The sequence below is a fragment of the Gavia stellata genome, chromosome Z, assembly GCF_030936135.1.
Source record: "Gavia stellata isolate bGavSte3 chromosome Z, bGavSte3.hap2, whole genome shotgun sequence".
NCBI lineage: Eukaryota > Metazoa > Chordata > Aves > Gaviiformes > Gaviidae > Gavia > Gavia stellata.
In genome coordinates this window covers 24,423,344-24,636,389 of record NC_082637.1, presented here as the reverse complement: position 1 = coordinate 24,636,389, position 213,046 = coordinate 24,423,344, and the positions used below count along the sequence as shown (strand labels likewise).

At 38.3% G+C, this 213,046-nt stretch overlaps 7 protein-coding genes across 12 annotated transcripts; 3 read left to right on the top strand and 4 right to left on the bottom strand.

The window, feature by feature from the left end:
• Positions 1 to 40,055: 40,055 nt before the first annotated feature.
• Positions 40,056 to 78,314, bottom strand: NLN (neurolysin). 2 transcript variants are annotated; one of them, XM_059833508.1, is made up of 13 exons: positions 78,237 to 78,314; positions 64,905 to 65,161; positions 62,266 to 62,414; positions 58,175 to 58,282; positions 56,678 to 56,780; positions 55,774 to 55,934; positions 54,230 to 54,365; positions 51,680 to 52,046; positions 50,104 to 50,305; positions 45,981 to 46,167; positions 44,661 to 44,789; positions 43,968 to 44,104; positions 40,056 to 40,559 (listed from the first exon to the last, which is right to left on the bottom strand). In XM_059833508.1, exons 1-13 carry the CDS (start codon positions 78,260 to 78,262, stop codon positions 40,425 to 40,427), a joined length of 2,097 nt encoding a protein of 698 aa, XP_059689491.1. In that variant the 5' UTR covers positions 78,263 to 78,314; the 3' UTR covers positions 40,056 to 40,424. The 2 variants fall into 2 exon arrangements, with proteins under 2 accessions (XP_059689491.1, XP_059689490.1); XM_059833507.1 differs by lacking the exon at positions 78,237 to 78,314 and adding an exon at positions 74,913 to 74,971.
• A 1,578-nt stretch (positions 78,315 to 79,892) lies between these two features.
• SGTB (small glutamine rich tetratricopeptide repeat co-chaperone beta) lies at positions 79,893 to 125,185 on the top strand. 2 transcript variants are annotated; one of them, XM_059834348.1, is made up of 10 exons: positions 79,893 to 79,992; positions 83,407 to 83,510; positions 84,625 to 84,694; positions 89,688 to 89,787; positions 92,149 to 92,253; positions 95,151 to 95,289; positions 95,377 to 95,439; positions 97,541 to 97,578; positions 97,820 to 97,903; positions 99,435 to 102,827. In XM_059834348.1, the coding sequence occupies exons 1-10, from the start codon at positions 79,893 to 79,895 to the stop codon at positions 99,544 to 99,546; spliced, it is 915 nt and encodes a 304-aa protein (XP_059690331.1). In that variant the 3' UTR covers positions 99,547 to 102,827. The 2 variants fall into 2 exon arrangements, with proteins under 2 accessions (XP_059690331.1, XP_059690332.1); XM_059834349.1 differs by lacking the exon at positions 99,435 to 102,827 and adding an exon at positions 124,550 to 125,185 and having other exon boundaries at positions 79,927 to 79,992.
• TRAPPC13 (trafficking protein particle complex subunit 13) lies at positions 104,159 to 128,761 on the bottom strand. Of its 4 annotated transcripts, none has more exons than XM_059834343.1 (13): positions 128,681 to 128,761; positions 121,990 to 122,058; positions 121,024 to 121,123; positions 120,352 to 120,436; positions 119,507 to 119,634; positions 119,298 to 119,370; positions 116,202 to 116,246; positions 112,780 to 112,797; positions 110,482 to 110,615; positions 109,131 to 109,329; positions 106,279 to 106,379; positions 104,451 to 104,601; positions 104,159 to 104,353 (listed from the first exon to the last, which is right to left on the bottom strand). In XM_059834343.1, exons 1-13 carry the CDS (start codon positions 128,724 to 128,726, stop codon positions 104,249 to 104,251), a joined length of 1,254 nt encoding a protein of 417 aa, XP_059690326.1. In that variant the 5' UTR covers positions 128,727 to 128,761; the 3' UTR covers positions 104,159 to 104,248. The 4 variants fall into 4 exon arrangements, with proteins under 4 accessions (XP_059690326.1, XP_059690327.1, XP_059690328.1 ...); XM_059834344.1 differs by having other exon boundaries at positions 104,451 to 104,598; XM_059834345.1 differs by lacking the exon at positions 112,780 to 112,797.
• On the bottom strand, positions 125,495 to 128,710 carry SHLD3 (shieldin complex subunit 3). Its single transcript, XM_059834350.1, has 2 exons — positions 128,681 to 128,710; positions 125,495 to 126,468 (listed from the first exon to the last, which is right to left on the bottom strand). The coding sequence occupies exon 2, from the start codon at positions 126,331 to 126,333 to the stop codon at positions 125,584 to 125,586; it is 750 nt and encodes a 249-aa protein (XP_059690333.1). The 5' UTR covers positions 126,334 to 126,468; positions 128,681 to 128,710; the 3' UTR covers positions 125,495 to 125,583.
• Positions 128,762 to 129,262: 501 nt separating the features above from the next.
• On the top strand, positions 129,263 to 156,207 carry TRIM23 (tripartite motif containing 23). The gene is made up of 12 exons (XM_059834358.1): positions 129,263 to 129,364; positions 130,290 to 130,452; positions 141,396 to 141,517; positions 142,403 to 142,681; positions 143,315 to 143,497; positions 144,041 to 144,256; positions 145,323 to 145,457; positions 150,786 to 150,915; positions 151,033 to 151,143; positions 152,583 to 152,707; positions 153,071 to 153,273; positions 154,490 to 156,207. Exons 1-11 carry the CDS (start codon positions 129,263 to 129,265, stop codon positions 153,248 to 153,250), a joined length of 1,746 nt encoding a protein of 581 aa, XP_059690341.1. The 3' UTR covers positions 153,251 to 153,273; positions 154,490 to 156,207.
• A 2,883-nt stretch (positions 156,208 to 159,090) lies between these two features.
• Positions 159,091 to 171,288, bottom strand: PPWD1 (peptidylprolyl isomerase domain and WD repeat containing 1). Its single transcript, XM_059833275.1, has 11 exons — positions 171,123 to 171,288; positions 169,915 to 170,017; positions 169,171 to 169,271; positions 167,760 to 167,880; positions 166,239 to 166,686; positions 165,466 to 165,656; positions 164,775 to 164,964; positions 163,217 to 163,398; positions 162,234 to 162,315; positions 160,376 to 160,558; positions 159,091 to 159,329 (listed from the first exon to the last, which is right to left on the bottom strand). The coding sequence occupies exons 1-11, from the start codon at positions 171,286 to 171,288 to the stop codon at positions 159,186 to 159,188; spliced, it is 1,911 nt and encodes a 636-aa protein (XP_059689258.1). The 3' UTR covers positions 159,091 to 159,185.
• A 123-nt stretch (positions 171,289 to 171,411) lies between these two features.
• CENPK (centromere protein K) lies at positions 171,412 to 195,453 on the top strand. Its single transcript, XM_059833276.1, has 10 exons — positions 171,412 to 171,441; positions 173,821 to 173,922; positions 175,938 to 175,994; positions 179,965 to 180,037; positions 185,655 to 185,701; positions 187,157 to 187,239; positions 187,355 to 187,453; positions 187,729 to 187,873; positions 192,157 to 192,210; positions 195,127 to 195,453. Exons 1-10 carry the CDS (start codon positions 171,439 to 171,441, stop codon positions 195,283 to 195,285), a joined length of 822 nt encoding a protein of 273 aa, XP_059689259.1. The 5' UTR covers positions 171,412 to 171,438; the 3' UTR covers positions 195,286 to 195,453.
• The last annotated feature ends 17,593 nt before the right edge of the window (positions 195,454 to 213,046 follow it).

Here is a 213,046-nt window from a genome sequence, read left to right as displayed (position 1 = left end):
GGGGTCTGCCCCGCGGGCGGCCCTGAGCCGCGCCGGCCCCGCCCGGCGCCGCGACAGCCCGGCAGAAACGACGCCCGGCGGCGAGACCGCAGCGCCCCCCACCACCCCGCCGGCCCCGGCAGCGCAGCGCGGCCCGGCCCGGCCCGCCACCGCCCCTCGCCCGCCGGCCTGCCTCCCCGGCGCGCTGGGCGCCGCCGCTCCGCCCCCAGCTCCTCACCCGCGGCCGCGCTGCCCGAGCGCGGCCGCCGCCCCCCTCACCCCCCGCCCCCGCCGCCGCGCCGCCGCCAAGGGCAGGAGGGGAGCGGGATGGCCGCCCGCCTCACCTGCCCGCCCGCCGCCGCCGCCCTCTCTCCCCGCCTCCTTTCGCACACTTCCCCCTTCTCCCGCCGCTTCTGCCTCCCGCCCCCCTCCCCGGCCTCGGCAGCGGGTGCCCGGGGAGGCGGCGGAGCTGTGGGGAAGCAGAATGCCCCGGGGGGAAACACGGGGCGGGGGGGGGGGGGGGGGGGGGAACGGGGGGAGGCGGTCGCGCCCCTGCGGCTGCCGGCGCCGCGCAACACCGCCCAGGCCGGGGTAGGCACTGCAGCGGCGGCGAAGGGGCGGAGCGGGAGCCGGGCAGGCGCTGGGGTCGGGGCCGGGCGGAGGCGGCCGCCGCGGGAGCGGGCAGGCGCGGCGCTCCCGCCCCCACTGGAGTGACGGGGGGAGGGGACGGGCGGGTAACGCGGCCGCAGGCTCCCACTGGCTTCCCCCGCCCCGCACCGGTGTGGGGCTGAGCGCGGGAGGCCGCGGCGCAGCCAATCCCGAGCCAGAGCCGTCGTGAGGGACGGGCCGCCGCGGCCAATGGAGCTCGGCGGGGGGCGGGAGCGGGCGGTGGAGGAATGGGGCGCGGTGGGGGCCCGGGGCGCGGGCGCGGGGTCAGGGGCCGGGGAGGAACGGCGGGGCCGGGGCTGAGGGCCTGGGGCGGGCAGGGAGGGCGGAGGCGGAGGGGCGGGTGGGCGCGGGAGCGGCGCGCTGCCAGTCGCTGAACGAACGGGCCCTGCCGCCTCCGCCCGACGGGCGGCCCGCACCGGAGAGTGGGATGGGGCCTGTCCGCGGGCCGGGCCGCGGCGGGGCCCTCAGGGGGCCCTTCCTGGCCCGGTGACCACAGGGGATTGAGAGACACCTCCGCGAGGGCGAGGGTGTCGTTGCTTTTCCTCCGCGGTTTTGGTGTAGTTTGTCTTCTGCAGGGGCATGTCAATTGCCCAGACAAATTCATGCCCAGACGAATGATGAAAATGTCTTCAGGCATAGGCAGCTCAGCTTCCTGGTTTAGTAATTGCGCATGTAGCCAAATCGCTGAAACAGTTGACCACGTATCAGGCAATTTGCCATCCTATGTTCATGGCCGTCCCACGTTCATGGCCGTCCCAGCAGCCGCCACTGCATTGCGCCTTGCACTCCCTAACTTTCAGTTACCAGGATCTGGGGGAACAAACACATCTGGGGGAAAAACTAACAACCTCCACCCAAACATGGTGTTTGGAAATGTATTAAACTTCTATGCAAACCACAACAAACAATGCTGCGTGTATAGTCACACTGTTTCACGTAAACCCCTGAATACAGTTGTATTTCTTCGTTAAGTGTTTCACCACCCTCAGTACAATATGATGGTACTGAAAATGCTGTTAACTGTAACATAGTCACGTACAAACATGTTTGAAAAGCAGCCAGTGGGTTTACTGTAGGTCACACGACTTTGGTATTAGTGTTTGTTGGATGGCAACAGTACGCTGATGGAAATGTTTTTCTGTTTAATTTCCTTGATTGTTTGAAATGGGTATTTGATAACCTATTGTGTACGCAATATGCCATTTTAACAGTCCTGGAGCCTGGAGTTCTGCTCAGCCACAAAACAGCGCACAAAGCTGACAGCAGGGTGGATTTGTACATGCTGCTCACCTTATGCTCCTTAATTGTGTTCTGCAGAGACCACGTCTAAGGACAGAGGTAGTTTTGTCTTCACGCCCATTTAATCCCTGGCTTCTCTACTTCTTCTAGACTGCCACCAACTAGGCTGGGATAGTGTTTTATTATGATAATCTGTTTACTGAGAAGTGGTAAAAAAAATGGTAAAAAACGCCCTTTAACTGATGTCCTCCATCATGAACTCTTCAAGGCACCTCTTTTATGTGTGAATTTCCATAACTTTTTTAATGTGAAGATGTTCATTGGCAATGTTTACTGAAAATTGCCCAATGCATTTATTAATGCAGCAGGGTAATAGACGGGTGTGGAAAATTTATAGCAACTGTTGTTCCCATGCTGAATGTACCGCAGTTGTAATGTCAGTTTCAATGTAAGATGCTATTTCACTTACGGTTTTAGCCATCAAAAATAAAAGCCTAGCCAACGTCTGCTGCAACTATAGCTAGCTAGATGACGGCTCCTGAAGACATTTTACGTAGACAAGATACAACTATCTATATAAATTAAGAAAATACCAGGACTTATCCCAGGGATTTAAAAGTGCTATAAATATCAAGACAGTGTTTAGATTACAGCTTCAACAGAGTCCCCAGCGACATTCATTCCCAGAGCTGGTATCCCAGTTACCAAATAATCACAGATTAAGTGCACAAAGTACAAAATATAGAGTTACATAATGAGTCTTTCAACTGAGACTGTGCAACTGATCCTACTGAAAGTTTAAACAAATTCTTTACACACGATTTCACGGTAGACACCCAGCCCAAACTCTTCTCATTCAAATTTCTATTTTTATATTTGAACAGGAGCACTAGTAAATACTGCAACAACATGCAGCTAAACTGAAAGAACAGTTGGTGAGACAGCCACCTCTATGTTTCTCCCTTTCAAGAGTTCAATGGTCTGAATAATGTATGCATAGTTTTTCAGAGTAACAGGGTTTAATTGCTGCTTTTCCCTATTCTTACTACTGTTGTTCATTATGTTCGTCTGCTTCCACTTTTCCAAGAGCTAGATTGCAAGGCCTCTGGGGTAAGCACTTCTGCTTATTAAATGCTCAGGTAGTGACTTGAACAGTGGATTTTAACTTGATTTGAACTAGGACTCCTAGACACCATTGCAATGTAAAGATTAAATAATAACTACTGGAAGTAATAACTGCCTGAAAGACATAAAGAGACAATAAGTAATCTTTTCTTTAACAAGTATATATTGAAGTTTATTTGAGATACTCCATAATTTAAATTTGCACGTGGTCCATTCAAAATGTCCTACTGGAACATTTTATGAATTGATCTGACTCACAACTGGATTACACCACATTTATGCTGGTGAAATCAACACAAAACTGGTATAATTCAGTGGCAATTAAGTCTTAGAAGTATGTTGTTATGACTTCCTAAATGCATAATGCCTATCTACTATAGTTAAAGAGAAGCTAAGTAAACAACCTCTGTTCAGTCTAACTTTGATACAATCCCAAATTTACACTGGTTAAATACTGCATTACACCATACAAAGAAGTTTTCTCTGTATTTGGTTGCATTATTTTTCAAATAGTAAAATCAAACAGAGCGATGAACATAAAGGTATTGTGTGACTAAGTTTTGGAGTATTATGCAAGTACCAATAGAAAATCTTTGTAACACCACAAACTATTTTGTATATGCTGTGTTCTAGAAATGGTTAGGAATGTTTTAGAGTTATTTTTAAACATTTTATTGTGACTTTTTGTTTGTATTTCTCTTCCTTGGTTACCATGGGTGGGCTCCTGAATTCTGACTGAGGAACACTTGGAACAGTGTTTCACATGGAGGAGCAAAAGACAAAAAGGTGGTATTAAGGCACCTTTACTCTTGCTTGATTTGGACTGCTTTGCTTCTGGACAGTCTCCTTAACACTGACTTTAAGTTATGCTGCAGCTTCTTAGCCTAGGAGTCTGTTTTGACAGCTGATGCCCCCACATAAATCTTGCACTGGTCAAAATAAATGGAAAGGAATGAAAATGCAGCCATGCCGTGTGAGGACATGCACATCTGCGGATCATAACCATTAATTCTTTGCTCGCAAGGTCCTGCAGAGCTCCTTCTGGCCATGCTGCAGGCAAAGAGTTAAACACAAAGTTGGCAGAAAGAGCCAACTACAAAGTTGCATAAAATAAGCCATGCGCTCAGTATTTTGCTTATGCACTGATGAGGGTTTTGGACTGCCTTTGGTAAGGTTCTCGGATCCAAAAGGGGTAACAATGAACGCTGCTCAGGATATTTGTGTCCAAAAAGTAATCCTAAAAGAATACTGTAACAACTTCTAATCAGATCTGGAATAGCTTTTCTGTAGGAAGTCCGTTATGCTAGCTCTATAATAGCTCTCTAGTACCTCTGCAGTAGCTCTATACTGGTTGTTACTGCTCTTCCAAGGTCAGTAATTAGTGCTGCATCCTGTAGGAAAACTATCACTCCTCTATTTCTCCACTGGTAGGAAAGAAGAATTTCTGTGGCAAGTTTGTTTAAAATTAATTATGGTGGGTTTTTTAAGCTGATGAAAACCCACGAGAATGTGTTCTGGATTAACAAGTTGGCAAATAGGTGATGTGTAAATAGATGCTGTAAATGTTATCACAAATATAATTCCAGAATTATTCTACATAGGCACATTTATAATGGTACTTCTCATGCTAACCATTAAATAAATCCAGATTTCTGTAAGTGTACAATGAATTGCATTTATTTTACATTTTATGGCTTCCATATCTCTATTCTGACAGGTTTTCTTAGAAGGGGCTAACACTCACAATACAAATCCCTTAGTAGTTCTTAGCAACACTGTTGCATATGTACATACTAAAAAATTTCCTTACTTTTTCCCTGTCTTCTTATGTTCTGTGAATAATGTCAGTCATGTAAAAATAAAGACTAACAATATTTTAATTCCTGGTTTCAGTGTTGGCTCAATGATATTTAAAGATAAATTTCTTACGGACTACCATGTTTGGAACCACTGGTTAAATCCTTTTGAAGCAAGGAGATCCAGACAGTCCAGTGAGATGAAGTCCCCTGTCTCTAGGCCTGTTACACTTACAGATTGTACCTTAAGTAAAGAGTTTTTAATCTGTAGAAAAGCTACCATGGAACATTTTTAGGAGAGTTCAAAACCCAATAATTCCGATTGTCCTCCATCTGCAAAATAGAGTTCACAATAAAAGATTACTTTAGTTTCGGGAAAATAATGGCATTTTACAGAATCTGTTAAAACAGCTGCAGATTTCTTTTCGTCATGTAAGAAATTAAATTTTAAGTGCAATTAAGAATCAGTTTCTATTCCGTTTCTCTTCTTTATGAAGTCTTCAGTTCTCTTTCTTTAGTTATTTTTTCCCTTTCTTCTCCCCACCCAACATATATAAATTACATAGTTCTGAGTGCTAAGAAATCTTCTCTTTTTTTAAGTATTTTATCCCTTCTCCTTTGAACAAACAAAATACAAAATATTGCACTTGTATGACTAGCATAACTGAAAACCATTATAGACATTTTATTTTCCCTTTGGCAAGAATGGTTTCAGAGTGGCTTTTTAAAATCTAAAGTAGACATTTTGTCAGTTATATCTGTCCTAAGTTCTAAGGCATGGTAGTTGCAAACAATAAAACCTAAGTAATATTTTTAATGTTTTAATTCATAGGTTTCATATACCAGTTTCCTGCATCAAAAGGGTATTTTAATACAAGCGTTACATGGCAGGTATGAATATTATGCTACATCAGTAAGGAAATAGTGACTTTCCAGGCAACAACAGAGAAAAAGTTGTGTATTAATTTATTTCCATGCCTGCAAACAAGCAAAAGCTCTCAACAGAGAAAGTGGCTTTACCACGTGCTTTGAGAAGTGCACTTTAGTCTAGAGCTATAATTACTCTTTTATTATTTCTGTAAATAAAATCTTAAAATATTTTACTTTGTTAAACTAAGGTTGCAAAAACGCATAGATTCTGATTAACCGTCCTATTAGCAACATAGCAGAGTTTACAAGTGAGCATCATGACCGCATTAACCCAACACATTTTCATGAATATATTTCAAAGTGTTGTGATTAGACAGTGTACATTCAGATTAAACAGACACACAACATTGGGGAGAAAGCCCCTTTTTGAATTTACACAGAAAAGATTTCATCAAGAAAAAAATACCCTTGTTCTTTACTGTTACTTTACTTAAATCTAAATGCAGGTGGCAAAGGTGGCAAAAAAACCTATCAATTAATGCAAAAACGTTCAGTGTAAAATACAGTTCCTGTTATGAGGCCTTTAGGGCACTGCTTTCCAACCTTCAGATAGTGGTCTGTCTTCAGCTGAAGTTAAAATTTATTGTGTTATTTCCCGGTTCCTCCCATTCCATTTGCTGTAAAACTAGGAGAGAAGTGTTTCAACTAAAAGTTTATCTTCTGTGAATTTTGAGAGTACAGTTATGATGCCGTGGCTACTACACTGCGTGATACAAATGCGACAAGGTTTGTAGAAGAGGTGATATCTTTAACTAGATCAACTGACAGAACTGGAGAAAACAAACAATCTTTTTGACTTGACTGACATCCATTAATCAGACCTGACAAGCAGTAAAATCCAAACTAAATACTGGTGAGACGTGATTGGTTTTAGTACAATAAAATTAACCAATTAAACCACTGGAGAGAAGACAGTTGCTAACATGAATGTGCAGGGATGAATCAGCAAGAAGACTGTAAGATTTAAGAGCAATGTCGCTACTGAGTCTGGAATTTGTTTATCCACCATTAAGAATTTAGTTCCCAGGATTTTTTTTTTAACATGACTTGTAGGTCCCTTGTGAGCACCTGGACTGTGCAAGAGATGGAATATTTTCTTTATATTCTCCTATCCTTTGCTGTATTTTGTCCTTGATCAGTTATCTGTGTGAATAATGGTTGATTAGTTTCATGCACGTAATTCTCATGAGGGTATGTGATGTGTTTAGTGTAATATATCACATTTTTAAAAGTGTATGAAGAAGACTCATAGAAATTAATAGTTCTTTTGGGCACTGACATCAGTTATGTTAAATACATCGGTGTTCATCAATTTTGCATTTGCTGTGCCAGCAAGGTTTGGTTCTAATGAGTGTTTGTTAGTATAGGGGAAATCTGCTTTGGATTGCGAGTTTAATACTGGAATTGTTGTTTGAAAAGAGAGGTGGAAAAGGGCTCCAGGAAGAACTCTTCAAGGATGTGTTTTAGTAGATGCTGTAATTATTTAACAACTTTCCGCATGTATACCAGCATTGAGTAGTACGTAATAGACAGGAAGATACTGTCAGTAAGGGTTTCCTTCTTGCATTATTAGATTCATAGAAGCTATTTGGGTGGTTAATTCATATACAGAGCCTGCTCCATACAGGGCAGTTCTGGAGACTTTATTCTAGTGTGTTTTGCATGGTGGCTGATTTTCTGAAGTGTTTGTTGATTTGTGGTTTCCTCTACAGTGTAATTTGTATTGTCACTTTTTGTCAGCCATGTTATCTAGACAGGTAATGTTCATATTCTAGTACAGGAAGGACAGTAAATACTGAATTAGCAGTGGAAATCAGTGGAGAAGTTCAGGTGATAAAGATGTGTATCTTTTAGATACAGAGCAGGTTTGGTGGCACAATTCTCTCAAACACCTTCCCATAAGCACTTCATGAACAGGTTGCCGTTACTGATATGAGGGACACATTTTAAAATATTTTCAAACTTTGATTGCCCCACCTAACTGATTTGCACAATTCTTTATGAGTAGCAGCCATCTTCTGAAAACCACCGATTTAGGTGTGTCAGCACTGTATTAAGTGAGAGAAACAATTGTACTGTTTTTCAGTTTTTTCTTTACCTTTGACAGAAACCATCTTGAATTAAGCCACTGTACAACCAAGAGGCCTTTGGGAGAGAAATCGTCGAAGATCTGAATATTCATAAGCTGCTTTTTAAGACATTTACATGCTAAATGGCATTGTCCTTGTCAGGCTGTTCAGCATTTTAGATCTGCACAGATGTTTTCTTATGCCAACTCTGAAGAAACAGGAAATTGCCAGGGTATGGTTGTGTTCTTTTCCATCACATACCTATTTTTACCATATCAGCTATTTTGCCTGCCATTCAGCTGTGTATTTATGTTTCAATACAACCATTAATAAATAGATTTCTGGAGATATATCTATATATGTCTACACACACATCAATCTACTAAAGCCTAAATCTGAAATATATATGAAACATATATGTATAGAAATCCTATATATGACATATATATTTATGCACAAATAGTTAAGTGATAAGTATTCACCCTTATAGTGTAAAACACCTGTGGCATAAGTTTAATTACTTTTTAATTTTAAGGCAAATCAATGTCAATAAAATATATGGACAGGAAAGCTATGTGAATGACACGTAATTTCAGAAAAAATGAGCCATGTCCGAAAACGTTAGGTAATTTAACAGGCATGCTGCTGCCACAGAGATTTAAAATATAAGGATCTGCTTTTTCAGATGCAGAGATATTTTTCCTAGGAGTAAACTTATTGCCTTCACTGAGATTGCTAATGGAAATGGAGTTGTACACCTGACTCTAGATCTGTGACCTAAGGACTTATTTACACTGAATCAGAAAAGTACACTAAGTCTACGTACATTGAAACACCTTAATTTCATGTGATATAGTTTTAGTATGTACTAGCTATTGAGATAACATAAAGCCTATATACCCATTTGAAGCTTATGAAATGTAATGTTTTACTGAGCTACTGCCTTCCTGCCCTTCCCAAGCTGAGAATATCCTGGAGGGGTTAGGAAGGTAAGAAAGCCCCTATTTGCCCCTGAATTCTGCTTCCTCATTACAATATTGGAGACTCACAACACAGCACTGCAAGCTTTTCTCATCTCCTTGCTCCGCAGAAATCAGATACGGAGCGTGAGAGAGCACTTATAGACCCTCGTGACAAACACTCCCCTCATACAGTGAGGAGCTCGGACCTTGTTGAAATGAGGACCACATCTATCTCTGGCTGCCACAGACAGCTCACCACACTTGTCCTGCTCCTCTAATGCCATGCCAAATAAAATATCATAATCCATTGCAGGAGAACCAAAAAGTAGATAACCAGCAATTCTCCTTTCACCTGTGTATGTTAGGAAAAGCTTGACTGAATTTTGTTATGGAAAGATGTATCGAAGTAATTTTGCAGTAGACAGTGTTGGCGCTAGTGTATACAGTGAGGACTCTGAGGCTGACACACACTGTTGTGGAGAAGGCTCACATAAAAGCCAGGACTACTTTGCCTGAGTGCCTGTCAGAGAGCCTGAGTGTTGGCTGGATACATCCAAGGGTACCAGGACAGGTGTTCAGTTTGCCCATCTTATGGACTACTAGGGCTGGCAATCCTGGGAAGGGAACATCAGCCAGTAAATCTCCTTGTTTTGCCTGGTTAATATGCCAGTAATGTGAATAGTTGCACAAGAAGTAGCAGTCTTGTAGTTCTCAGGTGAGGGAGTATGACTTGCAGTGTTGCTATGCACATTTTAAATTTCTCTGCTCCTAACAACCAGCTGCACCTCTGCAGATCTCTTCCTTCCCTAACTGCTCGTTTCAGTTGCCTTCGTTTGTACGTTCCAGGCAGTGGCCATGCCAGAAGTTTCAAGAGCTAGTTAAAAATAATGATGTCTCAGCAAATATAATAGTTTACTCACTCTCAGATGTTCAGTGGAAAACACTGGTTCTTTCCCATGCTGTCCTCCCCCACCACACACTTTTTCTCTTTCCTCACCTCCCCCTCAACTGCTTGAGCTTAGAAGGGAGAAGTCCTGAAAATCTCAGTATTGCAGCAAACAAGTCAAAGTGCTCTGCCTCACCCTTCACCAATAAAGAAAGAGGCACAAGGCACTGGTGGCTACTGAAATTTTGAATAACCAAGCTTTACTGGAAACTTGAAGCATTTCTTAGGGGAATAAAAATTGAATTTAAGATGCCAAAATTATTATTTTACAGCTGTCTTGTCCCTCACTCCGACATTGAAAGTGATGCCTTCCCAGTCGTATGTGACTATGCTTCCAGAGGAGATTAGACTGCTACTGTTCCACCATGTATAGGAAACATCCTATGAATTCTTTCTTCCTCTAATGATTGCATGAAGAGGCAAATCACCTGAACCACAGTGCTGCAATTCTGTCTCCTGTTTATGAGACTGCAATAAAAAGGGGAGTGTTTAGCCACTACTGAATACTTCCTCTCTTCCTGGAGCTGAACGAAGTAGTTCAGCTGACCTTCAGAGAAGGACTGGCCTTTGAGGGGTGAAAAATAGAGTGATAAACAGAGGTGTGTTGGTCCCAGGTGAAGAAGAGTGCTGCCTTGGCAAAAGGAAAGTAAGTCCAGGCAGACCACAGTGGAGTTGGAGAGTTGGAGAAGAGGCCAGTGCTACCACATCTGAATATCATGCAGGTGCCCCAGCTGTTGATTTACTATTTTATGTATGAAGTAGATAAAAGTACCGGCAAAATCTGTGTATACAGGCTTCTGGAAATGAAGAAGAAAAAGCAGATGTTAGTTGTCCTGTAAGGAAAGATCAGCACTCTGAAAACTGTGGGAGTGATTCTTCAGGAAAGAAATGCAAGTAAAGATTCGATTAAGAAGGCTGTAGTGTAGGGAGGAGTTGCTGACACTGAGAAACAGGAGGAATAATACTTAGGAAGTAATACCAGTTGGTGACTACAGAGGAAAAGGATGTGAGCAGTTAGTATGTACTCTCAAATTAATGTACCATTTTGAGGAGATGAAGGAGACAAATGAAAATAAATGTTAACAAATAGAGCAGAAGGATATCCAGTGGTCTTCCCAAAGCCTTGGGAGAACAGAGAAGCAGTTGAAATGAAAGGAGGTGAACTGATTTTCAAAATTAGCGTAGTCACATATGGCTGGGAAAATACAGGCACTCTGCAAAATCATTCAGCAGCATAAGCAGGGAAATGCAATCAGGGTGAACGCCATGCTAGGCAGAAAGCTGCCATGTCCATTTTCTTACCGCAATGGCAACAGTCATACCACCCTTTCATCAAACAGTCTATCTCTCTTTTCAAGGTAATTTGCTTGTTTCTCTTATGAGTTTATTGAAGAGCAGAAGTGATGGTCTGATGGAAAATGAGGTAAAGACAAACAAAGGATTGGGAGAAGGGAGAAATCACTTAGTCTGTGTGTGAAAAAGACTACAAAGGAGAGGGAGATCAGTAAATGAAGGGGTAAGAGAGGAGGGAAAGGTAAGGAGAGGACAGAAGAGATGGAGAGGTAATAAAATACCCGCTCTCAGCCCAGCACATCAATCCATAAAGAAAACCCCAGACCTATCCAAATATCATACTCCACTTAATGAAATAAATGCATATATAACATCAAGTCTCTGAAACTTCTGCCAAAAGATTTGAATGGGATTTCAGTACTTTCCCATTTTCAGCCTTACACTGCTCTGCCAGAGCCTTGTGGTTGTTTACAGCCACTTGAGGATTAAAGACCGAATATGTATTAGAGACTTTTGAATAAAAGGCTAGAACCTAGATCAAATAAACGTATTTTGGCATTTAATTCCATTTGTTTTAGGGGAAGTAAGGTTCCTAAATACTTCCTCTGGTATGGACTGGATTTCTTGCTCACAAAAAGGGCAGTTACAGTGGAGGTCCTAGGACTCAGCTACTTTATCCCACTTGATAATTCTTATCACAGATGCAGGAAAAATCAACTGTCAGTGCCACAGTGCAGCAAACACAAACCATCTAAATTAATGATATTGTGCTTGTAGTTAGTAAGATAGAATATGCTTTGTTAACGCAGTGCTCAGTTTAAAGAATAAAACTGGGATATATTTCAGTTGTTCTCTAATGCTTGAAATTAATTAGTCAGGTGTTAAATATAATTTCTATTTGCTGGAATTATAAAGCCGAGGCATCCAAATGAATCATATTGCACACAACCAATTTTATATATACAAAACTAGCTGGAGTAAAAAGATAGCATTTCTAATTACATTGTTGTGCAAGGTCAATCTTCTGTTTATCTACAGTACAGTTATTTTACAAAAGTGAAAGGAAAAGCTCTACTTGTGTCAAGTGAGTATAGGAAACAGTTACTGCCCCGCAGCAGCTTGACAGCATCGGGAAAGGGAGGCAAAGGCAGAAGTTTAAAAGCTACCAGCTCTGCTAAACACGCTAGAACAAAGGTCAAAGACAGTCTACATTTCTTTATCTTAAAAATGTTCTTATAAAAAGCTCTAAAAATGGCAGCCAGATCTCATTAAGAAACAACTGCCCCTCCAACGCAGATAGCTTCATATGGGAAAGGTGATAGATTGTCCTACTCTCTGACTGACATAAAATCATCAGAAGACTATCATATTTTCCAAAATCCCAGTTAAAAATGCTTTCAGTTACAAAATAAATTCACTGTTATCAATATTACATAAGTCTTCATCCAGAAAACACAAAACCAATATGCCTTAAACTATCAGTAACTTAGCTTTTTATATCAAACGTAATTTAAATAATTTTACCTTATGTTTTCCAGCATTTAAGATTTTGTTTCGAAAAAGGTATGCTGGATTTTCTCATTTAAACCATGTTCCTGAGATTCTGAGCAGCACCTGTTAGTGCTGGGAATTTCCTTCTGACTTAGGCCTCAAATAAAATTAAGAATTAGAGTAATAAGAATCTATGCAATAAATAATAAGAATCTCTAAGCCCTATTACTAGTTGGAGAAAGATAAGACTGATTTAGATCTCTTACTAAAAACGGATGTTTAGATTGTAAAGAACTGATTTTCTTTAGGCTAGGATGGAGAAGGAATGTGCTTTGTTAGTGTAATAAAGCTAAGCATAATACAGTGAAGGTATAATTACATTTGTTTAGAGTTCTTTTGTGTGATGCATTTTGGCTGTAAAATACAGGCTAATCATTCAGAAGTTAGGGGTGCTAAATAATATGCTAAAAGAAGCAGAGGCAATTAATGAATTCCATTTCATTTGTTGGTTTTGTTACACAAGATCCAGTACTATTTTATCCAGTATAATGTTTTTCTGGATGCATGTACCATTTAAACAATGTTTTATCTGAAAAAATTCAAAGGTAATTCTTTCACACTGGGTAAAGTACAGGTTTACAGCATATATGCTAATGCAGCTTAGGTAATATGGTAAGAACAGGAATTCCTTTTTTGATAAGCAGAAGAAAGCAAGCAGAACAAGTAAGGTGGTTTTTTTTTCTAATTACAAGTAATCTGATTTCATAGGTTATTTAGAAAGAACTGTTTAGGACACAGGAAGGCAGGTTTTAAGATTACAATGAACAGATACAGTTCTGTTCCAAATCTGAAGCCTGTACAGTAGTCATTCCATGTATCACTTGTGAAAAACGCTTTAAGGAATAGCTATATTACGCTGTGGCATTATCACAGATTAAAAAGAATCTTTTTCTCAATCATTCAGCTCCATTAAAATATTGAAAGCTCACTTACAAATAAATTCTAATATTTATTGGCTTGAAAAATATATATTGAGGGTTTACTACTTCTCTTAGCCTTCAGTTCAGGAAGGACTGGAGCACTAAGGTAGGCAGGTCACCATTACTTTTATTACTCCTCTGTCTTTGTGCACTAAGAATTGTTTTTTCTAAACCATTTTTCTGCTTTACTGAGTGGGATTATATCATCACCATTACCTCCACCAATGATGCTGCACTTAGACTCCAAGAAAAAATAGCAGACTTTTGCAGAAGCCTAGGAAATTAAGCAAAAGACAGTGATAAACACCCAGGATTACTGACCATGTTCTAACCATATTATACATGTCACTAGTATATTTTGTTGCTTTTGAGGAGAAAAAGACCTCGTGGAAGGAGTGTTCTAAAAATGAGCATTCAATAAGCAAATAGCCAATCAGATAAGCAGAATAGTCTGAATATATAATCAAAATGGGCTGAACTGAAGCAGCTGTAAGATTTTCTTGAGTTCATGGAACTCTTAGGCATGTTGATGTTTTGTTTTTCTAAAATAGTCAGGAGGATGTGAATTTTCCAAAGTCAAACTGGTAAATATATATTTTTAGCGCTCTGCCTATTTGTAATACTCCTACCCCATTGCTTGTTAACCTCAGTTACTAAACATTCTTGTTGTAGGAATTCATTGTGAATCTTGACTGTATATCCATGTGCTAGATAATTTCAGAAACATGCTTTAAATTATTTTAATTTGATAGCTAAGAGTAATATCTTATGAAATTCCCACTGAAATTTGGTCCCGGTGTATGTGTTCAGCTCTAAAAATCTTCCATTTTTAATCACACATATCTTTAAAATAACTAAGGCTTTTTCTAAGGCCAAGTGTTCATGTGTCATTTTCCAGGCAGAGAGAATTTAACAAGTGAACTGAAAGCAAAAAAAGACTGACATTAAGGCATGTTTAGACCAAAACACAATACAGAATTGTCAGACAAATGTGTAGGGTAATTTAAGATTCAGTGTTAATACCATGTATAACAATGCTTTGGAAAAGAAGAAAAGAATTTTCATGCCAACGGTTTATCCAGTCATGCAGAATCAAAGTCTCCCCATGCAAATAGCTCTATAATGAGGCGAGACTTTTAAAGTATATATGCTATATCACAGAATTTGGTGCAAAGACTTGGCTACAGTAGCAGGATCTGCATACTCTTTTCTCTGTAGACTCACAGTTTTCAAAACTAAAACATCCTGTGGAGAAAAAAAAGGAAACTTTTCCAGCCCTCCAGTGCCAGCAGGCTTCATGCACAGCGCGTTGTAATGGCGAGAGGAGCCTCTCGACTCCAGACCTAGAGGAAGACCGCCGCCACGGCGATTTATACCCTAGGTTAATTAGGTTCCTCAGACAGAACAGGCAGCGGGGTCCCAGCTGCTGAAAGCCCGAGTGACTTAGTGCCGCTGCACAGTCAGAGCCTCAGACGTCATGGGGTAAGGAAAGCAACAGGCATTTTCCTCCCGCTCCTGACCCAGGCTGTGAGGTTTGCACTTTGGCCCTGAGGCGTGGGCCGCAGCATAGTGCACAAGTGACATTTATTCTTGTTGTTAGCCAACAGGCAGTGACAGAGGCGTGAAACAGCCCAAGGGGAGGGCTGGCATTTGACAGCTACTTTGCTGGAGTCTGATCCTGCGACATGTGCAGCAATGTGCTGAGGGCAGTAGGATGATTTGCAAATTTATAAAATCCCTTCCGGGAGTAAAGACATTCCTAAGGCAGTCTAGATATTGTATATTTCTGATTTCAACCTACAGTGAATTTCACACAGGCAAATAGTAAACATCAGGAAAAATTAATGGAATAATACAATATGAATGTGAATTTAAACACCTAAAAATGTATTTCAATTGGAAAGTGGGAGTTCCTTACTCTGGGAATATGGTAAGACAGGGAAATGGCCATTAACTATCAGTACGGCTCTGCTTGCCCTCACCCTCTTCATCTACTTGAGTTTTGCTGTAAATGCAAGTCATGCTAATAAGCTAAATGATCCAGCAACACAGTACCACAGAACTGGGCTAGGACAGATTGTTATTATGACTATTATTTAATTTTACTGGATAGCACGGATGTTCTTTCTGAATGTGACAGATACTGATGGGAGCGCAGATCCAGTCCTGCAAATACGTTAAAGGTAGCTTTTCCACTGCTCATATTCTTACCACACAAGTTTCAAGCAAACACATCTACAAGTAGGTAATCTCTTCTCCCCTCCCTTCTCAAGGCCGTGCTATGCAGTCCTGGCAGCTCCTGGGCACAGCCACCTTTGTACTCAGAAATCGGTGTCTAGGGCTGATATGAAGAACTCTGAGACCAGGTCAGGCCAACAGAGCCTTTTAAGGAGACACTGGAGGGACACATGGACAAGGCTCCTTCCGTGGCATGTACTGAATTTAAATCTGTCACGACCAAACCCTTCACAGCCTCCACCGCATGCTGAGTGCACCTCCAGCCGTATGACAGGGGACAGCTGCTTTTGGCCTCACAAAGGGTATGCAAGTAGTGACATGGCAGGATATGTCCCCCGGCAACATGCATACCAGGCAACCAGGAGGGTATGCTGTTGTATGATGTTAGCAGACGCCCATCCACCATGTTCTGGGGTGAGGAAAGGAGCAGTCTGGGCACTTTCTTGCCCTGACAGCTCTGTCATCGCACTGAAGTGCTGCCATGGTTTGAGTGAAGTGTGTGGGAAGGAGCCAGATGGCGGCCAGACACTATGGGCACCCCCACACCACTCAGACATGCACGTGCTGTGACTTTGTTACACCTGCAAGAACCTGGTCTCAGAGTGGCCACTCTGTTGCTCCATCCTCAACAGACCCTAAAAAATACAGAGTCTGCAGGTGGCAATATTGTAAGGAAGAAAGAAATGGGTCTGTTGGAAAAGGTGGTGAAGGGAAAGAAATAGGGGAGGACCACCTCCCTGCTGCAAGAGAAGCTAGGAAAAGTGTGTGTCTGGATTTTTGTGAGAGATCAGCTGAAGTCTCCTTTGGGTTATGGACTTCTTTGCCAAAGATATATTTTAAACATAAGGTTTGTCTGTGTCTTTTCTTTCCCTGAGACAATTAATTATTTCAGCCCGGCTTCATCTAGTATTGCTTGCGTGTGAAGTAATCCTTCATATAGACAGGTCGTAAATGTCAGGAAAGAGTTTATAATAGAAATTCGGAGACCAGCCTAAGTGCCCAGTGCCGGGAACTGCTCTGCGGTGCTGCATGCACCGAGCCCTTCATAAGAAACTTGGCCCATTGAAACTCTTGTTTATGGAAAACCCACCTGTTCTGGCTCTCAGTGGCATCTAGGACATCAGCAGAGCTGTTGATCAGGACAAACTACTGCTTCTAATGCCATTAAGCAGAAGACTTCAGCATGGCAAGACTGTGTATTTAAGTACCGGGACATCTGCTCTCTCATGGCACAAGTTATTTTAATTATGAAAGTATTCATAATGTCATGGGAGCTATTAAAAATAAAAGACACACCAGTAGTATAACTTTCAAACAGCCTCACAACTGACATGTGACTGTAGCTGTACGATCAAGGTGGCACTTTTACACTTTACCATCAGACTTGTTCTTAAGTATACGTGCAGTATAAAATCTAAATGTTTTATAGTTCCAGGCAATTTAATGTAACTTGTTTTTTGGGTGGCCTGCTGTTATCAAAATCTCTCTCAATCTTGTTTTCAGAGTGAAAGGATAATCTTGTTAGTTCGCTGATCTGGGATTTAGAAGCTCTGAACTCTGCATCCCAGTCTGCCACGGACCACGCATAGCAGAAGCGCCGTAATCCCTCCAGCTTTGAATGGTACACAACCCAGGAGAGGGAACGTCCCTTATTTAGTATTTGCAGCACTCCGTGTGCCATTGTAATATAAATAATAGGTGCTGTAGTGTGAGAGGAACCTGTCAAAGTCGCTGAACCCTTCTTGGTTGTATGCCAATATCTGCTGAACTGCTGCAGGAAATATGACTGACAGAAGCAGCTTGGCTACCCAGCATGGGGCTAGGCTGCAGCGGCACGTGAAGTCCAGCCACCGCTTCTGTCAGCAGGGCTGTCTGGTGGCCGCTGCGATGTGACCAGCAGAGTGTGACCAGCCACAGCGGGACAGAAATAGCCGTACCTTCAGCTTCTGGGATCTGATGAATGAGTCCTGCAGAACTGCTGGCCTTGCTGCCCCCCGCCTCGCTGCTGAAGGCCCCAGGCAAACCACAAACTGCTTACACCTAGCAGGGAAACAAAAGGAGATAAATCAAACCAAAAGGCAGTTCAGCTTGATAAACCGGATAAGTTTCTACACTTGCAGACTCGTGACATCTAAACACGATAATCATAGCTTACTAGCAGAACAGCAAAAAAATTATCACGTGTTTTCTTTAGCCATTCAAAACTCCCAGGGCTGGCACAGCCCTTGTGTGGACTTCGGCATGCCACCTGCCTTACAAAAGCCTGCAATGCTGCGCTTCGTTGCTCAGGGGTGGCGGAGGGCACAATATGGTTGTGTTTTGCTGTTTTCTTCCCTGTAAGCCAGCCCCAGGCTTATGAGAAACAAATATTTTGCCAATTTAGTCTGCCAATAAGAACAGGTGGTTGCACAGCTTCCTCTAAAAGCTGCAAAAAGCCACACAGCCAAGGAAGCATGGAGGGAATAAATAAAATTATGTGGGGACAAACTCAAGGGCAGAAGCAGCCCAGGTGAATGGTTTTGTCGTCAGAACAATACAGCTCCAGGGCCTCATTACTGAAGATATAAATGAAGGCAAATCCAAACATGGGAAACGCATTTCAGTGGGATACAAGCTGCAGCGTGGGCAGAGCGGGATCTCTCTCATCTGTGATCAGTAGTAATAGCATTTATCAGTTTGTTTCTGCAAAGTGGACTTACACGAGCGCCAATATATGGAAACGGTTCTCCAAAGTGCCGATTTGAGGCATTTGCGTCATGTGCTAGGAATAGGTCCTACCTTCTCCCACACCCTGTCCTGTAAGCTTTTCCTCTCTACTAAAACACATCTGTATTTGCTTTTCACATCATTCTGTCACATGATTCTCTCTCCTCTCGCTCCTGCTTTACCACTTTTTTCCTTCAGTCTCCTCTACTTCTGCTTCATAAGAGTTCTGCTTTCAAATACAGAGAGTTAGGATTCAGTCAGTCAAATTATTAAATATTTTGCACAGAAATTTTAAGTGTCAGACGAACCAGATCAAACATCCATTTCTCCGAACTGGCAGTCTGCAGGCTTGCTATGTTAGCTTCCCCATCTCCAGATGCCAGCTGTTTGCCCGCTCTGCAGAATGCAGCTGAAGATAAGCAGAGTATATTATTGTATATTCAGAACAGCTTTTCTCTCAGTTTTTCAGTTTCAGATCATTGTTGTTTCTGTGTCACCCAGTTAGGGTAAACATCCTTAAGTCTGCTATTCCTTCATGTAGACATTTGTAAGTATGCTATCCCCAATTTACCCTAGGTGCCGGGTCCAAAAGTTCTGCTAAATTTCTCTGTGAGGGAAATTTGGATGACAGCCATCTCTCTGCCAGAATGTAAAACAACATCATATGCTTTCATTTAGCCTGCAGAGAACTCTCTTGAGTTTTTGGGAGATGGGACACCAGGCTTTGTAGCTGGTCTGCTCAGATACAGAGAAGCCTTTTTGTCTTTGCAGCTGTGGAGCTTTATAAAGAATCGGTTCTCCCATGTTTGTCTTCCCAGAAGATTCCTTCAAAGCATTATGACAGAGCCAAGCAAGTGAGATACCTCCTCTGCTTTAGTCCGTCTCCTACAGGGCTGGAACATTTGTCAGACAGACATGTCGCACGTGACAAAGCAATCTGTAGCTAATGTGCAACTGCATAGAAAATGCAGGAGAAACATGATGGCCCTGTAACCCTGGGTGTAAGGACATTAGTAAAATAAGAAGAAGCAGAGTGAGGACACGAGGATGGCACAAGATGTCTTAGCCTCGTGCTGTTGTCTCTGTGTAAACACACTACTGAACTTTGATACTCAGTAACGTGGTCTGTTTCAGTAAGTGGAAGGATCCAAGGAAAGCAGATGGGCTCTACAGCAGAAACATTCTGAGAAGAGAGTACGTCTTTCCCAATACAGGGACTAGTTGTGGTTAGTAACCATGTCACTTGTCAGTAAAATAGCAGCACTGTATGAATGTTATTATCAACAGTTCTTTCTCCTTCCCCTGCCCCCAAGTTTGCTAGCCATCAAAACCACTTTTTATTTTCGTTTCTAGAAAAGGTAGACCCATCACTTGGAGATTTATCCCTTGCTAGTACATTAAGGGTTTTGCTGGGTAGAGGACAGTATAGCTTATAAAGTTGTGATGCATCTCTTAGCATGGAAAAGCCATATGAACTTAAATCTTGAAATGCTTGAAGTTAGGGAAGATAAAACATGCCCAAATATTAACTGACACTTATCTTAGGTATGTAGTATTAGAAGACTGATCCTGTGTCATAAAAGCGATGTCAAGAATAAAAGGAAATAAATAAAACGAATGCAAATATTTAAGGTCCTACATTCTGACATAAGTGATTAAAGTAAGTGCCCCGATCTTCAAAATTGATGATTATCCAGTTCCTCCTCAAATTTGAAGGCACCATCTATGATTTATCTAGTGTTATTATTTATTTCTTTTAAATAAACAGGATAGGTGTAATCTCACTGTAGACAGCAGACTTGCTCAAGAGTGAAATTTAGTATCAATTGCAGAATTAAATAAAGTTTATTTAGATTAAATTAAAAAAAAGTATTTGCTAACAAAGAATTTTCTTTTAAAATGTATCAATGCTAATCACAGAAAAAAATAATATTTCTAGATGTTAATATTTCCAGAAGCCTGGGAAAGGAATCAATAATACAGGATCCTTATGATTCTTATTGCATTATGGTGTCATTTTTTTAAAACACCCTATGGATGCACCTATCTGTAAAGCCAATCATTTTGCTCTCCCTGTTGAAGTGCTCTTGTTGGAGCTTGTTTGGAGCACTGAAGCTCACCCAGGCAGAAAGTAGGATACCTTCTGATTTTCTCTCACTCACAACTCCACTCAGATCACTTTGGAACTTTCACTTCAGAGGATGGAAATGTCACGCTTGGCTTTGCTGAGCGCCTGAATAACCAACCACAACAGTCTAGAATCTTTGCTGCTTCATAAAGAAAATGTGAATGATTCACATTTACAACATGTGGGGACATACCACAGTTACATGCTAAAAGCCTAAATATTTAAGAAGTTGCTGCAGCTGATGGCAGCCTAAGTAAGTTTAATGCTCACTGCAAGTCAGTGGCACAAACCACTCCAAATACAGTCCGTTTACAAATTCAGACACGCTTGAAGTGCTGGTGGGACTTTTTTTTGAAATTTGCCTAGCAGACAAGGCCCAAGAGTCAGGAAGTGGCAAAGCTGTTGTTCTCAGCCCAGGAGGCTGCAGAAAAAAAAAATAGTTGCTGAGTCAGACAGAATCTCCCCTGAGGACTCTGGCTGCAGCCCAGACTTTAGAAGACCTGCCAGCTCACCTCAGGGTAAAATCAAAGCTTTAAAAGAGCCTATACAGCTCACAAAGAGGGAATGTCATTTTTAGGGCAGCTTTTTGATATTTTAAGTTAGCTCTGTGGCAAAGAAATCTCTGGAGTCTTGGAAAATCTGTACGTGCAGTTTGTACAGTATCTTTCCAGCTTCAGTCACGGCTGACCTCGCCAAGAGCTCTGAGCTGCTTGGCTGAATGCTGCTGTACCTGCTCCTGTTACCATGGAAATGGACACTGGCAAAAGAAGGATAAGAGCTTTAAAGTAATTACAGATATAATTAGCACTTTCACCTTTTTGGAGATCGGCTCCCCCAAAGCCCCCAAATAGTGAAACCATCCAACTCAAACTCATCAATGCAGGAATTAGTGTCTAAAGAGGCATCAGTTAACATGATCAATGTGGGAATGACATGCGAAAGGAAGGCATTGTTGGAGCTGGGAAACAGTGGGTTCCTGTGGCCTTCTTTGCTTATTACTAATAAGAAACTCTCCTCCTTTGCTATGACTCACTGTTCCAGTTTCACCCTTAATTAATTCAGAGTCAAGAGAAAGGGCACTAACATGAAGAGCAGCTCCCAGCGATGGCTCAACAAAGTCTGCAGAAGAGGGGGAGGGGAAAGAAGTCATTATAGTAACAAATCTCGAGATAATGGAGAGGAAGAAACCACAGACATGCTGTACAGCAGCCATACAGGGAAATCTAAGTACCAGTGTTTTTCTTATTACACTGCAACTGTCTGAACAAAATGCATCAGACAATGAAATGCTCGTCAGAACAGCACTACCCAGCCAGTACCACGAATCATTCATCCAGGCAACAAGTACATCAGTTAGTACACTGTGATCTGCATCAGTTTCTACAAAATTGCAAAAGTCATCAAACATCTCCCAGCTTTCCCAGCAACATCTCCTTTACTTACAGAGGAGTCAGAAGGGAATTTTGGTTTCTGATATTTAATTTCACACTTCTTTGCTACAACACAATAGCCTGCTTGTATTCAGGTTGAATACAGAACTCACCTTCAGTAACCACTGAAGTGACTGCTTGCATAATTATTACCGCTTCTAACACATTAACATTTGGCTGGATACGGCCTGAAAGGTTTTGGCTATAGTCATTTAGCAGAAAGAGATGCGTTTTCAGAAGAAACTGATGAATGCTCTAAAGAAAGTTAGGGCAAGATAGTAGGTAAAACTTCATAGTAGATTTCTTGGTTTACTAGTGGATTTTGACAATCTCTAAACACATACTGTAATTTAAAAAAATTGATACTAATTACCTCTGTTCATCTCATACTATTCTTTCAGGGCCTCATGAGACTGCAGGCTGCCTATGGGCAGGGCTGGGCAATAGAGCCAAGGTCCAGGTAGAGCCATCTGAAATGAAGCTGTGTCCCTGGGGACATCTTTTGTGCAAGTCCTACTCGCTAACGCATCCATTCCCCCCCCAACCTCTTCCCTTTGGAGGGTCTTGTTGCTTAAGCGTTGTGACACAGCCTAGTCACTGCACAGCAGAGCAAATAAAAGCTTCTTTGTACCTCCCACCCCCATCAAAAGGTAGCAAGATTCAACAGCACTAGGTGATCTTCCACTTTGTTAGCTAAATACTGGAGTTTTTTGCTTTAAGCTATGTATTGTTGTACAGCTGTTTCTCATGCATCTGGATTTTCAGGACCCTTTAAGATGACAAGTAATTTTCTCTTACTTACTCAGTGCAGCAATTTTTCTTAAAGACATTGAAATCCAAAGCCGCTGTTACTCTTCATCAAAATACTGTTGAGATGAAAGATTGTATCATCCAGGTGCATTTGTCACAGTCTGTCTCCCTGCCTACCGCTGTTAAGTGTTTTCAAATGAGGGTGAGGGTTAGGCTAAGTTCTTCCATTAAGGGCAAAACATCGCTGTGGGTGGAACACTTCTCTGCTTTCACCATGACGACATAGACCTAACTGGCTTGTCAGCTTCCTTCCAATAGAGAGCCTTTGAGACATTTGCGCACGTGAGACACACACTTTTTATGTCTTGGTTCAGAGAAGACTGAGGGTTTTTTCCTCAAAGAAAGGTAGGTGGGGGCAAGAGTGGTGAAGATCATCCAGGTGGAGAGTGCTGGAGGGAACTGTCATGCCAGGTGACTCTGGCAGGAGGTAGTGTGGCTGCTTGGCACTGTGTTTTGCTCCGACACGCAGTTTGGACAATTTCTAAAATGACGCTATCTGCTCCAGCCACTCCAAGAAGCTTCCAAGATTCCTGGGCTCCCTAGCTGCTACCCTGCACCCTCCTGAATAGCTCAGAAAACCAGACAGCCAAAGCCCTCAGTAACAGCTTTACTTTCTTCAGAGTCTACTGTCAAATTTCTTCACTAACTAGCTTAAAAAAGTTAAACACATACAGAAAACCCACTGATGCTTGCATTAACCAAGTACCTGTCTTTAGCAATAAGAGGGTCACAGATGACACAATCACGGTGTGTTTCATAGGCCAGCAAAGCTACACCAGACTGAGTTCCAAGGCAAGCACTCAAAGAGTTAGGAAGTGCTATAATTAAGGTACATAAGGTTAGGAGGTGCATAATTACGTTCAACCATAATTACACCCACTAGTGGCTGTGCTTCATGATAGAGTCTTCAATTACATGACCACCTCCTTTCTTCTTTTCCCTATGGGATCTTTGCATGTGTCAGGACCATCTCCATGGCACAGCGCTGCAGGATTGCCCAAATTGCGATTAACTGTGCCGTTTAGGACACTGGAAAGTGCAGTGGCATTTGCATTGCACTCTGTCCAGGACAATCAGTCTTCATGTGAAGTTAGGCTCATGATAGAGATGTCTGAGGTGTAAGTCTGAGCACACAACTTAAAATGTTCTCATGCAGATTTGCAAAAGTTTACAAATTTGCATGTCTGATTTGCATATTATTAAAGCCTGTATTTATAAATCTCTGCTGATATGCAGCATCTTTATGAGCGGCTTAACTGTGGGATAAGAAGCTACTTACCAGGTCTGAACTGAACTTTTTGACACAAAGGGCCTTAACCAGCCTCTATTTCTGTGGTAAAATTCTTATTGACTAAAATGGGAGCAGGATCACGCCTCTGGTACCTGCTATCTTGCCCCACTCCCGACAAAGCATTGTTCAGTTCAGCCAAACTAACAGGAAAAACTCTGCAAGAATAATTTCTCAATTCATAGCACAAATAGCTGCACACAGCATGACAGACTTAAAGGCTATTACTGTTGCTTACAATGAAAAAGTGAGCTGGATTTTCTGATATACCTGACAAATCTTTGTGTACATGCTGAAAAGCAGAATGGAGCACTCATCTTTTACAGGCACTTACATGTCAGCATCATGAAGAAATATTTACATTGGAGCACCTAATAGCAATCTTTCGTAATTGCTGCTTATTAACATCTCCATACTTTTGAAGCATGGTAGAATCATAGTTTCAGTGATACTTTTGAAATAACTAATGCAATGGCAATACAGAAATTTAACTATTCATAATCTTAGACTGTCTGCCTGAAATGAGTGTAAATGATCTATATAGTAATTACATTGGTGGTACTAAAACACAGTTCCAAATGACAGGCTAACCTAAATCTGATTTTTGAAAAGATAACATTAAACTATGTATCTCCCTACAATGTAAAACTAGACAACTAAATCATGGAGCTTGGTCTATAATACAGGTGTACGTGAACATTCAAGAAGATTACATGCAGTGGTTGAAGCATAGGAAGACCTTATTTTGGTTTAATTAGCAGTATAACTATCTGACCTCTGAAATAGGAAGAATTGAAAAAGAAATTTTAAATATGCATCTGTTAGACAAATATGCAGAAGAGGTACAAACTTACTGAGGGAGTCCGAACAAGAAGAGACCACAGATTTGAGAAATAATTTTTTTAATTTGCTGTGACCAACTTGAGAAACCATTCTATGAAATAACTCAGTGAGAGTACTTGCCTTCCCTGCAGCAGACCACTTGGCATAGCATTCTTGTTCAGCACCACAAATTCCATCAATAAAATCTCAGCAAGATTTTTGGCAGCAGGAACAGAACTACTTCTACCTTCCTTTAATCGCACTGGACAACCCAGAGTTGTTAGATTCAGAGTCCCTGGAACAACTGGAGAAGGTTATCAGATGCATTACATTACACCAAGATAAATAAGAATAAAGATCTTACTATATATCTGGAAACAAAACACGCGTTTCAACAAAGCTGTATTCCTTCCTCCATCCTCCCACAGCAATAAGTATTTTTAACCTCAATCTCTTATTTAGATCCTGTTTATAAACACCCAGTTTTCCTACTAATATCTCATTTACTCTAGTTCATACTCCTGGTGATATCTCTTCACATTTCTGCTTTTAAAAGTTAAGACATAATCATATCAGATTTCACTATCAAGGAAGGATTAATTCTGAAGTTGAAGATTACACTCATCTTCCTGTGTACTCCTATAATTACTATGCACTCAAGTGTCATCCCGCTTTTAGTTTCAACACATATTCCAATGAAGTACATATCATTGTCTTTTGGCAAGTTGCTTTCCTGCCCTTGGCTCCTTTCTTAGTGTGTGACATCTACATTTTCACCTGTCGGCCTGACATCCTTTTATCCACATCTCCCAAGTGTTAGACATGGAATGGAAGCCACATGGATATCTAGTCCATTTTACTTGCAGCAGCAACCTTGTCAATAGTTGTACTCATCAGTAACTGCCAATTCTGGCTTTCATCTCTTGTGTTGTGGGTTCACTGCTGGAAGAAAGTTCTAACTTCTTCATTCAATCTTTCAGCACCCCATTGTTTGCAATAACTGCCTTGATAGTTTCCTTAGCTGAGACAGAGTATCTCTATGTCTTTCAGGCTTTTGCTTTACAGCTCTTTCCAGAGTGTGAGATTTCAGGTAGTTATTTCAGTTAAATAATATGATGGCTAAATAAGTCTATCCCTTACACAAAGCATAGTATTTTATCTTTTTAAAGTTAACCAGAAAGTTACCTTAGCAGACATTTAAGTATTTGATGATCCTCACAGTTCATTTATTGTGTTAATGTGAGCAGACTAGACAGCTCACTTAACACAGCTCCACTGACTTTTAGCAGATCTGTATCAGTGAATCCCTGCTGAAGATTCATTTCCATACAACAGCCACCTGAAAACACATCTTATGCATATTAGAGTAAAACTCAACTCTAAACCTGACCGTTCTATAAAAACTCTGCTTTTTATGGAAAGGAATATTTCTGTAAGCATCTCAATTAAAAAAATCATTAATTTTCTCCACTAATATTTCAGAGAAAAGTCTTAGAGAATTCTTCAACAAGTCCTACCACTGCCCAAAATCTAAATTATACAAAAACATCTGATGAAATAAATGTTAGGGAAAAAAAAATCAAGTCCTTGAAATCTAGAGCTCCAATTAAAAATATATGTCAATATTAAAAATATTAAAACATTTTAACCAGTACCAACTCTGACAAACTCTTTCTCCAGCTACTTTTATAAATTATCATCTTACACCTACAAGTTACTTTCTACATGTGGTAAATTATAGTTTGGGCTTGTAGACCTGCCTGCAATTTACGCTGCCCAACACTTCCTATTATAACAACCTGTTTTCAATTATTTTTACATTTGCCAAACTATAACTGTTTGAGCTGAAAGTCTTTGTGCTGAATATACACCCCAGGCTGCTTTTGGTGAGGAAAATTTCAGCTGCATTATTTTGGCTGCTTCTGAAATGAAAGCAAGGTATTATACGTACTCTTTCAATAATTAAAAACATCTGGTATCCATGCTTTAAAGTAAGATTTGAAATTTGGCAGAGAAAAGTTTTTGTTTTGAAATGTCCTTTTTGCTATTCTCATGAAGATACACGTACATTTACCCAGGTTATATACTTCTAAGAATATGCAGTTGAGTAAAAACTTGCTGCAGTTATATGCCTAAAAATCTTTGAAATCCCCTGAAATGCTTGAATCTCCCACAGCTTAGAGTAGGCTCAACTGCAAATGAGCCATTTTATTCCACATAAGAGTTCCCTCCAGGCCACAACCACAGGGCTGAACTTGGGCATACTATAATAACAGCTGCTAACTAGCTCAGGCTACAGCAAGATAAACCAGCAGAACTGTGGAAGTGCAGCTTGTCGCTCATGCTCTCAGTGACCAATTTCTTGGCAGCAGATCAGGAGGTGGGAGGGAGCTCCCTGATCCTAATGCAGAAGGAACAATCTGCAAGGTGACTGACTGAACAATTTTTCTAGATCTTAAATCTAAGACACAAACTGTAGATTGTGGGCTACAGTACATTGTTGCACATAAATCAGTGTTGTAGAAAAGATTATCTAGATAGTATCTCATTATTTCCTTTATGTTCTCAGTGGACAGTGCATATATAATTAAAACCAAAATGTCCTTCATGCCCTGCGTTTCCTAGTGTAACTTAATCATTGTGTCCTTGTGAAATGTGTTTGATACAGGTGTTATTTCTCTCCATGTCAGTGTCTCCCCCCCGCCCCCAAACTGATGATCTAGTCCGTCACCAGCAACCACAACAGCACCAGCACCTAAGATCTGTGAAACTAATAGCATTGGTGTCTGTAATGCTCAGCATAAAAGGCCCCAACTCTCTTCACCCAAGCTCATCAGCTTCTTCGTTATTAAGAAAATTCAGTGCCAAAAGCAATGAATTACAAGGCTTAGAATTTAAGGCTCTTTAATCAGCAGAGTGCTCAAGTGCTCTCAAAGTAGGGGTGGACTTGAACACATGTTGGTGTGCATGTTGAATCAGGCAGAGAGCATGTAAAGTAAATAATTCTTTTCATAGAAATTACTTTTGGGCATTTTGGTTACTGAAATTTTACTAGTCAGCATAAAAGAATCTGAAATATTGATGCTTCCCCCATATGAAAATTAGTCCAGTACTTTATATGTCTCTTTTTATAAAAGTTACTAAATACTGACCCTTAATTTTCTATTTTTGTGTATATAATAAATGATACATTCATATTTGTGTTTTCTGGTGAAAAGTTATAGTTATATAGTTCTTCCGGTGAAGGGAAATTTTATCATCACATTACTGATCTCTCCCTATTCATATTTACATCCACTTTAGTCATACCAAATGTCTTCTATTTTTCTGGTTGAATCCTAGTCCTTCCCCCCGCCACCCCCCCCCCACCCCACCCCCCCCAATTAAATCATTTGCAGCACTTGAATACAGGTTCTTTAAAGAAAATGGAGATGCCATCATCCCCAAAAAGTACGGCATAAGGAGATAGGCATCCTTGCTTACCTTTTCAAATATGAGAGACTTACTGTTTGACAGTTGCCAAAATACTCACCTTCTCTAGGTCTCACTTTTTTACATGTAGAAAGGGATATTCTTATCCTTGTTACCCATTCTGTAAGATGCTTTAGACAAAAAATGGTCAGTAAGAGGAGGATAAAAATTTTTAGATGTTAGGCAAGTTACCACAGTATGATTTTTCTGCTCCGTTAACAATGGCTCTCATTGAGCTCAGTAGTTCCTCATTCTCTGAAAAATCACCTTCACTTAAATAGCTAACCTTGGGCTCTGAATTTTAACATGTAATATTGTAGCCATAAAATGCTGTTAATAAATACAGGTTACACAGAGTTATACTTCATGCTTGGGGAAAAGTCAAGTGGTTATTTAGATTCACACCCTCCTTTTCTGTCAGCAAGATGAACAAAGTACTTGCGAACATACAACATTTCAAGATGGAAGTAGCCAGAACACAGGTAAAGAGGCTTCACAGAGGCATAACTGCTACCAGAAGACAAGGCATAGCCAGCGCTTATGAAAAGGCATGAGGGGAACTTGTAACCTTCATACTAAACCTGTATTTGCAATCTAAAAAGATTCAGGTTCTCTAACGACAATCTGATTAAAAGCGAGTACAGAAATGTTACTTTAAACTATTCTCGTCTCTGAAGGCTCTTTTAGATGTATTACAGTCATATCAAAAGAATCATGTATTATTCAAAGGTGTGCTGTTACTTACACCGAGGTATCAATTTGCAAGTCACTTACAGGAAGTTTTCAAACACTGGCAGAACCATTTCAGAATTCACTAGCCTGATGATATTATCCAATTATTGATAAAACTGTGCAATAGCGAAATCTAATTAAACATCAAGAAAAGATGACGTTCTCCGGTACTTTCTTTTAAACTAAGGCAACTCTTTTTCATTAAGTCTATAAAAGAAAATTAAGTCTCTTATTTTCTTAGACATCTTGTTGATTTTTATTTGTATGACATACAGCAATATTTTACAAATAAAATCATTATTTGTTTTATATAACAAACTGAACAACCTTCCTCAGCCAAAATTTCTCCTCTGAGGATAACTAGCCTAAATCAGAAGAGAAAAAGCCAATATAAAATGTGTAATGCCTCAAAATTAGGTATCAACATACCAGTTAGATGCTCAGCTCTAGGATAAAATCTGGAGTGAGACACTCAACACTGGAAATGATTGAGAGATTTATTCTCTTACATCTAAAATTTTGCTTCTGAAAATTCCAATTCTGTTGCTGCCTAAATTTATTATCCTCTTTTTTAATGTTAAATTCTACCTTCATATCATAATGCTTCTTCACAAAACCAAAACTGCCTTCTTTTTAATGAAGTCAGCAATATCTTTACATTTTTGATGCAACTTTTAATTTTAATTAATGTTGTACATAATTAAATAACAGGAAAATTACATCAGCAACTGTAACATCTTTGTTATCATGAGGAAGTAATCTAGCAAGCCATCATTTTTGCTGCAGATAATAATAATAAAAATGTTCCAATACCCATTTTTAATATTTTAGGAACTTCGTTGATAACTAAACAAATGCTACTCTAATAGATATATTAGGGATTTATTTGGCAAATCATTCTACAGTGGCATAAGAAGTCACACCTGTGCAGCTTCCCAAACAATGTAGTAAGTTACAGAACTGAGCCTATATTAATCAAATATGTGTTTCAGGCAAGTAGGATTTCTACTCTCCAAGGCTTCTCCAGCCCAGAAGGCACTTAAAGAGGCTTGAATTGTCTCTTTTCCTCTTTTTGTTTTGAGATAGTCAGTCTCAGTCTCTGCTTTGGGTGTCGACTGTCCAAAACAAAAATTTGAAAAGGTGCTTAAGAAGATAATATGTGATATAGCAAATGTCATTCTCGCCATTCCAGCCTGGGCAATTGTTATCATTTGGGAATTTACAATGTGCAGACCCTGTCCAGGCTCTAGACATGCTTTTGCAGAACCCAGGTAGGAATTTCTACTTAAGACTGACTTTTTTGCCTGGAAACCTATGGATGGGTTATAGTACATCTGCTTCTGTCTGGGAGAAAGTCTATGAGACACAGCTATGTGACTAAACTGACTAGATTTTTCTCTGGTGTGCAGATAAATCTTTCCCTGTAATGAAGGCCTCTTTTCCTGTGATTCTAGATCATGTCTTGGAATTCATTACCCAGTTCTCTATGTTTTCTCAGCGATCACCATTAGTTTTCTGTAAAGACTGTTTGAAGGTAGGTTTTGGTTGTTGTTTTTTCTTCTTCTTTCACAGATCCTCTCTCATAAGGGGTTCTGAATTTTGTTTTTACACACCTCTGACGGAACAACCACTTTAGTAAGATGTCATGCCTTCACTGCAACAAGCTTACCCCTGTACACCAAATTTTTAAGTTTTCTCCTAAAACAACAGACATCATGTTATCTTTCTATTCAGGCTGAACAGATCATTTAGTCTTTTTGTCCCTTTTTGTCTTCATGGCAGACAGGTTCTCAGGTACAACTCTACTGAGAACTTATCACACTGGATAGCAGATGGTATGACAGGAGTGCTAAAATCAAAACAATTTGTGATTTAAGCAATTTCCATCAGAACTCAAGCAAACCCAATGTCATCCCTAGGGAATGAGAGAGACGAAAGTCAGCCACCTTAGACTTAATCCATGCTTTTACCAAGTACTATGTCACCAAAAAAATGTGGTTCAGTTCTTGAGAGCCATCCTAGACCAGAAGTTCTTCATTCAGGTTAAGGGGTACTGCTGAATGTCTGCAGCAGAGTAAATGTGCATACAGAAAACAACCTGAAGGAAAAAAGATGGTAATTTGCCAGTAAATCAGAAGATCTTCAGGTGTGTTTTTTGTCTATATGCAGATTCATGCTTGCTCAATCTTTCTCTTGCTCACTAAGTTCCATTAGAAATGGTGGACGGGCCTATGGCAGGGCTTAGCCAGGGTTTACCATGCTTGATGGGAAGGAGAATGAGCATATTCCTGTAGTAATAGATAAGGCATAAGCATACTTGGGTATATTCATAACATGAGTATGTATACAGACAATGTATCTGCAACACCTTTCAACTTCCGATGATTTTCCTTTTTTGTAGAGAATGTGAGCTTATTTGTATAAAAATAAAATTTCATTCTAAGGGGCAAATGCGATTAATTGCACTATATTCATTAATATTTTACAGATAGCCGATTTAAACCCTGTAATCTCTATGGGTCTTAATTCTGCATTTTCAATAGGATAAAATTCTCTTACTTCTTCACTAGGCTTGAAATAGAAAAATACACCTTTAAAAAATTATTGACTAAAATGCATTCCTCTCAATGTATCCTCTCAAAGCACAATGTGCCATATACGTGTGCTTTGAGACACTTCTCATTAATGTTCTAGGCCAAAACTCTTTCATGTTTAGAGTATAGAATCAATTAGTCCTTGAAAAAACCTTCTATTACTGACCATACTCATAACATTTTATACATTATATAGCTGTATAAATCTGACTAGATTTCTGATCTTTTGCCAGATTTCGGTTGTGACTTATCATGGATATTGAGCCATGACTCAACATCTTAGCAAATAAGGAGTTTAATAAAAGAATAAGGAGAAATACAAATTGCTCAGTTCTTTGCCAAGTGCTTCTCCCAAGTTTAAAGCATACATCTCAGCTAATGGATTGACTAAGTTCCTGAAGAGAGCATTGCTTTAATGGAGATGCAAGGGAGAGGGAGGGCGAGAAGATAAGTTTTTGGCCTCATAGTGAGTCCAATCTGCAAAAACCTAACTGAAATCTAGAAATCCAAAGGGGACGACTCAATGAAGAAAAAGCAACAAACTTTGGCTAGTTGAAAATCCTATTTGTGACAATAACTTGGGAATACTACTCAGTTTCTACTTTCTACAGAGAAAAATACTGCCTTCTTCAACCAGAACTCAAAGGATTAGTTTATCCTCTGTCATGTGGAAAAACATTTGTCACTCAGTTTTCTTATAAAAGCATGTAAATCTCACGATTATGCAGTTAAAGAAAACTGTTTCAGGTTAAAATGTTTGCTTAAATTAAAAGTACTTTCTCCATTTGCTTTTGCTTTCCATTAGTAATTTAGAAGGCAAGAAGTCCTCAGCAGTGAATTACATGGGGTAGTTTTCAACCTCTGCCCTGCATAAACATGCAACAAACTTTTTTGCTAAGATAAGATTTATGGAATTGTAGAGTTTTAAAGGGAAAAAGACCCATCGAATCAACCTGATTTGTATATCACCAGCCATTCCATTTCACTCACTTACTCTGAATGAAGTCTAATACATTGTGTTTGGTGAAAACATATCTCCTAGAAGAGCCTTCACTTGTCTTGATTCAAAAGACATTAAGAACTGACAACTCTACCAATTTTCTGAGCAGTTGGGCCCAATAGTTATTCTCCTTCACTGTTAAAAATGCTGTTATTTTCTGTTTGAAATGACTGGCCTCAGCTTCCAGCTGACATTCTCCTACCAAAGAGCCTTTAATATGTTGTGGCAATACGTAGAGACTATAATTAAGTCATCACAGAATCTTTTGGTTTTTTCCTAAGCTGAAAAGACAAAGCTTTTGAAAGTCTTCCTTTGCAAGTTCTCCAGCTCTCAGGTAAGCTCTGTGGCAGCTGTATTCTGCTCTTTCTCCAGTTTCCATACTGGATCAAACAGCAGGTTGATCTGATACAGTATCCTATCTCTAGCAGTGGCTAAAACCAGATGCCTAAAAGAAGTATGAATAGGGCTGTCATATGTTGTATTTCCTTCAATATTCTTCTGATCTCCACCCTCTACTTTCACCCTCTACTTTCACAGAATCACAGAATCACTAAGGTTGGAAAAGACCTGTAAGATCATCAAGTCCAACCATCAACCCAACACCACCATGCCCATTAAAACATGTCCCACAATGCCTCATACACACGTTCCTTGAACACCTCCAGGGAGGGACACTCCACCACTTCCCTGGGCAGCTTATTCCAGTGTCTCACCACGCTCCCAGTAAAGGAATTTTTCCTAATATCCAGTCTAAACCTTCCCTGGCGCAACTTGAGGCCATTTCCTCTTGTCCTGTCGCTAGTCACTTGGGAGAAGAGACCGACACCCACCTCTCTGCAACCCCCTTTCAGGTAATTGTAGAGAGTGATAAGGTCTCCCCTCATCCTCCTCTTCTCCACACCAAACAACCCCAGTTCCCTCAGCTGCTCCTCATAAGACTTGTGCTCCAGACCCCTCACCAGCTTCGTTGCCCTTCTCTGGACACGCTCCAGCACCTCAATGTTTCTCTTGTAGTGAGGGGCCCAAAACTGAACACAGGATTCGAGGTGCGGCCTCACCAGCGCTGAGTACATGGACATGACCACCTCCCTGCTCCTGCTGGCCACACTATTTCTGATACAGGCCAGGATGCCATTGGCCTTCTTGGCCACACTGCTGGCTCATATTCAGCCGGCTGTCAATCAACACCCCCAGGTCCTTTTCTGCCAGGCAGCTTTCCAGCCACTCATCCCCAAGCCTGTAGCATTGCATGGGGTTGTTGTGGCTAAAGTGCAGGACCTGGTGCTTGGCCTTGTTGAACCTCATACAATTGGCCTTGACAATCCTCTTCCTGAGGATTAAAAAGGTTTTATGTATTTTATGTATTTAAACACCCTCCATTGGCTTCTTTTCCAAGGCTGGAACTTGTTGAGTCTTATTCTGCACCCAAGTAAACCTATTGCCTCTACAATATCCTTGGCAAGGAGTCCCGCAGCTTAACTTTACATACAGAACTGCTGTGTTTATTTGGAATAACAAGTCCTACTAGCCCCAGTTAAAAATCAGGACACCAAAATTGTATGCAATTGCTGTGCCCATTTTACTGATATGGTATACAGAAATAGCCTCAGTAACCGGCTCTTACGCAATATTCTTGCACTCATCCATCATGAGATTGCTTAACAATTTTTGCTATAGTCTCATAACAATTCAGATTGAACTCACTGCTATAACCAGCCTCTACATAGTTTCAGAAGTCAGTGCTTTCTAGAATACAGTCCACCAAGCTGTAGTTTTAACCTACATTTTTAGTTACTACAGGCATGTTACATGTTACTTTGCCCATGCTGCAGAAATTTTTAAGCTGAATGCCCGAAGCTTTTGAACAATCCAAAGAATTCTGTGTGACTGCTTTTTTTGGTCACTTGCTTACAAATTCTATCACCAGTGATTTTATATTACTGGGCTCTACTGATCCCTGAAGCACTTAGATCACTGTGCCCTGTTCAATGGTAATTCTAGACCAACAAATACTGTTTGAGAACAGTTAGCTGTTCTTAATCCATTTTACATATTCTCTGTTGATACCATACAGAGTTATTTCAAGTGAAAATATATAGCATTAAGTCAAATACCCCTTACATAAATCTCTCTATAGTCACTTTCATCAGGCTTACAATGGCCATAAAATGATATCAGGCTTGTCTGACAAAATTTGTTTTTCATAAAATCACTTGCACTGTATGAATTACACTCATTGTTTAATTCTTCAGCAACAGAACATTATTTATTCTTTCTCACTGTTCTGCTGAAGACGGATTTCAAGCTATGTGACCAATAGTCACCCATGTGCTCTTTTTGAACACTGAAACTCATTAGCACTGTTCTAGTACAATGGCATATGCCTGGTATCCCAAGATTAATAGCACTGAGAAGAAACATACCACCACCAATTGTTCTAGGGTCATAGAGTGCAAGTTATTCAATCCTACTAATTTCAAAATGTTTATTCTTAGTAGGTATTGCTTAATATCATCCTCACTTAATAATAGATTGAAAAGTACCCCATTGTTCTCATATGACATGATTATATCACGTTCCTTCTTTCTAAATACAGAAGAGAAACAGTAATTAAAAATTGTCTTGTCATTTGCAATATTAGCATTTCCATCTACTAAAGGGTCTGTAACACAAATGGCATTTATTAGTTCTTAATACAGGAAGTTATACATCTTACTCGCTGTAATAAATTTTTTTTCTTGACAGTCTTAGCCTTCTTTATCATTTTTAACACTTTACAATTCCTCATTTTACAAATGTTTCCTACTCCTGACACCCCCCCCCCCCGCCTTCTGTTTTGTTTATATTTAATTGCTGTTTTTACTGGTGAACAGATTGGCTATTAGTCAGAATTGTTCTCAACATTTTTTAACTTGTGAAATTGTGGGATTTTGGCCAATTGAACTTTAAAGACATACCACTTCTCATTCACAATTTTTCTTCCAATGATTTTACTCATTGTTTCTCTTAGCACTGATATGTTTAGCCTTTTTAATTCATTAGGAGTATAGTGGAAGCAAGTATTGGTTGAGTCTATCTTCTGTTAATCAATATTGAACAAAATTAGGTCATGATTATTGGTTTCTAGGCAACCAGTAACTTCCAATTAATTTCATTAATTTGCCTTTATTTATCCTAATTAGGTCTAAAATAGATTGATTGTTGTTTGGTACCACGTCTTTTGTATCATCTACACTTTTTACAACGGCTAATGATGATTAGCTATACAGGATTTCCAGCACAGGCCCCAAAAGCTGAACTTCCACCATAACATTGCACTTTTTTCATTCCACTATAGGAAACTATTTTTTATAATATATTAATGAAGAAGATAATGGTGAAATAAAAATTAAACTCCAAATGTCAGGAAGAAGCACAAGTATTCAAGCAGCAAGCTGGTCCATAATCTCATGTTCTTTGGCATGCAAATAAAAAGATAAGAAGTCTATTTATAGACAAGCATGTCTTGTTTCTAATTCATAGAACAATGAAAAGCATTCAGTAGCCTTTCATAAATCAGTATGCATTAAGCTACTTTCTTTTTCCTGCTATCTGCCTCTGACATCTACTCCAACCCTTCTACAACTATTGTCAAAACACCCTTGTCCAACTTCATCCTTCCACCTACCGCACTCCTTCCTTTTCCTTTGACTTGTGCTACCACATAACCTCCTGATGCCTAGCCTCTCTAATCCCTGTCAGTAACCACTTGCTATGCAACCACCTCTACGCTTCTGGAAAACCCCTCCAGGAGTCTCCATTTAACTCAACTACCCCCCACTACCTCTGAAGGTATTTGGAAATCGTTTCATTTTTCAGAGTGGAAGCTGAGATCTTGACTTTGTGATTCAATTCCTGTTGCAGTAATTTTACTTCTCCCATACCAAATGACTACAGCCATTAGAATTAGTTGCTGCCTGATTATCTGATAAAACAGGGTTTAACAAAGTTGTTTGTCAAACAAGGTCACCAGTTGACTGACCCGGATTACGGATTAAAATGAGGAAGCTTTTTTCCTGCAATGTTGTTATATTAATAATAATAACTTTCAACAGAGAACTATTTGTATAGGAAAACCAACTGTAGTAGTATTAGAAGCTCAAGTGACAGCCAATACTCCACTTATCTCTACAAACATGAACTCTCTATGACTTAATGCTCACTTTATTAAGTCAGCATAACAACCGATAGCCACCACAGATCAGAGATTAGTTTAAACTTTTTCTTCAGTCTGCTTTTACCATTGAGGTTTGACCACATGACTTGCAAGCAACCCAGAGACAGCCTATATGCTGGACCTCTGGCAGACAACTAGCAGCAGGGGCTGCTGAGGCCATCACCTAGCCATCTTGTGACCCAGCTGCATGGCCCACCCGTTCCATCTTTTGCACTGAAGCAGCAGAACGAGAACGTCAATGTCTATTATTCACTTACTGAGTGATTACCACCAATCTCTCCTGAGTCTCCCATTTTACCCTTTCCCATTCATCTGAAGCTTTTGTTGTGAAACCAGCCAAAGTCCAATTTGGATTTCTGACAGAGGAAAAAAATTAATCCTAAATACAATGAAATTCTAAAAAGATACATTATTAACTTGAAAAGGCAGCTGTTTGTTACAGACTAAGTTTACAAGTTACCTTTTTATTTATTACAGTGAATACTTAATGTTGGGTTGGAATAAACACAGACTTCTGCTGTTTTGAAATTTAATTCAGCAGAAGCATGGGTCTAGCAACTCTCAAATAGGCTAGGTTTTGCCAGATACCTACCTCTTGGCAGGTTTGAATGTATGTGATTGTTTCTGTGCAGTGTCAAGGCAATTAACTCATGTTTCCAAAGCAGAAGTGTTCCCTGTTTTCTTGAGGGACCTTATTGCACAGCCTTGGAATAGTGTCAGAATAAGTTGTTTCCTATACAAAGTTTCATGGCTATGATGGAGAGCTGCAAAAACAGAAAGGATGTCTTTCTCCAGGTTATCCTGGTTATCTCCATTCCAAGATCAGGTCTTTACAATAAGAAATGTGAACATGAATTTCATAGAATCATAGAATAGTTTGGGTTGGAAGGGACCTTTAAAAGGTGACCTAGTCCAACCCCATTTAATCCAGAAGGCTCCATGAAGCCAATATAAAAATTAGCAGACAAGTTTGATATGTTAACCACATTAAAGATATTTCAGAAGCACTTCAGAACATATCCATTAGTATTCTGTGTTGAGTGCAGTTTTAGCCATAAGATGGTCTGCCTTAATTATTGCCTGGTGCAGACTGAGGGAACTGGCTTCTACAAAAACAAATTACAAAAAATCCTATTCTTTGGGACAGGTATAGAACATAACACTTTCATTTGTGGTCACAATGTGGTTTAGGTTTTTCCCCTCCCTACACACATAGATATCCATCTGATGCTAATATAACTGTACAATCATGTAAGGCATTTTCACATACATATAATAGCAGACATTCTCCTGCATTTCAGTATCTTAGTTACTTACTATATATTGTATAACACACACACTCTAAAGAACAGGAGAATAAACAAGTCAATTTAATTATCATCATTAGCATCAGTACTGTCCTAAATCTAACTTAGAAATCATGAAATAACCTTTTATCATCACATATTTTTGTTTACAATTACTATATTTGCAATTACCTACCTTGATCTGAGGCTGCTGGTTTATGCAGAGGAAGGTCTCCCTCGTGTGGAAATCTGCCTACCAGCTGTAAAATAAAAACTGCATTTTGCTTCTTAATAAAGGTTCTGTTGCTTAGATTTGCAAATTCATTTTTGGAAAGTATCAGTATATTTTTACAACTTTTCAGTTCATTGGAGCTATCATTACAGTGTGAAAAGAAAAAACCTTTGATAAGACAGGATCACAAGAATTTAAAGACGTTTAAAAAGAAAGCAAAATACTTCCAAATCCAGTCAGAATGCAAGGGAAATTAATCTAGGCAAAATTCACAGGTTTTAGGATAATCTTGCATCCATCAGTTTCCTCAGCTTTCCTTTATAGCTGTTCTGAATACTGTTCAAGATGTTTCCATATATGTGATTTTCATGTATTGCCTTTTCATGACCCACCAGAAATGGGTTCTAAAACTGTAACGGACTATAAGAGTTAGAATTGACTTAATTATATCGTCTGGTAAGACTACATAGTTAATATTCCGGCTACAAATATTTATGTTTCCTCACATCCGTAACTAGTGTTGTTCAAAAACAAGTCCTGTCAAATTTTCCATTTCAGAAACTAATTAAGCTCTTTTTTTCTACCAGTTTAAATGCTTTAAAAGAAAAACACACAGAAATAAAGTTTCAACTGAACATTCACAATTGTGGGGTTTTTCCCTCTGAAACACATAGATTTGACCCAAAGTGAATGCTTTCAGTTTTCTTTTGCTAGAAAAAGAGGAAGTCTTTTGAGCTGACCAGGCACATTTTCTTACTTTGCGGTTGAACAAACAACTAAAAATATCAACCATGTTTACAGCTATGGTTCAAGTGTCTAAAATATATTAGCTAGTAACCAAAATTAAAGTTTGTTGATATACATGTTGTAATACCAAAACCTAAGTAAGGTATGATATCTAAAGACAAGAAAGCTGCACTTGGATTAGCAGTTTTATTTGGATGGTGTAGAGCTGGCCTCTAAGACTAATTTTTCCTGATCTTGCAGAGAAACTGCAAAATAATTTGATTACTTTCACACTCCCACAGCTGAAATCAGTAAATCTATGGTTTGTTGTAGCACCTCTGCATGCCACACTGGAAAGGAATAGGAAAATCTTGGATTTACTTCTACCATTCCCACCAGGCACATCATCTTCCCCTCCTTCCTTATACGTCTCACAAAATACTTCACAAACCAACTGAAACCATTATAATTGCTCAAGTGTAACTTTTCAGTGCAGGTGTTGATATAATTTGGAAAACAAAGACCTGATTTGTGATCATCAACCAAAAAGAAAAATTGGTGGAAGAACTGCCAAGGTCATAGATTTTGGCTGGTTTTCCTCAATGAAGGGAAGAAAATGGTAGCTCAAATGGTAGGGTTTTTTTCTTTTTAGCTATACTGTATGAGTTTATAAATGATACAAGAATTTAACATGCATAAGAATGAAATCTTAAAGTATCACACAAGTATCTCTGCTGTAAAGAGGTCTGGGGCAGGTTCTCAGTCTTGAAATTTGTCAGGAAGCTAAACTGAAGACAAACCATGATGAAATCAAGCACAATTCCTCTCCATCAAAGACACTGGTGAGCCATCAATACAATAGAAGAATACAGAATAAGAATGAATCTGTTTGTTTTATTGCTAGTAGTATCCTTTTTTTCCCCTCCAGTTATAAAATTCGTTCACAAGACATAGTTTAAGTGCATCTATTACAAGGGAAACATGGCATCAACTCTCCATACTTATTAGTATTCTTTCATAACAATTTAAAAAAGTTACTATCCAAATTCCTCAGCTTCTGCACATCTCATATTTTTTTCCTCTGATGTGTTGAATTTTGTAGTCCTATGCAATTTTGTAAAAAAATCACATTTTTATTTATACTATTAAAAAAAAAAATCAAAAAGTGACCCAATTTCCCTAGAGTGATACATAGTTAAGATGTGAAATATACTGACATTTCCAGCTCATTTCATACTTATGTGCCATTACAAAGCAACCATAATTTTACTGAACACATAATCCTCTGCTCAGTAGGAAAGCTCTCTGGCTTGGTTTACGCTCCAAGAAATTTTGTAGCATATCCATGCCATCCAAAGATCCTCCAGGTTTCAAAATGAGGTTTCTGTATTTCATCCCAGCCTGATAAAAGGTAAAGCAGAATGTTAGTATTATCTTGTTGCAAACTGCCTCTTTTCTGTATTTGTTGCATATTTTCAAATCTACTAATGATTAAACACCTTCCCTCCTTCCAGATTTTCTTAATACCAAATCAGGAGACACCGCAAGTAAAATCTAGATCTGCTGGAAGAACTCAAGACAGTAGAAATTTAACTTATTCTTGAAGAAATAATTTTTCTTGGGGTTTTACACTGTTTTGGAAGCTACAATCACAACTTGTCTGGAAGACATTCCATAAAGCATAACACACACACAATCTCCACACGATCTTCAGTGATGGATTATTCCCATGACTGACTGGCAGGAAAAGGGAACCTAACATCCATTCTCTCTTAATTGATGATTTCTCTTTCTTTAATCTCTGGAGAACAGAGATGATAGTTCAGAGATAGATATAGTATTGAGGAATGACATGGCACATACATACATACTATATGCAGATTAGTATATATAATATATACAAACACATCTAAGTCCCCTATTAAAGTATCTTAAAGAAATGGAGACTTAACTCACATATTATTTTCAGGAATAAACACTTACTTCAGAAGGAATGGATTCCTTTAAAAATAATGAACCAGCTTCTGAGACAACAGTAAGTAATGAGGACTTTTAACAAGAGGTCATATTTTAAGGAGAATTTGGGGATTCTGAGACATGACTATGAATAAGAAAATATTATTTTGCATGCAGATGTCCCAGATGCTTCTGATATTGAAGAAAACAACATTCTTCCTTTTAGTCACTGTATATACACATATATACTTCCCTCACATGTCAAAGCTACAAGATTACAGGACCACAATGCTTCCTGATAGCTATACTACAAAAACAAGCATACGTCTTTTTAACTGACGGACTTCCACGACTTAATTGCATTATCAATCACATTGCCTAAATTACAGCTGAAAAAAACTAAAATGCAAAAACCAAAATATTCACTTAAGCCTTGCTTATACGACACTATTTGTGTTAGTTTCCTGAACGTCATCAGCAAATGAAGATATTGTTCCTTGTAGTTTAAAAGTGTTATTGGAGTAGACTTGAGTCTTTGCTGTTGTCTCTCCAGAGCTAGCACATTGCTCAGTTCTAGGGAGACCAGAGGTTATTTCAGATAATGTGGAAGAATTGAGGAGTGTGACAATTAAGTTAAAGTTAAGTGTTTGCTGAAGAATTTTATAGATACAGTCTCTGAAACTAGTTTCTATAACTGGTGCTCAAAACAGGAAGAGAGGTTTTATTCTAACAGGAAGAGGTAAGCCAAATTTCTAAAAGCCCTAGTCATAATACCATAGCCGTTTTCCTTTCCTGCTGTTCTGAAGACTAGTCTAAATCTAGATATAATTAAATATAAGTAACTACAAAAATCATACTGGTATCTAGTATTTGTTTATAAAAGATTGTTTGTCCCATCCTGTGGAACTCTATTACACTTACATGGATGCAAATGCAAATAAGGATAACAAGTCAAAAGAGAACCAGTTTGAGAAGATAGCATTGATCTGAAGAGGGAGGGAAAACCTCCACAGAGTTACCCCTGAAGTTACATCAGCATTCAAGCAAAGCGTGTGTGTGCACACATATGCTAGAAAGCGAGTGACACAAACACAAATAATATTTTTCTTCCTCACTTCTTAGCCTGGAGAGCAGGTTTCACATTAGAAGAGGCACTAGTTGCCTTTTAGCTGAACCATAGCAAATATTCACTCCTAGCATAGTTTATTCTCAAAGCCTCCCATACACAGACAAGGAAAACAAAAATTGCCACAAAAAAAAAAAATCAGAATAAAAAAGGCACCTATATCCCTCAGGAGAAGTAAACGTCACAGAGCAATTCTGGCAAACTATAGCTTAGGGTTTTGACTATACAATCACTCAGAAAAGAGTTTTGAGAGTAGGGAGCAAAGCTAACAGAAAAAAGGTCTGTCATGACACTGGGGGGCTGTGCACGTGTCAGAACAGAGAACTGACACAAAGTCCCACAAGTCTGGCACCAGCACCCTTATCCATCTCTCCCAACTGCTAACAGTTTAAAAAACCCAACAAGACTGACCCTTCCGCAAATGCCATTTTTAAGATCCATATGAACAGCATATTATTAAAAAGTTATTTCATTCTCTCATTTAACTTGTCATTTATTCTCTCCTGCTCTTATTTACGAGTGACAATATTCTCACTGAATAAGCACGTATGCTTATTCTTACATGTACCTGTCATGAATCCCTAGCACATCAAAATCAATCTTGACTTCCAAACCTTTTGTCACCTCTCCTTTCAAACTATTCAGTTTGCTGCTTTTCTTCATAAAACCCTTTTTGGATTTTACTGGTTTAACCACTGCCTCAGTTTTCCAGCCCCTACCCTGAGACGGGTAGGGGTAGGAGATCCCTTTGGACTCCTCTCTTTGTCAAGGTCAAAGTCTAATCTTGTTTACTTTCTCCATCCTCCAGAGGGAGGGACAGTTCTAGAAGTTCTGTTTGCTGGGATGAAGAAAGGGAAGAATGAAGGCAAATTACAGGAGAGGAGCAGGAAACTCAAGTACTTTCTACTCTCTCCTTTACTTCTCTCTTGTATACATTTACTGAAAGGAAGAACTAGTGCTGGCTGCTGAATCCAGAAGACAGATAAGAGGATCAGGAAAACCAAAAGGTCTCTCCCATGATAGAATTGCAGCATCTCAACTCGCAGGTGTAATACTATAATATCTGAAAAATAAAAAAGGTTGCCAGAATTGGCAGGACTACTAGCCACATCACTAACTATCTTTCTGCTGGAGGCAGAAGAGGCTGGAGAATTACACAAGGGAAAAAAAGCCCTGTACATCTAGACTCTGTCAGTGATTTGAACCTCAAAAGCCACTTGTGAGAAAAACTAGAGGAAAAAATTTGTCAGTTATGCTGTGCTCTGAAAGAGAAAGCTCAAAATAAATTCAGTTTTCTAAATAATAACTACATAAAAGTACCACACACTTGAGGTATTGTTAATGGAAATAGAGCACCATTATCATACAGCTTTCACAGCAGAAGAATATGCATCCACTCTTGCAATGGAGGAATATGCTTTTTCATAAAAAGAAAATTAAAGATGAAGGCGTTAGTCAATGCGACACAATGCCTGAAAAGTGTCATAATATAATATTAAATACATGACTATGTAAGAACTGTATTAAAATCCAAGTGCTCTTGGAAATTTTAAGATGATTTTCTAAAGTAATTAAGTTATTTATACAATTTTTTTTTGGTTGATCTGAACTTGACAGGTAAAGAAGAAGTACTTGAGATGTTACACCTATGGATCATGATTGCAAGAAATGTGGTTTCAGAGACAAAGTGCAACAAAAGTCTTTAGTAAAAAGTATTCATCACCTACCTTTGGATTCATTATTCCTTCTTGCTTAAAGCAGCTATAAAAAATGTCCATGGAAAACACTTCACTCCACAGATATCCATAGTACTGACCATCATAACCACCAGCCAGATGTCCAAAAGTAGCTGGCATGTTTGTTCCTTGAAAAGTAGATTAACATTAATTTATTTAAACCAAATGCAGTTATTTCTTTGATGTATACAGTACTTCAACTTTAAGAATAAATTAGGAATGAATTTTTATTTTTTTATTTTACTTTGGAACTTTGATGGTTGGACTTTATGATCTTACAGGTCTTTTCCAACCTTAGTGATTCTGTGAACTTGTAACATAAAGGGTCTGAGTATGCCTCAAAGTATTGGCCATATTCTGTTGACTACAAAGGAAACTCAATTCCCCATTTTAGGCTAGCTGCACATCCAACACGGATGTCACAGAACATCTAAAGTAGTATTCACATCACGTCACTCTAAAATATAACCTGCAAAAGATTAAGTTTTATATTCACCCTAATGTTCCTTCACAAGAGATCATTAAAGTCACCTCAAGTTTCAAAGTAATTATTTCAGCTTCATAAAGTAGATTATTTTACAGACAACAACTGAGGTTTTTCTGTATGCCAAGCATTATTGCGAAAGAAAGGCATGTTTAATCAAACCATTTGGACATCTGTATAAAAGGTTCATACTGACATACCTGGGGTGGCAGGAATTCCTAGAATCTCCATACAGTATTTAGCATATTCGTCTGCTGGGTCAACAGATGGCTTGGTATGCAGTGCCTGGTCAACTTTGCTCAAAACAATCTGACGGAGAGTTAAAAGGCCTAATTGGGTAAGAACATTTAATTAACTAGCATCAAAGTAGCTGGAGTTTCTTTAGCACCTTTCAGTCACATGCATCCTGACTTACTTTTCCTCACAGATCAAAATCAAAATAAAGCAGATATTTTAAAAGCAAATTTCAGTATTTAAAGTTTGTTTTCAGCTGTCTTCACTTCCAGTATACCATTTCATTCAGGGCTTGCACAGATAGTAGTTAAGTATATCAACCCTAAGACACTTCAAAAGAACAGCAAGAACTGCCGCTGCAGCTGCTGTAGGCTTTTTTGAAGAAGCTACAAGACATGAACCTTTATTCAGACAAAATGCTTATGTAGCTACGGTGCCTGTACAAGCCAGAAAGACAAAGACTTCTTGTTCAGGATAGGGAAGCAGTATGAAATAAACAGCAGTGTCTTAATGAAAAATCGTACCATAAATGGGTAAGACTATGATATTGGGGGGGTCCTGATTACAGGGACAGAGGGGTGACAGTGACAGAATAACAATGAGATGATAGGTAATGACATGAGATTACAATCTTGGTTTAGAGATACATGTAAGGTGGTACAAGACGTGGAAGGAGAAGAGAATTGGGACCTTAGTTTGGGAACGCAGTATATCTGCTGGGAAAGTAGAGAACATGGACTTAAGGTCCTGGATTGAGAAGTTAAGAGGCTGTTCGAGCAATGCAGGGCTGCACCGCTTCTGTCTGGGATGTGCTATGTATGCTCAGTAAATTTGCAAACACCTTTCATGTCTGTCAAATGTTATGTGCAAATACATGTAGAAAATCTGATACCAGATTCATGCACAGTGCCTGCCCTGGGCTACCAGGGCAAAAAAAATAGAACAAACCAAACAATAGAAAACCCACAACCTTCCCCCCTGCCCCTGATTTTAAATGAGTAAAGTTGGTAGGTAAAAAAGTCACATGGAGAGGAATGCAAAGGTATTTTAGTCCTGTGGGTGGTCTGGAAAATCAGAGCTGCTACTGTTCCTGCAAACAGTGGCATCTGTCATCATAGACTTTATTAATGGCAGTACCCATGCAAATAAACCCAGAAAGACAGTGATAAGTGTACACACAGAAGAAATGTAATGGGCTTGTTATGTTTGTCTTTAATGTTTCCCACCAATTTTTAAAATTATATATTTTTATACGTATACTGTGGAGAGAGAGGGCAGAGAGATACCTGTATTAGCCAGTCTAGAGGCAGAAAGTTTCTCAAGGATAGTGTCTCCAACATGGCTCTCATCTTTATAATGTCTTGACATTTGCTGTAGTGGTTCTTTTTCCCACACCCAGTTCTCAAACATTTGTGAAGGTACCTCTACAAAGTCTGTTTCCACATTAGTTCCACTAAACCTAGCAAAATCAGTCTAAAAGGAAAAGCCATTGTATTAAATGAAAATAGAAGCCAGGATTTCTAGCAGAATATAAACTTTCACATGCCAGAATTTCAGTGTTAATCACAGTAAAAGGAGTCATTTGAACAGGTCAATAATAATAATTTAAAAATTAATTTTAAAGAAAGGAGGGCAAAATTTCAAACATAAGACTATTACCAAGCAACAAAATAGATTACTCAGTCCTTATTTACTGCATTTTCTACTGGAGTGAAACAGTACCTCAGTTTTCTTAATATTATTGATTTTTACCTTTTAGGTTATGACAGCAATACAAATGTTTCCATGGTGTCTTATGACAATGATATAATTTGTAAATGGTTATAAAATTTTGTTATATTACCCCAAAGTAAAATAATAAACTCCATTTATACACTTATGAAGTAGTTTACTGTATTACAGTCTACCGCACCAATTCAAAGATTTTATTTGAACAACTTATGCTATTAAGCTTTGTCCTAACTATATTCATTCATATGGCATATGGTTAACATATAGCACAATTTTTTGAGCCAGTAACACATGGCCTGAAATAAATGAACCCTAGCAACTTTATCCATGAAAGGTCTCCAAATCTGACATTCAATCACTGATAGAAGAATCTTCTTTCTGAAAGCCAAGCATATTAGAGCTTTTTATTTTTTACTTTATTATTGTCAATCACTTCATGTTTAAAAAGCCCTCCCAGATACTAATTTTGAATAAAAGTTTTGTACAGTTAAAGATCTTCATTAAAATATATTCCAAATGGAAAATATTTCTAAAAAGAAACAGTCACTTTTGAAAGACAGTTGTTCAAATGCAGACAGAAATTATTTGCTCTCACGCCACACTTGTCCTGTAATAAGTGTACCTTCTCTTGCCAACGCATTTTCACTGTTCTTCTGTTCTCAGCAACATTCTAACAAAACATTTCAAGTGCTAAAAGAAAAAGAGAAGTCTCTGTTTCCAAAATGCCCTAAGAGCTGTAGATATTCTTAGGTTCCATCCTCCATCAGGGAATAGATGACCACAGCAGTACTGGCTTTTGAACTTACTTTCTTGCAGGGTTACCAAAAGAAAGCATGTATAATATAGGACATAACATTGAACTGACGTCTGTGTCACATGCGTAGATCTTCCCCTCATGTCTTCAGAGGAACAGCAGAAAAGGAGAAAAACATTTGCCCTCATTGACACTTGTGGGTTACTTAAATCCATAGCTGTAACAGGCTGGCCCTTCCTACTGTACTTGCTGAATAGCAGCTATGAAGAAAAGTGAGGAAGCATCAGCTGAGAAGAAAAGGTAATAGAAGTGGCTAGAGCAAAAGGCAAGAGGAGTGCAAGAGTTTGTTGGCCTCCAGATATCCTCATTTACCCATACATGAGTGCAACATGCTAACAAAAAATACTAAGACATTTGGTTCAAGGTACTTCAATAGCTCTCTTCCCTAACAGCATAAACAGATTCCCCCCCTGCCCTGATATCTCACTTTCCAGCAGACCCCCAGTACCTTAACAAGGGGTATCAGGCTCCAAAAGCTGACCTTTACCAGCAGCTCACAGATTCCCACCCGGTCCAATCCCTGCATACCTTTTAAACGTCAAGTTTTAATATACTTAGACAAATCATCATATGAAACAAGATAGTGCTTTGCACACACAAATCCCAAAGGGCAGGATGTTCTTATGTGGGACTAGCAAGTTATTTGCAGGTGTGCAAGTAACAATTTACATAGAAAAAAACAGCAGTAAGCATGGTAGCTATGCACACAGAAACCATCTCAGCAGTGCGAGAGACAACTGGAAAGCAGGCCTCGCAGAATCATTACGATTGGAAAAGACCTGTAAAATCAAGTCCAACCATCAACCCAACACCACCATGCCCACTAAACCATGTCCCACAATGCCTCGTCCACATGTTCCTTGAACACCTCCAGTGAGGGTGACTCCACCACCTCCCTGCGCAGCTTATTCCAGTGTCTCACCACGCTCCCAGTAAAGGAATTTTTCCTAATATCCAGTCTAAACCTTCCCTGGCGCAACTTGAGGCCATTTCCTCTTGTCCTGTCGCTACTCACTTGGGAGAAGAGACCAACACCCACCTCTCTGCAACCCCCTTTCAGGTAGTTGTAGAGAGCGATGAGGTCTCCCCTCAGCCTCCTCTTCTGCAGACTGAACAACCCCAGTTCCCTCAGCCGCTCCTCATAAGACTTGTGCTCCAGACCCCTCACCAGCTTCATTGCCCTTCTCTGGACACGCTCCAGCACCTCAATGTCTCTCTTGTAGTGAGGGGCCCAAAACTGAACACAGGATTCGAGGTGCAGCCTCACCAGTGCCAAGTACAGGGGCGCAATCACTTCCCTAGTCCTGCTGGCCACACTATTTCTGGTATAAGCCAGGATGCCGTTGGCCTTCTTGGCCACCTGGGCACACTGCTGGCTCATATTCAGCCGGCTGTCGACCAACACCCCCAGGTCCTTTTCTGCCAGGCAGCTTTCCAGCCACTCATCCCCAAGCCTGTAGTGTTGCATGGGGTTGTTGTCTAGAACTTGGTGCTTGGCTTTGTTGAACCTCATCCAATTGGCCTGGGCCCATCGATCCAGCCTGTCGAGATCCCTCTGCAGAGCCTTCCGACCCTCAAGCAGATCAACACACCTGCCCAACTTGGTGTCGTGTGCAAACCTGTGCGCAATTCCACAGCAAGTGAACTATAGATGCATTGGAATTGTTGGCTTGGGCTGCCCAGAAGTGACTCTGCAGCACCTGGGCACATCCTCATTGGTTATCAAAATGTTTCGGTCAATTTTGTACGAATGCTGAATATGCCACATGTATAAACACCTTCTAGGTAGTTTAAAAGAAAGAACAGGTTTTATTTCTCAATTTTTGAGCTCAGAAACACCAGTCTTAGGGTGGACATGATCAAATAATCATTGTATTTTACCGTCAACATGATGCAAAAATATCTAAGCAAGTCTAGCTACTTGTTCTGAAGTTTGCTTGAACGTCATTTGTTTAATTCTGGATTTAATATATGGATTTCTATCACTTTGTTTCTTTATTCTGCAGTCCTAGTCTCTAGGATTAAAGCCAAGAATTTAAATCTAATGTGTGTCATATTTCTGATTTTATTATTTGGTACTTGTTTATAAAGAAGATGAAAGCAGTGCTACACAAAGTCTGGATTTGTATATAATGATGCAAATTTTTTGTGAATGAATGTTGAGACTTGTCTGTCTATGAAACATAAAATTTTAATTAGGCCAACAATAAATTTATCACCTGGCAGAATCAATTTTACATACAAGTAGAAATAAAACCAGCAATTTTACAACTTTATTGACAGCTTGATGCAAAATCTGCAGACTAGCTTCAGTTCTTTCTGGTCACTGTGAGAACCCTGACTGTCAGATAGGAGAGCAGAAAAGACAATAGCTCATGCAAGACCTGTTTTATGCTTTTGATGTCAAGAGTGATAGCTCTCAGGAGTATTAAATGCAAAAATGCTGGAGGTAATCTGGTTTCACAAATAATTTGCATTCCTAGGTACAGCAACCTTTTTTTACTTCTAATCTCTGGCATGCTACTAGAAGTAATACAACGTCCTCTGACAGCTGTAACAGAAGCCATCAGTGAGCACCTTCTTTACCTTACACATGGATCTATTCACTCGTCAAGTTACCTACATGGTGCAAATGCAAGAGTATATGTTCCTATGAAAATGTTTTTCATAAGAAGGTGTATTAATTGCTGTAGTTTTATTTAAAAATTAAAAACCCCAAACCCTCTACCTGCCACTTTGAAAAATAACCAAGAAACTGTATATGTACTTTACTAAAATTAGAAAACATCAAAATAGACTTATACCTTGCTTTGAGACAGTGGTGAAAGAATTAAGTCTTACACTGGAATTGAAACATCACTAACCTGTGCACATATCTGATGCATTACATGACCAAATTCATGGAAGTAAGTCTTTACTTCATCATGTCGCAGCAATGATGGGCAATCTGATGCTGGTTCTGTGAAGTTGGTTACCAGAGCAGCTACAGACATCATTCTGCTGCCATCAGAGAGAAGACAGCCGGGCTGGAGACCAAAGCACGCTGCATGCCCATACTTTCCCTCTCTGTGTAAGAAAATATATCAGACACTATCTTCAAACCACAAGCCTGCTCACCAGAATGGCAAAGCCTATTCAAGAACAGGGACAATCAGTCCATGTCTCTTTAAAGCTTTACACAAAGAAATTACATCTTTTCATGACTTCTAAGACTCACTAAGTTTAAGATCCTGTTAAGAGCACACGGGAAAAAAAAAACCCAGTACTTAAATTGCATCAGTTTAAGATTCACAACAGCATTAACAAGAATCTGATTTTTACTCAAATACTGAAAGTATATATACACTTTAGATGTCAATTCTATTTTAAACTGCTACTGCAACAGGAAGGACTAAGGTCTGTCCTCTGAAGCAGCATTTTTTCTTTCATTACAGGAGACAAAAGAATACAGTTTACTGCATTTTCAGTGTGATCCAAAAGTTTAAAGAAAAATTATTTTGAAATTTTTTGCCCTAAACATGAGTAGTTAACTGGATAGTTAAGTCAGAAGAGTCTTGCTAACAAATAGCTTCAGCAATTCACATCATATGCAGAAAGGGAGGAACAGGCAAACAGGTGAAGGAGATAAATTGTTCTTTTTAAGATAGGCACATGTTATCTACTATTGTATTGATTAAGATAATTTTCCTAAACCAGAGAAGCCTTAAATCAATTTATATTAAAAAGGGGTATCAGCCAATTTATAAATTGCTATAGAATAATTAAAGAAAAACCCCAAACAACAGTGAGAAACAGTCAAAAAAGACTAGCTAAGAATAAATCCTGTCAAATCGGTCTAGTCTCCTAATCTCTGACAGAACACAGATGATGCTGTAAATAGCTACCAAGAGAGCTGGAGAGCTACAGAGATCAACCTGGAAGTACATTTCAAGGTGTGCTCAACAGAAATCTATTCTTGGCCCTGATCTATTTGATATTTCCTTTTAGCAATCTGAATGGTACAAAACACACATATAAGTGTAAAGAGGAACTGGGAGAGTCTAGGAACACTTCGCAAATAGGAATATAATTGGTCTGAACAGGCTGGAGTAACAGTTCAACATAAATGAAAAGTAAAACACAGTATTACAGTTAGGAAGGAGAAAAGTTCATAGAGGCAAAAAATTACGGACAACTGACTAGACAGCAATACTAGAGAAAATTAACAAAGTAGTAATGCTTCATAAAGTGAATATAAGCAAGAAACACAGTAGTACTGCAAAAAAAGAAAAAGTGTAAACAATCTGAAAACAGTCCAGAGGACAACTTAATGAACACAGTAATAGTCTTGTCAGTGGCACAAATATTTACTTCCAAATGCATTTAATTTCAACCACACCAGCAACCCATTAAGACCAATTCCATTTTAAACACATAAGTAAAACATTAAGTCATAATTACCTGGGGTAAAGGTCCAAATAGAACTGCCCTAACATTTCTCCTGTTGAATTATCCTTTACTGTATAAAGAGTAACGCTATCGTGCCAAACATGAGCACTTTCTACTCGCTCAAATACAAGTCCCAGCAGCTTCTGGTAAATATTCAGTAAGCCTTCTGTAACAGCCTCAATTGGGAAGTATTCCTTGAGCTTTTCTTGATCTATGGAGTACTTCAGCTCTTCTGTTTTGTTCATATAATAATGAAGATCCCATGCATTGATTCTTCCATCATAATCAAAGTTTCTTTCTTTACACTCCATTTTCTTCAAATATAGAATGAATTCTCTTTCTTCGTCAACCAATGGCTTTAACTTCTTACTCAAATCATCTGAAACAAAGGTTGCCTTGGAGTCAACTTCTGTGTTCCTTACTATAATGTGTATTCCTATAAAATGCACTCATAACTTTAAGCACATGCCCCAAGAGTGGATGCTAGAGTTTTCCATTTGTTGACTAACAGCAAGCAAACTAATAAGTTTTAATTGCAGGCATGCTATAAATAATACAGCAGTTCACATATGCCTAGCAGTACTGTGAAGGATTTTGGTATTTCAGAGACATCTGAAATGGAAAGTAACACTAGACACTTTTGCTTGAAGCCTTTGATTTTACCTCATGTAATCTCAGTTCTCTTGATGCGTTTCTGCAGAAACAGCTGAAGATTACAACTACCATTAGTTACTGGAATTGCAACACAAAATTCAAACACTACTTTTTCTTCCAAGACTTTTCGAAACTGACTATAACCTCCTTCTAGCTAAAGTCCTATAAAAGAACAAGAGACTACAGAGTTCTTGCCTATACGATGGCTAGCTTCTAGACTACCAAAGCTACTGGATATTAATCTCTATGATCCCAATTTTTTCCAATATAACTTTTCTTGGACAAGAAAGGGTCATACACTAGGAATCCAATATATTGAATATAAAATAGTTAAGCTTACTGAAACTCCCATAAAGTACATACTGTACTTATTCTCTTGTATTTCCGGACTACCAGACACTTTTTCCTTCCTTAAGGATTCAGGTTAATGTTCACTATTGGTATCTAGAGTGTAACATTCAGGAATTGCCACTCCTGTTTCTAGGTAGGCTGTAAGGCACTGTATGCATTTATATGACTGAAATACTGTTTGCAGCACTTATTGTGCTAAATTCAGAATAGGACAGAATGCTTTTCTTCCTAGCCATAAGATCAGCTTATGAACATTGATTTTAAACATGAATACATATGAACAAAGCAGAGGAAATCATACTGTCATGGTTGTCACTGAGGATATATCAAAAGAGCTAAATTAAAGCTGACAATTAATTTGATGAACATTCTCCCTCTATGAAAATTACCATAAAACATGATATTTACGAATAAAAAAGTATATGATCTCACACTGTAATAAGTTAGAGTCACAGCAATAACTGTTAAATTATGAGGTGTGTCAGCTTCAAAACAATGAAGAAACACAGTATTATATAAGCCCATTTAGAATTACAAAATCTAATGGATAGAAGAGTCCAAACTACTTTAAGTACACATAAAACATCAGGTAATTCTAACACTTAATTATAAAATAAAATTAAGCTGTAAGTTCATTGACAAGTAGATGGATAACTGGTATTGCTAAATATGGAGCTGAGCTCACACCATAACAGGAGAAATGCGACAGAATGACAGGTGAAGAGGCTCATTTGAACCTCTTTATTGATGTATAAACACAAAACACCACCAAACAGACTTTATTGCTGTACTAAATTATCTTGGGGGGGTTATTTAGGATTATATATTGATATATTGTATAAGTGGTGTTAGGACACATTAATAAAGGAACACATACTATTCTGTGGAACTACATAATTGCAGAAAGTAGATGTTAGCTCTATGCACAAGAATGGGCCCACTGAGGTCAACAGGTTGACTATAAATTCGTAAAACTGCTCAGTTTAAAATTTTCAGGATACGTCTGTTTTCAGATCAAATTGCATTTGAGGGCTTTTGAATTCCAGATGTAATCTATCATTCCAGATTAAATTTTTTAATTCAGCTCACGGAAGTTACATCATCACATACAGTAATCTTTCGTTACACTTAATGTGTTGTATCAGATGCTAAGGCTACAGACACACAAAAAATTGCAGCTAACCTAAGGGAATGAAAAGCTGCAGCTGTGACACAGCCTCTTGAACTGATAAAATTGCTTAGGCTGCACATGTTATTCAGGTTCTAAATTAGGATAACTGCATTTTGGGGCAGAGAAGGACATAACCGCTTACCTATACTGGCTGTCACAAAACAGTTATTTTCAGATTTTTGTCTTGTACTTCCCTGTTTTGGAGCAATTGCATTTGTACAGCTATGGTCTAAAAAAAATTATGCCAGAACAGAGACAACAGAGAGTTCCTTTTCTATCTAAACATGATGGACACTGTGACCCAATTACATATTTAAATTCATGTTGGCTGAGGAGTTATGTTGCCACACCAAATATAAAGGCATTGTTTATAAATAAAAACAAACCTAAGAAGGCTGTTACATTATCTGTGCTCTTCGCAGTGTTTACTTCCAGGACAAAGTTGGCATGTGTATTATAACCAAGAAGCTCTGCTACTTTTGCCCTTAGTGGAAGCAATTGCTGAAGAATTTTTGTGTTCTCCTAAAAAAGAAAGGAGGCAAGTTTGTAAAGTGAAACCAGAAAACACATATTATTAAAACAATTATCTAAAGAAACAATTATCTAAATAATATCTGCAATCATAAGAAACAGCAAACATTTAAAATGAAACTCTAAGATGTAAACACAGAATAATGTAAGTTCAGCCAGATTCTTGTAATTTTTTTGTCACAGCATTTGATTGACTAGAAAACTAGCTACCTGCAATCTGAGTCATTACTCTCCCTATTATAATTTATCTGTTTTAATTATTCAAAAGATACATAATTTCCTTTTAGGATAATAACAAATCTTTGACTGTTCCTTTATCAATCATTTAAATGTGAAAGATAGCAGGGAAATGGGTGACAGCAGGCTTAATTACTTGTTAGTGTGAAGACAGACTGCAAAAGCTATGGTGCCAACATTCAAAGCTTGTTTGCTAGTTTCCCTCTTTTGCCACCCTGACAATAGCAGTCAGAGAAAAAGATCTGAAACACAAAAAACCCAGGCCCTGACCTAAATGTGGTAGAGGATCCTTGAGAAGCTGAAAATGTAACTGTATTAACCTTCAGTTCTGGAAAAGTGAGGTTTCTCAGGGAAAAACCTTTTTTCCGAGCACTGGGTTCGAAGACTGTCCCACAATTGTAGCAGCAAATCCCTTTAAGTGTGCTGACTTGCAGTGTTCAGTTCTTGGTGCCATTTTATCTTATCTTGTACTCTTCACGTTTCCCAGCACTTCAAGTACAAAAGCTCAACTCTGCCATTTTTCTCTAATGAATGGTTGGTACAACTGCCTGAATGACACTTCTATCCTTTCTATCCTTTTCATTATTTTTGTACCTGTCTAGGTGCCTGGTCTCATCAATATCAAACGAATTATTTGTGAAATTATTTCTTCTTTTTATAAGGCATGTTTCCAGCTATTTTTCAGGTAATTAAATGAATCTTTTATAAAAATTAGAATGTTTTTAACATCTAGTTAAAATTTTCATCAATATGTAATGTGTTAATTTCACATTTCATCACCTGTATTTCATAATTAAAATGTGTGCTTAAATAACCCCTCTCATTCTGAAAAATCCCAAAGTACTACAGAAGCTACAATCAGAAATCCTTCTCTGGGAGGAAAGTGCCAGTAAGCAGCTGCAGAACACTGTAGGGAAATTTGGCAAAAGATCAAAATCTTACTTCTATTTACAGCACCACTGAAACTTTAAGATACGTACACACACAGGCGGATCGTCAACTTCTAAGGTCTTTAGACATGAGAATAAACTGGAGCAAGGAACTGTTAAAGATCACACTGATAAGTTTTGATTTCATAGTACTAGACAACATACAGAACTCAAATCTAACATTTGAATGTCTAGCTCCATTTTTCAACTCTGTCATTACCCTTACAACATACCTCTTTGCATCTTGAGTTAAAGGCAGATTCCATTTTTCTCCTGGTTTCCGAAATGCAGCATTTCTTCATGACAGGAAAATAGTGGGGATATTTCAAAGTAATTTTATATTTGTCTTCCACGGTCTTCTCTAAACTCTTAATAAAGTCATCAGGAATGCCTTCTATAGAACACAATTTAATAAACTATGTTTACCAGAACTACCTACTCCCCTTTCTTCTTGTGAGATTGTTGCATTTGTTTTGCTGCAATCTAATTTGACATCAGAAATCTCCATGGAAATATAACTCCTCTTTTTACAACTATTTGCTAAAACTTTTTCAAATCACCACCAAGCAAAATAAAAATTGGTAACACTTGTGAACAAAAGAGAAATATATGTAAGGCTACCAGATAAAAACTGAATATGACATTAAAAAAATCTCTGGTGTTATTAAGGCACATTTTATGCCATGCCCTTCAGATGATGAATCCCCAAATTCTCTGTCACATGAAATCTCTACATCAGTTTAAATGATTGAAGTAGCTAAAATATATTGAGAGACAGAAAAGTTTTTCCAATAATGGATTATTTCCAGCAATGGATATAATGCACATGGGATTGCCTAATGGTGGAGAACTGAGAAAAGAAGCAGAGAAGAGTAAAGTTATGAAAAAAAAAGTAGGACACACGTGCTAACTTGATGCAAGGCAAACACCTCAGGAAGCACAAATCTATGAAGAGATCATAAACACCTGCAAAAGGTAATTCTAAAGTGACTTTGGGGAAGGACTAAAAAGGAAACAGAAAAGATTAGATCAAGTGAAATTCTGACTGTTTTCCAACCATCGTTCACTGGGCAAAAAACGATTACTCCAGTAAAACTGGAAGTTCAAAAAAATGGTACGAGCAAGCATACTACTTACCAAGTTCTTCCTTAGAAAATACAAGAAATGTGCTTTCCTCATTCAGGTTTTTGTTGAAGTCTATACAGAGCTCACTCAATTTTTTCTTCATCATCTTTATTTCCTGTATCGGGTATAAACTGAACTTAGTGGAAAAATGAAAATCAAACTTGGCAATTACTATCTCCCTTATGAATAGTATTTCACTTTTTCCAGCTAGGGTATCTACTAGCCGACAGTGAAAACCAGCATTGAGCAAGTAATACACTTCAGGTAGCGTCATACTTCACTCTCCCTCAGCCTCCCTTTTATCTTTCTTTTGGTCCTGAGCTATATTGTTCCCAAGGAATCCGGGGTTGGGGCTATCGCTCCGACAACTTTTCAAATGTGTTCTCAACGGAGAAGGGACTGAACACAAACATGTTCTCTGAACAGCATTATGTGCTAACATTAAATTATTTTCTTTCATTTGAAAAGCCTAAATTACAATTTTAAGTGTAGAAATAGCCACTAAAATCAATGAGAATTAAGGGAGTAAAAATGCATGCAACCTATTGAAAAACACTCCCTTGGAATTGTACAGATATGACAAAAAGAAGAGAATACCCACAGAAGACAAGACCATTCCAAAATATTTTTTAAAATCCTGATATTCACCCATCTGAAATATTTTCTAATATATCTCATAGTATGTCTCTACCCCTTACTGTCAAGTTCACTTAAACACAGTAGTTACCAGTAGAAGAATACACACCAAATAAAAAACTTGGCAGAGACTATCATTAGTCAAGTTTTTACTTAAATATAGTTCAACTATTGTCTCCTTACAAAGTATTTCAAATTTTCAATTTCTTTAGAGGCATCAGTTGTCCTTAAGCAATGTAAACACACAGGAAACTGTACCCACTAACTGAAGGATGTGGATGAAGAATGATTATTTTCTACAAAGAGTAAAGTTTATTCAAGAGCCATAAATCGAGACTGTTATAAAACATCACTCAGAATTTAAAGAGAATTATGTCAGCATCTCAGATGCTGACAATTTTACTTTATGATTTTCAGAAGTTACAAGTGCTTTTATATGCTTGAGTAAATCCTCCCTTAATGGAGCCAAAATTCTCAGCAATTATACATACTTCTGAAGCTTGGACTCGCAAATAACATTTTTGAAAGGTCTCTTGCCTAGGAATCTATCTAATTTAGGCATTCTGTATAATCAGAATATGTAACAAAACCCTTCCAGATAGGCGGCTTTTACTCCGGAAGGCTAAGAGAGGTGATGCATACCACCTCTATCCACTGAGTACTGTGGGTGTCTAACAGATTAATTTAAAAACCTTAAGGTGATTGAAGTTTGAAGGATGGATCTGGAACTAAGAACAGTTAAGATTAGAGCAGTAATTAAGCAGGTCCAAAAGTACAAAGTTCAAATATATGCTTAGTACAGCTATACAACCATGATTTCATCCCTTCAACAGTTTGTCACCTTTGCTTTATAAACTAATAGTCCGTATTTACATTCTGCAGTTCTTTAGGAAGATGGAGTCCGTTTCTTTTTCCCACTTGAACTGATTTCTCCAGATACCGCTTTGTTTCAGGCTTTATATTTTCAAGATCGCAGGTTTGCTGAAATGACAGTATAGAATAATTGAATTTACAACATGGTGTAAGAAACATACCAAGCATTAGAAGGGTCTGAACACAGCTGTTCTTTAGAACACCACCATAGTAAAAAAACATACATCCCAGATTTTAGTGTGAAGGACTTGCCAAAAACAGTTACCTTATACAATAGTATTCTTATATTGATGTAGCATGGTTTTAAAATAACTTTTTTTACCAAGTATCTCAGCGCATTTACATGCTGTCATAGTGCCAAGCCCTTTTTTGTTTATAGTACAGTGCACTTAAGCTTTCTCTGTAGAGATAGCTTTCTTATGCATACTTGAAGAAAATCAGTGCTATAAGGTAATACTGTACCCTAAAACTTAGAGGGATTAAAAAAACCCCAAAACATTGGATGTGTCACTGAAGGTTATCAGATGGCATAAAAACTGAGCATACAGATCTTCTCTTTCAGAACATATCAATCAGTGACAACAAACGAAACAGTATTTCTATATCTGATTATGCCACTATGAAGATTCTTGAATGGTCATTTCCTAAAGCAACCAACATAAAAAGACAAGATACTGATTGTAACAGAACATGGATCAGTCCTGTGAGGGTCTTCCTTCAAACTAACTACAGCATAACTATTTAATTCAGAAACTTGCCATTTTGTCCTAAATTGAAAATAATGCTGTACACATTCTTATGGTATCTTCCCTCGTCTAAAAGTGAACATTTAAAAAAAGGTATCAACTTATAGTCCTTGTTAAAAAGGACATATTCTATTTAAGTTCATCTTCAAATATGAAGCTGTTGGAATTAGCTCTGACTTGTCGTAACAACCCTCTCGCCAGCTTGCCTACATACAATTTTAGGCAGAAGAAGGGAATTCACAAACACTAATTTTAAGCCCTTAAAGCCAGTGAATATTGGCTCCTTCTAAAGCTAAGAAAGAGGAAGATTCTTTTGGGAAAAAGGTGGAGAAAATTAAGTGTTCTTCATCATTCTCTTGATGGCTATACATGTCTCCATACACTTCAAAAGAAATCAATGTTAAATAGCTTCTAGTATTAATATTAGCCTTCATGAAGTTTATCTGCATCACAGACATACTTAAGGTAAGCATGATACACATGCAAAAAGACCTGTCAGGTCTTAAAGGATAAGCAAGCATATAAACCCTCACAGGCACAGGAACTAAGGGTGCTCCGTGGTTATCTCCGAACTTTGCCCTGGTCAGGATAGTCTATGTCATCCTGTGTTTCTTTGACAAACAATTTCCACAACAGAAGTGCTAATTTCAAATATACCACACACATGAAATTTTGGAACTTTCTGCAAGTTTTAGAATGGTCAAGGTTGATGATTTTATATACCGTTTCATACTTGTTTTGGACAACCATGCTACCTTATTCCATGAAGAAATCTTCAAGCAGAATAAGAAACAAAACCTACTTAGAATATAATGAACAAAAACTGCAGCAGCTGTTTACATCAGGCTGAGTTCCCTGAGGGTGTGTGGGTGAATAAGATTGGCAACATTCTTAAGCATGCCTCTGCTAGCCAACACGTGCAGATGTTAGGAATAATAAAATTCAAAATTATAAGTTTCACTACCAAATTCACCTTTATTCCAAGTTTCAAACCCCAAAATAAAAGTTTTCTAAAGAATAAGATCTGAAGCATATTCAACAACATAAATTTATGCAAGAATTTTTTCCCCTAATGTGTGGGGAAAAGAAAGAATCTAGATTATTTTCAGTTTGGGTTTTTTTTTAATTAAACACAAAAACCTCACACATCCTCCACCATCAACAGTTCTTAAATAAAGCAGAATTTAGAAAGAATGCTACACAGTTGTTAACTTAGAAAAGTTTAATCATCATTAAAGGGAGCAAAAACATTCAGGTTGTCACTGAGATCAAGCAGATTTACTCATCTTTTAGTAAACTGACTGTATTATAAATAACGTGGGAGTAAGAGGGCCCTCATTCTCCTCGCCACATTTTAATTTGGCCCCTATGCAGCATCATGGACCCGAATTCATATATCTAAACTATTAAATCCTCAGTGAGGCCATGAAACACCTGATTTAATCAAAATGTTTTACTGGCTCATTTAAACTGATAAAATTATTTCAGCAAAATATTTCTGTTTGTGGAAGTCCTTTTTTTTTTTTTAATGTGCTCCTGGAACCTGACTAAGAGTTTCTAACAGGAGAAGGCATTAGAAATTTAGCAGATATTAACAAGAACTTTGTGATTTGGAAATAGCAGGATTTGATCAGTCTGGCACTATTGGCAATTTCACACTTGTTCTACAGCAAAAACTGCTACTACTTTCATAGTTATTATGAAGTTGATATATGCTCAGAGGTTGCATCTCTGGGAAACTAACACTAAAACATGTTTGTATGCTGCAGTTAAGCCAAGAAAAATCTCTAAAAAAAAATAAACAGAGATTTAAGCAACAACTGTAACTGTTATAAAAGCCAAGTATTGCTGCAAATGAAAATTAAGTTGGAAAGCACCAAATGAAAAAGATTAAAAAAAAATTATAATAAAGTAATACTAGTGAATTACAGAAATCAGTTTTCACTAACTACTATCAGAAATTCCTGTAAACTAAAAATAGATAGATACACAGATATGGCAGATTAGCCCTAAATGTATCTGTATATACTATACTGGAGGGTGGGAAAAATCACAGCAAATAATAAATACATATCAAACCATTTAATTAATAGCAACAGAGCGGGGGGGGGGGGGAATCAACATAAGGCACGGGGGGCGGGGGGGGGGAATCAACATAAGGCACTATCTGCCAAAACAAAACAGAAGGCCCTCAAAACAGGGCTATTAAATACCTCCACAAACACATAAACAACAACATGCAGCTAGAGGAGAACACTTGAAAACGTCCGTAGAAAACACAGCAATAGAAGACAATGGTATTGGAAGTCACTTTAATAAGGTGCTGCAAATACTATTCTGGTTCCCAATCAATATTGCAAACAGCATAAACAACGACTCCAAGGAACAGGGCTCCTATATACTATCATCATCACAAGAAGGTTAAAAATCGGTGGGGTTGGAAGGGAAGATTCTCATCTGAAGCATGGACAAATGCATATATTTTAGTTTTCACATTAGATAGCTTCCTTGCATTATCTTTAAATTACACTTTTGGAAAATAATTACTAAATGTCACTAGATGCATTTGAACAAAACCAAATGTTCCTCCTGTTTGAGCTACAAAATAAACAGTACAAATTAAGAATACAAGATACATGTAAGTGCTCAATTAGAAGGGAAACTAAGTAGAAACACAAAAGGGATAGAAACTAGTTCAACAGTATCTTTTGGCTTAGTTTTATTTTGAGGCTTAAGCAACATATGAGGAAGAGTATACAATCTAGCTGTCTATAATTAGCGGATCAAAAGAGGTAATTTCAGAGGTCACTCCCAGTTATATGTTCTCATTAACTTTCATAACTTAAAACTCAACTTTAAAATTTAAAATTCTCAACAACTTCAATAAAAAACAATTTTGGACACAAATTCAAAAGCAGTATAAGCCAACCTAAATACATTGCTATATTGCCTCTTTTCTTCCTCCCTCCTTGGTAATGCTGTGGGCAAACCAGTTCAGGGAGCTTAGCCAGCAGAAAATAATAAATTTTATTTTTCCTGACGGGTTTCCTTCTGCTAGTTTAGCTTCCTTGTACCAGCTCATTGGAAGATAAGACAAAAGTCAAAGCTATTGCAATGGAGATAGAAGGATATCCACACCTAGCTTAAGTTTTTGGGGAACCACAGCTTTTTTTGTATAACTGTGTCCCACTGGAAAGATTTGACGGGTACAGACACAGGGGAACCACACACAGTGATGGGGATCTTGAAAAGCGCTGTGGATACTAACTTCTTGAGAGAAAATTTTTTCCCTGCTGGAATTTTATCTACATTTCCACAAGTTATGCAGATGTTATTGTGATTTACCTGCAAATAAATAATCTTCTGAAACACGTCTTCTCTCATGCTCATCTCCACATCAAAATTAGAAAGCTTTTTGTCAGCTTCTGTACTTGCTAAGCGTACTTCTTTGTCAGGTGAGACATGCTGGGGAAAATCCAACATGCTTCTTTCCACTGTTTAAATAAAAGGCAATGAATACTTACACAGAAGGCTAGAAATGCTTTAAGGATAAGGAATTTGCTCCCTTCTGATATTTATAGACGACATAAGAAACAAGTACCCAAAGCAACCTGATACTTCAGGTCAGGCTTGGAGCCTTGATTACAGATAATGTAAAAATGAATAGGTGAAAGGACAAAACCGCACACCATTATAACAAATAAACATTTTACAGAAACTATCTATTACCCAAGCCTAATGATCTCATCTTCTTACTTCTACAAAATCAACTGAAAGATGTATAAATATCATACATGATTTTTGAAAGATGAAGCATTTGTAAGTGAAGATTGACATTGTTTCATAGCTGGCACAGATGCTTCCATGTTAGCATTTAAAGTGAAAAGCTCTGAATCTTATAAACAGGCCCATCTGTCCTGAAATTATTTTTTATGAGAGCCTTGTTATGAGAGCCGAGTCAAATCCCCATCTTCTCTTCTGTCTTTAATGAGAAACAATAAGGCAAACACAGAAGATGCTGTCTATGTATTCTGAACTACTAGAGATCAGAAGCTGAGTAACACTACATTTTTAGAACACACTTTTGAAATTAAGTAAATCCTTGCTTATTAAAGAAATATTGCATTTTATAATGACATTGAATAGAAATGCTAAAATAGAAATGCTAAAATAGAAATGAATTGTTATGACCAGCTGAATTAACTCAATTCAAAACCAATTATAATTTCACTCCCTTCTACCTCCCCAAAAGCACATTTTAGGGTAACAACATTTTAGGATGATTTAAAGCTTTGTAATTTTATGTAATCTGAAGTAGTTTTATCAAACCCTCAGACCTTCAGAAACCTTTGCAATGCAAACATAGGTATATGGTTCTTCTTGAAGTCCAGAGGAAACACCACCACCACCCCCCCATGCCAAGATTTTTCAAAATGATGAAGTGAGTTTTGGCAGCTTCCCAGTGAAATGTAAGGCCTGTTGTCATCTGTGTCTTTTCAGATAATAAGTTCTAGTTACTGGGGTGGGTCTTTCATGTAGCTGTGAAAGGGACAGGCAGGCCTTAAAAATCCAAAATTCTAATGGAAGTATTGCTGTGGTAATACATCCTTATCATATGCCATGAGCTGCTTCACAGGTAATTCATGCTAATTTCACATACAGCTTTGAAAATTAGCATTATAAGCTTAAATATGACCCACTACTGCAATAGCATGTAGAGAAAACAAGTACATCTTGGAAGATGCAAGTCTTGGTGGCTATGCTGAGAAGCTGATGGCCACTGTTTTCTGAATCAAACATAGATTTTCCTTCTAATCTCATTTAAAGCAGAGAGTTTTATACCTTGGTGAAAAGGCTTACAATTATTATACCAAATACATTGGAACAATTAAAACTGAATCTGACTGGAAGCTGTTTGGATGAAGATTACTCAGTCCTTCTGCCAGCATCAATTCCAGTCAATTCACTGGATGTGCCTAAACTGTAATTCTATGTAATGTGAAAGCCAGACTAATATTATAGTACAATCATTTGAGCTGCATGTTGCTCTTTTTTGCTAGGTGAAGATTTTGCTCCAAGCCAAGGTGGTCGTTTTCAGCACTTCTATTGCTACTGCAGATTTTTTTAGAGGATTTAAGAGAACTTGACATTTTACGACACTGACTACTTTTTGAGAGTCATCAGCCACCATCTGATAGGTTTTTCAAAACAAAGCCGCCCAAGATGCATTTTTATTTTTCCCATCTCCTCTGACTGACAATTATTAACAAAATAACTGAATGATCTGTGTTTGACCATTGAACACCATCCATGTATTGTCATGTCTTGATAATTCATTCAGAGCAATCTAGATGTGACTGCATGACCAACACTTCTCCCTGGATTCTTCAAGGCCTTGCAGGCCATAATATAAAAGTGACCAAGTAAAGCAGTCTTCTTTCAAAAAAGCTTTCAAAAATTCCCCCATTCTCAACCATCACATTTTCTCCACTATGAGCTTATCAAGCCTTCCATTGTTCCATTTGACTTGCTTGTCTCAGATTCTGCAGTACGTGAAAAAAGCAATTCTTGTCAGGTTTGAATGTAATATGCATACTGCAGATGCTGTAGCCTACACTGTTGCACATTGTCCCGTAGCAGTTCTACACAGTTGGAAAAGAAAATGTAACTGTGGAGCTTCACATGCAAAAAGAAAACAGGTGGCAAATGCAGTTCTCTGGATGCGTCAAAAACATGAACAGCACAGTTTTTCTAATTCTTATTGTCTCTAGAATGAAGCAGCAGAACTTTGTAGCTCATCATGTTACATATTGCTGAAAGGTCCTGAAAAATTATTATGACCAGAGGACCCTTGAGAGGCCTCTACACATTCTACACAAGAACAACATGGATCAGAATTGTAAGCAACAACTATCTTTTCTCAATGTTTCTTTATGTGCAGATGGAATGCCCTATGGAAAGAATCACAGAAAACGTACACTAACCTGCGTATTCCACTTCTATATCTGCCAAGGCCCGTACAGTATTTTCATGTGTTACTTCTCCAATATCAAGCATCCCGACACTGTCATACACGTGCTTTGTCTTCCTGATTAGTTCTTCTGTTCTTGTTCTAATTTGCTCTGGTGACAGGTCCCATCTCAAAAGGTTTCGCCCTGATGCTATATACGAAGAAGCCTTGAGCTGGCTAGTAATTTCTGCTCCTAATGTCATTCTCAAAACAAGCCGTGGCCCAATGGACCTGAAAGAATAAAAATTATCTTTGTGTAGCAAGGTTCTAGTTCAAGAGGTATTTTATAGTACACATTTACAAAAAGGCAACAGACCTTTAATAATTACAAAACATTTTTAGAAGCAAGAACAAAGTCCGTTATAGAGCCATAGCTTGTCTGGCAGGACCATACACTGCCGTTACCCTTACTAACTGCGTCTAATTTTAAATAAACCAGAGGTCTGTCTTCTACCTTTTCCGTCTACAGGATGACTAAGCGCAGACAGGGATAAAAACTTTGGTATTGACAAAACCAGACAGACTGAGGTACTATTCAATCTTCTAAGAAAAACAAACGTACAGTTACTGAAACTCTACAGAATCAGACAGTATTTGCGTTTTTGAAATAAGGAATAAAACCCACATAGTGATTTGTAGATGATGAAAACCGAGAACTGCAAAGATGCACAAAACAAAGACACAAAAAAAAGTCGTTTGGTCATGTTCATTATAACAAATATTTTTATATTTATATGGTATGTCTGCCATATAGTCAGCCACGAGATGAAAACTTCTAGTTGTTACTCACTTGAAAATTTATCTTTTAATTGGTGGGGATTTTAAATAGACACTTGCACTCTATTGCCAGAAGAGACACATAAGTTTACTGTAATTTATGTACTATTAATTCTGATTATACAAATCAACTCTATTTCAGCTTTAGCCAGCAGAAAAGTTTAGATATATAACTGATCTTAGTGTGCTGTGCAATCAATGGCTGCCTTTTCACTAATCTCTTTGACGATATTAAAAAAAAAAAGTGACTTCGACCAATGAATCCAACTATAAGTTAAGAAGATACTGGCTTCAGAAATACAGGCTTCTACCCTCCCACCCCAACAAACCAACACTCAACTTGGTTGTGTAAAGGAGAATGATACAGAGTCAGGCCACTGACTGAAGTGGGGCTAATAGAAACCCACACAGCCAACAAGATGTCCACCTGGCGACTACATTAATAGTTCAGTTATAGATGAACTAGTTGCCAAGGAAAATAATAATTTGATAGTAATTAAAAGACAGCTTGCATTCAAGGAGTAAAACTTGCTGCAGTGTTTAGTATCATTGGAAGATCACAGGAGCATTACAGGAGGATAATATCTGCCTCCCTATTTCAGTCGCATAATTTTTAAAAAAATTAAAAAAAAAAAATCTCATGTTGTTATGGTAATAATGACAACTTAAAATTTTCAACCATAACTAAAGAAATACAAGAACACACACACAGAGCTTGCTACTAAAAGGGATGTTTACTTAACACTATTTTACATTAAATACCTTTTTCTTTTAATGCTAGCCATTGTACCCATATTCATTTTATTGCAAAAACAGTCTGGTATGTGCATAAGTGCTCAGATAGGTTTTGGCATACGATGCAGGGAGCATGCATAAAAGGATAGGCAATTTTAGCCTGAAGGAAAAACAAAGCAGAAGAGTGAAATGCCAGCAATCTGAAAAGAGCTGCACACAGGGCTTGTATTTGAAGGCAAGACTTTTTGTTAAAAGTGCCACTTGTCTGTAAAAGGAATTATTTAGAAATAGCCTAGCCAAAATTATTTTTATGCAAGACAAAAAATCAAAGACAACATTTCTATCTACACTTTACGTTGAGAATTTTTTTTCCTTGTTACCATAGTTTCTTCAAATCTTCCCATATCCGTGTAGGCAAGATGTTTACTCTTCCCTTCTATTGGCACACAGAAACATCAATGCTCAGCATATTGATGATTTAACTCTGAAAATGAAGCCTGAATAAAGAATATTCCTTCTACCTCTGTTCTGTCTTTCTGACACCAACTCAGTTCTGACATTAATGCCTTAGTAGCTTCTCCACTGCTCAGTTCGAAGTTTATGATAAATGAAGCTGCTTTCATGAAAGCAAAAGGTATTAGCATTCTCAGAATGCATTAGTGTCCCACCCTCCAAAACCACTGAATTCTACCCTGAATCTACAAATCCAATAAAGAACAGTACTTAATAAAGTTACGAATAGCTTCCCATTGGACTGCCCTATGTCTAGGTTTTTTTTTTTTTTGTTTTTTTGGTTTTTTTTACACATTGCTAGTGCAGCTCTGGTACAACCTCATGGGTGCTGAAGGGGAACCTTCTCAAAAGTAGGTTCAAGGCTCTGAACTCTACCTGCTCCGCCCCCACTCCTGAGAACATCAGAAAGAATAGGAAATGTGCCAAATTAAGGTCAAAATAAAAGTAAAATAGAATCAAAGGAAAACAACAGCCTGAACAACATAAAAGCTGACAACTATGCTAAAGTGCAGGACATGAACCAGATATTCTTTTTTAAAGGGAACCTGCAGCTTTCTGTAATTCCTTACCATCACCTAGACATGTAGAAAACACAGCACTGTCACTGACCAACTACATATTATCAGAAAAAAACACTAAAATAGTCACAGCACACAACAGATTATATTAATTTCAGCCTGTCCAACAAGTTTATTTAATAATTAAAGTTGGATTGATTTTGTGAACTTGAATGCAGTGTCCATGATTACTGCAGACACTACCTTTAAATACCAAAAAAGATGCCACCTGATTTTCTTAGTATGCTGGCTAGTTGCATTGAGGAATACACATACAAATTTGACAGCTGCATAAACGATTGCCATAAATGACAGCAATTGGCTGTCTGTCTGCTAGAGACAGGAAAACACAGCACTGCCTCATTTTGAAATGCTGATACCTTGTCTCCTCCTGCTGATACAAGGAAGCAGTCATTTATGTAAATTAACAAAGGCAGTACAAACGCAGAAAGTCTTTCTAATTGACGAAATGAAGGTGGGACTTCAAAAACTGTAACATAACATTTCACATAAAACCAATCACTACATGCAACTCTCCAAATAACCATTTACAGACATGTCTTGTTACCTTGTTACCAGTGAATCAGATTGTACTTAGGGCCAAAGTAACTGACATCAGATTAATAAAAAATGTGCAAGTAAAAATATATGCACAGGTGAAATATTCACCATTTCTTTCATGGCATAGTATTTCATATTCTTTGCCTACATAAAACTGTAGATGAATGAATTCCCCAAACTCCATGTATCATACTGCAATAAAATTGATAATTTAGTAACTGTACCTTATTTGTTCAAGAAAGAAACAAAGACACAATGCTAAAATTAAAGATTAAATAGACTATAAAGAAACTAGAAAGAAGAGTATAGCTAAAATAGTATGACTGTTTAAAAAATGCTCTGCAACTACACTTGTCATGTTATTAGAGAGAAAATATTCCGGTAAATTGTATCACTAAGGGAAACTAACTTCCCAGATGTAAACCGGAAAATAACTTCTATTAATTATAGTAGTAACCAGACAGAACAGCAAAGAGCTTTCTTCAAATAGCAACTGAACCAATAAGATGCAATTATTATTTTAGGCTTGCTTTTGGTAAACAGCAGCAACATTATAGAAGAGCCAACCATTGTTTGGACTGAGCAATCAGAAGTTCACAGAATCACAGAATCACTAAGGTTGGAAAAGACCTGTAAGATCATCAAGTCCAAGTTGGTTCAGTTTCAGTTAGACGGAAGGATAAACAAATGTAGAAAGGATAAACAAATATAGGTCTGTAAATAACATTACGTGTATACTGCAGTTATCCCATGTGGTCATGGGTAGGCTGTTGCTAACTGACTAGTTCAGACTGTTTCAGATATTACACTCAATTTTCTGCAGTGCAGTGTAGAATGGCAGATGTCTCTAAACAAGCCTGGGTTAAGTATAAGTTTCATGTCCAGCAGCAGTATTGCCTTAAGATATTCTTCTTCCTTCCCATTCCTCCCTCTGCTGCTCATTTCTGTCCATGGACACCACTCCATCAATGACAGCAGCATAACTGTTGGTAGGGTCATACTTCAAAAAGAGTCAGGGCAGCATACCGGTGAAAAATTATGTGGACCAAAAAAATGCAGGGCAGGGGGGAAGGGGCAGCTTTTTTACAGCTTATCAGTTCCATCATCTACTTGATGTGCGACTTGAAAACAGTTGTGCCAGCCTAAACAAAGGATCAAGTGTCAATAGCCATCTAAGCCTGCCCTACTGCTAGAAACATGTATGAAATGCTGTCGTGGTTTAAGCCCAGCTGGCATGTAAGCACCACACAGCCGCGTGCTCACTGCCCCCCTGCCCCAGCAGGATGGGGGAGAGAATAGGAAAAGTAAAAGCAAGAAAGCTCGTGGGTTGAGATAAAAACAGTTTAATAAGTGAAATGAAATAAAATAATAAAAATAATTATAATAAAAATTGTAATGAAAAGGGAAATAACAACAACAAACAAGAAAGGCAAGTGATGCAAATGAAAACAATTGCTCACCACCCTCCAACAAATGCCCAGCCCAAGCAGCGGTCCCCCAGCCAGCTTTCCCCCTAGTATATATACTGAGCATGACATCATATGGTATGGAATATCCCTTTGGTCAGTTGGGGTCAGCTGTCCCGGCTGTCTCCCCTCCCAACTTCTTGTGCACCCCCAGCCTACTCGCTGGTGGGGTGGGGTGAGAAACAGAAAAGGCATTGACTCTGTCTACGCACTGCTCAGCAGTAACTAAAACATCCCTGTGTATCAACACTGTTTTCAGCACAAATCCAAAACACAGCCGCATACTAGCTACTATGAAGAAAATTAACTCTACCCCAGACAAAACCAGCACAAATGCATGGATTTAGTCTAGCAAAAAAAGTTGCAAAATGATTGCTGTTATTAAGCAGACCATTTAAATGCCCCAAAGTGAAAAGAGCTATTGATGCTAAGAGGCAATACTGACATAAGAACAAGTTAGAGTAAATTGGTCAGGAATACATGTAAGTTAGAATTTTAAGAGACCTTTTTAACCATCAGGGCAGTGAGATTCTGAAACAGCTGCCCAATAAGCACCATGAAGTGAAAACACCTCTATTTATAACATGGAGCTTGACCAGCTTATAAAATTGATTATATTACTTGGTTACCTAAGGTAGCACAGGACTAGACTTGGTCACCCCAATTTTTCCTTCCAGTCCCTGTATTCCTGTGAGGTCTTTCAAAATTAAAGCACCTTTATTTACATTGTGTTTTTACTATGAATATTTAACTGGCCTCTGCTGGCAGCTTGCACTGGCCTTTTTCTTGGGTGAGTCCTAATGTCAGTGGAATGACATACAGGGCAGACTGAAATATATTATGCATTTGTGCACTGCTTCATCCATCTATGAGAAGTTCAGGAGGAAAGGCACAGAAGATTTGGTTTGGACTTTCAGCTGCAACAAAGAGTATTATAGAAGCAGCTGTCACAAATTGTGGTATTAATCTGCCAATCCCAAAATCAGTAAGAATGATAATTTCTACTGAAGCAGTGTATATTGAATAACAACTTAAAAGCTTAGTAGCTACTTCTAAAAGAGGATTTCTAAGAAGAAAACAAAGCTTCTAAGTTACAGACTGCAATCATTGCTATTTTTGCTAGAATGCCAGGTAATTTATTTCACCAACAAATCTACAATTTGATTACTTGCTGCTTCTGGAAAATATAAATTTGATTTGATTTTAGAAGGAGAAGAACCTTTATAATGCTCTATTACAGCAATACAGTGGCCAACATAACTGCTGCAAAGACAAAGCAATTGAATTTACAGACTGATTTTTAACTTGTGCAGTAAATGTTTTAAACATATTAAACATTTATGTAAGCCTGGTTTTGTTTAGAAACATTTTCCATGTCTGCAACATGCCAAACCACCCTTTGTTGACATCTTCTATTAACGCTATTAAAATAAAACAAGAAAACCACAATCTATGAAGCAGAAGCAGCAAAAGGTAGCACCAGCTTTAGAAAATACTAACACAAAAACCTGCAAGCTTGTCCACAATATGCTCCTACTACTGATAATCACTTTACAATATGGTCAAAATTTAAGCCTGCTGTCTCATTTAATTCTGATTACATATAGATAGCTATGACTCCATCAAAGACCTTTAATGGTATTTCCAGTTTTCAAATTAATCTTCATCTAAATAGTATTAGTTACAATTACAAATATAATTTTACAGAATAAAGTGCATTAATAAATGTATTTCTAGGAAACATATATACAGACCAGTTTATTGTACTTGCTAATAGATCTGACAGTTCCGTGTAGCCACACAAAAATCAGACTATATCAGCTTCATGTAGGATGGAAAACTATATTCTCTGATGACAAAAGATCCGGGATAACAGCTTCAAGGGTGAAGTGGGAGCCAAGATTTTAAAAGGAAGAGAGAGAGAAAGAGAGAGGGGTCTCAAATTCAGATAACTTAGCCATCTTCTAGTTTTTAAATATTCTAATGGCAAATAAATACAATTAAGTTTTCCTTGCTGCACCTTATGTACACTTTAGAGGACGTTCCTACTGATGTAAGTAAGAGCAGATTTGCAAATCGCAATGGACACAACGAACAACTTTTTCAATCAGTAATCCACTGTATGTATGAAGCTTTGTAAAAGCTGCCAATTTAAAATTAAGAACAACAGTAAGACCATTTTGGTCTTTCTATCTTTTGAAACAGCAGATCTTAGTTAAACAGCACTTCCTAGTCTGACAGGCTGCAGGGAACCAGCGCTGCATGCTGGAAGCCAGCAATGTGCATGTGAAGACCTTATTCACCAGGTACCGGCAACCAACAGGGCCTCCGAGTTCTGGCTCCACCTAGTGGCCTTGTTAAAAAAACCCCAAACCCAAAAAACTAGACACGTCCCGCTAAGGCAATATAAAAACTGACAGTTTGCCTCAAGACAAATTATTTAATACTCTAATAATATACCACATGTTGGCATTTCCCTGAAAGTAAGACTCAAGTGCTACCAAACATATATAAATGATAGCAGACAGGCATGGTTTAAGCAAAGATTTATAACAGTCAAGCCTCATATGGAATGGAACACATTTTTTTTCTTTATATGAAGGAGTTAAAAAGCATTTCAGAAACAAACCACAATGAGTATTCAGCAGCATCTAATATAATGTAAGATACATTGCAGTTGGTCTGTAGTCTCAGGATGGATTTTAAGACAGAAATTTAATAGGCTAATATCTTTGTATTATTTAGAGATACTTAATTCTTGCTTGAATTTTAAATATATCTCCATACTTTTTCACTTTTGACTCACAGTTTCAGGCAAGAAGTAATTGTATATTTTATAGTACAGCAAGGACAAAATCAAGCAAAGTAAGCAGAGGACTGAGTAACCCAAGGCAAAAACAAGGCAGGGCCGGGGGTGGGGGGGAAGTCCAAGACAGAACAAGCAAAGTGCAGTTAAATAGCTCAAAGCTAATCACAGAGCAACATTATTTCAATTGAGCCAAAAGAATGAGACTACAGCCCCACAATATAAGTCATGGCTTTTTCCTGCTGGACAAACACATTTGAAGTCCCTGTTACACTTCACTCCTCTGTCCTCTCATCTGTTTGGCTCTTGAGAGTGCATGGAACAGTGAATGCATGCCTTGAATTCCTGGGCCATTTTTCCTTAGAAAAGTACTTGGCTCTGTGTCATGACTGTGTCTGGCACAGACAGATCTCACTATAGCAAGAGAATAGCATGTTTAGTGTTTCCTAATTTAAAGCTCCATAACTGCCATTAGAAACTGTTTTTTTCTTAAGCTGCACTTAAAGGAATAGAAGAAAATCTAGCGCCTTTTAACACTAAACCATTAATTTTGTCACTACACTTTTCAAAAAAAAAAAGGATTCTCTGCAACTTAATTCACTGTACAGTCTACATTGATTATAATCCTGTAATAGATGTACTTTTAGCTCTTCAGATCAATATGAGTGAGTCAAAAAAGCTTCAAGTTATACAAACAATTTAAAAATCTTTTTTGATACATACAATACCCTCAGTGCTGCTTTTATGACCTTACTATCTGGCAACAGATGTTTACTGGTTACTCTGACAGAATTAATATCAACAGCAAAGTAATTGAAAAAGGCATTCTGTGGCAGCTAACAGAAAAAACAGACCTTAAGTAGGAACTCATAGGTGTGTATAACATGTTACAATTTACTTACATCCTCTCCCTTTCCCCCCACCCCCCTCCAACAGCCTTTAAACAAAAGGAATTCGGAAACTGGTCTGATTGCCTTTCATAAGAGGAGGTGATTTCCACACAGTTGTCTGGAGTGGAACACATAGTAGTGTCAGGGTACTGTTTCTGCAGAGCATCTGATCTCTAAAATTATTGTATCCATGGTTCTAGGGGGAAAAAAAAAAAAAACAACAAAAAACCAACCAAGCAAACCCAAACCAAACCCCAAAATTACTAGGACTGCTAAACTAGGCTTCAAACCCATACTGTGCACTGAATTGTTTCTGTGCCACAGCAAACCTCTATCACAGCACAACCTACTTGGAGAATCTTAGGAGGGAAGTTGAGAGACTTTTCAACAATTGCATGCAGACAGTAAGCATACTGCACTGAATTTGATGCCGGAGGTGCTCATTAGGGTTATCTTACTGTTTCGTTCTACCATCAGGTGAACCACGAAAACACAGCGGAAAAAATGTTGCTTTTAGGGCTCTACAGGTCTCTTAGATGCTGCTGCGTAAGCATCTATCATATGTCTATAATGCCAGCAACATAAACAGCAAGTAAAATGCATGCTATTTAGTGCAAACATCACACATTATTACTGCCAGGATAGTTCAGTACTTGAATGCAATCAGCTAATGCATGAAAAACTGCTTGCTGACTCCAACTAAAAAAGAAGTGGTGCTGCAAGACAGAGAAAACTACAGAGGAGGGTTTGTAAACACAAAAGGTTTCTTTGATTGACACCCACAGTTAATTAGTTCAGCCTGTACCATGGAAATAACTTTTGATTTCCCATTAATCTTAAGTCTCATACAGTCAAAGCAATGAGAAATGTTCTTTGTCATCACTAGTTAGTAGGAAAACTTCATGGCAGATGATGACCTAATCTCGCTTACTTGCACCATTCTACCATCCCCAGACTGGTTCCAGGCTACGTGAAAGATTGTTCCAGCATGGTAAGTATGGCCAAGAACGTCACTCATTTAACACTCTACAGTAGAAATAAAAAGTGTCTCTATTAAAGATGGAACTCTCTGAGAGACAGTATGATGAACACATGCACCCAATTGTGTTTTGCTCAGAGACAAGTGTAAATTCCCCCACCTCACCTTGCCTTCCCTAAACTAAATACACAAAACGTACTGGAAAGAGTCTCCTCTACAGAGGGAAATCTTGACTCACAAATCTATTAGAATTCTTTGAAGAAGTCACAGTAGACAGAGATCAGCTAATATAATTATTTGATTTCCAAAGACTGTTGACCAAAAGGTCCTAAAGAAAACATGCTTCTGTGTAATGAGAAGAGAGATTCTCTTATGGATAAATGGTTAGATGCTAGGAAATAAACAGAAATGGCCGCTCATTTTTCTGAATGGAACTAGGAACCAGTGGAGCCCTACAGGGTTCCATGCTGGGTTCTGTATTCTTTCACATATTTATACCTCATCTACAAAAAGGTGGGGTTAAGGAAGTGACAAAATTTACTGATGATAATGCACTAATGATAATGCAATGTACTAGAGGCAGCCAGAAAAAGATGTGAAAGAACATCACAACACTCAGTAAAGTTTAAAACCACTAACAAAGTGAATTTCAGTCTTAATAAATGTGAAGTGACACACACTTCTGACTTTATATACACAGTGATGAGCTGTGAGCTGATCTAATCATTCTGGAGACATAACAGTTCAACAAAAACATCAGCCAAGAAGCAGCTGAAAAGAAGGAAATGATAGGGTTTAGTAGAGGTGGAACAGAGAAGAAAACACAAAGACTCATTATTCTACCCTGTAATAACATTACGCACACACTTACTAGGTGCAGTTCTGATCCTCCCAACAGTTTTAAACTTTTTGTCTTCTGTTCTCCCACCTGCCAAAGCCTTTTCCTGTTCTACCAAGTCATCATGAGTTAGTAACAATTAGCTGCAGTTAGCCATGGACTCCATTCAAAGAACTAACTAACTAGACTGGGATTCTTCAGATTGGGAAGGGAAAAAAAAAAAAAAAAAGGACAACAGAGGAAGTACTTCAGAGATTTATACAATCATGAAGAGGATGGAAAGAATGAACAGGGATCAGTTTTTCCCCTGTTGCCTCCAACGTAACTCAGGAGGAGATCAAACACAGTTTTAGCAGGCAGTTTCAATGTAAAAAGGTATTATTACTGGAGAAATTTTTGTAGAAGATTATATGAGACAACTGTTTTCGTGTTGGGAAGTTCCCAATTCCTAGACTGTTCTGAAAAGATAGTACTGAATGTTCATCCTATCTTACATGCTTTCCAAGGTACTGACCCTGGCTCCTGTAGAAGAAAGGACAGGCTTTTGAACTAACCCAAACCATTTAAAAGAAATCTTTCAAAGCCAGACATTTCTTCCTTTATACAGAGAATGATAGAACAGGTATGTCCTGAAAAGACAGTAATTGCATTGCTCAGTGTGGTCCAACTGGTGCTCCATGGGTCAAATTCAGTCCACAAAATGCTTCTGAGCCCGACATCTTTGTCTCAGCCAGTCCAGGGAACAATTTGGTTCTGCAAACTCTGCCTAATAGACAAATTGTTCTTCTGGAGCCTGCTGTGGTTAGAAAGGTGGCAGCCGTTGCTTTTGACCACAGGAAAAAAATTGCTGCTGCAGTAGACAGAGGAGATTGTGCAGTCCATAGAGCACAGGGGAAGGCGAAAATGTTCCAAGTGTCCTGTCTGGCCCTTACCAGTGCTGAGGCATTAGACCTGATAGTTGAATGAAAGCATACACACACAGTATGGCAATAAGTATGAAATAAGAAAGTGACTATAAAAGTTCTTCCTGTTTCTTTGCCTTCCAATGTCATTCCTCCTCCTGCATCTTTCCCCCAGCCCTAGTTTCTTGCTGTTTTACTTCCTCATCAAGAGAAAAGCCAGTGTTCAGTGTTTCTTTCTAGAGATGGAAATCTAAAATTAGATCTTAAATATAAGTTCTAGTTTTTACAAACCTGACTTTGAAGATTTTCAAAGAAAGACTCCAGAATTCAAAAATCCTAGAGAATTATTTTAGGGCACTGAAATTATTGAAATCAGTGGGTCTACTTTTATTCAGATTTTTTTTCCATTTCTAAGAATATCCTCAAAAAATAAACAGACTACTGCATTTACTTAATGAATTGACATCTTAGCCTGCCTTTTTCCATGCATTTTATTGAACTAAATATTAATCTTTGAATCTTTTGGATTCCAATATGAAAAGTATTTAATTGGAAATAGCCTCCCTCCCCAAAGCTGCCCATTTTAACCAAACCAACCCTTAATGTAGTTTTATTGAATGTAAGGAATGATACTTGAAACTTGCTAAGAACTGTCACGTTTATCTCATGTGAAGACACCCGTGGGAAAAATAGAAGCTGAGAATCTTTGTTATTCAACATTTCTGTGACCAATTGATTAACTTTTGAAAGTTAGAGGTCACTTTTAGGCATTCAAGATCACTCTCTTTTGTGAAACAATTATTTGGGCACACTCAAACGATGACTGAAAAAAAAAAAATCACTATTAACAAAGTGCAGTCATCATTCCCCACTGTACTTACAACAAGTGATTAAAAAATATTTAAATCAATACCCAATACTTTATTATTACTTAACAAGGAGGTATCTTTAGTTTCCAAATGCAAATTGCAAAGATAGAGCTTTTAAATTTTTTCTAAAGAAAAAAACTTCCATCCTTCTTTTCCTTTCTTTCCTTTCCTTCTTTTTGTTGGAAAAATCTGTAGGACAAGCAAGGACAGTCAATACAAAATATGGAGAACAGTGAAAATGACTATAGAAAAATGTATATTAGGAAAAGAATATAGTTGTGCATTTTATTCAACAACAGTAAATTGGTCAATTCATTTATAACAGCAGGAGCCTTATGAAAAGACTCTGGATCTTATTTTCTAACTGCTAGTACCCCTCAATCCTAATTCAACCTGAACAAAGGCTGTGAAATAGGACAAAAATGGTATGTTTTATGCAGTAAGCATGCAACTGTCATTTCTCAAAAGTCCACAAGAGGTAACCATCTTCTTCATTTTACACTGAAATTCAGCTCCATTCTCATTACCACAACGTATTTACATTGTCACCCTCCTACTATTGCCACGTTTCCTCTTAAAACTCGTCCTTTGCTTATATTCTTCTGCCCTCTCAATTTCTCCAGAGATGCTAATTTGTGCAGTCCACCTAGAACTGCCTACAAGCCTTTTTCCACACTGGTTTTCTGGATCCATTTAGAGCTAGTATTCATTACAGAGAAAAGAATTAATCTCCGATTTTAAAACCCTTTGATAATACCATTCGATAGTACCTGTGTCACCCCTCATATCATGTGAAATAGCGACACACCTTTTTATAAGGCTATTCAAAACACATTGCCCCGTCTCGCTTCACACACACCTCGCTGAAGAGCCCCACTGCTATAGCCTTAGCCCTCACTCTATTGTTTTCCTGCTCATTTCTCCTGCGGTACGTCTGATACTCGGTGCAAGAGCTGCAAGGCGGAGACCTCGCCTCACCCGCCCTGCCCACCTGGAAGCTGCACATAACGGAGGTTATCTCAGGGAAAGACGCCAGCAGCTGAGGCAATAAACCCCACAGGCTGTAAAGTTTCCTGCCCTATTGTCTGACCGGCCCCTGGCAGCACGCCCCGCACACCTGCAGCCCGCCCCGCCGGCGAGCGGGCGTGTCTCTCCTCAGAGCCGCCCGGCAGCTCCCCCCTCAGAGCTGCCCGGCCGCACGGGGGTCGGCAGGCCTCACCGCCACGCCAGGACGCTCGGCCACAGCCCAGGCCCGGCTCCCCGAGGGATAAGGACTCCCCGTCAGCCGCGTGCGGCTCGGGCCTCTCACAGCTTCCAGCCAGGCGGCCCCCACACCAGAGACGGCCCGCCGCGGCTGGCCGTGAGGCGCGCCCCTCCCGGGGCCCGCGGCGCCACCTTCCCCTCCGCGCCTACCTGCGAGCCGCGCACAGGGCCAGCATGGAGAGGGCGGTGCGAGGGGAGGCGGGGTGGGGTGGGAGGAGGAAGGGCCGGCTTCACTCCTGCCGCCGCCCCGCCGTCTTGCCGGCAGCGGGCACAGTCCTCAGCGCCGCGCCGCCGATTTGCGCATCCGCTTCCGTCGCCGCCTCCTCACGCCGCTACCGAGCGAGCGCGCGCCGCCACCGCTCGCGCCTCCCGCCTCCGCTTTCTTCCCACCGCCGCGGCGGCGCGCGCGCCCGCTTTCGCCCCCCTCGTCTCTCCACGCCGGCGGCTGACAGGGACGGGCACGGCGTTTGCCGCGGAGCTCGCCGCGTCTCGCACGGTAAGGGCGATGCCCTGTCTCCGTGGCAAGCACAGCTCTGCGGGGGTGGGGAGGCTGCGCGCTGCCTCCCCGGAGGCCCTCGTCCCCGGAGCTGGGGGGGGTGGGGCGGATCGGGCCCCGTCCGGGCGTTCGGTGGGCCCGATTGGCGGGAGAGACCGGGCGGCGCGGCCGCTGTCTCCGCGGTGCCGAGAGGGGCCCGCGGGCGGCGGGGCGCCCCGCTTGTGCGGGGTAGACCTGTCCTCCGGGCCTGAGCGAGCGGCCCCGGGCCTGCCGCGGGACCGGGAAGTAGGCGGGCGGACGGGGATCGCGGCTCCCGCCCGTGCCCGTGCCCGTGCCCGTGCCCGTGGGGGCGCGCCCCAGCCGGCGGGACCCCTTGCTGCCCGGCCGGTGGGGCGTGTCGGCGGCCGCTTCCTCCGCCCTTCCGTGCGGGGAGCCCCAACACGGCGGGCGCCGCCGCTGTGCACCCCCGGCAGCCGCCCCGCTGGCGAGGGGCCGCCTTTCCCCCGTCCCCACGGCGGCGGTTGCTCGGCGTGGATTTGGATGCGCATCGGTTTGCTCGGGGGTTGTGGAGAGAGAATGATGTAGCGAGGGCTGGCCCTGGTCTTCCCGTTCATTTAACGCTCTTTTTTAACCTGCTTCCCCTGGCGACTGGGTCAGGTTGTGCCCTTTTAAATCGCAATGGCTTAAGGAAAAATAACTCGGGAAGTTGGAAGTAAGATTTTTCCTAAAGTTATGTAACTCCCAGCTGATGCTGAATGCAAATCAGACTGAGCCAGCAGTGTCACTAATCACAAGTGTGCACTGAGGTCACAGTGTTCCAGTTTTTTGTCCAAAGTGAATATAAACCATTCAGCAGCACAGTGTCAGAGAATAAATACCCCTCATTAAAGTGTGTTTCTTTATATTTATCAATATGGCTTTTTAATTGATTCTGACTTCAGCAGGTGCTCCTGCTTCCAAGTGCATATGTCTTAGAAATAAAACCCAAACTATAAAAAAATAAAAATGAAAAATAAGTTGTTAAATTATTTTAGCCTCGGTGGATTCCTCCACATGAACGAATCTGAGGAAATCTGTCCTCTGTTGCTGATAGACTAGATGATTGTAGGAGTTCTCCCTAACCCATAGAATTTAACCACTTCTTTCAAGGTATCGCTTTATTGGGCTTTCTGGTGAAGGATAAGGTTTTGTGTATTGTGTTTACTTCTTAACTGAGGTCAGTGGGAGGTTGGAATACTCTAGGAATTCATTTTTCTAAAATAAAACATCCTGTCATTTTTAAGACATAGGAGAAACACATCAATTTCAAAATGTCATCAGTCAAACGCTTGGTCTATGCAGTCATCCATTTCTTGAGAGAGCAGAGTCAGATGGATACTTTTACTCCAGATGAACAAGAAAGTTTGGAAGGTAAGTGATAAAGGTATACATATATGTGTGTGTGTGTGTGTAATACCTACCCATGTGTTAAATTGCTTGATGTATATTATCATAGAAAGTAGCTGGAGTGACCTGACACTATCACCAAATACTACCTGTGAATAAGCTCATGATCTTAATGTTTCTGAGATTATTAATTTCAAAACATCTCTCATTTAAAAAATGTTCTAAAGTTACAAAATGTGTAATACCTTAACTTTGAGCAACAGATACTTTGAATCACATCAAGTTAGGCAGTGCTATAATGGTAATGATTTGTATATGTGTTCCACAGATTTTTGCCTGCCGATTCTTTTTCTCTTTAATTTTATGTTTGGTTTCTTTCTGCATTTTGTGTCTGGTAGTAGCTGTGCTGGCCATGGAGGAAGGAAACAATTACCATACATTGGTTTTGGTATATGGGAAGAACTCCTGCCAGAATTATATGTAGTTTATAAGGGAAGGCTAAGAGATCCTAAGAATACAAAAATAAAATAAATGCTTTGTATTTCTTTTTCACATGACTAGTGATTCCAAAGAGCGCATGGTAGTAAATATTTCAGTATGGTATAGTTTCTATTATACATCCAAGTCCATCTATCTGTAGACATAGCTACAAAAGATGGACTTCTGTGTGTATTGCTCTGTTGACAGACATTCATTAAGTCTTTGTAATTTCACAGTATCTGTCTTTCTCCTTCATACTGCTGTTATTCCATTTCCCTAATTCCTAGAGACTTCATGGCAGGTGGTATCACAATGTGGAATTAAACAAGAGAAGAACAAAAAGTCTTAATTCTGCAATGAGCTTTTCATAGCATCTATTTAAAAGACCTTTGCACTGTTTCAAGCAGTCTTTGGTTGTATCGCTCAACTAGAAGAGAAATTTGGTGGTAAAAGCAGGAAGTTTAGGACCAGCAGCACAATAAACAACATCCAGGCAATTGATCACTGAGATACCTGAAATTTGAGGTGTGGAGAGTAGAATTCCCTGAGGTGCAAAGCAAGTTCTTCTTCTCAGAGGCATAAACTTAGAAAGATAAACCTGGAGTGTGCTTCCTTCCAGTGTCTATTGGTTTTACAGTGTAGTTGTTCACCAGTGTAAGCAAGAAAGAAACATTTGTATCATGATATTCAAAGGATGCTCCCAAAGGAATAAAAGCCAAAAGATTTGGTTTTACATCAGAATCTGGAGCATTTTGTACATTTGAAAAGTGGTAGTCATATGAATTTAACCTGTATCAGGTTATGATGATGATCAGCTGATGAAAGAAAGCAATGTTTTTGGAAATCATATAATGAGAGATGAAGAGTATTCCTTTTGTTTTTATAATAAAACTGATAAACATAGGGTTAGGACTGAAAAATTACCTGATAACATGTCTTAGAGCAGCCTTAGCCAATGTCTATATGAAGGAATCAATTTTAAGATTCTCTTTTCTGAACAAAAAATATTATAAAACCTCAGCTTTATGCTTAAATGCTGATGTAAAACTTACCATTTTAATACAGATATGAAATCCTAATTTTAGAGCTGTACCCTGCCAAAAGCATGGTACCATATGCTATGTGTTAGAGGATAGGAGGTGGGCATTTTGAATAATTGACTCAGTTGTGCAAAATATCTTTAGTGCATGTGGAGTAGCAACAGTCCAAGTTCCACCCATTGAAGTGTTTAATGTTAGGTGGAGACGTAAGGGATGAAAGAATTTGACTGATGTTTTTCATCGGTACCTTATGTACCTACTTGGTGTCTATGAAAAGATAAAACACTGTTAGATTAAGTGTCTGTGCCAGGAAGTAATTTAAACAGTTTCCATTCCCCCCAAAGCAACAAAAAGAGCTAGAACATTACAAATGAAATTGAGACTTTATCAAACCAGAAGTCTATCATGTATTCAAACTTCATGTATACTGATAACCTGCATTCTGCATGTTTGAATTATATAGCAATGTCAATGATAGTGTAAGTTTCCTCTAGGAATTTTGTACTTGCATGATGAATAAGAACACCTTATTTTTGGAAAGCAGAGTAATCGGAAGGTAGACCGGAGAAATATACTCCCTAGAACCTAGGATCTAGAGCAGCGATACAGATCTCTGGTGGCTAATGCTCTACTCTATTGTAAGAACTAGAAATTTTACGTCTTCCAAGTTATATTTTAGACAGTGTGTTTTAAACAGCAGTTATTTCTCTTTCCTCTTTATAGTTTCTTTTTTTTTTTTTTTTTCTTGTCTGTAGCACCTATTTCTGTGGGGGTAAAGCAGAAACTCTCCACAATACGCACAAGGCTGTGATTTTTTTTTTTCTTACTTCTAAGATCAATGTACCACAATGAATTTCTCTAAGGCAGTGTTTCCAAAACAGTGGAATGCACCCCTTAAGGCAAGCGATGCCTGTAATACTTGAGATGGGGAAGGTTATGTGTAAGATGAAGCAAGATGATACCAAGTACTAAAGGGGCCTCAGCAGCCCAATTAATATTCATTATTCAGTGATCAACAGCCTGCATGTCTGCTGTGATGCCTTGATATTGCTTGCAACTTGTGCTTGGGCAGTAAAAAATCCTGGAGCTATGTGGCACTGAGGATGCTGGGCTGAGCTCCAGCATAGCCCAAGTGCTCCTGTTGCCAGGTAGTAGGTGTTTGTGCAAGCCCTAGCTGTTCAGCAGGGAGGGAGGTGGTTTGCAAGATGGTCAGTACAAGCTTAAGCAACTGCCAAGGCCTCTGAAAGTGTGTGTGATGATGGAGGTAATAGGGAGAACAGATAAATTTGGCCTTTGAAATCAGATGTGGGAAAAACGTTAGATTAATAACTCATGTGGTGCAGCCACATTTAATCCTTACACAACAGAACATGTGAAAGGATACTGCAGATATATCTTTTTGTAGGATAAAGGCTTGTGATTAATGAAGCATTTTGTTAACAAATAGTGTCTTCAAATGAATATATTTTGTTCCACAAAAAGAGTAGTAAGATTCTTGCATTTATTCTTTATAGTAAAGATGAGTCATTTTCTTCCAACTATTATGCCACACAAATATGTGGCACTTGTGGTGTTTTGAGGTGGGGTGTGTGACATGTTGTATTACGAATTGTGGTGCTTTTGTTAAATCCTCATATTTTTATGTTAAAAAAAACCACATTAAAAGATTGAAAGAATTGAAATAAAAGTTTTAAACTGGTTTAAGAACAATGGCCTATCTATGTATGGATTCTGTATAGCTTACACTATTTTTCAGCAAGTCAGTCTATTGGGATCAGGTAGTCTCTCTTTATTTTATGTTCCAAAGAGCTGCTTTTACTAGCTGAACAAGGACGTGAATGACAGCTTTATAAATAAATTAGTGAAATTACACTTCTGTTGAGAACCTGGTGACTTACTTTTTTTTTTTTCTTGAAAGTTGCAATTCAGTGTCTGGAGACTGTGTTTAAGATTAACTTGGAAGATACTCATCTTGCACCTCCACAGCATTTGATAGAAATGTTCACAAATTCTTTTCACAAGGTAAGAATTTAATTTAGATTCTACAGTTACTCTGCCAATATGTGCTAAGATTTCATATTGTACACACAACCTTAAAGTGCTGTATAGGTCGAAACAATGTGGAAACCAAAGGAAAACATGAAAAAAAGCTAAAATTTCCATAAAAGTTAGCAGAATGAGAATCTTTTGTGGCAGTGGGAGGAATCAATTTCAGCTAGACGAGTACCATTCCATATAGAAAATTACCTAACAATGGATGTCTCATTCTCACTTGAAGGACAAGAGGAAATGGCCTCAAGTTGCGCCAGGGGAGGTTCAGGCTAGATATTAGGAAAAAGTTCTTTACTGAGAGAGTAGTGAAACATTGGAATAGGCTGCCCAGGGAGGTGGTAGAGTCACCCTCCCTGGAGGTATTCAAGGAGTGTGTGGATGTGGCATTGTGGGATGTAGCTTGATGGACATGGTGCTGTGTGGTGTTGGGTGGGTTGGTTTTTGGTGTGTTGTGGCTTGTTGTTGTTGTGTGGTGGTTGGTTTTTGGTTTTTTTTTTTTTCAGGTTGGACTTGATGATCTTACAGGTCTTTTCCAACCTTAGTGATTCTGTGATTCTGTGATTTTGTCATTCAGTTAAGCATCTTGCAATCCCCAGAGAGAAATGTCTGCAAAGTGCTTAAGGTCATTTGCAGTTTGTTGATGCTTCTCACTCCCTCCTGAAAATGATTTAGTTGTTCAGTTTTAAAAACATCTCCATGAACACTAACCTTAAAATGGGAACTTCCAAAACGTGTACTAATTATATGCGTTATCTGGGATCCCCAGTACAGAAAGCACAGGAATCACCAGGATGGCAAATAGGAGAGTCAGAAGTAAGAAAACCAAGATTGTAGAGACATACCAGCTGTCTTCCCCTTGACTTCCTTAAAATGTGTGGTGAGCCATAAGGTTTTTCTAGTAGTAGAAAGCAAGCTATCTTTCTCTTCTAAGGATGTTTTAGTGATGTTTAGCTCTTTCATATTTCCTGTGTACTACAGAAAATCTGGTTGCTTGTTGATACAATGCTGCCCGGGATGAAAGAAGTTTTTAATAAAATGAGGGCTTATATTTTAATGAAAAAAATCTTGGTTTGTTTACATGCAGAATGATATGCTGCCTCTCTCAGATTCTTTACCAGAGGATGTTGAAAAGGCTGACCAACTGAAGGATGAAGGTTTGTAGTAAACATAGGAATAAATGTCTTAAGCTTTTATTAAGATTTTTGGGTTATCATGGATAGTGATAATATAGCAGCTGGGCAACACACAGCCCTCACAAAAACTTAAGCTTATGTTCTCTGGTGATAGTTATGTTGTAAGAAGGCTAAGTGATTTGCTCCATCTGGGGTTTAAGATCTATTCTCTCCTGTGCTTAGGAGGTTGCTTATAAAATAAGGGATAACACATGAAGTCCTGGGCAACATTCCTGAGTAGTAGAATCTTTAAAAAATGAACAGTTATTGTTTGGTATATTATAGATTTCTCTGTTTGTTCATGGAATTTCTATACAAATTTCTACTTTCTATTGAAGAGGTTATGTGATGTCAGGGATTATGTGCTAGCTGAATATTAAAACACTGGTAAAAAGCTGACCCAGCTGAAGCCAATGGAAAAATTCGTGTGAAATTTTTAGGGTTAGTATTTCACATATGTGAAATAATATGTGTGCTCTATAAAGAAAAGCCAGTTGTTTATTTTCCTTTTTATAGATGTTATTGCTTTTATGTGAGGAAAAGCAGCTGTACCATAGAAGTCTCCACTAATGCTACCCAAGAAGGAATCAATTTTATTCCCCCCAAAAAAGAAGGGGGGGGGGGGGGGGGGGGGGCGGGGAAGCAGCACATAGCACTGATAACTGACATGAATTGTTATCAGGTGGATTGATGCTTTGTAAGTCACATTTTTGTGACCTGTTGGATTTTCAGATATTTGAGTTTTGTAGAAAAAATAAGGAAGTTTCTAACTGCAAGGCAGATGTAACCCTCTCAAAAATTTCAGGATAATGATGTGGAAAAAGTTCTGCTGTTTTTGAGAACGATTTCCGTGTCTGTCTTACCTTAAAACTGGTGATCTGTAGTCATGAATGCAGTCCATTACTGGCTCTGAAAGTAAGATTTCTCAACTGTTGAAGTTGCTCATTAGCTCTTTAATTCCAAGGATAAGAGCTCAAACAAGGTTAGGTCACAAGTGAAAATTAGTTTGTAAGTTGTAACATACCTGCTGTGCATGCTGGCTTTTCATTTTGCTGTCTGTTACTGCCAGCTCATGGAAAGTGAAGAACACCTGTAGCACTCAGTATGGTTATTGGACTGTAGGGATATTCAGCATTTTCCAGGTGTGGGTGTCACAGCAATGGCTGTTTTAAATCTGTGACTTCTGTCTTGTCATCTGCCAGCGCACAGGAGTTTGTGACATAGACTAAGGAAATGAAATTAACGTATGCTATGTGTTAGTTTTTGTGTGATGTTACTAAAGCAATTCCATGTCTCTACTGAAAAAATTGAGAGGGTCTAAACTTTGACAAAGGGCCATTTAAAGTGTCGGCTATCAGGGGCATTTGTCAGCCGTTCGGAACTGCTTGAAATGCCTCTAGTTAATTTCCCATAATAAAATTAAAACCTCCTGTCCTATTTTCTAGTGTTGCTCTGTCATATTAATCCTCCTCATTTTCACACACATATTATCTATTGCCACTATCGTGCTTTTAAGTTAGGAGTATTTTCTGCCCTGAGATAGATAAATTAGATAACTTGGAAGTCCATTTGACCTATATCTTCTATAATACTGTAATTCTTCAACTCTGTCATTTCCTCATTTCTATTTCTACGTCCTTACCAACGGAATAACTTCCCTCACATTTATGGCCATCAGCCTGCTCCTCCTCTGCTCTCAACCAGCCCTAGTACCTGTAGAAATTGGCTAATGTATGGCAAAACAAAATCAGATAGCTGAGTTTTCTTTCTTGATTCTTATAAAACCAAAAAGCAATATACACTCCAGACTAGTAAATACTTGAATTTACTTGCCTGCTCTTGTGTATCACTTGACACTTTGGCTTAATGTGAGCTATGTAAGAGCACAGATGATGTGCAGGTTTGTATAGTGTAACAGTGGCTTGATCCTAAAAAGATATGGGTACTAACACAGTATAAATTATAACAATAGGTGGTGTTTTCGTTGCAGAGGACACACACTCAAAAGTGTGAGGGTTTTTTTGTCTTAAGAAATTTTGTCTGGCATTAAAATATTACAGTTGCTTTTCCTTTTGTCCTGAATTGCTTAATCTCAGCAGAAATAGTAGGTCTAGCTATTTTTCTGTTTTCCTTTAGCGAATTTTGAGCTGGAGAGAGAGAGAGGGCAAGAAAGGTACCCACTGATACTGGCTCCAACTTAGCCCTGTACCCCAGGTCATCTTTGGTTCAGAGCAGCATCAGAAATTCCAACTTTGATAATCATTGATGGCAGTTTTGTTTTAAATGTTAACTGCTGCAATCCCGTTGAGTGTAGCTAATTTGCAAGTCTTTTATCTGACAACAGGATTTAGTGTACAGACCTTTATCTCAGATCAAAGGAAAGATGTGTACATCATGGGCCTGTAGAAATCAGACAAGTATGGTTACATTCTGTGTATATTTTGAAGGTATACATGTGATTACAGTTTCAGTTTGCCTTCTCACTGGTAAGGATTGACGAATATTACAGTCTATCACTATTGGAAAGAGGTGATTTTGTACTACCTTGATGATACTTAGTTACTTAAATCTGGTTTTGTTTATTAAGCTCTCCATGTACACAAATAAATGCAAGTATAGGTTTTTTCAATTAATACAGGCACCTAGGACTGCTTGCTGCACAGTCTTTTGCTTTCTGTCAGAGGCAAAATGTTGCACTGACTGAACTTTTCCAGCCTTTGCTTACGCAGTTATCTACACCTGTAGTAACCTGTTGACCTATCCCTTCTCTTGCTTGCTTATTTTGGGAGAGGGTTGAAGTATTTTGCCAAAACTCAAGGAAGTCAGTGGAAGTCTACAAGTTTCCTTACAATTTCTTGACATTTCTGGGAAACCAAGGCTTCCGTAGGATCTAGCAGGCCAAAGATCTGTAGGGACAGGGACAACCTTAAGCTTGGGCACTCTGAACTAGGACTTTTTCTCCACTACTCTGTCATCAGGAAAGAAAGAAACTACTAGGACTGCCCTGTGTTGGGGAGTAAAGAATGTATAAGGTATCTTTTGTTTTGAAAGACCTTACTCTATAGAGTAAGGTACTTTTATAGAAAAGTTTTGTTTTTTTTTTTTCACTGGACTTAAAAAATATGAAATAATGAAACTTCATTATAGAGTAGAAGTTCTGAGCTTTGTTGGTGAGAAATGTTACCTCTGAATCATTTTATGTGCTATACATACTTTTCATTACCTTAATGAATGACTGATGTGGCATCACAGAAGTGGGGCTTATGTGCTTGGTTTTGCTTTTGTTTGATTTTCTGTGTTATATGGATAGTTACAAGCAAGTTGTTGGGACATGTGAGAAAGCAAGATGAAAAAGGAATTAACATATACCCTATTGGATTATGAGGCTTGCAAAGATAGTTAAGACTGGTGAATCTATATTAGAGTGGAACTGCAATTACATTTACACTTCTCAACAAAGTGATCTTTGCTTAACAGCAGAAACTAGCTGTAAAGTGTGAAATAGCATGATGAGAAGGAGAAGGTTTATGTGGTGGACTACAATGTACATAATAAACTTTACAGTCATAGTAGATATTTTTATTTGCATTATTCCATGCCAATTCTATTTAAAAGAATGTATCTCAAAAAAGTGCAGTCATAACTACCTTATATAGAGCCGCCGCCTGGAGAAGCTGGCGGCCCGTGGTTTAGACAGGTACACTCTTCGCTGGGTAAAAAACTGGCTGGATGGCCGAGCCCAGAGAGTTGTGGTGAATGGGGTGAAATCCAGCTGGCGGCCGGTCACAAGCGGAGTCCCCCAGGGCTCAGTTTTGGGACCGGTCTTGTTTAATGTCTTTATTGATGATCTGGATGAGGGGATAGAGTGCACCCTCAGTAAGTTTGCAGACGACACCAAGTTGGGAGGGAGTGTTGATCTGCTGGAGGGTAGGAAGGCTCTGCAGAGGGATCTGGACAGGCTGGATCGATGGGCTGAGGCCAACCGGATGAAGTTCAATAAGGCCAAGTGCCGGGTTCTACACTTTGGCCACAACAACGCCAGGCAACGCTACAGGCTTGGGGATGAGTGGCTGGAAAGTTCCCCCGCGGAAAAGGACCTGGGGGTGTTGATCGACAGCCGGCTGAATATGAGCCAGAGTGTGCCCAGGTGGCCAAGAAGGCCAACGGCATCCTGGCTTGTATCAGAAATGGTGTGGCCAGCAGGAGTAGGGAGGTGATCATGCCTCTGTACTCGGCTCTGGTGAGGCCGCACCTCGAATACTGTGTTCAGTTTTGGGCCCCTCACTACAAGAAGGACATAGAGGTGCTGGAGCGTGTCCAGAGAAGGGCGACGAAGCTGGTGAGGGGTCTGGAGCACAAGTCTTATGAGGAGCGGCTGAGGGAACTGGGGTTGTTCAGTCTGGAGAAGAGGAGGCTGAGGGGAGACCTTATCGCTCTCTACAACTACCTGAAAGGGGGTTGCAGAGAGGTGGGTGTTGGTCTCTTCTCCCAAGTGACTAGTGACAGGACAAGAGGAAATGGCCTCAAGTTGCGCCAGGGGAGGTTCAGACTGGATATTAGGAAGAAGTTCTTCACTGAGAGAGTAGTGAAACATTGGAATAGGCTGCCCAGGGAGGTGGTAGAGTCACCCTCCCTGGAGGTATTCAAGGAGCGTGTGGATGTGGCATTGTGGGATGTAGCTTGATGGACATGGTGCTGTGTGGTGTTGGGTGGGTTGTGGCTTGTTGTTGTTGTGTGGCGTGGGTTTTGTGGTTTTTCTTTTTTTTTTTTTTTTTTTTGTTTGTTTTGGTTTTTTTTTTTTTGTTTTTGTTTTTTTTTTCAGGTTGGACGCGATGATCTTACAGGTCTTTTCCAACCGTACTGATTCTGTGATTCTGTGATTCTGTGATAGAGGCTATAATGTGGCTGCTCTATTTCTTTCATACATAGCACTGTATCTTTTAACTACTTAAGAGCTTTTTATAATTTATTTCAGGTAATAATCATATGAAAGAAGAAAATTATGGTGCTGCAGTGGATTGTTATACTAGGGCTATAGAACTGGATCCAAACAATGCAGTCTATTACTGCAACAGGTAAAAACAAAGTAATACACACTTTTCATACCCAAACTTAATTAACATTATTTTAAAGATAAATTGTGAAGTAGATCAAAACAACATGAAGCTAGAAAACCCCACTATTCAGAAATTTATCATGTTAAATTTGTAAAAGATCTAAAGCAAAAGTGAGCTCGCTCAGCATATCTGTTTCAGTTAAAGGTGTAATATGGGCTTTAAAATTACTTGTGACACTTGAGATCAGTTTTTTGTGAGTTAGGTTGTCCGTATTAAATCATAACGTATGTTGTGATTCCCAGTCTGTTGAAAGTAGTAAGAGTCTTTTTTTCCTGGTGTTCTAGTGACTCAGCTGCCATCTCTGTCTCCCCTAGTATTGACTTATCCTGGAAAAAAATATCATCAATGTGGAATACCATTTTGGAGATTTCAAGCATTGTATAAATACTCAGCATTTTCATGCATGACCTGTTGAAAAATAACAAGGCTGTTGTTGTAGTTTCATTGTATAATCTATTCTTCACCATAGTGAAGCCATGATGACATGGGAGCAGAGGAAGTCTGGACATGCCTGTTAACCCAGTAGCAGAAGTGTGCTCTTTCAGTATACTGCCCAGAAGACCAGCATAAGAGCAAAGGCAGTATATATAGTCTATGAGCCCTTCTGGAACTAGCCTGCCTCTAGAGCCACTCTGCTCTACACTCGTCAGTGCCTCCGTTACCAGAAGGATATATTAAGTGCTGTCAGTCTGGCCTCGTGGCACTGTACCCAGTGGATTTTTCTATTTTTGGAGCTGTGCTTCCATTACTCTAGAGTTTAGTTTGGGATAAATACAAGTGAAAGATTCAGTGTTTCATGGCAAGCATAAAGATAAAGGAAATGCACAGTTTACTAGTATTTTTACATCTCTAAAACCGCAGTTCAAAGTGTGAATCGTCTATTTCCCTTGAGAAAGCTGATCACATAAGTGATTTTAGGTATTAAATGGACATGTAAGACCTGATTCAAAAGCCTCCCAAAATCACTGAAAGCTTCTTCAGTAGAACTGGCTTAAGCACCAAATCTGTAATTGGCAACAGTAGAAATACTTCACTCTGTGTGTTACATCTTCACATACCTCATTTGTCAGGACCAAAACGAATCTTGATGTCAGTAAGCACAGTATTGTATGAAGTTATTTAAAAGAAGACAGGTAGTTGCTGGAGTTTTGTTGGTGATGAGGTATTTGAATAAATATAGGCCTTATTCTTACCTTTCTTAAACTAATTTGGGAGCAATGGAGATGTATTGCCTTCAACAGTATTGCTTTTTACAGCAGTGAGAAAAAGAGAGAGCTGAGATGCACTTGAAGTTTTAACTGGCCATATAATTTTTTTGTAAACATGGAAGAAACATTTTCTGTTCAAACACATGAGAGACTAAGCATTGTCCCCAGCTTTTATCCATGCATCTTCACTGGCATCTGTGGAGCTGGACAACTGTTAAGCAACCTGAAAATTTAAAATATATAACTAGTCCCATTCAGAAGAGATTTTAATCAAAGTCAGAAGAACCTTGCAATTTAGAGGTTATCACAGGAGAAAGGATTGAATGTAGTGATGATTGTGGCATCTAGCATTCCTAATAAAAAATGCTTTATGCAATGGAAATATTGTAATTTCTACTATAGTTTTTTAATCAAGGAAGAACAAATTAGAGTGTTTTGAGACCTTTCAAACTGGGGAAGTTTTGATTATTAATCTGTTCCAATGCCCTTTTTAATTTGGGCAAGTCTTTAATCTTATTGTATAAACGTCTGCAACATTTAATATTTCTCTGGTGTAGAGGTGCAACTGCAATTTAGTAATTCAGAGATTATTGAGAAATGTTATCCTGATTTACCTGCAAGCATGAGTGGCCTTCTAAAAAACTGAACAGGGAAAAATCACAGTATTCCATTGAACGGCAGTAAAACTATATTTTCTGCTGGAAAACTCCAACTGTATAAAATACTTCTGCTTAAACAATGATTTTGTGTGAACTACTACTTGAGAGTTTCACTTTTTGGAATAGGTTTTGTGGTGTATTTTGTGCATAGTCATATGCTGGATCTAAAACTGTTCCTGTAGAATTATTTATCCTTTGTGTCCTCAAAGGTGAGTGCGTGTTCTCCAAAGCCCTAGTCTAGCAATGCACTCAAGCACATACTTAATTCAGAACATTTGCTTGTCCTACTTGATTGAGGAAAGCTGAGACATTGACTAAATAGTAAATGAAAAGTCAGTAAGATTAAACAAGTCTAAAGTTAGTCATGGACACGTGAATACCTAAGCTTGTTTTTTTTTCTTTTATTGTTTTTTTGACAAAGCTCTCTCCCTTCCCTCCTGTCTTCCTTTTAGGGCTGCTGCTCAAAGTAAGCTCAACAACTACAGTGAAGCAATAAAGGACTGTGAGAGAGCCATAGCAATAGATCCAAAGTACAGCAAAGCGTATGGGAGAATGGGGTAAGCTAATACAAATCTGAGCGAACACTGAAGACCCAAGTGTAAATCAGCATAGATTTTCTGAAATAAGTAGAGCTAGGCTGTTTTACTTAGCTGACATACTTGTTCCGAAAGTGTAGCAATTTTCTGAAGATGACCCTGTCAGGCTGTCAGCTTTAAGTTTTATATATGTAGTTGATCTCAGCGTTTTCATATCAGATTTCATCAGTCTGCAATTTTTTTTCTTTCAGTTTATCAACTTTGCAAATTTAGTTTAGAAAGTCATGGTGTGCTCTTTCTACCTCCTACCTAGTTATGAGTAATCCAAATTCTGCAGTTGGAACTGCAGAATGAATCTGTTAATGATGCTGTTAGAGAACAGAATCCTAAAAGTATTGGGGCTTCACACTAGCAGGAATAGAGGCTTAATTTTTCTGTTCAATAGCTCTTTGGAAGCAGATATTTTAGTAAGACTAAGCTATGTCCCTCTGGTAGTTTTTCTCATCATGTGTGAGAGACTAACAGTATAGCCTCTTTAGGCGGTGGGTCAGATCAAGTGCTATATGAAAAAAATGTCAGGAATGTAATGAATGGGATATCTACTTGAGTGAAGGGCCATTCTTCCAAGATGTGTAGCTTTGCATTTTGAATACTCAAACATATTGTGTGGGAGCTGAATGCTGCATAAGGCTTTTGAGGTTATATCTATACTACTGAATTAAAAAATGCTTGGGATTATTCATTGGGTCAGCTGGCACAAAATGGCCCATGTCCATGTTATTAAAATCTAGTTTGCAGTATGGAGTGGCCACATCCAAACTGCCTATTGCTAAATTGCATTGGCCTGGATTAAATTCTGAACCATGCCCCAAAATTGTCTGGACTAATGTTTGTTGGCCTGGGACAAAACCATGCCAGGGGGCATTTATTTAAGATCAAAGATGATGGAATTCTATCACTTGAAAACTTTCCACAATACAGTTTATTTTACTAGTACAAATGTAGCCTGACTTGTGCTTGAGATGTTTAGTTCACTTTGAAATTTTAGGGACTGTTGAATTGGTTTTGTCCTATTTAACGCTCTTTCTTTAGATCGTTTCTTCATATAGCACAACCTGAGATCCCCCAATTTCAGTGAGATGGAGGGAAGCTACAGGCTGATTTAATTAGAAATTGGAAGTGATTTTTGAGTTTTGGGTGTAAGACCAGCATGTCTTTTGATACACAATGTAAGTGGGATCATTCTCGGGCAATCAAGCTTTTTTTGATCGTCTGGTTGTTTTGATAGAGGTCATATTTTGCGCTAGAAGCCATTACTTAACTCAGCAGATGGATATAATAATACATTTGGCATAGGCTGAATGAGGAAACAGTGCTTGTTTAGTCATAACTGAAAGCAACAAGTGCAGAAACCACCTTCTCAACAAAAAGTCCTTATGAGAAAGCTGTGTTTTCTGACTGCATTATGCAGGCATATCAGTTTTTCTCAGGATTTGACAGAAACACTTTGTATGTCACAGAAAGATGCAGAAGTGCCACACAAATATGCAGAGATGGGAGCCATGTAGGCATTTAAAGTGATACTTCCAGCATGACCCTGAGAGACCACTTGTCTGGGTAGGAATTGTGAGCAAAGAAACTGTTGTCCGCTCTTCTGACTTGTACTGTGTTCCAAGAAGCAGAATTTTTCATACTTTCTCTGTAAAAAAACCATGATTGCATCACAGAAATACTGGATTGCATTTCTCGTCTGGTCAGAAACTATTTTAGCAAGTTAATGGGCCAAAAGGGAGAATGTTTTTTATGGGAGTAACTGCATTAAGAAAGAAAACATTAATATGGCATGGGTTCCTCCAGGAGCATTACTGGAAACTCCTGGAGTTTCATACTGTTACTGAGTTCATTATCACTGACACTAATGACTGTGACTGATGTATCTAACACACTGAGCTCTCTTGCCTGAGATAAAAGACTAAGGTCTGTTAGTGGGCATTAGCACTGGCTTATCAACCCAGTCTGTGCAGCTCAGCACTTACCAAAGGGGGACTGGAGTACTAAATAGATGAAAGTGGGTTACACAGATCTTTCACAAAATGTGGAAAAGATCAGTTTAGTTTTGTAGCCAGTATAAATTGAAAATACAGTAGAAGATAGAACTGAAACTGCAACCAGACAGACTTCTGCAATAGCTCAAAGAAAGACGATGTTTTAAATGTAGTAGCTAATCGAATTTGAAAACAAATACTGTTTCAAAAGTAGTAGATCTGTCCTGTGCTCTCCTGAGCTGCCGGAGAATAATCTTTTTCAAATATTAAGCAGACTTCCCTGATACAAGGGTTTCTTACAGCATCTTACAGACGTTACCACTATTCTGTATAACACACTTGTCAAGCTGAGGTAGAAGATCCGAGAGGAGAACTGTGCACTGATCCTAAGATAAAAATCTATTATGCTGAAACTTGTGGTTCCAGTATTTGATTTCTTGAAGCTGCAGAACTCAGGTTAAGAGTACCTTCGCCCTACTTACCCATGTACCCTTCTGAATAATCTCTTGGATCAGAAGGACTGGAGGAAACACTTAGAGGAATTCCTGAGCTTATGCAAAAATTCATGGATGCTGGATCCAGCTTGTGCTCTCAAATACAGACTAAATCACTTGATGCCAAGGAGTTTTTACTGAAACTTGCATATATATGGAGCAGACAATGCAAGATGAGTTCTTGAGGGATCATCTCTTCTGCAAAAACAAGCACTTACTCTACGCAGTAGCAGCACAATACCAAAACTTGTGTTTACTTAGTGCTCAAGCTAAAAATTAGTTGTGAGATAAAAAAGTTGTTTTACTTAGAACAGAAAATGCATCATTATCTTTTGATGGTCATTTATGTTCTACCCAGGATTTCTTTATTTCACATTAGGTTGGCTCTGACCTCAGTGAATAAATATGAAGAAGCAGTTACCAGTTACCAAAAAGCACTGGATCTCGATCCAGAGAATGACTCTTATAAGTCAAATTTGAAAATAGCAGAACAGAAACTGAGAGACATGTCCAGTCCTGTAAGTTAGCTCTGTATCTATTTATTTACAATAGTTTTAACTGGGATTTTGTAGGTAAACATATCTTCGATTGCAATTTGTTTGTAGACTGGAACTGGACTGAGTTTTGACATGGCAAGCTTGATAAACAATCCTGCCTTCATTAGTATGGTGAGTACATTTCAAGCTTTACATTACACTGTTTTTAAAACTGAAGTTTTAAGAACAACTCTTGTTTAATAACATAAGCAATTTTAATGCTTATTATAATGGCAATGGTTTCACTATACTGAATTTAAACTTTTCTAAGTCATTTTACACTCAAAACAAGTGAAGTATAAATCTCCTATACTGCCTGTCCTATATCCAATTGAGTCTATCTTACTTACGAACAACAATGTGCATAGATTAGCTGTGCTGTTTTTATAGATGACATGATAGTAAAACACTTGTTAACAGCATGGTGAAAATTTCTTTTCTATTCTCCACATAGCAGTTAACAATGAACACAAAGAAATCACCTCTTAAGTGAAGAGCAGTTGATTCAGATGCAGTCTATCCAAGACTAAAGCATCTCTGCTTGGGGAGAACTACCCAAGAGACCTTTCTGTTCTTAAGTCTTTCAAATTATCCCTGACATCCTTAAGTGTGCAAAACTTCATAAGATGTGCAAACAATGAATATAAATAACATACAGTGCATTCCTTTACTTCCAGTACAATGGCAAATTGTGGTTTTGTCCCTCAAGAGTTTTTCTCCATGCATGGCTTTCTCAGCCAAATGTTATTAACTGACTTTGAAGAATGTAATTTGGAGAAAAAAATGCAAAAAGTATTTATTTCTTTTGAAAACTCAGTTAAAACTTTACTGCCTCTCTGGTAGCTTCATTAGGACAGGACATTTCAACCAGTGCTTCCATGTGACATTTCCACTGATGCTGTGGTCCAAATAATAAGAGACGGTAGGCAAGGAAGAAGTGAGCGAGTTCTCTGATGGCATTAGTGATTACATAGCACTGGAACTCTGTGTACCAATTCTTTGGCCACATGACTTAGTCTGCATCTGTTTAGAGTCAAAGATGTATTCTTCAATATGGAGCTAACTATGGAGAAAGGATTTTTTGCATCATTTCCAGAAGATGCCTGGTCAAGTGGATAGAACACAGGGCATTCAGCCAGGAACGAATTAATTATTTTCCTGTGGTGTAGGGTTTTTTTGTTTGTTTTGTTTTTAAGCAAAAAAATTGACTCACTGTCTGACCTTGAGAAAGTTACTTCTAGACTCCATTTTGGGCCCCTAACCTAGATCAGTCTTGTTACTAATGGAAGAAAGAAAAAAAAAATCCTATATTACCCATAGAATTTACCTGAATTTGGCATTTTATATCCAACTGTAGATTAGAGGAAAGAGTTGATTTACTTTTGAGATATATATATATATGGAGATACATTGATCAATAGAATGCATATTGTATATATCTGGTTTTTGTAGTACCTTTAATAAGACAGTGAATAAGAAGATATTGCCTTGTGCCTATTGGTCTTGTGTTCATAGAGACACTGATATCTGTAGGAATTATGTTACTATCTGTAAAAAAATCACCTGGTTTATTCTATAGTATCTGTCCATATACATGCTTTCACTATGGTAAACAATATAATTTTTGAGGTATCTTATGAATGAGATACGTAAATAACTTCATGCTTACTACAAAGTAAGAAGATACACAATTACCACAGAAGATACATGTTACCACAAAACCATGCTACAAAGTAAGTCCACACTGGGGTTTACTCTGTGATATTTTGTGGCCATAATTTTAACAGTTTATACCCAGAGTAACAGTAGTTTCAAAACTGATTTATCCAGGCTGGGAATCAACAAAATACCGACATTTCTCCGAAAAGCCCAACAGAAAACCTTTGTCCTTGGAAGTCTTAAGTTAATTTTTTTAATTTGTTTTATTTTTTAGTTTTCTAGTACTGTGTTTTTCTGTTTAATGTCATCTTGTCATATTTTTCATGTCTGAATCTGTAACCACTGTTTTTATCTAACATGTAACAAATTGTCTCAGCTTCATATCCTTGAAATGTTCATGTACTGATTCTTTTTGCTGGGGACCATACATAGAGATGTGCACATAAACTTAGCTTAATTTTGTAATAAAACATAGAATACAGCGTGTGGTTTTTTGGGTTTTTTCCCAGATTTTCCTCAGTGATACTTAAGTAGTAAACGTGTTCTAATTCCAGCTATACATTGTCTATTCTAGGCAGCAAGCTTAATGCAGAATCCTCAAGTTCAACAATTGTAAGTATTAAAATGGAGTACCATTAAAACAAATGTCTTCAGGGGTTTGAATAAGAGCAAAGGTGAATAATACCATATTGCTGAAAATGTAATTTAATTTTTGCTTACTGTAAATAGAACTACGGCAGTTTCTTCCTCTTGCAGCTTCCTTCCTCCCAGCAATTCAAAAAGCACTAAAGTTTATTGCTTACTATAAAGGTCTCTGCATACCCCAATGCCAACACTGTGCTAACTGTTCCAGGATGTCGGGGATGATGTCAAATGCCATTGGTGGCCCTGCTGCGGGTGTTGGTGGCCTGTCGGATTTGTCCAGCCTGATCCATGCGTAAGTAAGAATTGCATAGTTTTAACTGTTACATTTCTAGAAGCATCATTGTGCAACATCTATTCAAAAGGGATAGTGTCAAGCCAATTATACTGTGGCCTGTCCCCATTGTATGTGTGATTATTATTAAAACTGAGTACTTGAACACTTATTTTCCACTATCTTGTTTGCTTTGTAAATTTCCATCAATTGGAATGACTGAACTGTGTGCTCAGTTTCACTCTCTGGTTTTTGTACACTGTTTACCTTCTAAATGCCACTTACTAAAAATGCTCCTTTAAATCTTTAAGCACTCCTACATGTGCTTTCAAATTGTGTTGATAAATTTACTACCTGGTATCTCAGACGCTAGTTAGAAAAGCTGTAGATTTACTTAGCACAGGTTGCAGTAAGTTCTGCTCTGGCATCCCTCCATTTAGTCTAGGAAGGCTTCAGGGAACTCAATATAACAAGGAATAGCTTTTACAAAAACCAGGACCCAAGTCTTTTATAGTATAATAATAATAATCCATCTGGAAGACTCTGCAGAAAAACGTGCCATTTGCTTATATGGCAAGACCTCTTAAAGGTTTTTTTTTAAACCTTTTTTTAAAGGTTTAAATTTTTTTTTTTTAGGTTTAAATTAATTTTTTAAAAATTTTACTTTATTTCAGCATTCTAGTCTGTTTCAAACTATTTTTAAGTTTTGGCCCTTCAGGGCAAAAGTAGTTTATAATTCACATCACAGACAGGAATGTGCCCCCACGAAACCAAGGGCTGTTTTCACAAAAAACATGTACTACACCTGTATCTATGAAAATGGTGGCTTTTCCTTCAACCTGCACTGTGGTTTAAAGGAGTCTTGATAATTTGCTACTTGGGCAAATTGCAGAAGTTACAGAGAAGCCATGCCAAGCTATTCATGAACTAATGTTTTACTTACTTGCTTTTTCTAGTAAACCAGTGTTATGCTTACCTTTTACATGGAATTAATCTCACCTATTAATTTAACTCTTAAGCTACAACTGTAACGGAGATGGATCTGTCATTAATTCAGTCATACAAGACAAAGATTTAATTGTATGCTTGCTTTCTACTAATGACATCTTGCTCACAAGTACAAGTTGGCAGCCACACACTGTATTTCTGGAAAAAACTAATATAAGGTAGCACTTCAACTACAAAAGTAGTTATCTTAAACAACGAGAACGGATCCTCTCAAAAAGAAGGGAACAAATCACTAGAGCAGATTTGTTGCTAAATTTTAGTTTTACCAAGTAAGCCAATACTACAACTTGATAACATACAGGAAAAGTAATAGTCCTAAAGAATGAAAATGAAGATCTGATGATAATCCTGTCTGGAAAGACTTTTATCTAGTTAAAGTCATAATACTACAAATATCTTGATTAAGACTATACAGCAAGTTATCTTCAGTCTTAACTTTCATATAATGCACCTTTCAGTTGTATTGGGATATTCTGTTGTCTTACAAATGCTGCTTGTCAGAGTTTTTTCACTTGTTGATTTTACTTGAAACTGTTCAACACAGGGGGCAGCAGTTTGCACAACAGATACAGCAGCAGAATCCAGAGCTCATAGAGCAACTGAGAAATCATGTCCGGAGCAGATCTTTCAGTGGCAGCACTGAAGAGCATTCCTGACTTAAGAGGCACGTGAATTGGAATGGTATATAACCCCAAAACGCATACCATAGTTAGTAGCAAAAGCACCATTGTAACTCTTCTGCTTGAATAGAAGACAGAAAATTCTTTGTGTGTGTTTGCAAACAAGAATAAATCTGTTAAACAGATCTATTGCACATAACTTGGAACATATCGTTTATGTATAGTTACTCCTCTGAAAATTAATACACTAAATAGGTGGTTTATTAAAATCCCTAAGTACAAGTCATTTTCAGTATGTGCATTAGATTGATCTCCAGGGCTATTGAGTGGGGATGAGTTTAGTAGTGGGCTGATCTTACCTAACAGTTTAATTCCTAAATCCTAGTGTAAAAGGCATGTTATTCTTATGGTGAAAATCATTATGGCTGTACTTCCTGTCAAATATTGAAACAATAGGCCCATCTGATGTGCCCTTTTAGAATGAGCATAAATCAGTGTTGGAGTACAGAGTGTAATTACAACTAATGCTTAAAAAGTCTCTTTAAGCCTGTGGAGGGGCCATCATTAGTAACATGAACTACTTTTCAACTTCATTGGGCAGGAGGGAGGGAGATGATTGCATATGAAGGAGTACCACAAACTGTAGAGAAAAAGATGACACTAATCCCAAGTAGGATTAATACACAGAAACCAAAATGGAAAGGAAAAGAGTATTAAGAAGTTTTAGGCTTTTCTACTGCCATGTATACCCTCAAATCATGATGGTAGCCCTGGAGGTCAGCATTATGGCACTATTTTCCTACGCATGGCAAACTGTATTACATTCCGTATGTATGCAGTATTTAACATAAGCTTAAAATTCTTAACTGTAATAAGCTAAAACTGATTCTGTGACTGTACAAATAAGCAGTACTGAAATTTTATCAAAAAATAACTGCCTTAGAAAGAAGGATTTTCATTCTATTCTTGTGTGGTAAATCACTAGCCTAAACATTTAAGGATTTTTTTTTTTTTTAGTTTCATTACACATATCTATCTTAAGTGATGGTTATATGGCCAAGTTAAAGATTTTTCCAATCAATCTTATTTCTGTTCGTACCCTGGCTTTTCTTGCTCAGTTAATCTTACTCTTTCAGAGAGCACTGCTTTTCTGTATTTTTATTATATTAACTTTTCTAAATTCTGCTTACTGTTCACACTGCTTTCTGGTACAAGGTACACTTGTTTTCACTCCACGGAGGATCTCAACACTCACACTTTCCCCTTTGTTTATCAAAACAAATTTGAGGAGCCTGCTTTGATTCCTAAGACAAAGTGATCTCTGCTGGCCAATCAGAGTGGAGGAGGTTATGTGGAGAATTAACAATAGATTCCCGAACGGACAAATACACAGGAACTCCTGGACACCAGACATTATATCTGATTTATCTTTTGGTCAAAAAAGAGCACCTCAAGTAGAAGCAAATGCAAAGGTTAGGCCTAAGTCATGTACTTGGCTCTAACAAATGCTAGTTCTGCATCTATTGTATGAGTCTTTCCCTACTAAAACAGAGGGAAAAATGCAGCTGGATCTAAGGAGACATAAAAAGAATTGGAGAAAATAAAAATAGGAAATCTGTATTACCATCTGTTGAATAAAGAGGTAAAGCTTAATAGAGCAACTTAAACAACTTTAAGACATTTCATACTTTATTCAATAGACCTTGCCTATACACAGCATTAAAATGGTTTTTTAAAATTCTCTACAGAAGTTGCTGTAGCTGCCTTTTTGAGGCGGTAGAGATACTTAAACTTTACATTAAATTAATTTCCAAGTAACAGCTTCTGACTTAACATCTGATGACAAAGAATAAAATCCCTAACAGGATCTTTTTTCTGAAGTAGTTCAGATCCTGAATCTAATCCATTCAAGAAAACTGCTACTTAAGTTCAGTAAAATGTAACAGGACAGGATACCATTTACAAGAAAGATTTATGGAGACTGTAGGTGGGCTACAACTACTGTACAAACATTGCTTGGAGTAGTGTAAGGAGAGAAGCATTTCTCCTAGCGTATCTCCTATTAAACTTCATGGTTCCTCTTAGTTCTCTTTCATATTTTCAACTGCTCAAAGTGAGTTTTACTAACTTTCATCACAGGAACCAATAAATCCAGAGTGGACTGGACATTACTGCATTCTCTTCCACACTCAATTTATCCTTACTTTGTTACAGCAATCTTCATGCTGTCAGTTATCTTTCTACTTTAAGACAGAAAGAGTGTCAAAACCTCTTGAGTTCCTTAAGAACTACAAAATACATTCAAAGAGTGGCTGTAGAAGTTGTACTGTCAAGTACAAGCCCTATAGTTCACTGGATTTACGGGAGAACTATCCCCAAGGTTAAATGGAATGAAGCATTGGTTAGTTTTCTGAAAGCTACTCTTAAAATCATCTTTAGAGAGTGGTAACTTTCATTTCACATACTACAATATTGTCATGTTTAGGTTTCACTCCAGTACATATAATATGTAACCAGAGTATTTATTAACATTGATGGCATTAACTAACCCTTTAGGAATGTGCTACAACTGGCACAATACTTAACTTGTAAACATCCTTTGTTTCTTGTATATTAACAGAAAGGGCTTTATAGCTTAAATAAACAGTGAAACCAGTAACAAGAGCTGTCATTACATGCTTTTCCATTGAAACCAGGAACAGAGCGATCATTTATGCTAAAGTCTATTTTGTCTTGAATAGGCTAGATTGTTTCAGAGAGTCATGCAATATGTCTTAATCACAGGGTGAGGAAGGAATCTTTTCCTGTGTAGTAACTGCACTTTATTTTGCACTAAAATTTTTCATCCTGCTAGATCAAGTGGTAAACCACAATCCCCATAAATACTGCTTTAAATTAAGGTCAATAGCAGTTTATCATTCCACTGAGCAAATATGCATTTAACACCCAATTGGTTTTGTGTCATTACTGTTCCATCAGCATATAAGTGTGATAATTGTTAGAGAATAAAATGTTTTGCACTCAAATTGTAAACTCCTGTAACCTGCTTGCATGGAAGTATAGTCTTCTAACTATGCCTGATCATAAAGAGTCCTAATGAAGTATTCAGCTTAGAAATTGTTTCAGTTGCACTTTTGGTTTGTAACAAGTACAAAGTAAAATCACTCATGCATATTGAGTAAGAACTAAGTCTGCAGCTTTGAATTCATATGCTGTTTCAGGACTACAGAAAGTCATACTAGCAAAATGCAACTTGTCTACCATTTCTGTATCTCTCCTACCTCTTATTACCATATGGTTACATCTCTTTCAACTTGTGTCAGTTTAACTTGAAAATAGATTATAAATAAAGTTATTTACAAATTTTTTCTGGATAGTTGTGGTTTTACTGTTTTAGTTTGTTGAAATATCTAGATTAACAGGTGAACAGGTATTTTAAAGAATGCAATTTATGCTGGTCGCTCTGCATTTTATTAGATTTGCAGGATATAGTTTTAATTTATTTTTTCCTGTAGAGACTTATTCCTTCAATTTAGTAAGCTGGTCCTAAATTTATCCAATATTTTAAAATTGCATTCTACACTTAAGATTTTATACGCAGGAAAGCTTTAATAAAATACTGTCAAAACTAACTAAGGTCGCTAAGTGCCAATATGGTAGCTGAGAAACATGACAAACCACTGAATAGAATCTTTAAAACTAGTTTAACTAGTGTTAAACTAGGAAAGCCAGTCACCATTTTCTGTATTAAATGGCTACCTGTAGGTGACCTTAGATATTTCAGTCAAAAATATTTCCATCTTTTGTCAAAACAAAGCTAGGGAAATGTACATTTCAGTGCTTAACCAAGTCCTGAATTCCTTCCTGCATATGCTTTGGAGAACATGATGTAGGGCAGCCATGCAGGGTTTTTCTCTTCATTTTCCTAAAAATCTATTTCAACTCTGGGATGGGAAGAATAATTTGCACCACCTCAGTTTAACAATAAAAAATGCCTGAGTTCCGCTATTTTAGTTTTCAGTTCCTTACTAATTGGGTAGTAACATTCTGTTCACAGCATGCCCTGTATTGCAGGGACACACCACTCTGCAGCTAATTGGGACAGATTTGCTGTATTACTCCTTTCCAAAGACTGAGCCACAACCAGCACATTCTTTGGCTGACACTACTTTCTAGCTGCTAGCGCCTCAACAGTGCCAGCTGCACTCTCATCTCATGCCTTTGTCAGCCTTTGTCAGGCTCTACTTCTTAACTGCTATGCATGCACATAACACCGCCACGCCAGGTACCCCGAAGGATTTCTTTTAGGGGTTTGGATTCTAGGAACCTGTCTGTAAAAGGCCAGTTCCTTCAAACTGAAGCAGTTTTGTCAGAACCACAATTTAAAAACTGTTGAAGTATTTAAAAGTCATTAAAATAACAAAAATAAGTACAAAGTGCTACTATTTCATATCAATATCATCCCCCTGACCCAAGGTCATGTTAATGCAATATAATTTGCTAGAGCTACACTTTTTTCAAAGGCTTTATTTTCAGTAGGTAAAATGCACATGCATGTTTTTAAAAGATTTTAAAACATTCAAAAAATGCCCAGAGAAATTAAATAAGCATAGTTATATTTATAGTTATATAGGGATTTGGGATTTTTTTTGTATACATTTTAATGATTCAGCTGCAAAAACATCAAGAAGTTGGTCCAAAAAAAAAAAAAGCCCAGCAGAAACACAGAATTTTCTCTTCAGCTTTGTTTGACTTCTGAAGAAACTACACAGACTTGTGCAATATCATCATACTCATATGTTCTCTTCAAAAACGTGTCTGTAAGTCTTAAGCCAGAGACACTCTAGAAAGGGAAGATATTTATAACAGTTGTTATTAGAAAGAATTACTAAGCATATAAAACAGCTATTTTATAACAAGACTACACTATAAAGACTTACTTGCAATCCCTGCACTGAAGACAACAATGTAAGTGCAAGATGGAGAGATGAACTTGGGTGCAGCTTTCCAAGTTGCCTTCCTGAAACTCCACACCAGTGGATGGAATTAGTATTGCACATTTCTAAGACCAGATCCATAGTCCTTTCACTGCTAGAGGAAATTGAAAACCAAAAATAAACCTGTGGGCTTTTCTTAAGCATTCAAGGACTGCAGACATAAAAGCTTCATTACTTTATTATTCAGGTTACTATTAATCAAGCATTTATAAATAATTATAAGGCAGCAAGCAAGATTTACTGTGATGCACAGTAATTCAGTCACATATAGCTTTGTCTGACACAAGTTTCCTGTCAGGGGTTTAGCAATACTGGATAGCATAATACTGCCCACATTTTGGATTGAGTACAAGGTTTTCATGAGAAGTATCTGCAGACCAGATACATGCTTTAGTCTCTGGCTTCAACTTCTATTTAGAATTATTTTACTTAAATGTCACTCTTAACACTTTTATAAAGGGCTAACAGATCCTAGTGTAAACACAAATCAAGTCAAAACACAAAGACCTACAAAAGACTGTGGTGACAATGTTTAGCAGACATTCTAGCAGTGGTGCAGAACTAGCAGTAAAATCAGATTGGATACAAATGGCATCATTTCTTCTGATAAAATAACCTGTAGTTAAAAAAATCCTATACACACACTCTCATTTGTTATTAGATTAACTAAGAAGAACTAAGATGATTTGAGATTTAAGTATGAGGTGCAATCTTAACTGATATTGCAGCCAGTTCCATGGAATTCCACTACAGATTTTTGACAATCTCCTAGTTCAAATAGTATTAACAGATCATGATAGAAGTTTTTTTTGTTTCTTTGGGTTTAAAAATCATTGTAATCAACAAGGCCAAGTGCTGAGACCTACACTTGGGTCACAACAACCCCATGAAACACTACAGGCTTGGGGACGAGTGGCTGGAAAGCTGCCCCACAGAAAATGACCTGGGGGTGTTGATTGACAGCCGGCTGAATATGAGCCAGCAGTGTGCCCAGGTGGCCAAGAAGGCCAACGGCATCCTGGCCTGTATCAGAAATAGTGTGGCCAGCAGGACCAGGGAAGTGATTGTCCCCCTGTACTCAGCGCTGCTGAGGCCGCACCTCGAATCCTGTGTTCAGTTTTGGGCCCCTCACTACAAGAAGGACATGGAGGTGCTGGAGCGTGTCCAGAGAAGGGCGACGAAGCTGGTGAGGGGTCTGGAGCACAAGTCTCATGAGGAGCGGCTGAGGGAACTGGGGTTGTTCCGCCTGGAGAAGAGGAGGCTGAGGGGAGACCTTATCGCTCTCTACAATTACCTGAAAGGGGGTTGTAGAGAGGTGGGTGTTGGTCTCTTCTCCCAGGTGAAGAGTGACAGGACAAGACAAAATGGCTTCAAGTTGCACCAGGGAAGGTTCAGGCTGGATATTAGGAAAAACTTCTTCATTGAAAGGGTTGTCAGGCACTGGAACAGCCTGCCCAGGGAGGTGGTTGAGTCACCATCCCTGGAGGAATTTAAAAGACGTGTGGATGAGGCACTTAGGGACATGGTTTAGTGGTGGACTTGGCAGTGTTAGGTTAACAGTTGGACTTGATGATCTTACAGGTCTTTTCCAACCTAAATGATTCTATGATTCTAATCCGAAAGATGTGTTTCAAGTAGTTTCACATTGCTGCAACTCATAGTAAAGACCATGTTTGACTTGTTTTGGGAGAAAGTATTGAAAAAACAAAACAAAGACAGCCACAACTTACCCACTCAGGAAAAAGCACAAGAATCACATGAAAACCATTACCTGCAATTTGTTATTTTACATGTAATGTCAAAAGGTTCTTCCAAATTTACGGTGTCTGGTATTGTCTCCAAGGAAAGCCTTACATCGCCATAACCGGGAGCCTGAGAAGGGTCAAGAATGTATATTCTCACATGCTGGATAGTAAAGCTGAAGTTTTTACTACTCAAGTTTTCACTTACTACAACAAGCTTGGAATAAGAGGAATTTTAAGAAAGAATATTGACTCTTCATGCCTTTGGTTCGTACCCAAATCACAGCAGTGCTCCACCCACTACCGATGACCACTTTCTTGATAGGTTTAACAATTCATTAGACAAGAATTATCTTTATTACCAAGTTTCTCAGATAGTTCACATCCTTAAAGTTTGAATACCCATATACATTTCCTGAGAAGATCAGCTTTATTCTAAGACCTCTCTGTTAGGCAGATAACAGATATACTATGGACAACATAAGTATCGTTTCCCTGCATAAACCCACCACTATTCTACATCCTAGGAAATAAAGGATTGTTCATTCTCCTTGCCATTTCAGTCCTCCAAGCCTCTATCAAAATAATTAATTGACACCAGTTAGAAAGGCACATGATATGAATACTTGTCAACTATCTAGTTCTGTCAAGAGCCAAACACATTTCATATGGTCTACTAACAAACCTACGACAAACATCCTCATTACTACCAACCAGGGCTGATTCAAGATGGTAACCTGCAGATAAAAAGCTTTATATTTTCAATCCCCACAAATGATAAATCATAAGGAAAAACAAGAGAAAAAATCTGTCCTGCCTGACAAGGCTTAGTTGTGACACATGTTCCAATTCTGCTGACAGAAGGATGCCGTGGTAAAAGTTAATTTACAGCTTGATTGAAAGATAGTCCCAAAGAGGTCCAGAAAGCCAGTGACCAACAGGTTTGGAACAGGTTTTAGCCATATACAGTTCATTACAGACTGAAGACAGATGACATTTTATAAAGCATATTAAACTGGTCATTAGAGTGAGCAAAGGCATGTCAAACCAATGGAGAATTCAGACCAGTCAAGCAACATAAGTTTGGAACCTCCCAAGAAAGAGATGTAATTATCCAGCACTAGAAAAAGGCACGCATTTTCAGCTACATTAGCTGACAGGAAGGAATCTACTGGAAAAATTACACGCAGTTCCCTAAACAACAGGTAGTCTGCCACAACATTAGACTCTTCTTTTAAAAGAAGACATATATTAAGAAAAAACCCAACAATAAAAGCAGTATTTTATAGAATAAACTTAGAAGCAATTGACCAAATCATGGCAGGATCAGAGCAGATTAGAAGGCCTAAACCAGCATATACCTGTTGGCCTTAACAATGAGATACCTGCAAAAACTGATAGCTAGGAGGTAAAGGCCTTACAGTAACACTAAAAGGAAGAACGTAGTTTTCATCCAAAACTGAGATAATGCTCAGAGTATGGAATCAACTAGACAATTCCTCACCTGTGCTACTCAAGAATGTTCTTTAACTTTGGACTAGTTCTAGTCTAGTCCTGGATCGAATGCCCACGAGCAGGTGGAACACCCTTGGCATGTGGACATGCATCTGCCTAGTTTAATGTCACTCAAAAAGAATGTAGTTGCAAATTCCAAGAGCACTCCACAAAGAAACCCAAATTATGGTATGTGGGGGTGATCCGGAATACTTGTTTCAAGAGTGCATTCCTGATCTGAACCAAAACAGTGACAGAGGGGCACAGTGCAGGTAAAATTCTGGGCCTGTGCGGGAAACAATGGTTATAGGGCTAGTAAATGGCTTAGGAAGAAAATGATGGAAGGTGAAAGGAGCCTAGAAATGAAATAATTTGATAGCACTTAAAAGATGAAGAGAAAACAAGGGCAGTTTCTAGTTTGATGGGATTATACAAGTACTTAACATCTCAACTAAAAACAAAGAGAAAAGTTTTAGTGACTTAGCTGTGAATTTCCAGGATCCAGCTTCGCTTGCCTAGTTCCAAGTCAATGTGATCTCCCTACAGAATTGCTCTATTTATTAGAAGATGAGGGCAGGGGGAGATACAGAGGCAGAAGCCTCATTTCAAGCTTTGTAAACTCAGACTAAGATTCAATTGTCAAAGCTTTCTTACTTCTCTCCCATATTACCCCATCCTCAATTCAAAAGATGCAAGTCAGGTTTACACATTACAGTAGACAGGCTCTGCAGCTGACTTAAGCAAGCTAGCAATTGCAACTTAAAATTTGTTAAAAATTTCTAAATCAACCAAAATAGAAGAGATTCAGTCAAAACTGTGGAGAGAAAAGATAAGTAGTATTATCCTATACTATGAGTATATTTTTATTGTTACTCAAAGCTAAAATGTCTGTATGAATTAGGGTGCAGACTTCTGTGTCAACAGTTAGCATACTTAATGTAGTTCTTTTGTCAGTGCTTTTCAGGTTATTGCCTAATGGCATCCAAGAAGTTAATTTTATTCTAACCAATGCGTTTTGCTACATAGGTTGCTTGATCCTGGCAATTCAAGTGCAAAAGCCACCATGTTCTTCAGTGCTGTGAAAAAAGAGGCATGCTATGTGCCAGAAAACAAATCCTCAAGAAAACAAAAAATGTTGCCATTCACATGACCAAAAGGAACAAGAATGCTTTTGTTCAGCTACAGTCCCTTAGAATAGTGTTTTTTCCACACTTTACTGACCAAATGTACTAAATAACTTTCTCAAATACATATAGAAACACGTGAATTCAGAATGAGGTCCAGAAAGTAAGCAGCTTGAACTTTTCCTTCAAGACATTATTGAGTTGTTCATTGAGTTGCCTTAAAAATGGATGCTAGGTTAAACTGATGCTTAAGTTAAACTTACCATTCTTTGGAGCTGGCTAGTTTGCAGCCTTCCTCGTTCACCCAGATTAGTTTTCCATACAATGTCTAGTTTACCAATCACTGTTACACCTTTTATTACTCCAGCTTTCTCTGCAAATTCTTGCTTTGGTTTTAAGCAATATAAGTACTGACGTGTATCCATAGGTTGCAAGTAAGTCCTTGAGCCAAAAGTAGACTCACTAAAAGAAAAAAACATTGGTTCTTAAGTCTTCCTGAAAATAACTCTTCAAATTAAGAATCCAATCTTTTTTCCCCCATTCCTCACCAGTCTTACTCTGTGTGTGTATTTTATAGCAAAACACATAGAATTTTTGTGTTTTCACAACAGAAAAGCGTTCTAGAATTTATGTAGCATCAGGGACCAAGGAGAAAAAAAGATTAATCTGAGCCAGAGAGAACTGAGGTGGAAATCTGTTTAGCTACATTATAATTTGTTATCTGGCATCTTAGCATTTAAACAATGCTGGTAATTTTACTTCTGCTATTTGGTTCCCTCCGAGTAAATCTCAATGTCATGAGCCTAAGATTCCGGCTCAGGACAAGAACCATTACAGCATATGCAAACACTTTGTAAGAACAACGCTCACTGCAGAAGAACCCTTTGGCAGGCGAGGAATTTTCACTTCAGCCCCGATTGCAGAAGCCCCCAAACATCACCTCCTCCAAAAACCCAAGCAACTGCAAAGTACAAACAGCCGAAGTTAACTTCTACCCAGATATCACAAGCGTTTGTATCCACAACCGTTGACTGAACACACTGGAAAATTCTTCTGGTATTTGGTGTTTTACTAATTGACACTAAGTGATATTTAATTTATTTCAGGATGACAAATTTTTATATTCTAACATCCTGTAAGGGTGTTCCACCGATTGACCTTGACTGCTGCTCTGCTAGATCTCCATTAGAACAATTGAAAACAGTTACCAGTCTACCAGAAGGAAGCAAGGATAAGTCAGATGGGTCTTGTAAGGCTAAATATATATATATATACACAGATCAAGTCAGAACCACATATAGGCTAAATTTTATATAGGAGATACCAAAGAAGTAGTATGTTTTCATGTTACCATGTCATACATGTTACCAATTATTTGAGGATTAAGCTGGGGATTTCTCTACTAGGTAGAATTACAAAGTTTTAAGAATAGTTTCTATTAAAAAAAACTGTAACAGCTTTTCCAGCTGAATACATAACAGGAATTTGATCTTTTTAATCCAGCAAAGAAGTACAATCCTTCTGTTACAGACAATTCACTAACTGTCATGCTTATATCTCATGAAATCATGATACAAAGAGTTTCAAAGTCAAATACCCTGAATCTGAACGTACCTTTCCCCTGCTGTGTCAACTGTATTCAGTTCTGCAACATTGTACATCATAGATGGCTCTAAAGAAACCTTCTCCATAAACATTGGAGAGGTAGTGATATTCTGAATCTGAGCTTCCAGAAACACTTCATCTGTCTGAAAAAAACAAAAGTGGAAGTTCATGAAAACGTGATTAGTGTTATTAAAAAGAGTAGAGAGACCTATTGTTAAAAAAAGTCAAGTCACATATGTTTAGTTCATGCCTGCAAGTCAAATTAATTAATGCAAGAAAAAAACCTTAATCCCGTAATAATAGGAGCAAAAGCGTTAGTCAACAGGTATCTTGCCAAACAATGGATGTGGGATAATTTCACTATGTTCTAGCTGTTGCTTATTTGTAATGCATCAGATCACCACTTCTCAAGACTTCCATCAACTCAATAGCAACTCAAGTTTTAATCAATATTACTGAAAAAGAAAAAGTAGAATAAATGGTAAGGAATTGCAGTGCACAACAACATGCCATGCCAGATTATTAGTGCATCAAGCTGCACAAAAAAACTAAAACAAGTGTGTGTGTTTTTCTTTAACAGAAGTAAAATAGTTCAGGTACATGCTCTGAGATTTTATTATTCTGAAACATTGATGTACTGGCTAAAAAGCGACAACCAGCCTCCTCTCTCACTCAGCTGCATCATGCCAATGGTTACCAATATTATATGCATCCAACAATTTAACTGCTGCTCTACCTTCAATACATCCTATAAGACATATCTGTTAAATGAAGCTAATGCCTGAAGATGGTGTAAGGACCAATTTCAGCTACAGTCTGTTAAGCTTCAGAAGCTGAAAAAACATGGAACTAGAGGTGTTTTTGCCTCACTGCTTCTGTGGAATTGCAGAACAATGAAGTCACTTTGCATGTCTAAAATCTCAGGATAGCATAATTACAGAAAGCTCAGTCTACCAGAGATATGAGCCCCTGGAAAAATAAAAAACAAACCCAAAGAAGTTAATTTAAAAAAGAGGTTACCAGCATTTACGAGGGAGTTATTGATTCAGGCAGTTGGACTAGATAATTGTTGTAGGTCCCTTCCAACTGAAATATTCTATTCTATAAGTTCAGTATGAAGCAGCTTAGGTATTTTGTTATGGTAAATTTTTAAAAAAGTGTTTTAATGGGGAAGGTGGAAGGAAGCTTACAGTTTCTTTTTGATCAGTGTAAATAAATGAATTATACAAATGTAGTCCTGCTTGTGAATTACAAAATAAAAGTGCAACAAAATAGGCAAGATATTTTTAGTCTCAAAAGACATTGTGTTATAGAAGGAGAAATACAGAATGGTACTGGAACTATTTGTTGTGCCTTATAAACATGTTAAATACAAACCAGATGATAGTGTATATATAGGAATGAAAACTGTGCAAGCTCCATGGGTTACATACAGACAGACCTCACACTTGCAGAAGGAGCTGGAAATAACCCCAGCTAAAACATGGCTCTCAGTAATCATTACTACTACCACCTGTCACTTAAATTGATACTGTTTATATCCCATAAATCCATTGCTCAAAGTGTCCATTTACCCAAATTTTAGTTGTTGTCAATGCAGCAACCATAGGCAGAAAAAGCTAATTTGAAAGGGAAAAGAAGAAACAAGCATCATAATGAAAAAGCAAGTTAGTTTTGTGTTTTTCCTAAATTGGTTTAATATCACATGGGTTTCATTTAAAAAAAAATCCTTAAGTACTTCAGAAGAATGCAGTTTATTTTAATACAAGGCACACCTTAAAGTGAAATCAGGCAGCAGAAGTCATACTAACTCATCAACTGTTACATGCAGTTAAAAGTTGGAAAGTGCAGTTCCAGCTAGCGAAAGGAAGGAAGAACATCCAACTGCCGCTCTCTCCTCAAACCCACTGTCTCCACTAACCAGATGTGAAAAGTTCTGTCACAGCTCACACAAGCAGTGCTGTAGTAAAACCTACATTTCTATGGGACAAAAGTAGGAAAATTTTAGAAGGAATTAACTCCCATTTTCAAATAATGACTCTAGTCAAATTTTGGTGAGGTATTTTATAGGAGGACCCCCACAAGCAAGAGTCTGTAATAATCAACTTTTAGTTTCAACAATGGGTATTAAAGAAAGAGCTAACCATTTAAATGATTAGCCGCACATATAAAGATGAGAAAACATCAGTTCATGATATGCAGAACAAACATTGCTTTTCCATTATGTTTAAAAGAATGTCAACAAGCACAGAGACAGATAGGCAATTAAAAAAGCATACGTATTTATAAAAAATAAATAAAAATTACCACAGAACTGAGGTCACTCTAATGGGAAAATAAAAAAGAACATATTAGAGAAATTAGGGTTAAATGTTAAAGAAAAAGGAGGCTAACTTTCAAACAAAATGCATTTCTGCATTTTTTTTTTGCACCATCTAAACAAGATAGCATTAGTAAGACAGAAACGTAAATAAAAATGGATGCAAACAAAGATGACAACTACATTTCTAATAAGCTATAGCTAGTACGGTTACATGGTTTACTAGCTTTGCTTCAGAACAAATCCAGAGTAGAGCCTAAGGCACACAAGTCACAGATAAGATATCGTAGAACAAACTGACCCAGAAAAGAGAGTTAGTTTTTGAGCCAGTTTAAAGTTTGTCCTGAATTTAAATCCATGCAGTGGGCTGCATATGAAATGGAAAAAACAGTCCTTGACATTTTACAGATAATTTGAAGTATCTGCATATATAAACATCTCTAAATAAAAATAATGTCATAATGCGTTCTAGCAAAGCTACAATAGTGCAGCTGATAACCAAATCTGACATAATGTAATTAGGAAAAACTTTTTTGAATATCCATCATCCCAAAAACCCAACTTCAATTGCAAACTTTATTTTCTTAAGTGTCTGCATATTTGTCTCCCTATGCATGCTTGCAGGAACAGAACTTTTTACAGCCTTTTCCAAGGCACACCAAAGTCTTTCTGTAGACCAGGGCAAGTAATTCAATCTCAGGATTGCAGCAGGTTAGGGCGACAGGGCATGTGTTCTATGCATGAATTTCAGCGATCAACTTGATTTGCATGCTACTGCAATACGAGCAACAAGCAAGAAAATTAAGGTTCAGCGTCTTTCCTTGTCTTAAAAAAATGAAATTATGGATTACAATTTCTAGTAGAAAATAATTTTAGTTACAGACTTCATGAATAGATAGCATCACATCTGTAATATTAATGGTAACAGTTTAACTTTTTAGTCAACCTTTAAAGACCTTTAGTTAACTAATAACTGACACATACAATTTTTTTTCTCTCCCCTGCTCCCAAGGATAACAGTCTTTCTTAGTATTCAGGATAAAGGTCTTGATGCTTTGACAGCAATGTAGTATCACATACAACATTAACCACAGACTTATTTCTAGGTTTTTTAATTTTATGTGACTTCTGTGGTCACAACACATAGCAGCACTTCATAAATTTTCAGAACTGAAATATGAATGGTACTATATCAGTTTGCCAGGCCAATGAAAATCCAAAATCTTGAAAAAAATTTTCAATCAATCATACCAATACTATGGTAATGGAGTTGCATAAATTCCTGAACAGGAAGAACAAAAGGCATCAAAGCAGCCTTTTAAAACCTTTATGTGGGGAAAAAAACAAAACCAAAAAAACCACAAATACCAGCTCAGACACCAAAGTTTCTCAAATATTTATTACGAGGAATTGGTGGCTAATTAAGGAATGGAGTTTAAGTCCCTTATCAAGGCCAGTCAGTAAAACAATTTTGTAAGAAAAGAATACTTTTGACCTATGTCAAAAGTTTGCCCAGAATTTACCTTAAGGAGGTTTTTATTTCCATTTGTTAGGAAGTGTTTCAAAACAAAATAAAATTTACACGCAAAGTATAGGGACACAGCAACATTTAAGATACCTGTCCCTCCTTGCCCTACCATCTGAAACAATAATATAATCCACACACACAAAATGGAGGTTTATTTTGTTCCCAGAGGGATTACCTAGTTTCTTAGGATTATCACAGTAAGAGACATTTCCAGACATTCCCATTTACAGATAACACCAGTTCTATAAAGCACTTGACCAGCAGTATGTGCTTATGTTCCGACCCTACTCAGGTGTATCACACCTGGTCAACCTAAGGATTGAAGCCTGTGGCCTAGATACATGTACCAAGACATTTAAGAAAATGTTTCTCTTCTCCTCTGTACTATGGTATTTAAATCGCTTAAGACCTATGCCTTGATTTATCCTCCCTCTAAATAAATTAGAAGCTGTATATTAAATGTCTCATAATTTACATGCTATTCATTCACAGCAGATAAGAATCTTATGGAAAGTTTCCCGCACAACTCTGAACAAGACAGGTCTTTGCATCTGGATCCTCATTTGTAGAGCAGAAATTCTTATCTGTTGTTATTTCTCCCTTCTGTTTTCTTTACTGATACTGTCAGAAAGGGAAAGAAATATATCTTTCACACCTCTATAGCCATAACCTTGCATGATGAACCCCAGGTGCGGCTATGAGGGAGATAAATAATTAGAACAATAGATTTGGAGACTCTGCTTTTTACATGCAAATTCATAGTACATATCTGCTTAGTTATGAATAAACAGGAGAGCAAAATATTTTCTACATAGCTTAACACAAGCTATTTGTCAAGCTGCCAAAATTCCATATATTTTCTTCTCCTCTCACTGACACTTTGGTCTTTTTTCTCCCATCTACTGTTCACTGCAACAAAAAACACCTACAACTTCACTCTATCTTTTAAACTATTTCAAATAAACTATTTAATACTAATGAAGGTTTTCAACCAAATGACTAGCAGTGTAACAGTTGGCCATACTTCAGGGGTTATGGAAAAAGTTTAATACTCATAATGGAAGCTCTCAAAGTACTTTGCAAGTATCAGTCTGAACCTTGTACAAACAATACAGAACACAACACTCAAGATTAAGCTACTTGCTCACGATCACAAAGCAGGTAAGTGATAATGATGGAAACAAATGTCCTAACTTCCTGTGTAATAAGACATCGTGGCAGTTTATACCCTACAACAGACCTATGTAATACACCTATCCACAGGGAATGTCTACAAATAAAAAGAATGCTGTATGTAATTTGTAAGAGTTTCCACACTCTGTGTCACCTTCAGTTAAAATTCTTCCCATAAATAGCCAAAGACAGACACCTAAGTATGTCCAAGTAAATATACAAGACATATATAATGTCATTTAGTTTTGAAGCACTGTGTATAACTGCCACAACCCTAAAAATTAAATTATTGAACAGATTTAAGTTCACCCACTGTAAATATGACCCCTCTGTGGGGAAATTTAAATGGTAAATTATCTGCTTTGTGAACAATTAATGTACCTTACAGTAAGTACTCTATCAGCCTAAATATACAAGCAATAACTGAATGTATTTGAGTTCATGCAAAAGCAGAAAATATGCAAAGTTGTCAGTCAATTGCGTTAAGGTCCTGACATATCTGCCTTAGTTACCATCTCTTTCACCCCTTCATCAAAAGTATATCAATTTTAAACTAAATGATACAAACACATCACCTAATTTTTTCCCTTTAGAACTGATCATCTTTCTCAGAAACGTATACTTAAGAAGCTCTTTGAATTTAATCTAATGTGAAGTAACAAACCTAGCACACCAAACCAAACCCAAATACACACAGCTCTCACTTACCTCAGCATTGTAGAATTTGGTCTTCACATCTAGTGGTTTAAGAACCTAAATGAAATGGAAAAAAAGACAGATTGACAATCTGTTTCTGAGACAAATTCAGCATAAACTGTTTATAAGTGCTAGGATCTTTATTAAAGTGGGGTTTTTTTGATCTTACACAGAACAGGTGCATAATGGAATGTATGCTACAATCAACTCAGCTACGACCTCACAACTCAGAGTATATACTCGCTCCTTATTTGCACACTTGACTGCTTTGTTACTGAACAGTTTTCTCAGATTGAAAACAAATACTTCTCCACCTAAGCAATGGCCTCTTACAAAACCAGACAAATCCAGTGCACTAAGTAGATTGGTCTTTAAAATAACATCACATGCATCTTGTATCCCGAAGTGGTCTGCACGTGCTTTCAAGAGTGAGCAAGAACAACGTAACATTTACAAGTCCTTCAGTGTTCTGCAGCAAACAGAAGTTGTGAGGGATTCTCTAAAAATAAACGAAATGGAGAACTATTCATGTGATTAGCCTAAGCAACAAACCATTACTAGGCTTCACTTCCTTCTTGAAAATGCAACTGTTACAAGAAATAAAGCCAATGAATCATTTTAATCCCATGAGATTAAATCAGCAAGAGAAGACAATTTGATGATATAAAAGGTCATAATAAAGGGTTGGTTCTTAAGAGCTCGAATTTTGTGCGTAAAGTCACTACAGCTAACACATTCAAATATGAAATGGATATACAGTGATGTAACTGAAATAAACTTCTATATACTTGTAAGGAGACAAATATAAATTATCTTGCTGAAGGCACTTATTTCCCTTTACACAGGGAAGCTTTTATTTTGTTTACATGTAAGTGTACTGCATCCTGAGAGACCCCTAAATTTCCAAGTTGTGAACAAATTTTTTAGCCCTGAAGAATTCAACAAGTAGTCTTCACAGAGATTTTTGCATTATAGCAGGCATAATGTTCAGATCTTTCAAGTAATCATAACTGTATCTCTCTCTAGTCAGAAAAAAAAAAATCAAATTTTTAATTTGGTGTTTGTTGGTTGAGGTTTTTTCCCCACCAGATATTTTGCTTCAGTGAGCTTCTTACTAATTTCCTTAAATACTGATGTTTTCTCTCTTTCTGATAAAGAAAGTCTTTCCATTCATTCCAGTACATTTCAAGTGGCATTCCAGTAAAAAGCAAATAATTATTGTGAATTTCACAAACTCCCCCCTCCAAAACCAAACAACAGCCAATCACTCCTTCTCCTTATAAACATAATGGTGTTAATCACTCAGAGAAAGCTTTGGAACTAAAAGGCACTACTGATCAGTATTAAACTACATACAATGGTTGAAAAAGAAGCTGTTTAACTGTAATACCAGTTCAACCTAAAAGATCCTAGAAAATATAACTGAAAAAGTCGCAAATCTGTCAAAGAGAAAACAGGTATTTTTGTTATAAAATAGCTGGTGGCACCTTGATCACTAGCAGCCATCAATTCCTATTGTAAAAACATTGTTCAGTTTTCTGTAACATTTCTTTCTGTTTGTTCTCAGATTTTCTAGCTGGTGTCTCCATGTCAAATTTAAAAAATAACAATGAAAATTGCTCAGTGAAGTGTTTTTCTCATAATGAATCAGACACTATTAATAGCATGGTGTTAAGATGTATATATACTTTTTGAGAAGCTCTTATGCTTCCTGCTTTAAAGGAAGAGCTTCAAATTTGACAGACAGCTGGCCTTAGCTATTTTGACATTAAAGTTGCCTTTGCTGGATTCAGTTAAAAGAACACAGAAATTACAATATGCATGTAGACCCCTGAAAAATGTGCATAAATAAATTTCCATATCAAATCTAAAGGAGACAAATCAACATCTTGAAAAAGGCTCTGGCAAGAACAAGGGTAGGGAAGGGAGAGAAGATGAGAACTGGAAGCCTGCAGATGCACGTGTTAGTAATCAGAGAAAGCCTGGAAGGGGCAGAGGGGAAAGAGAATGGAAAAATTGAAAGGGAAACAGTTTCACAAGGAGAGCAAGACAAAACAAAGATGAAAATCAGCTTCAATAAAGTTGAAGAAACACTGCAGAGTTTGAGTTCAGAGAAGAGTGTAATGTCAAAATTGATACGGAATGATTTTCCCTAGGATTGTCTGGAATAACCTTTGACTAATCAATACCTGCCCTTTCAAGGCCCACAAGTACTAACAGCACTCAGGTGTTCTTTGTCTGTAGCGCATGGCAATTTAGCCTTCCAAAGACTGAAATGTTTTTTTCTAAAGTATGTAGACAGAACGCTAGAAAAGAGCAAAATGAAATCACAGGCAACTCGCAAAAGATGCATGTGTCATTTATATAATGCTCCTGTATTGCCAGACACTCTGTGAGAGTATCTAAAAAATGTATTCAGTAAAGCATGTTGCCTAATCCTCCATTCTATGGGAAAGAGCCCACAATTATCCAAGTCTTAACACATTTCTCTAAAAAAATAAACTTCCATTAAATACACAGATAAAATAGACTCTTTTCTGCCAGAATCCATCCACAGTAATTTCCTGTTTTCACCAGTTACTCTAACCTCAAGTCTTGAGATTTGTGCAGTGGAACAAAAGATTTCAACTCTATCAATTATTTCCATGGATATTAGTCAGATGTAACACATTAGACTTCTTTGCTTAGTTTTCTTTAAAAACCAAAGCACTAAGTTCCAATTTAGAAAAGATAAATCAGATTTTACAACTAAACTCAAAAGGTTAGACCTGTCAAAGTCAGAATAAACAATACTTGTTCTGTTTAAAAATAATCATAAAGCTGGCATAAAAATAATCATAAAAACCAAGGTTTTTTTGAAGAGTAGATTTTTTTTCCTCAATAAATGACTAAAAATTGTAAGATGCAATATTTATTATTTCTGGAATGTTTAACTGCATGGTAATTAGAAACCATCAGTTCATGTGAAGTTTAAAGAGATTTTATCTGTTTACTTCTAAAAGTCAAACAGAATTTTAGTATATAAAAGTGCTTTTGAAGTATCTAATGTTTTAAAACAGGTTATCCAGATTCATCCTCTTATTAAAAGTAGAGTAGTTTGTGAAATACCTGAAATTTGAAGAACTTTCTGAAGTACATCTTCTCTCCTGTCTGTGTAGTGTAACTTACTGCACAAACTAAGCTGAAAGAAACAATTTTGGAAAAAATAATTTTGAGTTACTTTAAATTTTGTGCCTATATCAAAGCACCAACAGAATAGCATGCATATGCTGCAGTTTCTATTAAGCTCATTTAATCAGAAAAATTTAAAACCTTACATGTGTGTTCCTATCTCTTTTACTTCATGATGGATCACATCATCAATGCAACAGTCAGGTTTAAGTTCTGCCACTGCAGCACTAGAAGCTGAAAGGTTCAGGCGCTGAGAACTCGTCTGAAGATCAGCCTGGGGACAGAAAAACAAAGGACTGATTAGAACTGCAACTGCTTAAAGCAATCTAAAGAAAAATAACTTATGCTATAAAGTACTAGGATTCACTGAGCATTTTGTACTCTACATGCTTTTATACATATAATACAACTAAGATATGTTAAGATGAGACACTTGTCAAAGCTAAAGACAAGTTCTAAAATGTAAACAGTCCAATCCTTAACAGGCAGCTTATAAAATCTCTATTTACTTTTTACATTGAGTTCCACCATGACTTCTGGAATTTCTGTTCTCAATATATTATTTGTTCAGTGGCAAATGCAAAAAAAAGGATTCACTAGAAAAGAACTCATTTATAAGCAAAATACAAGTCAATGCATGCTTTATAGAGACTTGCTTTGATGACTTCATTGAACATGTAACTAAATGTAACTCCAATTTTTTAGCTGTGGAAGTTTTGCTACACCAATTCTCCAGAGAAGCTTTGTAACATATCCATTTTATGGATACAATCCTGGTTTTTCATTTTAATCTTTAAAGACTTCAATCATCTTTTCTATTTTTATGTCTTATTGTTTCCAATTTCCAGGTACATTTTCTGGATTGGAAAAAGTGACAAGATATTTCCTAAAGCCTATACATTAGCATTAAACATACAAAACATTGTCAGAAAACATACTCAACATATTTTATTTTTTTATAAATCCAGTAAGTAGATTTATTTTCACATACCTTCACCAGTATGTCCTTGACAACTTGATTACTATCATTGTGTACACTAATGTAACTGGAAAATGTCTCTCCCAGAAATATGTTTCTGTGTTTAAAAAAATAAAAATAAAACATATTTAGTAACAGCTATTATAAAAAAACCAGAACATTTCACTGAAACACCTTTAAGTTCTAATTAAGATATATATACACACAGGCACACACACGTTTGCCAGATCAAATCCTAAAAGTACATTGCCATTTTCACACCCATACTTCTAAATGTCATCCTTCTAAGACAACTTCAAAAGAGAACAAACAAATCAGAATTTTTTCTAGATAAAAATCTGAGAAGAATTAAGATGTCTTACAGTACCCACAAAAATCACCGCAGTAAACTCTGTTAGTATAAGATGTCATTTATAGTAGTGCATTACATGAGCAATTCACCTATAGCTGCAAATTTCTTTCAACTTTCAATCCTTATTACATTCAGAGTCAGTCTAGAAACAAGGAACATCAGGCAGCACACATTTATGTATTATGTCACATTATAAATCAAGTCACAGATTATTTTTAAAATGATTGAACATCACATTGCATAACAATGATGTTCAAAAATAAAGAAAAGGAATAAAGGCGTTATCATTAAATGAATCCTAAACATTGCATGTTACAGTAATTCATTCTTACCCAAAATTTTGAGGCAAAGTCAGCATTTCTCCTAGCATCAAAGTTTCTGCTCCCTTTACAGTAGAAGGATCATCTTTCATGAGCTGGTTAAATAGATTACCTGTAGAAATAGCAAATTGCTAGGATCTAACTATTTGTTAAGTCTAAAGCTTTCTCTACATTTAAGTTATGACACTTAATCACCTACTTAGATGTAATTTATTTTAGACATACTTATTTTACAACCAACTTGTTTAGGGTTTACAAATCTATAGGCCTGCCTATCAATTATAACTTACTTCCAGACGCTTGTGTCCAATAAACCATTCAGTATACTTACGGAAGGGTGCAATCCCAAAGGCATTGCTCAAGTTAACATTAAGGGAAATTCTGCCTGAGTAAAGCACATTACATAACCGAACTAATCAACCCCACTTACTTTCTTTCTCTGCTTGCTTTGTATTTCCACACAATCCTCTATTCTTTAATCTTTTCTTTATCTCTTTCTTATACCTGGCTTTTAGACTGCAACTATTACTGGGGGACAACCCAAGGATTTCCAGTTTATGCTTGGTGTACAGTCATAACACAATTCAAAAGCAGTGATTCTTGCAGAATAATTTTCCATAGAACATTCATGTATTGGTTCTAATTACCAGGCCATTTTCTCCAGATGAAGATAGTAACGCCAAACTTTCTACAATTACACATTTCTCTCTCACAACTGCCTTCTATCTTATGTGTTAATTGCTCAAGCTTTGAGGTCACGTGTTTGCAGTATCATCAGGCTTTTAAAGCTGTAGGTCAAGAGTTGTGGAGTGCACCTTGGTATTTTCCTATAGTCACTACCAAACACAAAATGTACTGCTGTTTCAGATTACTGTCTATGGGAGGTCAGAAGACTCCTCTGACATCTAAGTCTCAGATGCTCACATTGCTTAAACCTGGTAATACGTACATAACAATCAGTCAGTAGAAAAGACATACCTGGCAAATCTCTTTCTTCACAAGTCACTGGAATATTAGTGAATAAAGTAGGTTTCGTTAGCCTCATCACTGCAAAAATAACAAAATAAGCCATAAGTCAATAAAACAAGTATTTTTAAATTTACTTTTTTAAGTATAATTTCATCTTGCTCTCCTTCCACCAAAAAACCCACAACCACCACATCATAGCCTAAAGAAGGGTAACATGTTTTTATATCACCTGGCCTTTTTCAATATAAAAAATTCCCTGTTACTCTGAGATCAAAGAGCACTGGTGATGCTATTTGCTCCCTCTTACTTTATTCCCCTGGTGCACTAACATCTACTGTTTTCAATCTTATGTGCAAAGGTCTTATACCTGTTACAGTGTTAAGTGCTTTATGGGCTTCAGGAGAAGTGTACCAGTTTCATGTTTTTTGTGGACTCTTCTAGGCTAAGCGCCTGTTCTGTAATCCTGGTTGCTCTAGAATGGGACATGATGGCTAGTACAGACCCTTTCAGTTTAACTCCAGGCTATAAGGAACTGCATTTACATCTTAATCTCCAAAACATATGCAAGATAGAGTTACAAGTCCAAAAGCCTACATTTATAGAACCGCTTTTCTTTTATTCACAAACTTTAAACTCAAACCAGCAAAACCATCACAAAAACCTCAGGAACACACTTACAAAACTCCCTATTTTATCAATACTGACGAAATCAAAATCCTTGAGATCTTGCTATTAAAAAATGTCTACTTCAAGAAAGTGGTATTTTCAAAGGCTATTTTAACTCAGAATACTCAAAATTACATGATTTTTATTTGTATTACAGATTTAAGATGTTGCTTCTTAAAAGAATTCCTTCCTATTCATACAAACCAATGGCCCTAACCTTGCATATAGCTTCTCATGAAAGTATTCACATGAAACAAAGTTGAGCATTGGTAACCTTAGGTGTTGATTTGAATAAGTAAAAATCACCGATTTGTTTGTCTTCAAAACTTAACAAACATAAAACCATATAATTTCTGAAAACTAAAAGCTAAAAAATAAAAGGATTTCTCTTGACTGCAACAAGTTAATCAACATCCTTGCACTGACACATATATTTTGCTTTTATCTTCATTGTACTTCTGTACATCTTAGATGTACAGTCAGCTTTCACTATTTCCAGTTGTGTAAAATACTCAGTTATTTCAAGATACATTTGGGTGTCGTGGGCTGTATTGGTTCACAAGAACTTACGCTACCACACGCAGACCTATGCAAGTTAGCATCGACACAAACAAATCTCAGTTTTCACATAAAAAGGTAATATATTCTCTTTGTTATGGTGAAAAGTCAAAAAACATGACCTCTGAAGGCTTAGAACTATGAGGTAAATTAAAAGTCCCCAAATATACAAAACAGTAAATGGAGAACCAGATTCAACATTGAAAATGCAAAAGATAAATACTGAATACTGAATTATACATGCATATGAACTAAGCCTTTCTGGAACAGTTCAAAATGGAAGTCTGGCTTTCAGCTTGTACAGTGGTGCTATCCAGGACTGTAATAATTCTGCAGAGAAACCAAATGTGGTGTTTACTTCTTATTACAAGACAGTTAGACAGTTGAGGTGCTCACAACTAGCAGTGCGTGTATCATTATTCACATACAAGCCAACCCAAAGCAGCAGAAAGCTGACAGCTACCACCAAACAGTGACATCAGTCTCTCCTATTTACTAAGATGTTTGTTTAGCTCTTTTGTCTGCATATTAAATATATGTAGTGGGTCTGTATTACTGGCGGTTATCTAATTTTAATCAAATCCACAGAAATTCCATATAAACTAGCATTTGCTGACTTATTCTGAGGGAACAGTTACAGTTCAAGTTTAGTCACATTTGAGACAATAAATAAACAGATTACTGAATGAAGTCAAAACACAAATAAAGATATGTAGGCTATCATATTTAATAGGACTGCTAAATTAATATTAGAAAATATTGTTTCTTTGCAGGACAACTTCTCATCTCTTTTCATCTAACATCCTAGACACAAAATACAACATTAAATAAAATTCAAATCATGCTGCATTCTACTCCATTATATCTTTAAAAATGCTGACGCACAAAGAAACTTTGTTACTATTAGTGTTAAGCTCAGAAAAACAATTTCGGTGGAATAACTTGGCTATATAAGCTTTAAAGCTAATAATGACCCTTAGTTACTCTAGACAGCATTTTACATCAATTTTGCTAAGTGGTAATATCAAATGTCACAAACAGCCCAAATGTCAATATAAGATGCCCTTAACTTCAGTCAAAGTTTAGAAATACATGTCAATAATCTAAACTGAGCAATATCATTAATTTTAAACTAGAAAAATATATGTAATGCCTATAATAAAATATAATTATTCCAACATAAGGATGTCATCAAAAGAAAAATATAAGTAAAAGTTCAAGGGGTTTTTACTTATTTTTACACAGAGGGATTGCCGTCATGCTTATGTGCACTTTTATTTGATCAGTGTTAATGATAATCTAACAATCTGCAAATACCATTCACTTATTTTTCCCTCTTTTCCAGATGCGACAAACCTTGACCTCCAGCTACAGCTAAATTACCTGGAGTTAGCAGGGGTACCTAAGAGAAATACATATCCTTGCAATCATATTGATCCCAGTTTAACTGTTTTGCTGACCCTCCAAACATTGAATTGAGCAGGGACAGCATGACCTTGAAACACTTTATTCTTTCAGATGACAAAAAGTCACACTGAACTCAGCCTTTTATCACCATAAAATGCATTCAAATCCTCAGAGACCTTTACCTTCCATAATGACAACAGATAGAAGTCTCATTTCTTAATTTCCTGACCCATAGCTGGAAGTTAGTGCTTTTTGTTCGCCAATATAATTAGAGACAAAAGGCCAGACACATCAGGAAAAAAATCTTATTACCAAGTCATAAAACAGCAAATGCCAAGTTGTTAATTATTTTTCAGCACACAACTTCCATTGAAAATTTCATTAGTATTTCTGGGAAAATATAGATAATGTTACTAAGACAGCATATACATGCAATACAAAGTAAGTCTGCATTTCAATGTGAGAGCTATGCCTTCATTAAAACACACAATATTATTAGTTCAGGAAATAATCATATCCTGAAAGTCTCAGTGTCAAAAATAATTACAGATCCTTATAGCGATTTTAACAAATCACTTAACAAAATTTATGTTTTCAGTCAAGCCAAGTACATCCTCGCTCTGCTTCTTTGAAATTAGGAGAAGGAAAAATATTTTTATCTGACACAGCTTGACATAATAGTCTGGAATTTTTATTTTATTTTTTTTCTTTTAGACCACCACTGTAGAAAAAAGCTACAAAATGCAGTACTAAGCCAAACAGAAGCTTACTAATCTTAATAGAACCATTCATAAATCTTCTGAAAATACAAAGTTAAATAAATATATTATTACAGTTAAAAAACTGTAGCAAAGTAATATTAAGTAGTTTTCAGCTTATTAATTCATCAGTTGTTCTAAAGTTTGTATATTCTAAGCTGCTTAAAAACTCTAGTACTTCAGACAGCAATTTTATTATGAAACTATCTTACAATTATAAACTAAATATAATTCCAAATCTATGTACAAGCAAATTCATTTTATCAGTAAGGCTTAGCTTCTCCCTAAGAATATTTCTAACATATTCACAGTATAATATATCACAGAAAATCCATATCTGTCCCATAGATCTTTGGATAGTAGCATTGCAAGATGGCAATTCATTCTGCTTGATGAGTCTATTCAGTTTTATCCAGATGTCCTCCAAATTCTGATTATTACAAATAGACTGTTCAATTGTCCACTTCGCTCTATAAAATGCATGCAGTTTTAGCCTTTCCAAATTATTTTGCAGTTCTTGAGATAAAGGAAGAATCTTTTCTTTACGCTTACAGCTAGGGAGAGAGACACTCCAAGACCTTTTCAACTTTTGTTTTCCATTAGGTGGTGGTTCTCCTTGGTTCTCCAAGTTAATTGGTCTGTGAACAGTTTGTGCTTGGATTAAAGTTTGCCCATGTTTCATGTTAGACTGAAACTCAAGCAGATTTTTTGTGCAGTCATAATCAGGAGATCCTGTAACATATTCTGAAGCTGTAGAAAGCTGTTTCAATTCTTCTGCTTCCTCGCAGGAAATAACAGGTGGCCGCTTTTTTGGTTTGAGGGGAAGTCTGTATAAATCATTTGGAAACCAGGGTGTAAATCTTGGTAACTGACGAATAGGAAACTCCTTCACTGCTGCTTCTGCAAATTTCTGCAGTTTTATTAGATCCCTCTCATGTGGTCGATAGTGTAAGACCACTTCCATGCTTGTACAGTAGGAATCCAGTTATTCTTAAGAAAAGGAACAGTCTCTGGATTAGGATTCTCAAATCTAGACTGAAACATCTTATTAACAAGAATTTCCTTGCCCCGTGCTGCAAAGATCAGTGGAAAACAGGACCTAAAGCAGAAGTATTATAAAAAAAATAAGATACTACCATATTAAGAAAAACATTGCTAGGATATTTTACAAAAAAAGCAACATGTAATAAAAATAAGCAAGATTATATATCAGAACATCCTACTTCATGCAGGCTGAACATTAGCAACCGTATTGCATCATTACCAGTGTAATTCAATACACTGAACATTATCTGCATGCACACAGTTTACTCAACACTGTCCCTCCCAAGAGTATTTTTTTACTGTCACCATCTCATACTTGCCATGCATCTGTCATTATTCTTGCTATATTGCTGTGATGCATATTAAAAGATATAATTACTACTGCCTATTTTCTCAAGTTTACCAGACAAATCTTTTTTCTTTTTCAAGTGTTTTCCTCCTACACATCAACATTTTAAGCCAGGGCGTATAAAACAACTAGAAGACACATGTGTTACAAAAACCCTTCCTGAAATAGTACGGACCTATATAACAGTTTTTAAAGTCACAGGTTAAAAGGGAAGTGCTATAGGCAAATTAAAGTTGTCTGCTTCCATTTCATATCAGAACTACACATTTAGTTTTAGTCTTAGAGCTTCCAAGCAATACCTGCAACCATCCTTTTAGTACTTTAACTTAAGGACCTGATAATTCCACAATTTATTAGACTTTCAGAATAACTAAAAGTCCTTAAGGACTTCATACATCATTGCCTTCTTTCATACAAAGATTATATTAAATGCAGGGGGTGGGGAAGAACTACAAACACTACTATTAAACACAACATGCACTCTCTTGCTCTCCTGTTTTTCCCCCCCAACAAGTTTGCAATCATTTCAGGTTCCCTGCCAGAGATCAGCAATATACAATGCAATTAAAATCAATAAAATCTATGATTGCTTAATCATTACACTATCAAGATTTTGTTTAAAATAGTCACAATGCAAAGAAACACTGATACCTTTCTCACTTTTTTTGCAAAATCTACAGCCTGGACAGTGCACCAAATTCTATACAAGCCCAAGGATTATACTGATTTCTTACAAAAGCAAAATAATACATCATAAAACTTTTTGCTTTGAATTAATTACTATCAAAATGCATTTGTAACATCAGATGATGATGTTTTGTGTTCTCAGGTTTTTACATTTATTTTTTGTGTGTACATGTATGAAAAAGGGCTTGTGGATCTTTGAATTATGGTTAACAGATTTTACTGTGACATGCAGACACCATTAAAACATCTCTCCAAGAGTGTTGTAAAAGTAGTAAATGGGCAGAAGATGGGCTCTGAAATCATCTACACACCTGCACTACTTCAGCCATCTGAGCAGCCTCACTGATTTAGAATGCTTGCAGAACTGAGATTTTTAACCAATTATTTATTACTTCTACTTAACTAAGCAGCATTTAATCTATAAACAGGCATGGATAGAGAAAAAGAAAGTAAATATTATGTCTGTTGACTGAAATAAGGTGAAAGCAGATTCAGGCTTTTCACTGTTTTAATTGCTGACTTTCTGGTACCCAACCAGTAAGCTCTCCTGATTTCTGTATTAATTCTGCAAGGTATGCAAGAAACATACACATTTTTATTTTCACTATTCATAATGCCTGAATCAAGGACTTAAGCCCACTAGCTGTGCATTGAGCATGAAGTTAAAGGGACAAAAACCATTAAAAGGGGAAAAAAACCCCAAACGAACAAAAGAGACAGCAAGGAACTGGAAAGGAAATTTTTTTAAAAAATATGTTTCCCTGCAACTGCTGAAAGCTTTGTGCAAAGTGCAAATACATGGAACAGCCTCGGTGGCCCCATCAAGCAAGGTGCACACCCGTGCGCAGGGCCCTCTGTCACTTACAATAGCTCGCCGCCCCCAACCTCCTTTCACCCTCGAGCACCTTGCGCCCCACCGCCAGGTGCTCCTGCCGACACCCTCCCCATTCGACCTGCTTCTAAAACGGAGGGAAGAGACGGCCTCGCCTCCGGGAGGGACGCGCTCACGGTCACGACCGGTTCACAACCCGCAGCCCGCGCCGCCTCAGCTCCCCACCCCCGGCCCGACCGCAGCGCCCCGCCTCGCCCCTCAGGGCCCGGCCGGCCTCGCCCCTCGGGGCCGGCCCCGGGGCAGGGAGCGGGGGGCGGGCAGGGCCGGTGGAGGCGCTGCTGCCGCGGCAGCAGGCGCCCAGGAGGGCGGGTGGGCATCGGCCGGCCGCGCCGTCGGTACCTTTCAGAGCCAGCAAGTGCTCCTGCTTGGGCTGGTTAACGTCCATGACGCCAGCCTTCACCCCTGCCGGACGGCGAAGAAGCCAAAACGCTGCCGGCGGCGGAAAACGCTGGGCCGGAAGAGAGGGGATGACCCCGTACGCAAAGCCCGGGCGCGGTAAATAGCGCCGAACCCGGAAACAGCTGTCCCAGGATGCAACTCGTCGCCGTCAAGGCGCGGCACCAGCACGGCGGGCGAAACTACAGCCCCCAGAACGCACTGCCTCCCGCTCCCCCCCCCGGCGGGCGAGGCGGACGAGTGCTCCGTGGGCGTGCTGAAGGCGGGGGGGGAGCGGGGTGGCACTGCCGCCTCCTTTGCATGCTGGGATATGTAGTCCCCCAGAAGCCACAGGGGCAGCTGTGCGGCGCGGCACGATGGGAACCGTAGTTCTCTGGTGCGAGTCGAGGGAGGCGGGCGCAGACCGGCCCGGTGCGGCAGCGGGGGAGCGCATGCGCCTACTGGGGCGGTGCCTGAGGTCGGGGGCGGGGCTGCCGGCTCCGAGCTCCTTCCTGCCCGTGGCCGCTCTGCTCCGCCCTCCCCAGGATGGCGGCCCTAGGTGTAAACAAGGTCGGGGCTGGTGCCGGGCTGGACGGCAGCCGGGGGTCCAGTGGCAGCGGCCGCGGCCCGGCTGGTGCCGCAGTGAAGGTGAGACGGGCTGCTCCGTCCTTCGCGCTGTTCGGCTTGGCCGCCTCCTGTGGCAGGGCAGGCTGTGGTGGCCGGGGTTGCGCCGTCGCTGCCCTAGCTGGGGAAGGAGTAGCGCGGGAGCGAGGGGTTTCCGGGACAGGAGGCGTCTTCTGAGGTGGCGGTGCTCTGCTCCGGCCGGGCCGGGAGGCCGCTTCGGAGGCCCTTTCACCGCTTCGTCTGCGCAGAGCCGCGCTGCCGTGGGGTGCCTCGGAGCGGGCTGCGAGGCGAGAGGCCTCGGTGCGAGGGGAAGGGCGACTGCCTCAAAGAAGGGAGCTGTCTCGGAGAAAACGTAACGCTTGGGCTCCCTAAGGTGTTTAGCTGACGCTATTGTCTCATGGATTGTCGGGTGTTGGTTTGCTTTTTTTTTTTTTTCCTGAATGACCATCAGTTTTGCTTTGTATTAGCGGGTTAAGATGTTCCGGTCCCCTCCTGTTCCTGCTACCTCGGTGCTGCGTTTGTAGCATCGTAAATGGCTGACTTGGTCTGACTGACCTTTTTATGTGCATCAGCTATGAACGGAAACTTTTTCCACTGGCTGATAGTCTGCTTTGTCAGAGTCTTGCCCTCCGTTTCCTTTTCCTGCGAGGATGTTTCTGCTTACTTAGTTGTGCTGCTTGACCAGTGGGCTTTTCTTGTGGCAGTGCATTAACGGAAGTGGGCAAGAAGTGGTGATCAGGTGGGACGCTGAAGAGTTAAAATGTTCTGTTCGTGTCTCTTTATTTATATTTTAAATATCGTTTGTGTGTACAAAGCAAAATTAATTGCTTAGCCTATCTGCTGTGATTGGAGGAACTTCTGCAAGATAAACTGTGTCATATGGCTTACTCTATGAAGTTTTGTTTTTTCATCAGCTAAAAACCAAATATGATCTCTTTTTAAATTATAGGTTCTTGAGTGTGGAGTCTGTGAAGATGTATTTTCTTTGCAAGGTGACAAAGTTCCCCGGCTGCTTTTGTGTGGCCATACTGTCTGCCATGACTGTCTTACCCGGCTTCCCCTTCATGGTAGAGCAGTTCGTTGTCCTTTTGATCGACAAGTTACTGAACTAGGTAAGAAAATGTAAGTCTGAAGTTCTTAAAACCTGTCAGTCAAGGATATCTAGAAGATAATGCTAGATATAGATACTTAATGCTCCACTTAATGATAATATTTCCAAGTGCAGTGTTCCTCTTCATTCAAAGAAGCTCATAGCAGTGTTAAGCACTAGTAAAATAGATATCTTAGAAAAAGAAAGTCAAGATTTTATCTGTATATTCTTGAATCTGGGCTTGCAAGCTTTATACCTTAAAGTCTTTTTGTACACCTATATTTACAAAGGGACTACTCTATTTTAAATTAGTGTCTAAGGGTTTCTGAATGGGTATTAGTTTTCTGTTGTCCTAAAGACTAAATAAACCATGTAATTAAATAGGTAGTTTCTTTGACAAAGAGATTTGTCTGCATTCAAGATGAAGTGATATAGAGGGAAGTATCAGTGATAACAAACCAGTTTTTGTAGAATGTAAAGTAATTCTTTATATGCAGTAACCGATAGTGGCAGGCTATCCACAGGAATTCCCCTGCTGTAGGAGTGTCTGCAGATAGTACTTGAAAGAACAAGATACAGCTTTTAGCCAACAGCGGAAGTTTATTTTATGCAAAAGATGGCACATACTTGTAATTCCTTCAGAATAAGAATTGCCTTTTCAGCATAGGGTTACAGAGAAGATGAGTTATCAGAAGAATTTGTACTAAGAACTTGTTAATATAACTGTCTCCAGAAGTTTTGAATAACACAGGGGAAAAAAGCTGTTGGAAGGAGAAGAATTCTTAGAGAAGGAGGTCTCTAATCTAGTAAACCATGAAAGAAATGTTTAAATATCAAATTCACTCGAATAAGAATTTACTTTGCTGTGAGTGATCTGCTAGATTGTAGACCAAACTGAGAGGAATATTAAGGCACTCTGTGGGATGCTTTCATGGAAATAGGAGTCAAGAAACAAAATATCAGTCTCATATGAAAGAGGGGTTTGTTTTCTGGGGGGAGGGAGATGGTAAATGTGAGCATCATGAATGATTGACAGTCTAGAAGATGTGGTTAAAAGAGTCATGATTTGTTTTACTTATCTGTGACTGTACAGCTGCAGAAGATTTCTTAAAGTACGCTTTTAAGGGGGAGAATGTTAGACCACAAGACTCAGTCCTGCTGTTGTGAAACATTTTTGTCCAAGAGCACTGCTTGTATCTTGTAAAGTAAAAGTAGCATTTTTATTGTGATAGGGAACTTGTCACTTCTTAGTTTTTATTGTGCATTTTTTCCCCAGGCATCTGAAAGTATCCTATCATGATTTTTTTGTGGGTTTCAGGTTTAACAAAAATGAAGCTTTATAAAAACGTGTAAGGTTTTTCCATCTTACATAATACTGAGGAGCTTCTGATGAAACACTGTGAAGTGTTATTACACTTCTAAGGCTCCTACAGATAGGAAGAGGGAAAAGCTTCGGCTTTTTTGTCTAGGGTAATAGAATTGCATCTTCCTGGATAGTACGAGAAAGAAGGATGATATGCTGTGACCAGCAGTTACTCGAAAGACTGATAGGTAGAAAATTTTAGCAAAACAGCTTGAAAGTAAAAATACTTCCATGAATAAAAATGTTCTGCCTGATGATTTAGGGCAGAAGAGCCAGTGGTCATAGCCACTTTTAGTCTTACCAGGTCCATAAGAACTGTCTTAAGAAGTATTATTGTTTCCAGCATGTAAAAATGAGGTGTTTTGTGTAGGGCAGCTTGTCATGGCCCCTCTTTGAGGCACCTGTGCGTTTGTTGTCTTGGTCTAATCACCTAGTAGTTACTGCTGTTGGTTAAATCTGCTGCACTTGTAGTTCTGTTTCCTTCTGAGAGCTCAGGAGTGGTGCTGGGAGGGAGGCATGGCAACTCTGGGCCCAGGGAACTTCTCATCCTTCCCTCCCCTGCATTTGAGGGCATGAGAAAGAAAGCAAGCTCCATTTTCACCCATTTCTGCAATTGCCATTCTGCCTTTTAATGAAGTAGTCTCAGGAAGCTGTTTAATATCTAAATCTAGATCATAGGATCGCTGCCAAGAGAAAGTTCTGATGAAAGAAAAGCTGTATAATCAGGGCGTAAAGCTACCTGTGTTGAATAAAGTTCCTTAAACAGTAACTGGATTTTACGGATGCTTTTAGTTGGTCATTTAACCTGTACAGTTCAGCAGGTAGACTCACTTGTTTGCCTTAGCTCTTACTACTAAATCACTTAATCCTATATTCATCCAAGTTTTCCCAAGGAACATTGAGAACTTTTTGGAAGAAATACTCAGGGGTCTATGTATGTATAGATGTAGCTGTATTTTCTCCCTTCTGAACTGGACATGTGATTTAAATTTAGTGGCCTGTCTCTTCTATATATAAATACAACTGTATGAGAAGGCAGGGTTAGAAGTACTTTGTTAATCAGGATTTCTGGAAATACGGATTCTGCAAGTGAAATTGACAGCACATCGTTTACACGCTTAGCAAAATATTCTGATAGTTCATAAAATCTTGCTATGAGAGAAAATATTTAGTAATTGACTGGTAAGGCTAAAGCCTGTCCAAACCATATTACTTTGCAGAGTAGACTAAACATAGCTTTTTGGGGGTTTTTGAGAGTTCTTTAATGAAGTTGCCTGTAATTAATCTTCTAGTGGAGAATTTTAAATGAGTACGTACATGTGGTAGGTATGTGAGCTGTCTAGTGGCTATCTTTAACTGGATTAACATTGTAGAAGCCTAACATAAAAAAGATGTAATGGAAAAGCTTTTTTCAATTTTCAAGATTTTGAAGCCGTATATTCTGGAGATTATGTTGACTCAGGTAATATATTTAGGGAAAAATCTATAAAATGGTCTTTGTAGAAGAAGAGACTCCTCTTAAAGCCTTTTCTTTAAAGTATCTTGATTTGAGGGAAGAGGTAGATAATTTCTTGCAAACTGCTTTCTCTTCTTCCTGCCTTGGATTAGTGGGTTGTTTTATTTTAAAATACATGGACCAAGGAACTGTTGGGAAGGATGTGCTTATGTAACAGCTTTTGAAGCTCTGGCTTTTGACTGTAGCTGAGCAGTTCTGGAAAGGAAGCCTTTAACAGCTGATGGCTCAGGTGAACTCTCCCTACCATCATCACATTACAGGGCTGAAACTATTTTCAAACATTAGTAATTGTTGAACCGGTGTATGCAGGTGTTGGCATCCTTCATGGAATCCATCCTATTGGTATTGTTTACATTTATATATTTATTTGCTAATATTTGAGTGCTAAGAAAAAACTTCAAAACATTGTGCAAGAAAATGTGGCTACAATAACATTCTGTTGGCTTTGTTCAGACATTTAGGCAAAAGTTGCTCCTTTATTCCTTGCATTATTTATAATCCTTTTGCAGACAAGCTTCATGGTTTTGAAAATGACATTTGTATTGTTGGCTGGAGTTGGTCTTAGTATCTTCACTCTGCCACTATCTCATTCCTGGCTGACACACTTCCTGCTGTTCATGTCTTATTTTTCTTTTGAGAAGAGACAGTCAGATTGTGTAGTGGTTTTGTAATGGGCACAAACATCCCTTGTAGGCACAAGGATGAGATCACTAGACTCTCTTACATTTGTGACCAAAGCAGAATTTGAGCTAAAGTCCAAGAGATTAAATAGATGTATTTACACGACTCATCTTTTAGTGTTTTTAAATATAAAGTAAACACTTGATCAGATGTGTTGAAAATGTGTGTTTTGATTACGTAGTAATTTTATAGCAGGTTTAGTGTAAAAAGAAGCAAAGTGGCTTTTTGTCAAATATGTAACATTTATGGTAGATACCACTGAAATGAGACATGACTTTCTGTGTGATAATGCATATTTTATAGGGTGCTTACTAATTATAAATTCTGTTTTAGTAGATTAATAATTGACATGTAAGCTTTGCCTGTTTTTCCATCTGTGTCCAAGATTGACGGCACACTGACAATGTAAACATGTATTAGCAAGTCTCAGGATATATAATAAAAAAAATTAAAAAAGAATGTAAAAGCAGTGTAACTTTGTTTCTCCTGACAGCTTTAAGTTATGAACTAGAAAATAAACACAGAATAGCTACAGACGTATCTTTTCTGATCTTTTCTGTTGGTTACATTTCGGTAAATTAGTTCTGTTTTGACTTTCCTGGCTTGGCTTTCTCTTCATGGTAGACATGGAACAGAACTAACATGATTAAAAACAGATATGAGAATGTAAACTGAGGAGAGTACTTCTTTGGGGTTTTTTTTTTTGTGAAAGAAAATACTTTTGTAATAAACTCTATAATGATTGAACAGCATATTCCTCTCTCAGGCTTATCCAATGTTTGCTTAAAGGATAAGATGGTGTTTGCTTAAAGGCTAATTTGCTATAATCTGTTTCATAAGTAGGTTTATCCTTTTGGTGCATGTACATCCATATATACTCTGCTATTAATGGCTATCTGGATTAGTGGCTAATCTGGAGATACGAGGTCCACATTAGTATCAGCAGTCAATATATTTGTGTGCTGTTAATGTGAGTATTTTATATACTGTAGTAGCTGAAGTTTGTGCACGGTTAGTTTGCTGTGGGACAGTGCTGTTCTAAACACTGTAGAAGAGAAATATCTAGCCACTTCTCTGTGCTTTGCTTTCTGGGAGTTAGTGTCTAGAAATCTGACTAGGTAGAGTGTCAGCAAATCCAGACTCTGTTTACAAACTGGTTTGACATAATTTAGATCCTAAATGTGGATATTGTGCTCTGTATTTCTTCAGCTTGTAGTAAGAGGTGACCCTTCCTTGCTCTGTGTTATAAAAAACACTGTGATCCTGCTAGGAGTGCTAGAGCTGAAAGATAAGTAAGCTCTGAAGTCAGAATATATCGAGACAGATGACTGTGCTGGTGCTAACTGTAATTGTGGAGGACCAGAACATAACTTCTGTAAACTCCTTCAAGATCTGTGGCAAACAAAAGTTAAAATACTTCTTTTTTTGTTCACAGTTTATTTTGTGGCATGCACTGAGCTTAGATTGGGTGTTGGTAATGCTATCTGCACCAGAGAAGGCTTGCACCATGGAAATAACTGCAGAGAGCACTGACGTGCCCTTGCTTTATACGTAACTTCAAAGTTACTAACCCATACGTTGATAGGCCCATTTCCAGAAACAGCAGATTTGCTAAAATGAATGGTCATTTACTGGCAAGCATTTTTTTAAACAGACAGTCAATGTTGGTTTGTACCAGTTGAAGGTGTTGGAGCAGAGAATAGCTTATATATGTTCCCATTTATAGCTATAGAAAAATGGTACTCATCTATTTATCTGTTCTCTGAACTCTGCCTTTTATCTGTGAGGCACAGAACTTCTGTTTTGAGTTTGGCCACTGAGAATATTACAGTTGATGGTTTAAACTGTGGGGAAAAATGCCTAGGAAAGAAGGTTTCATGTACCAAAACTGGAAGCTACACAAAACAATGAGGTATACAGTGTGGATATGTTGGTTCCTGTTCACATACCTCTTCAGAGGTACCATAGCATTGTTGTCCTCACTTTGGTCAGATGTGGCATGCACCTCCTGAAACTGCTTGCTCTGCTCCCCTTGATGGGAAGACAGTTGGCATGTGAGCATTCCACGTAATTGTGTGTAGCCATGTAATGCAACTCTGCTCTTTGAAACAGTACTGCAGGAAAAATATCATCAGGTAGTAAAAGAACTTGCATGTATTTCAAACAAGTTTTGAAGTCTTAAGATTGAAAGGCACTCTCATTTTTCTTGTTTCGTAGCTCTTGAAGTGAAAGGGAATGTTGTGGTTTAACCCTGGTGGGCAGCTCAGCCCTGCACAGCCACTCACTCACTCCCCTGCAGTGGGACAAGAGAGAGAATTGGAAGGGCAAAAATGGGTTGAGATAAAGACAGTTTAACAGGTAAAACAGAAGCTGTGCATACAAGCAAAGCAAAATAAGGGAGTAATTCACTACTGCCCACTGGCAGGCAGGTGTTCAGCCATTTCCAGGAAAGCAGGGCTCCATCACACATAACAGTTACTTGGAAAGACAGATGTGATAACTCTGAACTTCCACCTCCTTCCTCCTTCTTCACCCCAGCTTTTATTGCTGAGCATGATGTTATGTAGTATGGGGTATCCCTTTGGTCAGTCGGGGTGAGCTGTCTCAGCTGTGTCCCCTCCCAGCTTCTCGTGTACCCCCAGCCTACTCACTGGCAGGGCAGTGTGAGAAACAAAAAAAGGCCTCGATGCTGTGTAAGCACTGCTCAACAATAGCCAAAATACAGATGTGTTGTTATCACTGTTTTGGTCACAAGTCCAAAACATAGCCCCATACCAGCTACTATGAAGAAACTTAACTCAATCCCAGCCAAAACCAGTACAGAGAACAATTCTTAACAAGCTGAAGCTGAAGATAGGAGAACTTGCAGATTTTTTTTTGTTTTAGGTTTTTTTTTGCTTCCTTACAAACAATATTGTAACGTATCTAGCTCTTAAATTATTGTCATTTAGGCAGTGACTGTATTTGAACAGTGTTTGTGTAATTCTACAAAGAGCCTTTATAAGTGTATGCTCTCTGTGTGCTGCAAATCCAGACTCCTGTGGGAGCTAAAGATCCATATTCTTAGAACCATGAAAAAGCTGATTATTCTCTGGATATGTGTATCAAGCTGAGGAGCAGTGAAACATGAGTATATGGGCTGAGTACTTCATCTGGCTGGTTCTCATAACTGCGGGCTACTCATAGTAATCGGTTTCTGTTCATTTGGAACAGCACTTTCACTCTAATGATACATCAAAATCTATGGAGTGTTTGACAAATCTCAGTATTGAAGAAGGAAGACTTAATGTCTCTAGGATCAGTGGGATGACATCTGAATTCCAGAAGGATGCAGAGAGTATAGGCCTACCACACCACCACAGGGCAGCATAATTTAGGAACTGTGAAACAACACTCAGGAGAACCAGACAACTCAAGTAGCCTGGGCTTTCTCTTTGCAAAAACACATGGGATACAGTTTCTGTGAGTTCATGTCAGATGCAGACTTCTGTCAGACACCAGGTATGTGGACTGAAGATCAAGACTTTTTTAGGCATCATCTGGAACCAACCTCAGGCTCCAGTTGTTCTAGTTTTAGCATGTGGATTATGAGAGGCAGCCCAACTTTTCTCTGGATCTAGCATTGTTTTCTAAATGGTGTTTTTCAGATCATGCTTGAAACAAGGCATAAATCAAACAAAGCAGTTACTGGAATTTAATAAAGAACTGTATGTAGTATGTATTGGTTTTTTACAGTGAATAACGGAAGTTCACTAGAACTGTCTCACATTCTTAGACGGGTATGTTTGCATAAAGTGTGAAACAAATATTTGAATTACAAGAGCAGCATGCATATGCAGTTTTGTCCAGATAGTGCTGTCCCACACTCTAAAAAGCAACTGCAGCAACCTTTTCTTGTCTTACAAACACAGTTCAAGTTCTGTCAATTTCAGGTCCTACAGATTCTGTCTAAATACAAGGTGGCATTTCCAGGCACCTTCTTAGCTACATAAATGTATATCTGTCAGTACCCTGGGCACTACTGGTAATGTTGTGCCTTCTATCACTCCACTCAAAGCAAGCAAACACCTCGCTATTTCTTTTCCTGAAGTTAATAGCTTCTGTACACTTATGGAAACATCTGACAAAGAGATAAGGGCAATGTTATGTGATGAAACTAATGTCCACATCTTGCCTTCCTTTCAGTCCATCAAAGAAGTGCTCTGTTAGTATTCAGCAGTAATATTGGATTCTAATTAAGTAATTTCTTGAGCTTGTCTTGGTTCTCAGATACGTTGTTTCAAGAGCTGGTGAAAATGTTACAAGATCATAGGCATCTTGGGTTAACTCTGACGTTTGTTAGGAAAACAGGATGTTTGGATGTTTTAATAAGGATTGGTTTATGCATCTGTCCTACCAATTTTGGTGAACTGATCAAAATAAAATACCTGTGACAACAGCAGAAGGGCTTATCATAGCGTTGAGGCCGGAGGAAGAGCCCATGCATTTCTTTACTTGTCCCTTCCAAATTAGGAATTGTTAGCAAGTAATTACACCCTCTACCTGGATTGGCATGTATTGATACTATATATGAACAACCTTGTTAGTGTCAACTGGGAGTTAAACTGATTCTAAACTGTGCAGTAATAAGGGTTTAGTTTGGGCAGTAAACAACTTCACAAGTTGATCTGCCCCCGATTTTAAAGAAGAAAAGAAGAAAAACCCCAAACCTACACACAGAAGTGACACTCATTCTGGAAAATCATAGTGAATTCAACACTAAGCTCCATTAAAAACACCTCTGTATTTTCACATCATCCATCTGTAATTCGTCATTCCCGATTTCCAAAAGAATATAGCCATGATTCAGCAATGATAGTCAGCCTATTGCAGTTAATCAAATGTAACTTTCTAGATATTGTATATTGAGGAGAACCTCAGATTCTGTGCACTTAGTCCTTGAAAATGGCAAACATCCCATTTGAGGAATGTCTGATAGCATACTACTAAAATATCATTTTTTTTCTTACATGTGTAACAACTCCGCTGAGGGGAAGTTGCTAAGTGCTTTCTGCATTAGATGTAAATCACTTTTTGAGAGCCATCTCTTAAGTGCACAGGAGCAGGCAATTCCAAAGTGTTGGAAGTCAAGCAAGTGGGGCCGAAGGCTGGCTTGGCTGAGCAGGGATTTTCTAGAACTTAGGTGGAAAAGGAAATTATACGGACATTGGAAGCAGGGACAGGCGACACAGGAGAACAGAGGTGCTGTTTGCTACTGTAGGGAGAAAATTCATGTGGCCAAAGCTTGATTAGAGTTCAAGCTGGCCAGCACTGTGAAGGACAACAAAAAGGGCTTTTTTAAATATGTTAACAGCAAAAGGAGGATCAGAGATAACATTGGTTGTTGCTTGACGAGGTCCATCACCTCACAAATAGGGACATAGACAAAATGGAGACTTTTAATCCTGAGGTAATCCTGGTTATACGTACAAATTGAGGGACGAGAGGCTGGAGAGGAGCACCACAGAAAGAGATCTGGAGGTTTGGGTTGATGGCAAGTTGAGTAAGAGTCAGTGGTGTGCCCTGGCAGCCAAAAGGGCCAACCGTGTCCTGGGGTGCATCGAGCACAATATAGCTAGCCAGTCAGGGAGAGGATTGTCCCACTCTACACTGCACTGCTGCAGTACTGCGTGCAGTTTTGGGCGCCTCAATATAAGAAGGACATCAAATTATTAGTGTCCGGAGGAGAGTGACCAAGATGGTGAAAGGTCTTGAGAGCAAGACTTGGGAGGAGCCACTGAGGTCACTTGGTTTGTTCAGCTTGGAGAAGAGAAGGCTGAGGAGTGACCTTATCGCAGCCTACAACTTCCTCAAGGGGGGAGGTGCTGATCTTCTCTCTCTGGTGACCAGCAATAGGACACAACGAGATGGAATGAAGCTGTGTCAGGGGAAGTTTTGACTGGGCATTGGGAAAAGGTTCTCCACTGAAAGGGTGGTCAGTCACTGTAACAGGCTCCCCGGGGAAGTGGTCACACCACCAAGTCTGTTGGAGTTCAGGGAGTGTCTGGATGACACTTAGACCTATGGTTTAGTTTAGGTAGTCCTGCAAGAAGCAGGGAGTTGGACTCAATGATCCTTATGGGTCCCTTCCAACCTGAGATATTCTATGATTCTAATTCTCTCATTTGGGAAGAGAATGAGAGAAGGAAATGGGCCAACCAGCTGTGGGGTGGCTTTGCAGAAAAGGACCTGGGGGTCCTGGTTTACCTGGTGTGCTGTTGCAGCAAAGGAGGCTAATGGTATCCTGGGCTACATTAGGAGGAGTGTTGCCAGCAAGTCCAGGGTGGTGATCCTTCTCCTGTCCTCAGCACTGGTGATGCCATACCTGGAGTACTGTCTCCAGTTTTGGGCTCCCCAGTGCAAGAGAGAAGTGGAGCTACTGGAGCAAAAGGCCAGTAAGATAATGAAGGCACTGGAGCATCTCTCATATGAGGAAAGGCTAATAGTCATTTTACAAATATCTGAAGGGAGGTTATAAAGATGGCAGAGCCAGGCTTTTTTTAGTGAGCCTAGTGACAGCGCTAGAGGCAGTGTGCACAAACTGAAACACAGGAAGCTCTGTCTGCACATAAGGAAACAATTTTGACTCTGAGGATAACCAACCTCTGGCAGTTTGCCCAGAGAGGTGGTGGAATCTCCCTTCCTGGACCCTGGAGATCTTCAAAAGCTGCTTGGTCATTGGGATGCAATTCTGGTTTTGCTTCTCATCACATTGCTTCATGTTAACCTCTACAAAATGAGGATACAGGAGTAAACATGGACTTCTGCTTTGCTCTAGGGAGTATGAGATACATTCTTTTTTGCTGTATCAAATAGTGTTGTATGTGGGTCTTTTGTTCTGAATATTGTTTTAACTCTTATTCATGTTTTTAATGGACTGAGATCTTCAATAGGTGTTGCATCTTGTGATTCAGGGACTATGAGGTTTGTCAGTGTGAATTCTTCACAGCTATTAGTACAGTAGAAATGTTCACTGTACATAGTTATGCAAAATATTTATTTTTATGATACACATTAGAGTTTGTGTGTTCCTTGTAGTCTTTAATTGTTAGCTGTTGCAGATTATTTTACAAGCTTTTTTAGTGAGTTTTTGTAATTTTTTAATAAACTTGGCATCTTTTAAGTAGGGAAAATCTGCATAAATATTTAATAGTTCCATGATGGAAGGAAGGAAGAGGATGGAAAGGTAGCGTGAGCTTACGTAGAAAAAGTGGTAGTTGTATCTCACTAGTTAATATCACTGTAGTTAATGTGCTGTTAATGCTTGTTAAAAACTCAACTGTGGTTTGTAGAACTTCTCATGATGGTATTCGCTTGAGCTTTTTCCTCCTTTCCTCCCCTTCATTTAACTCTTCCTCAAAAATAGGAGATTCTGGTGTCTGGGGCTTGAAAAAGAATTTTGCTTTGTTGGAACTCTTGGAACGGTTGCAGAATGGACCTGCTGGGCAGTGTGGGACAGCAGAAGAAGCCATTGGTCTATCTGGAGAGGTACTGAGTTTAAAAAAAAAAAAAAGCAAAAAGTTTATTACATTTGCTTAAAGTTATCTCTAGATAGAAAATCAGTTCTTTGCCAAATGTATTTTTACTAATAATGCTGCTGCTTTCTTTCAGTATCTAATATTAAGGCTTCAGTTAATTGCTTCATAATTAAATGCTAATCCGTACTGACTAAAGCAGAAAATAAAAAGGTATTGCCAAGCATGCATACTCTTTTTCCCTTTTTTAGGCTTTTAAGATTTTTAGAAAAGGTTACTCATTTGGATATTTTAATTATAGCGATTTAAGGACAGTTTTCTAAAACTTCTTAGAAACTCTTCCTAAAGACTTCAACTCTTCTGCTCGAGTAGTTGCCTTTTATAGTAATTTGATATCATCATGTGATAGTACTTCATTATCAAAACTAGCTGCTTTAATCATTCCAGTATGAACAACTGGAATGCAAAAAGTGTCATGCAGTGCCATTCTAGGAATAGATAACTGTCCTAACTGCCTATTTGTCCGTTGGTGTTTTGTCTGCCTGTAGCTTTGTAATTCTGTGTTCTGTAATGACTGCTTTGGAGGAAATGACTGGAGCCTGAATTATTTTATCCTCCAAACCTTTACAACTTCCACTGAAGTTTGGATTTATAAAATCACTGAACAACTCTAGAATAATTTATTGGAATTGACTATAAAGGAAACTGGCTTGTATTTTTTAAAAAATGGAGAACTTAAAGTCAAGGTTTAAAAATAGTCCAAATATTTATTAGTGTGTAACTTTTAAAAAAAGTCTGTTTTCAGGCTTATATTGATGGCAGGTCATCTGATTTTCCTCAATTCATGGGATTAAATGTTAACAACTTCAGTTTTGTCTTTTTTTTTGTTTTTTGTTAGAGTATCATTCGTTGCGATGAAGATGAAGCCCACGTTGCATCTGTATATTGCACTGTTTGTGCCACTCATCTGTGCGCAGAGTGCTCCCAGCTTACTCATTCTACAAAGACACTAGCAAAACACAGGCGTGTACCTCTTGCTGATAAGCCTCATGAGAAGACCATGTGTTCCCAACACCAAGTGCATGCTATTGAGTTTGTTTGTTTAGAAGAGGGCTGTCAGGCGAGCCCACTTATGTGTTGTGTCTGCAAAGAATATGGGAAGCATCAAGGTCATAAGGTACTGCTAATAATCTGTTTCTAGTCGTGCCATTGGGTGGCTTGCATAATTATTTAGCCAATTAGAGTAAGAAAGATTGTCAAGAAAGGAGGGTTGATTCTTGATATGCCTTTATAGAAGTAACTTCATACTGTTCTTTCAATTTCCCTTCACCTCAGATAACTGCCATGGTAAAATTACAAGAAAAAAAAATGTTATTTCTAAGACCACAATAAGTTATTTACATATTAAGATGGCCAGTCCCTTTGTCTGATGCTTTTCTGAACTTCTCACAGCACTGAGTTACCAGTTCTGAAAGTTGTTTTCATCATGCAAACACTAGGTTCACCCAACCTGGTGCAGTCTAGCCACCCTTCTTTTTTTATAATCGATTATGGTAAACAAGAAAATTTGTATCTTTACTTTTATAATTGCTAGATGCCTATCTTAGTCTCAGCATAATCTGTAACTCCTGATTCCATTTTTAAATTGCAAGATGGTTTTAAATTATTACTCACCTTTCCTATATATATGTATTATAGATATACACATATATGTACACACACATATATATATTAACTATGTAGTAAAATAGACAATATTATTAAGGAGACATTTATGATTGATCTTTGTTGTGTTGCTTTTAATTAATAGCATTCTGTCTTGGAACCAGAAGCAAACCAGATTCGTGCATCCATTTTAGACATGGCCCACTGTATAAGAACTTTCACAGAAGAAATCTCAGATTATTCCAGAAAATTAGTTGGAATTGTTCAGCATATAGAAGGAGGAGAACAAATAGTTGAAGATGGAGTTGGAATGGCCCATACTGAACATGTATGCTTTTTTTTTTCCCCACATGCACAGAATATTTGTTTTTTGTAATAACCAAGATAAGGAATTTCTTTGAAAATTATACATAAGTCTCTTATATGACGAGACCTTAAGTTCTTATCTCTACCAAGTCGGTATTGAGGCTTAAGCCAGCAGATAGAGGGGAACTTGTAGTCTGTTACAATGTTTTTAGGCTACATGAAAATAGGGAGGTAGTAGGGAAAGCTGTGTAACTGCTGGTACAGTATTGAAGTACGGTGACAGATTGCATCTGTTCTCAGGTGCTGTGATACTATTGAGGCTTTTTTCCCTGGTCATTTTTAGTAAGGTGTGTATACATACAAATAAGTTACTTAATTATTAGAGTAACTTCTTGGAGGATCTTGGTCTTAGGGCTGATAAGACTCTCTGTATAACTGGGACTTGAACTGGGATGTAGCCAAGCAGATGTGAACATAAGTTAGAAACTGGAATAAAGTGGAAAATGTACTTCCAGAATCAACTGGTGTCCTTAATCCTCTGGATCTCCTGACTGTAACACTGTAGGTACCAGGGACTGCAGAGAACGCTCGCTCATGTGTCCGAGCCTATTTTTCTGATCTTCATGAAACCCTTTGTCGTCAGGAGGAAATGGCCCTTAGTGTTGTTGATGCTCATGTGAGAGAGAAGTTGATTTGGCTTAGGCAACAGCAAGAAGACATGACCATCCTCTTGTCACAGGTTTCAACAGCTTGCCTTCATTGTGAAAAAACTTTACAACAGGTAGGTTGGCAAGTGAACTGTAACATATAGCAAGATACGTGGAACTTCATATTAAGTTTAGGCTACGAACAAAAAGGTTAGATGGTACTCTGCATTTTTATTTCCTTTACAATGTTAAAATAATAATGATACAATATGAGATTGAAGTATTCATTACAATGGGGTGTTTGACAAGGATAATCACTACAAAAGCATCATGTCCTCCAGTTGCTGGAAACTCTGTGGCGTGATTCTCTTGTCTGGAGTAATTTCTTGTTATTTGTGAGGTTAGTGGGAAGGAGTGATGAAACTGAAGCAAAAAACCAAGAAGACTTATGGGAAGGATTTTACAATTGCAATTACCAGTATAGGTGTTTGAAGATAGTTGTCATGCAAGGCTGGTAGGAAAAAATGTTTTAGGACTAAATGACTTTTGGTAACACTTTAATCTGGGTAATTCAACATATTAAAGGTGGCTATATGAGAGTATCTGGCTGGTCCATTGTTCACTTAATTTAGTGACAGTGAGAAGTAAATAGTATATGTAGCAAAGAGTAGACTGAGTGTGAGAAATTACTTCATTAATGTGTTATTTGTACTTTTTTTTTAATTTGTTTAGAGCTAGTGTACGGTTGCTTAGTCAGATGTACTTTTAACTATACAAATGTTCCCATCATTAATGGGTGGATATTAATATTTTGTGTTAAGTGTGTTGTTGTATGCTGCAAAGCAGCTGCTCTATTCCAGCTGCTGGAACGATATATGAATGATACAAATATTCTTTATATATTACATCACTGTCTCTTATAATTTATATTCTTATTCCTACCGGACTAAGAGAGTTCAAAGAAAAAGTTTTGTAAAACTGCAGAACTATTTAGTATCTATTAGTATTAAGGAAGAATGACAAAGCCTTCACATTTGTATTGCAATTATAAATAAATCTATTTTGTAAATGTAAGTTTCTTTAACTAGAGTATTTCTATTTAAAATGCTTTATTTCCAGCCATCATATTGACATTGTGTTTTGTTATTTTAAGTAAGTTCCTAAAGGAAAGACATGCTTCTGTTTTCTTTGTCTCTTTAGGATGACTGCAGAGTAGTGTTGGCCAAACAGGAAATTACAAGATTGCTAGAGACATTACAGAAACAGCAGCAGCAGTTTACAGAACTTGCAGATCACGTACAGCTGGATGCTAGTATACCTGTCACTTTTACAAAGGTATTCTTAATCTCATGAAAGTACAGATATCCACTTTCTGAAGTCCCAAATGTAATTTAAAAGAAAGCAGGAATAATATGTGTTCATTATGATGCTGTATTTGTTGCAGCAAATTTAGGCAGTTTAGTATCAGTTAGAGCCACAGTGTCGTCTTATGTGATGAGTGCCATCTTGTATTTGAGCAACAAAACCACTATGCTGTTATAATTAGCGTGAGAAACATTTGTTTGACTTTGACTACATCAGTAGCTTTGTTTGAACATTAGCTGCTTTTTTTAAAATATGTAAGGTAGTATTTGTGAATTCCAGAAATGCTTTTCTTGGAAACATCCTTGATTTGTTGTACATTCAACTCAGACCAGGAATCTACCCTTTGTTTTTCCATATATTTTTGGCTTTTTCATGAGGACAGCATAACTTCCACAGAACGTTTATTATTTTATTTCCTGAAAATTGCACACCTATTTGTAAATGCAATAATGCTATTATAACTTCCAGTTTATAATATTAAAAATAATGTATTTCTTTCAATTTGTTAAATTATGATTTGTCTTACAGTTGCTTTGCATTCACTGATAGTTTAGACACAGTTCGTCTTCTAAGTAGATTTTTTTAAATTGCTTTAACATCATTTCAATACCACCTATTTTTTGAAAGGGATGAAAATATTTGGGGTTTGGTAATGGTGGTACTTTTCACATAGGGGAGTAAATAAGTTTGAAAATCTAAAGACCAAGAAGTACTTTGATTTACGGGTTTTTTTAGTTCTGAATGGGTGAAAGAGGAATAGGATCTATTGTTGCTGAGACAAAACTGAAGATTTAACTGTTACTGTTGAAGCTTTTACTATAAGGAAATGGATGCTTCCATAGCGATTCTGTCCCAGCCCTTGTTGATGTCAGAAATTCAAGTTCGTCCAGATAATTTGTTTTGTAACTTCAGTGTATTTGAATTTCCATGTAATAACTGCTTTGTTAGATCAATAAATTTAACATTTTCACTTCTGCTCCTCCCTTCCCTTTTCAGCAGAGACCAGAGTTAGGAGAGCCAGGGAGATCTCTTCTGCAAACCCCCTTTGTTCCATGGATGAAGCAGCATTCACATTTCACAGATGATGAATTGCATTCTGTGTATTCAGAGTTGATTGATGCTGCTGTTTCACAGGGCTGAGTCAAAGAGACATTTTGGATGTCTGGTTTTTCCTTTAGGAGCTGTTAATCTAACTCACAAAATTTTGATTGCGAATTTCTGAGTATTTGGAAAGAGAATGGTTGCAGCCAACTAAGCTGTAATAGGAGATCTGAAATAGGTCTTGGCTTAGGGGACCCAGAAGTCTTCCAGTGTCTCTCTACACCTCAGCTTTCTTTAGAAAGAAATGAGGCTTCTATTGTTTTTCTCCTGTGACAAATTGGTATTTTTATGAAATCTTCTGAAGCTTAGATTCTGAATTTGAAAGGTGCCAAACAAATGCCATTTTTCACAAAAACAGCAGCAGCCATGAAAAAGTAAGGTGAAAATAAGTACTTCAGTCTCTTACTTTTTACGTTTCCTCACTTCTGACAAATTTTAAAGCTCTCTTTCTACACAATGTTTTCTTAGAATATTGTTGTGCTCATGGCCACTGTTGTGACTTGTAGTGAGGCTTGTTGTACCTGAAAGGTCTGTGCCAGGCAACAGATTTCAGACAGAAATAAAATTTTCAGATCAAAATCTGCAAACTGTTACTGTATCACTGAAAAGGTCTTTCTCAGGAACTCTCGTGTGCTGAAGGCTGCATCCATTATAAAATTTAAAAAGTGTTTCAAACAGTACCAGATCAGAGGAACATTCCATATCCAGTGAAGATTGTGGAGATTTAAGGAGGGGAGGGAGAAGTCCTTTTCACTATTGAAAGTGAGTAGGTGTTATTAATGTTTTTTGTTTCACTGGTGACACAAAAAACATGGGTAGTGCTGTTTCGTCCTCCTAAACCATCAAGGGAAATGCCACACATTGAAGCTCTGAAGGGAGGATTTGGATAATGCAGGACAAGATGCTGAACATCTTTCAAGAAATATGTTAGTATATAATAATTTTTTCCCAAATGTTGTTAATATATTGTTTCCATGGATCCTTCTTTACCAATGTATTTATGAGGACCTTGACCAAATAAGGTTGAGATGTTTTCATGTACTTAGCTTGTTGGCAAGGAAATGGCTCCTCATCCAGGAGTGTGATCCTTATTTGAAGAGAGAGATTGCTGTTTTGTCCTGGTCAAATGAGAGCAGGGGCTGTGTAGTATATAGCAATAGCAATTGGTCATCCTAAATATTTGTGTGTACATACTGGGGAGAGGGAAAATGATTAAGAAAACATCACCTGGGATAGTAAAGAGCACTTATTTGTCAGTGTTGAAGCAAGTATAGGGAAACTGCTAACCCTACCAACACCAACAGTACCCAAGAAGACAGTAATCTATCAGAGGGGAAAGCACTTAAGACTATCTTTAAGTAAACCTGTATACAGCTTTTGTCACGTCAACAAATTTCTTAACAAAGACAAAGGACAAGGACAAAAAACAAGACATCACAGTTGCTGTGTGGTTTTTCTTCTGCACTTTCCGTACTGAGATTTTAAGAAAACACCAAGCTTTACTTGAACAGAAGTCACAGGCTACTTGTTTTTAAGTATGCTATCAAGTTATCCACCTGCCAGAAATGCAGACATGAAGGGGTTTCACTCGCCAGACTTTTTTGAATAACATTTTTGATTAAAGGTGCTGATACAGTTGATGCAGAGAGATTTTTTTCATCTGTCAATTTCTAGCTGTGATCATCAATAGTCAATTATTTCTGACTCATATTACAAGTGCTATACATTATTTTCTAAGTAAGAACTTTTATTGCAAGGTTCTTCCTGAAGTGACAGAACTACTCACACAAAAAGTGGAAATTTGGTGTCCATCACAGATTGCATTTTGATTCCTTCTGGGAGAGTGGAAACATACTGAGAACAACCTGTTTTGACTCTGAACCTTACAGAAAGCAAACTGCAACGGGATGGCTAAATTTGACAGAATCATTCATCTCCTCCACTTCCTTGATGCTTTAAGTTGCACAGGCCAGCACTGCCTCCACCCTCCAGCCATGGGAGCTGTAGAGGTGACTGGTGCTTCTGATGAAGCCCTGAGAAGACAGCCAGGCTGGCTCACTGTCAGCAAGCTCTGGCCATAGCCAGGGTGCTGCCTCCAGCAAGAAATGTATAAACTTAGCAGCTCTATCCAGAGCTGCCTCTTTTCCTTCCTCCTTCCTTTCAGGCACGGAGAAGAACTAGGGAGATTCATCACCAGAAATTTTAAACAAAATCAGAACTGAGGCTTGAGTGTGAAAAAGGTGCTGGAGGCATGGCATTTTTTGGACTCTTTGGTGCCTTTTGCATACTTCTTTATGTTCTTTCTCTTCGCCTGCACCTTTCCTGCTGACAGGCTTGTCAAGAATCTGCCCACAGGTTTTTCTTCTCCAGGAGATAACATTTTCTGATAACACGCTGTGTTGCAGTGTTATTACTGAATTTGGCAACTTCAACTCTGAGTCCAAAAATCTAGAACTTAGAGGAAACTTATTAAAAAACAAGTAAGTCTCAATGTTTTATTTTACAAATCTCAAATATACAATTAGTCTTTTGGTTTTGCAGCATCTGCCTTGTGTAGTATCAAAGCTGTAGCACTGAAACTGCTCAGCTTGTACAAGTTTATTTCACAGGTTCACATAAAGCTTTTTTCACAACAAATAGTTAGCCTGTGGAGTTCTATGCCAAGGATCTTCTGTGCCCTAAATGTCTGTGGTTTCAAGAAGCAAACAGCCAGATTCATAGATGAATAATACATCAAGATCTGTTAGTTGCAGAAACTGCACTGTTGGCTTAGTAAGTCCATGAGCTGCAAGCTGTTAGACACAGGGAGGGTATTAAAGGGAGTTATCACTATATGCCTTCCCTGTTTCTTACTTTCAAATGTATCCATCTTTAACTAGTTTCAGACAACATGCTAGGTTAGACGGACCTTTGATCTGACTCTGAAACTTACAGTTGTGATGTTGCTGACTTTTGCATTGTGGTATTTGCATAATTTTTTTTTTTTTTCATTTTTTTAGAAAGCAGTTTCTAGAGGTGTTTTTACTCTCTTTGGAGATTGCAATAGCATAAGGTCATTAAATTAATCTGTGTTGATTATTCTGGCAGTATGCTACTTCATCTGTGACAGAGGGGAGAATGGAGTTGCATGTCATGATGACATATATCCAGCTATATAATGGATCCTCTGTGTGTGTGTGTAGATATATATCAAGTCATGTGATGTAGATGTTTATACATCCAGTCACACTGGTGCATGTTGTACCAGGAGAGGTTGTAGTACTTTTGCACTCAATAAATAGCATTTCTAAGGCAAGAAGAAATAAAGGACTGTGCGGGGTAGACACAGGTTTTCGTGTATTGCTTGCCCAGGACAGTGCTGTCTGGGTTTTGCAAGAAAACAAATGCATTGCCACACAGTTCTAATGATTGAAACTCTGGTATTTCATCAAGTAGCATTTCTAAGTACTTAAAAATATGTTTTAGGGATACATAGTAATATTAGCCTATGTTGTTTCTTTTACAATTTACCGTTTGCTGCTTCATATTAGTAAGAACACTTGGTCACATTGTTAGCGTCAGCCTGTTCAGTACTTATGGTAGCTTGGTCTAAACTACAAATACGAAGTTGATTCTCTTTCCTTGCCTCCAAGCAAGACTTGGGGTTTGGTTTGGGTTTTTTTTTCTTCGCTATTTCAGTTACTGCTTAATGCTAATCATGTTGCTGTTGTAATGTGGTAAAGGATTGGAAATGGCTTGAGGTGAAGAGGTGTAGCTTCGGAGCCTCCAGCAAGGAAACAGTTCTGTAGGTGGGGGCATTAATAATGTGAGAAAACAGCGGAAAAGCTACAAAACCAACAGAGTTCTCTGGTCAGAGAATTCTAACTAATTGCTACGAACAACTCCTCATGCGGTTTGAACCAAGGATGATGAAAGAATTTGAAATTTTATCAAGTACAGACATACTAGCATGAGATTGGCTGCCTTTCTAAAAGGCATGTGATAACTCAGGCAGAAGTTACAGATTCACTACAGAGATTATTGGATGTTTTGGTTTATATTATTGCTGGAAGTGATTGGTGATTGTGCCTTGTATTTTTGGAGTCCACCCATTTAATCTCTTTACAAATAGTGACAAGGTTAGTATCGTAAACATAAGGGGTTTCTAATTTGAATTTCCTAAACTTACTCTTGTTTTGTGTATACTGTTTCTTCCAGGACAACAGGGTACATATTGGACCAAAAATGGAAATTCGGGTTGTCACTCTAGGATTAGATGGAGCTGGCAAAACAACTATTTTGTTTAAATTAAAGCAAGACGAATTCATGCAGCCAATTCCAACAATAGGTTAGTAGCAACAGTTTAAACTTAATGATTTTTCAGAATGTTTGACTTCTCTGTAGAATTTGATTATTTTATATTCATACAGAACAAGACTATAAAACTTTAATATTTTTATTCTAGGTTTTAATGTTGAAACAGTAGAATACAAGAATTTGAAGTTTACTATTTGGGATGTAGGAGGGAAGCACAAATTGAGGCCCTTGTGGAAACACTATTATCTCAATACACAAGGTGAGACTAATACAAGTCTTAAACTGTATTTTGACTTCTAGCTTGTATTTCAGAGCCAAAAGGACTATTAATAGAAATAACTTATAACTGTAGAAAATTGTTCATCTAATGCAAAGTACAGCTGCTAGATTCATGAGCTAAGAAATTTTAATCTAGTTGGTCATAGTGTCTGCTGCATGATTAAGGTGCAGTCTCCATAAATGCATCAGACAGTTCATGGAGCCAAACAAAATTAGAATCTCTGTTAAACTGGTTCTAGCTGACAACAGACAAGGTGCCGCGTTCCAAAGTTTGCATAGTGAGAAGTAGTACTTGCCAGGTATGAAATTTAAATAGCACTTGAAATGAAAATACTCAGCCTTTGGGAGCCTTTATTTGGCAACTTAAAGTCTACAAAGTTCTGCCTTGGTATGGCAGTGTAATATCTGGTCATAGACTAGATTACTGATTCTGAAAACATGGATCTAAATGATGCCAACTTAGAAATTCATGCTGTCCTTCCTATGTAAATCCTCCATAGTTGTTTTCCAATTTAGAAAGGGGTTCCTCTTCATTAATTCATTCAGAATTATCTGAAATACTTAGGAATGACAAACATCAGTGTATGTGCTCCACTTTCTGCATTATTTCAGCCTTCATTGCAAACTTTAACATTTTAAATTGTTCATCTTTTCAAACTTTTAAAAATTGTATTTCGGGATTTCTGTTGCCCTTTTAAAACTTACCGTGTAAACACCAGTAGCATGGAATCATGTCTGCCTTGAAGAATTGTATGCTGGAGAGAAAGTCTAAGCAGTTAACCTGGTGCATACCTGCAGTAAGTTTTGTTTAGTTTTGATGTTAGGGGTCTTTTCGTTGCGAAAAACGTGAGTTTAAAGTCTGTCCTCTGGCTCTGCCTCCCTGACTTTCCAGTCTTTCTGGCATCTTGATTACTCTCTGTAGTGGATAGTAAAATCTACTGCTGCTGTGTCGGGTCCATGGCAATCTTCTCTGGATTGTGTAGCCTGTAGCTGAAGGAAGCTGTGCTGATTTGGCTGAACCTGTAGATTTTACAGCCAGTTAAGGGAAACAGGAACAGTTGTGTGGGAGTTGATTGAGTAGAAATGGATCAGTAAATGGTTTAAACTGAAATAATCGATCCACACATAGTAAATCTGGTTTTAGAACTAAGTAATTAAAATATCACAGCCTTTATGTTAGACTAGGCAAAAAAGTTCAGACTTTTTTTCCCTGTTTTAGGACGAATTCTAGATTTTTGTCAAAAGTATAGAGATATGTAAAGCATTTCTCAGTCCTCCTGGATTTGAAATTGAAGTTGTGCACTGCTGAGAAACTTCACATGGAAGACTGCTAGAAAAAAAGAATTGTGTAAGTTGAAAGCTAATTTTACGAAGTTTATATTTGAATGTGTGTAAAACATGTCTCTCTTTCTTTCATAGCGGTGGTGTTTGTTATTGATAGCAGTCACAGAGACAGGGTCAGTGAAGCACACAGTGAACTTGCAAAATTATTAACGGAGAAGGAATTGCGGGATGCCTTGCTCTTGATCTTTGCTAATAAACAGGTACTTGTGATTTTTGTCACTCTGTTACTCTTTTCCTCAGTTTGTGTATCAAATTCCAACTTTCTGAACCCTCTGCTGTGGGTAGGGAATGGGAATGGGGGAAAGCATAAAATGTAGATGTTGTCCTTGTGTTTAATGCTGGTAAAATAAATTATGCTAGACTGCTTAGTAGATTCAACAACCAGTTTTTATTTTGTGGCAATAAGTAGTAAATGCGTAATTGTTTTATTTGGCTTTGGTGTTTGGAAAGCTTTTGTGTGATCCGTAGCTTCAGTCTAAGCCATTGGTGAAAAATAAAATGTTTCAAACATAATACAGAAGAATAACTGAGTTATCCTGTCGTTGTATCTGCTTCTGTTGCAGGATGTAGCAGGTGCGCTTTCAGTGGAAGAAATCACAGAACTGCTGAGTCTCCACAAACTCTGCTGTGGCCGTAGCTGGTATATTCAGGGTTGTGATGCCCGAAGTGGTACAGGACTTTATGAAGGATTGGACTGGCTTTCGAGGCAGTTAGTGGCTGCTGGTGTCCTGGATGTGGCTTAATTTTACAGCAGCTGCAATTTAAGGTTGTAGTTTACTGGTTTGTTTTGTTTGCACGATTTAGGATGCTGTAGCCAGGTCTGCTGTCTGAAGAGGGAACTTTATATAATTTGATGGTTACGGAAAAATATAAGCCTTTATCTGAGATTGGATAACTGGGTCAGTAAACTTGTGCTGTTACAGTGTTTTTGAAATTTGATACATTTAAAGGTAATGGAATGGATTTGTTACAAGGATGCCTTGAATTTCTTTTTGGTAAAGTTAGGTTATAATTTAATTAGTTACAATTTAAAATTCTTCCCTGATAAAATATGCATTGGAGTTCATCTAATAATTATAACAAAGTTACAGGAGTTAACTTGTGTCAGAAAAAATTTGAGTGGTTTAGAAATACTTTCCCAGGAAACTATTTCAAAATCCATCTCAAGTTATTAGAATAGCCAACTCTGTTAGTCAGAAATAAATGGTGCTACTCTTTATATGAACACATTCTTTAGATATTAAAGGTGGCATTGAAAATTACATGCAAATACACCACAAAAAGAAAATGTTTCCCCCATTATTTATTAGCTTCCCTGTTTGTTACTGGAAAGCAGCATTACTGGGCAAAGACGACTGAGAATGGGGAACAGTGTTGCAAGGCTAGGGGGCTGTGGCATTGTTTAGCTAGTCATTTTGTAGTAGGGGGGGATGCTAGTTGGGTTTTTTGGTTACTTGTGCATATGCTAAATTATTTATGGACAGACTATAGTGATATTGAGGTGAAAATGTTTTGTGCATGCTTGAAGACATTATCTGCCTTTAGAGATTAAGTTTACTCCTCAAGAAGACAAATGAAGTCTAAAAAACCAAACCAACTTCTTAAAGAAGTAGTGTGGTGTAATGTCAATCCAGCTATGTACTCTTATGTAGAAGTCATGCTTCCAGATTAAGGTAGTGGCCTTAAAGTATTAAATAACACAATGTAAAAGCAATGTACACTAATTATAACTCTTACTTAGAAGAACAGATGGTAAAATGTGATATAAACATTCCATAATTAGATTTTCAATTCTTACTCTATCTTCTACATGGAACTGTCACCAATGCCTCTATTTTCAAAGTTTACTCATTCACAAACACATGAAATATGGGTATAGCGCTGTTTAAATTTAGAGAAGGTTGCAATGACTTAGTGATGTTTCTTTTTTTGCTGCACACGCAACTCTGCTAACAATTTTATCTGTCCGGTATGCGCACCAGAATCTTCTGCCCTCCTCTGTAAGTGCCCAGCCGTTGCCAGTTGAAGAAGCCATGCCATGGACCTCTTCATGTCAGTAGAGGAGCTACGAAGAGCATGGCCAATAGATCAAAACTGCATATCATCACTTTGCTTTCTGGAGTAGAGGTGAATTGGGAGAACCAGACAATGGAAGTAAGCAGCGTTGTTTCACAGATGGGTAGATATCTGTGCCACACTGAAAAGCGTGTTTATGTGTGAGAGCTATGAACCTCACCTGGCAAAGAAAATGTATCCCATTATCTGTGGCTATGGCTTTTATTGTAATATTATCAATTTTATTATGTTTTCCCACTACATACCTTAGGTAAAGCCAAGAATGTATGAACAAATAATTTGGTACATTTGCACTTTTCTTCAAGAGGAAGCAGTTAACTACTTCCTCATAATGACACTTATTTGTAGTTTTCTCTTGTTACTTAAATTTCATGTAAATGGCGTTAAATGCAGCTTCAGATTCAGCAAATCTAATGACTTGAATAGTAGCTGAAAGAACATTAAGCTTTAAAGTAGTTAAATGTTTGTGAAATGGGCTTCAATGCCTACATATGTACACAGGTGCTGAGAAGGGGCATTTAAACTTTCTTCAGACAACCTGATAAATTTGGAAGTAGTTTACAATGGGGTGAAAGGTGATTCCTTGCCTCTACTGAACTAAAAATTGTTCATCCTTCCCAGCCTGTAAGTTCTTGCACAATACCCAGTTGGCTGCTCTGACTAGAGCATCTGCTTAGCCCATACGGCAGAGCAGTCCCACACCTAGTGAGGGCCGACTGTCCCTTCATAGCTCTTCTTAAAATACGAACAAGTTCTGCTGCTAAGCATGGTAGATACCTTTTCCTGGAATATTTTTAACAGAGAAGACATGCATTCTTTAGAAAAAACCTGATTCTGTAATGTTATTTTATCTGGCTTATGCTTCAGTTATACATGCCTCTCAGTATAGTTCTACGTTAAAATGTTCAAGGTGACGAGTTTGGATTTTTGGTAACATTACATTTGAGGGCAGAGGAAAAATTCTCACTCGTGTATTTTTGAGTACAAAGGATTGCTTGTGACATGGAATGCTACCATAAAAGTTGTTTTTAAATGGAATTTATTTAAGATGACTTGGAAGTAACTGTGAAAGTGTTGCATTCATCTGTGAACTCTTTAGTGTAAACAGGTACACTAAGAGGTTTATTTGTATTATAAATTAATACTACATATAAACTGCTTCAGTTACAAATTTAAGCTTGTTTCACCAGTTTTACTGAACTTTAGTTTTTAGTGTACTGACTTACGCAATACGTAATTGGAATATTTCCTCAATTAGAACTCACTCAAGTATTACTAACTGAGAATTATTTGAAAAGACTGAGTAACTTTTTATAGGATTTTGACTTAATTGTGAAATTGGGTAAATACGACATTCAGTGACTGTGTTGTGGCTTCCTTTAAAGAATCTCAGCTCAAAAATAGTATGTCTAGGCTAACTCAAAACCAGTGTTTTATCACTTGATATGGTCTTACTGTATGCTACTTACCAATTTATTGTGGTCTATGTGGTACATGAGGGTTTTATTCTGAACTGTTGCAGTAGGTGTGGATGTAAAGATTTCTTTAAAGAAAGGGCTCTTTTAGTGGGAACAATTCATGACCTGCTGCAATTTAAGTTGCCCAGAAAATGAATTATTTTCAATAAAAGTATGTAAAGCTTTGAGAATGAATTTTAATAAAGTTGCCTTTTTTTCTTTTTGTTAAGGTCATCTCAGAATAGAGGTGTGCTACATTTCACAGAATCACAGAATGATAGGGGTTGGAAGGGACCTCTGGAGATCATCTAGTCCACACACCCCCCCCCCCACCAGAGCAGGTTCACCTAGAGCAGATTGTACAGGAATGCGTCTGGGTGAGATTTGAGTATCTCCAGAGAAGGAGACTCCACAGCCTCTCTGGGCAGCCTGTTCTAGTGTTCTGCCACCCTCAAAGTAAAGTTCCTCCTCACGTTTAGATGGAACTTCCTATGACCAAGTTTGTGCCTATTACCTCTTGTCCTGGCACTGGGCACCACTGAAAAAAGACTGGCCCCATCCTCCTGGCACCCACCCTCTAAGTATTTAGAAGCATTAATAAGATCCACGCCCCCAGTCTTCTGTTCTCCAGCGTAAAAAGACCCAAGTCCCACAACCTTTCCTCGTAAGAAAGATGGGCCAGTTAGTTAACTTACTGTAGAATTTTTCATATTGATCCCTGAAGATACCACTTTCTCTTGCTGAAGATAAGCTTCCTAGTAGTAGCAACTTTTGAGGGACTGAATTTGATCAGCGTGCATCACATCTCATTTCATGAATGAAGTTACCAAAACTGTGAACTCCTATGTCTTGTATGCATGCAGTGGTGTTACATGAAGAGTCAAAGGTCATGTTACTGTATTTAGAGTAGACCTAACTATCCCACAAAGTACCAGGACTGTATCTAGCCACAGATGCACAACAGCTTGAGAAGTTGTCTGAGCTTTCATTGAGGACTGCATCAGAAACACCTGACATGAGCTTAGTTGAGATGATTGCCATAATTTACTTTAATATGTGTTTCAGTAGAAATAGTAATGTCTGTAGGACTTTGGGTAAAAATGAAGCCAGAAACAGACTCCTTTGCCAAAATAATGAGAAAGCAAACATTGAAAGAAAAAAAATAATTGGCAATGCCAAACAGGTTTGGACAGGACTTCATACACTAGCATTCCAATAAAGTTGATCATTGCTCTTAAACACAGACACAACCTATTTTTAAAGGACAGAGGTAGATTGCATACCTTGTCATAGCAAACAGCATCAGAACTTAAATCTATGAAAAGTTTACTCAGCTTAGGATTTCTGACCTTTTCTTCTGTCAAAGATTTCAATACTGTGAAAAGGATCAATTAGATGCAAATAAACACCAAGAAGTTACAAACTATTTATAAACAGTATCATGAGACATGGTGTGTGTTTTGATCTTCACTTTTGCATAGAAGAGATGCAAGAAAAACAGTAGACTTTGTAAGAAACATGCAGATTTTTTTACTTTAAGATACAAAGTTACAAACAATACAGACATAGGGCACTTTAGGTACATTAAAAATAGGAGAAATGGTGATTGCTCTGTTCTGGCACTTCTTATGTCTAGGAATTATCAAAAATGTTTGTTCTTTCTGGGTCCCTTTTTGGATTCCACCGTGCAGAGTTTTTTCTGCTTAAGCTGGAACCTTCAACACTTCCCAACATGATGCCCATCTACAAAAAGGGCCAAAAGGAGGATCCGGGGAACTACAGGCCTGTCAGCCCGACCTCAGTGCCAGGGAAGATTATGGAGAGATTCATCTTGAGGGTGCTCACAGGGCACGTGCAGGACAACCAAGGGATCAGGCCCAGCCAGCACGGGTTCATGAAGGGCAGGTCCTGCTTGACCAACCTGATCTCCTGCTGTGACCAGGTGACCCACACAGTGGATGAGGGAAAGGCTGTGGATGTTGTCTACCTGGACTTCAGTAAAGCCTTCAACACTGTCTCCCACAGTATTCTCCTGAAGAAGCTGGCGAATCGTGGCTCAGACAGGTGCACTCTTCACTGGGTGAGAAACTGGCTGGAAGGCCAAGCCCAGAGGGTCGTGGCGAATGGAGCGGAATCCAGCTGGCGGCCGGTCACAAGCAGAGTCCCCCAGGGCTCAGTATTGGGGCTGGTCTTGTTTAATATATTTATCAATGATCTGGATGAGGAGATTGAGTGCTCCTTCAGCAAGTTTGCAGATGACACCAAGTTGGGTGGGAGTGTTGATCTGCTCAAGGGTCAGAAGGCTCTGCAGAGGGATCTGGACAGGCTGGATCGATGGGCTGAGGCCAATTGTATGAGGTTCAAGGAGGCCAAGTGCCAGGTCCTGTACTTGGGTCACAACAACCCCATGCAATGCTACAGGCGTGAGTACAAGTGGCTGGAAAGCTGCCCTGCAGAAAAGGACCTGGGGGTGCTGGTTGACAGCCGGCTGAATATGAGCCAGCAGTGTGCCCAGGTGGCCAAGAAGGCCAACGGCATCCTGGCCTGTATCAGAAATAGCGTGGCCAGCAGCAGCAGGGAGGTGATCTTGATTGTGCCCTGTACTCGGCACTGGTGAGGCCGCACCTCAAACACTGTGTTCAGTCTTGGGCCCCTCACTCCAAGAAGGACATTGAGGTGCTGGAGCATGTCCAGAGAAGAGCGACGAAGCTGGTGAGGGGTCTGGAGCACAAGTCTCATGAGGAGCGGCTGAGGGAACTGGGGTTGTTCAGTCTGGAGAAGAGGAGGCTGAGGGGAGACCTCATCTCTCTCTACAATTCCCTGAAAGGGGGTTGCAGAGAGGTGGGTGTTGGTCTCTTCTCCCAAGTGACTAGTGACAGGACAAGAGGAAATGGCCTCAAGTTGCACCAGGGGAGGTTCAGGCTGGATATTAGGAAAAAGTTCTTTACTGAGAGAGTGGTGAGACACTGGAATAAGCTGCCCAGGGAGGTGGTGGAGTCACCCTCACTCAAGGTGTGCAAGGAGTGTGTGGATGAGGCATTGTGGGACATGTTTTAATGGGCATGGTGGTGTTGGGTTGATGGTTGGACTTGATGATATTACAGGTCTTTTCCAACCTTAGTGATTCTGCGATTCGACTCCTACCTTACTTCACAGTGATATTAATGATGCTGATATCCTCATAGGGTTTGTCAGTTTTGGGATTGACTTTTACATTTGAGATTCTCTGAACAACTTCCATTCCTTTAGTCACCCGTCCAAACACGCTGTGCTTGTTGTCTAGCCACGGCTGTTTGAGGCACAGGAGGAGAAGGAAAGACCATATTAAAATAGGAAGCAGCATGTAGTTTAGATACCAAATCACAAAGAGACTGACCTAGAATAAGTGAACGTGAATACATTTTCTATGTTCAGACTATGCAACATAACACCATGTAAATATTAGCATCTAAGTATTAGAGTGCAGCTAATTCATATGCATTTAAACTCACCTTTTCAATTGTTTTCTTCAAGTACTACAGTCGTCAAGTTTTAGCAATGCAGTAGCATTTCATAGTTTATTTTGAAGTGTATTCTCAGTTCACAGAAATACTGTTTCAGTCTCTCTGTTTCATAGTATTTTCACAGCTGAATTCTAAGTGCCAGTCCAGAATGCTACTTAAGTCAAAGTTGTATTAATACACTATGCCCAATTAGCAATCTGAATATAGGCACTGATACAACTTGATAAGCCTCAAAATTATGGTAGATGTGTGCTTTTTAGAAAAAGACACATGATTTTGAAATAAGTGCTGTAACAATGCAGTTTCTGGAAGTGTTACCTTTTAAGGATTTGTTTTGTATCTGTTAGATTCACATACCAAAATTTCTTTTTTTGGCTCTGAAATTGTACAGAGATCAAAGGAAATCTTAAAATGAGAATATTGGCTTCTTTGTATAGCTATAATTAGGCAACATTAAGGAGTCACCCTGGCACCATATCCAAAAACTTGAAACAATCTAATAGCTAGATTTCCATCAAGTTTAAACCAGTATATTAATATAAAATACTCTAGTAATACCCAATTGCAAACATGTCTGATTTGGTATCACCCTTACTTCAATTAAAGGCAAAAGGCCTTTGATCACAATTGACAAAAATACTTTTCTATTTCTTAAAGGATAGTTTCAGTAAAGCCTACACAGTACACATTGTTATGTGCAGCATTTATTTGCAAAGTAACTAGAAAAATTTATTTAGATAGTACTAGTGCATTCCTTTTTCCATCAGAAAAAAATGTATGTTCTATCTAATTAGCATCTCAGGCCTTAAATTGAGATTTTAATATTACTTACAGTTGGCACTACTGTTATAAAAAACTGGGATCCATTGGTATTTGGTCCTGCATTAGCCATGCTGAGCGTGTATGGTCTGTCATGTCGTAAAGTTGAATGAAACTCATCTTCAAATTCTCCTCCCCAAATACTTTCACCTCCCATTCCTGTACCAGTTGGGTCACCAGTCTGAATCATGAAACCCTGCATAGAAAACAAAAGTTATTACATCATCACAATGAATAAATAATCAAGTGTTTTATGCCAGATGACTTTTTTCCAAACTTACTTCAAACCTTTCAAGAAAAAGTAAGTGTTAAAAAGTGGTGGATAAGGGACAAAGCATTCAGGGCTTCTTTAAGTGATAATCATGTACTTGTGAAAAACAAGCTTCCTCACTGTTCCTGCTAGTGAAGGACAGAAACCTGACTATCTGTACCTTCTGCAAACACTTAGGCTGTATCAGCTTGATTCCAGTGCAACAGAAATAAGAAGCCTTACAAGAAATGCCCTACAAAGTCTTATTTTAAGCAGGATTTCTGAATTGATCTTGCTCTCAATTTTCAGATTTCTTCTACCTTGGCAGTTTGTATGGGGTTTGCGTGGCAAAGTTTTGGTAGCAGGGCGGGAGCTACAGAGGTGGCTTCTGTGAGAAGCTGCTAGAAGCTTCCCCTATGTCTGACAGAGCCAATGCCAGCTGGCTCCAAGATGGACCTGCCACTGGCCAAGGCCAAGCCAATCAACGACAGTGGTAACACCTCTGGGATAATGTATTTAAGAAAGGGGAAAAACAACTGCTCAATAGCAGCCGGAGAAGAGAGGAGCGAGAATATGTGAGAGACACAACTCTGCAGACACCAAGGTCAGTGAAGAAGGAGGGGGAGGAGAGGCTCCAGGCACCAAAGCAGAGGTTCCCCTGCAGCCCCTGGTGAAGACCATGGTGAGGCAGGCTGTCCCCCTGCAGCCCATGGAGGTTCACAGTGGAGGAGCAGTTATGCATCTGCAGCCTGTAGAGGACCCCACACTGGAGCAGGGGGAAGGAGCCTTCAGGAAGAAGGCTGTGACCCCATGGGAAGCCTGTGCTGGAGCAGGCTCCTGGCAGGACTTGTGGACCCATGGAAAGAGGAGCCCACGCAGGACAGGTTTGCTGGCAGGGCTTGTGAACCTCTGGGGGACCCACACTGGAGAAGCCTGTTCCTGAAGGACTGCAGCCCATGGAAAGGACCCATGCTGAAGCAGTTCATGGAGAACTGTCTCCCTTGGGAGGCACCCCACGCTGGAGCAGGGGAAGAGTGTGAAGAGGAAGGATTGGCAGAAACAATATGTGATGAACTGACTGCAACCCCCATTCCCCATCCCCCTGTGCTGCTTGGGGGGAGGAGGTAGAGAAATCAGGAGTGAAGCTGAGCCCAGGAAGAAGGGAGGGGTGGGGGAAGGTGTTTTTAAGATTTGGGTTTATTTCTCATTATCCTACTCTGATTTTGATTGGTAATAAATTAAACTAATTTCCCCAAGTTGAGTCTGTTTTGCCTGTGATGGTAACTGGTGAGTGATCTCCCTGTCCTTATCTTGACCCATGAGCCTTTTTTTATATTTTCTCTCCCCTGTCCAGCTGAGGAAGGCGAGTGATAGAGCAGCTTTGGTGGGCACATGGTATCCAGCCAGCATCAACCCACCGCACGGTTGCAGAACAACTATTAAACAGCTTCATTAAGGGATAAAGCTCTTTAGAACTTCAGAATTGTTCAGACTTTACAGGGAACTCTGAAGCCATTCCAGAAATCCTTTGTGCAAGTGGGAAATGAAAGGGTTAACAGAGAGAACTGACCACAAAGGTACATTATCTAAACCAACAAAAAAATAACTTTTTACAACTTACCTTGATGATACGGTGAAATATGTGTCCATTGTAATAACCATTTCTGCTGTGCACACAGAAGTTTTCCACTGTTTTGGGGCACCTAAAATAATGTAACAGAAAATACACACTACAGTCAGTATTTAATTGTATGGTGGCAAGGCCATAAAGATTTCAGCTGATACCAAGATCCTGTTTGTCCTGAGCAGTGTTTCAGTACACTGTAGAACGAGCTTTCATCAGCTAACGAAAAAAAACAAATCCCCACCTCCTCAAACCCAGAGCCAGAAGAAAAAAAAACTTGAGGAGTACGAAGCTGCATGATTACAAAGGAAGGCAGCAGCAGTGTTGATAATACAGGGATGTTTTTGCTATTGCTGAGCAGTGCTTGCACAGAGTCAAGGCCTTTTCTGCTTCTCACACCACCCCACCAGCGAGTGGTCTGGGGGTGCACAAGTTGTTGGGAGGGGACACAGCTGGGACAGCTGACCCCAACTGACCAAAGGGGTATTCCATACCATATGATGTCATGCTCAGCAATATAAGGCTGGGGGAAGAAGAGGGGCAGGGACGTTTGGAGTGATGGCCTTTGCCAACACCATCATTCTTTCTCAAGATGGAATCAAACAGCACTGCCTTACAATTACATGTAACTTACACAGAACAGCATCATGACCTATCCACATCTGTGTTTTAGAGAAAGAACAAAATTTAATAAAGGAATAAACCCCCTGAGCCAATAATTAAATAAAAGCAAAAATAATACAAAAACCCCGTGGCCCCTAACTGTTGTTATTTAGACCTATTTTTACCCTACTTTATTTGTGTTTGTCAAAAGTCACATCCCTAGCTTAATGTATTAAGAAACTGTCAGGAAACAAGGACAGTGGAAAAAGGGGAAGAAAAGAACTATTCCTAGCTTGAAATGTGAGTCTTGGATACTGTCACCAAAAAGCACAGAAGGAAGGAAAACCAAAATAACAGAAAAACTACCAAATACATACTCAACAGGAAAAAGCTTGATATGAATATCTCCCATGCTTGTGTGGATGATGGCACTGTCTGAAACTCTTTTGGGACCTTCTGCCTGAGTGGCTGCCATGACCTCTTCTTTAGAGGGTTTCTCATTAAATACATCTCTGTCCGAATCTGCACTCTTCGTATCTTCTGGTTCACGTTTGGTAAACTGAAGAACAAAAGAACAGAAGGTTAACTGTTCGGTTTTCTCTTTTTTTCCCCTTATCTTACACACTGCTCTGCACCCAAGACATCAATATGATTATTCAACCTGCTAAACACCCAACTAGATTTGAAATGCAAGAAGAGAACTCATAGACAGTCTATCTTGCATTTCAGTGTTGTCCGTTACCAGCATTTCCACAGTCACAAATTCCAGTACAACTACATGCAAATCCAACTAACTGTTTATAATCTGTTATCTTTAAACTTCCTCCCCTTTTCAACAGAAAGCCCACAGTAGTTCAGCATCTTTTCTTTAAAAAAAGTTGCAAATATCAAATTCTTCTGTTATAATCAGACAAAACTGGCAGGTTTCATCACAAAAAATTTACTTTTACCAAGAAGTCAAACTAAATCCTCTTATTCCAATACTGCATTAATACAAAACTATAGGAAACTAGCAAATTTAACCCAAACCAGGAGAAACCTCAGAAATGTAGTTTTTATAGTACTTATAGGAAAAACACAGAATAAATATATGAGTACACAAGCATCCACTTAAGTGAGTAGTACACTTACATATCAAATGACAATCACTAATCTTTCTGTATGCATACAGTCATGTTTTCTCTAACAGTAAGTAACATTTCCAGGTTTTGTCTAGCCTCTCACCCTCACATGTCCAACCATTCAGGGTAGTGTATTTCATTATATACTACACTTTAGCCACACACAGCTTTAGAAAGCATGCTATCTTGCTCCAGCGGAAAACACAAATTCAAGCACACGTAACAACAGACAGATCTCTAACCTCTATGGCGATCACATCCCAGATCAACTACTAACTACTTTGGAGTTGCTTGTCTTTTTAGGTGAGATGCAATGAATAAGCCAAATCTAAACTGTGAACAGGAAGATGACTCCTGTCTTAGTTGCCCATAATGTCCTTGGTGCTACTGAGTCCTGATGCTGCTCTGAATTTAATAAATTTTTATTTTATACATACAGTTAATTATTGTTTCTTTGTCAGTATAAGATCTGGTTAGGTTTTTTAAATGTTCTTATTTAAGGGTTTTTTTCCAACTAGAACAAAAGTGTATAACCTTCTTGGAGAACTATAATTTAGACAGCCAAAACCACGCAATTTTATTTAACTGCTTGAGCAAGAATGAAAAAATTAAAGCTGTTTCTAGTCAATTTATAGCTAGTTCAAACTAAAAATTCTAGAATATACTTGCAATATAAAGGGACTCCGCTGGAAAAGTTGTGTATGCAAATACCCAAGACAAAAAGCACTGGAAAGGTGCAAGGAGAAAAATAAAAAATAATGCCAAGGAAACATCAATACAAGAATGGAGCTATTTAAATAGAAACCACACATACCATGTAAAACCGATTTTTTTTAAAAGCTGTGCAGATTACTGTTGGATCTGCCTGGATATTCTGGAGAACAGGATTTTCAGATGCCTTCATCTCTATAGTGATTGCAGCACGATGTTTCTTTGCTACTCCTTGGAACAAGGCTAGTTGCATCATTCTGATGTTCTCTTGTTTTCCCAAGATACGAATACACCTGAAGTACAAGATGTAAAAAGGTGTAACTAGTGTTAGCTGCCCACAGAGAATGTCTCCTTTCTAACTGCAAGACTCAAAGCAAAATTCCAAAACCCCCTCAAAATAATTTTTCACTAGTTGTTTTTATGACGCCTCTCTATTCAAACTTGTCAGATAATTTACTAGTCAGCCTCCCTATGCGATAAAATCCCAACTGCATGATCCACATTTACTTCACATTATCACATCCAATTAGCCAGAGATTAATTGATTACACATCTGTAATACAAATATGCTTGCCATGTCTTCTCCTCATTTTACTAAGCTTTAAACTACAATGACTGATTATGAAGCATGGGAGTATCTTACCTACAGTCTAATGTAAGGCTCCCAAATAACTACAACAACAAAAGATTAGAGACCCCCACAGTCATATCAAGTTTTAAATATACTATAAATTTGTCTGAATATAGACTTTGAAACAAACATATTTATCTCAATGTGTGTCACTGGAACGTACCTGTTAGTCTCTACATTTATGACCTTAATGCCCAACATTGTTCCATAGAGAACGAAGTGTCCAGTTTCATCAAAAATTATATTAATTAATCTTACTGCATCCACTTTCTCCAGCTCACGTTCAACTGCCATACGTCGGCCAAACTCCATGTCTGGTAGTTGCTGTCTCATCTGCTGAAGTTCAGTAAACATCTACAGAAAAAGAAAAAAAAAAATCACTATTATATGAACACATTTTAAACTTCTGATCCAGGAGAACACTGATAGACATGCTTATAAAATACAGATTCCAAGTGAGACTACTCCACGCAAACTTAACTGAAGAATTAAAATAAATACAAGTAATACTCACTCTATTTTAATGACCCAATAGGCATGTAGTAGTACTAGACTTAAGCAAAGAAAGAACAGTGTGTATCTGTCTAACAAATTTCTTAGAAGATGACAACTTTAATTCATTATGATGATGTTACTTGAAATGGACATTTTCCATAATTGCTTTCTAGTAAAAAGTAATCTAGCAGTATGAAAACACAGATGAAAATCAATAACTCAGTTTCACTACTTAACTAACATAAATTAGTAAGAATTACTTTTGGGGCAAAGCAATACAAGAGACAAGGAAGAGAAAACAGAAAACCTTTACTGCAAGAAAAATAGAGCAAGGAAGCTCAGCTTTAGAAACAGATGATAACTTAGGTGAATGTGCTGGCAAGTAAATTCCAGTAAGTAGAGAAAAAGCCTCAAAAAAAAGAAAAACAAGATCAAACTCACACTCAGAGATTCATCGAAGACTCTCATGAGCTTCCCTGTCAAAAACCGGAAAATTCTGACTTTTCTGTCAGACCCAAGGGTGGCCATTTTCTTGCCATCGGGTGAAAAACTTATACTAGATGGGTAAGCCTTGCATTTAGCAAATTCATATAGATCAGTATCTGTTTTATACTCCCAGTTCACATTCTTGGGAAATTTATATTCGTGAGGAGTACCAGTCCAGTACTCGATCATTCCAGATTTGTCAGAAGACACTACTACTTTGTAGACAGGGTTCAATCGTATCTGAGTAAGAGAGGATGTATGGAGTTTATCAAAAACATGAAGTGGCTGGTTATTTCCTCGTCCATCATATATGAATATTCTTCCTGTGGTCTTCTCCGATGTTGCAACAGAAGATATGGCATCTCCAGGGCAATACACCCATTCACACTGGCCAGGGTAGTAGCTGCAATGAAGAGTGGAAGGAGAAAAAAAAGAAATAAGTACTGGTGTTACTCAGTTAAGAGTCAAGTTCTGCTATAAACTTGAAATCAAGTATCAGAAGCAAATTTCAAACTTTATTTACTAGTCTTGCTAACATTCGACAGTGTTATAACCAAGCTTTTCCACACAATGCAATTCAGTGGATGGCTTGGCCAATTTCTGTTGTTCCCATATTGTTTTATAAAAAGGCTGTGATAGAAAGTGAAGGTAGACAGTGGGTATAAAAGAAGAATACGGATGGAAATCCAGCTAAATAGCACAAGTGGCATTAATGATTACTAGTCAACTTCTATGACTCAATAGCATTACTCTTCCATCTGTTAAGCAATTAATGCATCAGTGGAAACGAAGACAACTGCACCTTTGCCATACACTTAACAGAAAAGTTCAACTAGGTCTTGCAAAAAAAAAACCAAATCCAAAAAGCAATATAAGTAAAATTAAGACAATCACCCTATATTCAATAAGCATTCTGAACGCATTTAAGAAGGAACTTATTTGCTACTAGCAAAAACATACTCTACAAATAAAACAAGCCAGAGATATGGTCAATAGTGCAAGTTATGTCTGTTTTTAAAAAGTCTGTAAGCAAAGATTTTGAGAACCAGAACTCAGAAACTAAATGACAAAATAACAGAAGGACATTTCTATCCCTATGACAACAAATACAACAATACACACAGGCCAAATTCCTTCTCTACTGGAACTATTAGTTGGCTATATTTTTAAAATGCAGTGCCAAACAACAGAAAAAAATATGCCTAGCTAAGTATTTAGAGGAATATCTTTGTGCATAGTATTTGACACCAAGGAAAGGCACAGACCTACTCCACTCATATACTGTTGCATATAGAGTCATAAATTTTTCTGTTCAGTCGGTCTCCAGCCACTGGATGCATTTCAGCTAATGCACCTTACTCAGCTTCACCCAAATGGGTGAAAAAAACCCTGAGAAAAAACAAATTATTGGCTTACCTCTTAGCAAAATAACCCCCATTTATAATCCCAAACATTTTCAAGAACTAAGTAACTTACCCAAGTTTCAGCATGTTGATCATATCAAAGTTGACTACATCAAATACCTTCATTGCTTTGTCATCTCCAACCGAACAGAATAATGCTCCCTCCGAACTAACAGCAATACTCTCAATAACACCTATTAAAAAAGTTAAGATGGTATTAAGGAAAAAAACCAAACATCCTAACATCCTTCAATTCAATATTCCACAGGAAAAAACCTACAGAGGTTTAAACCTGTTTCTCAGCTGTTTCTCCACCTTTTTGACTTAAAAAACTACCTGACAAATTAAAAAAACCCAAACCACAAACCAACACTTTGTACCCTGTCACTGTTTAGAATCAGGTACGTGATAATGAACTACCATATACATAAACAAAAGATTATAATGGCAATTATTTTCATTTAAAATGTTTGTTTAAAAAAATTGAGAACAACATTATGATATGGTAAAAAATTATGTGCTCTTCAGCCTGCATCTCTCAAAAAAGCAAAAGCAGCAGAACTCTATAGACTATCACAGTCCTGCTATTAACATATGTAATACTAAAATTTACTCTGCAATTAAGCCTTCCACAAGTTTTTCACAATACTTATTTTTGCTTGTTAGCCTTTGCTCTCACATTTTGTTTCCGTATATAATAAGAAGCTTATAGTTAAGATCAAGAACCACCATAACATCTTTTTCCAACTCTAAAAAGAAACAGTACTTTCACTATCTATTATTTAATATTTTTCTTATTGTAACAGTCCATATATCAAACTAGTTTTTTCCATCAGGCATATCATAATTTCTAATAGCAGTGAGAACCTCATCTCCTGTCCAGCCTATTTAATGCTTAGCGTCGTATAGAAGAGCTATGTGTAGCTCCTAACTCAGAAAATTGGGTTAAAATTATTAATTCTTAATTCCAGTTCAGCTGATAAACATGACAATGATGCAGAATTTACTCTACAGTTGCAGTAATTCCAGATGAAAATAACCATTTTTTCCACACTGCAGGGGTAAAAAAACAAAAAAAACTTAAGGAATGAAGGTAACCCTACTTCAAGTAACATCTTTTTAAACTTCTCTTGATTTTATGAACCCTGTTATGTACCTGGTTCACTTATTTTTAAATGGACAGTTTCTTCATGTCCTAGACATTCTCCTCACAGGCAGGGCACAAGGCAATGCAAAGGATGTAGGGGATCTGTGCAGGAGGAGTCCTACACATTTTATTCTCACCCTGTCCCTCCTGCAGTTTGGGAGCAAAACTTAACAGGACAAGGGAATGAAGGAAGATAGGTAGATATCATTTAGTCCCTGACTGCAGTAAATGAATCCCAGAACCCCTCTCCTCTTTATTTGCACTCTCTCTTCTAATGACCAAGAACAAGGAGGACGAAAAAGTGAGGTCCTTTAGAGAAGAAAAAGTAATTTCTCACCCAGGTGACTCCGGAAGTGTTTAACAAACTCAATCCCTTCTTCTATTTTTTTCCAGAATTTTACATGTCCATCGTGACTGGCTGTTATGATAAAATCCGTCCTACAATTACAAAAGAAAAATAACAACAGATACCCATATTATGCACTGTCACACCACTCTGGGGCAGTAATTTGCACCATAATTAACACTGTGTAGAGAATGAACTTCAAACTTAACAAGTTACTGGGACAATCTGTCTGAACAGGTACTATCACTCCTGGAAAAGCAAACAAGTATTTTAATGCACTCTGGATTAATCTATGAAAAGTCATCAGCCTGAATTGAAGAAATACATACCTCTATCCCTTTTGACTACGTAAATTTTACTCCTATTGTAGGTCTGTTTTCACAGTAGTTACTATTTACGTGTGTGTGCGCCTATATCTATAAAGAGAAGAAATCTATCTCCTTAATCTGTGCAGTTCTGCAGAACCATATTTTGTTCAGATGCAGTCAGTTGCTCTTATTCCTGTACTGCACACTGCAATAAGGATTTTAAGACTCTCTTTTAGTGTATTTAAACAATTTTTATCTTGCTTCTCAGTATGCCCTTCCCTTTACATTTAGTTTTAAAAAATCCTTAAAATACCACCTCTGGACACAGTAACTTTCCATTATTAAAATTCTACAACGAAAATTTCCTAGCATGTACAAAAATACATCTCTGACAATGAGATACAGTGGAAAAAAAAAAGACACTTACTTAGTGCATGCTACATGTGTAATGACATCTCTGTGCATGTAACTGCGTTCATACATCGAAGCACATGGTAGATTTTCAAGATAAACGTGTTCAAATTCAAGAACTAAAAAGAATTAAAAAAATCAGGAAATAGTTTTTTCATTAAAGTACATCTAGCTTCTCTTCTGCCTCACTTACTCTTGAATAGCTTATTCCCATTTTAGTCAAGAATATGCTAGGATTTTGTGCAAACATAATAAAAGGGGTTTGCACTGTGGTTTTGCACTCAGATTCTTGATAGACTAAAGACATTCAAACTCTGCTTTAACCCATAACAGATGCCCCCTTTTAAAGCAACTATTACCTTGGCTATCTGAATGTATAAAAAAAATCAATAGAACAATTTTTAAGTTACTGCCAGAAAACAGAAGGTCATTCGCACCTCGTTTTCTTGCAAAACCAAATGTATCCCTGTTGTTAAGAGATTCAAGGTTCCACGCAGGTATCATATCTTGAGTTCTAAGTGCTAGCACCTACCTATTTAATTGTTTAACTGGCCCACCTGAAATAATCTGATTTTCTGCTTTTGTCTCCGATTCTCACATCCTAACCGTTAATAACTGCACAATGGTATTTGTTACTGAACCGGCAGGTTGGCCATCTGTTGAACATCGTTATCACATTTACTTTACAATAACACCCAGAGAGCTGTGAGTTGCCAGGCACATCAGTACCATACATCGAAATACAGCCTAGAGGCTTTTCCTACTCCTCCAGCTTGGGGAGGTGATCCAGAAGACAGTTAACTCCACAGCTATAAGCAGCCCGGCTTCAGCAATGCGGACGCTGCAAAGCAGGGCCTCTTAGCCTGAGAGCGTCTTCCAGATGAAGCAGAAATAAGGTGTCCCCGGCCTATAATTCCACACCCGAGGGTTCCCTCCGCAGCCCGGCCATTTTATATACGAGACACCGCTTCGCGCAACGGGCTTCCGCCCGCCCGCCCGTCGTCCACCCGGCCCCGGCGCGTGGGGGAACCGCCCGAGAGCGGCCCAGCTGCCAAGCACCCCCACTCCGGGGCCGAGGCCGAGGCCGAGGCCGCTGCCGGCGGGGCCTACGGCCCGAAGGCGATCCCACCGCCGCTGACCCGGCTCAGGGCAGCGCCACGGACGCCCTCCCAGCCGCCCCCCAGAGAAGGGGCACGCGGGCAAAGGCTTCCCTCCTCCCGTTACCTCTCCTCTTTTTCGCCTGCGCGGCCTCCCCCGGGAGCGGCCCGACCCAGCGCTCCTCCTCGTCCTCCTCGTCGTCTTCTGCCGCTGCTGCTGCCGCTGCCACCTCCTCACAAACGCCCACCATCTCGGGCTGCTTTCGCTTACGCTCCGACTCAGACGACGCCATGCTGCCGAACATCACTTCTCCGCGACGTTTCCTGTCCTTGCCACGCCCTCTGCCGGGCGCTTTAAGAGTGACGCCACAGGGCGCAGCCAATGAGCGCGGAGCGCGCGCAAAGGAAGGCGCTGGTCGGGCAGAGCCGAGCGGGGAGCCGCCATGGTAACGGGCGGGAAGGGGGTGGCTGCCGGCCCCTGCTCCGCGGGCCCCCCGGGCCCCCCTGCTGCCCTGATTACGCCGCCGGGCCGAGGGGGGCTCCTGGATTTCTCTGATGGGGAGGAGCAGCTCCTCCGGAGCAGCCCCCCGGCCGTGGAGCCGGGGCAGCCGCGGCACCTCTGGGGGGCTCGCGACCGTTAGGGCCGCTGGGAAGGGAGCGGGTTGGCCCCTGCGGCCGTGGCCGCCGGCTCTCGCGAGGGAGAAGGCTGTGTTCAGCCCGAGCCTGTGAGGATTAACCTCCTTTCCCGTGTTCTACTGTCGCTGGTGTAGTTCCTGGGTTTATGTCAGGGAGAATGGGAGCTCCCTGTCTAACCTCTTTTGTGATGTTCTTCTTCTGCTTTATTCTTCTCCTGCTTTTATTCTTCTCCTTCTTAAGGTGAATTCCTAGCTTTCTGTCTTTTTTTTTTTTTTCCCCCTATCAGTTTTCCCAGGGCTGCTGTTACTTTCCTGTCTCATCTCTGAATTTCTTCCAGTACTTGATCGTTTTGTATTTGTTAACATGAAACGCTTGCTTATTTGCTTGACTGGCATAGAGCCTACAATGCACACTTGTCCCTGCATGTATTTTTAACCTACTTATGTAGTTCTAAAATGAGGTAAGAAGGAATAAGATGTTGAAACTGGAATACATTAATATTAGTGATGTGCAAAAAAAAAAGTCTTCAGTTTTCAGGTATGGTGTACAAATAGAAATCTCATTTCACCATACAGAAATAGGGAAAACTGCAAGCTACAGGGAGAAAAATCTGAACATGATACTTGTATGTACTTTATAAGGTAATTAACAACACAGTATTAGGGCCCACAAGTCAGTGTGGCTTGCACTACAGAGGCCTGTAGTACCTCCTCCTAATAGGTACATTTTGAAACTTTGTGTAAAATCAGTCATGGAAATTTTGAAGGTCAACTGTAGTAAAATCACTGTAATAATTTAAACATTTTTGGGGTTTTCTTTGCTATGTACTCAGAGATTTGTTTGATATAATGTTTTCATGTTGATGGAGTGTATTATTACAGGGGGGTAGGACTTTTTATTCCATCCCAAGACCCCTTTCAAACTTCCAAACGTTGTATCTTCTTTCACCCTCCCTTTTTTTCTTTTTTGTGTAATTCAGGCCCTCTTAGTTTTGCTGCTGAGCCTTTTTGCCATGATGAAAATTATCTATTCAGCCTTTTTTTGTTTGTTTGTCTCCTTGACATTTTTTGGTCTGAGAAAAAAAGTTCATTGCATTTCAAGACTGCTTAGTTTCTTTATTAGCCTTCTGTGGGGGACTACACTGCAGGCATTTCTGAAGTCTTAATAAATTATGTGAACTAGTTCTCTTTTATGGAGACATTCCAAGAGTCTTAAGAAGATAATGATTTTCCTTTGTAAACAAACTGTGCTTGTTAGACCTTATCAGATCATGGCAATCCAGATTTTTCTAGTGTTCTGTTTTTAATTATTGATGCAACAAATTTGCCAGGAAGGCTTAGTAGAAGTATTGCTACCTTGCAGTTCCCCAGAATACTTCCAATGTTCACTGAGACATTCTGATTTATTTTTTTTCTTAGCCCCTCTGCTATGACATACTTGAACTTTGGAGGTCCTAGCTGAATGTTTCACTCCTTTTAAGTTACTCGCGTTGTCAACATAATTTTCTCTGATGCTGTGTTTTTGTTCTGAAAATGAACAAAAGGTTGAGTTAGGAATTTGTGTATCATTAAGAAGGCAGAGATGTTTATTTCTTCTTTAGATCTTTATGGTTTTAATGTCTCTTTTTGATCTCTAAGTATTTGGCGGTCTTAGTGATCCATTTAAGCATTTTTAAAGGCTTCCTGCACCTTGTACATCTAGGAAATTCCTGTTGGTTGTTTTACCTTAAAAAAAAAAAACAAACCCTTTGAGTGTCATTTTGGCCTTTCTTGTTTTTCCCCCTTAATTGCTGTTGCTATTCATATATCTCTTTATAGATTTAACTAGCATTAAATTTCTGAATTTATATGTTTTCTGTCTGACCCAACAGTTTCTCAAACTTTTTAATTTAGCTTGGGTTGATTTTTCTCTTGGCTGTCCTGGTGCTCTCTTTACTTGGTTGCCTGCATATCTTTCAGGTTCTTTTGTTTGTTTTTCTAGTGTCTTCAAATTTTAGTGTAGTAATATGGTTAGCTGATTTTACTGAACGATTGGGTGCTATCTAGAAATATAGGCGAGTTAACTGAAAGCTTTGGATTCAAAGGGGTTGCTCTGTTACATATTTGACCTGAAGTAGCAGGTATGATTCAGTAGCCTGTTAATAATTATTGTAGATCTACATGATAACTGTTCTATTTGCTTGTTAATAGGCTGAATATTTACCAGAAATCACCAATGACTCCGTTTGTCCTGTAGATGCCAAGGAAGAACTCTTGGATGAATGTGAGAGTATTTGGAAGCAGATGGAAGAGGTATGCAAATCACAAGTGATAGACTAGTTTTGTTGTAAACTTCCCTCGGGATTTTTTTGTTCATCTCCCGTCCTTCACTGAATGCTTATCTCACTCCCTCCAAAGAAACCACCTCAACAAAACATGGAAAAAAAACACTTGTGGGTGAGAAGAAAAGATCTTCAGAAAGACCTAAGGTAGAAGTGCTGACAGGGGTGAAGAATGCCTTGCAGTGTCAAACTTTGTTTGCAGTGTGCTGATGTTATGATTTAGTTAAATAGAATGGGAGTATATGTTAAAACTAGGCAAAATTAAACAATTTACTTGTGTTGCGGTAGTACCAGCAGACTGAGACTTGAGATCCTTCTCTCTTTAGCCTCATACAAGATGGGACTCAACTGCTCTTCACAAGTACTTTGGTTCTTAAAGGAGAGGGAGAATGGGAGGAGAAAGAGGCTTAGAAGGACGATGATGTTAGCATATGCTCATGCAAACTAACAGTTACATCCTCAAGAATAAAATTTATCTCTCTCAATATATGGTCCAGTATGCTAATAATAACATTTTAGAGTGAGTTATTTTTATTTACAAGAATCCCAGGAAAGATAAACTTTTAACAGTTCTGAGGGAATGCTGCGTGTCCTGTAAGATTCTGCTGTGTCTGATGAAAAGTCATGTTCTAAATTACATTTTGAGAATCAATTTTATATGGTATTTATGTTATTTGCTTGAGTTCTGAGTTGTGGATTTAAAGCATTAAAAGTATCAGAAACTGAAGTAAAAATATTTCCAAACTTAAAGTAGAACAAAGTATACAAACCCACAATGCAATAATCTTACAGAATTAGATTTAAAAAGACTAATGTGATTTTTGTTGTTACATGTAAACTTATCTTAATATTAAATGAGTGGCAGGGAATCCTGTATCTAGGTTTCTGAAGTACTGCAATAAGTTATCAACAGAAATTTTATTTGGTGCCAGTTCAGAGGATGTGAACTTTCTTTGAAATTTTCATATTAGAAGGGAAGTTAGAATGTTTTTTTTAATTTGAGAATCTTTAATATTTTGTATCTTGTTCCCAGCATCCCCAAAACAATACAGAAGTGATAATGTGCATTATTTTTGGAAGCTGATAAAAACAGTAGGATTTTTATTACATTGATTGTTGCATCCTGGATGCACACGTTTTAGCAAAAAGTTTAAACAACTAATAGTCATTGAATTAGCTCCTAGGTTATATGGTTTATGATGTAATGTTTCAATGTTTGTGTGTCAGCATTAGCAGTTTTTATTGGAGAAATCCTATATTGTGTTTTGGTTCCAAAATGTTAACAGCAAGGTTTCTGAAGTACTGCTTAGTAGTTTTACTGCTCAGTAGAATACATCCTGCCCTGTCGTAGGGAAGGTTAAATTGCTGACAGTTATAAAACAAGAAAGAGTTTAGCAAGGGTCTTCTGCAGAAGCCTTGGATATCTGTGGTGGCCTGAATTTTGAACTTAATATACATCCCATTGCAGTAATGGGAGCTGATGTAGTGTACTTCTAAAAATCAGCCCGTTTCTGAAGTGTACAGTATATTGCCCTAAATGAGTTAAAACTAAAAATGTGTATTATAATGTGATTGCACTGTTTGGAGAGCCAGAATAGTAGCAGCAAGTGTGTTAGCTTCCCTATTCAGCTTTGTCCATGACTCTCTCTTCCCAGTTTCTCATGTTCTTCATCTGTTCAGTGTCTTTCCCCGTATCAACTTTTCCCTCATAACTTGCCTTTTTCCTCAAATCATACATCTTCTGTTAGCTGCTACTTTTCTACTACTTCTAATTGAAATTCTACTTTTTTACTGTGACTTGATTTCAAAATATTTCTTAATTTGATGTTCTGGGTCAGGCTCTGAGGGGTGTGGTAGGAGCCAAGTCAAAACTCTTTTTTTCCTATATTAAACTACTTTTGTTGGAATTTCTAAGCATTATGTTTCTTTCTTACAAAAGGGAAGAGTAAATAAACGTTGTTTATGTTCTGTTTGTTTTCTACCAAGTGTCAGAGCAAGCTAATGCTTCTAGGAACAGAAACACTGTTAAAATCAGATGCCAAGGTAAGACATTATTTTTTTTTATTCGCCACAAAATACTCGGTTTTCTGTAAAGATATGGTGTATTTCCAAAAGAAGGAAACTAAATTATCTTCATTTACTCTCTAAAGCTTACAGCTTCACTCATTAACCTTGAAGCTTTATTCTAAAGTATGTGTCTAGCAAATACTGAGTTGCGTTTATGTATAGCAAAAAGTTTACATGCAGTCCTGCCACGCAACTGATAAAGGACTAACATAGGCAGTAAAATGGAGGGGTGTGTAACTTCAACACCCATTTGGACTATTTCCTAATCAGTGTTTATGCAAATTGTGAAACTGTATGGATCCCTTTAGTTTTACTCTGTAACTTTGTATTTGCAAATACAGTTGTTCCCCATTTGTGGCTATCATTAAGAAACTGATGTGCTTGAATTAGAAATGAACTGAGTGATGCTGAGTCCTGTATCCCTCAAATTTTGGGGAATGTGCAAAAAAGCAATGCTGGCTCACTGTTTAGTTGTTTGTGAATTCTAAATAGGAATCTTTAAAATAGAATTTATGAGGACCCCAAATTTGGAAAGTGTAAATAGTTAAACATTGGCCTTGTTGGGTGAAATATGTAGGTCTTATAAGACTATTCAGATGGCTAATTTGATACATCACTGAAGAAAAGTGCTCTTTTTGTTAATTATTCAGATGTATATCTGTTAATACATTCAGATGTTTACTATGTAATTACTAACATTTATCTCTTGCTAATAATAAACTATGTTCTAAACTATTATTTAATCAGAATAAATAAATGAAGATGCATATTCAAATGCATAAAATAAAATCTTTTTCTCCTTTTAGGGCTCTGAATAAATCCTATAAGTAGAAATAAATTTTGTGTAATTTTAATTGGGTGTAGACTGAGGTTTTATGTTTCTTTGCAGCTTTACTGAAGATCATGCCCTTGTAATTAATACGTAAACTTTTGAGATATGCTTTTCTTGAAAACTGTCATAGCAAAACAATGATGAAATGGAGTTGCAAAAATGAAGACTAAATTAAGATTGCACTTCATGCTAGAAAATAGGGAGCAGAGGAAAAGGTCATGTTATATCATCTGTCAGCAACTTTCATGGGATCTTATTGCAAATGCCCTGACATAGGCACTTGTATTGACCCAGGGAAACTACAGACCTGTTAGTCTAACCTCAGTTCCTGGAAAAATTGTGGAGAAGATTATACGGGGTGCTATTGAAAGACATTTAAAGAACAAGGCAATCATCAGGCACAGTCAGCATGGCTTCACAAAGGGAAAGTCCTCTTTAACTAATTTGATATCCTTCTATGATAAGGTCACCCGTCTAGTCGATGAAGGGAAAGGCGCTGGATGTAATTTTCCTGGATTTTAGTAAGGCTTTTGATACTGTCCCTGACAGCATCCTTCTGGACAGGTTGTCCAGCTGTGGGACAAGTGGGTTCACAGTGCTCTGGGTGAAGAACTGGCTGAAGAGCAGGGCTCAAAGTGTTGTAGTGAATGGGGCTACATCTGGCTGGTGACCAGTCACCAGCAGTGTTCCTCAGGGCTCAATTCTAGGGCCAGTTCTGTTCAATATATTTATCAATGATCTGGATGGAGGAGTTGAATGTACCATTAGCAAGTCTACTGGTGATACCAAACCGGGAGGTGCTGTTGACTCTCTTGAGGGGCAGGAGACCTTGCAGAGGGGTCTAGATAGATTGAATCTTTGGTCAGTGATTAATGGGATGAAATTTAACATGAATAAATGTCAGATTCTGCACCTGGGACAGAGTACTGCTAGGCACAAGTATAAACTGGGAGAGGAGTGTCTGGAGAGCAGCCCTGCAGAAAGGGATCTGGGGGTGCTGGTTTGACACTAAGCTCAATATGAGTCAGCAGTGTGCCCTGGCAGCCAAGAGGGCAAATGCATACTGGGGTCCATCAAACACAGCATAACCAGCTGGTCAAGAGAGGTGATTATCCTGCTGTATTCAGCGTTGGTGCTATCTTGCCTTGAGTACTGTGTGCAGTTCTGGGCCCCACAATTTAAGAAGCATGTGAAAGTCCTTGAATGCATCCAGAGGAGGGCAGCAAAGCTGGTGAAAGGGCTGGAAGGCATGTCCTGTGAGTAGTCGCTAAGGACCCTGGGCTTGTCTAGTTTAGATAAAAGGAGGCTGAGGGGTGACCATGTTGCTCTGCAGCTTCCTGAGGAGGGGAAGTGGAGAGGGAGGTGCTGAGCTCTTCTCCCTGGTATCCAGTGACAGGATGCATGGGAATGGTTCACAGCTATGCCAGGGGAGGTTTAGACTGGACATGAGGAAGCATTTTTTACCGAGAGGGTGGTCAAACCCTGGAACAGGCTTCCTAGAGAGGTGGTCGATGCCCCAAGCCTGTCAGTGTTTAAGAGGCATTTGAACAATGCCCTCAAAAATATGCTTTAACTTTTGGTCAGGCAGTTGGACTAGATGGTCATTGTAGGTCTCTTCCAGCTGGAACTATTCTATTCTGTTTCCATTGTAGCTGGCAAAGAAGTTATGGGTTTTTCCTTGCTGTTGACCATGTCACTAATGTTCATTCCTTAATCACCTCAAGACTGTAATCTTGCAGTGTACTCTTTGTGGTTTTATTCTTTAAGTTTGGGGACTGATTCTGGTCTATGATGTACTGAATTACTTACATTCCTAGCAAAATATGCTGCTCAGTATATAGGGCATGAGAGAGAGACATCTGATATATGTATTTGCTGTATGTATTTGTCTGTTGAAGAGACAGTCCTTTATTTAAGGTTGCTGAATGGTAGTGTTAATTTATTTGAAAGTTTTTTGTCCAGTTACTGAAATATCCAGAATGTTTCGTGCATCCTTTTTTATCAAGTTTAAAGGAACAAAGAATGAGCTGATGGTATTGTCAACAGTAGTGCTCCATTACAAAAGAGATGACACCACCTGATCTAGAATATAAGAAATATTCGTATGGTATTTATTTCTTTTGGTTTGGGTTTGTTTTCTTTTTCCTTCCTTTTAAAAGTTTGTCTTTTTAAGATGCACAAAGTTAGTTTGAGTACTGAAAAGCTAAGCTGAATTGTCAATTCTTGATATTTTTATTATAAGAACTTGGCTGATGATTCTTAGCATATTTTTCTCTTTTTAGTTGATGAAAAGCTACATGCAATCTGCAGTGCTTTTTATGGAATGCTTGACCATATCAGCATTGCCTTTTGTATTTAAATGTATGCTTAATTTCTTATAAGATTACTTGTAATATGATATCTGAATGTAATTTACAATGTATTTGAAGAAAAATTATAGGTGTAGTCCTCAGTTTCAGGAAGTAGAATAGTAATAATGAATATATTATTTCTTCAGAACGCGGTAAGATATTAAAATAAGTATATTTTTAAAAATCTGTGGTTGCTTAGTTTGGTGTTTATTAGAAAACTTTTTCTGAACTGGTATTTTTTCTTTTTGCTCCTATATTTTCAGTGATTACAGTGAGCTAGAGCACTAGGTCTAAAGCATTTTTAGAGTCCACAGATGTGGTTTTGATAGAAGATATATTTGACTACTGTTTTTTTGGAAGTCAGTCTTTTTGTTTAGTCATCACACATATCAAGCACAATCCATTTACCCTGAAATGTGTATCAACCATGCGTCTAAGGAGGAGTGGGGATGTGAAGTATTGTCATTGCTTCTGGTGGCTCCTCTTCAGTTGTGCTCATTTTCTAATACTACAGAGGAAATTAGGGGAAAAATGCCAACTCTGACTACTTCTGATTTCCCCCTTTTGAAAAAGGAATAAAAATGTTTTTTGATCCCTGCAAGTGGCTTTTTAAATCTTTTGAAGGAATAAGTGGTCTATTGTAATAGATGCTGTTTTGTTTTCTGCTGTATGAACTTAATTGAATTTCTACTCCATTCTGTCTCATTTTACTCCAATGCAACTCAAACACACTTCAAGAGATGCTACTTTTCTTGTTATACAGCTTTCCTTGTTAATGATGCGACTGAAAGCTTTAACAGCAGAATATAATCAATGGCAAAAAAGAAGTCCTGAAAGTAAGTAACTGCTTCCATGTAAGGTATACTCATAAACTTCTGCAAAGTCTGTTTCATCTAGGCATCTTAAACTGTGTATGTATAGAATGTCTGCTAATTGTATTTTCATACTATAACTACTTTAAATACTTCCCACAGTAGCATGTGTTTCACTTCTATATTCTTTTGGCACTTCAGTTCTAAGTGAACTTAGCATTCAAAGTGAATTCTACTATAACTTAATGTTATGATTCTTGACAAATAAATGCATGATTCATACCACCATTCATCAGTCAGTTAAATGGAAAAATAACTGTTAGCAGATCTCCTAACAGGTTCATTGTGCTGTTAACCTCCTTCAGGTTTCTCCTTTCTGTGATTATTTCTTCTCCATCTTTCATCTCTGTTGCCTTTTTAGGACAGAAATACTTTGGCAAAGAATTTTGTCTTCATTTTGTCTTTTAAGAAGCTGATATAATTTCTTATCTTTGCAAATATGGCTAATAAACTAACAATAATTTACCCAGACATATTTTTAACCATACCTCCTTTGATTTTCTTTTTTAATACTTCACAAAATTGTGTTGTATTATGAGGTACTAGCTGAAGCTTTGAAGTAAACCTTTAGCGGTAAGCCCATTACACCATAATAAAATATCTAGCTTGGATTTAACAGGAGTCAGAGATTTCAGGTCAAGAAAAGGTGGTAAAAGACACTTCAGTTTATTTTAACAACACAGAATCCCGATCACTTACGAACCTGAGAAGCACAAGCACTGACGAGTGGTAGCTCTTATATTTGTTAGGCATTATCAGTCAAATGGTGTCAGTTCCTCAGTTCTTCAAAATTCTTGTTGTACGTAAGCATCAGTGCTGACTGATTGAACTCTGTTGCAAGGCTGATGTGGCCAGACACAGAAAATAAAACCATTCAGAACCTAAGTGTGAGTAAAGTAATCTCTTTTTTCAGATGTCCCATTTGGAGACTCCTAAAACAGTTCACACTACACTATTCATTAGTATTCTGGTAGCACTCACTGTTAGAATCTGTTAGCACCTTTGAACCCAGTAAAACTTACTACTTTTACTAATTGACCCATTTGACTACTTTTATGCCAGAAGAAGCTTGTTTTTAGTGTTTACAAAATGATAGAAATGTGTTTCAGACAGCAAATGGTGATTTCCAATATTTTGTCATCTGGCCAAATTGAAACGCCTCTTCAGATGAACATTAAAGTCACTTCTCCAGCTTCTTTCAAAGTTCATGTACTTGCTGCAAATTGTGCTCAAGTAATAGGAGCTGGAAAAAAAAATTTCTTCCTTCTTACAAATACATATTGTTGCTTTATTATCATAAATTCATAGTTCATGTGCTTTGTAAGCCTGTCTCTAAGAATGCTCAGCCTCAAATGCTTCTTAGAGGGCTGTGCAGCAAAAGTATGACATTGAATAAATTTGGGAAATACTGGTTCTTGTCTGCTGCTCACGTGTAAGCTGCTGGCTTAAAGCAAATGAATTGAGAGCACTTAAAGTTTTTATCTGGGTAAAAAACCTGGAGATGTAAGGTTTCCTTACTAAAATATCTGATTATTTTAAACTTTAAGCTATTTGCCTAAAAATATTCTTGGGGCTTGACCTATTTTTATTGGCTTGCTGACTTGCTTTGCTCAACCATTCTTACTAGTTCCCAGGTGATAAGATTTATTATTAGAAGTCTTAATTTTGTACTAGAGAAATTATCTATGCAAATAATTTTTTTGCAGACAAAGCTTTGCTTTTTTGGTTACCTTTCTGAGGGAAGGAAAAAGAAGTTGCTGCTAAGAACTTGAACAGTTATACTGCTTCTGTGAAAATGAAGAGTCTACTGTGCTTAATCTTTTCTGTCCACCTTGGCCCCTTTCTACCTACTGTTTGTTTTGAAGGAGGAATTACTTAATTGAAAGCACTGTCTGACTTTATTGAAGTACGAATAGCAGAAATACTAATTTTATACAATTTACTAATAGAACATGAATGTCAGGCTGTCTTCTTACTTTGGTTTCTGCTTTTAGTAATGGCCAGATCATTTTTTGTAAATGAAGGCCTGTCAGCATTTCAATTTTAAACCTTATTTTCAGAGGTTATAACTTGGCAGTTCTACGTTTCTTTGGGCACAATATTGGCAAACAGACTTGAATCCACAATGCAAATTTTATTTTTGCAAAGCTTTTACTTCAGTCTCTTGTTCTTTCTCAATTTCTGGTACTATTTATGTAGCTCTAGAGCTGCTAAATCAGCTGAATTAAAACTTTAACAAGCATTTGGCTCATAAAAATAGAATTTAACTTTTACCTTTGCAGAATAAGGAAGTGGAAACAACCGTATTTTAAACCATATAAAACAGTTGTGGTCTCTGCATAATTCCTATTTTTCTTTGCAAAATATCAGTATTCTGCCAAATTCCTCTTATTTTAATAGGAGTTTCTGTATAAACATGTGCATAGAAGTTGCTTTTACATTCCTAGCATCTGGTAGTATTTTGCTTAGTAATTATACTATGTATCACTAGGCAATTCTGTCTGACATTTGATTTTTGCGAGTGTAGTGATTCATAACTGAAACAGCTTTAACTGGTAGTAGATGGAGCAACCTGTGTTCTTTACAGTAGCAGTTGCCATAAATGTGTTGTCCCAGTGTCTTAGATCTGCACTGTTCCTTCACTAAATTAGGGTTAGTGATTTCTTTCCTAGGAAAATGTGGCCTCCTATTCTGATAATCACACAATATGAATATTGAATGAGAAGCACATACTCTGGATTAGGTATCTAAAAATGAAGAAGTGTTAGAAACCAATAGTAGAAATTGATATTTCCAGGTAGCGAGTGCTCACAATACGGAAGAGTTGTATGGGTTTCTTCGAATATGCCAGTGAATGTGAATAAAAGCACACCAATGAATTTTATCATGTGCATGTAGGGTATTCATGTCTTTAAAGAAATCTTGCTCTAATAATAGCACAGACCACCACCTCCCGCAGCTCTTAAACATAAGCTTAATTTGGGAGTGTTCTACTCAAATTTTGTGTCAAGATTTAGAGACAGTAATTCTCTAAGTAAAAGGGATTGTATTGTCACATATAATTGAATGCATTTTGAACTCAGTAGTTTTCATAAAATACCATGTTGGAAGGGACCTCAAGGATCATGTGGTCCAACCTTTCTTGGCAAAAGCACACTCTAGACAAGATGGCCCAGCACCCTGTCCAGCCAAATGCTTGAAGTGCCCAGTGTTGGGGAATCCACCACTTTCCTGGGGAGATTATTCCAATAGCTGATTGTTCTCATTGTGAAAAATTTTCCTCTTGTGTCCAGTCAGAATATCCCCAGGAATAACTTGTACCCATTATCCCTTTTTCTCCTTTTCCCTTTTCCATGTGACTGCTTGTAAAATGGGAGTCTCCTTCTTCTTTGTAGCCACCCTTTAAATACTGGAACATGGTGATAAGGTCTCCCCTAAGGCTTCTTTTCTCAAGGCTGAACAAATGCAGTTCTCTCAGCCTTTCTTCACATGGTAGGCTTCCCAGTCCTTTGATCATCTTTATGGCCCTGCTCTGGACCCGCTCGAGCCTGTCCCCATCTTTTTGTAGAGCGGGGAGCAAAACTGAAGACAGTGTTCCAGGTGTGGCCTGACAACTGCTGAGTAGAGTGGGATAGTGACTTCTTTATCTCTGCTGGTGATGCCCTTGTTGATGCCACCCAGCATCCTGTTGGCTTTCTTTGCCGCAGCAGCACGCTGTTTGCTCATATTGAGCTTGTTGTCCACCAGGACCCCCAGGTCCCTTTCCACGGAGCTGTTCCATGGACGGGTAGATCCCAGCCTGTGCTGCACTCCTGGATTTTGTTTTCCCAGGTGCAAGACCTTACATTTATCCTTGTTGAACTTCATAAGGTTCTTGTGAGCCCACTCTTCCAGCCCATCCAGGATTTCCTGCAGGGTGGCTCTCCCTTGCGAAGTGTCCGCTTCACCACTCAGTTTGGTATCATCAGCAAACTTCATCAGGTTACACTTGATCCCCTCATGCATATCACTTATGAAGATAGATATTGAAGAGCGTTGGCCCGGTATCGATCCCCAGGGGACCTCACTGGTGACAGGTTGCCAGTTTGAAAAGGAACTATTTACCACCACCCTCTGGGTGCAGCCTGTCAGCCAGTTCCCCACCCACCACACAGACTGCTTGTCTAGACCATAATACATCAGTTTCTCTAGGAGGAGGCTGTGGGAAACCGTATTGTCTACCTGGATTCCTCCAAGGCTTTCAACATCCACTGCTTGCCCCACATCAGCTGAGCAGGTTACTTTGTCATGGACCAGGTTTGTCAAGCACTATTTGCCCTTGGTGAATCCATGCTGGCTTTTCCCAATCACATGCTTCATTTGGCTTGTGATATCCCCCAGAAAGATTTGTTCCATAACTTCCCCAGGGACTGAAGTAAGTCTCATGGGCCTATAATTTCCTGGATCCTCCTTTAAGACCTTCTTGCAGATGGGGGTGACATTAGCTTTCTTCCAGTGTTCTGGGGCATCCCCTGATCTCCTGATTTTCACTTCAGAACAAACACTTAGTGCTTTTAAAACTACTACTCTAAGGCTTCTCAAAATTTGTGGAGATAAAAACTGTAAAATTACTTACCAAAAAAGTACTTTTATAAATTTATGAAACTGCCTGTATTGTATTTAGGACATATTTAATGCTTTTATAAGAGGGTTAAGGGTTTTCCTTTTTGTTAAAGGAAAAGCTTTTCCTTGAAGTAACTATTTTTGTTAAGATTAGAGATTTGGAGCTGAAGCTTGGATGAAAATTATCCCTGTCATATTAAGATTTAAATCTGTTAAAAAGTAGCTTTCATTTATCCTGTTAATAGAAAGATTCAAATGCTTCACTTTTGAAAAAGTCATATATTTATGTAGATCCTGCAAGTTGACAATGGAACTGAGAACTGATTGGAGTCCACTGGAGGCTACTAAATACAACAATTCACTTTTTATTCAGAAAACCCATGAGCCATAAATTACTGTATTTTGCAGAAGCACTCTGGGGAAATATTACTACATCCTTAAATAGTGTTGCTCAGGTTTGGAGTTGGGATATTGGCCTTGCTGGGCATTTCATCTTCCTACATGTAGCTGTTCTTGCGAACAGTAAGGATGGTGACATTCTTTTTAAGTTCTTTAAATCTGATAGGTTTTGCAATCCTGATCAAGTATTTGGGAGACTGTTTAACAAGGAGTTGGAAGACTGGAAGAATTTGATTGCCTACATTGGTAATGTTGATGGAATCCCTTCCACTGAAAAAATCAGGCTTGCTTATCTTGAAGTATGACTGTACTTCGCATTTCAATATTATATGCCTGAGCTAGTTCAGGTATGAAAAATAATGCAGAAACATTAACCCTGCACTTTTTTCAGTCTAATTTAATTTGCTGAAAAGTGACAATAGGTTAGCTCAGCAGAACACAACAGAATGTTATTGAACTGCTGCTGACAGCCAAGCTAGTTTTTTAGAGACTACGTGAGTTTCTCTCTAGCCCGGCTGCCTTTCAGTATAAAATAGTCTACGTCATCCAATGCAAAAAACCAATTCATTTTATTTTTCAGTAATTTCTACCAATCCAGATGTACTGTTAGCATTAGGAAAAGAAGAGGTAAGTCTCTCTCTCTCTTTTTTTTTTTTTTTTTTTTTTTTCTTTTTTTTGTTAAGAGATAATAAAATTTTGTTGGAAAAAAAAAATTAAGACAGTAAATACAGTTGCTGCATTTTCCTATGACTACTCCTGTGATGGACTACTGCTAAGATACTGTGTGTGTTTCTTCAGGCATTGTTGTTCCAATGTTTTTCTTCCCCTGTATTGCAACTACTAAAATTTCCTAGTTGTAATGAATGATCTTTTAAACAAGAGTTTTTGTATATTGCATTTCATACTTGATATAAAATAGTGTAACATTTTATGTTACACTGAAGAGTCAGTATTCTTAGTTCTAGAGTTCTGTGGAAATAATTTGCAAATATTTTATTGAGTTGTCCCAGACTTGGAACAAAGAGCAAATAAAGAATATGTTAGGAGTAGCATTACACAATATTGATTGGACATTGGTATGCAACATGACCTGAGAATATTCCTGTGGCTCTGGTTAAAAAAAAACAAACAAACAAACAAACAACTTTTTGGTTTTCTTCTTCCTGGCAGCTTTCCTCCTTCTAATAACGCTCACAACAGGGAACCCAACTGCTGTTAAGAGTCACTATTAACAAATTGTTTAGTTACACGCTTTCATTTGACTGTTGCTGTGGCATATTTGATATGATATCCCATTTTGTGGCCTATTTTGTTGACGATTCCAGGTTTTTTTCAGATGTTGCATCTATAGACCACACTTGCTTCTGTACAGTATTTTCACAATTTTTATGTCTTTGAGCGAAATACAAAAATGTTCATAGTTTATATGGAAGGTGACAAAATACATTCAAATCATAGGTTTGTATTAAAACAATGTAAACTATTAGAAATACTGCTTTGTAGAACATAATGCACTAATGAAAGACCCTGTCCATTAAGAGTCCCCTATCTTCAGCAGCGCATATAGCTTCTGGCTGCAGTAGTTTTATTTTTCCCTCTTTCCTCTCCCAAATATGTCTACATCACTGATGACCATTTAATTCATGGACGGAATTAGTCTTTCTTTGCAGCATTTTTGTTTTCTGAGTGCTATACATTTTATGTTTGTGCAATTAGCATGGATTCATTGTTGCAATTAGCTGCAATGATTTAGACAATGCAGCCATGGTGCTGTAGATGTTTTCTCCTCAGTCTTTCATCAAATGAGCAGTTTATGTGTGTGCTCCATAATCTGCTTCAAGAAAAATCGACTATGTTGTTTTACAGAGCTTATAAGATACTAATGAGCAACTGGTGACAGTAAAATTTTAAATAGCTCTAACTGGATTTAAAAATAGTGTGTCACTCTATAGCCATATTTCTTAAGAAATTACAGATAATTTTGGCCCTCTTTACCAGATTTACAGATGTAACCTTATATAGAACAAATACTACAGACTGAGATATCTGCAAACTGTAGGTTTATCTTTACTTTTATTATAGTTGCAGAAAGTAAAGAATGATCTTGAAATGGTGCTGTCAACAGTTCAGTCAAAGAATAAACAACTGGAGGAAGATCTGAAAAGGTAATACAATAATTTGGACTTAGGAATTTTGTAAGTTTTTTTACCACATTTTTTTTTGACTGTCCAGGAAAACTGTTTATCTGTTATGCCATTTCCTACTTTTCATGTTTCAAAGAGAACAGCAGTGGCATGAGGAACAGGAGCAGATACTAGATGTTCTTAATGGAATCGAAGAAGAGACAAAAACCCAAGTTGAACAACTTTCCATAAAAAGGTATTTCTACAGTGTTGAGATTTTATATTGAAGAATTTAAATATCAACAAGAGCAAATGAGCAAACAAACTTTTAAAACATACTCCTTGTTTTGTTAACTAGATCAAATAATAACTCAGTAATCCGTATGCGAAACATGGAAAATTTTGCTACTTATATCCTGTGATTCAAGATGTTGAACTTATAACAATAGAAAATACGGGATTTTTTTTATGTAAGAACTTTTTAATCATTTTATAGAATTTCATATTCTATTGCCATGTTTTTACTATTAGTTTGGATACTAGAGCATTTCATGAACTGCAAAATAAAATGTTGAAACTAAAGATATATAAGGAAGAACTCTTGAACGCACTGGGTGAATTCCTTGAAGAACATTTTCCCCTTCCAGAGAAAGGTGGAAGTACTAAAAAGAAGAAGGTAAGATTTTCTTAATAGCTATTAAATTTGGAATGTTCAATTTCTATTTAAATAGATGCAGTATCTTTTTAAAGTCGCTAGCATAGAATCTGCAGTTATATTTTGAAATAAGAATAGTTTTTACAGCTGATCTTTATGTTTATAAACTGATATTTTTCAGATTGGTTTATATTTTTAAGGCTGTTCCCAGCTGGATGTTTTCTTTTTTTAATGCATATATCCTTTACCCAATGACATGTATAGCAATGTATTGTATTTCTTACTGAACTGTAAGTTGTGCCAAATTTGGAAATGGTGAGGGGTTCAGTCTGAATTGTTCCATTTTCTTTTTTACTGGACAAGGCAAATGGATCCATATTTTTCTTGGCAAAGCAATTTTTAATTGTCTAACAATGTTTTTGGAACAATAATAAGGACAAGTGTTTATAATTACAGTGTAGTTTGGAATGTTAACCATCAGTTTCTGTTCAGGCAAACTGGGCCAAAAATTATCTTAAAACTTGAGGGGAAAATAGGCAGTCAGGGAGTATTTTGCATAATAAATTCAAAGTCTGCAGTAAAAATAAACCTTTTACCACTACTATTTGAAAGAATAGCTCAAAAAAGCTACAAAAAAGGCAGGGGTTGATTTTGATTTCAGACACACTTAAGAATACAGAAACAGGAAGGATTTCTTTAATTAATTCCCTGTTATTTCAGACAACAACATAATATAATTTCTTTAATATTATCACTGAGCTCCATATTAAAACTAATTATTTTTGTTACTACTGTTTCTATTGGGGTTTATTCTAGTACCTCAGTAGTCTGGTTAGAAACTAACTTCCAGTTTAAATTTATTCATGTCTAACACAGATCCGTGTATTCTTACGCCAGTATTGTCCTTAGAATAGCTCTTTTTCTTTCTTGTCTTTATTCCTGCTGATTTATTTATAGATAGCAGTCTTATACCCTCTATATTTATTTGTTTTGGTAATTGAACTAGCAAAGCTTTCTGGTTCTTCTCCTGTAAGATAACATTTTTCAATTCCCTGGCTTATCCTAATAATACCCATTTTCTATATTTGCTTCCACTTGGATTCATCTTTTTTGGAACCTGGTAAAAACCAGTATTATAAACAAAACTACTAGCTCACAGTCATCACAAAAGCAACTGATTACACCCTTGTCTTTCTCTTCCTGTTAGTTCCAACTGATGAACCCTGAGATTTTAAATTAAAAGAAAAGAATATTGGTTTTGCACAGAAGTACATATTTTGCACATAAAAATACCAAATGGATCCTTTGAGGCTTGATGTCCATTTTCAAAGTCTTATTCAACCATCTTCAAACATCCTATTCTATTATGTCTTAGTTCTTCTGCATATTGGTGCCTTCCTGTTTCCTGCTATTACTAAATATGATACATTTTGTTCCAGCATTAAGAAATCAAAGCTTCAGGGATTTAATTAACAGTCATCTTTCAATCATGTATTTCCTGATTTCAGCCTGATATTTGCTGGTTCTTATTGATCTTACAATTGTTCTAGGACATGCCTCTTCAAACACTAATGACTTTCCCAGATGCATTTTAAGCGATTGTACATTTTTCCCATATATATATGAGAGAATTACTTCCTTAAAAATATATTTCCTATAATGAGATGCACCAATTTATTTGTTCCCATTTGTGTGACGTCATAGAAAAATATAGGCTGGAATTGATCTCTGGAGATCTTCCATTCCAACACCATCATCAAGGTAGCACGAATGTCAAAGTTGGATTGAGTTGCTCATGGTCATAGCCAGCTGTATTTTAAATATAAGAAACAGTGAATTCATGTGTGTGTTTCAGAATTCTGAGGAAGATTTTTATGTAAAATCTCCCACCCCAGAGCAAAATCAACTGCTTGAAATTTCTCAGCCTCTGTTATACTGACTGTCGGAAATTCTCATTAGCTATCCTGCCTTCATCTTTCTTCCATGCAATTTTCCTTATTAAAATCTAAAGAAAAAAGTAATCACCCAAGGTGTTTGGGATTAATCAACCTTCCTGCACTCACAGAAGGTTACCCTTCTATGTTTTTTATTTTTCTTAAATGTAAAATTTATTTTGATAAATTTCCAAGCAAGGTCGCATTTCCTGAACTCTTAAACACAGTCTGTTTTCTGACAAGCCTTTTTCTTTCTTTTCACTTCATGTCAATTCATAGCTTCTTCTATGTCTTTTGACTCAGTTGGATCTCAATGGCTCAACTGCAGGTTCCCTGTTTTTTGCATTTAAGTGATAAACTGTGAAGGCAGGAGAGACAGCCATTTTCACCTATCTTGTTTTCTTTATTGTGTCAGAAATACAAATTGTCAGCATTAGCAATGAAATTTGCTGCTACGTTGAACAGGAACACATTATTCACATCTATTATCAGCTTGGTTCAATACTCTGGAAGCACCAAACTCTTAACTCTGTACATCAGTAATGTTGTTTCACTTCATGGAAATTTCTTGTGTTCTCATAGTTCTGTGTGAGGGCAAATGTGTGGGGCTGATGTCTGTAGGGCGCGGCTCCAGAGTAGTGTGAACTGCTCCAAGCCTCACTGTTCTGGTTCCACCCTCCTTTCACCAGGCACCTGCTTCTGGGATTGGGGGTGGGAGGGACGATTGAATCACAGCAGCCCAGGTTAGCTTCTGTTGCCATGGCCCAACACCTTTAGTATAGGTAGCGACTGAGGTAAGAATTATTTTGCATTTTAAATCTCAGATTAAAAAAGCCACATTTTTTTTCAAGATACAAAGTATGAGAAGTCGTATGTTGAGGAATATTCTTTATGCTAACCTATCTCATGGAAGGGAGAGGAAGGAGCCTTTCAGGTTAAATAAATGCTGAGCATCCTGCTTAAAAGTGACTTTGTAAGCATTAATCAATTACAGGTACTTATTATATTGGTGATGCTTAAAATATGTAAGTAATATAATTTTACAAAACACCATATACAATGTGTATTACAAACCTAGCAAAGTAAGTTTGCTAGTTCTGTGACCTCTTTACACTAATAGCCTTGGGATTTTATTCTTTGTGTATCAGTTTTAGTAATTGCTGAAGTAGTAACCTAATTGCAACTTTGAAACATGAATATTGAACCCACTACCTAAGTTATGAAGTAATATTTTTGGCCAGGGAAATACTGAGGCTACAACATATCTTCATGATTGCTCCAAGAAAGCTTTTGCAGTTTCTTAGTGTAGATTCTATTTCTTCAGCCTAGTATCAAGATAAAGGCACAAAGATAGGTGTTATTGAGCCCTAGCTCCATGGTTTGCAAGGTTTCCGTCGAGCTGGCAGTATGTCCCCCTTGTGGCTTTCTGAAGGTGAGAATATTAAGAACTGACTGGAAAAAAGGAGACAGAACGTGCCTTTCACAAATTCTTCTTTACTGCTTCTATTCTTCTGATCCCGAAGTAGAGTTGCTATAAGGTGCCGCACAACTGTTAATATCTTAGACTTAAGTTGACGTATTCAGCAGCAGTGCTGAGTAAGCAGCCACCAATGCTGTATTATCTCCTTTATTTTGTTGAATGTGAAGTGGGTGGGGAAAAAAGATACAATTGAAAAATGAAAGAATCAGGTTCACCCTGCAATAACACAAGCAGTTTGTTGGCATTGCTGCCTAAGGAATCCATATCAATTTATAGGCAAATGGCTTGATTTGCTTGCTACAAATGAAAACAAGCAATTTTCTAATGGTATTTTAATAAGGACTTCTTTTCCAAATTTTTAATGGTTCTATTTCTTAAGCTTGGCCAATTCTTTCAGTTGAAGTCAGAGTAAGAGTAAACAAATATTCATCAGTAAATCATGAAAAAATATTAAGGCACTAGGAACTGAAGTCTTGAGCTGTGTCGAATTTGCATTGTAAAGATTTTTCTAAAGTTCATGAAAACCAGTATTTTTTCCTAACAGATCATATTCGTAGAATGTTTTCCACTGTACTACATTATAAATATGATGTACTTGGTTTTATTTAAATGTAAACCCAGATAGATATACTATGATTGCTTAAGAGTAATCTTTTTTAAATAATTCAAAAAATGTTACATTTTAAGTGTATAACATTGAACTGGTAGATGAATGATTTAAATGCTACTTTGTATTTCTGTTATGACTAAATCTAAGTAAAAGTCTTCATCTGTTGTGTACAATGAAATCAAATAATTGTGTGATTATTTTTCTTTGTCAGTTAACATTTTTCCTGACTATTTAGTTTTGTTTTTTGTTAATTTGGATGGGGGGATGGTTATCTTTGCAGAATTCTTCTGAAGAGCCAGCTGTAGAACTGATAACACTTCATGAAATTTTAGAGGTAAGGTGGTTTTGTTATGTAGAGATTTGGGGGATTTTCCAACACTTAGATCTGATCATAATGATAAGACAAATAAGAGTCTATGACAGACAGTTAAGATAACATTCTTAAACATTATACTTTTCAGTTAGTTATGTCAGATTTCTGTTTTAATTCCTATCAAACTAAAACCCCAATTTTTTTACAAGAGATGTGGCAATAATTTAGGTAACTAAATCTTCAGTTTAAGTGGGAGAATTATTATCCCTTATTTCTTAATTTTATAATTATTAAAGAAGTTTTATGAGCCTTAGTGGCTCATATTAGGGGAGACAAATGCTATGCTTAACAAAAAATTGAATTGTTCCATTTCATGCTATATTTTGTACTGTTTCAATAAAAGTATTTCTGAAATACAATGCAATAGCAGGTATAGAAGGACCAGTGTAGTGTAGTGTCATGTATTAACTGGATTCCTCATAAGAGGAAATCAATGAATCTGATTCATGCATTTCTAATTGATTTTATAAGTATGCCAGCATTGCTCAGTGTGTATTTTTAATCACAATGCAATTTATTAATTTGAATTGCAAAATATAATCTTGAAAGAGCATTAAAAATCTTTTCACTAGCACTGTTCCTTCTTGTCTTAAGTGTAGCACTTGAAGTGAAATTTCCTATTACTCCTCCATCCTCACTCTTCAGACAGTTGTAAGCATCTACGTGTAAGACCTCCGTAGGGAAAAAGTTTTTTCCTGAGGGAAACTTGATGAATAACAACTTTCTGGTATTAAGATGCTATGATCTGGTCACTATGACATTGTTGTGCTTAAGTTTAAAGTCCAGACCCTGGGCTTACCTCATCAAAATCGTTTTCACATGCTTCAAGTATCTCAGCATGCCTGTTAATGCCAAATTAGGCAGAGTTTGAAAACAGATCAGAATTTAAAATAGTCATGTTTTCTATGGAATTAAAATTTTAAAGTTCTTCAAATGCTTTAAAATTGCCCTTTATATTTTTCTGGTATTGTTAACCTCCTCAAAATGTGAGCACATCCAAGTAATGTCTGATTTCCATTTGGAAGAACATACTACTTCCAAAAATCCAGACTTATTTTTAATTTTAACTATCTTGGCATAAACTGTCAATGTCCCTTATCTTTGTTTTATGGGTTTGTTTTTTTTTTTTGTTGAGCAACTTAGTTCTAGCTTCAAGTGCCTGTTAAATTTCAAAACTGTTTTCTTAGATACAGATAATAGTTTCTTAGAGACAAATGCAAAGTCATCTTTGTATTACAGTTACAGATTTAGGATTTGCTGTTGTACAAGTGTAATTCACTCACAGAATTACAATCAGTGCATGTATTCCTAACCATGTCTCCTCAATCTCCATGTGTTTGTTTGTTAAATAATGAAAGTGTACATTTTTAATAAATCCACTTTGACAAGCTAGGTGTATACATTTATATCATTTAGGTATATCAGTACCTTCTTCATTAAATTAGCGTAAGTAGTAAGTGAGCAGTAAACTCTTTTCTCATGCAAACCTCAGAATTTTTATTATATTTCTTTTTATTCCAGTAATGACCTGTAACTTCTTACAAATGTAGTAATTCTTTTCCTTTCAAACAGTTTGAGGGTTGTTCCTTTCTGATTGAGAATTTAGTGAACTAGTTTAAGATTTGAAAGACTGTTTACAGTATTGGGGCAGATAAGTACAAAAGACATAAACTGGAACAATTCTTTGGAATGTTCTGAAACAAAAGCAATGGGTGAAAAAAGGGTGAAAATTTTTTTTTTAATAGCAATGGGTGAAAATAGAGTAAAGTCTGGTAGGGAGGATTTTGAGTTTTTCTTTAGCAGTAGAAAGGCAGACAGAATACTTTGTACCTACTGAAACTGGGAAAGCTATAATATTTAGAAGCTCTGAGTAGAAAGATGAAATATCTGGGATGAATAAAGAGAGCACCATGGGATGGGTAAGATTATTTAATCTGTAATGTCTGCAGTATTCCCCCTGAGTAATATTATGAGTTCATAAACATGGTCTCCAAACCTAGAAAAAGAATGTCAAAACTGATCTTTGTTTTTAACTCCATTAACTAATTCTATATTTAGATAAGGAACAAAGGAGAAGTAAGGAAATATCAAGAGGAGCTGAACTGTTGTAAGGTGCTTGTCGTGCCCAGACAAGAAGTGTTATTAAGAATTTGGATAATCCATTTAAGAGATGAACAAAAAGATTCAATGTGCAAATGTAGTAAAGTTAAACCAGGACTATGATGTTTAACTTTTCACAGGTGCAAACTCATTTATTTCTAACACTACCTACAGCAGGACACAAAATACAGGAAAAAGAATTCTTCTCAATCTAAGAAAACAGGGGGGGTTTTTTAGCTTATTAGTGAGATGAAAGTTAGAAAAATTGTAAGATGGACATTCTTCTCTGCTAAAATCTAAAAGAATGAAGGAGAAATACTATTTGTTGACAGTAAGTCACTATAGTTTTGAGGCAAGTCATTCCCAAAAATCTAGCTTTCCCTTTTATTTAATGCTTTTAATCTTAAATTAACAGATACTGATTTAAAGATTAACTATATAAGGATTTACCACCGTCATGTTCAGGTTTTTTTAGGCATTTACACTTATACTGTCTAAAATCCACTAAGAATTTTTGACCAATTGTGAAAAACTTAGTCTGGATAAAAGGAGAATTCTGGTTATTATTTTTTCATCAAAAAAGATGTGATGAAGTTAATTGGAAGTTCTTTGTTTAACTTCTACCTTGAACAGGTCTTGTACTTCACCTGTAGTCTTGTATTTCTTATATTGCCTACATAAGTGTCTAATTACAATCATTTGTATAAATTTGGTTAAAGGAGATAAAAATCTAGCCATTTTGTTAATTTCCTAAATCTTATCCTTTTGGTCTTCCAGATTCTTATAAAGAAATTAATGAGCACACCGCATGAACCCTATGTAACAATCAATGACTCATTTTGGCCACCTTATATTGAGTTGCTGCTGCGATACGGAGTTGCCCTGAGACATCCGGAAGATCCAAACAGAATACGCCTAGAAGCCTTTCACATGTAGCAAAGTGAAAGCATGTTGTTTTGTTTACATTAAAAGAAAACAAAGCACCAGTACTGTTACTTAAGGGCTAAGACATACTTAGGTTTTATGATAAGCTTTTTTCATATCAGCAATGTCTTCTTGTTGGGTGATGATTCTTTTCTTATTAAATAAAGTGTGTATTTGGTCAGAGTATGAAATATGAAAAAAGAAAAATTTCTACTTTTAACTGCTCACAGTTACAGTTGGCTTTCAGTTTTACGGCAAGTGATGCCAAGATTTGCATTATGGAGGGTTTATTCAGCAGCTTTAATAAGATGCAAATTCAGGTATGTATTGGGTCTGGGTGAGATGGAGTTTATTTTCCCCATAGCAGCTCTCATAGTGCTGTGCTTTGTATTGGTAGCTAGAAGGGTCTTGACAACACCCCAGTGTTTTGGCTACTGCTGAGCCGGGCTCACACAGCGTCAAGGCTGCCTCTCCGACATTCCCCCCTCACCAGTAGGCTGGGGATGGGTAAGATCTTAGGAGGGGACATAGCCAGGACAGCTGACCCAAACTGACCAAAGGGATATTCCATACCATATGACATCTGCTCAGCAATAAAAGCTAAGAGAAGAAGAAGGGCGGGGGGGGGCATTTGTTATATATGTTTATCTACCAGAATAACTGCTATGCGTACTGAAGCCCAGCTTCCTGGGAAGTGGCTGGACATGGCCTGCTGTTGGGAAGTAGAGAATAAATCTTTTGTCTTGCTTTGCTTCTGCACACGGCCTTTGCTTTTGCTGTATTAAACTGCCTTTTTCTTGACCCATGAGGTTTTTGGGTTTTTTTATGCTCTTCCCCCATGTCCTGCTGAGGAGGGGAGTGATAGGGTGGCTTGGTGGCACCTGGTGTCCAGCCAAGGTCAACCTACCACAAGATAATAGACAAAGTAAAGATGTTTGATAGTCCTTTTTACTTCAAAAATCATACTTATACATATCTTTTCTCTTTTATATTAATTTCTTAAATTGCTTTAACTCTTCTCAAGTTCCTTTAGTATTTTGTTGCACTCTATAGAAGCAAAAAGCTCCTCCTGTACATGGCCTTGCAGACATTTGGAACTAACAGTGAAGTATCATCTCAAGAATGTGTTTAGTTTTTTTTCTCCAGAGCCTTTGCAAACAGATTTATTGGCTTTAAGATAAACACTTAGGAAAGCTGACATATCTTTCTCTGCAAAGGGCTGCAGATGTTAAGTGTGCAACTCTACAACTGCATGCTTCCTAACCAGCTCATATTGTGTTATGCTATATTGCCTAACAGTATCTGTCTTTGCTTTTTCAGATCTAGTTTATCAAGTGTTATAACAGATCTCTGTTCTGTTCATTTCTACAGTTTATAAGTTATATCAATTGAAAGTTACCTTCAGAATAAATGCTGGCATTCTGTGTCATCCTATTCTGCTTTTCTATAGCTCTTGTTATTGTAGTCCATAGGTGCACAAATGATAACTAGCCCCATTTTACACAAATAGTCTGAAATTAACCCCAGAATTGAAGCTGGAAATTCTACTCTTGCATATCCATAGTGACTACAACATTGGGAAATAAAATATGCCTTCTATTAACCATATTTCAGTTTATCGAGGTAGGAACTTTAATGATTTTTCAGTTCACAGAAAAATTAAGTGGGGTGTAGAATCATAGAAGAGTTTGGGTTGGAAGGGACCTTGAAGATCATCTAGTTCCAACCCCCCTGCCAGGGGCAAGGACACCTTCCACTAGATCAGGTTGCTCAAAGTCCTGTTCAATGTGGCCTTGAACACTTCCAGGGAGGGGGCATCCACAGCTTCTCTGGGCAACCTGTTCCAGTGTCTCACCACCCTCACAATAAAGATTTTTTTGTTGTTGTTATGTCTAATCTAAATCTACGCTCTTTCAGTTTAAAATTACTACCTCTTGTCCCATCATTACACTCCCTGATAAAGAGTCCCTCCACATCTTTCCTGTAGGTCCCCTTCAGGTACTGGAAGGCTGCTACACTGTCTCCCTGGAGCCTTTTCTTCGCCAGGCTGAATAACCCAACTCAGCCTGTCCTCATAGGGGAGGTGCTCCAGCCCCCCGATCATCTTTGCAGCCCTCCTCTGGACCCACTTGAGCACATCCATATCTTTCTTACGTTGGGGGCCCCAGAGCTGAATAGACTACTCCAGATGGGGTCTCACAAAGGTGGAGTAGAAGGGGAGAATCACCTCCCTTGACTTGCTGGTCACTTTTTTTGATGCGGCCCAGGATACGGTTGGCTTTCTGGGCTTTGAGTGCATATTGCCAGCTCATGTCCAGCTTTTCATCCACCAATACCCCCAAGTCCTTTTCTGCAGGGCTGCTCTCAACCCAGTCATCACCCAGCCTGTATCCATGTTTGGGATTGCCCCAACCCAGCTGCAGGACCTTGCACTTGGCCTTGTTGAGCATGATGATGTTTGCACTGGACCATCTTTCTAGCTTATCAAGGTCCCGGATGGCATCTCTTCCCTTGAAGGGGATTAACCACACCGCTCAGCTTGGTGTCATCTGCAAACTCGCTTAGAGTGCACTCCATCCCACTGTCCATGCTCCTGACAAAGATATTAAATAACACTTGTACCAATATGGACCCCTGAGGGACCCCACTCATCACTGGTCTCCACTTGGACATTGAGCTGTTGACCACAACTCTTTGAGTGTGACCATCCAGTCAATTCCTTATCCACCAATTGGTCCATCTGTCAAATCCATGTCTCTCCAATTTAGAGACAAGGATGTCGTGTGGGGCAGTATAAAACACTTTGCAGAAGTCCAGGTAGATGATGTCAGTTGCTCTTCCCTTATCCACCAACACTGTAACACTGTCATAAAAGGCCACCAAATCTGTCAGGCACGAATTGCCCTCAGTGAAGCCATGTTGGCAATCGCCTCTCTTTTTTCCATGTGCCTTAGTATAGTTTCCAGGAGGATCTGCTCCATGATCTTGCCGGCACAGAGGTGAGACTGACTGGCCTGTAGTTCCCTGGGTCTTTCTTTTTTCCCTTTTTAAAAATGGGGGTTAGATTTCCTGTTTTCCAGTCAGTGGGAATTTCACCAGTCTCCCACAACTTCTCAAATATGATAGAGAGTGGCTAGAAACTTCAACTGCCAGTTCCCTCAGGACCCTCAGATGCATCTCACTGGGTCCCATGGACTTCTGTACAAGTCCATCCTTAGATGGTCTCAAACCGGATCTTCTCCTACAGTGGACAGTACTTCATTCTCCCAGTCCCTGCCTTTGGATTCTGTGAATTGGGTGGTGTGGCTAGAGCACTTGCTGGTGAAGACCGAGGCAAAAAAGTTGTTGAGCACCTCAGCCTTCTCCATGTCAGTTGTAGCCAGGTCTCCCGTTTCACTCATCACGGGGGGTACAGTTTCTTTCATCTTCCTTTGTTGTCCTGTGTACCTGAAGAAACCCTTGTTGTTTTTCATGTCGCTAGCCAAGTTCAGCTCCAGCTGTGCCTTGGTTTTCCTTATCCCCTCCCTGCACTCTCAGGCCATATCCCTGTAATCTCCCCAGGATGTATATCCCTGCCTCATTGCCTATGCATTTTGGTTTTGTGGTTTAGTTTGGCTAAGACGTCTTGACTTAGCCAAACTGGCCTCATGCCTCCCCTGCCCAACTTCTTGCACATCGGGATTGAGAACTCTTTCACCCTAAGAAAAATGTCTTTAAATATCTCCCAGCTGTCGTTTGTTCCTTTGCCCCTGAGGGCAGTTTCCCAAGGGATCCCACGCACTAGCAACCTGAACAGCTGAAAGTTTTCCTTTCTGAGGTTTAGGGTCCTGACTCTACTTTTTACCCATCCTGTACCCTTCAAGACTGAGAATTCCACCAGGGCATGATCACTGCAGCCTAGGCTACCACCAATTTTGTCTCTGCTAAGTTCTTCCGCATGAGTGAGCAACAGGTCCAGCAGTGCCTCTCCTCTCGTTGGGCTGTCCATTAGGAAGTTGTCCTCAACTTCCTAGATAAAGAAACTAAATACAATGACTGCAATCAGGCTATTTTTTGTAGTTAGGTCTTGCAGCTAGTAAAAATTACTACAAGAGTCCTGCATAGGACTCAACAGACATGTTGACATAACGTGACAACTTTACAAGATGATATAAGGATGCATGGGGGAGGAAGGGGGGACCAATCTAAGTTCCAGCATAATTGCCTTTTTTAGCCCTACTAAATGTTAAGCAAAAAAATCATTACATCTTGTGTGTTATTGAGTGAATACTGTTCATTTTATCCACACAATTGGTGATTAGGCATGAGTAATCCCAGTGTGTGCTGTTGTGCATGAACATTGACTTTTTTTTGTTTCATACTGCTTGCTCAACTGCCCTCCATTATTCAAAGTTGAGCTCTAATGTCTGACTAATCTATACACACTTACCTTACAGTATTTTTAATTAATCATTCAAATAGATAAATTTCTTGGCTTTGCTTTCTAGCATTGTCTTATTGGATTTTTTCCTTCATTTTAAAAAATACTTTGTATTCTGTTAGCCTTTCACCTTATTACTAACAGTACAAAGCTCAAACACTTCATTGACCCTGGATGCCTGCTTCTGTGGTGACATTGTTAAATTGAAGAAAAAATGTTAAACACTACATAGCTTGTCTAGTTTTAAAAAGAAAAAAAACCCCAACCCACACCACTCCCCCCAAAAAAACCCCAAAACCACTGAGAAGGAGATAGGATAGTCTGTCAATGAGGGCTCTAGAGCAGATGCAATACTCATTATTTTTCATAACACAAAATCAAATCTCATCCAAGTAAATTATCAGAATAGATTTGAAAGAAAGCACTTCATATAAAGCTTTACATTAAATTATGGAACTCAACTGCCATAAAATGTGTTGTAAAGGCTAAGTAAAAATTTTCAAAAAATGCAAGTTTATAGAATTTAGATTCATAAGTGGTATTAAAGAAAATTGGCAGTCAGCTGTTTCAGAAATACATATCCTGCTAATTGTTGGACCCTGAGAAGGTATACATAGATATTCCTTGAGACCCTCCTGCAGATCCACATTATCTTATTGCATTCCAGAAAGCCTTTCTGCTTAGGCTTGGGACATTCTCAGAACCCAAATCTTCAATGTAGAGCTTTTTCCTTAGGCTCAGTTAAGTCACTTACTACAGCAAAAGAAAAGCTGTAGAAAGAAGTAACCCATTTTCTCTCATGGCCTAAAAAGCATTGTCAGTTTTTAAGGAAAACTGGTTCAGACTGAAACAGAGCTAGCTGGAAGCTGTAGCTCTTAGAAAAATCCTGGCCAGTAAATGGAATAAGTTCAAGACAGTAATGAAGAACAGATCTTCCTTATAAGAAAAGCCTGGAATAGGATCTTCCACCAGTAGTATCAACAATCAGGAAGGTTAGGGAGTACATGTAAAGACAGAGCAGGGTAACTTCTCCATTTATTTTTTTTTCTCTGTGCATATCTAAGTGACAGTTGTTTGGAATTAACACTTCCGTCAATGCTAATATTGGGACTCTACCTATGTGCATTCTATGAAATAAGGATTTGTTTAGCTTAGTGTCAATTTTTAACTCTACAAAGCTAACATTAAAAAAACCTGGGAAGTTCAATGAACATGCAGAGCTACCAGCCTGGGTAAGATGAAAATTTGATCCAACCTACAGTCATCCATTCTTTGATTGTGACCTTTTAGTGGGTAGTGTGAGCATGGATAGTTACGAATTTTCTTAGAGGAGAGATACTGACAGGTTCAATTAGCTGGACCCCTCTGTCACTTCACAATAATCACTTTGTGCCTGATCCCATCAAGGGCCAACAATGAGCAACCTGCATTTACTTTCTTTAGATAAGTGTATCAAGTACATTTGCTAGCGTATAAATTAATACACAGTTACAAAACACTTCATTGTGAAAAAGCCACAAATGCTCAGAGGACAGAGGTGAGCTTTCTACCCTCGGTAAAGCTATGGCACTAGAATAGCGTAACAGGTGCTTAGCATCCAGTGTGTTATTGAGTTTTCAGAATGAGCCTGTGCGTACCATTTCAGCCGCATGGGCCAGGAAGAGAGACAAGTCTTTTCATAATCACCAATGTGAAGTCCTTAACTGGGATTCCTATACATTTGTATAATCACTTTTTGAATCCGTGCACTTTTTTAGATATCCAGAATGTCCTGTGACAAATATTTTCACAGTTTAACCACCTATAATGTGAAGTAGAACATCCAGTTGTTTACCAGACATGATACTGACCTGTCCTGGATAATATCAACAGACATTTTCTGTCAGGACACATTTTCACATAGATGAATTACACTGAGCAACTTGCAGTAAGTATAGAGGTCTACACAGCAGATCTGCTTTAGGGTGCATTTTGATACCCCTTTCTTCCTGCCTTATACTGCTGGTAACGAAGGCCATGTACCCTATTCCTCCCTACTCAGTGTTCCCCAGGCTTCCTTTCTCATTTCCTGCTACTTAGGATAAATTGTCTTGGTGATGAGAAACCTTAGTAGAAAGGGGCAAACCTGTACAGTTGGTTTAAATCTAACACTGAGTATTAAATCTGTCACTTGAGTATGCTGTCCCGCTTCATGGAAAAAATTTCTATTTTGCATGTGGTTTGGTGTAGATTCCATTGTACATACCTTTGTACCTTAAATATGCAAGTTCATAAAGTCTTGAATAGCTTTTTCTTAGAGCTATATATACACACCTCGTACATTAGTGCAAAAGAAAGGTCAGGATGGCGTTGAAACTTTCCCTCTTATTGCTCATGGCAAGAAGACACAGTCTGGATCAGTGTAAGTTCAAATCCTATCTTTGAAGAAAAAAAGTACTGTTTCTTTCATGTACTTTTTTTTCTGGGTAAGTTAGACCCTTACCAAATAAGTTAGACACCACTCAGGCATAGACACAGACATTCCCCGCCCCCACCCCCCCTCGCCTTCAGCTTTTGATAATGATCAGTATGTCATAATTATTTCACATCATTAATCAACTAATATAGCAGGTAAATCTTCCGCCCAAAAACAGTATGCATCCCTGACAAATGCTACAACCATTGCTCTTACTCTCTTTCATCCTGCACCTGAATACTCAGATATAGCACTTACCCTTACTTCAGAATAAGACATCCGTAATTCCAAGGGGAAGAAATGTAAAAAGCATTGTGACCATTGATACCAGCTTGTTTATAATTAGCTGCACTTCGGAGTCTATGACTTTGACATTCATTTCATCAGCATCAGCTCTGTGACCAAGAGATCACATTTTCAGTTTCACATTCTTAGTGGCATATTTATAAATTAGTACAAATGCATCTAACTTATAATGAAAAGTCAAGCAAAGCCAATCGATTAAAACATTGTGGAACAATAACAAAAGGCGGGATAACAACGAAAAGGGGTTCACTGCTGAAGCCAAGTATACGAGCCTAGACAAGCAAGTTCTTCATGGTACCAAAATACTCCTCGGAAAACACTATCCATCTTGACTTACCAAATATGGCAGTAGTAATAACAAAACTAAAATACAGAAAGCATCCTATGGTGAGGTCCAACACATGAGTGATGGCAAACAGACCACCTGCCGATTGCTTTAACTGTTGACAACCTTGAGATTTCTCTCTATTAAAGTCCTGAGCTGAAGCTCTGACGCACATCTTGGAAAAAAGCAACGGGTTTCCCACCACCTACAGGTGGTGTTTATTCAGATAGTTTTTATTGTGTTTAGAGGAATCTCTTGCTGGAGGGAAGTGTGGCTCAGGAGAAAATTCCTTCCTTCCCATCTTTTTAGGAAATCTAGTCTGTCAGGCTGCTGATAACCTATACAGCTTCTAAAAGTGGCTCTTGAAAATAATTTAGAGCTTAAAATTAAGGCAACGATGATCCAAGAGAATGTACCCAGGTTATTCATATCTTTATCGTCAGCTCTTTAGTGTTCATATGGATCATCTGTGTAACAGAATAGTTTTTAGCATGCTTGATCCATGACCGCGGGAGTCACAATTCAACCACCTATTTAAAGGTGTCTGGGATTACAGCTGAGGACAGTATCTCATCTGTCTGTTCTTAAAAAAATTGATTGCCTAGCCTGCAGTTTCATGAATCACATCATTAAAACCATCCTGGAGCTGACTTTTGGAAACCTGGGTTCCACTGGACGTGGTCAGAGACTATAGTTGATACTTGAACAGCAGACATTGTCAGCCATGCCAAACACCTCGTTTTATGCTCATATGGCAATTTTTGCACCTCACTGTTCAGTAACTCTTAGAAAAAGAAGTGCTTGCTTTGATTTCCTCAGGAGTTGTAGAATAGATCAAGCAGAAGTGTATGCAGAAATTTTTATTTTGTTTTTCAGAAGAACAGGAGACTTCATAATATCCTAGATCAGAGGAAACTGAACACTCCCTTTGTTACCATGGTGATCAAGATAGATGCCATGATAGCAACAAGCAGTAAGGACAGATATCTTTGACTTTGATCACAGAATCACAGAATCACTAAGGTTGGAAAAGACCTGTAAGATCATCAAGTCCAACCATTAACCCAACACCACTATGCCCACTAAACCATGTCCCGCAGTGCCACGTCTACATGTTTTTTGAACACCTCCAGTGATGGTGACTCCACCACCTCCCTGGGCAGCCTGTTCCAGTGTCTCACCACTCTCTCAGTAAAGAAATTTTTCCTAATATCCAGCCTGAACCTCCCCTGGCGCAACTTGAGGCCATTTCCTCTCGTTCTATCATTTGTCACTTGGGAGAAGAGACCAACACCCACCTCTCTGCAACCCCCTTTCAGGTAGTTGTAGAGAGCGATGAGGTCTCCCCTCAGCCTCCTCTTCTGCAGACTGAACAACCCCAGTTCCCTCAGCCGCTCCTCATAAGACTTACAAGACTCATGAGATCGTTCCTAAGTAGGGTAGTGTTGTACTTGGCTGGGTTTATTTGATTAGGCCCATATCTCTGGAGGATTGACGCTGCTTAAAACCCCTCACAGCTCTGACTCTGCTAAGCGTCAGACAAACAGGAGGCTTGTCCATCTAATCCATATTATATTCTCCCAGTACTGAGCTGGTGGCTTTAATACTGTCAGGAAAAAGATGTCAGTCACAACCCTGCCACCATCCAGGGCATAATTCATGGATAAACAATCACCTGACAAATCAGAGGCCAAATCTGGGAGAATTATGCTTTCGGTTGTGAATGATTCAGTAGAATCTGAGGGAATGCTACTTGCCATTCAAATTTGATGTGATCCAAACTGGCGCATACGTGAAGAGGAAAAAATTACTCATTCTACAGTAACAATTCTTCCGGACTGTGCATACAGCATAGAGGCCCTGACTCTTCCTACTTTTCAGAATACCTAAGTACAACAAACTTCATATTGCAAGAAAATTGATCTAGCAACATGAACACCTTCTTGCAGGTAGCGTTACAAGGTTCCAAGGAAGCGCAGACCATGTCTGCCCTCACAAACTCATCTCTGCAGAGGGCTGCGATTGGTACAAACTTACTGACGTAATTTCCTAGTGAATTAACTAAATTGTTCTGCGGATAGTTTTTCAACTTTGGATGGTGGCATTAAAATTAACTGTCTTTGTCTTGATTTTGCTGCAGATAAAATAATTCTGATTTTGAAACACTGGCGTAAAAGTTTCTGGATATAAAGTTTTGACAGAAACAGACATGAGCTTTTGTTTGTGTTTTTGAGAGAGAACAAGTGGTGTTAATGAAGACTGCTATGGCTAGTTACAGGCATATAACCTTGGAAAAATAAGTCTATCTTGAAACCCTGAATATTCTTTAGTATTTTGGTACAACAACACTACATTTTCCATATTTTATACTGTATTTGAAGCTTTAAAAAGAAAAAAAGAGGAAAGTCCAATAAACAGCATATAAAACAGTCTGAGAAGGTATTTCCACCTTCTGCCTGTTTAAGTCTGCAATTCATCCTTCATGAGTTGTTTATTCACAAAAGATAGCCAATCCATGTACTTTCTGAGACTAAGCTATTTTTTTCAGTGTTTTGGTTTGGTTTACTGGATTTGATCTATTTGATTTTTTTCTTGTTGGATTTTTATTTTGTTTGCTTATTAATTTATTTTGCTTTGAACCATTCTAGCATAACAACTTTTTGATCACAATACTTTTACTTATTCCCAAAGTTGAAATGCTAGTGATTAAGCCAGTGAGACTCTTTATTTCGTGCATATTCTCAAGCAATACTAACACTATGTTTTAGTTCAGATTGTTTCCAGGTTAAACAATGAGCATTCCAAGGTACCTCAGCAGTGCTGAACTACTCATAATTATAATCAGCCATGGTTACAAGAAGTTCTTTGTTCTGCAAACGTTTTAAATTCTCTACTTCAGAAAATTTATTGTGTCAAATGAAACATAATCCTGCCTTCTCTATTTGGCAACAAATGCTGCTTGCAGGTGCTTCCAAATGAGCTTTTGGATTATAGTTTGCCAAGACAAATGTAATTTTGGTAGTATTCCTATTCTAATTGCAATTTAGGTTGCATTTAAATGAGTTGCTGGAGACTGTTTCAGGCAAAAAGACTTAAAATACAAATTAAACTAGATTAACGTTGCCGTTTACTTGATAAATAACCAGTCCTTTACTATTTATAATAAATCATTTCCCCGACAATTGGTTGCTCAAATTTCCTTAAGATTATAAAGTGCTTTTATTTCATTTAATAGAACACTGGGGAATTTTGGTTGGTGATGAGTAAAACCATTATTTTTGGTGTCATGATCTAGAGACACCTTTGCCAGAGCACTAAATTATCCACAGAAACTGCTTAAAATCAGTATCTCTTATAGTTCATCTTTGGTACTTCTTTTGCTTTTATTTAACAGAACTGTTGAATTTTATGTCTATTTGCTCTGACTGTAAAGCTTTTACGGTTAAATTATTAATTTATATTAATAAATGTTGCCAAAGAGCAAGTGTTAGCTTGCAACGCTATTGTGTATGCATAACCTGATGCAGTTGCATCTAGGTTTTTTATTTGAATGTGTAGCATGCTTTTATTTCAGTATCGTTCCTTTTCGGACTTGTGTCTATCTCAGCATTAGAGGGTTTTGTTTTGTGAAACGCATTGCTTTGAAAGTTGTATTTTGATTAGATCCAGGAATATGTTGGTTATAGTCCTGCAACACTGAACTGCAACACTGGAAAACTAGGTAATTAATTTGTTGTACTTAAAAGAAGAATCCAAAGGCTGAGGTCAATGTGAATGAAGTTGCTTAATAGAAAGGGAGCAGATCTGTGTTTCATCATGGAAAGTTGAAACCGTTCGACTGAGCTGAATTTAAAGTTCCGTTCAGAATAGTCCTCCTGCCTGTTTTGCAAATTAAAAATTCAACTAGACTTTACCAGGTAGTTCCCAGATGGCTCTAACCTGGTAGGGCCACCCCGGGCTACAAACAGGAGCTTAGTTTTGATGCTCTTCGCATATGAAGGCTAAGGCTGTGCAGTCAATAACATTCTTTGACTGACTGTGCACAAGCCTGACAAAAATAGTGTAACCTGATCAAAGTCCCTTCTATATGACAGGATTCTGGCAACATTGCACGTAGTCTATTATTTGGGAAGATGAAATATTGAAGAACTGGCAAAGTTATAAAAATAATACCATAACTGCGTATGTGAGGGTCTCAGCAGAATTCTGCTAAGAACAACACACAAATTTGAATGTAACTTACCTCCTACAGCTAGGACTGACGTGGGCAGTAACAACAAAGCTGAATTTAAAAAACATTTGCAATTCTCTGCACTGCTAACTTGGAGATGATTAACTCAAAAAGAAAGCTCTCACATATGGATTACAGTTCAGGAACACTGAAGCTGAGAATAACAACTGTGTCTTGACTGAGTTAGTCAAACAGTAACTGTTCTACGTCAAGAAAAGTGTAGCTGCAGCAGCGTTCAAATTTTATAATGCCACAGAGTTGCTAATTTTATGAAATATTACATCTCTACAACAACTGTGAATTACTGCAAGAAAAGCAGCACTTTTTAGAGAGCCAAGAGTCATGTAAACCTAATGAAATTGGGAGAGGACAGAAGGAGCCCCAGTAAGATGTATGATAGGAATAGTCCTTACAATGAGAAGTCTCCTACACTGTGCCTGAAACATCCTAAAACAAATCAGCTAACTCTATATAGAACTATCAGGAGTTAGATGTAAACCTTCACCTTAAATCATGAAAGAGTTATTTTACTCAGCCACATTAATTCCTGCTGCAATTCTTTTCTACTAGAGATAGAACTGTCTGTGGAGCTACACCAAGGATGAAACTGTCCCACTGGACTACTGCAGCATCAATGTTTGCAAAGAAGCATTGCAATGATTGTTGAACAAAGTTATCTTTGCAACATTTTAGCAAGGTTATTTTCAAGCTGCTATTATTCAGAAATGCAGTCTGGAAGGTGGTCAACATGCACATAATTCTGCAAGGGGATACAAAACCACCGCCAATTTTAAAAAGCGGGAGCACCTAGAAAAAATTAGAGACTGAAATAACCAAACTGAAGTTGGTGCGTTTCACTTTCAAACATTTAATTTGTGGTAGCAGTTCAGAACTTAATTTAAGTAACTAATATTGAAGTAATATTAGTATGTGGTTTTCCAATAAATATGCATATGTATGGCAGGGATCAGGCTTATGTGAAAAAACATTATCAAATATGGGTGTTTAGCAAATTATTAGCAAACGATACAATTGCTGATAAGCAACAAATAAGTCTGAATCAGATCAAATGGAATATTTTTAGTACATTAACTAGTGTTATATTTTCCCATTAAAATGCTTTATTTCAAAGATTTATGCCTGCTTTTTGCATGGTTAAGGAAATCCTTTGCATAAATTTACTGAGAATAGTAATAGTGATCAAACTTTCATTGTTCATTAACAGTATGTTTCAACTAAATCTAAGTAGTAAATAATCATTGCAATGCTTTACTAATACTCTATATGGTAGCTAGATATTAAAACAGATTTTTTGTTTGTTTGTTTATAATCACTATTCCTTTCAAAACTTCTGATAATTAAAGGATAAGACAAGATGTAATCAGCTTTAGAAAGTTGTTTTCCCATTTTGGCATAGTGATACATAATGAAGAACAAATAGCATGCTACCATTTTTATATACTACTCAATATATGAAACACTTTTGTATCCTTTAGTAGCCTAAAATGAAAAAAAAACCCCACAGTTGTTATGTTACATGCTATGATGTTAAAATCTCAGTCCACGTATTGCACATTGAGTAATTATAAAGTAAGAATTACCATTTTATTTTGGAAAAAAGTGAAATTTGTTTTTTTGCTTCTAACATGTTTACACCATTAGTTCATACCATTAAAAAAGATTGTACGATCTTGAAAGCCTTTGTGTCTATTTCTTTTTCCACCTTCCTCAATACACACTTTAAGTTTTCTTTCATTATATTTTGTTCTTGATTTTCTCTTTTATGCTTTCTATTTCCTTTCTTCTCCAATTTCTCCTTCCAAAATCAGTACCTTCTAGGTCAAGCAGTGTTTCCAAAGGGGTGTTCCTTAACCCTATTGTAACTCAAAACAGACGTATCTTTGGCTCCGAGCCCCTATCCAGTCATTTTCTTTGTGGCACAGCTTTCTCTGAGGATTTTCTCTTCAAAGCTAATACATTTGAAAAATATTTTCATTTGGTTTCTGAGGCATTTCTGAGGGATGCATCTCTTTTTTCTTACAGAAGTGTCCAGAGGAAGCTAAGGGGCAAGAAATGGTCCCTTTCCCATCAAGAATTTTACCAGATGCAGAGTTTTAGCTGCTTTGTGAGCAGGGCACTGCCTGCAGTTGTTCTTCATTCAAATTAATGAAAAAATCTCAGTTCAGGACATGTGTTTCTTTTTTAGACTTTTCCAAAATCTTCCCTATAAACATGGGATTATTAGTACATATATTATTTCTCAATTATGAGAGTATGGGTAAGGCATTATGTTGTAAAACTGTGAAAGAAAATTTGCAGAATTGCACTGAATCTTGTTAGAAGGAAAAGCCCTGGTGTGAAAAATAAAAACAAAAAAGTCTAGATCCTTCCCAACACATTAGAAGGTATATGAGAAAAGCATCCTCCTCCAGCAGCCCATTACGTCATGCCTTAACCAAGTGGAAAAAGAGTCAGCCTTGTAACAGACCATCAGCTATTGGGAATCATCTTGGGTCTTCAGGTGCCTTCTCGTTCTGGGCAGCCAGCCTTCATCTGATCAGGATGCTGCTGCAAAAAACAAGGAGATAGTACTTTCACAGAAATGTAGATGCATCCCCCTTCCATTTCCATCTTCCAGGAAACTCAGAGGACCTGGTAAGTCTCCTTACAGAGGAAAAAATGGTTGCATTCCATGCAGCTACAAAGTCTGTAAAATTTTTGATCCAGAGACCGTACCAATATCTCCTGGGAAGGTAATTCTTAAGGCTATTTGTAAAATTTTTGATCCAGAGACCGTACCAATATCTCCTGGGAAGGTAATTCTTAAGGCTATTCATCTGCCACTTGGTGCTGACTCCAGAAAAGCAAGTCATCAGCACAAATATCAAACTCTCTGTGAGGGGTGCGCATCTGAGCTGCTAAAGTGACAAACAGGAGTTGTGGATGGAGATGAGTTGATAGTTTGGTTAGCTCTGTGAATCATTCAGCTGTCCCTCTCCCACCTTCAGTGAAACACTTGTCAGAAGTTTAGCATATGAAACTGATGAACCAGAAGATATTTAGTATTACACAGAAAATCTGCCTTGGGTTCCTATATCAACATGGAAAAAAGATGAGGGACAATTGACCCTGGTAATCAGGTACCTGCACAGGGACAGGAATCTGGACCCTGTGGAGGAAAGCTGAAGGTGTTGTGAGTGACCCCGCATGCCAGGTCCAGCTGCAAAATGCTAAAATACTAGAAAAATGATTCCCACAGAAGAAAGCTGTGGACCTTTCTTCTAGGTGGCCTCAGACTCTGTTATGCTTTCCTTCCTACTAGCCTACTGCTTGATGCCAAGCCACTGATAATGAAAATATTTTTAAAAAAGGTTGTGCAAACAGGCCACAGGGATCCAGGTCATAGCTTTTATTGGGCCTTCCAGTCCCTTGTTCCCAGAACATAAGAATCTATTTCCGTCAGAAAAGGACATAATTGACTCAACAATAGTTTTTGGTACGAGGCAAACTCTGCCACACACAAAACTGGGAAGGTGGAAGAAGGAATTGCAATTGCAAAACCAAATAACATTTTGTTGGAAGAGGTTGTCAAACAGCATTTATAAATTGGTGCTGTGCACTTAGCTCTGTATTTATTCCCCAGCCTAAGTGACCAGATTTTTAAGCATGTTGAATGTCTAGAGCTTCCTTTACACTTTGTACACCGGGAAAAATTGCGGATTGAAGATCAAGCACATGCTAAGTACTACATTTCTATTTACTGTTTATTTATTACTGTTATCTGTCCTTGCTTATTTTAAAAAAAATGGTTAGCAGTTAAGAGTTTGAAAGGGAGCATCTTTTCTTAACAAAGGTTTTGTACTTTGCTTGCTGATTACTGACGTGCTTCAGTTCTGGCAGATCAATTTATAGGAGCGTAGTCCAAATGGTACTCCCTCTCTTAAGCTTTATGAAAGTAAAAAAACTGTGGAAAAGAGCAACATTTCAAAAAGTTGAATTTAGAACAAGTTTCTGCAAATGTAGTGATGGAATAGTTGGAAATCTTTCAGTGTAAGATGTGCCATTTTATCGACTTTTTTTCTGTCCTTGTAATAGTTCCACTTCATTGTAAGTGGAACCAATAAGGACCTTTTTTTTTTCCCCCCCAGTTTTATGGAAGTTAAGATCCAGGCCATAGACTCAGCTTGTTGTATTCTTTTTATGGAAAGGTTTTTCAGCACTACAAGGGCCAAAAAAACAGAAAGGACCACCCCTCAATCTATTAATAAGGGCTCCTAGATAGGATGTATAAAACCTTAGGGCAAGCAAAGGTGATAACCTTGATTTGTGTTACCTGAATGCCAGGACAACAAACCAATTTACGAGTCAAGCATAGACGTCTCCCCAGTTTCATGTTAAATCAATTCCAGTTACCCTAAATAATATTGACTTATTTGAAGGAGGGTCATGAAATCGGTCTCTCACATGTCATCTAAGTGCTCTGGATGTACAGTTTAACCAAGATTGTATTTTGTCTCATTGCTAAATGGGACAATGCATGCATCTTTTTAATCGGATAAACCACTTCCTTCTCATCTTCACCATCACTATTCCTAAACTCTTAAATCCAAAGAAAGGAGGTGAAAACTGTGACCCTTTGTAAGAGACTATTCACAGGTGGATATAAGCCCAAAAGTTTGATCACAGGTGGATAAGCCCAAATTTGGGGAGTCTTTATGGCCCCAAACACTAATGGTGTATTGGAGAAGAATGAAAGAGCAGTGGAGGCAATGCAACCTGAAAAGCATTTGGCTTGGATAAAGACTCTTTTCTGCTAAATCACTATTTTATTCAAGAAAAATTGTGAGTAATATTGACTGTGTAGCTTCATTATATTTAGACTTAATATGGGGTAGACATTAGAATATGAATGTCACAGAGAACAAAATCCCAAAATTCTCGGTCTAAAAACACAATGGGAAAATCCATCTTTATTTTCTGTTTGGCTTCAGGGATGTGCATAAGGATTCTGAATATCTGACAGTAATTTTCTTTTTCCGTCAAGTTAGTATACATTCTTCTCAATGTTAGTATACATACTAAGGGTGTCTATAAGATGTTTTAATCTTGCCTCCACATAAAAAGGGCTTGTAGGAATAATGGGAACTGGAGACAGTTACAGAGCCCTATGTATCAAAATTAAATTAGTAAAGCTAAAGAATCCAATCCTACTTTCACTGAAACCAGACAAAATTACCTTGAGTTCATTGTTTACAAAATCAGAGAATCATTCTTCTGCCTCTATAATAGTTGCATTTTAGTATTGATCTCTTAAGCCAAAGTTGTTGATATTTATTCATCTCCTATCCAGCATCCATCAGGCTTACCACATACATGGCTAGTTTATAACATAATCTAATTTGAGATAAATACACTAATTCTGCAATTAAGTTTTCTCTAGAATAAATGGACATTAGAGAACTCATAAACATGTGGGTTAAATAAATGTCTGCCAAGTAACACAGCCAACGTTTGTTCAGTTTAGTGGCACTTATTTTAAACAATCACAAGATGGATACAATGATTCTTCCATACGATGTTGGATGAATCTTATGTAATCCCAGGAGCAGTTGAGAACCCTAATTAAAATTTGTTTTCATTAAGGGAAAGTGACTATTCAGACATTTTTCCTCTTCCATTCCTTTCCAGAAAATCTGCATTCAGTCCACATTTGCTGGTTAAACATGCACATTGCTACACACAACAGTGATTCATGAGGGAAATGAAGCAGTGCAATCGGATGTGGACTGGCGCAGATAATAGAGCCAAAATGATTGTTGATGGCATGTTAAGTTGGCTGTATCTGCCACTTTCTCTGTTTCACTGGAACTTCCTTTTAGTGCTATGAAGGAAAGGAAAGCATCATCTTCAGTAAATTTATTGATGGCTAAGATCCCTTTCTGAATCCAAGCTGGCCAAATCATAGGAGTTCAGTGTTGAACCAGATAGAAAGCTTAGTATATAGGGGCAGGAGGAATTTAAATTTAGTAGCTGCTG

What these genes read in the sequence shown, in the direction of transcription:
- NLN (XM_059833507.1), bottom strand. Translation starts at nt 74,971, where the DNA reads ATGTTTTTGTTGAACTGTTATGTCTCCAGAATGATTAGATCAGCTCAC. An exon ending in TCAGCTCACAGCTCATCACT is followed by an intron (nt 65,162 to 74,912) that starts GTGTATATAAAG and finishes TTATTCTTTCAG; the next exon opens with GTCCATTGGGCCACGGCTTG. An exon ending in TTAACTCAAGATGCAAAGAG is followed by an intron (nt 54,366 to 55,773) that starts GTATGTTGTAAG and finishes TTTCTTTTTTAG; the next exon opens with GAGAACACAAAAATTCTTCA.
- SGTB (XM_059834348.1), top strand. Translation starts at nt 79,893, where the DNA reads ATGTCATCAGTCAAACGCTTGGTCTATGCAGTCATCCATTTCTTGAGA. An exon ending in GCAGTCTATTACTGCAACAG is followed by an intron (nt 89,788 to 92,148) that starts GTAAAAACAAAG and finishes TCTTCCTTTTAG; the next exon opens with GGCTGCTGCTCAAAGTAAGC. An exon ending in TGAGAGACATGTCCAGTCCT is followed by an intron (nt 95,290 to 95,376) that starts GTAAGTTAGCTC and finishes ATTTGTTTGTAG; the next exon opens with ACTGGAACTGGACTGAGTTT.
- SHLD3 (XM_059834350.1), bottom strand. Translation starts at nt 126,333, where the DNA reads ATGGAAGTGGTCTTACACTATCGACCACATGAGAGGGATCTAATAAAA.
- TRAPPC13 (XM_059834343.1), bottom strand. Translation starts at nt 128,726, where the DNA reads ATGGACGTTAACCAGCCCAAGCAGGAGCACTTGCTGGCTCTGAAAG. An exon ending in GCACTTGCTGGCTCTGAAAG is followed by an intron (nt 122,059 to 128,680) that starts GTACCGACGGCG and finishes TTATTTTTGCAG; the next exon opens with TGATGAGGCTAACGAAACCT. An exon ending in CTAGCCAGCTCCAAAGAATG is followed by an intron (nt 106,380 to 109,130) that starts GTAAGTTTAACT and finishes GACCCTTCTCAG; the next exon opens with GCTCCCGGTTATGGCGATGT.
- TRIM23 (XM_059834358.1), top strand. Translation starts at nt 129,263, where the DNA reads ATGGCGGCCCTAGGTGTAAACAAGGTCGGGGCTGGTGCCGGGCTGGAC. An exon ending in GGAAGCATCAAGGTCATAAG is followed by an intron (nt 142,682 to 143,314) that starts GTACTGCTAATA and finishes TTTAATTAATAG; the next exon opens with CATTCTGTCTTGGAACCAGA. An exon ending in GTGAAAAAACTTTACAACAG is followed by an intron (nt 144,257 to 145,322) that starts GTAGGTTGGCAA and finishes TTGTCTCTTTAG; the next exon opens with GATGACTGCAGAGTAGTGTT.
- PPWD1 (XM_059833275.1), bottom strand. Translation starts at nt 171,288, where the DNA reads ATGGCGTCGTCTGAGTCGGAGCGTAAGCGAAAGCAGCCCGAGATGGTG. An exon ending in GCAGGCGAAAAAGAGGAGAG is followed by an intron (nt 170,018 to 171,122) that starts GTAACGGGAGGA and finishes AATTCTTTTTAG; the next exon opens with TTCTTGAATTTGAACACGTT. An exon ending in ATCAAGCTTTTTCCTGTTGA is followed by an intron (nt 162,316 to 163,216) that starts GTATGTATTTGG and finishes ACATTATTTTAG; the next exon opens with GTGCCCCAAAACAGTGGAAA.
- CENPK (XM_059833276.1), top strand. An exon ending in CTGGAGGAAGATCTGAAAAG is followed by an intron (nt 187,240 to 187,354) that starts GTAATACAATAA and finishes CATGTTTCAAAG; the next exon opens with AGAACAGCAGTGGCATGAGG. An exon ending in GAAGTACTAAAAAGAAGAAG is followed by an intron (nt 187,874 to 192,156) that starts GTAAGATTTTCT and finishes TTATCTTTGCAG; the next exon opens with AATTCTTCTGAAGAGCCAGC.